The sequence below is a fragment of the Pogoniulus pusillus genome, chromosome 16 (assembly GCF_015220805.1).
Source record: "Pogoniulus pusillus isolate bPogPus1 chromosome 16, bPogPus1.pri, whole genome shotgun sequence".
In the NCBI taxonomy this organism is placed as follows: Eukaryota; Metazoa; Chordata; class Aves; order Piciformes; family Lybiidae; genus Pogoniulus; species Pogoniulus pusillus.
The window spans coordinates 1,445,478-1,726,055 of NC_087279.1; the positions used below are offsets into that span (position 1 = coordinate 1,445,478).

Genomic DNA, 280,578 nt, shown 5'->3' on the forward strand with positions numbered 1-280,578 from the left:
CAACCCAAACCACTCCTGGTGCAACCTAAGGCTGTTTCCTCTTGTCCTAGTGCTTGTTCCTTGGGAGAAGAGACCAACACCCACCTGGCTCCAGCCTCCCTTCAGGGAGCTGTAGAGAGCAGTGAGGTCTCATCTCAGCCTCCTCTTCTCCAGGCTCAATACCCCCATCTCTCTCAGCTGCTCCTCCCCAACCCAGTCCTCCAGACCCTTCCCCAGCTTCGCTGCCCTTCTCTGGACCCTCTCCAGCCCTTCCATGCCCTTCTTGGAGTGAGTGGGCCCAAAAGTGAACCCAGGATGTGAGGTGTGGCCCCAGCAGTGCCGGGGGGAAGCATCCCTGAGCAGAGGCTGTGACTCTAAGGGGGCGATAGGAGAAAGAGCCCCGAGCGCTCGAAGGGAGCCGCAGCCCGGGGAGAGTTGATGCTCTCCCGATCGCGGGGCTTGGGGTTGTTTCCTCTCTTGTTTTTCATGCCCATGCCTGGTGGTTATAAAACGAGCGGCATTGCTCTGACCCAGGAGTCAGAGACATTACCTCATTGTCACGGGGTCAGTGGCAATTAGACAGCGCAGCCCAGCCAAGCAGTGCCGCTGGGTACAGTCGTCTGTGGCAGGCTTAACCTTTACGGTCAGCGCTGCCGCTGCGCGGGGCCAGCCCGGCGGCACCGCACGGCCCCGCACGGCCGGGCCTGGCATTTTAATAGCAGCGGCAGGGACGGGGAGGGGGGAAAAAAAGAAATAATTAAAAGAAAGAAAAAAATAAAAAGGCCCTTTGCTTTCAGAAGGCAGCCCCAGAAGGCTCAGGCAACGCTTATCAGTCTGTTCGTTGCAAGTCTGCCGCAGATTAATTCGGGCTGGATGAATGGCTGGCTGGGTTGGATCGGTTCTATCTTGATCGGGAGTTAAAAATTAAGTTCCTTCCCTACCACCTCCCCCTCCCCTCGAAAATAAAAAAGAGGTGCAGCAATGGCTGGGTGCAAGGAGAGGATAATCATTGATAGCCATCGCTCATCCCCTGGTTACCGTAAGCGGCGGACGAAGGTCGAGGGCCAGGTCAGCAGCTGTGCACGGCACAAACCAGCTCAGCAGGGAGAGGCAGCTCAGCTTCACCTGCAACTGGAGAAGGTGAAGGGACGCTGCCAGCTCCTGCCTTCAGCACCCCTCAGCAGCTGAGCTTTGCACTCCAGGGCGTTTAGAGCTGAAGCCAGCTGCTTTTCCCTTCTGGAGGTGGCAACCTTCTAGTTCCCTCATCATTCCGTATGGAACTCTTCCTCTTGGAATGACAGACTGCTTTGGGTTGGAAGGGACCTTAAAGCTCATCCAGTGCCAACCCCATGCCATGGGCAGGGACACATCCCACCAGCCCAGTTTGCTCAAGGCCTCATTCAGCCTGGCCTTGAACACCTTCAGGGAGGTTGTGGAGCACAGAAGCACCCAATGTGATCTTTGATCACATTGGGTGCTTCTGTGCTCCACAACCTCCCTGGGCAACCTGTGCCAGTGTCTCACCTCCCTGGGCAACCTGTGCCAGTGTCTCACCACCCTCAACCTGTGCCAGTGTCTCCCCACCTTTAACCTGTGCCAGTGTCTCATCACCTTTAACCTGTGCCAGTGTCTCCCCACCCTCACTGTCAAGAATTTCTTCCTCCTCTCCACTCTCAGTCTCCCCTCTCCCAGCTCACAGCCATTGTCCCTCATCCCAGCTCTCCCAGCCCTTGTCACAAGTCCCTCCTCAGCTCTCCTGCAGCCCCTTCAGGTACTAGCAGGCTGCTCCGAGGTCTCCCTGGAGCCTTCTCTTCTCCAGGCTGAACCTGATTCAGACCTGACTCACAGGTCTACCCCATGCAAGCCAAAACCTGGAGGCACAGCTGGGCCTCGGAGAGCGCATTTCAGAGTCAGCCTGAAGCAGACGGCTGAGCCGGCAGCCCAGGGACGTCGGTCGCCAGCTTCCCACTGTTATTCATTATTGACTGAAAGGGTTTGTCAGGCTGGGTGGGCAGGATGCTGTGGGAATGCACGCAACAGGAGCTCTGCCTCATCCTGGCTGCCAGCCAGAAGGGCTTTCCTCCTCCATGTTGTCACTGGTCCCTCTGATTCATTCTGTCTGCCCGGCTTTGCTCTTGCACCACCTCTGGGTTTTTTTTGCTCCAGGAGAACTTCATGTTCTGCCTGTTTGTTTTTCCAGGGTAATAAATTTGGGTTTGGCATGGGTTAAGATAGCCCTGCTCTCCCAGAGAAGGAAGCTGGGAGACAGTTTAGGAGGTAGCACTGTAGGTATCCCACACACATCTAATCTGAGAATCGCAGAATCGTTTGGGTTGGAAAAGGCCTCCAAGCTCATCCAGTCCAACCACCAGCCCAACCCCACCATGGCCACCATTCCATGTCCCTGCGTGCCATGGTCACACCTCTCTCAAACACCTCCAGGCATGGAGACTTCACCACCTCCCTGGGCAGCCTGTGCCAGTCCCTGACCACTCTTGCAGCAGAGACATTTTCCCTCCTCTCCAACCTAACCCTCCCCTGGCACAGTTTCAGGACATTTCCTCTCCTATTGCCTGAGACTTCTTAGAATGAGGGCCCAAAACTGAACCCTGTGTTCAAGGTGTGGCTTCACCAGTGCCCAGTGCAGTAGCACTATCACTGCTCTGCTCCTGCTGGCCATGCTGTTGCTGATCCAGCTCAGGATGCTGGTGGCCCTTTTGCTTTTACAGCTTGAGATTGGGGTGAGGATGTGGGTAAAGACCAGAACTTCTCCCTCCTGTCCTGACAGACTACATATTAGAGCCACAGACAGACTGGGAGCCACCCTCAGCAGAAGGTCTGAACCACAAACACCTGAGACTTTAAGTTCTTACCTTGTAGGCACCAACCCAAGCCCCAGGTTTGGGGTCTCGTTTCCTAGGCAGGCCACGGGGAGAGAGTGGAGGTTATTTGTGGCAGGCTGGAGAGCCTCCTGCAGTAGCTGCAGAGAGGTTTGGGCTCTGGTCAGCAGGTGACACAACCTCAGCTGCTTTTCTCCATGCTGCATTCACAGCTGGAGCTCTGTCCAGGGGCCAGGTGGGAAGCAAACCGCAGAGCACGCAGGCAGCAGGCTGGAAGAGCACTCCCGGAGCAGGAACTGGGGGCACTGCCCTCTCACTTACCTCATGAGCTAAGATTTCCTTCTAGCTCATCCAGGTGAAAGCTCTACCTGGCCAGATATTGCTGGTAGGAGTTCCTTCATTCCTCCTTCCAGGTGCACTCCTTTGAAGCCTGTAGCAGTCTTCCTCAGGTTCCGGTGGCACACTGCTGGGGGCACAGCAGCCCTGCTGGCCGTGCCTGCTCCTGGCAACAGGGCAGCGTTTTCACTCAGTAGTCACTAAAGCAGCAGCTGCAACACGCAGGGATGCTCAGCCCAGTGAATGCCACCAGATACAAAGCAGAAGAGGCTCAGGAGGAGAAGGTGGCATCCTCCCTGCTCTGGCTGTGGAGATAGGTATTTGGAAGGTGGGCACCTTCAGAAGCAAGGCTGGGGGCTGAATCTGAGCTAGGTTGTGCCCAGCACATTTCTAGTGCCCAGCCCTGCTCCCTGCCACGCTGAGCTCCTCCGCGTTCTGAATGGGTTTGAGACCCCATCCTGGCTCTGAAAATACTGCTCTTGATCAGATCACACAGATGAGAGCTTGGAGCCTTGGAAGATTGCACGGTGTGAGACACCAAGTATGGTCCCAGCCTGTCCCAAGGATGGCAGTAGCTGGGCCAGGGCTCCCAACCTGCTGCTGGGACTGTTGTGGCTGGTTGGTAGCAGGGTAGGGGATGTAAGTGACACAAGGAAGTGGTCTGAGGCAGCATGGACAGCGTGACACAAGTCCCCACTCGGCTTGGTCCCCACAGACTCCTCAGGCTTGCTACTGTCCCCCATGATACTTACCTCTGCCAGTGCCCAGGAGCTTGCCAGGTCCCTGCTGGCTTTGAGAGCTGCCCAACTGCAGCAGCTGCCATGTGCCCTTCAGAGAGAGCTGGTGGGGCACAAGGAGAAGGCCCTGATGGCCATTTCTCACTGGCAGAGCAGGGACTGCAAGCCAGGTCCCCCTCCTTCAGGGCCACCCATCCCAGGCATGCTCTGCACTGCTGGCTCCCTGCAGGAAATCTTCAGAGGGCCATGAAGAAACTTAGGAGGGGCCCTGACAGCTCTGGCTTCAAAGGCACAGCCAGGAACCTGCATTTCCATCTCTCTCCCCAACATTTACATGGAGCAGGTTTTGGAGGCCACCACTTCCTTCTGTTCCTCCCACTTCCTAATTTTAGGAGAACACAAAAAAGGAGGAGGAAAGGAAAGAGCAAGCTTCTGTTGCCAGCCACAGCCACACACCTTCAGGAGAGAGGCTCCCTGATGTGGCAGAGCAGGATGTCTGGCAGCACCCTCAGGATGAGCCCATCCTCAGCATTTCCCTGAGCAGGTCTCATCCCACCTGTCTAGCCCTGCCTGTCTGAGGCTGTTCTCAGCCCTGCTCCAGGCTCCCTGCAGACACAGAGCTGCCCTAGGTTTGGGGGTGTCTTCAGGGGAAACTCTGTCTTCCAAGGCCTGCATTTTGGGATTAAATACCTTAATCCTCCTGTCAGCTCTAGATGCAAGCAGACACAATCCAGATTGCTCTCTGCAAATATCTCCCAGGCACTGAGGTGACCTTTTGTACTGGAATGAGATTCAGTAGCTGCAGGAATTAAAAGCAGAAAGGACATTTAGCAGTAAAGGCAGTTAAGTGTCTGGGGCACATGGCAAAGGGCTGCACCAAATTGTTTAGACTGGGAAAGACCTTTCAGATCATCAAGTCCAACCATGAACCCAACACTGCCAACTCCACCACTAAACCATGTCCCTCAGCAGCTTCAGAATGCCTCAGGGATGGGGACTCCACCGCTGCCCTGGGCAGCCTGACCCAGGACATGATGACCCTTCAGGGAAGAAATTGTTCCTCATGTCCAACCTAAACCTCCTCTGGAGCAACTGGAGATCATTTCCTCTCCTGTCACCTGATACTAGAGAGAAGAGACCAACCCCCACCTCACTCCAGCCTTCTTTAAGGCAGTCACAGAGAGCCAGAAGGTCTTCCCCAGCCTCCTTTTCTTCAGACTAAACACCCCCAGCTCCCTCAGCTGCTCCTCCCCAGCCCTGTCCGCCAGACCTTCCCCCAGATTTGTTACCCTTCTCTAGACCTGCTCCAGCCCTCAGTGCCCTTGGAGCAAGGGGCCCAAAACTGGACCCAGTATTGGCAATGTGGCACCACCAGTCTGAGTACAAAGAGACAACAATCCCTGTCCTGGTGGCCACACTTCTGCTGACACAAGCCAGGATGCTGGTGGCCTTTTCAGCCACCTGGGCACACAGTGGATCCTCTGTATTTACTTGGTGCTGGAAAAAAGAGAGTGAAGACAAACCCTCAGTGAGCCCCAGGAGCTGCCTCTGCCTTCTGACCTTTCCCCTTTGGGTCAGGCACCACTGTCAGGCAGGAGAAAGGGCTCTTGGTAAGCAAGAGTTGCAAAGTGATTCCTGAGACAGCAGTGAGAAAGAAGGAGAAAAAAAATGAAAAAAGAGGAAAAAAAAAGGAAGAAAAAACAAAAGGGAAGAGGGAAAAAAGAGAAGAGAGGGGGAAAAGAGAGAAAACAACCAAAACAAACCAAGGAAAGAGGGAGACTGCCAGAGTGGTAACAGCCACCCGAGGAAGATGCTCTCTCAGAGAGTACGTGAAAGGAGGAGAGGAAATAGCCTCAGGTTGCCCCAGGGGAGGTTTAGGTTGGCTAAGAAGAACAATTCCTTCCCCCAGAAGGTTGTCAGGGCCTGGCCCAGGCTGCTCAGTGGTGGAGTCCCCATGCCTAGAGGGATGGAAAAGCTGTGGAGATGTGGTGCTGAGGGCCACGGTTTAGCAATAGACCTGGCAGTGCAGGCCTAAGGGTTGGGCTCCATGATCGTGGAGGGTTTTTTTCCCCAGCCTAAATGCTTCCATGGTTGTATGAGAATGCCAGGAGATGGCCCTGAAGGACCTGTCTGGATGGAAAGGGTCTGGCAGGTCCTGCTCCGCGGTGCTGCTGGGGAGCGCCTGCCTTCGGTCCAGCTGCTCTCACCCAGCCCTGACTGCATGCTGGCCTCGTGGCTGAGGCCTGGGGTGCTTTTCCCATTCAGTGCTTGTTTCAGGCATTTCAGACCTTCTCCCAAGCCCCACTGGCTCAGCATGCTTCCCTGTTTCCCATGCAGATCCAAGTGCAGGGAGAACAGGCTCCAGCTAGCAGCGGAGCTGCAGCAACAGCTTCCCACAGCTGAGGGACCACAAAGTGTCCTCCATCACTGTGACCTCCTCACAAAGGTAAGCAGAGGCAGCACCAGGGCTGAAGGAGATGGGTTTAGGTTGGACAGGAGGAAAAATATCTTCCCCAGGAGGGTGGGGAGGCACTGGGACAGATTGCCCAGAAAAGCTGTGAAGGCTCCAAGGCTGGAAGTGTTCAAGGGGCAGTGGTGGAAGCTGAGGCACAGGAGGTTCCATGTGAACCTGAGGAAGAATTGTTTCCCTGTGAGGGTGACAGAGCCCTGGAGCAGGCTGCCCAGGGGGGTTGTGGAGTCTTCCTCTCTGGAGACACTCAAGGCTTGCCTGGATGTGTGCCTGTGTGATCTGCCCTAGGTGGTCCTGCTCTGGCATGGGGCTGGAACAGATCTTTCAAGGTCACTTCCAGCCTCTGACATTCTATGACAAAGCCAGACTGGATGAGGCCTTGGGCAGCCTGGGCTGGTGGGAGGTGTCTCTGCCCAGGGCAGAGGGTTGGACCTAGATGAGCTTGAAGGTCCCTTCCAACCCACACCAGTCTCTGGTTCCATGACCTCAGCACATGCTGCAAAAGTGCTGCAGGTTCTGTGCATTTCCCTACCAGCTGTTAGGGTCCAAATCAGCATCTTCTGATCTCTTCCTGCAAACTCTTCCAGCTGCAGGTCCTTGTTCAGTGAGGATGATGAAGGGACTGCAACATCTGTCTGATGAGGAAAGGCTGAGAGCCCTGGGGCTGCTGAGCCTAGAGGAGAGCAGCCCCAGAGGGGATCTTAGGAATGGTGATAAGGGTGGGTGTCAAGAAGGGGCCAGGCTCTGCTCAGTGGTGTCCTGTGTTAGGATGAGTGGCAGTGGACACAAACTGCAACTCAGAAGGTTCACCCCTCAACACGAGGAGAAAGGTGTGAGGGTGCTGGAGGCCTGGAGCAGGCTGCCCAGAGAGGTTCTGGAGACTTTGAAGCCCCCACATGGATGCACTCCTGTGAGACCTGCCCTGGGTGACAGCTTTGGCAGGAGGCTTGGACAGGATGATCTGCAAAGGTCCCTTCCAGCCCTTTCCACTCTGATTTTATGGCTCAACCTTCTCTGAATTCTTTTGATTTGATAAAGAGCTTTCCTCAGAGTGTGCAGTTCTGGAGCCCCCAACACAAGCAGCACATGGAAGTGTTGGAGCCAGTGCAGAGGAGGCCACCAAGATGCTGAGAGGGCTGCAGCAGCTCTGCTCTGAGCACAGGCTGAGAGAGTTTGGGCTCTGCAGCCTGGAGAAGAGAAGGCTTCAAGTAGACCTTGGAGTGGCCTTGCAGGATCTGAAGTGGGCTAGAGAAGGGCTGGGAAGGGACTAGTGACAAGGTCTGGTAAGGAGAGGATGAGGAGGAATGGGTTTGAAGTGGCAGAGAGGAGATTGAAACTGGATGTTAGGAAGAAGTTCTTGGCAGTGAAGTTCTTGGGTGGTGAGACCCTGGCACAGGTTGAGGGTGGTGAGACACTGGCACAGGTTTCCCAGGGAGGTTGTGGAGCACAGAAGGACAGGATGTGATCAAAGATCACATTGGGTGCTTCTGTGCTCCACAACCTCCCTGGAGGTGTTCAGGACCAGGCTGGATGAGGTCTTGAGTGACCTGTTCTAGTGGGAGGTGTCCCTGCCTGTGGCTGGAACTGGATGATCTTTGAGGTCCCTCCTAGCCTAAACCATTCCATGATCCTTTCCCCCTCCAGCCTCACCCAGTGCCCAGCGTGTCCCTCTCTCAGCAGAGCAGGAGCCCTTGGCAGAAGCATCTGCCCCTTGCACTGCAGAGCTCAATTTCTGTCTGACTCAGCACCTTGGCAGCATCCTGAGAGCACTGCTCCGTGTTTGTCTTTCCTCCCTCAGCCTGCCCCAGCACCGTGCTCTGGGCAGGGGGGTTGGGCAGGAGGGCTGTGGGGCTCGCCCAGCTCCGGAGAGAGATTTGTCACCACGGATTCTGCTTGTCATCTGCAGGGGTGACACCAGAGCTTCCCTTCCCCCTCCCCTCCCCAAGCAGATGGAGACTCATTCCGAGATGCAGCCACCCACAAAAGCCACAGACATGCTGCTTGACTCAAAGCTTGACTCCAACCACCACTTTGCCATGCAAAACTTGGTGGAGTTTTGGGTACTTTTTGTTTAAAAATGAAATCTTGAGAGGGGGTTTTCCAGCATCCTTGTGAGTTACTAAAAACAAAGCTGCTGCTGCCTGCTGGATGGGGGACAGCTTTGGTTTGCTTGTGGGTGGCTTTGACGTTCAGCTCATTAACATCTTTACTCTGAAAGAAGGTTGGAAAGGTAGGGAGGGGGAAAAAAAAGCACAGAATTGGAGATGTGCCAGACTCAGAGGATGGTTTAGGGTGGAAAGGACCTCAAAGATCATCCAGTTCCAACCTCACTGCCATAAGCAGGGACACCTCCAGGTGGCTCAAGGGCTCATCCAACCTGGCCTTGAATGCCTCTCCAGGGAGGTTGTGGAGCACAGAAGCACCCAATGTGATCAAAGATCACATTGGGTGCTTCTGTGCTCCACAACCTCCCTGGGAAACCTGTGCCAGTGTCTCACCACCCTCAACCTGTGCCAGTGTCTCACCACCCCCAACCTATGCCAGTGTCTCACCACCCCCAACCTGTGCCAGTCTCTCACCACCCTCACTGCAAACAACTTCTTCCTAACATCCAGTTTCAATCTGCCATTCCTCCTCATCCTGTCATTACCAGACTTTGTCAATAGTCCCTCCCCAGTTCCAGTTGGAAAAGCCCTCCAAGATCATCCAGCAACCCAAACCCCCACCCCCATTAAGCTCAGGCAGGCAGAATGTGATTCTTGGGTGTTTTCTTTCTCTTTCCCGTTCTAAAGGAAGTCTTTGGACTTGCAAAGCAGTTGCAGGTAGGATGTGATGCCTGTCAGGAGATGGAGCAGCCTAACGTGGCCTGACCAACAGCAGACTACAAAATCCTCAATGAATCCCAGTTACAGAATCAGGACAGAATTATTTGACTTGGAAAAGCCCTCTGAGATCTCCCAGTCCAACCAGCAGCCCAACCTCACCACTCAAGCCTGGCCCCAAGTGCCACTACCACACCTTTCTTGAACACCTCCAGGGATGGGGACTCCACCACCCCCCTGAGCAGCCTGTGCCAGTCCCTGACCACTCTGGCAGCAAGGAAATTTTTCCTCCTCTCCAACCTAACCCTCCCCTGGCACAATTTCAGGTCATCTCCTCTCCTTCTATCACTTGATCCTGGGAATCACCCAACCCTCAGCTCACTGCAGGCTCCTCCCAGGGAGCTGTAGAGAGCAATGAGCTCTGCCCTCATACTCCTCTTCTCCAGACTGCACACCCCCAGCTCCCTCAGCTGCTCCTCCCCAGCCCTGCTCTCCAGAGCCTTTCCCAGCTTTGTTGCCCTTCTCTGGACCTGCTCCAGCCCCTCAATGTCCTTCTTGGGGTGAGGGGCCCAAAACTGACCCCACAAGTCAAGCTGTGGTCCCATCATTGCTCAGTGCAGGGTCCTGATTGCTGTCCTACTCCTGCACTGAATCCAGGTCAGGATGCTGATGGCCTCTTGGGCAAGCACAGCTTCCCTCCAGGAGCTGTTCTGTCCCTGTGCAAGGCTCAGGTCCACTTAGGTGGAGGATCTGTACTGGTTTTACTCCAAAGATCAACATCTCCTCCTGAGCAAGCTCAGACAAATGACACAGCTCTGTCTGTCAGAGGCAAGGCAGAGGTCACACCCTGCACTGTTCAGGGCTGGCAAATTCACAGCTCAGGACCCAGCTTCCATCACAGCATGAGAGAACCTGGGCACCTTGGCCCCATGCCAGGTATTCTCCAGCTAAACCAAAGAGCCACCCAAATCAGTCATCAGTAGCTTAAGGCCCCTTTGTGTCCCAAGCTTCAGCAGCTCCCTGATGTGGCATTAGTTTGGATGTCTTGGCAACAGTCAGCTGAAGATGAGCCAGTGTGTGCCTACCTGGCCAGGGAGGCTAACAGCATCCTGGCTTGGATCAGCAGTGGTGTGGCCAGCAGGACAGGGCATGGACTGTCCCCCTGTGCTGTGTGCTGGAGAGGCCACACCTTGAGTCCTGGGAGCAGTTTTGATCCTCTCACATCACTGAGTTTCTGGAACAGGTCCATAGAAGGGCAACAGAGCTGGGAAAGGGGCTGGGGAGGAGCAGCTGAGGGAGCTGGGGGTGTGCAGCCTGCAGCAGAGGAGGCTCAGGGCAGAGCTCATTGCTGCCTGCAGCTCCCTGAAAGTAGGTTGGAGCCAGGTGGAGTTGGGCTCTTTCCCAACGGAATAAGCTACAGGGCAAGAGGAAATGACCTCAAATTGCAGCAAGGGAGGTTTATGTTGGGAATGAGGAACAATTCCTACCCCTAAGGGGTTGCCAAGCCCTGGAGCAGGCTGCCCAGTGCAGTGGTGGAATCCCCATCCCTGGAGGGATTGAAAAGCCATGGGTGTGTGGCACTGAGGGACATGGTCAGTGGGGACCTGGCAGTGCTGGGGTAAGGGTTGGGCTCAGTGGCCTTAGAGGTCTCTTCCAATCAAACCAATTCCACCTTCCTATGGGTGCACTTCATGGGCACCCCTTGCTTTGGGCAATCCTCCAGCTGCCTAGGGAAGCAACCACAGAGCACAGGCATGCCAACATCTTTATCTGGCTTTGTTGGAGCACTGCAAGTCAAAGTTTCTCCTGTTCAGGAGCACAATGTGCAATTTACCCCCCCCCCTGTTCAGCAGGTGCCTGTGGAGCTCCACAGTGACTTCAACATCAATCAAGACCTCATTTATCTACTAAGCTTTCCACTGTGAGCCCCCAAGACCTTAATCCCAGCTCCTTTGTCCTGCCCTCTGCCAATCTGCTGCAGAATTGAGGCTGAAGCTTGGAATTCACCACTGGTGGGGCCCTGATTTGCATGGCCTTGCTTAGCACAGCACCTGCCTCATTAGCCAGGGAGCTGCTCCTCCCCACTCAGCCCTTCATGCAAATGGAGGAAGGCAGAGAGACCCTTCCCCTTCTCTAGGGCTTTCCATGCTTAGCAAGATGGGCAGGTTCTCTTTGGTTCCTTCCTCCTCAGAAGGCCACTTTCATTTTCAAAAGGTCTTGTTTGAAAGACAAACCAAAACCTCCTTCCCAATCTGAACACAGAGCAGTGCTGCTTGGAGACATCTGATGATGCCAAGGAAAGTGTGTCCAGAAGGTCTAGGGAGGTTCTCCTCCCCTTCTACTCTGCCCTAGTGAGACTTGGGACACTCTGTCCAGTTTTGGGCTCCCAAGAGAGACAGGAAGCTGCTAGAGAGAGTCCAGCAGAGAGCTATGAGGATGATGAAGGAACTGGAACATCTCTGCTATGAAGAAAGGCTTAGAGACCTGGTGCTGGTTAGTCTGGAGAAGAGGAGGCTGAGAGGAGACCTCATCGATGTCTGTGACTGATGTCTATGGATGACCTCTACAGGTCCCTTCCAACCTCTACTGTTCTGTGATCTTTAAGGTCCCTTCTAACCCAAACCATTCTACAGTGAACCTGCAGAATCAGTGACTTGTTAGTTGGTAAAGGAGAGGAGGAGAGCAGAAGGCTTCCTCTGCTGCCCAGGAGCTGGCACAGCCTCTGCTTGGGCCGGGGAAGCAGCACAACCTCACAGAGCTGCCCCAAGGCCACAGCACATTTCACTTCTCAGGGCAGTGGCTGCGCTTGGCTTCAGCTGCAGCTGTGCCAGGGGGTGTAAAAAGAAACCAACCTATTGCTTTTTGCATCTCCCCACATCTCCTGGGAGAGGACTAGCACAGGGAGGACACCCGATTTTACACAGCTGATGCCCCACGGATCACCACACAGCAGGGGCTCTGCCCTCCCTCAACTGCCTAGTGGCTTTCAGGAGGGCAAGTGAAAACTCTCCAGCTCCCTCAGAGGAGGCTGCAGCCAGGTGGGGCTTGGTAACAAGCAACAGGATGAGAGGAGGTTTAAATTGAACATTAGAAGGTGGGAGGCAAGAGTAAGGAAAACCTTTGCACGACACCAGGCTTCTAGACCTGATCTTCTCACCTGCTTAGGACAGGGAAAGGACTTGTGCTGGAGTGTCCTGCTGCTTTGAGACACTCTTAAGTCATGATGGAACAGATGAAGGGGCTGGAGAGCAGGGCTGGTGAGGAGCAGCTGAGGGAACCGGGGGTGTGCAGCCTGGAGGAGGCTGAGGAGAGAACCTTCTGTCTCTCTGCAACTCCCTGAAACAAGGCTGGAGCTGGGTGGGGGTTGGTCTCATCTCCCCAAGTGATAGGGTGAGAGGAGATGGCTTCGAGTTGCTCCAGAAGAGGTTTAAGGATGGATATCAGGACAAACTTCTCCACTGAAGGGGTTTGTCAAGCCCTGGACCAGGCTGCCCAGGGAGGTGGTTGAATCCCCATCCCTGGAGGTGTTTCCAAGCTGCAGAGGTGTGGTGCTGAGGGCCATGGGTCAGCACCAGGCTTGGTGGTTAGGGAATGGCTGGGCTCGACAAAAGGTCTTTCCCAGCCCAGCCGATTCTGTGTTTCTGTCCTGCGAGTCCAAGATGAAGCAATGCTGAGCACTCACAGGTGCCCTCTGGAGCTGCACTGCAGCCTCCTCCCTCTCCCCTGCCTGGTGAGGACCCTGCGGAGCCAGACAAACGTGCGTGGAGCTGCTTGTCCCTGGGTGGCAGGCAGGGAAGCAGTGAGTCAGATCCGTGTCTCTGCTGCTTGGAGAAGGTGAAACCCTGCTCCTTCCTTGCACAACCCTCAGGCTGCCTCTGCTACACCTTGCTGGGAGCCAGCAGCTGCAAGGAGGAGGGAGAGAGATAGGCCAGGGCAGGGATGGGAACTCCACGTGATTCGGGTCCCAGTACGCCCAGTAAAGCTGGCTGGCAGGCTGCTGGCCAGGCTGCCCTCTCTCCCTCCATCCCCCCTCAGTGTGACCTTTTGGGGTGACCTCTGCCAGGGAGACTCACCCTTTGCAGACAGCTGTGTGCACTCACCAGATGAATGATGATTAATTGAACCAGGTGGGTCCTGCTACATCCCAATGGAGTGTGCAGCGTCAGCAGGGCAGGCTGCGGCTCGGACACGCTCCAGGCTGAGGGTGAAGAGCCTGAAACATACTGGGAAGAGGCTGAAGTACCCCAAGAAAGGGCTGGGGGGAACTGGGGTTAGCCTGGAGAAAAGGAAGGAGGCTGAGAGGAGACCTTCTGGCTCACCACAAGTGAGTCAGGTGGGGGTTGGTCTTTTCTCTCTAGTAACAAGAGACAGGACAAGAGGAAATGGCCTCAAGTTGCCCCAGGGGAGGTTTAGGTTGGACATTAGAAGAAACTTCTTCCCTGAAAGGGTTCTCCAAGCCTGGCACAGGCTGCCCAGGGAGGTGTTTGAATGTCCATCCCTGCAAGTATTTTGGGTGCTGAGGGCTATGGCCCAGGCAACCAGCAAGAGAACAAGGGGACACAGCCTGAAGCTGTGCCAGGGCAGGTTCAGGCTGGATGTTGTTAGAAGTTGTTGTCAGAGAGAGTGATTGGCATTGGAATGGGCTGCCCAGGGAGGTGGTGGAGTGGCTGTGCCTGGAGGTGTTGAAGCCAAGCCTGGCTGGGGCACTTAGTGCCATGGTCTGATTGACTGGACAGGGCTGGACTGGATGATCTTGGTTGGACAGGTTGGACTGGATGGTCTTGGAGATCTCTTCCAACTTGATTGATTCTATGGCTGAGCCCCAGCCTTGGTTGGGTTGCCCTGGATGATCTTAAAGGCCTTTTCCATCCGAAGCAAGAGGAGCAGTGTTGGGTGAGGTTCCTGGGGCAGCAGTGCCTCTTGCTGCTGGAAGAGAAAGGACTTGCTCTAGGATTAAAAGCCCAACCTCTAGGAAAGGTTGAGAAGAGCTGGGGAAAGCATCACCCTTACCTGTGAGGTCCTCACAGCTCAGCTTCCCGAGGTGCAAGGGGCAAGCATGAGGGCAGACAACGTCCGCAGCCCACCTCGGCGGGGCAGACAAACCACAGCAGCCTCTGCCTGTCGAGTCCTTTGCATCATTTATTTAAATACCTCTATTTATGCATTTACAAATTTTCATAGCTCTGGGTTTTGTTTCTGTTCTGTTCTTTTGTAGACAGTATTGCAGAGAAGTCAGCTGCTGGAAAATGAGGTCCATGTATAAAACTACGCAACGGATCGGAGGAAAACCCAACCAAAGCCAATTTTCCTTTCAGACTCTCTAGAATCAGAAACCAACCGAAAAAAAAGTGACCCAAGGGAGGATGAGGGAAGGCTGAGGAGGAGGAGGAGAGGAAGGGGTGGGATGGACCAACCTCAACCCAGTGGCTGTCTCGCAGAGCATTGCACATCAGTGCTCAGCTGCGGTCCTGAGGGGGTAGCTGATGTTCCGCTGGGTGCAACAAGGCCTGTTTGCTACGAGCTGTAGCAGGCACGTAGGGCTCTCGTGAAAGGAGTGAACCAGGAAAGGATCCTTCCCACTGAGAAGGCAAAGCCTGGGCCACCCTGCTGAGGGGATGTAGGTGTGGTGGCACAGGCTGCCCCAGCAGCTCATCCTCGCCCCGGAGCTTCGTTTTGCATAAAAAGCGGTTGAGGTTTTTTTTCCCTTTAAGAAATCTTTTAGCATCTTAAAAAACAAACCCTGGTGTCTGAGCTCTTCTCAGCAACTGCAAAAGAAGTCACTTGGAGAAAATAACCAACCAAACAAAAAAACAACCCAAAAATATTGAAGAAACCCACAGAGAAATCCCTCCTCCTGCTTTCCTGGCTTGGAAGCTCCAAAGTCAGCGCCTGGCTTTCCCCAGCGGCGTCGCCTCCGGCAGGAGGAGGCAGACAGAGAATGGCATCACCAAGGTATTTACACAACATGGTACAAAAAGGGACAAGGGTAGGAAGGAAAAGAAACAATCCCAAACCATCCATCACCAGTTCACCATGCCTGGACACCTGGAACCGGATGCCACTGAGTTGCTCTCGGTAGTAACACGGCAGACTCAGAGAGGTGCAAGCTCCCTGCTCCGGGAGCCGAGCGAAGACGTTGGGGGTTGCATAAATCCATATTGCACAGTCGTATAAAAACATAAATACTACCTACTCTAGCTTGGCTTGGCATGCCAAACAAGAACCACATCTCAGCCTCCTCAGGTCTTCTCTTCAAGTGCAATTCAGGTGCTCCCTAAGGTCCTTCCAAGGAGAAAACGAAAAGGCATCCAACGACAAACCGAACCCAAAAGGCTTTTTTCATCCCTCCGGATAGTTTTGGCACAGAGTCGAACCTCCCACGGGTCAAACGCCAACAGCTCGCCCCAAGCTGGATATGGTTGCAGTCACTTGCACACAGGAGACACTCAGGGTATGTACAAGGTGAGCCCGAGGTCGGGGGAAGCAGCCTCGGTGGTGGCATCTCTGGGTGGGGGTGCTGAGGGAGCCCCTCTGGCCTACGCCGGCTGCTGCGGGTTGACGCCGACGGGCGGAGGGTGGCCCAGCAGCCCGATGCGCTGCTTCTGCTTCCTCTGCTCCGTCATCTGCAAAGGGAACAGCTGGCTGGTCAGGCCAAGACACTTCCTGGGGGTCAGCTCCACCCAGGAGGGCCTTCTGTGGTTGGCCTTCACTCTGAGACCCAATCATAGAATCAACCAGGACACAGCACTCCAGGGGTGGCCTGAGCAGTGCTGAGCACAGGGGCACAAGAAGCTCCCTTGTCCTGCTGCCCACACTGCTCCTGAGCCAGCCCAGGATGCCATTGGCTCTGCTGCCCACCTGGGCACTGCTGCCTCCTCTGCAGCTCCTCTCTGCCAGCACCCCCAGCTCCCTCTCTGCCTGGCTACTCTCAGCCACTCTGGCCCCAGCCTGCAGCACTGCTTGGGGTTGTTGTGGCCAAAGTGTAGAACCCTGCACTTGGCCTTGTTCAGTCTCATCCCATTGGCCTCTGCCCACCCATCCAGCCTGGCCAGGTCCCTCTGCAGGGCTCTGCTACCCTCCAACAGCTCCACAGCTGCTCCTAGCTTGGTGTTATCTGCAAACTGACTGATGCTGGACTCAATGCCCTGCTCCAGATCATCAATAAAGATATTGACCAGGCCTGTGCCCTGCACTGCTCCCTGGGGCACAGCACCGGTGCCAGTTGCCAGCTAACATGGCACCATTCACCACCACTCTCTGGGCCCAGCCCTCCAGCCAGTTCTTGACCCATTTCAGAGTGAATCTGTCCAAACCTTCTGCTTGGACATGGCTCCTCTGCCTGCTGTGCCAAGTGCTGAGACAGGAGGAGGTTGCTGCAGCCCTGCCTGGTGCTCTGAACCGGGACACAGAGTCATAGAATCAGTCAGGGCTGGAAGGGACCGCAAGGATCAACCAGCTCCAACCCCCCTACCATGGGCTGGGACACCTCACACTACATCAAGCTGGCCAGAGCCTCATCCAGCCTGGCTTTAAACAGCTCCAGGGATGAGGCTTCCACCACCTCCCTGGGCAACTCATTCTGGGCTCTCATCACTTTCATGCTGAACAACTTCTTCCTCACGTCCAGGCTGACTCTCCCCATTTCCAGCTTTGTTCCATTCCCCCCAGTCCTGGCACTCCCTGACAGTCTAAGAAGTCCCTCCCCAGCTTTCTTGTAGCCCACTTCAGATACTGCAAGGCCACAGTAAGGTCACCTGGGAGCCTTCTCCTCTCCAGACTGAGCAGCCCCAATTCCCTTGGTCTCCACAGGAGACATCTAGGACATCCAGGAGCTGGGGGAGACAATCCAAGAGCCAGCTCCTGCAGCTGGCTGCTGTTCTGCAGGGGGCTGGCTGGGCAGAGGCAGGCAGGCAGCTTGCAGCAGCCTCTCCCCCGTCAGAAACCCTAACCGCTGCAGCAGGCTGGGGGAGCTCCGCAGTCAGGCCGGGAATACCCCTGGTCTTTGCTGGAAGTGACTTCTCAGCGGGCAGCCAACCTCCCTCCCCATCTGCCAAAAGCCACCAGGCAGGGCCGGGAGGTTAACCCCCTCACTGCCAGACCTCTGCCACCGCCTCCCAGCCATGCTCCTGCTGCTCGCTGCAGCCACAGCCCAAAAGCAGGCTGGGGTTTGGCCATGACTGGTGCTGACAACCTGCCCCAGCCCAGCTTCTCAATTCCTGTTTTCAAAGCTTGGGAGGTTTCTGGCAGCTTCCATGAGCTGACACGTCACAGCAGGAGCAGCTCCAGCGTGGGCAGGGTCTCCAGCAGCCAACAGCTGGATCTCTGCAGGCTCTCCACAGCTGCCTCGGTGACTGCATCGCGGCTGCGAAGGAGCCGCCGCGTGGGATGGCTTCGAGCAGCCGTGCCGAGGAGGCTGCCAGGACAGCTCTCACCCCTGCCACAGCCAGGCAAGGACAGCCAAGAGCTGCAGTGGCTTCTGGGAGCGTCACAAGTGTGACCAGCAGCCCAAAAGAGATTGTCCTCCTCCTCTATTCTGCCCTAGTGAGGCTACAGCTGAAGGGCTGGGGCCAGCTCTGGGCTCCCCAGGTCAAGAGAGAAAGGAAACTCCTGGAGAGAGTCCAGAGGAGGCTGCAGAGCTGCTGAGGGGCCTGGAGCAGCTCTGTGAAGAGTGAAAGCTGAGAGCCAGGAGAAGAGCAGCCCCAAGAGGGCAGCTGAGCAATGCTCAGCAAGAGACAAAGGAGCTGTGGGGGGCAAGAGGCTGGGGCCAGGCTCTGCTCAGTGCTGCCCAGGCACAGCACAAGGGGCACTGGGCACAGACTGGAGCCCAGGAGGTGCCATGTGAGCAGCAGGAGAAAGTTGTTTGTTGTGAGGGTGCTGGAGGCCTGGAGCAGGCTGCCCAGAGAGGTTGTGGAGAGCTGCCAAGGCCAGCTGGGCACTGTGCTGCTGGGCAGGCTGCTGGGGGTGCCCTGCTTTGGCAGGGGCTGGACTGGTGATCTCCAAAGGTCCCTTCCAGCCCCCACCATGCTGGGACTCTGTGAGCCCAACACTGGCACCCAGTCTCCACTGGATCCCCACCCCCTAAAAGCAAGGTGCAAGCACAGGTCTCTGCTGCTGCAGTGGGCACAAGCAGCTGTGTTCACAGCCAGCTCCTGCTGCTCCTTCCCTCCGCTGAGCAGGGCAGTACCCAGGCATGCCGGGACTGAGGTCAGTGCCTGACCTTGGGCCTGGAGTTCACTGTGGGGAATGAAAGTGGCCAAACCAGGCAGTTCTGGGCCAGAAGGCTCCTCTGTGTCCCACAGCACAGCTTTCACTGGGGCTCTGTCCAATTAGCCTCCTGCAACCACTGGGGAAAGGGCTGGAATTGCTCTGAAACCATAATTGCAGTGGCCTGCAGCCTCTGCCTCTGCTCATCTGCTGACCAGGGGAGGCCACAGGCTGCTACTGTACCTCTCCAGGAAGGTGACCACAGCCCCACGGGGACAGGTCACAGCTCCCAGGCGGCTCCAGCACACTTCTGTTTGCACAACAGGCTTGTAGCTCTTGACAGGCAGCTGGGAGCAGGAGGAGAGGGCTCTTGTCTGCCTGCCCACTGCTCCTGGACACACAGCAACCACTGCTCTGCTCACCCAGCTGGTGGGAGGCTTCTTAACTGTTTCTAAGAGGAGCCAGAAGCTGGAAATGCAGAGAGGCAATGAGGACTTCACTTGGAAGCTTACCCTGGTTAGTTTCACCGAGCACACCAAGAGCCTCCATTTTGCACAGGCCAGAAACTGAGCCAGGAGGTGTGGAATAACAAATGGAAAGATGAAAGGGTAAGGAAGAGGAGTTCCAAGAGGGATTTTGTGTGTGCTGCCAGCACAGAAGGCAGCTGGGTCCTGGGCTGCATTCACAGCAGTGAGAGCAGCAGGACAGGGGATTCTGATCCTCTGCTCAGCTGAGACCCACCCTGCTGAACTGTGTCAGAGGTGCCCCCAGCACAAGAAGGAGCACAAAGATGATCAGAGGCTGGAGAACCTCCCCTGAGGGTACAGGCTGGGAGAGTTGGGGCCATTCAGCCTGAAGGAGAGAAGGCTCTAGGGAGAGCTTAGAGCAGCCTGCCAGTACCTGAAGGGCTCCAGGAGAGCTGGGGAGGGACTTGTGACAAGGGCTGGGAGTGCCAGGATGGAGGGACAAAGGCTTTGAGCTGGGACAGGAGAGACTGAGACTGGAGAGAAGGAAAAAGTTCTTGAGTGAGGGTGGAGAGACACTGGCACAGGTTGCCCAGGGAGGCTGAGGATGTCTCCTGCCTGGAAGGTGTTGAAGGCCAGGCTGGATGAGGCCTTGAGCAGCCTGGGCTGGTGTGAGGTGTCCCTGCCCATGGCAGGGGGTTTGGAACTGGATGCTCTTGAAGATGCCTTCCAACCCATTTGAGGTGCAGGAAAAGGATGGTGCAGCATGCTGCAGGTCATGGAGATGTGCCTTTCAAATTCAGAGAGGGATAAAGCAACTGAGCCTGAACAGAGAGAGGAAAGCAACTGCAGTGTTGCTGCAGGCCATGACTCACCCCACAGGGTGCCCACTGCTCGGCAGAGGGCACAGGGCTGCAAGATGCTTTCAGCTCCCCCAGGCTCACCTGCCCAGTGCAGCTTTTGCACAAGCTCTGCAGCTGCAGCCAGCCCAGAGGCCATAAAAGCTCTGCAGGGCAAGGATGGCAGAGAGCTGTCAGCTGCTGCAGGAATGCTGAGAGGAGGGAAAAAGGAAAGCAAGGGGCCTGGGGCACAGCTGGGCGCAGCTGGGCTGGCTGTAAGTGCAGGGCACCCCGCGGCTGTGCGCTGCCAGGGTCCAAAGCCTGGCGCTGAGCTGGAGAGAACTCTGGGGGCAGGGCATGTGAGCAGGGCACAGGCTGTGCACGGACACACCACCAGCCTGCCCAAAGCACGCCAGCCTGAGCAGCAGCTCCTGGTGGAGGTCAGGGCCCCAGCTGGCACAAGAAGACTGTGTGTGGTGACAGGACATGGGGCAGTGGATTGAAGCTCAAGGAGGGGAGGTTAAAACTGGAGATGAGGAGGCAGTGAGGGTGAAGAGAGACACTGGCACAGGTTGCCCAGGGAGGCTGTGGATGCCCCCTGCCCGGGGTGGGGCAGCCTGGGCTGGTGTGAGGTGTCCCTGCCCATGGCAGGGGGATCAGAACTGGATGATCCTGAAGGTCCCTTCCAACCCAACCCATTCTATGAATCCATGCATGGTGGAGCAGGAAGCCAGCACCTGCTAGAGATGCTTCCTGCTCCCTGCCATGGGAGCTGCTGGATGATGACATCTCAGCCCCTGCTGCTGCAGATGATCCCAGGCTGGAATACTCCTGCACATGAGTCCAGTGGTCAGGACTTTAGTGGCTCTTGGAGCAGCAGTGGGTGAAAGCCTGCCGAGACTCCTAGCAATTAGCCTGCCCCAACCTAACGAGCTGGGGGAGCAAATGAACGGCAGGTTTCCCTCCTTCATGACAAGAAAATAAACACGAAGTTCCCTGGGCGAGTTCCTCCTCCTGGAGCCAGCTGCTGAGCAGGAGGAGGGCTGCACTGGTTCTGTCATGCCACTGGAGCATCCTGCAGAGTCGAGCAGAGCTCTCAGTAATGGTGCTATGGGGAATTCCTAAAAGCTATCACAACGTTAATGAAGCTGCTTTCCTCTTCTGCTTTTACAGTCAGACAGCTCTCTAAAAGCTAAATCCCTCCTGCTTGTGTTCACAGAGAGCCAGGAGGGGTTTTAGTGCTTGGTCAGCCAAGAGCTGCAAGCTTCAGAAAGGAAATGTGTTCTGATCCAGAGCTGGCTGTGGCTGATGGAAAGCCTCCTGTGGCCTGCAGACCACTTTGAGTCAGCCCCTTCAGCTCCAAAAGGCAGGACACATGGCTCAGGATAATTGTTTCCAGGCACAACAGCAAACCCACTGCCCGGCAGGCCTGAGAGCACAGGCAGAGAGCAGCAACTGCCGGCTGCAGAGCAGCGCCACCACAGTGAGCAGAGGCCTGGCAGCCCTGCCTGGCAGGAAAGGCTGGGAGCTGGGGCTGGGCAGCCTGGACAAGAGAAGGCTCCAGGGAGACCTTAGAGCAGCCTTCCAGTACCTGAAGGGGGCTGCAGGAGAGCTGGGGAGGGACTTTTGACAAGGGCTGGGAGTAACAGGATGAGAGACAATGGCTTTGAGCTGGGAGAGGGGAGAGTGAGAGTGGAGAGGAGGGGAGAAATGCCTGAGAGTGAGGGTGGTGAGACACATTCTGTGCTCCACAACCTCCCTGGGCAACCTGTGCCAGTGTCTCCCCACCCTCACTCTCAAGAATTCCTTCCTCCTCTCCAAGCCATTGTCCCTCATCCTGGCACTCCCAGCCTTTGTCACAAGTCCCTCCCCAGCTCTCCTGCAGCCCCTTCAGGTACTGGAAGGCTGCTCTGAGGTCTCCCTGGAGCCTTCTCTTCTCCAAGCTGAACAGCCTCAACTCTCTCATCCTGTCCCCACAAGAGAGATTCTCCAGCCCTCTGATCACCTTCATGGCCTCCTCTGGACCCTCTCCAGCAGACCCAGGTCCTTCTTGTGCTGGGGACACCAGAACTGGAGGCAGTGCTGCAGGTGGGGTCTCAGCTGAGCAGAGGGGCAGAATCCCCTCCCTGTGCTGCTGCTCTCCCTGCTTTAGATGCAGCCCTCAAACTCTGCTGCTGCACCCAAAAAATCACTCCAGAGGTGCAAGAGCAACAGAGGCTGCAAAGCAAAACCCTTCTGTGGCTATGTGCATGCTGCAGCCTGAGGTGTGGCAGCAGCCAGGTGCCATCTGCCGCAGCAGGGAGCAGAGCAGTGCACACTAACCGCTCCAGCAGCCCTCCAGTTGCTCAGGGGCTTTTGAGGTCCAGGCAGTGCCACAGGACTGCTGCCAGTGTCACACCCAATTCGTGCCACAGGCTCAGGGTGGGACCCCATGACAACACCATCACCACACACCCCCACCAGGCTCCTGCACAGTGAGGACCAGCTAAGCTCAGCTTTGCTTATTTCAGTGCAGGCTGTGCCCATCTGGAGGTGCCACCTTGGACCACAGCAGTCTGGTTTGCACTGCCAGGCAGGTCAGGGGCTTGGGCAGCACATTTGGCCTGGTCACTTCCTTCCCAAACGCAAGCCACGGCAGGGGAGTTCTCTGTGGGCTTTGCAGGGGCCAGGGAGCTGTAACACCTCACTTGGCCAGCGGCTTTGCAGCAGCTCTCCCTTACCTGATCTTTCAGCTCTGACAGCTGGCCAGAGAGGTTGGTCACAAGCTTCATGGTGGACTCCAGCTTCTCCTGCAGGTTCCTCAGCTCGTTCTGCTCCCCCTCCGAGTCGCTGCTGACGAGGGACATGGCACGCATCCGGGGGAACCAGTCCAGGTTTCTCTCCTGAGGATCAGACGCAGCTCCCGGTTAGCCAGAGGAAAGCCTGCCCCCAGCAGACACAGCTCTGAGGCCGTGCTGGGACATTCCCCAGACACCCAGGCTCTGCAGTCACCCTCATTTGCATCTCCCTGGGAAGTCTGCAGAACTGCCTGCTGGAGGCAATGAGCCACTTCAGACCTAACTGCAGCGGCAGAAGGCTGCTGGGTGCTGCCTTCACCCTTCCAGCCACTCACTCTCCCCAGCCTCTTCTTCTGCAGGGGTAACACAGGAGCCCTGGACACCAGCCCAGCCCAGATCTCATCTCTGGACAAGTGTTTGCCAGTGCTAGGAGCTTGCTGCTATCTCAGAGTCTTAATTAGTTGGAGTTGGTCCAGAGAAGGGCACCAAAGCTGGGGAAGGGTCTGGAGAGGAGCAGCTGAGGGAGCTGGGAGTGTGCAGTGTGGAGAAGGGGAGGCCTCATTGCTCTCTACAGCTCCCTGAGAGGAGGCTGCAGTGGAGGTGGGGGTTGGGCTCTTCTCCTAAGGAACAAGGAATAGGACAAGAAAAAACAGCCTCAAGTTGTGCCAGGGGAGGGCTAGGTTGGAGAGCAGGAAAAATTTCCTTGCTGCCAGAGTGGTCAGGGACTGGCACAGGCTGCTCAGGGGGGTGGTGGAGTCCCCATCCCTGGAGGTGCTCAAGAAAGGTGTGGCAGTGGCACTTGGGGCCAGGCTTGAGCAGTGAGGTTGGGCTGCTGGGAGACCTCAGAGGGCTCTTCCAAGTCAAACAATTCTGCCATGATTCTACATCTGGGATTCATTGAGGATTTTGTAGTTTGCTGTTGGTCAGGCCACGTTAGGCTGCTCCATCTCCTGATAGGCATCACATCCTACCTGCAACTGCTTTGCAAGTCCAAAGACTTCCTTTAGAACGGGAAAGAGAAAGAAAACACCCAAGAATCACATCCTGCCTGCCTGCTGGAGGCTAAAACATGGGACAGAGGAAGACAAGTTCTTGTTCAGCACCCATGTTTCCAGTCTCTCATTCCCCAGCTAGGCAGGAGCAGGTGGACAGGAGCAGGGCTCTGGGAGTGTGCAGAGAGCTCACAGGCAGGTACCTGCCAGTGACGTTAAAAATAAAAGCAGGAGCAGAAGAGAAAGCCACAAAAGAGGAGGAGGAGTTCACACCACGTCTTGACACCTCACATTTCAACACCCAAACTTGTTTCCTATCTAGTCTGGTTCTCCTCCCACGCTGGAGATGCTCTCTGCAATGGAAGTTAGCCCAGCGTGGGGATCAGGCAGTGATAGGGCTGGGGGGGATGGAACAAAGCTGGAAATGGAGAGAGTCAGACTGGAGGTGAGGAAGAAGTTCTTCAGCATGAAGGTGGTGAGAGCCTGGGAAGGGATGCCCAGGGAGGTGGTGGAAGCCTCATCCCTGGAGGCTGGCTGAGGCTGTGGGCAGCCTGCTCTAGTGTGAGGTGTCCCTGCCCATAGCAGGGAAGCTGGAACTGGATGGTCCTTGTGGTTGCTTCAAACCATGACTGATTCTCTGATGCCATGATCAGGATGTGTGCACCTTGCAGGTGGCACTGCACCAGCCAGGGAGGTTCTAAACAAAGCAGAGGGACAGGCAAGGAGAGTGTCTGCATCCCCAGCCCGAGAGTGAACAGCATCCCTGAAGGACCTGCTGCTGCTGCTGCTGCTGGGGAGTGCAAAGCTGGACAGGAGCTGGCACTGTGCACTGCCAGCTCAGCCCCAGCTGTGCCTTGGGCTGGTCCCCAGCAGTGTGGGCAGCAGGGGCAGGGAGGGGATTCTGCCCCTCTGCTGCACTCTGCTGAGACTCCCCCTGCAGTGCTGAGTCCTCAGCACAGCACAGGCAGGGAGGGACCTGTTGGAGCAGGGCTAGAGGAGGCCACAGCAGTGCTGGCAGAGCTGGAAGGGCTCTGCTGTGAGGCCAGGCTGGGAGAGTTGGGGGTGTGCAGCCTGGAGAGGAGAAGGCTCCAGGGACACCTTCTAGTGGCCTTTCAGTGCTTCCAAGGGACAAGCAGAAAGGTGGGGACAGGCTTTTCAGCAGGGCAAGGAACAATGAACTGAACTGAAAAATGGGAACAGAAGGAAGAAAGTTTTAACAGTGAGAGTGGGGAGAGCCTGACTCAGGTGACTCAGGTCAGTGGGAGCTGCCCCATGCCTGGCACCACTGCAGGTCAGGTTGTTTAGGGCTCTGAGCAACCTGCTCTAGCTGCAGACAGCCCTGGGGGCTGGATGACCTTCAGAGGTTCCTCTGAAGCCAAACCATTCCCTGAGCCTGTGATTAGCAGTGACCACAGCTTGCCCAAGGCTCTCTCTGGGCTCTCTCACACCTCGGATTTTCCCCTCCTCAGCTTTTTCCTGCCTAAATCTCCAACTCAAACCCATCCCTCATTCCCAGGAGCATCCATCCTGCTTCACCTCTACGGATTGCTGCAGCCAGGTGCCTTTTCTGCAAGTCAGCTGTGATGCCAAGGCTCATCAGCTCCAGTGAGCTGCTGCTGCTCTGCCTGGGGTTCCCTGCAGCTGAGATTCCCATGCAGAACGCAGGCCCTTCCCCGTGCAGCAGGATTCCCACACCACACTCGACTGCCAGCAAAGCTCTGGGCTTTGGTTGGCTCTTCATTTCCCCCCCTCCTCCTCCTGATCTCTGCTTACAGGGCAGATGGTTTCTGCTAATGAAAGAATAAAAGCATATATACCAAAAAACCCACCCATGCCTCCATCAAGGCGAGTGCCAAAACATTTGGGATGTTAGGAAGTGAGAGTCCCACAATTAAGGTTTAATAGCAGCAAGAGGCAATGCTCTGCTGCCTGCTTCCAGCTGCAGTTAAGCCCTCCTGAGGCATGAGAGGGCTCCTCGCTGCTGCTCAGGCCCAGCACCTCCCCAGCAAAGCATTTCCCCTCCCCACCCAGGGAACACAAAACTGAGCCAACTGCTCTGCCCTTCCCTGCCCCAGGCTTCAGAGGCAAACTCAGACTAAAATGCAGTTTAGAGTCACAGCTTCACCTGGACACTCAGGTCCACGCCCTGAGGTCTGCACAGATCACAGGATGTTTAGGGGGTTGGAAAGGACCTCTGGAGATCATTGGGTCCAACCCCTCTGCCAGAGCAGGACCTGCAAGAGCAGAGGCCAGAAGCTCCTGCCCATCCTTTACATGCTGTAGTAGACATATTGTTGTTTTCTTGCTGCAGGAGGTGAGACCTCTCCAAGCCCATCCCAAAACCACTCCCCAGCCCCATCCTTGGGGAGGATGAAGACCTCCAATGAAGCAGGTCCTGGAAGCATCAACCTCTCTCCAAAGCACTCCCCAGCCCCATCCCTGGGGAGGATGAAGACCTCCAATGAAGCAGGACCTGGAAGCATCAACCTCTCTCTACCTGCTAACCCCAAACCTTTCCTGAGGTCACTCTGCAAGACAAGCCAAGGCTGGAGGTGTTGCAGAGGCTGCAGCTCGATGGTGACAGGCAGGGAAGGTGGCTGGCAGCCTCGGCTGGCGAGATGAAGCCAGCAAAGCAGCAGAGCACTGGCAGCTGCTGCAGCTGGGTACTCACTGGCTCTCTGAAAGCTCAGCTCCTGGAGTAAGTGGAGTGTGGGAAATGCTGGCTCTTGCTTGCAAACACCAAAATGCCTCTCCAGTTCTCATGGCCACGGTGACTGAGTAAAACCACCCCCATGAGCTCCACCAGCTGAGAGAGGAGAAGGCTCACGAGAAGCAGACAAGACCCACAGCTCCCCAGGGCAGCCTCCTGAGCTGTGAGGACAGGACTCAGCCTGGAACTGGCAGTGCCAACCGCTCACCTAGAGCTATGCCACTGTCACTAAGCCAGGTCCTTGGCACCACGTCCACGTGGGCTTTTAGACGCCCCTGGGGACAGGGACACCACCGCCTGGCTGGGCAGCCTGGGCCACTGCCTGAGAGCCCTTCCTGGGGAAAGCTTTTTCTAATGTCCAACCTGAATCTCCCTTGGCACAACTTGAGGCCATTTCTTGTCCTGTCACTTCTTCCTTGGCAGAAGAGTCCAACCCCACCCGGCTCCAACAACCTCCTCTCAGGGAGCTGTAGACAGCAATGAGGTCTGCCCTCAGCCTCCTCTCTTCCAGGCTGAACACCCCCAGCTCCCTCAGACCTTCCTCACAAGACTTCTGTTCAGGGCCCTCCAGCAGCTTGGTTGCCCTTCTCTGGACAGCATCTTAATGTCCTTCCTGCAGTGAGGGGTCTAGAACTGCCCCCACAAATGAAGATATGGGAGGGGGGCACAACCACATCCCTAGACCTGCTGGTCACAGAATCAACCATGTTGGAAGAGACCTCTAGGATCACCAAGTCCAACCTATCACCTAACCCATGGCACTAAGTGTCTCAGGCAGCCTCCTTTCAAACACCTCCAGGGATGGGGACTACACCACCTCCCTGGGCAGCTCATTCCAGTGCCAATCACTCTCTCTGCCAACAACTTCCTAACAACATCCAGCCTGGACCTGCCCTGGCACAGCTTCAGGCTGTGTCCCCTTGTTCTGTTGCTGGCTGCCTGGCAGCAGAGCCCAACCCCACCTGGCTACAGCCTCCCTGCAGGCAGCTGCAGACAGCAATGAGCTCTGCCCTGAGCCACCTCTGCTGCAGGCTGCACCCCCCCCAGCTCCCTCAGCCTCTCCTCACAGGGCTGTGCTCCAGACCCCTCCCCAGCCTTGCTGCCCTGCTCTGGACACCTTCCAGCACCTCAACATCATTCTTGAGTGGCCCAGAACTGGACACAGCACTCCAGGTGCGCCCTGAGCAGCGCTGAGCACAGGGGCAGAAGGACTTCCCTGGTCCTGCTGGCCACACACTCCTCACACAAGCCAAGATTCCTTTGGCCTTCTTGGCCACCTGAGCACTCTGCTGGCTCAGCCACCAACGCCCCCCGGGTCCTTCTCCACCAAGCCCGGAGCGTGCCTGCCCCTCATCCCACGGCTGCTGCCGCTGCCTGCTGCGCTCCCTCCCGCAGCACCGCGGCGAGCTCTCGGCTCCCTCCTGCCGCCAGCGCCGCACCTTGCGCTGCCCGCCCGCAGGGCAGCAGGCAGGCGGCGGGCGCTGGGCTGCCAGGGCAGCTCTGCAGGCAGGGCTGGGAAAAGCCCCTCTGTGTCAAGCCAACAGCTCCGCACCCCCAGACACGGGGGCGGCGCTGCCCCGGCCGGCGCTGGCAGGCTGAGGAAGGGGAAGTGGTGTGGCGTGGGGCAGAGGCGATTCATTCTGAGAAGCACTCAGCTCCTCCCTGCTTCTGCTGAAGGCTGCTTCTAAGAAAGCTCTGCTGAGGCAACCTCAGCGCGATTCGTGCCAGGAGATGCAGCAGCTCCGCTCCGCTGCTCCGGCTGCTCCCGGCGGGCACTGCCGCCTGTGCTCCGCTGCTCCCAGCTCAACACTGAAGGGGGCTGAAGGCTTCCTCCAGTCCTCGGCCAGAGACATCCCTGCAGCCTGCCACGGGGAGGCTGCCCAGCAGCCATCCTTTAGCAGGGGAAAGCCTGTGCCCAGGTCTGGGCTCACCAGGGCAAGAGAGACAGAACTGCTGGAGAGAGCCCAAGGCAGGCTGCAGAGCTGCTGAGGGGCCTGGAGCAGCTCTGGGAGCAGCACAGGCTGAGAGCCCTGGGGCTGAGAGCCTGCACAAGAGCAGCCCCAGAGGGCAGCTGAGCAATGCTCAGCAAGAGACAGAGGAGCTGTGGGGGGCAAGAGGCTGGGGCCAGGCTCTGCTCAGTGCTGCCCAGGCACAGCACAAGGGGCACTGGGCACAGACTGGAGCCCAGGAGGTTGCATGTGAGCAGGAGGAGAAAGTTGTTTGTTGTGAGGGTGCTGGAGGCCTGGAGCAGGCTGCCCAGAGAGGCTGTGGAGCCTCCTTGTGTGGAGAGCTGCCAAGGCCAGCTGGGCACTGTGCTGCTGGGGGTGCCCTGCTCTGGCAGGGTCTAGATGATCTCCAGGACTCGCTGATCTCGAGAGGTCCCTTCCAAATCTTAGTCTATGGCTCTATGGTGGTAGCAGCATATTTCAGTTTCTGTCCTGTGTCGTTACAAACCATCCCCCAAACAGCTAACAGAGAGCTTGGTGGAGCACTCTGGAAGCTGATTTTGTTGCCTGTGGTGAGATCAAACCCCTCGAGGTTCTTTCTTGTGCTTCCTGGAAAAAGCCCCACCTCAGGTTCCCTGCCTCTTCTGCCAAGAGCTCACCAGCACTTCTTCCACACCAGGCTGCACTTCTCCCCCTCCCCATGGAACACCCCTTGGTGGTGTCCCTCATTCCACACTGTTTCCTGACCCTCCCATGCACCCCACCTGGAACAGGAGGCTGATGGGGCAAGCTTCTCTTCTCCTCACTCTGCCACCACGGCTGAAACCCCTCCAGGGCTTTTACACGGCTGCAGAGCTGGGAGCCTGGAGGGCAGGCACCACTCCCAGAGGTGGGAAGTTCATAGAATCACTGAGTGGGTTAGGTTGGAAGGGGCCTCGAAGATCATCCAGTTCCAAACTCCCTACCATGGGCACCTTCCCCTAGACCTCATCCAGCCTGGCCTTGAACACCTCCAGGGAGGTTGTGGAGCACAGAAGCACCCAATGTGATCTTTGATCACATTGGGTGCTTCTGTGCTCCACAACCTCCCTGGGAAACCTGTCCCAGTGCCTCCTCACTGCCAAGAATTTCTTCCTCTCATCTTCTCACTTCAAGCCCTTGTCAAAAGTCCCTTCCTGACCTTGCCCCCCCCTTGCTGCACCTCCCCACGACAGCTCTGCCACGGGTGACTCACTGCAGCCAAGTGTTGTGCGTGAACACCAAAAGTTACCCCATCAACCTCACCCAGCTGGATGGGCCTGAGGTGGGCAGCCCTGGTGGGAAGCCTTGAAGCCCTCTCCCTTCCCCCTGCAGCAGGGGCAGTGCCACCTGCCTGCAGCAGCCTCCTCGGCTCTGCTTCGGCTGCACGCTGAAGTGGGAGGCGTCAGAGCAGGGAGCGCTGGGGCAGGACAGCAGGAGCAGGCATGCAGAGGCTGAACAAACAGCTGCTGGTGGCCATGGCTGCAGTCCCCCACCTACTCTTGCACAACCCCTGCACGAGGTCACGGGCTGGAGGAGGTGGCAGAGATGACTCAGGGGACAACCACCTCACCCCAGCCCCAGGCCATCTCCTCGGCACACACACAGCCCCCTGCAGGGTGTCTGAGTCCTGGGCGGCCTCGCAGAGCCTCCCCCAGCCTGTTACCTTTGATGGTTTCCCGCTGGAAGCCTTCTCCAGCAGCAAGGACACGGTGCCCACCCTGCAAGCTGCTTTGGCATCCACCCGAATGCCACCACGTTGTGCAAACCAAGCATTACACAGCTGGAGCCTTTGCTCCTTTTCTCCTCCCTCCACCCAGGTCCTTGTCCTGCTGCTCATCCTGGGGGAATGCTAACCAGGTGCTCTCAGGAGAACCAAGAGCTGAGGTTGCTGAGATCTGAGGGCGATGGCAGCAGCAGGAAGGTGCTGAGGGGGCTGGAACAGCCCCGATGAGGAAAGGCTAAAAGCCCTGGGGCTGTTGAGCTTGGAGAAGAGCAGCCCCAGGGGGGATCTCATCAGGGCTGATCCAATACTTCAGGGGTGGGTGGCAGGAGGACGGGACCAGGCTTTGCTCAGTGGTGCCCAGTGACAGGACAAGGGGCAATGGGCACAAGGTGGGACAGCAGAAGTTCATCTGAACATGAGGAAAAACTTCTTTAATATAAGGGTGCTGGAGCCCTGGAGCAGGCTGGCAGTGGAGTCTCCATCTCTGCAAGCATTCCAAACCCACCCAGGTGCATCTTATGTGACCCTACCTTGGCATGGGGGTGGGACTGGAGGATCTCCAGAGGCCCCTTGCAAGCCCAACCATCCTGTGATTCTGTGCAGAGCACAGTGGCTTGCACAGCTCTGGAGGGAAGGGCACACCAAGACCGGGCAGGGCAGATGAGGCTGACCAAGCCTTCTCCCCATGCAGCTCCTGGCCTGCTCCCCAGCACCCCTCTCGAGGGTGGAACAAGTTGCTCTGCTATCTGAAGGCAAAGCTCAGGACTCGAGCCTATGACACAGTGTTTCCAGCAGCCAAGGGCCTCCTGCCAAGCACACCTCTTGGCTCTTCTGTGCCTCTGCTAATATTTGTTTAATCCCATAATTAGATTGGCTAACTCTGGCCAGGCACCTCAAGATGCAGCTTGCTGGGCAGACACCACCAAATTAAGCACTATCAGCTCCAGGTTAGAGCTGACCTCCTCAGCTCTCCTCCTCTGCCAGCTTGCACCCAGTGTCATGGTGGGAGGCCTAACCCCACCTGTTTCTTCATCTAGAGCCAAGCAACTGCACTCAAGTCCTTGTCTGCTCTCTTGGACTCTGCAGTTGGTTTGGTCAATATGGATAGGATAAATCTCCTCATCTTGAGGTGGAACTTCCTGGGCTCCAGCTCGTGCCCATTGCTGCTTGTCCTGTCACTGGGCACTACCACAGTAAGCCTGGCACCTGCATCTTGACCCCTCAGCTATTTACAGCCATTGATCAGATCCCCTCTTAGCCTTCTCCTCTCCAGGCTAACCAGCCCCGGGGCTCTCAGCCTCTCCTCCTCACACAGCTGTTCCAGGCCCTTCAGCATCCTCATGGCCTCCACTGGACACTCTCCAGCTGCTCCCTGCCTCTCTTGAAACTGGGGAGCCCAGAACTGGACACAGTATTCCAGGTGTGGTCTCGCCAGGGTAGAGCACTGAGGAAGGAGAACCTCCCTGGACCTGCTGGACACACTTTCCTTCAGGCACCCCAGGTTGCCATTGGCCCTGGAGGGTCTTCTCCATCTGAAATGATTCTGTGATTCTCCAGGACCTGTTCTGGTGGGAGGTGTCCCTGCCTGTGGCAGGGGGTTGGAACTGGATGAGCTCTGAGGCCCCTTCCAGCCTGAACCACTCTGATTCTGTTCTAGGGCTCTGTGTCCACTCCTGTCCGAGGAGGTTGATGAGGGCACAAAAGCAAACGTTCAGGCCTCCTTTGCACCCCTGAGGAAGGAGACCTGCAGCATCCCTGCTGCTTGTGCATGGCTCCTTGCCCAGCCACGACACAACCTGGCTGCAGGTCCAGCCCTCGGTGCGCTCCAGCTGCGCACAGCAGCTCAGACAATCCCTCCCAGCTCTGTCTGCCTCTTGTAACCCACCCGGCTTGCTGCAGCTCCAGATCACAGACCCGGGCAGACTGCACAGCAACAAAGGTGTTTGCACCTCTGGAGGGACCTAAAAGCAGAGCAGATGTGGTGCTGAGGGAGGTGGTTTAGCACCAGACTGGGTAGCGTTGGGTTTATGGCTGCACTTAATGATCTCAGAGCCCATTTGTCCTGTGCACCTCTGTGTGCACCAAGCCCCTCTCAGCCAGGCAGCTCCTGCCCACGCTGATCAAACCCCAGCTTGAAGGCACAAATGCAGGTCCCCACGGTAGGGTATGCAAATATTCACCCATGCAGGTGGCAGCACACTGCAGCTGCACGTGTGGCAGCTCCTGGATGCCCACAGAAGCCAGCTCCCTGGGGCTCGCCACCTAGCAGAGCAACCACTTCCCCATGCCCTAAAGGCCTGCCAACAGCTGGTTGCAGGAGGCCTTTGCCAAGACTCTGGTGACAGGGGCAGTGGTGGAGCTGCTGCAGTAACTGCAGGCAAAGGCAGAAAGCTGCAGGAGAAATTCTCCAGGCAGGCTGGGGAGATAAGACACCGAAATGAACTAATCTGCAGGGAGTTGCAGTGAGTTCACATTAGTCATCTGGGTGTGGATGTCAGTGTCTGGCCAACACGATAAGTGGATCCCCCCCCACCTCCCACACGTTTGGGATTATTCAGACATCACCTGATCTTCCCTGGTGACTACAAAGCCAAGCAGCAGCTGAACCGTGGTGCCTTTATTCCTGGGAAACACGGGAGGCACTGGGCTGGCAGCTCTGCAGCACCATTAGCATGCTTCCCAGATAAACACTTCTCCAGAGGCACTCATCCATCTGGAAGCCTCCCTATCTTAAGTGCACATCTGCAGCGATTCAGGAGGCTGAGCAGAAGCTGGGTCATCAGGAGGGCTTCATAAACACCACCAATTAAAGACCATCTCTTACCACTCGATGTTTTCTCACAGGCTGCACAACTGCCTGGGCTATTAGATAGGTAGTGGGAGGTGGCTCCAGAATGCATTTCAAAGGTGAGCAGCTGCATCATGCCAGGCTTCTGTTTGCCTCCCCTGAAATCCATGAGGTTATCAACCTCAGCCGAGCTGGTGAGGACCTCAGGAGAGAGGATGAGTCACCAGAGAAGCTTCTTGGGTGTGTACCCAAGCTCAGCTTCTACATCAAACACAACCAGCAAGCCCTTTCCCTCTCTTCTTGCCTTGCTCTAGCAATTCCCAGCTGAGACTCTGAAAGTATCCCAAGTTCTACACTGCCTATGCCAGCATGCACACTGAGAAGGGTGAACATCAGCCCTGCTCATGGCAGGAAAAGCTGGTGATGAACTGCAGCTCACTAGTTGAAAGTATGGAGTGGTAGCTGTAAGACCAATGCAGCCCTAAATTCCCAACACACAGAGCTCTGCAAACAGGAGAGCTTGAACCAAACCAGGCTGAGCCCAGAGGCTCCATCCCCAACACACAGAGCTCTGCAAACAGGAGAGCTTGAACCAAACCAGGCTGAGCCTACAGGCTCCATCCCCAACACACAGAGCTCTGCAAACAGGAGAGCTTGAACCAAACCAGGCTGAGCCTACAGGCACCAACAGACCCTGACAACCATCACAGAATAGGTTGGGTTGAAAGGGACCTCCAAAGCTCATTTAGTCCCAGTCCAACCCCTACAGCCTGTAGTGACATCCTTCCCCAGGTCAGGTTGCTCAGAGCCCTGTCAAGCCTGACCTTGAGTATCTCCAGGGATGGGGCCTCAGCTGCCTCATGGCAGGAGGGTTCCATCAGTGCAGGATACTCCAGTTTCATTTTGCCAGGTCACTGGATTGTTAATTGTTATTTGGATCAGGCTTAGAGAGTTCAAGACCTAAAGCTTCAAATCTGCCCCCAGGTTTAGCTGCTGGCTCCTCTGCACACCGAGCTGGAACTCCATGAGCTCCTGCCCGTCAAGAAACACAACACTCACTCCAGAACTCCAGGTCACCACTGACTTTTCAAGGCCAGGATCTCTTTTTATGCTGGGTCAGATTCCTGCAGGCTACAAGATGAGTTCCACAAGCAAAATTCAGCTCTGCCACCTCCAGTGGAGCAGCTTAGCCTCAAAATTGCCTTTCTATCCACATTATTTTTAGAGAAGAAAACATCAAAATTCAAGATCCACTCTTCAAGCTCCTGAATATTCACTAACTTGCATCAGTGAAATTGTCCAGGATCCTTTTGATACCACAGTGCCTAAAATATCCTTCAAGCTCTGCACAGGCAGCACGGGATGCAACTCACAAGCTGATGGGGAATATTTTAGTGCCCTAAATTCATGTTTTGGTTCTTGGTTGAGGCTTTTTTCCCCCTCTATTTTTTTTCCTTGCTGCTTTCTGGTGTTGGAACAATCCACAAACTCTACATGGCAGAGGCAAGATTTCATTTAGTTATTTAATTAATTTAGGGGTTGGGGTTTGGTTTGGTTTTGTTTTTTTTTACTGTAGGCAAAAGGCAGAACCCCAAAGTTTTGTAGAGAGCCTCTGTTGGAAGTCAGAGCTAAGGTGATGTAGCTCTGAGGTGTTGCTGCTTGGCATCGTGGTGATGATTTGGAGCACACTGTGGCTTCCCACCCTCAGCTGCTAAAAATGGGTATGAACTGGAACAGAGGTACCACCTAACAGCCCAGGGAAGAGATGTGCCCCATCCTGGGCACCATCAAAGAGCTTAGAGTGCCACCTTCAGTCTGAACACGTGGGGAGAGGATCCCTGCTACAGCCAACCATGGCACGAGCAAAGGAAATCCCAACTCTTCAGGCTGCCCACAGAGGTTCTGGAGTCTCCTTCTGTGTGGAGAGCTTCCAAGCCCAGTTGGGCATTGTGACCCTGGGCAAGCTGCTGTGGGTGCCTTGCTTTAGCAGGGGGTTGGGCTGGGTGATCTCCAGAGGTCCCTCCCAACTCAAACCATACCTGGATTTGTGAAGCAGGCTCTCCAGGAGGCTCTGGAAGCTGCAGATGTTAAGGAATCCCAGGGTCTTGTTCAAATGCAAACACCTATAGGGGTCAACCTCCCAGGTCTGGGACCACCTCTAAGGGGTCAACCTCCACCTCTGGGACCACCTCTAAGGGGTCAACCTCCCAGCTCTGGGCCCACCTCTAAGGGGTGCACCTGCAGCTTCTAAGGAGTTAGCCTCCAATTTTGGACCCAGTGACCCATTTAAGGCTTTTCTGCCTGTTCTTTTAGATTCATGGGATAAAGACAGAAGGCTGGAGTGAAGGATGAACCATGCTCCAGGTGACTCCCAGCTACACCTCAGGCCCAGGGAAGGATTCCTGACTCCTACAGAAGTACTTCCTAGAACTGTTCAGGCTGGACAAGGCCTCTGAGCTCACCAAGTCCAACCAACAACCTGAGACCACCGTGGCCACCAAACCATTTCCAGCAGGTCTGGTGGAGAAGCACATCCCTCAGGCACTATGCTCAGGTGTTTTAGGGTAGAAAAGGACCACGGGAAGAAACTGCTGCTGCTTTCCAGAGGCAGCTTTGCCAGCACAGTCCCAAGGAACAAGCAGACTGCAAAAGGCTGCTGGCAGCTGCGGCGCTGGGGCAGCGGCAGCCTGAGCTGCCCTGGGTCGTGGCAGCCTACTGCTGTGCCAACCAAATTCCCCTTCCCATTGCACAGCTCCTGTCGCTCCCTCCTGCTTCCAGCAGCACTGCAGAGAGACCCTGCTGGTAGCTCTCGATTGAAAATTGCCTCATGAAATGCAAAACAGCCCTGACTAGGAGCCACCCTCCCAACCTCTACCTGGAGCTACACGAAATTGCATCTGCGTGAGGCACTTGCTCTGTGCATCATTTATCCACATCCCCATTCAGCACCACAGCAATTAGTCACTGCTGACACTCCTCTGGATGGGGATGCTGAGGGAAAGGAAGCTCTCCAGGTTTGGTGTGTGTTGCACACACCTTCACTTTCTGGTGATCTTATTTGAACTGCCAACCTGAAACATTAATCTGTTCATCAGCTGAACTTTGGCCTTCCGAAAGCTGCTTCTAAGGCAACACCCAAAAAAAGACATCTTTAAGAAGCAGAAGCCTTTTCAAGAGTCCAGTGCCTCCCCTCCAACACCCCCTGAAGTCAGGCTGGTAGTGGTGGGGTGAAGAAAGGCAGCAACATAATCAGGCAGAGCAGAAAGCAGCAGCGATGTACTTGGTTATCTCACTGTGCTAATCCTCCATCAGGTGACTGCTCACAAGATTTCTTTAAGCCCTCATTACAGAGGCAGAAATCCACAAGTAGGACACACACTGTAGTGACCCCAAAGTAACATGGTTAACCTCCCAGAGCTCTCTGGAGGGGGGGATTTACACAGTGACCAGGCCACCACAAATTGACCACTTCAAGGCAGAGTTGTGCCCCCTCCATGCACTCCAAAAGCCAAACAAGAGAAGGGCTCTGCTGTTTCTTCATCTGGAGGCAAATAAAGACATCACTAATTGAAGTGTTAGAAATCAGGAGCAGCTCTTGCCAGCCAGCCAGCAAGGCACACAAATTAGTAATTGGGGTTTAGGATCTAATTCCAGCAGCTCTGAACCTGCAGCTTGGCAGAGGCTCACTCAATTAATTCTCTCATTAAAAGGCCTCACAATTGACTAGATATTAATTAGATGGGCTTGTGGGGTTGGGCTTTTTAACAGGAATAGGCTAAAAATCATATGACAACAAACCCTACCAGTCAGTTTAAGGCAGGGTCTTTTAAGTGGACCTGCCATGGCAGGGAGGTTGGACTTGATGATCTCCAGAGGTCCCTTCCAACCCCTACCGTGCTGAGATCCATCCTGGGACAGGTCATAAGCTGTTTGCTAACACTTCAGCCTCCTCCACCAGCTGGAAAACCTTCTCCCTTCAACAGCAGCTTTCCAAATCAAGGAGCTTTTTGCTTTCTCACCCAATTTAGATTCCAAGACTGGGTTGGGAGGGATCTTCAAAGATCATCCAGTTCCAAGCCGCCTGCCACGGGCAGGGACACTTCCCACCAGCCCAGGCTGCTCAAGGCCTCATCCAACCTGGCCTTGAACACCTCCAGGGAGGTTGTGCAGCACAGAAGCACCCAATGTGATCTTTGATCACCTTCTGTGCTTCTGTGCTCCACAATCTCCCTGGGCAACCTGTGCCAGTGTCTCCCCACCCTCGCTGGAAAGGATTTCTTCCTACTGTGCAGTCTATATCTGCCCTCCTCCAGCAAGGAGGCTCCCTGGCTGTCACCACTCACTGCCACCTGCCTGTGCACACACAGAGGAGTATGTTAGGGGCTGAGAAGCTGCAGTCAGGCAGAGGCAAACAGCCATGAGACAACACATGCTGGCTCCCACCAGTGTCCCTGCCTCCACCATCCACTTGCAGCACCCTGCCACGTGCTGCCATCAACATCAAGGCCTTCATCAAGTCAGATTCAGACTGGAGGTGAGGAGGAAGTTGTTCAGCATGAAAGTGTTGACAGCATGGAATGGGTTGCCCAGGGAGGTGGTTGAGGCCCCATGGCTGGAGGTGTTTGAGGCCAGGCTGGCTGAGGCTGTGTGCAGCCTGATCTAGGGTAGGGTGTCCCTTGGCATGGCAGGGGGGTTGGAACTGGCTGCTCCTTGTGGTCCCTTCCAGCCTTGACTGATCCTATGATTTTAAGTCATCTTGCCAAGTACATCTTAAATGTGTTATCTTTGGAGGGTGCTCCTGAGGGAAAGGCACTGGGCTGAGGCAGTCATTGGAGCTGTTGCTCACAGCAGTAAATCAGAGTGCTGTGTCCCAAATACTCCAGTGGACTGGGGAAAAAAAGAGCAAAACCAAGCACAGCTCCAAACTCACCTTGATCATTTCTGCCACGTAACTCTCAGGTCCTGTGTATTCTGTTGAATCTTTGACTTTGACTAAGACAATAAAGCACAGATAGTGCCACATGTTGTGCTCCTCTTTAATGTGCTCTTCAAAGGTGACTGTCTTGTTATCAAACTTATCTCTCTCCAAACCTGCAGGAGAAAATTGGACAATTTACTACCAAGAAAAGGGGCATTAAGAATAAAACTTCTTTCCACACTTCAGCATTTTTAATGAGGAGGGATCCATGGGATCAGCTCCAAAGGCATCCTGGGCTGGCTCAGGAGCAGTGTGGGCAGCAGGACAAGGGAGGTTCTTGTGCCCCTGTGCTCAGCACTGCTCAGGCCACCCCTGGAGTGCTGTGTCCAGTTCTGGGCTCCTCCATTGCAAAGAGATGCTGAGGAAGGTGTTTGGAGAAGGGCAGCAAGGCTGGGGAGGGGCCTGGAGCAGAGCCCTGTGAGGAGAGGCTGAGGGAGCTGGGGGGGTGCAGCCTGCAGCAGAGGAGGCTCAGGGCAGAGCTCATTGCTGCCTGCAGCTGCCTGCAGGGAGGCTGTAGCCAGGTGGGGTTGGGCTCTGCTGCCAGGCAGCCAGCACCAGAACAAGGGGACACAGCCTGAAGCTGTGCCAGGGCAGGTCCAGGCTGGATGTTGTTAGGAAGTTGTTGTCAGAGAGAGTGATTGGCATTGGAATGGGCTGCCCAGGGAGGTGGTGGAGTGGCTGTGGCTGGAGGTGTTGCAGCCAAGCCTGGCTGGGGCACTTAGTGCCATGGTCTGGTTGGTTGGGCAGGGCTGGGTGCTAGGTTGGGCTGGGTGAGCCTGGAGCTCTCTGCCAGCCTGGCTGATTCTATGATTAATGGAAGAAGGCATTGCTGGCACTGCTCATGTTGTGCCTAACAGACAGCATGGGGTTAATAACCCCCAAGGTAGTTACCTCCCCTGCAATCAGCTTGTTGGATTTCATAACTCAGCTCCTATTTTTAGGACAAATGATGCCAAAAAGCAACATTTGCTTTGCTGCAAACTTCCAAAGGTTACTTCTGTCAGTCTGGGAGTTATGCAACTTTGGCGTGACCATGTCGCTTCACCACGCTGGGCTCAAAGGCTCAGCAGCTGAAATCCCCAGCTACTGATGGGGGAGGGGGGAACGAACCCTCCCACAGGTGCTGCTCAATGTTCTGCATCCTTGGATGGAAAAAAACCCCAAAAGACTGCTTCTAAAAATCCCTCATGTTCCAGTAGGAAACTCTTCTTTGAAGCACAGGAGGAGCAAGCTGAAGAGTTGAGGGAAAATGGTGTAACTGAGCAAGCATTCCCCATGCCCTCCTGCTGCCAGGCTCCTGAGAACAGCAGCTGAGGAATGCAAGGTAGGAGCAGGCAGAGATTCCAGACTCCTGTTCCCACTGAGGCTGACTCTGCCTCTGCAGTGTCTCCCTGCACTTACCACAGATAAAGCAAGTTGTCTTCAAAATCTCCTCTTTCTTCTGCTTTTCACTCCTGAGGTCAGCAAAAGTGTCGATGATCACACCAAAGATCAAGTTGAGGACAATGATGATGACCATGAAGAAGAACAACAGGTCATAGATCACCCTAGCAGCAAAGAGAGGTTCCTGCAAGGCACAGGTTTCAATCATTAACAACCCAAATGGCTGCACTTTCAACCCTTCCCGAGCTCCAAGTCTGCTACCCCACAACCTCTCCCTTCAGTCTCCATTTCGAGGCTCCCCCATCATTTTTTACCCCAAACCTTGAGTGGAACTGAAATGCAAGATCACTGTAAGAGAAACCTCCCTAGTCAGCTACCAGGATGCTCCTTCTGCTGTGTCCCAGTCTGGCCTCTCCCTCCTCACCCTGAAGTTTGTCCTCCCCTCTCACCCTGAAGTTTGTCCTCCCCTCACCCCTGCCCTGCACCCAAATGATATCCTCACATCACTCTTCTAGACCACTACAGCAGCAGTACTGACCATCATGTCTTCTGCTGGAGGTTGATGGCATCCCTGGCATTCATGCTAGCAACCATCTGTGTGGACACTGAATTGGACTCCTCTGTCCTCAGGTCATGCTTATTGCAGGTCTGCATACCCCAAAACCCAACTCCTCTTTATGAGATTCTCTCTGCCTGTTGGGTGCTAACTCCTCGTAAGAATGATGCAACTCCTGAACCACTCTCAGCTGGAAACAGGCTACAGTACTAGAAAACACCTTGGAACTGCAGATAGCACAGAAGAGATCCACTCTGACCACGACTGGTCTCTGGCCTCTGATGTGGTTTTGGGGAAGGACCAGAGGGAGGCCAGTCCGAGACTCACATGGGCACAGAAGCAGCTCTGTGGGCACCTCTGAGTCTAACAAAATATCCCTGCTGCTTTGCCTGGCCCTCCCTCTCTGGTGAGGGCCCCAAACAACATCCTTCCTCCCCACAGTCCCAGCTTCAAGCCATCCTGCTCCCTGTCCTCTCGTGCATTCCCTGTTTTACACATTTCACCCTTCCCCAGGGTGATGCTGCCCACAGACTCCTGCCACTAGCAGGGCACCAGCTCCCAGCCACTCCCTGTCAGTGCTCCCTCCCCAGCTTCCTGCAGATGCTGAAGTGCCAGAGCCCAGACTGTTGGCTCTTCCTTTGGGCTGCATGCTGGGCAGGCCTCAAGCTTAACCCAGCCCTGCTGGAGCCTGGGAGAAGCCTGTGTGAAGAGCCTGCTCTTTAATCTGCTGCCTGAGGGATGGAGCTGCGTGTCACACATGGTCCCTCCCTGCCCTGCCATGCCCTGCCCTGCCTGTGTGCCAAGGCAGCACACAGACCTTCCCCCCCATGCAGCTCGCTCCCCCAGCCCTCCCTGCTGCTCTCTCCCACCCCCATCCCGTGCTGATTTACCTCCTTGGATGGCTTCCTGAGCACATCACCTACTCCACCCCCACTGCGCAGGCCGTGACTCAGTACAGTAACAATGCACATCAGCAGCGTCTCGCACGTATGCTCCTTGTTCTCTTCCTCCAGCTCCTCAGCCAGCACCTCTGTGAGCACAGCAAGCAAAGACACGTTCCCAAAGGCCAGGGGACCAGCTCCACTCATTCCCTCCACCCCTTCCTGCTCACGTTTCCTCCCCTCTGTGCACATCACAGCACGGGTTTGAGACCACGCAGTGCCAACCCCCTGCCATGGGCAGGGACACCTCCCACCAGCACAGCTTGCTCAAGGCCTCACCCAGCCTGGCCTTCAACACCTCCACAAAGGGAGCATCCACAGCCTCCCTGCACAACCTGTGCCAGTGTCTCCCCACCCTAACTCCAAAGAATTTCTTCCTCCTCTTCACTCTCACTCTCCCCTCTGCCAGCTCCAAGCCATTGTCCCTCATCCTGGCACTCCCAGCCCTTGCCACAAGTCCCTTCCCAGCTCTCCTGCAGCCCCTTCAGGTCCTGGAAGGCTGCTCTAAACTCTCCTCGGAGCCTTCTCTTCTCCAAGCTGAACAGCCCCTTACAGCCTGTTCCCTTAGGGGAGCTTCTCCATCCCTCTGACCATCTTCATGGCCTCCCCTGGAATTTTCCAAACACTTCCACGTCCTTGAGCTGGAAACTTTGCAGGATTTCCAGCCAGTGCTCTACAAACCCCCTGAGCTCCTGCAAAGAGCCAGCCATGGCAGCAGGTTTCTGCCCTCCTCTCCCCACCAACAGACTTTTCTCTTGTGCTTGAACTGCTGTCTTGGACTTGGTTGAATCTCTTTCCATTCCTGTTAGCATGCACAGCTCAGCTCACCAGCTGCCTGTTTATACAGAATCCTAGCTTTTTGACAGCTCAGAGGACAAAGTGTTGCCTCTGACACTCTCCCTTGGTGCCTAACAGATTGCACAGCCTTTGGGCTGCACTCAAAATGGCAACTTCCACTTGTAGTTCTCAAATGGCTAAAATATCACTGCTGAGGGAAACAGCCTTCTCCTGCAAAAATACCACTCTGCCTCTGACCCTCTCTTCGTCTGGCTGCAGCCTCCAGGCTCCACTGTTCCAGGGGCAGAATGGTTAGGATTAAATGCCTCAGCTCATACCCTCCCCTCTGCACCCACTGAAAGTCTCATGACTTCCATTCTATCACCCAACTGCTGCAGAGCAGATCCCACCTGCACACAGACAGCCTCAGAAAGGCCCAAATCCTTGTGCAGTGCAGAAACAGCCAAAACCCCAAGAGGGAGAGAAATGTCCAAAGAGTTGGGCATCATCTGACACTCCATCAGCCTGTGCTGGCACTCAGGGAGAGCTGCACAGGCTGCAGAGCTGGGTGCAGAGGACAGGCAGCTGTAGAGTCTTGCACCTGGGGAGGAGCAAGCACCTGCAGCAGTGCAGCTCTGTGGAGAAGGAACAGGACAAGTTCCCCAGGAGCCAGCAATAAGGCTTTGTGGCCAAGAAGGGCAATGGGCTCCTGGGGTGCAGGAGGAAGAGTGAGGCCAGCAGGATGAATTAGGTTCTCCTCTTCCTCTACTCTGCACCAGGGGGGCCACATCTTGAGTACTTGACCCAGTTTTGGGCACCCCAGTTCAAGAGAGACAGAGAACTACTGCAGAGAGTCCAGGGGAAGCCACATTGCTGCTGAGGGGCCTGGAGCAGCTCTGGGAGCAGCACAGGCTGAGAGCCCTGGGGCTGAGAGCCTGCACAAGAGCAGCCCCAGAGGGCAGCTGAGCAATGCTCAGCAAGAGACAAAGGAGCTGTGGGGGGCAAGAGGCTGGGGCCAGGCTCTGCTCAGTGCTGCCCAGGCACAGCACAAGGGGCACTGGGCACAGACTGGAGCCCAGGAGGTTGCATGTGAGCAGCAGGAGAAAGTTGTTTGTTGTGAGGGTGCTGGAGGCCTGGAGCAGGCTGCCCAGAGAGGCTGTGGAGTGTCCTGGTGTGGAGAGCTGCCAAGGCCAGCTGGGCACTGTGCTGCTGGGCAGGCTGCTGGGGGTGCCCCTTCCTTCACAGGAGGGTTGGACTGGCTGATCTCCTGAGGTCCCTTCCAACCCCTACCATGCTGGGATTCTGGGATATAAAGAGACCTGTGGAGTTTCTGTCCCTGCAGCCAGAGTGTAAGCAGCACTCTGCAGCTGAACAAAGCTGTTCCTCTATCCACATTCAATCACAGTTTATCAGAGAGGACAGCTGAGCAAAACAGAGCCCTCTCCTCTTGCAAACATGGGCTTGTGGCCATTATTGACCTTTGAAACATCTGACCATGTAAGAGTTCCACTTCCAGCAGGAATAATGAAGCTCTGTCTGGCTCTCACAGCCAGCACCATAAATCTCTGTGAAGTAAATCACATTTATTTGAGAATAAACCTGAAATATTTCAATACCCAATCCAAGGCTGCTGGTGATGCTACAATGTCTTGCAGGCACTGCTCTTCATCTCAACCCCCACCCCTGCCAAACCTACCCTTGCCTACTTCATCCTTGGAATACTTCCTGCCTTGACATTGAAGACAGCTTCCTCAGTTAGCTAGACAGAATCATGCTGACAAAGCCATGGAGGGGAGATGGAGACTGGAGATGAGGAAGAAAGTCTTGGCAGTGAGGGTGGTGAGACACTGGCACAGGTTGCCCGGGGATGTTGGGAAGCACAGGTTGAGGGTGGTGAGACACTGGCACAGGTTGCCCAGGGAGGTTGTGGAGCACAGAAGCACCCAAGGTGATCTTTGATCACCTTGGGTGCTTCTGTGCTCCACAACCTCCCTGGAGGTGTTGAAGGCCAGGCTGGATGAAGCTGATGGGAGGTGTCCCTGCCATGAGGTTAGACCTAGATGATCTCGAAGGTCCCTTCCAATCCAACCCATTCTGTACTTCTCAGGGTACTACCCTGTGAGACCACTTTTAACAGCTTCATGTTTCAAAACAACAAGCTTTGGAAGGAGATGAAGTGCAGAACTTCCCTCTCTAAGTGCCAAGACAGAAAACTGAAGAGCTGGGCTGTTCTATCCAAGCATGGCTAAGTTCTGGGTGTCTCTAATCACTCTGTGTACAGAAGTTCTTTATGCTGTTGGCCCAAATGAATCTGGTTCCAAGTCAGGTTGTCTCCTGATACCTTGGTTCCCAAGTATGCTACACAGGACTTGAAAGTAAACCATCATTGAGTTCAATCAAGGTGTTGGATTAGAAGAATTTTGAGAACCCAGGGTGTGAGCTCTGAATTCAGGGAGTCACAGATTGGTTTGGATTAGAAGAGACCTCCAAAGCTCATCCAGTCCTAACCCCCTGCACTCAGCAGGGACATCCTCCACCAGCCTTCTCAAGCCTCGCCCTGACTATCTCCAGGGATGGAGCCTCAGCTCCCTCCCTGTGCAACCTGCTGCAGTGTTGCAGCAGCCTCCTGGTGCAGAACTTGCTCCTCACATCCAATCTGCATCTGCTCTGCTCTCACTCCAAACCATTGCCCTCCTCCTGCCCCTGCAGGCCTTTGGACACAGTCCCTCTGCAGCTCTACTCACGGTCTGAAGGGATGATGGAGGAACAGTTTTCACTGCTGCCTGCTTTGCAGACATCTGAGTAGAGAAACTCTCCAGTCATGGTCTCACCTGCTTCTGTGCGATCTAAAACCAGAAAAGGGTGCTTCAAAAACCAACATTGCTGCAAGGTGACTTCTCAGGTACTAAGGTAACCTCCCCTCCACATCCAGCCTGCAGTTAATAGACAGATCCAGAGCAGGATCTTATCCTAGAGCTTAAGGGCACCATGTTTACAGAAGGAGATTAAATTCAAACAAAGCTCCTCTCATTGCCACAAACCCAGGCTGAAATCCCTCTTAGTGCCTTGAAGACCCCCCAAGCCATGCATTTAGTGTGCATCAGCTCCAAAGCTAAGGGAGTCATGGAGGTTGTTCCCAAATGACTGTGTTGTAGTGCACAGGGAATTTCAGGGGTGCCCTCAAAGTTGTCTTCCAAGTCTCAAAGCCAACCTACTGCCCACTAACAAAGTGTCTTTAGCACTCTCCAGATGCATGGAAAGGCAAAACAAAGGCTCAGGGAGGTTTGGGTCTCTCTCACAGGGTTGGCACTAAGGCTCAGGGAGGTTTGGGTCTCTCTCACAGGGTTGGCACTAAGGCTCAGGGAGGTTTGGGTCTCTCTCACAGGGTTGGCACAAAGGCTCAGGGAGGTTTGGGTCTCTCTCACAGGGTTGGCACTAAGGGTTAGGGAGGTTTGGGTCTCCTTCAAAGCACCTTCCTCATGCACCTCCTTTAGGATGAGTCTCTTATTTCAGATGCAGGACTCGTTTTTGTGATGCTGACACCAAATCCCACCATTAAAAACCCCTCCAAGCATTCCAGATCTGGCAGAACTCAGTGTCCCAGTGCAGAGCCTTCTCCACCATGCCCTACCTAAAGCCTGCTTGTAATCGAAGTGGGGGAGGGCAGAGGTGAGGCAGAGCTGGCAAACCGCTGCAAACAGCGAGGGCAGAGACCTCAGGGGTGTGCAGAAGAGCCCGAGTGCCATCTCCATGGGTTCCTCCTCCCCATCCCCTTGGCTGCTGCAGCAGATTGGACTGTTTGCCCCAGTCACTTGATTCTGTTTTCCTGCTAATCACTGTCCTTGGTAAGACAGAAGCTGTCAAACTGCTGAGGCAATCAGCGTCCTGCAGAAGGTGGAAGACCCTCAGCACGCCCCAGGGGGACCTCCTCATGCTCTTCACCACCAAATGAGTGGCTGCAACCAACCTGGCAATAATGTTTCATTAGGGAGCTTGTCTACTTCCAGGATGAAGTCATCTTTGAAGAAGAGGTAGCCCACGATGGAGAACAGGTAGACCAAGATGAGGGCAAGAACAGCAGTCAGGATGATGGAGCGGCCGTTGCGAGTGACGCTCTTGATGACATTCAGCAAGGTCTCCTCTCGGTACACCAAGTCAAAGAGCTGGAGAACAGTGAACAGGGCAAAGGCTGTCACCCATGGCTACGAGCAGCAGCCCTGGTGGCACAGGATGTGTTGGCACAGCGTCATGGAATCGTTTAGGCTGGCAAAAGCCTTCGAGATCATCAAGTCCAACCATTACGCAGACGGCACTGAGCACACTGCTAGCCCCTGGTGTCTGACCCAGCTGTGTCCCAGATGGACTCCCCAAACCCCGACGGCCAGGTGAACACCTACCAACAAGCTGTAGAAGAATTCATGGACAAAGAGTCCCAGAGCACAGATCAGGAGGTACAGCAGGTGGTAGAGGAACTCCACGTCCATGATCATTGCCTTGTATCCTCTAGTGAAGGTTCCGCAGTTACCCACGAAGCTCATCAGGAAGATGATTTTATTGCACACCTGGGGAAGGATGAGTTTGAAAAGTCAGGAGTCCTGAGTCTCTTCAGGAAACAGAGGCAAGTTTCAGAGCTGGAGGTAGCTGCTCTGCCCTGGGGATCTTCGGTACAGGATGGTGTCTTACACCTCACTCACGCCTGCTCTCTGCTGCCTGTGCTGTGCAGCTGAGGCACTGCCACCTGGCTCCAGCCTGGGTTTGAAGTGCATCAACTCTAAATGGTAAAGAGGAAATTAAAGCCTTCCTAAAACCCCCAAACCCCAAGCACCCCACTTTCTCCAGTCCCCAGCACCCTGGAGGTGTTCAAGGCCAGGTTAGATGAGGCCTTGAGCAACCTGTTCTGGTGAGAGGTGTCCCTGCCTATGGCAAGGGGTTGGAACTGGATGATCCTTGAGGTCACTTCCAACCTAAACCATTCTGTGATTCTAAGCACCCCACTTTCTCCAGTCCCCAGCACCCCACTTTCTCCAGTCAAAGAGCTCCTGAGCAACCTTTGATGTTCTGAAGCATCCCCATCATGTGTTAGCAACCAAAGCTCCAGACTCCCTCAGCAGCTGCACCCAGGAATCCTCCTGCACAGCAGCAGCCATCAGCCCCACAGGGAACAAAAGGAATTGCTTTGGCTGGAATAGATCCTCAGTGCTGTCAAGTCCAAGCCTTACCCCAGCACTGCCAGCTCACCACTGACCGTGGCCCTCAGCACCACATCCACATGGCTTAAATCTCCCCAGGGATGGGAACTCCACCACGGCCCTGGCAAGCCTGTTCCAGAGCTTGACAACCCCCTTCAGAGGTGAAATTGTTCCTCCTGTCCAAACTAAACCTCCCCTGGGGCAATGTGAGGCTGTTTCCTTTTGCCCTCTCACCTGTTCCCTGGGAGACCAGACCAACACCCACCCAGCTTTCAGGAGCCAGAAGGTCTCCTCTCAGCCTCCTTTCCTCCAGGCTAAACAACCCCACCCCAGCTCCTTCAGCTGCTCCTCCCCAGCCCTGTTTTCCAGACCCCTCCCCAGCTTCCTTGCCCTTCTCTGGACCAGCTCCAGCCTTTTTGGAGTGAGTGGCCTAGAACTGAACCCTGGACTCGAGGTGTGGCCTCACCAGTGCCCAGAACAGGACAATCCCTGCCCTGGTCATGCTACCTCTGATCCAAGCCAGGATGCTGGTGGCCTTCTTGGCCACCTGAGCACATGGTGACTCCAGCTACACCCCCATGGCCATGATGCACTGGAAGATGGGCACCTGACAACAGAACCTCCGAGAAGATATCTCTGCACAGCTCCTGATGACTCAATCCAAGAAGAACCTTTTCAGCTCACTGGCCACAGGGGACCATAAGTATCTGGTCTGGAGCACAACTGCAGTGCTCTGGTGGCTCAGCTCTGCACGCTCAGGCCACACATGAGTGTGGCAGAAGTGCTGGTGTCAGCTCTTGGCTGGCAGGTAGGCTGCAGGCAGGCATCTGGGAAATGCTTTGTTCAGTCAATCTTCCACAAGCCCCAAAATACCAGAGCTTAGTCATCCAGTGGAGACAGGTCTGAGCCAACACCCTGCTCTGCCAGGGTCACACAGGCTTCCTGACATATCTGCTTGAGCTGGGACTCTGACTAAAATGAGTGAAACCTCAGCCTGGAGACCCAGGATCCAGCTGTGGAAGGGCAGGGGGTGGAAAGGAGCTCCAGAGATTGAGCTCAAGCCCCTGCCAAGGCAGGATCACCCAGGGCAGTTCACAGGAACACACCCAGGTGGGGTTTGAAAGTCTCCAGAGGAGGAGACTCCAGAACCATTTTGGGCAGCCTGCTCCAGGGCTCTGTCACCCTTGAAGAGGTTTTTCCTCATGCTGAAGTGGAACTCCCTGTGTTCCAATCTGCACTGTGAACCACAGTGTCACAGAACTGTTTGGCTTTGAGAAGAACAGCAAGATCATGAAGCCACCACCCAACCCTTCCACGGCCACTAAACCATGTCCCCACGTGCTGTGGCCATGCAATTCTTGAACACCTGCAGGGATGGGGACTCCACCACCTTCCTGGGCAGCCTGTGCCAGTCCCTGGCCACTCTTCTCTTGCAGCATAGAAATTGTTCCTCATCTCCATCCTAACCCTCCCCTGGAACAAGCGCAGGCCATTTCCTCTCCTTCTGTCACCTAATGCTAGGGAGCAGAGCCCAACCCCCACCTCACTGCAGCCTCCTCTCAGGAAGCTGTAGACAGCAATGAGCTCTGCCCTCAGACTCCCCTTCTCCAGGCTGAACCCCCCCAGCTCCCTCAGCTGCTCCTCCCCAGCTCTGCTCTCATAGAATCAACGATGTTGGAAGAGACCTCCAAGAACCATGAACCTCTCCAGACCCTTCTAAAAGAACAACAGCAGAGGACTGCAGCTAGAAACAGTCCAAAGGGAGAATTCCTCCTCCCACCACTTCCACCAGCACATCCCAAGTTCGTTCAGGCTGACCCCTTCAGGAGCAGGCTGGGAGCCCCCTGGGCACTCACGTTGAATGCCCCCAGCAGGAACAGAGTGGGCTGCAGGCCAACGGAGAAGATGAGGCGCAGGATGGTGGAGGCGATCAAGGCTCGGATGCCGTGGGGCTTGGGCAGAGCGATCACGATGGCCAGAGAGATCAGCATGGCTGTCCACAGCAAGCCTGACAAGTGGGGCTCCAGTGTTCCTAGGCAGGGGGGAAGAAGAGAAAACCAAGCCCCATTTCAGTACTCTCTGTGGAGCCAAAGGAAGCCAACTCAAACCAAACCACCGAGTGCCATCTCCTCTCGTCTTCGGCACGGCGCCGCCTTCCGCCGCTGCCGAGCGCCAAGGGGAACATCTGAGCCTGGTGCCTTCAGCAGACTTGAATGACAAAGTTGTTACTCAAGCTTTATGGAAATGAGAAGCAGCACTTTAGGAGATGCTCCGTTTCTGGGTTCATGACTTTATCCACCTTGGGTGGTGAAAAGGAGACACAGCTATGCTGGAGCTGCCTGCAGAGGCGCTGGAGGTGAAGGCAGCCATGCGACTGCTCCAGCTCCACACTGACAGCAGATTCTCCTAGTGAGCTTTTTGGCCAAAAAGCCTCACACCAGTTTTCATCACCTCTTGCTATTCCTGGTTCTGTTTAGGCTGTCCCATGAGGCTGACTGCTTACATAACGTGGAGCCTGTGCTGCTAAAAATACCCTTCTCAAAGAGCCATCAAACATCCCCTGCTGAGGAGACACCACTCACTCTGCGTTCATACACAACAGAGACTTCTCCTCCTTCAGGCTGCCAGAAGAGACTGTCTGTCCTCAAGCAGCTGGTGCCTCAACAGAGCAAAGGGCAAGACCTCAGATGTGATGGCACTCTGCAGCCCTTCTGCAAGTAGGATGCCAGCTGCAGTGCCGTGTCCAGTTCTAGAGCACCCAACGCAAAAGGGTATGGAGCTGTTATGGCAAGTACAGAGGAAGTCACAAAGACCACAGGCTCACAGATGTCAGAGGTTAGGAGGGACCCAAAGAGATCATCAAATCCAACCCCCCTGCCAGAGCAGGACCATCCAGTCTAGCTCAGGGCACACAGGAACACATCCAGGCTGGCATGGAAAGGATCCAGAGGAGGAGGCTCCATAACCTCTCTGGGCAGCCTGTGCCAGGGCTCTGGGACCCTTCCAGGCAAGAAGTTGCCCTTGTGTTGAGCTGAACCTGCTGTGCTGCATCTTCCATCCATTGCTGCTTGTCCTATCCTAGGGAGCAGTGAGCAGAGCCTGTCCCCTCCTGACCCCCAGCCCTCAGGTAGTTACAGACATTGATTCAATCTCTTCTCACTCTTGTCCTGACTAAGCAGCTCCAGGTCCTTCAGCCTCGCTTCCTCAGGCAGTGCACCAGTCCCCTCATCATCCTCATAGCCCTCCACTGGACCTGCTCCAGCAGATCCCTGTCCCTCTCAAGCAGTGACCAGAAGGTTGGAGCAGCTCTGCTCTGAGGACAGGCTGGGGGTGTGCAGCCTGGGGAAACCTCAGTGCAGCCTTCCAGTACCTGAAGGGGGCTACAGGAGAGCTGGGGAGGGACTTGCAACAAAGTCATGGAGTGAGAGGACAAGGGGTGATGGCTGCAGCCTGGAAGAAGCTGGAGTTAGATCCTAGAATCCAGCAGGTTGGAAGAGGGCTCCAGGCTCAGCCAGCCCAACCTAGCACCCAGCCCTGCCCAACCAACCAGACCATGGCACTCAGTGCCCCAGCCAGGCTTGGCTGCAACACCTCCAGCCACAGCCACTCCACCACCTCCCTGGGCAGCCCATTCCAATGCCAATCACTCTCTCTGACAACAACTTCCTAACAACATCCAGCCTGGACCTGCCCTGGCACAGCTTCAGGCTGTGTCCCCTTCTTCTGTCCCTGGCTGCCTGGCAGCAGAGCCCAACCCCACCTGGCTACAGCCTCCCTGCAGGCAGCTGCAGCCAGCAATGAGCTCTGCCCTGAGCCTCCTCTGCTGCAGGCTGCACACCCCCAGCTCCCTCAGCCTCTCCTCACAGGGCTGTGCTCCAGGCCCCTCCCCAGCCTTGCTGCCCTTCTCTGGGCACATTAGGAGGAAATTCTTCCCCACGGGGGTGGTGAGGCACTGGAACAGGCTGCCCAGAGAATCACAGAACCATTCTGGTTGGAAGAGACCTCTAAGATCGAGTCAACAACAAACCCAGCACTGCCAGGGCACCACCAAACCATGTCCCTCAGCACCACATCTCCATGGCTTTGAAAGCCCTGCAGGGATGAGGACTGTGTCTGAACAGGCACTGAGCCCTCTGAGCACCACAACACATCAAAGGCCACTAAATCCTCACACTGCTGAGGATCAAAGTGAGCACTGAGAGGTTTGAGACCTCCAAGTTGCCTGCAGATACTCAAGGCCAGGCTGGGTGAGGCCTTGAGTGACCTGTTCTAGTGGAAGGTGTCCCTGCCCATGGCAGGGGGTTGGAACTGGATGATCCTGATAGGTCACTTCTAAGCCAAACCATTCTAAGTAGTACAGACTCAGAGAACTGCTTGGCAGGACAGTCAGTGAGGGCTTCACTCTCCTCCACCCACTCAAGTTCAGAAGGCTCAGGAAATATTCCTCTCATCTGACTGCCACAAGCAGCCCTTCCAGGTGGTTCCTAATCACTGCAGATTAATAGAGACAGCAGAGCAAGGATGGAAATTAAAACTTACTAAGTGTCAACTGAACAGATGTTGCTGCTGTCTGGAGGCACTTGGGCATCCCAGAGCAGCACCGAGCTGTCAAACAGCAAAAGGTGCAGAGCTCAAAGCAGTCACCTGGGTGGGAATGAAGAGCAGAGATGGGAGAGGGAAAAACAAAAACCTGTGGGAGCCTATTTGGGAATGAGTTGGAAATGAGTTGGGAATGGCTGTGAGGCAGATCCTGAAGGCTCCTGCCTGCAGTGACACAGGTGACTGAACAGCAAGGTGGCAATTGCCAAGCCACCCAAGGCACAAGAGCAGCTTTGCTGTCACAACTTCCAGCAGCTCCCAGGAGGCCTGCAAAGATGCCTGCAGTTAAACAAGTCTGAGACTCTAACACCCACCTTGGAATGGCCCCACCAGGCAGCAGCCTGAGAAGGGGATGTCATAAGGTAAAAAGGCCCTACTGGGGCCCAGCCCAGGTGAGTGCCTGCAGGAAGGAGTGAGGCTTGGGCACAAGCCTGGCATGGTAGCAGTTGGGAGTGACCTCAGGAGATCATCCAGTCCAACCCTCCTGTGAAGGAAGGGGCACCCCCAGCAGCTTGCCCAGCAGCACAGTGCCCAGCTGGCCTTGGCAGCTCTCCACACCAGGACACTCCACAGCCTCTCTGGGCAGCCTGCTCCAGGCCTCCAGCACCCTCACAACAAACAACTTTCTCCTCCTGCTCACATGCAACCTCCTGGGCTCCAGTCTGTGCCCAGTGCCCCTTGTGCTGTCCCTGGGCAGCACTGAGCAGAGCCTGGCCCCAGCCTCTTGCCCCCCACAGCTCCTTTCCCTCTTGCTGAGCATTGCTCAGCTGCCCTCTGGGGCTGCTCTTCTGCAGGCTCTCAGCCCCAGGGCTCTCAGCCTGTGCTGCTCCCAGAGCTGCTCCAGGCCCCTCAGCAGCTCTGCAGCCTGCCCTGGACTCTCTCCAGCAGTTCCCTGTCCCTCTTGAACTGGGGAGCCCAGAACTGGACCCATCACTCCAGATGTGGCCTCACTGGTGCAGAGTGAACTTGCTGAGGTTCCTCCCCCAGCTCTCCAGCCTGCCCAGGTCTCTCTGAATGGCAGCACAGCCTGACAGGCTGTCACAGCCACTCCTCCCAGTGCTGTACCATCAGCAAACCTGCTGAGGGTCCACTCTGTCCTTTCATCCAGGCCACTGGTGAAGATGTTGAAGCTCATCTCTGCTTCCTGGGGACTGGGAATAGACTTGGAGCAGTGTCTTTGCCCTTGGCACGTGAAGCTCACTCAAGATCAACTGTCCACACCCAGCAAAGCCTTGCTGCCTGCACATGGAGTTCATGAGGGTGAGAAGCTCTCCCTGCCTCTGCAATTCTCACCACTCCAGTACTCAATTCCAGGCACCCAGTTTTGTTTCTGCTCCTCAAGGCAGAAGTTTAACAGCTCCTGCTCCAGTCAGATGCTGATCAGCTGCTCAGTTCACCACGTCTGAGCAACCCAAGACACCAACAGCTCCCCCCAAACGCTCTGCTTTGAAGAGGCTTTTTGGGTTTTAAAGCTAAATATACTCAGGTGTTTATTTATGGTTCTCATTTGAGCTTGGAACTCCTAGAGGAAGAGATCTGTATCCAGATGCTGATATACCAAACATTTCAAATATGCAGGGTAGGGCACCTTCAAAATGCCAACCCATCCCCCTCTGGTCCTGCAGCTCAACCAACATCTTCACCAGCTTTGCCAGCAGCCACAAACAACAGCCTTGGGAGTTTTAGCCTGGGGTCTTGGAGACTGAAGATAAAACTCAGTTGCTCCTCATGCTTAAAACCTTTCAGTCAGCTGCTGGACAGAATGGGATCTGGATGGCCCCACAGTCTGGCCCCAGGGGGCCTCACTGTCTGCTCCACAGGGTATGGGGTGCAGAGGTGCAGCCTGACTCTTCCCTCTCTCAGAAGATCAAATTTTGGCCTAAAATATCCTGAACCTTCTCACAGGCTCTATCAGGATGCAGAGCCCCAAACACAAGTTTTCTGTGGCCACCAAAGGCTTCTGCTACCAAAGACTACTGGGGCAGAACTGCAGCTCTCCCCAGCCTCAGCTATCTGGTGAGCTGCAAAGAAGGGTGAAGAAGTTTTTGTGCCACACACACAGAGCTCTGCTAAGAATTCTGTGGAATCACTGTGCCTGGAAAAGACCTGGGAGAACATCAAATCCACCCATTGCATGTGGGATGCTCAGGTGACCGAGAGCTTCGAGCGGTGCTGTCTTTGGGTTCTGAAGTTACCAACTGACCCAGGGGGCAGAGGGAGGGCTCAGCAGGAGGAGAGGAACAGCAGGGCCAGTTAGATGCATCATGAACCTCAGAAGGAAAGGTCTGAACATGTATCACTGTCTCCAGAGCAGGTTTTACTGCTGGGGTCCTTATTCACTCCAGACGTGGATGTGGAACAAGCTCCTGCCTAGACACTGCCTCCACCACAGCAGCCTGGCAAGCAGCAGACACCACAGCAACATCCCCAAGAAGACTTCTCCAGGGTTCTTGACTCTTGCTAAGATGGCTCCAGCCCTTGATCTGCTCGGGGATGCACCTCTCAGGAGAGGCTGGATGTAAGGAAGAGCAGCTGAAGGCAGGGAGCATTCACTGAGCTGGCTCTACCACTGCTGCTCCGCCCCACCGGTCAGGCCAAAAGCACCTCCCAGCAGACCTGTTAGGGCAAGATGCTGCAGTCCCACCTGAACCACTCACCCTAACCCACAGCTCATGTCAGAAACGACAGCCAGCCCAGCTGCTGGCAAGGCACCTTGCAGTGGCAGGCTGCTCCAGAGCTAGAGGGGACACATCCAGCATGCTCCTCCTCACTCCTAGGGCCAGCCTCAAGAGTAACAGAGGGGAGCTGAGCTCTTTCTCTGCACCCTCTATCCATTTCTGACAGCATGAGCCAGGTCACTTTGCCCTTATCCACACCACCTGCCATGGCAGGGTCATCTTCCTCACCCAACCCCATTCTGAGGCCTGCTGAAGTGCTCCATGGCCACCAAAGCCCTACAGAAAATGGTGTGGACAGAGCAAAAGGTGATGGAAACCTCAGCAAATCACTTCACATCTCTCATCTTTTTAGTTCAATACTTAATGACAGAATCAGTCAAGTAGCAAAAGGTGGATGTGGGCCTCTGACAGGTTCACACACACACCCCCCAGGAAAAAAATGTGGCTCTGCACTGCCCTTAAAAACGCCTCCAGCAAGTCAGAGCAGCACCACTCTCATCGAGGCAACTGAAAAACACAGAAGAGCCAATTTCTCTTCTGCTCCCTCCACTGAAGCCAACAAGGAAGCAGAGACACAAGTGGAGGCAAGAATTTGGCTTGCTCACAGAGTGTTTTGTACTTTAAATATCAGTACCTCCTCGGATTCCTTTGAATGGGTAGAAAAATGCCACCAGCAGGTTCATGAGGACAGCCAGGTTGAAGGAAATGCTGCTCCAGAAGGACATGTTGCGAGCACACCAGTACAGGAAGGGCTGAGCTGCAAAGGAGGGGGAAAAAAATCTTCTTAATGGAGCATTAGAGGCAGAATAAAATAAAGAAGAGTTGTAAAAACAGCCCCAAAAGTCAGCAGCAAAGCTCCTGTAGCCCAAAAGCAGAGCACCAAGAGCAGGAATGGTCAGGGCTTACCCTGGAGTTTGGTTGCTCTTTGTCTCTGGGGCACTTCCAGCCTCCTGCACAGTGCTTTAAGGCAAAGGACTCACACAATGGTTTGGGTTGGAAAAGAACTCTAAGATCCAGTCCAAGCAGCAACCCAACCCCACTGTGGCCACTAAACCATGGCCCCAAGTGCCATGGCCACACCTTTCTTGCACACCTGCAGGGATGGGGAGTCCATCACCTCCCTGGGCACACCTGTTCCAGTCCCTGACCACTCCTGCAGCACAAAAATTGTTCTTCATCTCCCACCTCCAACTAATCCTCCCCTGTGGGCAAAGGACATGAACACGGAGCTGTGGCTACAGCTCAAGAGCTGCACCTTCAACATGAGCATCACACAGAAACTGCTGCTGAAGAGACTCCCACTTCTAATAATCTCTGCAGCCTGAATCAGGAGGCTCAGAAAGCAAAAAGATTCATTCTGTGAAGTGGCTGTGGACCAGATGATGACAAGGACAGCTAAGAAGCTGCCCTGAAGTAATTCCTTCAGCATCAAGGCAACCCCCACCCTGGTTTTAGCTCTTGCAGGTTGTTGTGCAGCAAATTGTGTACTCCTGAGATGTGCAGTGGAGATAAACCTCCCATCCAGTAAAAATGCTCTCAAAGAAGGGAGAGAATGAAGGGTTTATCTTCTTGGAAGAAGACAATATGCAGACATCAGGGAGCAAAGGGAAAGAAGCTTCCAGTGAGGGTTAGGGAGCAAAGGAAATCAGAAATTCTGGGGCTCAGAAGTAAAGAAATGAGTGCAGCACTTCTGAGCCCACAGCAGCCACCAGCTCTCTTCAGCAAGTTAGCTCTGGAGGACTGGATCCAGGTCTGGGCTCCCCAGTTCAGGAGAGGCAGGGAAATGCTGGAGAGAGTCCAGAGGAGGCTGCAAAGCTGCTGAGGGGCCTGGAGCAGCTCTGGGAGCAGCAAAGGCTGAGAGCCCTGGGGCTGAGAGCCTGCAGAAGAGCAGCCCCAGAGGGCAGCTGAGCAATGCTCAGTAGGAGCTAAGGCACTCGTGGGGGGCAAGAGGATGGGGCCAGACTCTTGTCAGTGGTGCCCAGAGACAGGACAAGGGGCACCACCTGGAATACAAGTGTCACTTAAACATAAAGGAGAACTTATTTGGTGCTGGAAGCCTGGGACAGGCTGCTCAGAGAGGCTGTGGAGTCTCCTTGTGTGGAGAGCTTCCACGCCCAGCTGGGCACTGTGCTGCTGGGCAAGCTGTTCTGGGCAAGCAAAGAGGTTGGACTTGGATGATCTCCAGAGGCCTCTTCCAACTCTCACCATGCTGGGATGCTGTGAAGGTCCAGAGGTCCCTTCTCACCTGTTTTTCCCTGCAACAGTGACTGTGAGTGCCAGCAAGGTCTCTCTCAGGGGCAACCTTTGCTAAGCACACTGGCCTGGCCTGCCTGGCACTGCAGGCAGCTTTGGTGGCTGGCAGCAGCACTCCCACATCTGTCCACTCTCACATCTGCTGTAGGAGGTGGTTCTGGACCAGCCTGTGCCCTTGTGCCAACAACTGGAGTTCAGCTGACTCAAGCATGGGCACCAGCAGTGCTATCAGCTGTTGACCCAAGCAGGAAATGGCTGCTTTATCTCTGACAGGGCACAGGGTCACTGTTGGCAAATTCTGACCACTCATCCCTGCCCACTGAGGCTGAGCCTCCTGTGTACCTTTCTGCCTTTAGCAAAACAAGAAATCAGTCTTTAACAGCAGATAATGTTGAAGGAAATGAGCTAAAAAACTGACTGGGGAAGTGGAGCACTTCATGGAGTGAAGCAGAATCTGGGGGGAGGTTTCCTAGCTGCCAGTGGGAACTGCAGAGGGAAAAGCAGTGCTTGGAAATAGCTTTCAGGTAGTTTAAACATCACAGGGCTAGGACTTGAGCAGGCTGCCTGCCAGCCTACTCCCTGCCCAAAGGAAAGGTGAATTCTGCTTCCAGCATCAGTGGGAAAATGCACATTTCACCTGCTCTCAAGCAGTTTGCTGCTGGAGCTACCCTAAGCCCATCCCAGCAACGCAAGGAAACTGCTTCCTGTATCCATTGTAGGGAGAGAGAACAGATCTCTGCTTTCTTCTGCTGCCTCCACTTCTCCCTGCCACCAAAGGCCTTCTCATCTACACTAAGCCTCCACCAACCTGTTCCTTCCTGTTGGCTCCTAAACAAGCTGACCTGCGATGCTCCTTACCGCTCTCCCCTGGACCTCCTCCAGTGGCTCCTCATGGCTCTTGCATCCAGCCTGACTTCCTTGCAGCGTGCTGCCAGCCTGCAGAGGAGCAGATCCTCTCAAACCACTATCAAGGCTGCTGCCACACTGGGGAACCATCTGCTGCCAAGTCAGTGTTCTGAGCCCAGGGAACCTGACCTCTGCTCTCTGCCGCTAACGCTCCACGCGCCCAGGCCGCCGCCGCCAACCTACCTCGCAGCTTCTTCTGCCAGTTCATCTCATTAAAGAGGTCTTCTGATTTCAGGAAGAAGTCGTTGATCTTGCTGCCCTGCTCATCCCTCTCTGTGGTGTAATAGATCCTCAGCTTGGACTCCTTGGTCAGGAACTCGCAGATGCTGGGCACGGGGAAGACGATTTGCTCCATGGTTCGGTCCGACCGCACGATCTGCAACGGCAGCCCCATCAGAGTGCTCCCTGCTTTGGGCATGCTTTCAGTTCTTAGCTTCCCTGCTTTTTTCCCCTCCTTCCCCCTCCCCTTTTCAAGCTAGATGTAGAAATTTGGACACAGGCAGGTACAACAGCAACTTGGTAGAGATTGCATTGAGTTCACCTTTCAAAGCAAGGCTGTGTTTAGCTGCGAGACCTGCTGGAGCGGGCCCAGAGGGGAGCTGTGAAGATGAGCAGGGGGCTGGAGCACCTCTGCTGTGGGGACAGGCTGGGAGAGTTGGGGCTGTGCAGCCTGGAGAAGAGAAGGCTCTGAGGAGACCTTAGAGCTGCATTTCAGTATCTGCAGGGGACCTACAGGAAGGCTGGAGAGGGATTCTGTAGATGGGGCTGTGGGGATAGGACAAGAGGCATTGGTTTGGAACTGGAGCAGGGCAGAGTTAGGCTGGACAGCAGGAGGAAGTCCTGCACAATGAAGACCCTGGCCCAGGTTGTCCAGAGAGGTGGTAGTTGCCTCATGCCTGGGACCATTCCAGATCAGGTTGCTTGGGTCTCTGTGCAACCTGCTCTAGTTTGGGCTGCCCATGCTGACTGCAGGGGGTTTGCTGGATGACCTTTAAAGGTTCCCTTCCCATCTGCAGCAGTCTGTAGCTCTATGATACGAGCAGCCACAGCAGTATTTCTGCTGTGTAGTAGAGGTTTGTGAGCTGCCCAGATCTGTGCCTGGTCTACTTTATGAAAGCATCTCAGGTTGGCCTCCCAGCCAAATTGTCATTTTGATACAGCAAGAACAGCAAAAGCTCTCACTAAACTTCATGGATTCAGCAGCAGCACTGGCCAAAAAGGAACAGAAGTGAAGTTACACTTCCTCCTGCCAACAGAACTCTGCTCGAGCTCCTTCTTAAAGCCCACACATGACAGCTCAGAAATAGCTTCCCCCCCAGGGGCTGTCAAGAACAGGAAAATAAAGCAGTCAGCACACAGAGCTCCTGGTGTCAGGGATGACAGTCCACACACGGCTACTGGGTGCACTCCAAAGCCCACAGAGTCAGTGGTCAGCCCCTGGCACAGGCTGCCCAGGGAGGTGCTGGAGTCCCCATCCCTGGAGGTGCTCAGGAAAGGTGTGGCCATGGCACGGTGTGGCCATGGCACGGTGTGGCCATGGCTTGGTGGCCACGGTGGGGTTGGGTTCCTGCTTGGACTGGCTGATCTCAGAGAGCTTTTCCACCTGCACCAGCTCTGATCCTACAACACCAGGGGTGGTTCACTGCACCACTCCTGCCCACAGTGAGTCAGGTTCCCCTCCCACCTCGATCTGTGCTGTGTGCTTGGCATAGAACTCCAGAGCCTCGTCCCCCTCGACCTGCCCTCCTGGCTTCAGCATGTTCTGCAGCTCCTTGTTGTGCCGAGCCAACTGCAAGAGAGGAATGCAGAGGGAGTGGGAGACACCAGATGTCTTGCTGTGATATTCAAGTTCTGAGTTTTTGGCATCACAAGAGAAAAAAAATAAAAGGAATTAAAAATCCAATAGTACTCAGTCAGCTGCTAGGAAAGGGCAAAGTTGACAGAAGGCTTTGTTCAGTTCCAACCAGACACCCTGCAGCTCTATTTTGGGAGCAAGGCAGCGTGATTCAAACCTGCTCTGTTTTTAATAGCCCTCTCCTGCTCCTCTTTTACCCATCCTCTGCCTGACTAGAGGAGGTTTTCCACACTTGGGTCTATCCTCCTTACACACCCACCCGAATTCAAAAGGTGTGCTCATCATGCAGGCAGGGATGGCAGAGATGATTTTCATCATTTGAAGAGCAGATGGAGGGAGAACTGCTCCAAAAAGGCTTTTGGATGCTCTAAACCCATCTTACAGTGATGGTTCTTCTCACAGGCTGCAGGAACAAGAAGCCTCTAGATGGGGGCTGCAGCAGCATCAGTGTATTTATTGATGACCTGGACCAGAGGATTGAGTACAGCAGCAGTGAGTTTGCAGGTGACACCAAGCTAGGAGCAGCTGTGGAGCTGCTGGAGGGTAGGAGAGCCCTGCAGAGGGACCTGGCCAGGCCAATGGGATGAGACTGAACAAGGCCAAGGGCAGGGTTCTGCACTTTGGCCACAGCAACCCCAAGCAGCACTACAGGCTGGGGCCAGAGCGGCTGAGAGCAGCCAGGCAGAGAGGGAGCTGGGGGTGCTGGCAGAGAGGAGCTGAAGATGAGCCAGCAGTGTGCCCAGGTGGGCAGCAGAGCCAATGGCATCCTGGGCTGGCTCAGGAGCAGTGTGGGCAGCAGGACAAGGGAGGTTCTTGTGCCCCTGTGCTCAGCACTGCTCAGGCCACACCTGGAGTGCTGTGTCCAGCTGTGGGCTCCTGAATTGCAGAGAGCTGTTGAGGTGCTGGAAGGTGTTTGGAGAAGGGCAGCAAGGCTGGGGAGGGGCCTGGAGCACAGCCCTGTGAGGAGAGGCTGAGGGAGCTGGGGGGGTGCAGCCTGCAGCAGAGGAGGCTCAGGGCAGAGCTCATTGCTGCCTGCAGCTGCCTGCAGGGAGGCTGTAGCCAGGTGGGGTTGGGCTCTGCTGCCAGGCAGACAGCACCAGAACAAGGGGACACAGCCTCAAGCTGTGCCAGGGCAGGTCCAGGCTGGATGTTGTTAGGAAGCTGTTGGCAGAGAGAGTGATTGGCATTGGAATGGGCTGCCCAGGGAGGTGGTGGAGTGGCTGTGGCTGGAGGTGTTGCAGCCAAGCCTGGCTGGGGCACTTAGTGCCATGGTCTGGTTGGTTGGGCAGGGCTGGGTGCCAGGTTGGGCTGGGGGAGCTTGGAGCTCTCTTCCAGCCTGGCTGCTTCTGTGATTCTGTATTGAGCAGGGTTAGGTCTGTCTAGAGAACAGCTTAGGTGGGGAGAGACCTTAGAGGTCATCTGCTGCACCCTCCCTGCCACGGGCACAGATGCCTCTCAACTAGACTCAGCCACTCAAGGCCCCAGTGGCCTCACAGCCACAGAGGTGCTGCCCTGATGATCTCAGAGGTCTTGCCCAACCTTCTCTATTATTTGATGATGAATTTTCCCTCCCCTATGTATTTTCTTTTTTACCTTTCAGCTATCACATTTTACCACCACAACAGACCTGCCTGGCTCCAACAGGGGCAGAATGTGACACCAACCATAAAATCAGAAGGAGCTTTCTGCTGACAGTTTCATTGATCTAAGAGAAAAATCCTTTGGGAGTATAAAGTAACCTCTGATAGAGCTGAAAAATAATACACTGCTGCCCAATTCTGCCTGGCAGTTGACTTGTGTCTCTTCACAAACTCAGCCAGGAGCCTGCCTGCCTCCCATGGTAGAAGAAAGCTCCCCAAATTTCTTGGAGTGGTTCTTTGAGGGTTGGAATTTGCTCTGATAAAGAGCCAAGGCACAGGGAATTTGTCTCAGCCACTCAATCTCAGGGCAATGCAGACCTCTTGCTGCCCCCAGTGCTGCAGAAGCTGTAGGAGAAAACCTACCTGGTGAGCTAATATGTAAATGTTGTGTCCCACGTTCCTTGGGGATGCTGCAACATCTTCTCCATTCTCTCCATCCTCAAACTCTACTTCTCCTTGCATGTAAGCCTTCTTTATCACTTCCACCTAGAGTGACAGCCAGGGAAGAGACAGCTCAGAGTGAAAGTCAAGGGAGGTTCTCCTCCTCATCTACTCTAACCTGGGAAGGTCTCTGGGTTCAGTCCTGGGCTCCCCAGTTCCAGAAAGACAGGGAACAACTTGAGAGTCTAATGAAGTGCCACAAAGATGCTGAGGGGCCTGAAGGATCTCTGGAGAGCAAAGGCTCAGAGCCCTGGGGCTCTTTAATGAGGAGAGCAGCAGCTCCAGAAGGGATCTTCTCAATGCTCAAAAACAGCTAAAGGGTGGGGGACAAGAGGATGGGGCCAGACTCTTGTCAGTGGTGCCAGAGACAGGACAAGGGCCAGTGGGCACAAACTGGAATCCAGTGGGTTTTGCTTGAACTGGAGGAGGGAATTCTTTACTTTGAGGTTGCTGAAGACCTGGAACAGGTTGTGGAGTCACTCTCTGGAGAGATCCCAAACCCACCTGGACATGTTTCTGTGCAATTGATCTAGGGGAACCTCTGTTAGCAGAGGGGTTGGGCTGGATGATCTGGTCCCTTCCAACCCCCACCGTGCTGTAATGCTGTCCCACTGAAGTCTAAGGCCAATATGTATTTCAAGGAGAAAGGTCACTGAGCTTCTCATCACCCAGGACAAACCAGGAGAGATGAACTTCATCAACACAAGAAGCTCAATGCCATGCTCCACCTCTGAGTAACACATTCTGGGCTACCCTCCTGGCATGCTGCATCACCTTCTGACCTCTGGTGCCCACCGTGGCTACCTGTGCCAAGACAGGCCGCTGGTGTCTGTGGAATGTGCTGCTTGTCTTTTCAGCAGCTAATGCTAACCAGCCCCAAGGCCTGCTGAACTCTGCTGGACTGCCTTAAGGCTCCAGAAACTTTGGGTTCCCTCTGATGCTTGTGCCAATCTTTCACAAAGAGAAGAATCAGACACTGGAATCAGCCACTCTGGAGAGGGAGCTGGCAGTGCTGCTGGCTATCAAGTTACCCATGGCACAGCAATGTGCCCTGGGGCCAAGAGGGCAATGGGGTCCTGGGGGGCATTAAGCAGAGTGTGTCCAGCAGATCAAGGGAGGTTCTCCTGCCCCTCTACTCTGCCCTGCTGAGACCTCATCTTGAGTACTGCCTTCAGTTTTGGGCTCCCCAGTTGAAAAAGGACAGGGATCTGCTGGAGAGGGACCAGCAGAGGGCTGCAAGGATGATGAGGGGACTGGAGCACTGCCTGAGGAGGAGAGGCTGAGGGCCCTGGGGCTGCTTAGTCTGGAGAAGAGAAGACTGAGAGGGGATTGAATCAATGTTTATCAATATCTGAGGGCTGGGGGTCAGGAGTGGGGACAGGCTCTGCTCACTGCTCCCTGGGATAGGACAAGCAGCAGTGGATGGAAGCTGCAGCACAGGAGGTTCCAGCTCAGCACAAGGGGCAACTTCTTGCCTGGAAGTGTCCCAGAACCCTGGCACAGGCTGCCCAGAGAGGCTGTGGAGTCTCCTTCTCTGGAGCCTTTCCAGGCCTGCCTGGATGTGTTCCTGTGTGCCCTGAGCTGGATTGTGTGGTCCTGCTCTGGCAGGGGGGTTGGACTGGGTGAGCAACTTGGGTCCCTTCCAACCCCTGACATCCTGTAAGCCTGTTAATCTCCTCAGGGAGGTGGAGGAGTTGTCAGCATTGGACACTTGGAAGATTCAGCTGGACAAGGTGCTGAGCCAGTTTGCCTTTAGCCAAGGAAGGTTGGATCAGATGATCCTTGAGGTCCCTTCTAAACTGAGATTCCAAAGCATCAGAGGATGCTCCTTCCCGGCTCATGTTGGCTGGGAACAAGACAGACTCAGCCCCTGTGGATGTTTCACTCAAGCAAATCCTTGAGAGCTCCTTGAGTTGGCAGCAATCCATGCAGAGAGCTCTCCCAGCACACCTGGGGAGGGCACAGCCACCCCAGTCTCCCCAGTGCTGCTGTGGGTGGCCTCAGAGCGAGGCAGGGACTCACCAGCTCTTTAGGCCTCATGTTGTAGAGGATCCTCTCTGCATTCTCACTGTCATGCCTGCTCTCCATGATGGCCAACAGCAGCTTTGAAGCATTGTTCTGGAGGGAGAGGAGAACAGCAGCAATCAGTGGCAGGAGTCACTAAGGAGCATACTCAGCCTGAGCACCACCAGCCCTGCTGCCCAGAAGGGCTGGAGGCAGCTGCTTTCCACCAAGGTGAGACATGGGCAAAGCCAGCCCCACTGCATGACTTCTGTGGCCAGACCTCACCAAGCCCTCCCTCTTCTGATTCTGGAGCCCCACACCTCGGGAGTGGTTCTCACCAGTTCACTTCCCAGACCCCACCGATGGAGAGCCGCTGAATGCAAGTCAAGGCTTGGCTTCCTCAAATGCCAGTGCTGCTGGTGGTCTGTGTGACAGACACTGCAGCACCCCCACAAGCTCTCAGCTCCCAATGGAGCAGCTCAGCCCTGCTGAAGACACTGCTGATTAAATCAAAGGGTGGCCAAGGCTGAGACCCAGATGCACTTCACAGCTTTTAACTGCACAACCCAAGAGGAGAGAGGGGGAAATGGGAAACTACCACCAGGCACCAGACTGCCTTAATAGGAGCAATTCAGGTTCAAATCCATCATGGCTGACAAGCAAACCCAACCAAAGGATTTCATTTGGAAGTTTAATGCTAATTGAGCCTAAGAGCACTTTTTATTTGGAAGCCTAAAGCCCACACCCTGCATCGGCCAGCGCCAGGCGGCAGCGGACACCAGACACTGACCACAAGGCAGGGCAGACCTCGGAGGCAGGCAGATGGCAGCTGATGGTTGGACTCAGAGATCCCAAAGTCTTTGCCAGCCAGGCAATTCCATGCTTCTGTACTCCAAGAAGAATACTGAGGGGCTGCAGCATGTCCAAAGAAGGGCAACGAAGCTGGGGAAGGGTCTGGAGAGCAGGGCTGGGGAGGAGCAGCTGAGGGAGCTGAGAGGGTTCAGCTTGGAGAAGAGGAGGCTGAGGGCAGAGCTCATTGCTCTCTACAGCTCCCTGAGAGGAGGCTACAGGGAGGTGGGGGTTGGGCTCTTCTACCAAGTGCTAAGTGATAAGAGGAGAGGAAATGGCCTCAAGTTGCACTTGGGGAGGTTTAGGTTGGACATCAGAAGAAACTTCTTCACTAAAAGGGTTCTCAAACATTGGAACAGGCTGCCCAGGGAGGTTGTTGAATCTCCATCCCTAGGGGTGTTTGAAAGCCACAAATGCCATGAGTTTTAACAAGTCCAAGTGCCAGGTTTGGCCATGACAACCTCAAGCAGTGCTACAGGCTGGGGCTAGAGTGGCTGAGAGCAGCCAGGCAGGGAGGGAGCTGGGGGCGCTGGGAGAGAGGAGCTGAAGAGGAGGCAGCAGTGCCCAGGTGGGCAGCAGAGCCAATGGCATCCTGGGCTGGCTCAGGAGCAGTGTGGGCAGCAGGACAAGGGAGGTTCTTGTGCCCCTGTGCTCAGCACTGCTCAGGCCACCCCTGGAGTGCTGTGTCCAGTTCTGGGCTCCTGAATTGCAGAGAGCTGCTGAGGTGCTGGAAGGTGTCCAGAGCAGGGCAGCAAGGCTGGGGAGGGGCCTGGGGCACAGCCCTGTGAGGAGAGGCTGAGGGAGCTGGGGGGGGTGCAGCCTGCAGCAGAGGAGGCTCAGGGCAGAGCTCACTGCTGTCTGCAGCTGCCTGCAGGGAGGCTGTAGCCAGGTGGGGTTGGGCTCTGATGCCAGGCACCCAGCACCAGAACAAAGGGACACAGCCTGAAGCTGTGCCAGGGCAGGTCTAGGCTGGATGTTGTTAGGAAGTTGTTGTCAGAGAGAGTGATTGGCATTGGAATGGGCTGCCCAGGGAGGTGGTGGAGTCCCCATCCATCCCTGGAGGTGTTTAAGAGGAGGCTGCCTGAGGCACTTAATGCCATGGGTTAATTAGAAGGGTTAGGTGCTAGGTTGGGCTGGATGATCCTAGAGGCCCTTTCCAGCCTGGTTAATTCTGTGACTCAAAGGTGTGGTGCTGAGGGACATGGTTCAGCAGGGGCAGCGCTCACAGGCTCAGATTCCCTGCCCAAGACAGAGAGATCCTTCCTGACCCACGGGGAAGAGACTCCTCACTCCCAGCAGGTCCTAGGATGTGACTGAGTGTGCTGAATCCATACAGCTCATTCCATCAGACACAGACCATTGTCCAAGGCTGACACTAAGACTGGACCTAGCCCCACCTAGGCTCCACCAGGAGCTCAGACAGCAAGGGGGTCCCCTCTGACCCTTGTGACTCACCAGAAGGGTTTTCTTACTCTGTGTTCCATCCACTACACACAAACTGCTCTCCAAGCCTGAGACTGGGCCCAGCTGTCCCTGAGCTCCACCAGCAGTTTGGCAATCAAGAGGGTGTGCTCTGAAGCTCGTGAACCAAAGGGAGGGTGCCCCTCACCCTTCTCAGGTCTTTCTAAGTCGTCCTAGCTCAGCTCTAGCTGAGCTCTCCTCTGTGTGCTTCCCCCACGTGGCAAGCCAAGAGTAACCCTCACCATCAAACCTGCCCCCAGCCCAGCTCAGGTTAAACCCACTCCTGCTAAACCTCTGATGGTGATTTGGTGACTGCTCCAAACCCCTCCCTGCATGCCACAGCCCCCACCTGAACCTGGTGTCTCCATGTCACCACTCGGGAGGAGAAGCCTCTGCACCAACCCATCCTTGGGCACTGCCTGCAGCTCCCTCACACACTTCAGTTTGCTGTCCCCCTGAACGGGGGGACCCAACCAAGCCCCACACGGCTGCAGGCACCAGGCTGTGCCCTGGTGCATCCCACACAACAGTCACTTGCCTTCAGCTCCAACACGAGGTCCATCCTCTTCTTGCCCAGGGGGTTGATGTCGTTGAGGATCAAGGCCGTGATGATGTCGATGCCGTTGGACTCGTGCGTGGCGATGCAGTTCTGCCCAAAGAAGGGGCACCAGGGTCACTAACTGCCTACCCTGAGAGGGCAGCCTAGGCTGGAGACCCTGCCACCATGGAAGAGCCACCTCTTCCAAAGGCCTGCAGTGACAGGGTGAGGAGCAACAGCTTCAAACTACAGCAGAGCATTGGACGTTAGGTACCAATTCTGCACCATGAGGGTGGTGGAACACTGGAACAGGTTGCCCAGGGAGGTGGTTGGGGTCTCGTGCCTGGAGATATTCAAGGCCAGGCTCAGCAGGGCTCTGGACAGCCTGATCTAGTTGAGGATGTCCCTGTGGACTGCAGAGGGGGTTGGATGAGTTTTGGAGGTCCCCTCCAACTCAGCCCATTCGATCATTCCCACCCTGCCAGGCTGTTTGGGGTGGCTAACGGAACAGAAATCCCTCCTGCCTTTGCTGTCTGCAGCTGTGGCCTGTCCTGCTGACACCAGGCAGGCTCAGGAAGCAGAAAGCACCACAGCTGATAAAGGAAGCATTTATGGCCCAGGCATCCAGCCTGAACACAGAGCTGAGGAAAAACCTCTGTTTTAGCAAGATTAGGGAGAGTTTGCTTTGTTTCCTCAGTCCTCAGCAAGGAATGTGAATTTCCATTGCCTTCTTGCTCTGCCTCTAACCCTGCTTTCAGACTGCTCTGGAACTGAAAGTTACAAACCACCACTGGCCTGCTGGCTCCTGCTCTCCTGCCAAGCTCCACACTTGGATCTAAAGGCTGTTACTCCACACAACCATAAACCAGGGAGAAGCTGTTAGGAGCTGATGATCCTCCTGAGTTCTCTTCCAACCTGGTTGATTCTATGACTCTCAGATAGGTGGAAATGCAGAGGATCTCAGAATGGCTGAGGTTGGAGGGGACCTCAGAGATCATCTACTCCAACTCTCCTTCTAGGGGCAGGGACACCTCTCAGCTAGGCTCAGCTGCTCAAGGTCTCATCCAACCTGGCCCTGAACACCCCCAAGGAGGAGGCAGCTACAGCCTCCCTGAGCAGCCTGTGCCAGACTCTCACCACCCTCACACTGCAGAACTTCTTCCTCAGCTCCAGTCCAACCCTGCTCTGCCTCAGCTTCAAACCTGTCTGTAGACACCTTCATGCAAAAGTTCCCCTGCAGCCTTCCTGCAGGAGCCCTTCAGGGATTGGTCACCTCCGTTATGCTTAGTTCTGTTTTGCTGCACATTATCATTTCTCAGTGACCAGGGTGGCCAGGAGGGGACCAAAGTGGCCAGGGTGGGGATTGAGGTGGCCAGGCCAGGACTTGGGTGGGCAGGAAGGGACCCAAGTGTGGGGATAGGGGGCACAGGTAGCCAAGAAGGGACTTGGGGTGGCTAGAATGGGGACTGAGGTGGCCAGAAGCACAAATGCTTGCTTTGAAACCCTTCAAAGTACAAATGCCCTCAAAGACTTCAAGAAGTCACATTCCAGTCTTTCCAGGTTGGAGCAGCATGGACAATGAAAGTGAGCAGTGGTTTAGGACAGAGCAAGCCTGGCAGAGCAAGAAGCAAGGCCCAGGCTGTGGGTGCAGGAGAAGGGGTGATGGTGTTTCTGGCTGGGTTACCTGGTTCTCGTGGCAAGGACCCTGGCAGTACTCAGTCAAACTCTCCAGGGTCTGGTTGATCAGGGCCACGTTCTTCTCGTTTATATAGAGCCCAAGAAGTCCAAGCCCACCAGTGGTGCTCCCACAGATACAGTCCAGGAACTGCAGGGTCTCACACACCAGGTTGTAGTTGGTTTTGTTGTTCTGGCAGCGAAGGAAGTTCTGTGGGGAGAGTGGAAAAGCCAGGGTGGGGAAGGCAGAGACAAAAGCCACACCAGGTGGTGCTGGGGTGGGAACGTTTCAGAGAACAATGGAATTGCTTCAGCTGCGAGAGGTCTGCGAGGTCACTGAGCTCAAACTAGGACCTTCACGGCCACTGCTCCGTGCCCACTGGAACACCTGCACTGCCTGGTGCACTGCTGCAGCTCCACTGCAGCCTGCACAAGCAATCCCAGGCTCTTTCAGGGCTTGCTTGCGATGTGCTGCTCTCCCCAGCAGCTTGGTGGCCTCCAGTTGTAAAGCAGAAGCAACACACAGAGAATTCCTCACTGCTCCGAAAGCCAGAGTGGAATGGGCCCTGCACGGCAAGAAGGAGCAGCTCTTCTGGAAGCTGCACTCCCAGCCTACCTGCTCTGTGTGCACTGCAGCAGCCTTCTGAGCAGGGAAGGCTGAGAGCCTGCAGAAGAGCAGCCCCAGAGGGCAGCTGAGCAATGCTCACAGACAGCTAAAGGAGCTGTGGGGGGCAAGAGGCTGGGGCCAGGCTCTGCTCAGTGCTGCCCAGGCACAGCACAAGGGGCACTGGGCACAGGCTGGAACCCAGGAGGTTCCATGTGAACAGGAGGAGGAAGTTGTTTGTTGTGAGGGTGCTGGAGGCCTGGAGCAGGCTGCCCAGAGAGGCTGTGGAGAGCTGCCAAGGCCAGCTGGGCACTGTGCTGCTGGGCAGGCTGCTGGGGGTGCCCTGCTTTGGCAGGGGGTTGGACCGGACGATCCCCAGAGGTCTCTTCCAACCCCATCACACTGGGATTTCACTGCTAACCATCACTCAAGCCTCTCTCCTCATCAGACCTTCCTCCAGGACAGAAACAGCATTTCCTTGGCTCTGGTTCCACAGCAGCAGCACCTGCCAGGAGGCACCTGACCACATGCCTTGAAGGAAGGCATCACAAGATGCAGTTCCCTCGACTGCAGCTCTGCCCACATGATTACTGTAATCCCAGCAGCTTGAAGCTGCTGATTAGGAGCAGCTCCTCTAATGAAATGCCAGTTTTAGCAGCACGGATTAAAGATGTTTCCCCTCTCCTGTATTCCAAATGAAAAGAAAACCACCAAACCCAACTGAAACAAAGGAGGGCAATTAAAGAAATCCAATTTCCCAGTGACTCAGATGCTGTTTGCCAGCCTGTTCCCAGCAGCATGCTGCAAAAACGCAGAGCCACCACCACCACTTTTCCTCAAAGTTTCAAGCACGACACTCATAGGAAGGGTTCAGCTGGAAAAGCCTTCTAAGATCAACTCCAACCATAGACCAAACCCCACTACGGCCACCAAACCCTGGCCCCAAGTGCCACAGCCACACCTTTCTTACAAACCTCCAGGGGTGAGGACTCTGTCACCTCCCTGAGCAGCCTGTGCCAGTCCCTGACCACTCTGGCAGCAAAGAAGTTTTTCTGAGTCTCCAACCTAAACCTCCCTTGATGCAACTTGAGGTCAAGTCCTCCCCTTCTCCCACCTGATCCCAGGGAGCAGAGCCCAACCCCACCTGGCTGCAGCTTCCTCTCAGGGAGCTGTAGAGAGCAATGAGCTCTGCCCTCAGCCTCCTCTTTTCCACCCTGCACACCCCCAGCTCCCTCAGCTGCTCCTCCCCAGCCCTGCTCTCCAGACCCTGCCTCAGCCTCCTCCTCTCCAGCCTAAACGATCCCAATAAAAGCCCTACCTAGCTTCCTTCTAGCAGGTCACAAAACACTTCCAAGGTGAAAAAAACAAACCCAAAGCCAACCCTCAGATGAAAAAGATGCATGGGAGCATGGAAGCAGCAAGGGCTGCTCTGGCAGGGCTGTTAACTGATTGCCTCTGTCAGACTAATAAGCCTTTTAAGGCAAACAGAGTGAGAAATTGCCAGTGTGGATTGCAGGCAAAGCTAAAACGGGAAAATGCTGTCTATGAAAGCAGACTAAAGGTGACAGTGATTCAGCACATTGCCACTGATTGCTCATTTAGCAGCCTGGCTTTTGATTAACTTGTCAGAAGGCAGAAAGGTTGCTGCTGCAGCAAGTGGAGCTTGTGTCTTCCCTCCGCAGGAAAAACACCAGAGCTCAGGTGGAGAACACTGAAAGCGACCAAACCAACCCCTCCCCGGCTGCAGCGTGGCACTTCTGCTGAGAGTTAGCTGACTCCAGCCCCAGCTCCGTGATCCAAAGTCAATAAACACAAGGGAGAGAGGAGGAACCAGGCACAGGAGGCAGAAGGACGATGGTTAGATGGTGAAATGAGGGCAAGGAGGAACTTGCAGCTCACAGGACCCCCCTGCACTGACAGCAACTGCCCCAGGGGACGTCTCTGGCTGTCTCAGCCAGTGTGGATGGAGCTCTTCAGGTTCTGTCACCCACAGTGGGTGGAACCCTTCCACATGGAGCATGCCATCCTGTGGCTCTCGGCAGGAATGCCCCCAGGGTACGCACCAGCCACAGGTCCCTCGGTTCTGCTGGGAACCAAGAGTGACAGAGCTGCAGCTGCAAGACAGGAAGAATCTGCAGCCTGGGGGATGTGGAGGAGGAGAGGGGGAAAGGAGCACTCTGTGCCTGCCTGAAGGATCCTACAGGCTCAGCTGAGAGAGAGATACTGCCTGGTGGATCTGCTGAGGGCACACCTCCAGTACTGGTGTCAGTTTTTCACTCCAAGAAGGACACTGAGTTGCTGGAGCAGGCCCAGATAAGGGCAACAAAGTTGGGGCAGGGTCTGGGGAGGAGCAGCTGAGGGAGCTGGGGGGGTTCCATCGTGGAGATGAGCAGGCTGAGAGCAGAGCTCGTTGCTCTCTACAGTGCCTGAGAGGAGGCTGCAGTGAGGTGGGGGTTGGGCTCTGCTCCCTAGGATCAGGTGATAGGAGGAGAGGAAATGGCCTGGAACTGTGCCAAGGGAGGTTTGAGACTCAGAAAAACTTCTCTGCTGCCAGAGTGGTCACAGGGACTGGCACAGGCTGCCCAGGGAGGTGGTGGAGGCATGCAAGAAGCACAAGCACATGGTTGGTTGGCCACGGTGGCCTTAGGTTGATGGTTGGAGTCAGTGATCTTTGAGGGCAATTCCATGAAGCCCTCTGAACCCCTCTTCTCCTCCAGCTCCTGCTTCCAGCTCCTGCTTCATGGCTGCTTCACTCAGCTTGTCATGAGCTTCAGTTCCTGTGACTGACTCTGTAGCACACAGGGATGGCTCCATTCAGGACAGGCACAGCACAGAGAGGATGTCCTACAGCCAGTGCTGGGGCTGTAGCCTGGCCAAAGAGACCAGAGGAGAGGCTGGAGACAGCAGTGCAGAGCCCAGACTGCTTTGCAGTCAAGGCTGAGCTCCCATGGGGAACCAAGGCTCAGTGTGAGGTTGAAAAAACAGCCAAGGGCCTGAGAGAACTCCTCAGCCACACCTGATGTGTCCTGCCAGGGGTGAGGAATGAAAAGACCTTAAAGATCAGTGAGTCCAACCATTAATCCAGCACTGCCAGGGCACCACTGAACCATGTCCCTCAACACCACATCTCCCCTGACAACCCTTTTTGGGAAGAAATTGTTCCTCATGTCCAACCTAAACCTTCCCTGGGACAAACTGAGGCCATTTTGTCTTGTCCTGTCCCTTGCAACTTGAGAGAAGAGCTCAACTCCCACCTCACTGCAGCCTCCTCTCAGGGAGCTGTAGAGAGCAATGAGCTCTGCCCTCAGCCTGCTCTTCTCCAGGCTGAACCCCCCCAAGCTCCCTCCGTTGCTCTTCTTCAGCCCTGTTCTTCAGACCCTTCCCCAGCTTTGTTGCCCTTCTCTGGACCCCCACCAGCCCCTCAACCTCCTTCTTGGAGCAGGGGGCCCAAAACTGAAGGCCTCACACACCTGAGCATCCACCTGTCTGTCCCAGCCCTTGCACCCCCTTGAAGAAGAAAGTGCAGCTCCTCCTGCAGCACCACAGAGCAAGCTCGAGGGGACACCTCCTGTGTGCAAAGCAGAACAAACTGCAGCACTGTTTGTGAGGGCAACCACAGAGTGCTGCAGGTGTGCAGTGCTGCAGGTGTGCAGTGCTGCAAGTGTGCAGTGCTGCAGCTCCCTCACCCATTTCACAGGGGCTTCCTCCTCATCTGAAGCACACAGCAGCTGTCCCAGCCCTGACTTGCTATTCCCTGCTTCTCACATCATCAGCCTGCTCACCAGCACCAGCAGCTTGGGAAATGCTGGGTTTGAACCTCTGTGCTAGTCTGAGGCTAACTGGAACATTTTAATGGGAAAACTTAGGTGAGAGGCTGTGAAAAGAAAACAGTGGTGATGGACACTTCACTGGGATGTCCAAAAACAGCAACACAAAACCTAGGTAAGACAGAGCAGGAGGCAGTCAGACTGTGTGTGTCTGCCTCAGCTGGTGCCCTGGGCTGCTTCTGTCTAATCCTTCTGCTTTCTAACTCCCCCCTGCTGATCCCTCCAACCTCACCTTGCACGTAAGGCAAACGCTGGGATAAAGTAGAGGGGTGGAAAGAAGGTGGGAAGGTGTTTGGGAGCCCCTCCTGGGGACTCTGGTTTCTGGGAGGGGTCTTGTGCTTCTGTATTACTTCTACCTTGTCTATGTCTGTGTCTGTTTGTGATATATGGTAGCTATCTGCTTGGGAGTATAAAGCTTCATTCCCTAACTTCCAGCTGGCTGAGTCTAGTCTGGGTGATTCCATAAGAACCAAACCATCACCCTGAGCAGGTGATCTCTGCTCTACCTCATTCACAGAAGCCCAGCACGGAGTCAGGGGACAGGCTCTGCTCACTGCTCCCTGGACAGGACAAGCAGCAATGGGTGGAAGCTGCAGCACAGGAGGTTCCAGCTCACACAAGAGGGAACTTCTTGACTGGAAGGGTCCCAGAGCCCTGGCACAGGCTGCCCAGAAAGGCTGTGGAGTCTCATTCTGTGAAGCCTTTCCAGGCCTGCCTGGATGTGTTCCTGTGTGCCCTGAGCTAGATTGTGTGGTTCTGCTCTGGCAGGGGAGGCTGGACTGGATGAGCTCCTTGGGTCCCTTCCAACCCCTAATATCCTGTGAGTGATTGGAGGGGACCTCCAGAGATCATCCAGTCCAAACCCCCTGCTAAAGCAGGCCACCCACAGCAGCCTGCCCAGGATCAATGTCCAGGTGGCTTTGCAATCTCTCCACAACCTCTCTGGGCAGCCTACTCCAGGCCTCCAGCACCCTCACACCAAACAAGCGTCTCCTGATGTCCTTTTTCCCTCAGAGAGCCCAGCACAGAACCACCTGCTGCACCTGCTGTTTGAGTAACCTAATTGTTCAGGGCTGGTGAAGAGCTCAGGCCAAGTTTCTTGCCTGGCTTGAGTTCAATTCTGCTCCTATAGCTTGCAGAGCTGAGCCAAAGGCAGCAGCAGGCAGGGATCATGTGCGTGTGGCTTGGCCTCCTGCCACCCCGTGCTGCCCTCCTGCTCGTCCCTGACATCGCCAAGGGCGTGGAAATGGTTTGCCAGAACAAAGATCAAACACTGGTTTAGGGCAGGGGGAGAATTAAATGAGGAGAAGCCCTGCTGTGTGTAACCTCAGCACCTATGAAAGGCTGAGAGGCTGCGGGGCTGGCAGGGCAGCAGCACTCCCAGCCGGAGCTCGGATCCCACCTTGCCAGCAGCGAGGCTGCGCCAGGTCAGCGGAAGCGATTTGGCAGGGCTGGGAAGCACTCGGGCAGGGTCCTCCAGTACTGGCAGGCCCCTCCACAATGTGCCATCATGGCAATTACTGCTCCTTTCTGAGGGCACTGAGAACACTGAGAACGTTGTGCTGAGCCTCAGCAGCTCCTCGCCTGCACTCAGCCTGAACCCAGCAGCAGCGCTGAACCAAAAGGGCATTAATTGCAGGCCACTGGGAAGCAAAACTCTTATCTCCTGTGGAGGTACAGGCAGGGGCATGGAGTGCCAGCATGGTGGGAGTTGGCAGGGACATCTGGGGATCAGCCAGTGCAACCATCCCATGAAAGAGAGGGCACCCACAGCAGCTTGCCCAGCAGCACAGTGCCCAGCTGGCCTTGGCAGCTCTCCACACCAGGACACTCCACAGCCTCTCTGGGCAGCCTGCTCCAGGCCTCCAGCACCCTCACAACAAACAACTTTCTCCTGCTGCTCAGATGCAGCCTCCTGTGCCCATTGTCCCTTGTGCTGTCCTTGGGCATCACTGCAAGAGTTTGGCCCTATTCTCTTGCCCCCCCAGCTTCTTTCTCTCTTGCTGAGCACTGCTCAGCTGCCCTCTGGGGCTGCTCTTCTGCAGGCTCTCAGCCCCAGGGCTCTCAGCCTTTGCTGCTCACAGAGCTGCTCCAGGCCCTTTAGCATCTCTGTAGCCTCTGCTGGACTCTCTCCAGTAGTTCCCTTCTCTCTACAACTTGTGAGCTCAGAACTGGACCCAAGCCCTCCCTAGTGCAGAGCAGAGAGGAAGGAGAACCTGCTTTGACCTGCTGGCCACACTTCTCTTAGTGCACCTCAGGAAGCCATTGGCTTTTTCAGCCAAATGCTTGAGGGCTGCTGAAACCCAAAGCCCAGAGGCCTCTTTTATTTCCCTCCATGTCTTGATTTCTTTCCTGTTTGCCCTCTCCACAGCCCACCAGCACCTTCACAGCACACCACTACCTTGCCTGAACTCTTTGCTTTCACACAGCCAAGGCTTGACCGCACCACCTTCTACACACACTGCAGACACCACTCAGCACTGCCTGGTGGGACTTCAATGCAGGTGGCCAGCAAGTCACAAGTGCTTTGCTCTGGATTATCTTCAAGACCCAAGCAAGCAGCAGGAATTCTAAGAGGCATGGGACTAGTGAGAGTGAGGTGAGATGAGCAGGTCTGCTCAGGGCCCGGGCTCTACCTGCAAATCCCGGTTGTGGTTCTCACAGAGCAGCTGCAGGAAGCGGAGGATGGGCTGCATTATTGAGATGACAGCACTCATCTCCAGGTCATCTTTGCTCTTGTCTGCTGCAGGCTGTGCTCCTTCTCCTGCTGAGTAGTGGTCCTCAGGATCAGCCTCCCTGCGGTAGGTGCTGTAAGCCTTTCTGGTGGCCGCGGAAGCCTCCAGCAGCTGGTCCCGCACCTCCTCGGTGATTTGGGCCATGGGCTCTCTCGCTGGAACACACAAGGGGAGACCTTCCTCAGGCAGGCAGGCAGGAGCAAGGGGACCAGAAATGCTCTTCACGCATTTCCCACGAGCCTCACCCCCAGGCCAGCTCCTCCTCAGCAGCTCTGTTGGTGAGTACGTTTAGTGCGGGCCCGAGCTCAGGAGGGCATCGCATCACTCTGCACGCCCTTCCAGCAAGCCACGTTCAAGTTATCCCACTCTGGGATTAATTGGTTAGGGCACACACATCTAGCACTACCGAGGGTTAGCACAGAGGACCTGCTAGAGAAGAAAACTGGGGTTTCTCCACTCATTGGCAGAGAAGACACTGACCACGGGGCTGTGGCTACGGCTCAGGTTTGGGCAGCTTGTCACGAGACAAGGCGGCAGAGTCTCAGCTCACAAAGACTTTTCACCATGTCAATAGCACAACCTCACAACTGGATGAAGAGGGGACGAAGCTCTCGAAATCCTGAGCCAGGGCACCACTGACCTCTGAGCTTTGCTCTGTGGGATCAGAGATCAGAGCATTATTGCATCAGTTGCCACGAGTTCCAAGCCCAGCCCGTGACTCCCTCGCCGCTGTGGAAGCAGCGCCGGCAGGGCCTACCTTTCTTCCTGTTTGGGGCATCTCTGTCCGAGTCTTCATCTTTCTTTTTATTGCCCAAGTCACTCGTGTTGACAGTGACAGTGGCCTTGATCTCCTGCTGTGCCACTTTCATCCGGTCGTAAAAGACCTTGAAGAACTTCTCCGATTTCTTGTCCTCGGTCAGGCGGCAGAAGAAGGAATGCTGCAAGAGAAGAGCGGGACAGAGGCTGCACCTCAGACCAGCTACACCCAAACCATGCTACCATCTTCACACCCAGGATGCAATGGAGGTTACTCCAGCTCTCTGTGATACCCTCAAGGACTGGGAGGTTAAGCAACTTCCAGCACAGCCAACGCTAGAGCCTGTGTTTGGCTGTTAAGGAAGTCCAAGCATCTCAGCCACAGCAACAACGCTCCTGACAGCTTCCAAATGCAGCTTGGAAGTGACTTGAGACACAAGCTGCCAGCCCTGATGCACGTGGCAGCAGACTCCTCTCTCAACAACAGAACTAGAATCACAAAATCACAGCACTGTTTGGGTTGGAAAAGCCCTCTGAGATCACCCAGTCCAACCCTGGACCCAAACCCACCACGGCCATCAAACCATGTCCCCAGGGGCTGTGGCCACACCTTTCTTGAACACCTCCAGGGATGAGGACTCCATCACCTCCCTGGGCAGCCTGTGCCAGTGGCTAAGGCAAGCACAAAGAATTAAAGCAAGAGGATGAAATTAGCTGTAATTTGATTCTCAGTTCAGAAAGAAAAGGGCACAAGCACAACATGGAAGAAAAAGAACCATCCTGCTCTGCTGCCCTAAAATTGGAGGGCACAGATCTCCTAACAGGCAATCAGCAACGCTAATCACAGGCAGAGATTCACAGAATGGGCTGGGTTGGAAGAGACCTCAAAGGTCTTCCAGCTCTAAGCCCCCTGCCACGGGCAGGGACACCTCCCACTAGCTCAGGTTGCTCAAGGTCTCATCCAGCCTAGCCTTGAAAACCTCTAGGGAAGAGGCATCCACAGTCTCTCTGGGCAACCTGTGCCAGTGTCTCCTCACCCTCACTGTCTGCAATTTCTTCCTCATTTCCAGTCTCAGTCTCCCCTCTCTCAGCTCAAAGCCATTGTCCCTCATCCTGGTACCCCCAACCCTTGTCAGAAGTCCCCCCTCAGCCCTCCCATAGCCCACTCAAGGTACCGGGAGGCTGCTCTGAGGTCTCCCTGGAACCCAAACAAGGAACAAACCAGGGCACTGTAAGGAGGGACAGTCTGTGCTGAGTTTCCATTGCCCTGTCTGAGACTTGTAACACCTACTCCAACATCTGTAATGCCAGGAACAAGAAGGAATGGGTTTGAACTGGCAGAGGGGAGATTGAAACTGGATGTTAGGAGGAAGTTCTTGGCAGCAAGGGTGGTGAGACACTGGCACAGGTTGAGGGTGGAGAGACATTGGCACAGATTGAGGGTGGTGAGACACTGGCACAGGTTGAGGGTGGAGAGACATTGGCACAGGTTGAGGGTGGTGAGACACTGGCACAGGTTGCCCAGGGAGGTTGTGGAGCACAGAAGCACCCAATGTGATCTTTGATCACATTGGGTGCTTCTGTGCTCCACAACCTCCCTGGAGGTGTTCAGGACGAGGTTGGATGAGGTCTTGAGCAACCTGTTCTAGTGGGAGGTGTCCCTGCCTGTGGCAGGGGGGTTGGAACTGGCTGAACTTTGAGATGCCTTCCAACCTAAACCATTCAATGCTTCTATCTCCCCAAGTGACAGAGCTGAAGGCACTGAGTCCTCCTGAGGAGGCTCATTAATGTTCCTCAGCCCATATGTGCACACAGACAGAGTCCTCCCCACAGATCCAGGAGAATACAAATCATGTCCAGGTCAAAATGGAGCCACCAGGGTGAGCGATCAGACAGCTCCTGATGAAACCAAGATGTTGTTACATAAATCAGGACCTGAGCTCCCAACACAGCTAAGGATGAACTCCTAAGTGGGTCACCTTATGCAGAGCATTCTGCAATCAGTTGGCATTCTGCAGCCGCTCAGGATCCAGCAGCTCTCCGCCATGAATAGGAATGAAGCCTGATTTATGGAACAACAGACAAGTGAAATGAAACAAAGAAATGAAAGCAGGAAGAGCAATCACTCCTGGCTGCCTTCCTGCCAGGGGGAGCACACCAGGCCCTCTGCTGTGCCTGTTCTCATCACTGCCCAGCAGCTGCATTGGCAGTGACTTGGAAGCGCTCCTGGCATCGTCTTTTCTGCTAGCGGCTGAGGAGGACCACTCCTGGTTAAAGAAGTTGGTCAGTACAAACCAGAGAAGTGTTTTGGTTGGAGAAGACCTCTAAGATTGAGTCTAGCCACCAACCCAAGGCCACCACTGCCATTAAACCATGTCCCCATGGCCATTAAACCTTCTTGTGGCCTTTCGGTATCTGAAGTGCCCTACCAAAAAGCTGGGGAGGGACTTTTTAGGCTATCAGGTAATGACAGGACTGGGGGGAATGGAGCAAAGCTGGAGGTGGGGAGAGTCAGACTGGAAGTGAGGAGGAAGCTCTCCAGCATGACTGTGGTGAGAGCCTGGAATGGGTTGCCCAGGGAGGTGGTTAAGGCCCCATCCCTGTAGATGTTTAAGGCCAGGCTGGATGAAGCTCTGGCCAGCCTGATGCAAGGTAGGGTGTCCCTGCCCATGGCAGAGGGGTTGGAACTGGATGATCCTTGTGCTGCCTTCCAACCCTGACTGATTCTGTGATTCTGATTCTGTAAACCATGTCCCTAAGTGCCAATGCCATGTGTTTCTTAAGGACCTTCAGGGACAGTGACTCCTCTCCTGAGGAGTCCGTGACTCCTCTCCTGAGGCTTGAAATTGTGCCAGGGGAGGGTTAAGTTGGACACAAGGAACTATTTCATTGCTGCAGGAATGGTCAAGGATTGGCACAGGCTGCCCAGGGAGGTGGTGGAGTCTCTATCTCAGGAGGCATGCAAAGAACGTGGTGCTCAGGGACATGGTTTGATGCCTCTGATGGTGTTGGGTGGATGCTTGGACTGGATGATCTTAGAGTCCCTTGCCAAGCCAAACACTTGTGTGAATTCTACAAACCATCAGTTCTGGCAAGGGCAACTTTTTTTCCTGCAAAGTGACATGACTTAGAATCAGAGAATGGTTTAGGTTGGAAGGGACCTCAAAGCTCAGCCAGTTCCAACCCCCTGCCACAGGCAGGGACACCTCCCACTAGAACAGGTCACTCAAGGCCTCATCCAAGCTGGCCTTGAACACCTCCAGGGAAGTTGTGTAGCACAGAAGAACAGAATCTTTGATCACATTCTGTGCTCCACAACCTCTCTGGGCAACCTGTGCCAGTGTCTCACCACCCTCACTGTCAAGAACCCCCTCCCAACACCCAGTTTGAACCTCCCTTCCTCCAGTTCAAACCCATTGCCCCTTGGCCTGTCATTACAAGACCCTGTAAAGAATCCCTCCCTGCTTCCTGACCCCTTGCTGCTCAGGAGAGCAGCAGCTGGGCCCTGGCTGCACGTCCCAGAAGCTCATTCAGGAGCAGTTTCCCTGTGACAAAGCAACGGTAAAGGAAAAACTTTCTAACGTGCCCCATGCTGAAGGCAGCCTTTGAATGCAGGCAGCAGTTCCTTGCTGCCAGGCTGGATTGTTGGTGTCTTTTCAAGCTGCCCAACTGACTTTTCCACTGCACTTCAGAGATGAAGCAAACCTCAGAAGAAAGGGAGGCTTCCAGTAAGGCTTCTCTTGTCTGTGCTGTGCATGCACTCCAGGGCTGCCACCAAAGGAGTGTCTCACTTGAGGTCAGGGTGTCTGGCGCCTTCACACGTCTGACCCAACCACATGGCAGCTATCAGAGAGGCTGCATTTAAGAGGTGTGATGGTGCAAGATGTGCCTCAGCAGGTAACTGGCAGCAAGAGTTTTGACAGGAATCCTACACACTTCTGTGTAGAGCCTCAAAGCACAGATCTCCCTTCCTGCATCAATCCTCCCTTGCTGGAGAGCCTCAAAGCACAGATCTCCCTTCCTGCATCAATCCTCCCTTGCTGGAGAGCCTCAAAGCACAGATCTCCCTTCCTGCATCAATCCTCCCTTGCTGGAGAGCCTCAAAGCACAGATCTCCCTTCCTGCATCAATCCTCCCTTGCTGGAGAGCCTCAAAGCACAGATCTCCCTTCCTGCATCAATCCTCCCTTGCTGGAGAGCCTCAAAGCACAGATCTCCCTTCCTGCATCAATCCTCCCTTGCTGGAGAGCCTCAAAGCACAGATCTCCCTTCCTGCATCAATCCTCCCTTGCTGGAGTGCAAGGAGAGTGGTCACAGGCTCACAGGGGGTGAGGGGCTGGAAGGGACCCAAGGAGATCATCGAGCAGGGCCACACAGTCCAGCTCAGGGCACACAGGAACACATCCAGACAGGCCTGGAAAGGCTCCAGAGAAGGAGACTCCACAGCCTCTCTGGGCAGCCTGTGCCAGGGCTCTGGGACCCTTCTAGGCAAGAAGTTGCCCCTTGTGTTGAGCTGGAACCTCCTGTGCTGCAGCTTCCATCCATTGCTGCTTGTCCTATCCTAGGGAGCAGTGAGCAGAGCCTGTCCCCTCCTGACCCCCAGCCCTCAGTTATAGATATTTATTAGATCTCCTCTCAGTCTTCTCCTCTCCAGACTCAGCAGCCCCAGGGCCTTCAGCCTCTCCTCACCAGGCAGTGCTCCAGTCCCCTCATCATCCTCATAGCCCTCCACTGGACTCTCTCCAGCAGATCCTTGTCTCTCTTCAACTGAGGACCCCAAAACTGAAGGCAGTACTCAAGATGAGGTCTCAGCAGGACAAAGCAGAGGGGCAGCAGAACCTCCCTTGGTCTGCTGGACACACTCTGCTTAATGCCCCCCAGGACCCCATTGCCCTCTTGGCCCCCAGGGCACATTGCTGTGCCATGAATGTTCTCCCCCAGCACTGCCAGCTCCCTCTCCTCAGGGCTGCTCTCCAGCAGTCACCTCCCAGCCTGTCCTGTTGCAGTTTGTTGTTCCTCCCCAGATGCAGGACCCTGCACTTGTCCTTGTTTCTGAACCTCATCTGACTCCTCTGTGCCCAGCTCTGTCTGCCCAGAGCTCTCTGGATGGCAGCACAGCCTGCAGCTGGATCAGCCAAACCTCCAGCTTGGTGTCAGCAGCAAACCTGCTGAGCAGCCTCTGTCTGTGCCCTCATCAATGTCAGTGATGAAGATGTTGACCAGGACTGGACCCAGCACTGATCCCTGGGGGACACCACTGGTTACAGCTCTCCAGCTGGACCTGGCACCATTGATCACCACTCTTTGAACTCTGTCTTGTAACCAGTTCCTAACTCACCTCACTGCCTGCTCTTCCACCCCACACTTCCAGAGTTTGCTCACCAGAATATCATGGCAGACAGTGTCAAAGGCCTTGCTAAGGTCAAGGTAGACTACATCCACTGGTTTCTCTAAATCCAACCATTCAGTTACAGCATCATAAAATGCTATCAGGTTAGCCAAGCCTGACTTCCCCTTGGTAAATCCATGCTGACTGCTCCTGATAACCTTCTTCTCTTCCAAGTGCCTTGAGATGCCCTCCAGCAGGAGCTGCTCCATTTTTCCAGGGATGGAGGTGAGGTCAGCTGTGATCTTTGATCACATTCTGTGCTCCACAACCTCCCTGGAGATATTCAAGGCCAGGCTGGATGAGGCCTTGAGCAACTTGTTCTAGTGGGAGGTGTCCCTGCCTATAGCAGGGGGGTTGGAACTGGCTGAGCTTTGAGGTCCCTTCCAACCTACTGCCTGAATCTGTCTCATACCAGTATGTGGACTGGATCTGCCTACCCCAGGAAGTGAACTGAAGGCCAACTTTAAGCTGCAGCACATCAGTGAGCTGAAGCCTGGTCCAGCCTTAAGCCCCAGCCCTTGGCTCTTCCTCATTAACTGAGCCCAAATTCCTGCATCTTTGAGCAGAGCATCCCAGAGCAGAGCCTGGAAGACGTTGGGAGCTGATCCCTGTGGTCTGTTTCCAGTGGTTCATGACTGTTAGGAACCTGATTAAGCTCTTTTTTGATGTCACTAACTTGCAGTTTGTTCCTCTTCTGTGCTTAATTCCCAAGAACTTGGTAGCCTCTCCCCTTCAAATTATTTACACACACTGTGAAATGTTTACCTACCTCTTTCTGCTCAACTGCAAAGCCTATTTTTGCTTGCTGGCATTTTAATCAGGATTGGGATGGTTTTCTGTGGTGCTTACTTTCTCTCTTTTGGCATGTTCTTAAATATTGCAGATCATTAACAATCTGGGTTGGAGAATCACATTTAAAAGCAGGGGGAAAAAATCAGCCAAAAATGAGGATGTTTCCTACCATTACCACCTCACTTCTCCCTTCCTGCCTTGCCTTCCAAGGCTTTTGACACCAAATGCAGATGATTCCAACGAGGAGAGGAAGAGAAGTTCAGTTAATGACCAAGCAGTTTTGGGGAGGGGAATGAGAGAATCACAGAATTGTTTGGGCTGGAAGAGACCTCCAAGATTGACTCCAGGCATCAACCCAACCCCACCACAGCCATCAAACCATGTCCCCAAGTGTCATGTCCATATGTTCCTTGCACATCTTCAGGGCTGAGGACTCCACTTCCTGGGCAGCCTGTTCCAATCCCTGACCATTCCTATAGGACAGAACTTGTTCCTCATGTCCAACCCAGACCTCCCCCAGCACAATTTCAGGCCATTTCCTCTTGTCCTATCATTTGCTGCTTTTGGAGAGGAGTCTGACCCCACCTCACTGCAGCCTGCTCTCAGGGAGCTGTAGAGAGCAATGAACTCTGCCCTCAGCCTCCTTTCCTCCCAGATGAACACCCCCAGCTCCCCAGCCCTCTTCTCCAGACCCTTCTCCAGCTTTGTTAACCTTCTCTGGACCCTCTCCAGCCCCTCAATGTCCTTCTCAGAGCAAGGAGCCCAAAACTGAAACCAGGATTCAAGGTGTGGCTTGACCTGTGCTGAGTACAGGTGGACAATCACATCCCTGAACCTGCTGGCCACACTATTCCTGATTCAAGCCAGGATGCCATCAGCCTTCTTGGGCACCTGAGCACACCACAGGCCACCCTGCAGTCACAGCTGCTTTGCAGACCAAGAGAAAGCCCAAGCAGTCCTTGCATTGCTCTGAAGCGAGCAGCTTGGCTCCCTGCCCCAGACTCCCTAATTACAGGCTGGCCTGAGCCATCCCGTTGTGAGAAACACAACTAAAACCTGTTAGCAAGCCTGGGGTTTAAGATGCATCTGCTCAAGAGGCTTCCTCCCTCAAGCAGGGGGACCTGATCTGAGGCAAAGCCTTTGGCTGCAGAGCCCAACCAGCAGCTGCCGGACGGAGCATTTGCCGCACCACACCCTCTGCAATTCACAGAGCTCTTCCACCAGACCACAGCCCTTCCAGACCATCCCAGCAGATCCCAAAGAATTCCCCAGAGAGACAAATATTTGCTTGCTAATAAATCAGGGCGAGCACAGCCCCAGCAAACACCTTGCCAACCGAAAGCAAAACTGCTGTCATCTGCCTCCCGCCAGCAAAAATACCCCAGGGACCTGACCCGGCAGGGATATTGCACAGAGGAAAGTCCCTCCAGATCCAAGGATCAGCTCTCTGGCTTCCATTCAGGACATTTTATTCCAACATTAGAGAGAAATGATTACAGGGATGTTAAACTTGCTTGGGTTACCCAGAGAGGCTGCCAGCACCAGCTAATGCAAAACTTCTGCGCTGCTTCATGTTTGCGGAAAGCCTTTGCCACCCCCAGACTGCTCCTTCCAGCAGGGCTACTCCCCAGCAGCCACGTTTGAAGGAGCACTTCTCTGGCTCACACAAGCAGAGGATTCAGCACAAATGCCAACCCTTTGCACACACTGCAAGGGCTTCCACTGCAGAGAATTCCAACCTGACTTGGCTTTCTCTCTCTCCTTCTCTCCCCCCACACCTCATTTATTTGTTTCAGGTCTCACCGATCCCTTGCTTTTCTCCAAGCCTTTCCTACATCCTGGCTGGCTGAAGATCCACCAGTGTGGGGTGTGAGGGATGGGTATCATTAGTCTTGCATAGCTTAAGGAAATGGCAGCTGAAGTCTTTCCTGCTGAACAGACTTCACAGTTTGAAACCAACCCATGAGGAGAATCTGCCAGAGCACCTCGACTGCCTCTCTTCTCTGCAAGCTGTAAAACCGACTTTGTCCCGAAAGCAAGCAGGGCTGGGGACTTCCCACCACTGCTCTGCACAACCAAGACAAAGTCTCCCTGCCATGGGCATCCACACAGCAGCAGGCAAGGCTCTAGGCTCTGCCCCACCTCGTGGAGGACGTTTCACATCATCACACAATGCCAGCGTGGAAAGGACTCCAAAGGTCAGCCACAGCAACCTAAGTGCTGGAGGAGCTGAAGTGTGCTGGCCCAGCACCCTGCCAGGCTGAGACATCAAACTGCCCAGGACAAGGGAATCCACTGCTTCCCCTGGGAGATGATTCCAATGCCACACTGACCCATGCCAACCTCTGCTGTACCCAACCAGCTCTGCATGGGAGCAGCAGCAGAATCGGAGTGACACTCCTCACTTTAGGAAGAGCCCTCAAATCCTACACACTCTGCTGCAACACTTACATCACAGAATCCCAGCACAGAGGGGTTGGAAAGGACCTCTGGAGCTCAGCCACCCCAACCCTCCTATGAAAGAAGGGGCACACATAGCAGCTTGCCCTGCAGCACAGTGCCCAGCTGGCCTTGGCAGCTCTCCACACACTCCACAACCTCTCTGGGCAGCCTGCTCCAGGCCTCCAGCACCCCCACACCAAAGAACTTTCTCCTCAGGTACAAATGGAGCCTCCTGGGCTCCACTTTGTGCTCTTTACTCCTGTGCTGTCCCTGGGCACCACTGAGCAGAGCCTGGCCCCAGCCTCTTGTCCCCACAGGCCCTTTGTCTCTTGCTGAGCATTGCTCAGCTGCCCTCTGGGGCTGCTCTTCTGCAGGCTCTCAGCCTTTGCTGCTCACAGAGCTGCTCCAGGCCCCTCAGCAGCTGTGTAGCCTCCCCTGGACTCTCTCTCTGCTCTCTCTTGAACTGGGGAGCCCAGAACCGTGCCCTGTAGTCCAGATGTCCTGTGGCTGGGCACCACTGGAAAGCATGTGGCCCCATCCTATTGACCCTTCAGACAGTTATCAGCATTGAGAAGATCCTCTCTCAGGCTCAATCTGAACTCATTTCACACAGAGGAAAGCATTAACAGCCCTCACAGAGCTGTGGTCCTCCTGTGCCCTTCCAAAGCCCGCAGAGAGCTCCTGGGACAGCGAAAGGGCACAGGATGGTCACCTGGAGCCGCAAGCTGATTGCAGGGAACGACAGATAGAGATGTGCCTGCTGGGCTGGGGGTTGCATTCCCCCCCTGAGAAGGGAGCAGATGGTCTCTGAGGCGTGGGAGACTCGGGGGCCTGACCTGCTTTCAGCACAGAGCCTTATTTGAGCTCCTCCTGCGGAGCCGTGGGAGCAGGCGGGCGCCGGGGCGCTGGAGCCGCGGGAGCCTCCTGCGTGGCAGGAGCATCAATCCCACTTCCTCAGCCAGCCGGCCAGCTCTGTGGAGGTGTGAGAAACAAGGAAGTCTGCAGACTCCCCAGAAGAGACAGAGGAGGGGGGGAAAGGGTGTAAGATCTTCTTGAGAGACAGAGGAATTAAAGAAAAACCATAGCAACAAGTCCATCCACCTACCCAAACCACCCACCCACCACCAGTCTCATTTGCTGACGCACTTCAAAAACAAGCTGGCTCCTACCCCGCTCTGGAAGGTGAGCAAGCCCTGAGAGCTCATTAAATTCCCTTCTCGGCTCCTCGTGTGTGCCTGCAGCTAGTGAGCAAGTGGGCTATAAATAGAAGTTATATAACATGGCTTTGTTGATTCCTGTGCTCACCAAAGAGAAAAAAAAAGCACCCAACAAACCAGGCAGCATGACCTTGTTTTCCTGACTAGCTTGCCTCTGCCTGCTCCTGGAGGACTTGCATCCTGCTAGGGATCATCTGAAAAGATTAGCTTGGGACCTGGGTCTCCTAAAGGAGGAGGAGGAGGAGAACACAATGATTTACATCCCTGCTTCCTTATGGCATCAGGACAGCACTGGAATGCCAAGAGGATCGGCACAGGAGAGGTCTGTGGTACCCACCAACCAGCAACCAAGGCTGGAGCCCTGCTGCAGAAACTCTGCTCTTTTCCATCCCATTGCACAGATGGGCACCTCAAGCCTGGAGAGGAGAAGGCTCCCAGCTGACCTTATTGTGACCTTGCACTGTCTCAAGGGGGCTACAAGAAAGGTGGGAAGGGATTTTTTAGGCTCTCAGGCAGTGACAGGACTGGGGGGAACGGAACAAAGCTGGAAATGGGGAGATTCAGCCTGGAGGTTAGGAAGAAGTTGTTCAGCATGAGGGTGGTGAGAGCCTGAAAGAGGTTGGCCAGGGAGGTGGTGGAAGCCTCATCCCTGGAGATGTTTAAGGCCAGGCTGGCTGAGACTATGGCCAGCCTGCTCTAGTGTGAGGTGTCCCTGCCCATGGCAGGGGGGTTGGCCCTGGCTGATCCTTGTGCTCCCTTCCAGCCCTGACTGATTCTATGAAAATACCCTTCCTGGGAAGAAATTCTCTGCAGTGAGGGTGGGAAGACACTGGAACAGGTTCATACAGGGAGGCTGTGGATGCCCCCTGCCTGGAGGTGTTCAAGGCCAGGTTAGATGAGGCCTTGAGCAACCTGGGCAGAGGAAGATGTCCCTGCCCACGGCAGACAACATCATCATCATTAAGGTCCCTTCCAACCCAAACCATTCTGTGACTCTACAAAATCAAAGCACAAACCCTTTGTTTTGGCAGCAAGAGTCTAAGATGCAATAGCACAGGAACACTGATGGCTCAGACAGCAGCAGCAGCTCTGGCTCAAGTGGAAACACCTCATGGTATCATCTCAATCTCACCTCACCCTGTTCTTGACCTCACCTATGCATCTTACTGCCCCCACAGAAGCAGAATTCTCTCTGCCACCAAACGGTTGGGGTTGGAAGGCACCTTCAAGATCCTCCAGTTCCAACTCTGCCAGCCATGGGCAGGGACACCTCCCACTAGCCTGGGTGGCTCAAGGCCTTGAACACCTCCAGGTAGAAGACATCCACGACCTCTCTGTTCCAGTGTCTCCCCACCCTCACTGCCAAGAACTTATTCCACCCTCACTGCCAAGAATTTATCTCCAGTCTAATTCTGTCCCCTTTATGCTTCATTCCTTCTTGCCCTATCACTGCAAGCCCTTGCAAAACTGTCCCTCCTTGGCCATCTCGAGTCTCCTCACGTGCTGTGGATCAACAGAGCACTGTGACATGGATTTCCTCAGCATCAATTTAATTACTACTGCAGGCTCAGCTCCCTGTTTTGAAGGTAACTGTGGCATGAAGGTGGCTCTGAGTTTGCAGCAAGCTTCATCTTGGAGAGGGCTTTTCCACAGGACGAGATGGCTGCCCACACCTGGAGGTGATGCTGGTCCTTAGCAATTTACTACTTTCAATGTGATGTTCTCATGAACAGGAATGAGTGACATGCTCATCACATGGAAAAAATCATACTAATTATGGTGTATTTTAACCTGACAAAACCTCATTAGATGGTGAAAGACAGAGGTGAGCACCCAACACATGCCAACAGCTTGCAGGGTTTGGCTGAGGCTCCTGAGCAGGTATCTTTAAAGCCAGAAGAAAAGATGCAACAGCCTGTGGCAAAGAATGCTGCCTGCTATAAACAAAGAAGGCCTCTTAAGAGACTTGTTTCATCCACAGAAGCCCTCATGGTCTCTTGACAACAGGTCAGTGGCCCAGAGATTCCCCTGCCTCGGAAGCCCTTCCCATCACCTATGGTTGTGTGCTCACAGATCCCTCTGACTGCTGCCAGTGTTCTAAGCAGGAGATCACAGAATGGTTTGGGGATCAAAGGAACCTTACAGATGATCCATTTCTAACCCCCTGCCTCAGGCAGGGACACCTCCCACCACTCCAGGTTGCTCAAGGCCACATATCTAACCTGGCTTTCAACACTTCCAGGCTTGGAGCCTCCACACCTTCTCTGGGCAACCTGTTCCAGTGCATCACCACCCTCATGGGGAAGAATTGCCTCCCAGTGCCTAATCTAGGTCCAGCTTCTTCCAGCCTGAAGCCACCAACCCTCACTCCATGCCTTTGCCAAAAGTCCCTCTCCAGCTCTCTTGCAGCCAACTTCAAATGCTGCTCTAAGATCTCACCAGAGCCTCCTCTTCTTCAAGTTAAAGAGCTCCAACACTCTCAAGCCAAAGCCACCCCTTTTGGTGTACAGTCACATCCCAAGGGAGTCTCACATGTCCATGCTGAGCTCCAAACCTCTGCCCAGCACACCACCAATTCACTCTTGCCATGCTGTGGTGGAAGCACAGCTCTCCAGTCTCCCACCACAGGGACCCTTGGTGGTATCTCAGGTGCAAGGATCTGAAACTGGAGCAGGGAAGATTTAGGTTGGAGATCAGAACGAAGTTCTGCACAACGAGAATGGTGCAACACTGGAAGAGGTTGCCCAGGGATAAGGTTGAGGCCCTGGAGACAATCAAGGTCAGACTCGATGTGGTCCTGGGTAGGCTGATCTGGTTGGAGGTGTCCCTGCTGATGCACTGGGGTTGGACAAGTTGATCCTTGCAGGTCCCTTCTAACCTGATGCAATCTGCAAACCTTGAGCTGTGCTGGGCCCTGGTCCTCATCACATGCTCAGCTAGAGAGATGAAGAGCAGATCCTCTGTGCAGAAACAGAAACTCTGCTCAGGTGCCCCCAAGCCAGGAACAATTCTTGCTTCTTCCCTGATCAATAATCACTCTCTCCCATCACCTCATCCTTTGTGTCTGCAGCCCACGTGGGGAAGAAGTGTGGACAAAGGTGGAAAGCAGGCACCAAAGTGGTCACTTTTCATCTGCCTTAAGAGTACCACTTCCAAGAGCCACCTCAAACTGATGCCATCGACCTCCTTTTACTGTCCCTGGCTACAAGCACCACGGTGTGCCTGTGGGTAACTCACCAGGCAGCCTGGCTTGGGAGAAGATCCCTAAGGAACCCAGCAGGCCAAGGTTTGCACGGAAAGGCACCTCCGAAGGGACCTGACTTGCCACTAACTCACAGAGAGCAAGGGGTGCCAGGACTGCAGGGAGGCGAGGCAGAGCAGCAGGCACATCCAGTTCTTGTTCAGCAGTGGGAGAAGTGGTGCAGGAGCAGTCCTCAGCAATTTCCTCCACTGTCATTCACTTGCCAAGGTTGCTTTAGGAGAGAAGTGGCTGTGCCGCTGCGCGCGGGACCAGGCTGCCACCGCTCCTGAAGATGTGGGCTGCTCGAGCAGCCTGCCCAGCAGCACCAGCACCTGCCCTGCCAGCTCTGGCACTGCCCAGCAGCACCAGCACCTGCCCTGCCAGCTCTGGCACTGCCCAGCAGCACCAGCACCTGCCCTGCCAGCTCTGGCACTGCCCAGCAGCACCAGCACCTGCCCTGCCAGCTCTGGCACTGCCCAGCAGCACCAGCCCTGCTAGCTCTAGCACTGCCCAGCAGCACCAGCACCTGACCTGCCAGCTCTGGCACTGCCCAGCAGCACCAGCACCTACCCTGCCAGCTCTGGCACTGCCCAGCAGCACCAGCACCTGACCTGCCAGCTCTGGCACTGCCCAGCAGCACCAGCACCTGCCCTGCCAGCTCTGGCTCTGCCCAGCAGCACCAGCACCTGCCCTGCCAGCTCTGGCTCTGCCCAGCAGCACCATGGGCACAGGTGTCCCGTGCCAGCCGGCAGCACCCTGGCTGAGGGCATGCCCACCCTTCATTCTGGAGGAGCTGCGGGTGGGGCACCCCCCAGGGCTGCCGGGTGCCTAAGTGCTGAGGCCAGCTCTGCCTCCAGGAGGACGCTGAGGTTACATAAAGGCTGAGGGGGTTTATGTAATCCCAGGCTCGCTCAGCTGCAGCCTCGCTCCAGCACAGGCCGTGTCCGGTGCTGACCCTGCGCTTCCACCTCTGCTTCTGCCTCCTTCACAAACGGGGCCAGGCTGCTGCCCACTGACAGCCAGAGCTGCTGCTGCTGCCCACTGACAGCCACGGGCTCACTGGGCACGGCCACCAGGCTTTCAGCACCGTCGCTGGCACCAAAGCGCCTGACAGTGCCTCTGAGAGAGCTCCAAAGAACTAAACCCAGACAGGTTTCTATGTGGCAAAGACAATCACAGCACCCCAGCATGGAGGGGGTGGAAGGGACCTCTGGAGACCAGCCAGAGCTTGCCCTGCATCACAATGCCCAGCTGGGCTGGGCAGCTCTCCACACCAGGACACTCCACAGCCTCTCTGGGCAGCCTGCTCCAGGCCTGCAGCACCCTCACAACAAACAACTTTCCCCTCCTGTTCAGACAGAACCTCCTGGGTGCCAGTTTGTCTTTCCAGGCATTTCTCTTCATGTGCAGATAAAGGCCTCTGTCCTTCTGCCAGCACAGCCAATTTATCACAGCCACGTTCACCCTCCAGCAGGAGAGAGCAGTGTGGGACTCAGTCTTTCCCACCCCATCTGTGTCTCTCCCTTCTTCCCTTTAAGGCAGCAGAGGGATCTCTGGAAAGGCTCTGGCACTCCTCTGGTGGCCAGCCCTGACCCTTGACAAACCAACCCAGAGGTAAGCCAGGGGACACCTCTGCACCGACAAAATCCCTTCCTGCTACCAGGCCACTGGATTGCCACAGCACAGAACATCTGCATTACAGCTGCTCCACAGGATACAAGCAGTGAAGTCTCCTCAGCACTCTGCATGCATGAGTACAAGCTCATACCCAAGTCCTCCAAGCTCCCAGCATTGGCTGCGGGCATCCCAAGTCACTTGGTTCCAGAACATTCTGTACTCCCAGCAGCCTGCACCACATCCCCCTCCCAGCCCTTCACTGCCACCTCAGCAGCTCCACACGCATGCACCAAGTCACTGCTGGCTGCCCAGCACATTCCCTGAAGGGAAAGGCAACCACCAAGCACCTACTCCTGAGTGGGACAGGACGGGGAACGCTCTGGTTTGTGCGAGTCGCATCTGGGAAGGCAGGAGTGGAGAAGAGGAGCTGGCAGGGCCACACTGCACGGATGTGAAAGCATCACCCCGGTAGCCAGAAGCATCCTGTGCCAACAGCTCTCCCCTCAGCACACATTTCTCTCTCCTTGGTGAAGCAGCTCCCTTTTGGGTGAAACAGATGCCCTTGGAGATGGATCACAGATTTATTTCCCTGTTTGTCTTGGCCAGCTGAGCTGAAGAATCAGCTCCCAGCACTGCCTGGCACCCGGCAGGCAGTGCCTCTCCTCAGTCCATTAACACAAGCAAAGGATCTCTCCACATCAGGCTGCTGCAGAATTTGTTTTCCCTTCCAGCGTGACAGTCTGAGGTTACCTGAGGCTCCCTGAGAGCTGGGAAGATGAAAGCTCAGCATCCTTTACATTGGAGAAGAGCAGGAAATTGAAAGCAGTGACTCTCCCCCAGGAATGTTAATCCTGTCCTTGCTGTTTAAGGTGAGATGGAATTGTCAACACTCAACTCCCACTTGGTCTTTTGCAAAGAGGCTTCACTCCAGAGCACATTCACAAGGTTAAAAAAACAGGGGGGGATTGACTGCAGAGAGAGTGAAGTAGCCCCAAAACGTTCCCTCTCCACTCAAAGAGAACACAAGAGGTGCTGCTGCTGCAGACCCAGTGCATGTTTCAGCACAGAATTCCAGGTTGGAAGGGACCTCAGAATCATAGAATCAACCAGGTTGGAAGAGACCTCCAAGATCATCCAGTCCAACCTATCACCCAGCCCTAACCAATCAACTAGATCATCCAGTCCAACCTTTCATTTATCCATGATGGACAACTGGTCAGGATTCACCCTCACGCCTGGCAGCAGAGCCCAACCCCACCTGGCTACAGCCTCCCTGCAGGCAGCTGCAGGCAGCAATGAGCTCTGCCCTGAGCCTCCTCTGCTGCGGGCTGCACCCCCCCAGCTCCCTCAGCCTCTCCTCACAGGGCTGTGCTCCAGGCCCCTCACCAGCTTCATCATCCTCAGATGCCCAAGAACCATTTTTTTTCCAGGCCTGGTTTGCCCTAACAAGGTTTTACTTTCAGTAAAGTTCACTTTGAAGACTACAGCAGAGGTCTGAAGTTAACTGCTGGTTTGAATTCCAGCCTGAAATCCAATTCCAGTCTCTGGGCATGCTGCAGTTGCTTAACCTTGCTCACAGGAGCAGTCCCATAACTCATGCCTCAAAGCTGTTTTGTTATACATTCCTCTATAGTGCCCTGGGAAACAGCTCAATTACCCAGTGCCCAGCACACATTTCACAAGCTCACTTCTGCATGGCAGACACTGAGATTTCTCTTAATTACAGGTCAAAGACCATTTAAGTCATTTCCCCTCCCACCTCCTCAAGTTTCCTGCATTTCAGACAAACATTTCCCTTCCTGACATGTTTGAGTTAGAAGCCTGAAGTTTTCCATTTGCCTACCTGTATCGTGGTGTTCCCACCTTCCAGAAGGGCAATGGCTAGCAGGATGCTCTCGTGGAAGACTCTGTCACTGGTGGCATTCATGATGAGATCTATGACCAGGTTGGATGCACCTTCTTTATCCAGATGGCACTGGACATCTGCCAGACTCATCTCACCTCGGCTCATTGAACTCGATCCGGAGCTGCCTCCTAGAAAGGTGATGATGAGAAACAGGCTGAGATGCCAACCTCAGCACCCTCTGCTGATGGCACCTCTCCTCTGCTTTAAATTACTGACCCAGGCCTGGCTAATGTGCACACATTCAGTAACAGTGAGGAACTCAACTTCCTTGCACCTGCGTGGAAGAGTTGGTAGCTTCAAGCACATCCTGGGCATGTTGTCAGAAGGGCACTTAACATGGCTTTAACACTGGCAAGTCTGCAGGAGGTGGTGTCCTGGGGGAGGGGAAGGCAGCAGTGGCAGTGGCCAGGTTGGATGCACCTTCTTTATCCAGATGGCACTGGACATCTGCCAGACTCATCTCACCTCGAGCTGGCAATGGGGAATGGTCACTGCCACTGCTGCCTTCGTTGGCAGCTGATGGTGGGAAGAAGGCTGGGGTTTGGTAGTGTCCCCATCACTTGAGACTTTCAAGATGCAGTGGAGCAGGCTGTCAGATGACCCCAGGTAGGCTCCCTTTGCCATGAAAGGCTGGGCCAGATGGATCTTTGGAGGTCACTTCCAACCTGGACTGTTCTATGATTGGAAGAGGATTCTGGAAACGGCAAGGACTCAGGGATACAAAAAGAGGCAGAGGTTCTGCAGGACCAGAGAGAGGACAGAGAAGAGACAAGTGCCAAAGGATGGCAAAGGCAATGCTAGGCTTTGGGCAGTTAAGAGACTGATGAACACCATGGAGAAACAGACCAAGGCAGAGAAGCAACCAAGAGCTTGTGCAAGAGGCAGGAAGAACTGAAGCAGAACGCTCTGGAAAGCAGAAGGAACACGGCGGCAGCAGGCAGCACAGCACGAGGACTAACGGAATAGACACCAGCTTGGGAAAAGGGGCAGGGGACTTGGGGTGGGTTCAGTTTCTAACCAGGTCTGCTCTCAGCAGGATCACCCCTTGCTAGATTTGCATGGAAGCAGAAGCCACTGAGCTGGGTTTGACAAAAGGTGCTGGACATAACTGGTTTAGCAGCGGTCTCAAATGCAGCGAGCAGCACTTGGACTTCAAACTTTGGCTGCTTCTACCCTCCAGCCCCTCTGTACCACGATGACATTTCAGATAGGGTTTGTTTCAGCTATGGTTAATAACCTGGCATCCTTTTTTCCTGTTTCCCAAATATAACTGTAAATATTGAAGTCTGTCAGGTTTGCAAAATTATGTCCACTCCAAGCAGAGAGTGAGGCAACTCCAGCCAAGAGTCAGCCAACTCAGGGCACCCTCTGGAAAGAGCAAAAAGCTCTGCCTGCTCAGATTTAAAGCAGCCCAGGAAGAGCACACGAGGGAAAAAGGCATCTGACTGAAAGGTTTAGAGTCAGGACAGCAAAACTGCTCTCAGCCTAAAGAGGAATGCCTCAAGAAGCAGCCAGGAGCAACATGCAAGCAGGATTTGTCCTCAGCCACGCAAAGGCACTTCAGAGAACAGAACAGTGGGATGGGGTGGTGGGAGAAGCCCTGTTCCACCTGTAAGAGACCAGCTGGTGAGGCAGGGCAGGTGACACAAAGCGTGGAGGAGCAGGGGCATGTCCTACCTCCTGCCCCAGCCTTGCTGGCTCCTGCAGCAGCCAGGGGGCCATTGCCGAAGGTGGTGAGGCTCTCTCGCCGTCCCGCCGGGCGCACGTTGCCGTAATAACGGTTGACCAAGACTTGCCTGAGTGCCTCACCCTTGGTTCAGAGAGGAGAAGGAAATCATGATGTGAGCTTCAGCAAGAAACAAATCACTAACACTGAGTGGTGAGAGGATTGCTGCTAGTTGTCTGCTTGGAACGGGGGAGAGGCAGCTGAAAGCCTGCCCACCCATGTGCACTTGGGCACACTGGGACACTCTGGAGGGTCCTCGTGGGGCTCAAGTAAGATTCTGGGTCTCGAGAACAGCTACAGTTCAGTTTGTGTGTGAATCTAGACAGACTTTGGTGTCAAAGAGGGTGTTTTGCTTTAAGTTAAGATCTACTGTCTTGGTCTGGAATGTATAAAGTGTTAAAAGAAGAGGGGAGATTGAGATTGGAGATGAAGAAGAAACTCTGGACAGTGAGGGTGAGGAGACACTGGCACAGGTTACCCAGAGAGGCTGTGGATTGCCCCTCCCTGAAAACGTTCAAGGCCAGGTTAGATGAGGTCTTGAGCAACCTGGGCTAGCAGAAGGTGACCCTGCCCATGGCAGGGCGGTTGGAACTGGATGACCTCCGAGGTCCCTTCCAACCCAGCCCATTCTGCGAACCTATGAAAGCTGCATCTGCACAGTACCAACACAAAAGGAAGAGGAGGATTAAAGACCAAACACCATAAGGAATGGTGTGGGGAGGGAGCAAGCCCAGCTCCTCAAGCCTATCCTGTTCTGCCATTTCAGGGTTACAGGCTCTGCTCTCCATCAGCAGCTGCTGCGCTCCGACGCCGCCAGCCGCCGCGCCGGCGGAAACCCGAGCGCTGCCCGCCGCATCCCAGCGCTTTGTTCCCAACATCCCTGCTGGCAGCTGCCCGGTCACGCCAGCAGTCAGCATCCGAGCACATGAGTCTGCAAACGCGGCGGGACACCGGTCCTCAGATAACCCCCAGAGGCCGGGGGAGCACCCAGCGCGGCCCCGCCGGGCACCGCCGCTGCCGCAGCCACCTCCAAGCTGCGCGGGGACTGCTCTCGCATCAGTCCCCACGGGCATTGCCAGCATCCAGACAGGCTCCACCTTTTGCTGTTGCTGCTGCTAATAGAGTCTTGGGGCGAAAAAAAACAGGAAAGAGAAAAGCGGTGGTGATTTTAACAGGGAGCTGCTAACGGCAGAGTGCTGGGGTTACACTTTGAGGCAGCAGAGGGGAGAAAAGGGGGTCCTAGGGAGTCAAAACAACAAACCTAAAATAATAGTAGTGATGATAATAAATCTACCTGCCCAAGAGTAAAGGCATATTAAAAAACCAGAATCAACCAAATCACTGATCTCCACTCTCAACCCAAGCTGGGCTCCTCTCAAAGCACCAGAGCCTGACCCTGATTTCCAGCTGTACTTCCAATTGAATTACTCTGCCCTTGGCATCTGAATGTCACTATCTGGGAGGTTTCCTGTGTGAGCTGTCATGCAAGGCAGGCCTGGACCTTTTAAACCTTCACCAAAGGTCTTCAAGACACAAATAAGCAAATGGAACAACACAAATGTGCATTAATTGCCTCATACGAGACCCCAGCACCACCATGGCCACGCTGCTTTTGATAGGAAGCTGGCACGAAAGGCAGCTCAGAAATCCTTCTACCCAGTGTGCCAGAAGGACAAAATCCTGCTTGGACATGAAGAGTTCTTCACCAAATTTAAGAGATGACTTCCAAATGGAGAAGGCCAACAGCTGCCTGCAGCTGGTCAGGGCTCCCACCAATGCTTCTTGTCACAACCAAGCAGATGTGAGCTTCTTGCTGGTGTGGAAGCAGAGGGAGAAAGGGGCACACAGCAAGGAGATGAGATGTAAAATAAACAGAGAGCTTTCCAAGCAGCTGCTTCCTAAAGGCCCCCAAAACAGGAAAAAAGGCAAGGCAAGCTACTTGGGAAGCAGCAGCAGGTGACGAGCACCCTCCCAAGGGGCATACGCTTCCCATCACGCTTGGACCAAGTGGTGAACACGTAGGAGAGGCAGGAGACTCAACTCAGGAGCTTAGCAAACTCTTATCCCAGAGGAGCTACTCTGAGTGGCAGTGACACAAGTGTTTAAGTACATGACGTGGTGATTCAGCCATCGTGCTGCTGCTCTCAGTCTGGCAGCTGAGGAGAGCTGCATGACAGAACAAGGCCAAGCCAGACAGAAAAACCCAACTCCTTTACATCTTCCTTCTACAGGTGTAAATTAGGAAGGCAGCCTGATAGCAGCATCCCAAAAAGCAAGGTACAATGGAGCTCTCCCATCACCTCTCTCAGCCTACAGAAGGAAGAAATGTTCCACACTGAGGGTGGTGAGATCCTGGTCCAGGCTGTCCAGAGTTGGGAGCTGCCCCATCCCTGGAAGCATTCCAGGTCAGGTTGTCTGGGGCTCTGAGCAACCTGCTCTATCTGGGGATGTCCTTGCTGCATGCAGGGGAGGTTGGCCTGGATGACCTTTAGAGGTTCTTTCCCACCCAAACCAGTCTGTGGCTCTCCTCAATTAAACTAAGTGGCAGTTGTGAGAGGGACTGGCTTTTAAACCCAGTACTGCTTACTCATTTCTACAAGGCCAACACCACACATCCAACTGCAACAACTGCTGAGCTGCACCTCCTCGATTCACAAGGGTGGGTAGCTGCAGCTCCTGGAGCTGCCTCTATACTTTCCACTGAGGAGCTGAAGGCAGCCTGCATTCCATGGTCAAAATCATCAGGGGGAGCAGAGTGACTGCGAGCTGCTGCTCTGAAGACAGACCTCTGTTCCCTACAGCAGCTGTGTACCCAAAAGAGGATGAGCAACCAGCAACGGGATGAGTGTGTTGCACATTTGCTGTTTCCAGCCTGGGAGTGCTCTGACCCATGGCTCTGGAGCTTTGGCAATCCACCTTCACCAGCATTCCCAGTTCCAAATAGGAAGAGAAACTTTGCTTCCTACAAAGTGATTTGCTGTGGTAGCTAACGAGCACGAGGAGGAAAGTAGAGGGGAAAGGGGGAAAAAAAGTGATATTTAAGCAATGTTATAATTAATTCAGCTGCAATGCTTGGCTCCAGACCAGTTCTTTAACCATCGTGTTGCTGCTGTACACCACTTTGATGGGTGCAGTGTGCAAACAAACATCAGATGTTTGGCGGCAAAGAGAAAAATCAAATATGCTACAGAGGGAAAAAAAACAAACCACCAAATAAACCCAACAGCATTTGGATTCATCTGCATCCATCAGCAAGGTAAACCAAGAGGAGCAGGCAAAACTGCTGTGCACTTCCCAGCCAAGCAGGTGCAACACACAGCAAAACCCTGCTCGAAGCTTTAAACCAGAGAATCTTTGATAATGTGCACGAGGGAAGCAGTTCTAAGTTGCTGCTTTTCTGTTCCCAGCTACAGGAGCAGGAGAAATGGACAAATGCATCGATGCTGATGTTGCAACTTGGCTCTTTCTGAAGGAGGTGAGCCCAAAGCAGCCAAATTCCACAAGCGCTCCTTGATCTCACTTCCTAACTGTGTGATCACCACCAAAGGGATTGCCTGGAAAGGGGGACCAGACTGGACCAGCATCTGAGGTTTACTTTGGAGCAGCCCCATGGGATCCAAGAGCAGGTGCTCCAGCACCCCCATTCTGGACATGTGGTGGTGATTTAAGCTGTTCCAAGAGACCAACAGCAAGCAGTTAACCACAAAAGTTTCTTACATGACTTGGCTGTGTAAAAGGAAAAGGCAGAGGATTAGTTCTGAACATGCTCAACTGCTGTACATACCCTTCTATGATCCTCCAGTTGCCTCTGGGGTAGACTTTGATCAAGCTCCTGCTGCACGTGCAGAGATTTCATTGTAAGGCAGAACAACACTAAGGAGACACTAACATCTTTGCACTGATGGACAATATTAAGGGAGATCACAACTGGAAGCCACTGGGGAGGATGAGGAAGATCAACTGACAAGCTCTCTGAACAGAACATCTGCCCTCCTTTAGCTCTGGCAGCACTTGGCCAGCCTGCTCTGCAGACCACCATGGCATGCATGTACCCCACACGTTCTCAAGGAAAGACAGCTCTGTCTCATGGCAGCCACCAGGAAGAGACAAGAGCTGAGAGCTCCACCCATGCATGCCCATGCTTACATATACACAGACACACACAAACACCCCAGCCACTTCTGCTGGAAGTGCAGCTTCTTCCAGGCATCTGACCGTGGTCAATGAAGCTCTTTTGAGACTGGAGGGCCTCTGGGGGATTCCCCTCTCAGCGCCATGGACTGCAGAGTTCACAGTCCCTTGGCACATACCCATCTCCAAACCAAATCTTGTTGATTTCAGATATCATCTCAAGGGAGCAAATTTTCAGGAGTGGAACTTCCATTTGGCACACTGAGGTGTGCTGCTGCTTTAAAGCCTCCTGGAAACATGCAGGAACATCCACTCCAAACATCTTAGAAACAAGAGCCACCTCCCAAACATCTCAAAGTCATTCTATGACCACTCAGACTTTCACGGTACATTGAAACACTACTCCACAAAGAAAACTTACAAATACAAGGTCTAAACCACCACAAGCTCTGGGGATTTTTCTTCACTTGATGACTCCAAAACATTTACCATCTGCAGATCTCTACAGCTCAGAGTGCTAACACTGCCCTAGATTTGTGTGTTCCAGCTGGGTTTGCAGGGATGCAGCACCCAGCTGGACCCTTGACCAGGGTCACCTCTGCATGTCCCATTCCTTCAAACACAATTTGATGTTTCAGAAATTCTGATATCTTCCCTTTGGCAAAGAATCTGCCTTATGGGAAGCCATGCTGGGGTATTCCACAAAGGAAATGTGCCTCTGGACCCAATTCCCTACCCAGAGAGTAACCCTGAGGATGTGGTGACCACCCAGCCCTTGGGGATGTGCTCAAAGCCAGGTTGGCTGTGACTGAGCAGCATGGTCAGGTGGAAGGTTCCCATGGCAGGGTGTTGGACTAGATGACTTTTAAGGTCCCTTCCAAGCCAAACCAGGCTATGATTTTGAAAGGGACATCTAACTGCTGTGAGCTTGAGCAGCTGTGTCAGGCCTTGAGCAGCTGGGTCTAGCTGAGAGGCGTCTGTGTCCATGGCAGGGATGTTGGTGCTCCAAGGTCCCTTCTAACCTAAGCCTTTCCAGAATTCCACTAACTCCTCCTGCCACTTCCATTTCCTTACCAAAGCTTTGGAAGCAGGGGAAGGGAACCCCCAGTTCTGTATCAGAAGGCAGAGAAGTGAAGTCTCCTTTTGCTAACACAGGGGGATACGAGAGGAGACTTCCCAAACACTGCCTCCCTTAAAAGCTAAAGGGGAATGGCTGAAAGACCTCACTAACTTGGCCTGGCTCAAACACCTGTCCTTTGGCTTCCTTCCTTTGCCCAGGAACGTTTCTTTGGGCCTGCTTTCCAAGCTTTTTCCATGTTTGCAGCCTGGTGTTGTGTTGGATGAAAGCACTCCAAGAAATCACCTTGTTTGTCAGTGTCTAGCACCACACAGGCACAACACAGCTCACAAGGGGTGGGGAGGGGAGGTGGGGAGGGCTGAACCAACAAGACACTCCAGCAGGACTGCTTCAGAAAGGCACCAATATTTGCCTGTTGCACAAATACAGGTGTGTGACAGACCTCTACAGGGCTTTCCGCTTCGGGAGGCTGCGGCAGCTGGGCGAAAGTAAAAGGCAGAGAAATTAGTCACGGCCGAGAACCCTGCACCCTCACAGCAGCCTTAGTGGGCAGCGCTTAGGGGAAAGGAGCTAAGCAAAGCACTCCACTTCAGCTGAATCATCACCGACTAATGACGGCCACAATCACTGCTTACACCCTCCCACCCCGCTCCCCAAAGGGCTCCCGGTGTGAGAACGGAGCAGGCGTCCTTTGAACATCCCCGAACCGCTTCGCACGGAGGCAGGAGGCTCAAGCAGGAAAAGCCACAGTCTGCAGGTGCAGAAATGCACTCGGGGGCAGCCTGCTTGGACCAGCAGGGAGGAAGAGGACGGCAGGGCTGCTTGTCACAGCAAGGCTGCGTTCAGTTGAGAAACCCCAACCCCACCTTTTGGTGGCTTCTCACCCACAAACACACTTTTCTCGAGAGAAAAGCTGGAGCAGCCAACATCACAACGCAGCAAGAGGCTGGAGGGTGACAGCTTCTCAGAATTCAAATGCAGACGAGCAGCTCGGATCTAGCAGAGCTTAGACACACAACAGAGAGCTGAACACTCACATGGAGCTGCCTGCTTCGCCTGGGTAAATGGACTGGAATCAGCAACAGGCACTAAGGGAGCGGACGCTGCCCATACGCCAGTACCACAGTAACCGGGCACTCACTGCCCACAGGGCACACCAACCAGACAGACAAACCAAGCACAGGCTGGGAGAGTGACCCTGCTGCTTTAACCTAGCATCTCTGCTGCAGCTCAAGGAGAGGAAGGGCTCAGCATCCACAGGTCTGGACTAGGCAGAGGCTGTGCTTCCCAGGAAGGAGCCGGAGGAGCCAGCGCTTCCCCCAGGCTGCTCCGTGGGCAGGGGCTGCTGGGGCAGGAAGAAGCCTGCTCCGTTCTTCTCCTAATGGACTTTCCTCCTGGCTAACTCACACGGCCTCTGGTACGCCGTTTCCTTGCATTGTCACCACTCTTGGAAGCCTCACAAGCGTGCAAACCGTTCCTCTCTCGGTCAGAACTGAAGCTGGGGAGCCTGAAGGCACAGGCTGAGGAGCGAACAGGAAGGAGCTGGTTTCTGCAGGGGAGCAGGCAGTGCCTGCGCAGCCCACTCGCAGCGCCCCGCACACGCCGGGGTCAGCTCGTTAGGCAGGCTGGGCACATGGTTCTCACTGCAGACACTGGCTGCACGACTGCTCCAGGGCACAGCAGAAAGCTTCTCCCTGAAGCAGCCAACAGCAGCATGGAAACTGTGCGTATTGCCCTGCAAGGGAAACCTGGTACCTCCCTGCTAGGGCAGGCTGAAGCTGGCAGCACAAGGGGACATGCCTGCCACCAGATAACATACTGCACTTAGGATTCCCAGGGCAAGCTTCCCTGGACTAGATGACTTTTTAAGGTCCTTCCCAACCCAAACCATTTTATGAGTCCACAATTCCCAAATCCCTTCCAACTCAAACTATTCTCTGATTCCCAGGCTTATAACTGTGACCCCAAATTAAGTCAAACATGGGGGCACACTTTGGGCCTGAAAGCCAGCACAGATGAAGAATCAGCACAAAATTAGTTTGATCTTTCCATCTTAAATGGGAAAAAAAGCCACCCAACCACCAAGAAGACATATCCTAGCTAGCAAATTCCTCTGCCTTCCCACCAGAGCACAGACAGCACTTATAAATAGATCAGCATGTTTGAACCAGCCCCACAAACTCATCTGCAAGCAAAAGCTGCTGCCCTGGGCAATGCTCAGACAGAGCATTCCCGGTAAGCAAAGCCTTCAGCAAACTTCCAGGAGGAATACAAGCTGCAAACACTCAAATTGAGTCAAAACAGGTTAAAATAGCAAAGAGTTGCTGAGCTGTAGCTCCTGCACTTCACTTTGCACCATCCCAGAGTGTAGAGGTTGGTGCCACCACTCTCTGCTCTACCAAGGTGCCCAGAGGTGGCTACTCTACTAGAAGGTGGTGGACAGGAGTGTGTATGGTTTCCAGCTGGTTTGCCACCAAACCCACAACCCACTGGGCAGGGAGTTCAGGGTGAAAAGCTGCAGCTGGCCTCTTCACAGCTGCTCTTCATGGATCTCATAGGAAACATCTCCAGATCCCTCAGAGGTGCCAACCCTGGGGTGAAACCTCTCATTCCAAGGCAAGCTGGGGAGGTGCTAAACATAAACAGATTTCCTGCTAGACCATAGTTAGGAGTGTACACTCTAGGAAGAAGTTAGGCATGGATATTCTAGGGAGAAGTTCTTTGCAGTGAGGGTGGGGAGACACTGGCACAGGCTGCCCAGGGAGGCTGTGGATGTCCCCTGCCTGGAGGTGTTCAAGGCCAGGTTGGGTGAGGCCTTGAGCGAGCTGGGCTGGTGGGAGGTATCTTTGTCCATGGCAGGGAATTGGAACTAAATGACCTTCCAGGTCACTTCCAACCCAAAGGACTCTCTGAGTCTACAGTCCCCTTGTGCTGCAATGGTGAAGTGTCAGCTCAAGCTTTAGCAGGAGGATTTCACAGGGTGGGAGAGACCTCAAGCAGTATTTTTGCTAGATTTCTGCTGATGCCAAGCACCTCAGCTCTCCCCCTAGAAGAAATGTGGTGGTTTGAGGGCTGTGGAATTCTGAGAGCAGCCAGATGAGCACCACCATGCCTGGGCTCAATGATATTAAAAGTCATTTCCAACTGAAACCATTCTATGACTCTCTAACCAGCCCCCCACCTAGCCAACTCGAAGGTGCTTGGTGGCAAGGTCCAAGCACAACATCTTCACTTTTTGCTAACAGCAGCAAAACTTCTTTTCAACTTGCCGTGCAACCCCTTCAGCCCTTCCTGTGAGCCTCCCACTCCCTCAGGGCTGGCAAGCAAACCCCTCACCGCTAGCAGTAGGCGGAGAAGGACGACTGCTGTGCCCTGGTGGTGACTGCAGTGCTTCTAGCATCCCTTCCCCCACCACTGTGCTTCCCAGAACGGGCTTTATCTGACTCAGCGGTGGATGCAACCACCTCAGAAACCACCAGAGTGAGTGACAGCTCCAGGCTGAGCTCACAGCATCTCAGCTTAGGAGGGAGGGGAGAGGTTTCAGTCCATTTCCTTTAAGGTTTTGAGGAAGGCTTGAAAACCCAACTTCCAAAGCAGCCATCAGGATGAAAAGTTGCCCCTGCCTGTCTTGCACAGAGAACCCCAGCACTGAGCACTGTGGATGAAGAGGTGGAAACAGTGTGAGGAAATGCAGAAGGATTTCCACTCAGGTTTAAAGCCTCAGGATTGCTTTGCTCAGGATTCTTGTTAAACTCTGTAGCAAACAGCCCCAAAAGGCTTGAAATGCACTGAAAAAAGCAGGTGGAGATTCCAGCTCAGGCAGATTTGGGTTCCTCCAGGCAAGTTGGCTTCAGCCAAACAGGATGGAAAACATCTTCTCCTGTCACGCTACAAACAGGTGAGGAATCATCTGATCAGGAAAGCCTCCATGCAAGTGTGAGCACTTGCAAAGCCCTGATCCTCCTCTCTTCAGCCTCAGCAAACCTTGGTATTTTGACAGCCCCACACCACATCCTCCACTTCAGGCAACCTCCCAGTTCAAAGGGCTCAGACATGACCAGCCTCAGAGTGCTGAACTGCCACAAGCTGATGCCAACTACCCACATCTCCTTTAAGCCCTTCTCCAAAGGTCCCTCTAAGTCAGGAAGGTGAGCAGCTGGTGCAAGGTAAGAGTAAGCTGACACCTGTCCTGGGAGGTCTTCCAGGTCAACACTGAGCATTCTGGAGCCTCCTAGTCAAGCTAACCTGATCTGGCTCAGCAGAGGTGAGAAACGAGAGGCCCTGTGCTGAGCAGGACGTTGGGCTCAGTTCCTGAGTGCTCCCTTCTAATCTGTGTTTTTAGGAACCAATTCAACTCCAAGCATCTAGCATCTACTTACTGGGGGGACAGAGGTGGCACAGAGGAGGGAAGGAAAGAGGGGAAGCTCCACAGCTACAGAGTCAGGCAGCCAAAGATCACCTGAAGCTTTTGATAGCTTGGCTACATGCTCAAACACAGAGAACTGGAGTGAAGATCTCAGATGTGTTACTGTGAAACCACTGCCCTCTGCCTCAGCTCCTGCATAACCAGCTCCAGGATCAGCTGGAGCTCCAGCAGGTGTTCAGGGAGAATCTTGGAGTTCTGCTGGGACTGGCTGTTCAGATAGTCCTGGATGTTCCTTTCCACTTTTTCCTCCCTTTTCTCAATTTCTTCTCTGTTCTCTTTGCAATACATTCAGTAAAGCTCTTCCCTGAAGGACACACAGCTGAAGCCCAACTTAACCTCATCCTTGCCAACAGAACAGAGCACAAACTCTGCTGCTGCCCTTTCATGACTCTTCAATGCCAGCACAAAGCTCTGCAGAGGTCACCTGCTTGCCAAGTCTCCTGTTACCTTGGAGAAAAAAAATGGGCAGGAAATTCCTAACCTCTGCAGATCCTCTGCAGGTGTTCACCCAACAGAGCTGAGTTGCTATGGAGAAGCTTCAGGGCAGAGGGGAGTGACTGTGCTGCCCCCTCCCCAGAGGTGTTCAAGGCCAGGCTGGATGAGGCCTTGAGCAACCTGGGCTTAGTGGGAGGGGTCTCAGGGCAGGGAGGTTGGAACTGGATGATCCTGGAGGTCTCTTCCAAGCTGGTTGGTTCTATGATCTTTAAGGTCCTTCCCAACCCAACTCATTCTATGAATCCATGAACTGGGAAGCAAGAGCCCTGAACTGCTCTGACAGGCTTCCCACTGCTGTACCCACCCTGCCCTGAAGCTGCTGGCCTGTGTGCTGCCAGCCACGGAGGATCTCACACCTCCCTAGCCTCAGAGGCAGCAGATGTGGAGCAGTACTTTGCCCTGCCACAGGTCCTCCAAGCTGTGCCGCTCTGCCAGCCCTCAAAAGAGACATATGGGATCTACGGGGGGGGCAGAGGCAGCCCCCAGCTCCCACTGGCAGGTGGTGGAGCAGCACCCACACCTTCAGCCTCGCTCATCTCAGCACTGCAGCACACACCCAGAGCAGGGACGTGGCTGAAACAATTCCTTCCCCCCCTCCTTTATCTCAGCCAGCCTGCAGAGACTCTGCGTGCTGCCAGACGATGAGGTGGGAAGTTTGGCAGAAGGGCTGCCAGTGCCTGCACTGAAAGGTCACAGAGCTCTGCCTACAGGAATGCCTTCCCTCATTTTCCAGAGCTTTCAGGGCAGACAGCATGTTTGACTTGGGCTGGGGCTTTCCTGGAGCCTTCAGCCTCTGATAAATCACTGCCCTCAGACAGCAGTGCAACCATTCCTCTAACTCCTCAACCTTCCAGCTCTTTCAAGAGGACTGAAGCCAGGCAGGACTATCCTCACCACACATTTCACACTCTGAATTCACTAGGAAGATGGCTCAGCTATCCCTCCCCTCCTCCCTTCTGCTTACAGAGGAGAAACGTTCCAGCTATCCCTTTTCCAAAGAGCTCTCCCCAGTTCCAGGTTGTGCAATAAAAACGCTCCAAAGATTGCAGGATTGCTGAAGAGGAAAAGGGAAAAAAAAAACCCCACCAAACCACCCAACCAACAAACCAAACATATAAAGGCAGCCCACAAAAATTTATGAGTGCCTGCATTTCCTCTGCCTGAGACATAACAAATGAAGCACTGTCTAAGTGCAAATACACAAGAGAAATGACCACGGAGCAAGCTCCTGCTGCAAGGGGAAGGAGAATGGCTGCAGTGCATCTCTCCAGCACTTCAGAGGTTAATAAAGCCTCCAAGCCCAATCGGGGGGTGCATGAACCAGCACCTGTTTTGCACCTTAGCCATCCTAGCTGTTCATCTGTCACTGATGAAGAGCACTGAGGGGGTTACTTCAGCCAACCCCTTTGGAACTTGAGTTTTCAGTTCCTTTTTCACCTACCTGAAACCTCAGGACCAAAGGGAAGAGGTGAAAACCCCCAAACAAGCCTCCAGCCCCAGACTATAGTGAGGGGGGAGGTCTGCAGGTGTATGCTGCTGGACTCAGTCTATCAGCTGCACGACTGCATAACAATGACATCATGCAACTGTCCCAGTTGGAAGAGATCACCAAGTTCACTGAGCCCAACCTCCAACCCAGCACCCCCATGGCCAATAAACCACGACTGAGGCACCAGAGAGTGGTTTGGGCTGGAAAAGACCCCCAAAGCTCATCCAGTCCTACCCCCCTGCACTCAGCAGGGACATCCTCCACTAGAGCAGGCTGCTCACAGCCTTGTCCAGCCTCACACCGACTACCTCCAGGGATGGAGCCTCAACTCTCTCCCTGTGCAACCTGCTGCAGCATTGCAGCAGCCTCCTGCTGCAGAACTTGCTCCTCACATCCAACCTCAATCTGCTCTGCTCTCATTTCAAACCATTGCCCTCATCCTGCTCCTGCAGGCCTCTGCAAACAGTCCCTCTGCAGCCTGCTTGGGGCCCCTTCAGGTATGTCCACAAACTTCTCAAAGAGCCCCCCCTCGAACCCACAAGAGGAAACAAAAAGCCCAAACACCCAACTCCTTAATTCAGATTTTACCTTCAAACCCAAGAAAGGCTTAAACTAAAACTTGGCAAACTCGGCTTCTGACACTGGTGGTGACCTGGGGGGGGGCTGCTGGCTGGTGACCTGAGGTGACCTGGGTGGGGGGGGCTGCTGGTGGTGGTGATGGGACAGGACTGGTGACCTAGAGAGGCTGCTGGTGGTGGTGATGGGACAGGACTGGTGACCTAGAGGGGCTGCTGGTGGTGGTGATGGGACAGGACTGGTGACCTAGAGGGGGGCTGCTGGTGGTGGTGACGGGACAGGACCGGTGACCTAGAGGGGGGCTGCTGGTGGTGGTGATGGGACAGGACTGGTGACCTAGAGGGAGGCTGCTGGTGGTGGTGATGGGACAGGACTGGTGACCTAGAGGGGGGCTGCTGGTGGTGGTGACAGGAGAGGACTGGTGACCTAGAGGGGGGCTGCTGGTGGTGGTGACGGGACAGGACTGGTGACCTAGAGGGGGGCTGCTGGTGGTGGTGATGGGACAGGACTGGTGACCTAGAGGGGCTGCTGGTGGTGGTGACCTAGAGGGGGGCTGCTGGTGGTGGTGATGGGACAGGACTGGTGACCTAGAGGGGCTGCTGGTGGTGGTGAACTAGAGGGGGGCTGCTGGTGGTGGTGATGGGACAGGACTGGTGACCTAGAGGGGCTGCTGGTGGTGGTGACCTAGAGGGGGGCTGCTGGTGGTGGTGATGGGACAGGACTGGTGACCTAGAGGGGCTGCTGGTGGTGGTGACCTAGAGGGGGGCTGCTGGTGGTGGTGATGGGACAGGACTGGGGACCTAGAGGGGGGCTGCTGGTGGTGGTGACGGGACAGGACTGGGGACCTACAGGGGTGCTGCTGGCTGGTGACCTAGAGAGGGCTGCTGGTGGTGGTGACCTAGATGGGGGCTGCTGGCTGGTAACCTGGGGGGGCTGTTGGTGGTGACAGGACAGGACCGGTGACCTAGGGGGGCTGCTGGCTGGTGACCTACAGGGGGGCTGCTGGTGATGGTGACCTAAGTGGGGGCTGCTGGCAACCTAGGTGGGGGCTGCTAGCTGAAGTGGGGGGACTGCCCCAGCCCTGGGTTGTGGGGAGAAGCAGCAGAGCAGCCCCACTTTCCTCCCCCCTGACAAAGCCAGGGCAGCTGCCACGGCATGGGCTGGGTGCTGCCGGGGAAGCGGCAGCAGCTCCCGGCACAGGCTCTGGCACAGCTCTCCCTGCCTGTAAACATCTCCACCGCCTTTATTGGCAATCAGCACTGAAGGTCACACAGCAGCAGCAGGCCCAAATTCCAGGAAAAAAAAAAAACCAGAGAAGCTGCTGTTATGTAACTGCTGCCTGAATGTTGGCAGGTGCCCAGCAGAGCAGCTCACTGCAATGTGGCTGGGAGGGGAGGGGGGGGGATGGAGATAGAGGGGAAAAAAAAACCCAACCGCACACACAAACCACCCAACACAAACCCAACCCAAAGTAGGACATCTCCCGGGCCCGTTCAGCATCCTGAGCATGCCACCTGCAGGTCAGCACCGACACTTCTCGCCTTCGCAGCCCATAAACCATTCCCCTGCCTCTCCAGCCCAGGGCTTGCACTGCAGGTGGAAACTGGGCCACCGTGTCCCCAGCCACCTCCCCGCACCGCCGGGAACGTGGCACCGAACAGAGGAATGTCTCAGCAGGGAGGGAGCTCAGCTGCTGGGGCTGGCCTGGACCACAGGGAGCCCACGGTGGAGCTCACCAGCACAACCTGGGTTACGAAACACCATCCAAGCCATAGATCCGGAGGATGGGGTGGAAGGGTCCTTTGAGATCATCCAGTGCCAGCTCCCTGCCTGGGCAGGGACACCTCCCACCAGCCCAGGCTGCTCAAGCATTCATCCAGCCTGGCCTTGAACACCTTCACAAAGGTATTTACAACCTCCCTGGGCAACCTGTGCCAGTGTCTCCCCACCCTCACTCCAAAGGATTTCTTCCTCATCTCCACTCTCACTCTCCCCTCTCCCAGCTCCAAGCCATTGTCTCTCATCTTGGCACTCCCAGCCCTTGTCAAAATTCCCTCCCCAGCTCTCCTGGAGCCCCTTCAGATACTGGCAGGCTGCTCTGAGGTCTCCCTGGAGCCTTGTTTTCTCCAGGCTGCATTTGTATCCTGCCTAGACTTATGGTGGGTTAGAGGATTGAATGAGAAGTCAATTAAGCTGTACTGCCTAATTAAAGCAGGGTTTAGTTATCGCTGCTGTGTGAAGATTCACACTTGATGGCACTCCAGAGAAATGTAGCCAGGTTGGAGCCTCTGCTGAGACACCAGCACAGTCAACAGCCCCAAGAACAGGATTGCAGCAGTTCCAGCCATGGAGTCCATCCCAAGGGCTCTCACAGCCAAGGTGACAGTGCCCTGCCTTGGGGGTTCTGCTGTCTTACTACTCAAGCCACCTGCACAGCCTATGTTAAGACCACACTGTGAAGCTTTTCAGCTCAAATTCGACCCCTTCAGCTCCCAGCGACTTCCTGATGCTTGAAGTGGGCTTGAGAAACAGGAGGCTGCACCAGAAAGCAGAAGACAACCTCTGAGCACACAGCTCCCCCAGATCAGGGCAAGCCCAACACAACCACGGTGCAAATAGGATGCAAAGCCTTGAGGGCTCTGCTTTTCTATCAAAACAAACCATGCTTCTCATCCAGCTTCTACAAGCTCCCAGGGCTTTGGGGTAGTGCCTGTGTGGGGCTGGTCCTCATTGCAGACCAGAGAAGCTCTCTTGAGAGCTGGATGAGAAGTGTGGTTGGTTTTGACAGAAAAGCAGAACCTTCAAGGGTTTTGCATCCTATTTGCACTGAGGTTGTGTTGGGTTTGCCCTGATCTGGGGAGCTGTGTGCTCAGAGCTTGTCTTTTGCTTTGTGGTGCAGCCTCCTGCTTCTTGAGCCCACTTCAAGCACCAGGAAATCACTGGGAGCTGAAAAAGAACCTGGATGCTTTGGAAATGCTGCAAGCTGATCATCATTCTGAGGAGTATCCCAGTTTCTGTCCTCAAACCCACCCCTTGCACAAGAACTCTGCCACAACAGCAAGTGCTGCACAGTTCAAAACACCTACAGCAGCTTCGAGATGCTATCACCATTTTCTGCCAGACCAGACTGTGACCCTCAGCCTGCATTAGTGTGAAGATAAAGACCACATCACACTGCTGCTTCCAGTTCCTTCCCGTCCCCTTTCCAGCACAAAGGGGAGTGCAGCTGAAGGCCTCAACAGAAGCACATCAACACTTACACTGAGGGTGGGCAGATACTGGCACAGGTTGCCCAGGGAGGTCGTGGATGCTCCCTCCCTGGGGGTATAAAGGGCTAGGCTGGATGAGGCCTTGAGCAACCTGGGCTGGTGAGAGATGTCTTGAAGGTCCCTTCCAACTCAAACCATTCTATGAATCTATGAATGACATCAACAGGTTTGAACTCTGCTACCCCAACCCTTCCCTTCCACACCACTTCTCCAGCACTGGAAACATTCCAGCAACCACTTGGCTGAGCCCTTGGATTTGCAAGGAGGGGAAATCAAGCTCATGATCAGGCCACAGCACTCATCATTCTTCCTGTTCCTTGGGGAATTTCCTACCTTCCAGGCGAATGCCAAGGAAAGGACACTCCTTTTCTGCCCTCTGGGGCCCTGAAGGGGCACTAGAATGTTGGCTTTCTAGCATGACCTCCAGGCCACTTTTACTATCTCTTACGTGGACCCTCGCTGCAGCTACCTTGCAGCAAGCAGCTAAGGCAACTAAAGGAACTCAACCAAATCTCTGCACACAGCCACACCAGCACTCACAGGTCCTGCCATGAGACTTGCTTCAGCAGTTCAACCCCGAGGAGCATTTCAGCTGCTGTGCTTAGTTCAGCAGCACAGGAACTGCACCATCTCACTGAGAAGAGAGATTTCTGCATTCTCTGCTCTAAATGTTTGCAGTTCCCAGGGTTGCTGAAGGGATAAAAAAAACACCAAATGAAACCCCAGGATTTCCTTTGAGACCTGTCTGTGGTTCAAGCCCCATCTAAACCCCTTTCTCTAAGCAGGCAGGGCTGGCTGCTGCTGCTTCTGAGCACACCTGCTCCCTCCACATCGTTCCTCCTCCAAGGAGCAATAAAATTCCTCCTTTGCAGCCTCCAGACCAAATCCTGAACTGCTCTGCACGCTCTGCCTGATTTATTGCAGGAAAGACAGCACATTACAGCCAGAAACTGGAGGGGAAAGAGGTTCAGATTACGACTTCATTTGCAATTAACCAATTCCACTTTCTGACTGAAGTTTCTCCAAGATAAAATTGCAGATCTGGATGCTATTCTAGGAAGCTGCAGCACCACACAATCTCAGGGCTCAAGCACCAGACAGAAACGTTTGCGTGCTATAGATGAACTTCCAACCCAGAGCACAGGGGTGGCAGCTACTCACCAGGTAAGAGGGGAAAACAATCTTGCATTATAAAGGAGAGAAAGAGAAAAGAGAGGTTAGACACCACAGCACCTCTGGACTTGCAGAATGCCACAGGTTTGGTGGGAAGCTTGGCAATGCACCTGAGATGTCTCACCCTAACCCAGGGCAGAGGTGATGGCAGAGCAGTAAATGGAACTGTGGCACACACAACACTGACCTTCAGCCCCAAAACCAGGCTCTCGCTGTGCAACAGCCCGGCCGAGCGGCTCCCCTCCCGCACAGGACAGCCAGAAGGGCACACTAGGAGAAGTTCCCACCAGCAAGCAGAAGGCTGAATGCTCTGAGCAGCCCTAGATGAGGATTTTCTCATCAGAAGCATTTCAACTGAAGCTAAAATCTGATGGCAGGAGATTGCTGAAGCTTTTCTTAGGAAAGGCATCTCAAACCCTGGCTTGGACCTCAGGCTCCACAGCCTGGAGATGGGACCCCAGTACAAGCCAGGAGGATGGTGGCAGCACCAACCTGAGCACCTCGACAACAAGCTAGGTTAAAAAGCAGCCCCCAAAGCCACAATCGTGTTTTGCTCTTGGGAGGGATTCTGCTCCCCCCCCCCCCCCCAAAAGCCTGCTGAACAGAACAGCTCCTCCAACCCCACCCTGCCTGATGTGCCCAGTCTCCTCCTGAGACCAACAGCTTGGCTTCCAAACCCACTACACCAGGCAGGCTCCCCAAACCCTGTCTGCCTTTCAGTAAGCTGACCCAGTCAACTCAGCTGATCACCATCCCAACAAACAAGTTCTGCAGCAAGCCATTTCTGGTGGATTTCATTATCTACCCCACTGAAGACAGAGCAGGAAGATCCTTTAAGTGTTGTAAGTGGTTGAATTTTGTTCCAAATATAAAAGGCTGGCTTGGGAGAGAGTGCAGGAAACAGCACAGAGAGGAAAATACTGCCTTTTTCTCTCCCCCCCTTGGTATTTGAAGTAAAATTAGGTGCCAGGCAATCACTTGCTCAGGATTCCACATTTATGCAAAAAGCAGCTCCAGTTCAGCACCCACACATGGGGGGTTTGGGGTTTTTTTGAGCTGGATGAGGAAGTGGCAGCAGCAAAGACAGCTCAGCCCCATCAATCCATGCCCTGTGCCAGTGCCCAAACCAGACATGCTGCTTTTAAAGTCCTTAGAAAGCTTCATTTCACTGAAGCCTGAAAGGTCTCACTCATCTAGGGCTCTTCCACCCCTCAACCTGCCACTGACAGCACCTAACCAGCCTGGGCTGCTGCTCTGCCAACCCAGGGCATGGCTTTGATGGCAGCAAGCTCCTGAGAGCTTCAGAAGGCAGCCATTCCTCATAGGCTTACACCACAGCTCTTCCACAAGGCAAATGAACATTTCAGGTGGCTCCAGACACCAAATCTTGGCTGAGAAGCCACAGGAAGGCAAGCAGATGCTGTGCTGAGCTACACCAGCGTCACCCTTTCGGTAAAGGGATTCTGCACCAGGACCCAGCTCTCTGCAGTGCCATCTGTAGGGCATGAGCTCTTGCTAGTCAGCAGGGGAAGACACCTCACTGAGGGTCTCCTCCAGCTGGCTTTTGGCAGGCTCTCCGTGGAGCAGCTTCTGCAGGAACATCACTGAGCCTCACCACCGACTTCTGCTGCCAGAGCCTGTTCATGGATGCCGTTTTAATGGCGCCTGTGGCAGCTGATGGCTGCCAACAGCACCCAGACCTGGTGCTGCACCTCCTGGGATCTGCTGTGGCAAGGGACCTCTGCAGATTGCCAGAAGTTGTAAGTGCATTTGGACTGATATTGCACTATCTAGACCAAGATCCCCAGGAATGACAGATGGAATTAGTCATGGTGACTGTTCCCAGCGCAGACACACGGCAGACTGAGAACTCAACTAATCCACTGACACACAGAGCAGGAAGCTCACTGCTAAGGAGACAACAGGACAGGTCACAGGGCTACTCATCAAACAAACACCATAGAAACAACACTGCACGAGTAAATAAAAGTGAGAACCTCAGCATTATCCAATTCAATGGTAATCTGCTGGGAAAGAGAGAAGGGGAAGAAGTGAAAGCAAGCATTAGTCAGAGAAATCACAACCAGGTTGCATGTTAGGGTCTCAGAAATCAGTTCACATCTTCATGCTGCCACCCAACACTGGGAAGAACATCTGCAAGCACTGGGATGTGGTGGGATGGGGAACTGCCCCACTGAGGAGCTTCAGAGGCAGGAGGAGCCCTGGCTTTGATGCTGTGCCAAGTGACAAACCAGGCAGGCTGCCTGATCGGGATCCAAGAACTTCACCCTCGGGCACGAGTCGTCAGCAGCCTGAGCTGCCAGCAGCAGGGCAGGGATTGGGCTTCCAGTTTGGGAAGGAGAAATGAGTTGTGAAATGCAAGTCCTGCATGGAGGCACAGGACAAGGCTTCAAATTGGAAGAAGCTGGATTTAGATTAGAACTCAGGAAGAAATTCTTCCCCACAAGGGTCAGGAAGCACTGGAACAGGTTGCTCAAAGTCGTGCAGGCTGCAACCCTGGAGGTGTTGAAGGCCAGGCTGGATGAGACCTTGAGCAAGCTGGGCTGGTGGGAGGTGTCCCTACCCACGGCAGGGGATTGGACCTGGATGACCTTTAAGGTCCCTTCCAACCCATGCTAAGTTTCTGTGAAGTGAGGCTGGTAGCTGGGAGGCACCCAGCAAGACATCCAGGAGTGACATGTTTCCAAGGGAAAAAACCTGGGGTCTAGCCTACACTGTCAATGTGGTGAAGCTTCCTGCCTATTAAACACACCACAGTATGGTACCCATCAGCCAGCGAGCTTGAGAGCCTGCCAAGATGAGGAGGCTTTAGCAATCTGCAAGCTCAGAGCCTTCCCACCAGCTTCTCTACATCTGTGCTCTCACCACAGCTTTTGCATGCTGCAGAGGGATCCCAGCTGCTTAATGAAGGTCTTTGCTAGTGGCAGTAACCAACATCACCTTCTCCCTGCACTTGCCACCTACAATAGGGCCAGGTGCAGGGGCCAGAGGGTGCAGAGGTCTTGCTGTGTGCTGGGAGTGAGAAGTGGCATCTTTACAGACTCAGATTGTACCAGCCAGCTCCACATGGTATTACAGCAGAAATCACACACTGTGCCAGGGCTGCCATGGCACAAACCTGAACATCTAAGCCTCAGGAGGAACTTCTTGAATTTGAGGGTGCCAAAGCACTAGAACAGAGAGGTGGTGGAGTCTCCATCTCTGGAGTCATTGAAAACCTGCCTGGATGCCATTCTGTGCAACCTGCTTGAAGTGGTCTTGGTAGATGATCTCCAGAAGCCTCTTCCAACCACAGGATCACAGAATGTTAAGGGTTGGAAGTGACCTCCAAATATCATCCAGTCCAACCCCCCTATCAAAGCAGGTCAGAGGGGAACACATCCAAATGGGGTCTGAATGCCTCCAGGAGAGGAGACTCCACCACCTCTCTGGGCAGCCTGCTCCAGGGCTTCAGCACCCTCACGGTGAAAAGGTTTTTTCCTTCTGTTCCCGTGGAACCTCTTCTGCTCCAGCCTGCACCTCCTGCCCCTGGACCTGTCACTGGTGCCAGGCTCTGCTCAGGGATGTCCATCCTCCCTCTTCACAACCATGAATGAGGGCACCCCTCAGCCTCCTCTTCTCCAAGCTAAAGAGCCCCAGCACCCTCAACCTTTCCTCCCACAGGTGATGTTCCACTCCTCTCATCCTGTGGCTTTGCTGCTTGAACATCACTTTGCAGTGACTCCTGGCAGCTGTGTGAACATCAAGGTGGCCTGTGTGGCCAACATGCTGCTCACAAGACTTGCCACCTCCATGCCTGTGTTGAGAACCAGCCTGCATGACCCTTTTTCCTTCTCTTTCTCTTTCACACCCCAGGATGACTTTCAAAACAAAAGGTATTGCCTTGCAAGTGGTGACTAAACACAGCTCTGAGTCACAGGGGAGAATAAATACCACTGCACTGCTCGCAGCAAACAGCCAAAGCTGTTCTGCTACTACCAGCAGTGTCTATCTGCAAGCCATCAGCTGCTTCTCCACGGGCAGAAATCCACTTCACAAGCAGCTTCTTATCTTGCACAAACTGATCTGCTCTTGCAAGAATTGAAGCCTTTGCCCACACACACTGACAAGAGTTTTAAACTCTCGTGGGGTTCTCTACGGTCTGAGTGCTGCAGGTTGTGTCAAACCCACCTGTGCATCCTCCACAAACACTGCTTCAGCCAAAGTGGCCAAATAAAGTCTGAGGAGGTCCTGTAAATGAATGGCATTGATGATCTTCAAGGTCCTCCCCAGCCTAAACAAGTCACAGTTTCTATTCCATTTAAAATGTCTGAGTGACATGGAGGTGCAGCAGGGGAGGTTTGGGTTGGACACTGAAAGTAACTTCTTCACTCAAAGCCTGGCACAGACTGCCCATGGTTGAACTCCCATTCCTGGAGGTGTTTCAGAAGATGCTGAGGGACATGGGTCAGCACCAGACTTGGTACAGTTAAGAGAAGGGTTGATGACCTTTAAGGGTTTTGCCAACCAACACGATTCTGTTATCAGACAAAAAACCCCTCACAGCTCTCCTCTGGGTTTTGGTGCTTAGTTGATAGATCAACCATCCTTTCTACTGCTTAAGGTGACCTTACACAGTCTCTCTGGGTCGTTTTTAGAAGGGGAACCTACAGTGATGTGCCAAAGGAAAACTGGATCTGTGATTAGCCTTAATCCATTGTGCCCCCCAGCACTGGGCCACAGGAAACATCACTCTGCAGTGGTTAGAGGATCACCAACTCCCTCCTGCAGGAGCAGACCAACTTCTGTAGGCCACAGCCAGTCTCCTTGCACATCATATCTGTAGTTTGTCACAGCTGGCTCAGTAAAGGACCTTGAGAAGTGGACAAGGTCTCCACGTGACTGTATCTCGTGCTGTTACTACCCAGGAGAAGACTCTACCACTTCAGAAGAGGACAATGTGCTGCAAGTTCAGCTGAAAGCTGCAGCTGCTGCCCTTCTCACCCCACACTGATGCTTCTTCCTTGCAGCTGATCAGGACACCCCTCCAAAGTCACTGAGTTGACTCAAACCTATGGCTGCTGCAGAGCAGCACACTCCCAAGAGGGGCTGGAGCAAAGCAGGAGCAAGAGCCAGGAGGTGGGCTAGAGCTGGAGGGCTGGGGTCAAGAGGATGGGACCACTCTTCTCATTGATGCCCAGTGACAAGACATGGGGCAGTGGGCACAAACTGGAACCTGGTTTGTTCCACCTGAACAAAAGGAGAAAGTTGTTTGGTGTGAGGGTGCTGGAGGCCTGGAGTAGGCTGCCCAGAGAGGCTGTGGAAAGATTTCAGACCCAGCTGGGCACTGTGCTGCTGGGCAAGCTGCTGGGGGTGCCCTGCTTTGGCAGGGGGTTGGGCTGGATGATCTCCAGAGGTCCCTTCCAACCCCATCAGGCTGGGACTCTGTGAGCTCTGAGAGCCCAGGGGTCAGGGCAGCAGGTGGGAAGAACCTGGCAGGGCAGGGAGCTCAGCAGTGGCCATCCCTGCCCCCGGGCCATTTTCCTAGGAGTCTCCTGCTGGCTCTGGGCTCTGCTGTGTGCTCAGCTGGGTGTGCTCCTGTACAGCCCACACACCCACACTGGCCCAGCCTGCTCACTCCCTCTGCTCTGCCTGGCTGCCAACAGAGCTCTATGTTCTGCTCCTGGGCCCTCAATCCCAGCCAGGCTGGCCAAAGCAGAGGCCATTTAGGTTGGAAGAGACCTTTGGGATCACTGAGTTCAAGCCTTACCCCAGCACTGCCAGGCCACCACTACACCATGGCCCTCAGCATCACATTCCCATGGCTTAGAAACCCCTCCAGGGATAAGGACTTCACCACTGACCTGGGCAGCCTGGGCCAGGGCTTGACAACCCTTTTGGGGAAGAAATTGTTCCACATGTGCAACCTAAACCTCCCCTGGTGCAACCTGAGGCCATTTCCTCTAGTTCTGCTGTTTGGGAGCAGAGCCCAACCCACAACTGGCTCCAACTTCCTTTCAGGCAGCTGCACAGAGCAATGAGCTCTCCCCTCAGCCTCTCCTTCAGACTAACCAAGCCCAGTGCCCTCAACTGCTCTCCAGACCCTTCAACCAGTCTTGCTGTCCTTCTCTGGGCCTGCTCCAGGCCCCCCCACATCCTTCTTGGAGTCAGGTGCCCAAAACTGAGCCCAATATAATCCCAACTGGCCACTCAGCCTATCAGTGCTATCAGCTCCTCTGCTAAGGGTTTCTGTGCCTCCAGAGCATCTCCCTCCCCTGCAGCTGCAGCTCCAAACAATGTGACTGCCATGGAACTGACCTCTGAAGGGTTTGCCTTCTTGTCATGTTAATCTGCACGACTTTAAATGCTCCTGCCAGTGAGAACTGGACATGAGACATCATCTGCTCCTGGGAATGGACTCCCAGTTGCTGCTGCTTCCAGCTCCAGCTGCCAGCTCTCAGTGGCTGGGGGGTTACAGGGCTCTGTACACCTACCCTGTGGCACAGCCACTGGCTAAATGGCTCAGAAATGGACTAGAGCCCTCAGACTAGGGGTGTGAGGTTGACTGTCGGAATGCCTAGACAGACACACGGGCATACAGAGTCTGCTGATGCAAACAGAACAGGTCTGCACCTACAGAGAAATCTCCTCCACAAGACAAGGGAGTTTCATCTGGAAAGGCAAAGAGAAAAACCCAAGAGAAGTGGGTGTAGAGTTTCCATCTATAATTCACAAAAAAGAGATGACTCAGGTCTATATAAACTAAAACCAAACCACAGAAGGAAAAACAACAATCCTCTGTCTGCAAGGTGGTGTGAGCTGATGAAGAGCCAGGGCAGACCAAGGGTTACAGCCTTCACAACATGGAACAAACTGAAGGCTTACTGGAGTGCCAGCAGCCTGCCACTTGCTAGCCTCAAGCAGAGAAGCAAGAGAACCAAGCTTACCTTTCAAACTCTCTTTGAAGCTATTAGCTGACTGCAAATGGGTTTGTTCTTAATCCAGTACAGAAGGGCTTAGACACATAAAATACAGCTTGGAAAGGTGAGGATTTTATTCCCCAGTGGTTCAAGAGAGCCTGCTGAAGTGTGAGTTACCTTTTCTCCATAGCCTCTGTCTTTGGTCATCATTTCCCTGAGTGTCTGTAAGACTTTAATGCACAGCTTCTCCTCATTCTCCTCCAGTAGCTGCTTGGTGTGCTTTATTAACCTGAAAGAGAGCCAAGCACAGCTTGTTGCAGCACCAAGACTCTAAAAGTGGGGTGAGAGAGATCACAGAACAAAAGAATCATAGAATCAACCAGGTTGGAAGAGACTTCCAAGCTCATCTAGCCCAACTTAGCATCCAGCCCTATCCAATTAACCAGACCCTGGCACTAAGTGCCCCATCCAGGCTTTGCTTGAACAGCTCCAGGGATGGCAACTCCACCATCTACATCGTGTGGCCTGAGCAGTGCTGAGCACAGGGGCACAAGAACCTCCCTTGTCCTGCTGCCCACACTGCTCCTGAGCCAGCCCAGGATGCCATTGGCTCTGCTGCCCACCTGGGCACTGCTGCCTCCTCTTCAGCTCCTCTCTCCCAGCACCCTCAGCTCCCTCTCTGCCTGGCTGCTCTCAGCCACTCTGGCCCCAGCCTGTAGTGCTGTTTGGGGTTGCTGTGGCCAAAGTGTAGAACCCTGCCCTTGACCTTGTTCAGTCTCATCCCACTGGCCTCTGCCCACCCATCCAGCCTGGCCAGGTCCCTCTGCAGGGCTCTGCTACCCTCCATCAGCTCCACAGCTGCTCCTAGCTTGGTGTCACCTGCAAACATACTGATGCTGGACTCAGACCCCTGGTCAATAAAGATATTGAACAGGACTGTGCCCAGCAATGATCCCTGGGGTTGTGGAGGAAGAAATTTTTGAGGGTGAGGGTGGTGAGACACTGGCATAGGTTGCCCAGGGAAGCTGTGGAGTGCAGAAGCACAGAGTGTGATCTTTGGTCAAAGATGTGATCTTTGATCACATTGGGTGCTTCAGTGCTCCACAACCTCCCCGCAGGGGTTCAAGGCCAGGCTGGATGAGGCCTTGAGCAACCTGGGCTGGTAGGAGGTGTCCCTGCCCATGGCAGGGAGGTTGGAATTGGATGAATCTTAAGGTCCCTTCAAACCCAACCCATTCCATGCCTGATTTCAGTGTGTGTCAAGGACACGCCAAGCTGGGCACTGATCCATAGAGCACAGCAAAACTGAGAGCAAGTGGAACATAAATCTCCCTTCCAACGAGCCAGGTTTGAAGACAACTTACTTGCAGATGAAACCTCCACTTTCACATTTCCTCCTGGCATCTGTGTTCTCTGGGAAGAGCAGCTCAGGCCTGTGAAGAACATCCACCAGGACTGACAGCTCTGCCTGCACCAGAGGCCGCAGGCGATCCTCTAAGGCGGATACGATGTCCTGGAACAGAAGCAGAGCAGAACTTGAGACAAGAATTCAAACCCAGCCACACTTCCATGTCACCCATTTCACAAAGCAGAAAAGAGGCACAGCACAACTGGGTCTGTCCTGCCTGGATAAACCAGGTGTAAGATCACAGAGCTTGGTGGGACGTTTAAGAGAAGTTCTAATTCCCACCAGTGCCCCAGGGTCACTCAGCTCCCCTGCCCTGCCCTGCCCCCCACATCTTTCTAGATGCTTTTCTCGATACAGGAGCATGAAAAATGCAGATTCAGAGCTGCACTGAAACTCTGTGATAGTGATCAGGTTAGTTACACTCCAGGAACCACTCAACTGCTCCTCACCAGCCCTGCTCCCCACACCACTCAGAAGCATTTCTCTGGACACGCTCCAGCTCCTCAATGTCCTCCTCGTAGTGAGACACTCAAATGGTGGAACAAAAATCCTTCAGGTACCTTCAAACACCAGCACCTAGGATAGGCAGTGACAGGACTGGGGGGAGTGGAGCAAAGCTGGAGGTGAGGAGATTCAGACTGGAGGTAAGGAGGAAGTTCTCCAGCATGAGTGTTGAGAGGCTGGCAGGGGTTGCCCAGGGAGGTGGTTGAGGCCCCATGGCTGGAGGTGTTTGAGGCCAGGCTGGCTGAGGCTGTGTGCAGCCTGCTCTAGGGTAGGGTGTCCCTGGGCATGGCAGGGGTGTTGGGACTGGCTGCTCCTTGTGGTCCCTTCCAACCCTGACTATGAGCACTTCCACACCCAGGAGCTGTGCAGACTCAGCTGCCTGCCTTGCTGCAGTGGCTTTCCTCCATTTCACCACAGCATTACTGCATTCCCCAGCAACTAACTCTATTAGCAAATGTTCTTCTCCTCAGGAAATCCTCCCTCCTTTGGTGCAGGCACGGCAGGAAGTGCCCAGCAGAGGAGCAAGGGGTGCTGGGGAGTCACCTGCAGTCTCTCAATGATGTTCCTGTAATCCCTGGAGGCAGCCAGCACCGAGTCTCTGCGGGCAGCGTTCCTGGCTGTCATCCTCCAGTTCATGGCAGTCTTCTGCACAATGTTGTGGGACTTGAGGAAGAGGTTGTTCACTTGGCTGTCCAAGTCCACAGGGATGGCAATTGCTCTGCTTTTGGCTGCAACAGACCACAGCTGGTAAGAATCACAGATCAGGAGAATCAGAGAACGTCAGGGGCTGGAAGAGACCTCCAAAGCTCATCCAGTCCAACCCCTGCCACAGCAGCATCTCCTAGAGCAGATCACACAGGAACACATCCAGGCAGGCTTTGAGTATCTCCAGAGAGGGAGACTCCACAGCCCCCCTGAGCAGCCTGTTCCTGAGTTCTGTCACCCAGGGAAAAAATTCCTCCTCATGTTTAAATTAAACTTCCTATGCCTCAGCTTCCACCACTGCCCCTTGCCTGGCACTGGGCATCACCCAGCAGAGCTTGGCTGCAGCCTCCTGGCACTCACCTGCACACATGGAGAGCCACTGCTGAGGTCACCTCTCAGCTCTTCCTCTCCCAGCAGCACAGCCCCAGCTCCCTCAGGCTCTGCTCCTAACAGAGCTGTTCCATTCCCTTCAGCAGCTTTGTGGCTCTGGGCTGGACTCTCTCCAGCAGTTCTGTGTCCCTCTTGAACTGGGTGGGCCAGAACTGGCCACAGCACTGCAGCTGTGGCCTCAGCAGGGCAGAGCAGGGGGGCAGGAGCACCTCTCTCAACCTACTAGTCACAGCCATTCTAATATATACCCCAGAATGGCACTGGCCCTCCTGGCCACAAGAGCACACTGCTGGCTCCTGCAGCCCTGTGGTACACCCAGCTCAAGAACAGGACAAGATCTGCTTGACCTTCCTTCTGCATCCTGCTTTGTGTGCAACTGAACAGGCCCTGTGCAAATGGCCCCTGGAGGAGTTCAAGGAACATGTGGACACAGCACTTTGGGATGTGCTCTAATGGTCACAGTGGGCTTACCCAGGCCATAGTGGTCTTAGGCTGGCAGTTAGGTCTCCTCCAACCAAAACAGTTCTATGATTCTCTGGTCAGGCCTCTGGTTTGTATTATGTTTGAAGGTTCTCACACCTTAGAGCTCTTTTACTGTGTTTAAAGTAGGGTCTGTCCTTACACACACACTCCCTGTTCCCATCCCAACACAGATGCTGGCCCTAGACCCGGCACAAGTTACTCTTGCTACTAGAAGCAGAACAAATTACAGGGAGGAGTAGCACAAAATTATTTCTGTGCTGTAGATTAGAGTCACAGCCTGGTTGAGATTGGAAGGGACCTCTGGAGATTACCCAGTCCAAGCCCCCTGCTTCAGCAAGGGCACCCCTAGCAGCTTGCCCAGCAGCACAGTGCCCAGCTGGCCTTGGCAGCTGTCCACACAAGGACACTCCACAACCTCTCTGGGCAGCCTGCTCCAGGCCTCCAGCACCCTCACAGCAAACAAGCTGCTCCTTCTGGTCAGATGGAACCTCAAGGGTTCCAGTTTGTGCCCACTGCTCCTGGGCATGTCCCTGGGCACCACTGAGGAGAGCCTGGCCCCAGCCTCTTGCCCCCCACCCTCTAGCTCTTGCTGAACCTTGATCAGATTCTCTCTGGGGTTGCTCTTCTCCAGGCTAAAAGAGGACTGCAGGAAGTTTTGGGGCTTAGATGGAGGAAGCACTTCAGGTTACACTGAACAAGAGTGACCACCTCCTGCTCAGCCATGACAAGAGCCCAGCACAGCTCTGGCTTTGTACTAAGCCTGGTGTCTGAGTTGTTGAGTAGCACCTTCAGGAAGTGAGCTGCACCCTGGTCCTGGCAGGCTGGCATGCACACAGCAAATGCTGGCTGGCCACCTCCACAGTGCTTACTGCTGCTGAGATCCAGTTCTTACCTACATCTGAGAGGACCCGGATGCAGCTTTCCACAGATGCCTTTTGGCTGGGCATTAACCAGTTGCAGTGGTACACTCTGAACACACCCTGCAGCAGCTGGACAAACACAGGCTGTCGAGTCTGGAAGACAAGAAAGGTCCAACTCATTACCCTGCTGAGGTGCAGCAGCATCACCCGGAGGTGACACTGGTCACAGCCGTGGCTCTCTGCACGCCAGCCGCTTCTAACTGGTCTGCATCCACTGGTTAGGCAACTTGGTGCTGTAGACAGATTATCTGCCACACATCAGCCACTGAATGGCAAGGGTGGGAAGGAGGAGTGGAAGGGAAACATTAAATACACAACTTCTAAAGCAGAAAGGCTCGGTAATTGAGCTTGACTAAGCAAGGAAATCAGGAGTCATCTCCACCTGTTTCATCAGAGCTATCAGCAAACCTGGCACCCAGGGATTCTTCTTTCAACACTGACCAGGAGCTGACTCAACAGTCCACATGTAAATGGGATTTTGCTCTTGGCTACAGGAGAGCCCAGCTCCAGAGTGGGAAACTCATCCTTTGCAGCACTGAGCTGGTATCATTTACTGCAGAACCAGCCCTGTGTGTGCTCTGTGGAGCGCAGGTAGTAGTTAGTGGTCAACGCCAGAGCTGCTATGGAGACAAAATCAAAGTGTGGGGTTTAAACTTGGATTTCCCAAGGAGATTTTCAGCTCCAGATCAGTGAGCTGCTCCAACACACATCAGCTCTCTCCTTTCATCTCTGCAAGAGCCCAACAACAGCGACCAAAACTGTCTGTTTGGGGTTGTGCAGCAATTACTGAGGAGAACAACTCAGTTATTTTACCTGCAAAGACTATTTGAATCATTCCAGGTGAGCTTCCAGGTGAGAGTGAACAGCCCAGCACCCTGTGCCTACTGCCTACACAGTGCTTCTACCAGCTAAGGGAACTACACCACAGTGCAAAGCCCACAAGAGGTAGGGAGCAGGGAAACAATACCTCTTTGACTCTGGTCAAGAGCAATGCCTGCTAGTAAGAAAAAAAAGTGGAGTTAGGGAGAAAAAAAGTCAAAAGGTAATAGATAATTACATCTAGGAATCAACTCATCACATCAGGCCATCACCAAAGGTACCAGATCAAAACAGTCAAGAATCCACAATCACTGTGAGGCAAACACTCAGCAGCCTTCAGCTCTGTGCCCAGCTCAGGAGCCCTCAACACAGCAGGGACATGGACCTGATGGGGCAGGTCCAGAGGAGGCCATGAAGGTGATCAGAAGGCTGGAGCACCTCTGCTGAGGAGGAGCTGGGGTTGTTCAGCCTGGAGAACTTCAGACAGACCTAATAGCAGCCTGCCAGCACATGGAAGGGGCTACAAGACTGCAGTGGGATTCTGTTTGCAAAGGCCTGCAGGGACAGGGTGAGGGCAGTGGTTTGAAATGAGGGCAAAATGAGATTGGATGTAAAGAACAAGTTCTGCACCAGGAGGCTGCTAGAACACTGCAGCAGCTTGTCCAGGGAGGGAGTTGAGGCCCCATGCCTGGAGATACTCAAGGTGAGGGTCAACAAGGCTGTGAGCAACCTGCTCTAGTGGAGGATGTCCCTGCTGAGTGCAGGGGATTGGACTGGATGAGCTCTGGAGGTGCCTTCCAACCCATGCTATGATTCCTTTCTAGAGACAAGCCAAACACCAAACCCATGGCAGACAGCAGGATTCTCCAAGGGCATTAGAAATATCTGGATTTGAAGCTACCCACATAGTCCTTTCAGTTCATGTTTAAAGACATTTCAGTCTTAAAAAGCTCCAAAGGCATTTCATTTGCTCCAATAAACCAAGGAAGAAATTGACTCCATGTCCTACATGGCTCCAGCTCCACTCAGGAAAGCAAGCCTTGGGCAGCAGCACCCTTAGGAGGCAAACAGGATTAAATGGTACTTGTGCAAGAGGGAAAGTTTTGGGCAGCTGTTCTCTGAAAAGACAGATTTGTGTTCTCCTAATCTGAGGCTATTTGAAGTGCATGGCAGACGTACGAGGTGTGCCCTCAGCAAGCCAGGATGGGCCTGACTCAGAGCAGGCAGAACTGAAGTGCAACAAGCCATGACATGAAGGAGCAAGAGACAAGAAGAGGCTTGCATGGGAAGTAAGGAGATGACAAGGTGCAGCAGAAAGCATGGGGAGTGACTGAATGCAAAGGAGAGTGGCAAACCATCACCTCCCCTTGGAGAGAGGGGCACTGGATCAGACAGGAGGGGCTGCAGATTGCTCTGCTGCATGGCAGATGGGAGGGAAAATCCCACCCTGAGAAGAGATGGACACCAGTCAGGTGGTCCAATGGGCTGAATTCCTCAGGTGAGGGTCCTTGGTTATGGGCAAGAGTGCTGACAGGCAAAAGATGCTGGAAGACACTGCAGTGGGACACGGGAACAGGCTGCCCAGAGAGGCTGTGGATGTCCCCTCCCTAGAGGTGTTCAAGGCCAAACTGGATGAGGCCTTGAGCAGCCTGGGTTGTGGGAGGCTGTCCCTGCCCATGGCAGGGGGCTGGAACTGGAGGGGCTTTAAGGTTCTCCCCAACCCAACTCATTCTACAAATCTGTGACTAAGGAGGAAGAGAAGCAGAGCTCTTCACATGGACAGGCAGAGGGAAGCTCAATCTGGGATTAGATAGAAAAAGCTATCCAATGAGATGGAAAAGAGAGGTGAAGTTGCTTCATCCTGCTAGACAGAGGGAGGTTGAGAAACTAAACCAGCCTGCTGACATCAAACCAAGAGATGTCTCCACTGTGATGGTAAGGAAGTGGATTCCAGCACTGCACACCCTGAGATGACAACAAAGGCATGGCAGCCAAGGGACAGAGAGGGCACAAGTGCAGAGCCCTTGGGGGACAAGGCTGACTTGAGCTCAGCTTCTCATTTCTTGAGCTCAAGTTGACAAACTGATCCCATGAGTGCCTGTGGAGGCACTGCAGAGGACGCAGCCTGTCTGCATAGTGACTGCAGACACTTTCAAGGCCCAGGAGGAGCACATCAGCTGCTGGACTGCTCAGACTTGCCTGTATGAAGACACAGCCCCATAAAACGACTCAGCCCAAACACAGCTGGAGCAGCTCCCTGGGCTCTCACAGACAGTGCCCAGCTTGGCACCTGAAATTTCTGAGCCAACCTCAGGCACAGCTCTGTGCTTTCAGTGTGACTATCACAGAATGCATCAGGTTGGAAGGGACCTTCAAAGGTTATCCTGTTCATACCCCCTGAACTGAGCAGGGACATCTCCAACTAGATCAGGATTCTCAGGACCCCGTCAAGTCTGAGCTCAAATGTCTGGGTAAGGAAGGCTGCCAAGGGCTAAGAGAAGCAGAGCTGTGCTCAAGGCTGGACAGTTGGCAGATCAGGCTGGCCACTAGTCAGCCAAACACGAGGCGAGAACAGGTCCTGACTGGAGGAGAGCAGAGACACAGGCAGCCCACAGGGCAAAAACAGGAGCACTGCTGCGAGCAGAGAAGCCTTCGCTGGGGGCACAATCATGCAGCAGCTTCCTGAACTCTTCCCTGGAGCACTGCAGTCCCCACAAAGGGAAGGGCCAGCAGCCATTCTTCGACAAGGCAGTGACCCACTCAACTGCCAGCTGTCCTTTATGACCACTGCTGGGACCCAGGTGCCTCCAAACCTGTTGCCAGGTACGAAGCTGGAGTTCACCCTGCGAGCGGCTGCCTCTGGCACGATGAGGCTGCATCAAGTTTCAACAACTACTGCACTCCAAGCTCTGCCAGCTCTGCCAGGCACCTGACCACTCCACCCACACTCCTCCCACCAAGGTCTTTAGGAGAGAAATGATGTTATCTTTCTGCTGCAACACACATTAGGGCCAAGTCCTGACACTGCTGTTCTGGGGTGCAAATCTCTACCTCGGTCACTTGACAAACCTTCTAAGCCTCTTCTCCAAGTTTCCCCAACTTCTGCACAAGACAAAGAATTACTCACACTGGAGTTCCTGGGGAAGTTTTGGGTTTAAAGGACATCAGAATCCTGCTATCAAAACATCCTTTGTTTTTGCACCCTCTATAATGCATCACTCTCCTCCTGTCCCGAAGACTTTGGTGGCAAGGCTTTACCTTCCCTCTCCATGGTGCTTTAGAGAACAGCCTGATATTGTGCTAACTGCTCTCCCACTGCTTGGCAGCTGGCAGGCCAAGCTAGCACTGAGCACAAGCTTGGGTGTTCTTCTCCACCTGCCTACACCATCCTGTTCAACTGTCCTCTGGTACTTGACTCTAAAGAAGATGAGCAGAGCCCTTAAATGCAACAGCAACAACTACTTCATTTCCCTTCCCGCAGTGTGATACTCTCACCTGGGGTCTGCTGACAAGCAGACCTGTGTAGTCTTGGTAGCAGTAGAGTTGAGCCTACTCAAGATGTAATTGGTGCTTCAGCTTCTCTAGAAAATGTCTGTCCTCTGACCTACAAACCCTCCCACTTCTGCAGCCAGAAAGCCACCTTGGGCACAGAGCGAGTGCCTGCCCCCTCGTTACAAACCTGAGGCTCTCGGCAACTGGGATATGGAATCGGAGCAGCAAGAATCATTTCACTGGCAGCATATTTTCACTTCTCACACCACCTCTGTGGTGGGAAAAGACCTTCCAAAAGTCCAGCTACTCTGCCTCTGCATTTTCCTACCTGCAGAGTGGTGCTCTGATCGGAGAAGGGGGAACTGAAGAAGGTGGTGACTATGCTCATCACTATTTCTGTGACGTACTTCTCCAGGATGGAGTCTGCATGCTTCCTGTCGCTGGTGTTATTGCAAGCCTGCAAGACAATTCAGTCTCAGGTCAGAAAAAGCTCAGCCAAGGTGAGTTAGTCAATGTCACAGACTGCAACTCTTCATTTTGCACAGATTCCTTGCCACAGTGATGCTGATGACACTTGGGACCCCTGGGTTTCCAGCGCAGGCGAGAGCCCAACACCGTTACTGCTTTCATGTGGTGGCAGACAGCACGTTCAGGAGGGAGGGAAAAAGCACAGTGCCTTAGAGGAAAGCAGTAGGGTAGGGAGGACTGAAGTGTAATGGGGAAATACTTGGAATCCCAGGCAAAAAGCCAAATGGCCAAACAAATGCCAAGCTTGGAAAAAATTTCTTCTGACCTGCCAAGAAATGTTGCCTCTTGCTGAGGAAGAAGCTCACTTCTGGCCAGAGTCAGCAAGCCAGGTGGCAGGAGAGGAACAGGCACTAGCCAGAAGGGCAGGGTGTGGGGCTTTGCTGAGGGGGGTGTCTTGGTTGGGGGGATTCTCTTTTATAAAGGGAAGTATTCCTGTGTCCCATGGAAATGACTAAGGAAATCCACAGGCACAAGAAAGCAGAGAGCAAGCTGAAGGAGCACAGTCTTGAGGATACTTAATTGACTTGATGCATTTTGATGCTCATTCACAGACTGCATGGGGCTGGAAGGGACCCCCAAAGGTCATCTCATCCAACCCCCTCTGCAGGTAGCAAGGACACTTTCAGCTAGAGTGGGCTGCCCAGAGTCACCTCAGGACTGATCTTGCACATCTCCAGGGATGATGTTTTACTGTCACTGCTCTTCAGTTCTCTGCAGCTTTTGGCATGCAGCTGCTACATACAGAACTCCTTACCCGACAGATGTCAAGCAGGAAGTTCTCAAACAGCTTCCACATATGATTGCTGGTGTAAATCTCTTTCATTTCTACTTCTGTGTCCACGTAGCAATGATTCAAGAAGTTGATGTAGGCGATTTTGACCTAAAAGGAGAGGAGAAAAAAAGAGGAAAAACAAATCCACAATCACAAAAGCAAACCTGATTGGGATTCTGAATCAGTTTAATGCCTCAGCAGAGCTGCTGTATAAATCACTTGTAATGCTGCTTCTTGCTTTTCCTTAAGCCCTGGTGAAATTTAATGCCATGAATAGCAAGACAGCAGCCAAGAAAATACAGCAGGGTTAATGCAGACTAAACGTCAGCGCAATAATCGCTTCCAGTTCTGCAGAACCATCTGCTGAAGGTCAGCAGCAAACTCCAGAAGCCTCTCTGCCTCCAGAACCCTACAGAACAACTGAGTGCAGCATCACCTCTCCCCTCCTCCCCATCTGCAGGGCAAGGAATCAAGTGTAAAAGGATTTCACTGAGCTATCCAGACTGACTGGGGTTGCTGACAATTCCTCCTCCGGTTCTGCTTACCCAGCTGATTGTCCACCTGCACCACCAACCCTTCCCAGGCCCTGCAGTATCAAACCTCCCTCACACAAAGCCAGCACACAGAAGCAAAAAATGCACTGGGGTTGGAAGGGACCCTCCATGCACATGCTGTCCAACACCCCTGCAGCCAGCAGGGATACCATGGAATCAGAGAATGGCAGGGGCTGGAAGGGACCTCCAGATACCATCTGGTCCAAGCCCCTGCCAGAGCAAGATCAACCAGAGCAGATCACACAGGAATGCACCCAGACAGTTCTTGATTATCTCCAGAGGGGGAGACTCCACAGCCCCCCTGGGCAGCCTGTGCCAGGGCTCTGTCACCCTCAAAGGGAAAAAATTCTTCCTCAATCTCACCTGGAACCTCCTGTGCCTCAACCTCCTATGCCTCAATTCCGTGATTCAACTTCCACCCACTGCCCCTTGTCCTCTCACTGGGCATTACTGAGCAGAGCCTGGCTCCATCTCCAACTACAGCAGGCTGCCCAGAGCCCCACCAAATGAGACCTCGAGTGTTTCCAGGGATTTGGCACCTACCACACGCTCCAGTACTTCACCACCCTGGTTGTGAAGAGCTCTTCTTCATGCCTAAAGAACTCCCTCCCAATGTCCCTATCAAACACATCCAGGCCAGCAGCTCCCCAGAGCCCTCACCTCAGGTATGCAGTCCTCGTGGGTTACTACCCTGACAATGTCATCCAAAGGCAGCAGGGAGTTGCACTTGATTTCTGTGTAGACATTTTTGCCTTCTGTGCACACAGCCAGCAGCTCTACCAGGTGGATGTGGTACATCAAGGGGCTGTTCTCATCCATCCGGTCCCTCTCGGATCTCATCATCTGCACCAAAGTCTGGAAGGAGGCTCTGTCGTTGTAGAACACCAGGACATCCTCTCCTGCATTCACCAGCTGCCCAGGGGCAGAGAGAGGCCATCAGCACACCAAACAGCAGCTCCCCACAGCACCCTCTGGCCATGGCAGCTGCAAACCCCATTTAGCTGCTCTTTAGACACTGAGCAGCAGAGCACTGGGCACTCACAGAACCAACCAGGCTGGGAGAGAGCTCCAAGCTCAGCCAGCCCAACCTAGCACCCAGCCCTGCCCAACCAACCAGACCATGGCACTCAGTGCCCCAGCCAGGCTTGGCTGCAACACCTCCAGCCACAGCCACTCCACCACCTCCCTGGGCAGCCCATTCCAGTGCCAATCACTCTCTCTGACAACAACTTCCTAACAACATCCAGCCTGAACCTGCCCTGGCACAACTTGAGGCTGTGTCCCCTTCTTCTGGTGCTGGCTGCCTGGCAGCAGAGCCCAACCCCACCTGGCTACAGCCTCCCTGCAGGCAGCTGCAGGCAGCAATGAGCTCTGCCCTGAGCCTCCTCTGCTGCAGGCTGCACCCCCCCAGCTCCCTCAGCCTCTCCTCACAGGGCTGTGCTTCAGGCCCCTCCCCAGCCTTGCTCTGGACACCTCCCAGCACCTCAACATCTGTCTTGAATGGCAGAGTCTAAACTGGATACAGCACTCCAGGTGTGGCCTGAGCAGTGTTGAGCACTCAGTCCTCTCCTGCTCCCCTGCTGGACAGAGGGCTCAGCCACCACATGATGCCCTCAAGAATTTACCACTTCTGAGCTGCTGAAGGACTTCAAAGGCAGCCCCAGTGCCTGCTTAGACAGAAGTGGTGCCAAGCAGCTCGTGACTGCTGGTTGTGCTTTTGGATGCCAGGTCTCTTGCCTCAGCTGACTTCTGAATTCCCACACAGCTTGGGGCAGAGGAATGCCCTGGGGACATGCTGGGCGCAGGAATTCCACCCTGCTGAACAAACAGCAGTGCTTCTCCCAGGCTAGGGAGTGACAACTCAAGTCACACACTAAAGATTCCAACCAGCTTCACGCCTGAGACTCAGCCAGCCACATCCTCAGAGCAGTTCAGACCTTCTGTAACCCCACGAAGGGAAGGAGAATGAGCAAACTGAGATTTGCTCCAGGCTGGGCACTTCTGAGGATGCAGTTAGAGGGGTCTGGGGCTGTCCTCCCGCAGGGTTAGTGGCCAACAGCTAGATGAAAATGCAGAACCATAGAATATATTGGCTCAGAAGGGACCTTAAAGATCAGCTAGTTCCAACCTCCCTGCCTTGAAGGCAGAGCCTGAGCCCAAATTAACTCCCTTTTCTCAGCAGCTGCTGACCCCTGTGGAAGCACCTCACAAGCTCCACTCCACGTCCAGAAGCTCACAAACCCATTTCTGAGCTGCAGGATAAAGTACAGAAGCCCTTAGATCAACCCAGAAAGACAGCGACAGAGAGCCCAGAGCTTGCCAAATCTGATCCTTGGGCTCCCCCTGCTGAGAAGGCCAATCGAGATCCCAGCAGAGCCGCAAGCCAAGCCCATCACACCCAGCTCCAAGAGATCCATTTACCTTTCTCTTCCCTCTCCCTGTCTGGCCTCCATTTCCCAGTCATCTACACACCTGAGTTTTTGGAGACCTTCAGTGCTTAAACAGATGAACATCTTGGGAAGACAAAAAGCAAACAGCTCTCAAAATACCACATGGGCACAAACTTCCCTCTGGATGCGTGACCTTGCATCCCAAGACAAGAAATTCCCCTCAAAATACTGTCATGGGACAATTTTCCTCCTTCTTCTGCCTCTCTCTGCTCATTCTCAATTTCCCAGTCACCTGCAGAGAAATTTTAGGAGACTTATCCCCTTTCAGCACTTAAACTGATGAAGGTGGAGATCTTGGCCAGACAGGAAATTCCCCTCACAACATTCTCACGGTACAAAATTCCTTCTGCATTAGTGATCTTAGACTAGAAGATGAGAAATTCCCCTCACACCACTCTGATGGCACAGTTTTCTCCTCCATCAGCAACCTTGACAGGAAGCTATTTCTCTTCCAGACAGGTTAGCCAGAGGAAAGTACACTTGCTTCAAAACCCACCTGAAGGATAGAATCACAGAATCAGGCAGGTTGGAAGAGAGCTCCAAGCTCCCCCAGCCCAACCCAGCACCCAGCCCTGCTCAACCAACCAGACCATGGCACTAAGTGCCCCAGCCAGGCTTGGCTGCAAAACCTCCAGCCACAGCCACTCCACCACCTCCCTGGGCAGCCCATTCCAGTGCCAATCACTCTCTCTGACAACAACTTCCTAACAACATCCAGCCTGGACCTGCCCTGGCACAGCTTGAGGCTGTGTCCCCTTCTTCTGGTGCTGGCTGCCTGGCAGCAGAGCCCAACCCCACCTGGCTACAGCCTCCCTGCAGGCAGCTGCAGGCAGCAATGAGCTCTGCCCTGAGCCTCCTCTGCTGCAGGCTGCACACCCCCAGCTCCCTCAGCCTCTCCTCACAGGGCTGTGCTCCAGGCCCCTCCCCAGCCTTGCTGCCCTTCTCCAAGCACCTTCCAGCACCTCAGCATCTCTCTGCAATGGAGGAGCCCAGAACTGGACACAGCACTCCAGGGGTGGCCTGAGCAGTGCTGAGCACAGGGGCAGAATAACCTCCCTTGTCCTGCTGCCCACACTGCTCCTGAGCCAGCCCAGGATGCCATTGGCTCTGCTGCCCACCTGGGCACTGCTGCCTCCTCTTCAGCTCCTCTCTCCCAGCACCCCCAGCTCCCTCTCTGCCTGGCTGCTCTCAGCCACTCTGTCCCCAGACTGCAGTGCTGCTTGGGGTTGTTGTGGCCAAGGTGCAGAACCCTGCCCTTGGCCTTGTTCAGTCTCATCCCATTGGCCTCTGCCCACCCATGCAGCCTGGCCAGGTCCTTCTGCAGGGCTCTGCTACCCTCCAACAGCTCCACAGCTGCTCCTAGCTTGGTGTCACCTGCAAATCTACTGATGCTGGACTCGATCCCCTGGTCCAGGTCATAAATAAGGATACTGAACAGGACTGGGCCCAGCACTGATCCCTGGGGGGATGCTGTGTAGAGGCTCAGAAAGTAACTTCTAAGCAGCATCACTCATCAGGCAGTCGTCAGAGCTACGAGTGAGGAGCTCAGGCAGCTTCTGGTCACACAGCAGCCTGTGCTTTCTGCTAGCTTCATGCTCTTTTTGCATTCTGAGAGCTCACTGTCAGCTTCTTGGCAGACCCAGAAGCGAGAGGATCAATTTGTCATGTTCACCAACTGGCATGAGAAGGGAACTTCTGTTCAGACCCTGCCAATCCCTGCAGCTCTCACCTCAGCCATTACCATATCTTGGCACTTCTTGATGAATTTCCCTTCTGCCTTGACGATTGTCTGCAGGAACTTGATGTACTGCACGTTCCTGCCGTGGGTCTCGATGCAGTGGACAAAGTGCTGCACAACTCTTTCGTTGATCTCGCTGCAGAGCTGGAAGTTGTTCATGAAGATGTGCTGCATGGTGACTGCCTCCAGGATCTAAAAGCGAAGGGATGAAAGGAAAGAAGAAATCATAAGATACAAACCACCAAACTCAACACTCCTGCAGGCTCCAGGGCTGAGAAAAACATAGAAATATAGAATCAAGTAGGTTGGAAGAGAGCTCCAAGCTCGCCCAGCCCAACCTAGCACCCAGCCCTGCCCAACCAACCAGACCATGGCACTAAGTGCCCCAGCCAGGCTTGGCTTCAACACCTCCAGAGTGGCAACCCAGCAGGCAGCTATGTCCTGGGCTGCACCTAAAGCAGGGAGAGCAGCAGTGCAGGGAGGGTGATGTGCCCCTCTGCTCTGCTGTGACCTCACCTGCAGCACTGCCTCCAGCTCTGGGGCTCTCAGCACAAGAAGGGCCTGGGGCTGCTGGAGAGGGTCCAGAGAAGACCACAAAGATGCTCAGGGGACTGGAGACCCTCCCCTAAGGGGACAGGCTGGGAGAGTTGGAGCTGTTCAGGGCTCCAGGGAGACCTTAGAGCAGACTTCCAGTTCCTGAGGGGCTACAGAAAAGCTGTGAAGGGACTTGTGACAGGGGCTGTGGGTGCCAGGATGAGGGACAATGGCTGTGACTGGGAGAGGGGACACTGAGACTGAGCTGAGAGAGGGGAGATGAGGAAGAAATTACTGAGAGTGAGCTTGGAGAGAGACTGGCATAGGTTGCCTTGAGCAACCTGTGCTAGTGAGAGGCATCCCTGCCCATGACAGGGGGGGACTGGAACTGGGTGAGCTTTAAGGTCCCCTCCAACCCAACCCATTCTATGCACCTATGATTCTTAGTCCACTTCAGCCTCTCGATCTTTCTGCACTGAAATGACTTGAATCAAAACAGATCTTTCCAGCTTTTGAGGCTTTAGAACACAACCCCTTCAGCCAAACTCGCATCAGAAGAGGCCCAGAGGCAGTCACCAAGGGCAATCCATTCTCTTCTTGCTAGGAACAGCAATAAATCATGGCATGAGGTCATTCTTACCCCTGGGTTGAGGAACAGGTTTATGTGCTTGTGCAGCAAGGCCTGGTTCTGCTGGTTCCCAGCACAGAAGTTCTGCAAAAACTCATGAGCAAGCTTCATGATCTCCTGCATCCTCGTGTCTTCAGCCTGCCAGTGCATGAGGAAGGAGATGGGGTTAAGGAGCCTCTGAAGTTCACTTTCAGGTGAGGAGCAGATGAGCCCCATCTCTGCAAGGGAACTGTCACGTCTCTCTCTGAAGGGAAAACAACCAAACCTCCACCCAGTTCACAGAGAGCAGGGCCTGGCCTGCCTCACAGTTTGAAAGGCCATCAAAAAGCAAGAGCATCACAGAAACTACAGCAGTTTCCTCTCTCAAACTGCACAGCCCAGGGCCCAGCTGCCAGCAACGTGCTTTAGGCACTTTCAGGCTGCTAAACACACTCCCTGCCTCGGCCAAACCACACACATCAGCACCTTGGGAATGCAAGGGAAAGAGCCACGTTCCATGGAATGCATTTCAGTAGTGACAGAAAGGCAGGTCAGGGCCCAAAGAGATGGAAAGTTCTTACTGCACCAGTTCAACCCAGCTGGTATTTACTGGAATCCATACACTGCCTGCACGCTTCCAGGCACGGCTCAGCAGACTGACATCAGTGTGGAATTACCAGCAGCCAGGGCAGGAAATGCAGGTTGGAAAATGAGAGGTCTGCTTTTACTTTTAAGGGGCTTCATCTGTTTCCAAAGGTGAAGAACCTTCCAGCTTGCCTGGCCAATGCCTATCCACAGCCAAGGGACAGAAAGGTGACAAAAAGGTGCTGGAGGGCAGTTTTGATTGCTAGGCTTTTTCAAAGCAAAATATGAAGCAAGAGAGCAGGAGACTCAGCTCAACACCAATTAAAGCCACTGCCTGGAATTGCTGGGTCTCAGAAACCTGTGGACAGCAGAGTGACAGGCAGAAGGTGAAGAGTTCCCTCCCCTGTGCTAAGTACCTGCCACTGATGACTGATGGGGGCCAACACAACGACCTCAGGGTGTGCTTCATCAGCACAAAGTGGTGCTGTGCAAGCTCAAACCCCAGAGCAACCCCAAGTGTGCTTCAAGCTACTGCACTGACCTTCCCCAGCACCCTGGTGGGGCTAATTAGAAACAGCAGAGCTCAGCTGCAGAGCCAGTTGGTGTTTATTCACTGCTAAGGGGCAATCTGGGTCTCCCCAGCTGCAGGGGTCTGTGTCTAACAAGTGGGCAGACCTGCTGATAAATCCCTCAGGGGATTGTCAGGCACCCTCTGAACCTTCAGTGTTCCCAGGAGGGCTGTTCTACAGCTGCCTCCTAGCAATAATGAGTCTTGGTTACACTGCCACAGCTTCAAGGCAGCACACAGCTCCCCTGGAAAGGTGGAGCTTGAGCCTTGGTCTTACTCTGAGCTCTGAAGGACAAATGTCTCTAGGAAGTAGTGCAGAACTCTACTTAAAGGTTTCCAACAGACAAAGCTTAGACAAGAGTCTCCTTCTCTGGAGAGACTCCAACCCCAGCTGGGCATCAGGATCCTGGGCTAGCTGCTGTGGGTGCCCTGCTTTAGCAGGTAGGTTGGACTGGATGACCTCCAGAGCTTCCCAGCCCCACCATGCTGGGGGGTTCTCTGCCAAGCTTCCCATTGTTTTTCAAGTGTGGGCATCTGACAGACTCTCAGGCTGAAGAAAATTACCTCTGGGAACCAAACAGAGAGGCAGAAGGCCCAGGACAAATCAGAAGAGCTACTAAAGCCTGTGCAGGGGGCAGGAAGCAAGATGACAGCCAGAGAGCAATCCAACCTTTTCGTAAGGGATCTGCAGCAGCTCCAGCACCACGGCATGAGCTCCCATGTTCCTCAGGAGTCTCTGCTGCTGCTTCCTGCTCTTCCTGACCGTGGCACTTTCCTGCACACACAGCTTGCTGAGCCGCAGCAGGATCTGCAGGAGAGACTTGGTTTAGAGCTGCAGCTCTGGGGTTCATCCCTGAGCACGCCAGGAGGCTCCCAGAGAGCAGAGCTGCAGCTCTGGGGCTCATTTTTGATCATGCCAGGAGGCTCCCAGAAGGCAGCAAAAGTGCAAACTCCACCTGCATGGATCAGAGGGTCTGTAAGCAGGAACAAGTGGTGGAGTCACCATCCCTGGAGATGTTCAAAAGCTGCCCAGATGTGGTGCTGAGGGACATGGTGTAGTGGCATTGGTGAGATTCTGAGCTCTAGGCCAGTGGTTGGACTTGATGATCTCAAAGGCCTCTTCTAACCTCAAGAGCTCTATGATACTATGACAAGTACCAAGTGAAGCCAGCATTAGGCCCCAGGGTATGAAGCCCACCAGCTCACCCCACACCAGTGCCAACACACACTCCTTGGCTGCTGTCTGGAATAGGTTACCCAGGGAGGTGGTGGAGTCCCCAGCCCTAGAGGTGCTCAAGAAAGGTGCAGCTGTGGCACCAGGGGCCATGGTGGTGCTGGGCTGATGGTTGGACTCGATGGTCTGAGGGGGCTTTGCCAACCAATTCTGTGCTCTCAGATTTTTTTGCAATGTAACCCTCAGAGCATGGTGGTGCTGAGAGCAAGGCCCTCAAGTTCAGAGTAAATGAAACAGCTTCTCCACTTGGCCTGCTTCCTTTGCAGGCTTCAACAATGTTGTGTTACCATTGAAACAGCAGCAAAACCTCACCTCCCTCACTACCCCACTCCGAGGGGAAGAATCCACAGGCTGCTGAGTCTATTCCTGGCTTCCCATTCAAGTTGGGATGTGCTATTACTCAGCAAATACTTTCCACAATGGAAGAGTGACTCAGACTTTCCTGGGCGCCTCCCTCTGGCTGCAGCTCTGCAGAGCTATGCTACTGCCCTCTTGCATGTCACCAGCAGGAGAAAGCATAAGTTTTACCTCTTTCACGACACGGTAGTTGTAGCTGCTTGTGCTCTCAGGCTTCTGGGACTTGCTGTGACCTTCCTGGGCAGAAAAAAAACATGAAGAAAATCACTTTATTAGCAGCTGACAGCATGAAGGCTAAAATGAGCATTCTGGGGTAGTGCCTGCTGCCTTCCTGGGAAGCAGTGGCATGCCTCACATGGCTGACACTGAGGAGAAACATCAGATTAGCCTGTCAAGCCACACTGACCCCTCTGACACAAGGCAGGGTGAAGGTGGGATGGTTTAAGTGACAGCAAGGCCCTGTCCTTCCCTTTGCTTGCCACATGCTGTCTGCAATCAATTCTCTCCACTTCTAAAACTGCTTTCTCTCCCTCTCTGCTATGATTAGGCTGTCACTGTACAGACAGAGATGTCTCACAGCACTGCACTCAAGGAAAGCAACAAGGGTGCTGGAACACTGCAACAGGTTCCACAGGGAGGTAGCTGAGGCCCCATCCCTGGAGATATTCAAGGAGAGGTCTGACAGGGCTTTGGGCAACTTAACCTCGTGGAGGATGTCCCTGCTGACTGCAGAGGGGGTTGGGACTGGATGACCTTTGGAGGTCTCTTCCAACCCACACCTTTCCATGAAATTAATCTTATTTACTTTCAAACAAACCCATTCCTACCCAGGGACCATGTCTTCCACTTCCTCACCCAGTTTTCTCTATTTGCTTGCAATTTACACAGCAGGAAAATGTGCTGAATTAGTTCTGAGGCAGGTGTGCATTTGGAACACACAAAGCAGCCTTCTGCTCTGCCAGCTAATCCTAGTGCCACGAGTCAAAACGTTACCTGAGCAGCTCACAGCTCTGCCCTGCAGACACTGGCACAGGCTGCTCAAGGAGGTTGTCGATGTCCACTCCCTGGAGGTGCTCAGGGCTAGGTCAGACGAGGCCTTGAGCAACCTGGGCTGGAGGGAGGTGTCCCTGCCCACAGCAGGGAAGTTGGAACTGGATGAGCTTTCAGCTCCCTTCCAACCCATTCTCTAACTATCAGCCAGCAAATCTGTGCAGACACAGCCAAATTACCTCTTTCTTCTTGTGTTCATTTTCACCTTGCACTCCATCCATGGCCTCATCAGGACCTTGGCCTTTGTACACCCAAAGTTCTGATTTCTCCACAATAGACCTCAGCTGGTCCAGATCTTGTTTTATCTGCTTGTAGTTGTCAACATCTTGGCTGGTAACAAGCAGTTGAACCTGACAGGAATGCAATCCATCAGTTGCAGAGAGGATTTGGTTTAGCTGCAGTGCAGACATTCAGAGGAGGAATAATGCTCCAGAGGCTGCCATGCCTGCAGCAGAGCAGCCCCAGAGGGCAGCTGAGCAATGCTCAGCAAGAGACAGAGGAGCTGTGGGGGGCAAGAGACTGGGGCCAGGCTCTGCTCAGTGCTGCCCAGGCACAGCACAAGGGGCACTGGGCACAGACTGGAGCCCAGGAGGTTGCATGTGAGCAGGAGGAGAAAGCTGTTTGTTGTGAGGGTGCTGGAGGCCTGGAGCAGGCTGCCCAGAGAGGCTGTGGAGTGTCCTGGTGTGGAGACATTCAAAACCCACCTGGAGTTGTTCCTGCGTGACTTGACCTAGGCCTGCCTGCTTCAGCAGTGGGGTTAGACAAGCTGGTCCCTTCTAAGCCCTCCTACTGCAGGGTTCCAACACACAGCCATACCTGCTTAAAAGCCTGGAGGACTTCTTGCCGCTGGCTGAAGTGGCGGAAGAGCAGCTGCAGCGCCCCGGACACCAGCGGCGGGTAGTCGTGCATGGTCAGGTGCAGCAGCACCCTGAGGAAGGTCCTGCCGCCGTGGTCATCCAGGTCCAGAGGGGTGTTCTCCTCGCTGCAAACACAGCAGGAGGCGCCCAGCGTCAGACTGCCCCTCCCAGCACCTTCTGCAGTCCTGGCAGGAAACCTTCTCAGTGGCTCTCAGCGGTTCAGGTGCCCTCCTCAGAGCAGCAGGGACCTCTGGAGCACTGTGACAGGGATGCTGCTCCAGGGACCTCTGGAGCACTGTGACAGGGATGCTGCTCCAGGGACCTCTGGAGCACTGTGACAGGGATGCTGCTCCAGGGACCTCTGGAGCACTGTGACAGGGATGCTGCTCCAGGGACCTCTGGAGCACTGTGACAGGGATGCTGCTCCAGGGACCTCTGGAGCACTGTGACAGGGATGCTGCTCCAGGGACCTCTGGAGCACTGTGACAGGGATGCTGCTCCAGGGACCTCTGGAGCACTGTGACAGGGATGCTGCTCCGGCAGCTCACTCTGCTTATGTTACCCAACAGACACCTCGGGGGTCAAGCCAGGCCGGACTCTTTGTCCCTGCATCAGCCTCACCAGCACTGAAAAGATCTTGTCCTGGTGCTGACCTTCCTCACTACTCACCACACTAACCCCCAGCGTGTGGTGCTTGTGCCAAGCACTGAAGCCCTCCTCTGCCTCCCGCCTCGGGGCCTGAGCCTCCTTCCCCTTCCCCTCCCCCTTGGCCTGCACCTCCTTCCCCTTCCCCTCCCCTCTTAGCCTTCGCCTCCTTCCACTTCCCCTCCCCTCTTGGCCTTCGCCTCCTTCCCCTTCCCCTCCCCTCTTGGCCTTCACCTCCTTCCCATCCCCTCGGGGCCTTCGCCTCCTTCCCCTTCCTCTCCCCTTGGGGCCTGAGCCTCCTTCCCCTTCCTCTCCCCTCTTGGCCTTCACCTCCTTCCCCTTCCTCTCCCCTCGGGGCCTTTGCCTCCTTCCCCTTCCCCTCCCCTCTTGGCCTTCACCTCCTTCCCCTTCCTCTCCCCTCGGGGCCTTCGCCTCCTTCCCCTTCCCCTCCCCTCTTGGCCTTCATCTCTTTCCCCTTCCCCTCCCCTCTTGGCCTTCACCTCCTTCCCCTTCCCCTCCCCTCGGGGCCTTCACCTCCTTCCCCTTCCTCTCCTCTCGGGGCCTTCACCTCCTTCCCCTTCCTCTCCCCTCGGGGCCTTAGTCTCTTTGCCCCTCCCCTCCCCCCGGGGCCCTCGTCCCTTTCCGACTGAGGCCACAGAGAACGTTGTGGCCCTTAGCTGAGTCTCTCTCCTCTCCTGCCTCCATTCAGGACCTCCCTTCTGTTAAGCCTACAGCAAAGAGCTGTGGCTCTGAGCAGCTGAAGGAGCTGCAGCACCTGGGGCCTGTCACTGCCTCGCTGTGGTTTGGGAGCTGCTCTGGCAGGCAGCAGGTGTGGAAGGTGCAGCTTGCTCTGCTCTGTCACTTGCCTGCAGCTTAATGCTGCATTAGGCAAAGGAAGGATGGCTAAATATACATCTGCCCAAGTCCCACTCCTTGCCTACACAATCCTCCCCACCCGGGAGTTCACTGCAGCATTCAGCTCACATGCACTGAGCCTCCAACTTGGCTTTCACCCACACAAGTGCAGCCCTCCCATGAAGATCTTTCTGGCTGAAGGGCCCCCGAGTGTCCCTTATCTGTGGCTACTACTTGGAACACTACCAGTGAAGAGGTACTTTCCTTCCACCAAAGATCCCCTCGGCTTGCTCCTCGATATGTTCAAAGTCCAGGGCTCCTGAGAGAGCAATCAGACAGAAACACCACGTCAGAGCTGCACCAGAGAGGCTTCCACAGCCTAAAATCACCTTAAACAGCAAGTGATGATGTGAGGGTAAGCAAGAGGGGCAGACCAAGCTGAAAGGAATGCTGAGAGCTCACTGGAGCAGCCTGCTAAGGGCACAGAACACAAAGCAACCTGTTCTCAGCTCACAAATTCAGCTGCACGACCATCCCAGCAACAGCCATCATAGAGTCATCATCACAGAATCACCCAGGTTGGAAGAGACCTCCAAGCTCAGCCAGTCCAACTTATCCCCCAGCCCTAGCCAGTCAATCAGACCATGGCACTAAGTGCCTCATCCAGGCTTTGCTTGAACACCTCCAGGGATGGTGACTCCACCACCTCCCTGGGCAGCCCATTCCAATGCCAATCACTCTCCCTGGCAAGAACTTCCTCCTAACATCCAGCCTAGACCTCCCCTGGCACAACTTGAGACTGTGTCCCCTTGTTCTATTGGGGGCTGCCTGGGTTGCCAGGCTTAGTCCTCTCTCCCCTGCCTTCAGATTGCAGCAGGGGACGCTGCAGCAGCCTGCTAAGGGTACAGAACACAAAGCAACCTTTGCCAGCAGCCCATCCCCCCAGCTTGCTCTCAGTGAAGAGCAGTGGACAGGCCAAGCTGCTCACAGCTTCCTTGCATGCCCCCACACTTGGACACAGACACCCCTGGGTGCCTTCCTACCTTACCTTTGCAGAAAGACATTTGGTGGGGAGGGAGACCAGAATAAAGAGAAGAGCTGAAGTGAAGCAGATGACTTTGGGGAGCCTCTTCCTTCACTCAAACATGAGTAGAAAAGATTAAGGTTGAAAACAGAGCACAGAGGACATTGTGGAGTGTTTTGGGCCAGAAGGGACCTCTAAAGGTCCTCCAGCCCAGCCTCCCTGCAGTCAGCAGGGACATCTGCAACTGAGGCATCTCTCAGCAACTCCAACTCTCTCAGCCTGGCCTCACAGCAGAGGGCTTCCAGCCACAGGTTCTCCCTAGAGCCTGCATCTCAGGTCACACTTACCAGATGGAACAAGGTAGGAGAGAGTACAACTAAGCCCTGGCTTTTGCCTGGGGAACATGGCAATGCTGCCTACCCCATCACTGCCACTGCTAGCAGGGTACTCTCCTTCAGCAGAACCATTCATGTGCCAAAGTGAGCATCCAAAGCATTCAGCCAATTAACCTCTAAGATTAAAGAGTCTTCTGCAGCCCACACAAACTCATTCTGCTGGAATGGGTCCAGAGAGAAGGGGCAACCAAGCTGGTGAAGGGGCTAGAGACAGGTCTGGTGAGGAGCAGCTGAAGGAACTGGAGGTGTTCAGCCTGGAGGAGGCTGTGGGGAGAGCTTCTGGCTCTCTACAGCTCCCTGAAAGGAGGCTGGAGCCAGGTGGAGATTGGTCTGGTCTCCCAAGCAGCAAGTGACTGAGAGCAAATGGCCTCAAGTTGTGCCAGGGGAGGCTTAGGTTGGCCATGAGGAACAATTTCTTCCACTTGAGGGTTGTCAAAGCCTGGCCCAGGCTGCCCAGGACAGTGACAGTGTCCCCATCCCTTTTCAAAGCTCTGGGAGTGTGATATGAGGGCCATGGGTTGGGTGGTGATCTGGCAGTGCTGGGGTAAGGGCTGGGCTTGAGGACCTGAACGTCCTCCTCCAACCCAAGTGGGTCTGTGATGCCCAGTCACTAACCTGGTACATTAGCTGGCATTTCTTGGCTGCTGCTTCCAGTGGGTGACTCTGACATCTGGGCATTGCTTTCATCAAACTCGTGTTTGAATATGCACAGCAGGCAGGAGATCCTGTAGTCCAGTCTCACATTCAGAATGAACTGATGAGAGGAGGGACAAAAACCTTGAAACAACCTGCCCAGGACCATGCACACATCACACAGAGCTGCCAACGTGGGACACCAACACAGGAAGGATGTGGAGGCAGCCTGGGGGAGTGCAAATGGCTCCTTAAACCGCCCCCCCTCCCCCCCCCCCGAATTCAGGGATTTTACCACTGATTGCAATGAGCACAACACTGCAGAGGGAACCTTGGCAGAGATTTGGTGCCTTGTTACTGCCTGGTGTAGGCCCTAGGGAAGGGCAAAACCAAGAAGCAGGGAAGGGAAGGAGGGGGCAAAAACCAAGAAGCAAGGAAGGGAAGGAGGGGGCAAAAACAAGCAGGGAAGGGAAGGAGGGGGCAAAAAACAAGCAGGGAAGGGAAGGAGGGGGCAAAAAACAAGCAGGGAAGGGAAGGAGGGGGCAAAAAACAAGCAGGGAAGGGAAGGAGGGGGCAAAAAACAAGCAGGGAAGGGAAGGAGGGGGCAAAAAACAATAAGCAGGGAAGGGAAGGAGGGGGCAAAAAACAATAAGCAGGGAAGGGAAGGAGGGGACAAAAACCAAGAAGCAGGGAAGGGAAGGAGGGGGCAAAAAACAAGAAGCAGGGAAGGGAAGGAGGGGGCAAAAAACAAGAAGCAGGGAGGGGAAGGAAGGGGCAAAAAAAAAAAGAAAGGAAGGGCCAACTCCCTGAGTGCTGGGGTCAAGGAAGCTGAGCAAGAGCTGTCTAGAGCCAGAGCCAGGCTGCTGCCACACCATGGGCACCAGCCCCATGAGGCCATGCCAGTGAAGCCTGCGGTGGAGCAGGGATCTCTCTCTCAAGGCAGGCAGTCCAACGGCAGGAACGTTTGCAGCTCTCGGATCTAGGGCAAAATGCTCAGTGCCAGATTCACAGAGCAGGGTACCAGGGGGAGCACTGGCACTAAAATATCCCAGGGCACATGCCAGGCCAGGAGAGAAGTTGTGGCTTCCACTAAAATTAGGCAGGGTGGCAGGAAGTGAGTCAGGCCTCCCCTGCCTGCTGCATCTGCTGCCGAGGGGAAGGGCACAACCTCCGAGCCAGCTATGTGAGAAGCCTCCCACGAGGGGCAGGGGGAAGGAACACGATGGAGCTGCTGCTGCTTCACACACTCTCACCCACGAGGCTTCAGCAGCATTCTGGCCTCTGTGAACTTGCCCATGAAGAGGAGGAGGACTCCTACGCTGAGGGAGGGAGGGAAGGGGCTTTAAGTGTGGTCATCCTGTGGAGCAGGGAATCAATTTTTCTCTCTGGGCACTGAAGACTTAGGAGTGAGAAAAGCCAGAGAGGCAGCAAGGCTGCTGCACACACAAAGCATTACAGGCTGAGGGCTCTGCCAGGAGGAACCTCAAGTACCTCCCCAACTCCTTGGGGCATTTGAGTAGCCCTGCAAACTGAGAGGAGCTGCTGGGACAGGAAGGTGGAACATTGCCCAGGGAGGTGGAGGAGTCCTCCTGCCTGGCTGTGTCTAAGGGTGGTTTGGATGTGGTGCTTGGGGCTATGGTTTAAGGTGAGTCTTGTAAAGTAAGGGTCTAGGTTGGGCTTGGTGCTGCTGAGGGGCTCTGCCAGCCTGCATGGTGCTGTGATTCTATGAGCTCTCCCCTTGAGCAGGTCAGATGTTTACAGATGAGTGGGCACTGTGCAGATGTCCACCCCAAATTCTCTGCTGGTTTCAGTCATGACATCAGATTGCCACATGCCAGTGGAGTGGCTGCCTGCCTCAGAACAGCACCTTTCAGTGCTTCACCAGTTGCAGAGGGGCAGACAGCAGGCAGGAGTGGATTAAAAAGCAGCATGGCACCAGGTCAAAGCTTCAAGACAGCAGGAGATGCTACCTGATTTGTGCTGCTAGTACCTGAAGGATTTCAATGATCTTCAGCTTGGTGTCCATGACCAGGATGTCCTCTTTCTCTGGTTCACTCTGCTTGACATTCCCCTCAGGAGCAGCAGCAAGTGGGGTCATGGGCAGGAACCCACCACCTCTGAGCACCACCTGGGTCATCAGCTCACCCACTCCATGGATGGACCTCATCACATTGCTCCCTTCAGAGAGGCAGGCAAACAGGGGAGGTTACAATGGTGCAAGGGGGCTGCATTAACAGGGCAAGGACCCTGCACGCCCTATGAAGAGAAACTCTCAACATGAAAGGAGACCAGGTGGGCTCCTGAACTCCTCAAGAGAAACTGTTCCCAACATGAAAGGAGGCCAGGTGGGCTCCTGAACCCCTCAAGAGAAACTGTTCCCAACATGAAAGGAGACCAGGTGGGCTCCTGAACCCCTCAAGAGAAACTGTTCCCAACATGAAAGGAGACCAGGTGGGCTCCTGAACTCCTCAAGAGAAACTGTTCCCAAAATGAAAGGAGGCCAGGTGGGCTCCTGAACTCCTCAAGAGAAACTGTTCCCAACATGAAAGGAGGCCAGGTGGGCTCCTGAACTCCTCAAACAGATAGGGGTCAGCTGCAGCACTATGAGAACCCCCTGCCCTCTGCCCTGCCCAGCACAGGCAATACTCAGCTCCATCACCAAGGCATGGACAGGAAGATGATGATGATTTCAAACCCACAATGACATCTCAAGATGAACTAGAAGCCACCAAAAAAGGATATCCTCTGTCCATGTTCAGCCTTACCTTTGCTTTCCTCTCCTTTTGCCATCTTGGTAATGGGGAAGATGGTAGTGATGTGCACACAGTCTAATATAGCAAGGAGGATTTTGGTTAGCCTGAGCAGGTCACAGAAGTTGTAGAAACCAAAGTAGATCAGATTTCTGGCTAAGTTAACAACCTGCCAAAACAACAACAGGAAGCCTGAGTAATGCCAACAGCATTTGGCTGTCACCAAGTTGTCTTCAGAGAGTGACAAGGGAGAGAAAACCAGAGAGCCACTATCGCAGAACACTGCAGTTCCAGCAGAGCAGAGCACTTGGACATCTTCAAGCCCTCCACCTGCCTACAAGCACTGCAGAGCCTGCAGTAAATCTCTGGCTGCAGCTAAGCCTGTGGCCACAAAAATCACCACAGTGAAGATAGGTCAAGGCCAGAGGAAATGCTTTCATGGCTTTGTCTTCACAGAAACCACCACAGATCCAAAGCTAACTGCTGCCAAGTGCTTCAGTGCACTCTTTCAGCACCCACACCCCATAATTTCATACACAGTGCAAATATCTCACGTGGCCTCTTTAACTGAAGCATATTCCCCCAAATGCTTTGGGATTTTGAGTTGTTTTTTTAATAGACCAATCTATAGACTCATTGAATGGTTTGGATTGGAAAGGACCTTAAAGCTCATGCAGTGCCAAGCCCCTGCCATGCTCGCCCCCTCCTTCCTCTCCCTCCCCTGCTTCTTGGGTTTGCTCCCTTCTTCCCTTCCCTGCTTCTTGCTTTTGCCCCCTCCTTCCCTTCCCTGCTTCTTGCTTTTGCCCCCTCCTTCCCTTCCCTGCTTCTTGGCTTTTGTCCCCTCCTTCCTTCCCTGCTTCTTGCTTTTGCTCCCTCCTTCCCTTCCCTGCTTCTTGCTTTTGCTCCCTCCTTCCCTTCCCTGCTTCTTGCTTTTGCTCCCTCCTTCCCTTCCCTGCTTCTTGCTTTTGCTCCCTCCTTCCCTACAGCCTCCCATCAGCCCAGCTTGCTCAAGGCCCCATCCAACCTGGCTTTGAGCACCTCCAGGGAAGGGACAGCCACAACCTCTCTGTCCCATCCCTCCTATCTCCCACCTCTGACGAAACCAGTGATTATTTAGGGAATGTTGCTGCATGGATTGGCTACACTGCCTTTGGAGAGGCTATTTTCACAGTCAGTAAGTCCACAGGACTCTCTGTGAGCAATCCTTCAAGTCCTAGAAGCTGTTTGTGCACAGAGAACCTTCACTTTGAGACTTAGGCCAGTAAAGCTTGACCTTGCAAAACAACAGAGCAGAGAAACTGAATGAGGCTGCTGCAAGCCTCAGATGTAAGCTCAGAGCCATTCACTGCATTTCAAGAACCGCCACTGCAAGCTGGCAGACTTCAGTGGGGTTGTGTAAAGAGGAAGGGCTGCAGCAGGCAAGAGGAGCCTGCTGAGGCTCAGCACTCACTCATCACCTGCCAACCTGCTGCTGAAAAAATGCCAACCATCACCCACACCAAAAGAGAAATGAAGTCAGAATGGGATAACTACCTCAAAAGTGAGCTTGTTTTTCTCTTTGTCAGAGAAAGGGAACCTCTGACACACCACATCTCTCAAGTATTCCTCTACAAATTCCATTGTCTGTGCAAATCTCTCCTTAATTTCATCCTTGGAAGTTCCACTGCTATCATAGCTGGAGAGAGGAGGGGATAAAAAAAGAGACAACAAAAAGAACAGCAAACTCAGCATGCAGACACAGAGGCCTCTCCCCACCCCCAAGCTTTCACTGGTTCTCAAGATCTAAGTTAAAGGCTGTCCAAGGAACTTAGCCACAGGAGGGGAGCAGGAAGCTGACACCAGACTTTCCTGGCTCTGCCTGGTTTATCCCATGTGCTCATTTTGCACTGCTTAAAAATATCTGAGGAAAACACAAACAACAAAAAAGAGATTTTGTTGGGTTTTTTCAGTCCCAGAACATCAAGAGACTCTTGGGACTTTAGTGGAAACAGTGACAGGTTGGGGACAGCATTAAGGAGGACATTCACAGCCAGGAGATGCTGAGTGGGGGTCTTATTTTCCCTCCAAATAAAACCCACTTAAAGCAGACATTCCTGAGCTCTTAATACCAATTTGAGGTTGAAAAGCAGGGAGAGCAGCAGGACAAAGAGAAGATTCTGCCCCTCTGCTCTCGTGAGGTCCCACCTGCAGCACTGTGTTTTGCTTTGCAGCCTCTGTTGCTCTGGAGTGATTTTTTGGGTGCAGCAGCAGAGTTTGAGGGCTGCATTCAAAGCAGGGAGAGCAGCAGCACAGGGAGGGGATTCTGCCCCTCTGCTCAGCTGAGACCCCACCTGCAGCACTGCCTCCAATGCCAGTGCCCCCAGCATAACAGGAACATGGAGCTGCTGGAGAAGGTCCAGAGGAGGCCATGAAGATGATCAGAGGCTGGAGAACCTCCCCTGTGGGGACAGGCTGGGAGGCTAGGGGCTGTTGGGCCTGGAGAAGGCTCCAGGCAGACCTCAGAGCAGCCTGCCAGTAGCTGAAGGGGCTACAGGAGAGCTGGGGAGGGACTTGTGACATGGGCTTGTTGTGATAGGATTAGAGGCCTGAAGCTTTACAAGGGCAGCCTTAGACTGAAGACTAAGCAGAAAGTCTTGAGAGTGAGGGTGGGGAGACACTGGCACAGGTTGCTCAGGGAGGCTGCGGATGCCACCTCCCTGGAGGTGCTCCAGGCCAGGCTGAATGAGGCCTTGAGCAAGCTGGGCTGGTGGGAGGTGTCCCTGCCTATGGCAGGGGGTTGGTGCTGGATGATCTTGAAGGTCCCTTCCAACCCAACCCACTCTGTGAATCTGTCATATCACTGAACACCAGGAGAGAAGGGAAGGAAAACCAAGACACTACTGAGCACCAGGAGCTAATGCTGACAGGACTCAAACTCCTCACCTCTAGCAGGAGTTTTAAATGTTGTTGTTCTCCAGTTGGAAACACTGAGCTCTGAACAGCTCAGGTACTATAAATCATAAAGTATTTGTACCATGAAGAGTTAATAAAAGCCTAATGTGGAGAAATCACAGCTCTAGCCCAGCTGTGGCTCTGAACAGGCTCTTCACCACTGCAAGTTAAGGGATGTGGCTTCCTCTTCAGCACACTGCTTCAGTGTCTTCCTTGGGCTGGCTTTTAACACTGAGTTACTGCATGGCCAACCTGCCCCCACGGGCAAATAAGGCAGGAGGAAGAGTGAACTGGTCCTCCTCTGCTTCCCCTCCCCAGAGGTAGGTCCTTTCTTGCATCACCTAAATTGTGGTCATCCCTGAGGGGTTTGGAGACACCTCACACCTTAACCCACACGGAAAGAGGAGGATGATTTTGCTCTCAGGAAGGGTCTCTCCAGCAACCAGGAGAACAAAAAAAACGGCTGAGGCTGGAAGGGACCTCAGAGATCAGCTAACTCCAACCTCCCTACTATGAGCAGGGACACCTCTCTGCTAGGCTCAGCTGCTCAAGGCCTCATCCAACCTGGCCTTGAATACCGCCAGGGAGGGAGCAGCCACAGCCTCCCTGGGCAACCTGTGCCAGTGTCTCACCACCCTCACTGCAAACAGCTTCTTCCTAACATCCAGTTTCAATCTCCCCTCTGCCACATCAAACCCATTCCTCCTCCTCCTGCCATCACCAGACCTTGTCACTAGTCCCTCTCCAGCCCTCCTGGAGCCCCCTGCACATCCTGCAAGGCCACTCCAAGCTCTCCTCCAAGCCTTCTCCTCTCCAGGCTGCACAGCCCCAACTCTCCCAGCCTGTGCTCAGAGCAGAGCTGCTGCAGCCCTCTCAGCACCTTGGTGGCCTCCTCTGCACTGGCTCCAACCCTTCCATGTGCTGCTTGTGCTGGAGGCTCCAGAGCTGCCCCCAGGACTGCAGGTGGGGTGTGAGGAGAGCAGAGCCAAGGGGCAGAATCCCCTCCCTTGCCCTGTGCCCACACTGCTCTGGCTGCAGCCAGCACAGGGTTGTGTCTGGGCTGCACTCACCCTGCAGGCTGCTGTGGAGCTTTGCATCAGCCCAGACCCCCAGGGCCTGTTCCTCAGGGCTGCTCTCAGCCATTCCCCACCCAGCCTGGAGCTGTGCCTGGGACTGCACCAACCCCGGAGCAGGACCTCCCAGCTGGCCTGGCTGAAGGCAGTGAGGTTGGCCTGACTTACTCATCGATGGCGATCTCGGAGGGTATCTCGGACCAGAGCCGAGCGTACTTCACAGGGGTCACCTGCTCCTGGGGGTCCCTGTCCACGTGCATGTGCAGCATCAGGCGGCAGAAGGACGCCCGCAGGTCGTAGGGCAGGTTCTCGTCGGACATGCAGCGCAGGATGAGGTCCACGTCCAGCTGCCCAGAGATCTCGTTGATGGCCAAGTACTGCCGGTCAAGGCACATCCTGGCAAAGAGGTTGAGCTGGTACCTTGGAGGGAGGAACAGAGAATCAGCAGGAGCAAGCAAACAGCTTCCACGGGAACCACCCAGAGGCACCCCCTGAGCAACGGGCGAGGTGCTTGAGCATCACTCACCACAGCAACCTGCTGCGCCCCCACCCAGGGCACTGCGACTGTTCCAAGAGCCACAGACCCCTTCAGGTTGCTCAATGCTCAGCAAGAGAGAAAGGAGCTGTGGGGGGGCAAGAGGCTGGGGCCAGGCTCTGCTCAGTGCTGCCCAGGCACAGCACAAGGGGCACTGGGCACAGACTGGAGCCCAGGAGGTGCCATGTGAGCAGGAGGAGAAAGTTGTTTGCTGTGAGGGTGCTGGAGGCCTGGAGCAGGCTGCCCAGAGAGGCTGTGGAGTGTCCTGGTGTGGAGAGCTGCTAAGGCCAGCTGGGCACTGTGCTGCTGGGCAGGCTGCTGGGGGTGCCCTGCTTTGGCAGGGGGTTGGGCTGAATGATCCCCAGAGCTCCCTTCCAACCCCTCCATGCTGGGATTGTATCTGTGAGGAAGTGCTCTGCAAGAACCATTCCAGTGGAAGGCAGAATGCTAAACAAGCCAGCTATGAACAAGGAAAAACAGTTCTAGTTGGACTTTCTGCTTCACCACATCTCAGGCCATCAAAATACTCTCAGAAGCCTATAACCCAGACACAGGAATCTGGTCTGGGCTGAAACCTGATCTCACACCATGCCAAGAACTTGGTGTCTTGTCAAGTCATCTGGAAACATTGCTTCGTGTCAGAGACTGCTCAGAGCACAGCTTAAGCCCTCCAAAAGAGCACTGAACATTAATCACATCAGACTTGTGGCCCTCTCAGAGCTTCACATCTTGCCCTGCTGAGAGCTACAGGACCCCAAAAGGTTTAGAGAGAGACTCAGGAGGCAGGGAGAAGGGCAGGGGCTGGGTTAACACCAACAGCAGAGTCGCTTGCGTGGTGCAGTTGTGTTCTACCACCTGAGCAGTCAGCAGGGGCTGCCCCAACATCCACTTCGCAGGGAGCTGAGCAGAAACAGGGGTGCTGTGGAACAGGATTGTTGGGTTGGAAACGACCTGTGAGAGCCTCCAACCATCAGCCCAACACCACTGTGGCCATCAAGCCATGTCCCCAAGTGCCACATGCTCATTTCTCAAACACCTCCAGGGGTGGGGACTCCACCACCTCCCTGAGCAGCCTCTTCCAACGCAGCACAGAAACTGCTAAGCCCCAAACTAATCCTCCCCTGGCATAACTGCAGGGCAGCTCCAGGTCTCCAGCACCCTCACAGGGAGAAAGTTTTCCTTTATGCTCCCATAGCACCTCCTCTGCTCCAGCTTGCCCCCACTGCCCCTCGTCCTGTCACTGGACATCCCTGAGCAGGGTCTGGCTCTGTCCTCCCCACACTGCACATCAGCAGCCCTCAGGCTCCCCTGCTCCCAGCTGAAGAGCTCCAGCTCCCTCAGCCTGGTCTCACAGGGAGGTGTCCCACTGTGGTCATTTGAGGGATCCTAGATCCCCCTTAAACAAAACCAGGTGGATGGACCTGCTTGTCCCAGGATATTGTTATTCTGTTCCTTTTCTGGTCTGGGCCTGCTCATGCCAGGACACTGTGGCATTGTTATTCTATCCCTTTTCTGGTATCACAGCTTAAAAGATAGTGCCTGACTTGATCTCTCCCCCACAAAACAAGATAAGAAGGCAGGGAGGAGAAAGGGCAGATGGCAAGCAGGGAGTTGAGCCACTGAGGCCTTGTGGTTCCAGCTGGGGAGGGGAGGCAGTTTCAGTCTACCCTTTGGCCAACTGAGGGTGGAAGGGTTGGAGGATTCTAGAAGGCCAGTTTGGGTCCAGTGGATTTTATACTTCTACCTGATTGCCTTGTGGATGTAAGCTCTTGTAAACAGAGCTTCCCTGAAAGCTTCCCATCAGTGTGAGGGGTCCTCCTCCTTAGAATCATAGCATCAGCCAGGTTGGCAGAGAGCTCCAGGCTCAGCCAGTCCAACCTAGCACCCAGCCCTGCCCAGCCAACCAGACCATGGCACTGAGTGCCTCATCCAGGCTTTTCTTGAACACCTCCAGGGATGGTGACTCCACCACCTCCCTGGGCAGCCCATTCCAATGCCAATCACTCTCTCTGCCAACAACTTCCTCCTAACATCCAGCTTGAACCTGCCCTGGCACAACCTGAGGCTGTGTCCCCTTGTTCTGTTGCTGGTTATCTGGGAGAAAAGACCCACCCCCACCTGGCTACAGCCTCCCTTACTCCTCAAAAGGGGCAAGAGTCGATTTTGCTCTCCAGAACTGGGTATGCTCCTGGCCCAAACTGGAACATTCCCTCCCTTCAGCAGCTCTGTGGCTCTGCACTGGTCTCTGTCCCACAAAGGCTGCCCCAGACACAGCCCTGCTGAGCCACCCCCTGCCCACAGTGTTCACCTGTAGTAGCTGAGCACGTCCCGGTCCTCCTTCTGCCCTTCCTTGGCATCCTGAGCCAGCTCCCTGATGCTCTTGCTGCGCATCTCCTTGTTGCTGTCTCTCCAGAACAGCCACACTTCTTCCTCGTCCTCTCCAACCTCCAGCGCGTTCTCTCCACTCGACACCTCCTCGAACTCAAAGCGAGAGAGGACCAACCTGCAGGGGAAGGCAGCTCAGACAGTGCACTGCCAAGGCCCAGCACACAGAGTGCTTTAGGTTGGAAGGGACCTCAAGGATCAGCCAGTTCCAACCCCCTGCCAAGGGCAGGGACACCTCCCACTAGAACAGGTTGCTCAAGGCCTCATCCAACCTGGCCTTGAACACCTCCAGGGAGGTTGTGGAGCACAGAAGCACCCAATGTGATCTTTGATCACATTGGGTGCTTCTGTGCTCCACAACCTCCCTGGGTAACCTGTGCCAGTGTCTCACCACCCTCAACCTGTGCCAGCGTCTCACCACCCTCAACCTGTGCCAGTGTCTCACCACCCTCACTTCTTCCTCACATCCACTTTCAATCTCCCCTCTGCCAATTCAAACCCGTTCTTCCTTCTCCTGCCATCACCAGACCTTGTCATTAGTCCCTCCCCAGCCCTTCTGGAGCCCCCTGCACATCCTGCAAGGCCACTCCAAGCTCTCCTCCAAGCCTTCTCTTCTCCAGGCTGCACAGCCCCAACTCTCCCAGCCTGTCCTCAGAGCAGAGCTGCTGCAGCCCTCTCAGCATCTTGGTGGCCTCCTCTGCACTGCCTCCAACACTTCCATGTGCTGCTTGTGCTGGGGGCTCCAGAGCTGCCCCCAGGGCTGCAGGTGGGGTGTGAGGAGAGCAGAGCCAAGGGGCAGAATCCCCTCCCTTGCCCTGTGCCCACACTGCTCTTGCTGCAGCCCAGCACAGGGTTGTGTCTGGGCTGCACTCACCCTGCAGGCTGCTGTGGAGCTTTGCATCAGCCCAGACCCCCAGGGCCTGTTCCCCAGGGCTGCTCTCAGCCACTCCCCACCCAGCCTGGAGTTGTGCTTGGGTTTGAGCAACAGTCCTGGTAATGGAGCAGGAACTCTTTTTGTCACCCAACACCCATTCAAAACCCCACCATGTTCGTTCCTCAAGCTTGAAGAGGAAAATCAGAGCCTTTGACTCTTTCAGCAGCAGCAGTTTGCTACAGAAAGACCTTTAGGGTTTATTATTCAAAGCCTTAGTCTGAGTTGAGGTTATTAACCTCCCTCTCAGTCAATATTTCAGCTCCATTCAGCTGATGAAGATAAACAAAGAAGTTAAAGACTTGCAAAAACATCTTCACAGAACTGGTTCAGAGATCATTAAACATCAGGAAAGAATCTGGCTGAAAATGTGTCTAAAAATGGATGATTTCTGTATCCCACCAATGCCAACTGGATCACAATTCCTGTATTTGGTGAAATAGCTTGAAACAAATCAGCTACTGACACTAGAATGTCTTGGAGAGCTTTTGGCTCTTCAAAGATCATGCACCTGAAAAAAAGACAAACTGAATGCACCTGGGTAAGAGCAAAGAAAGTGATGGAGCTACTTCAAGTGCTGGTGGCAATCACTGCAGGCTCGGATTGCGTGAAGAGAACTCCATGTGCAGGAACACTGCTCCACTGCTGTTTCGAGGAGCACCTGGCAAAGATCTGCCTCTCCTTTGCAGCACTTAGATAAGGATTATCTGTGCCCTCTTCCACCCCTCTTCATGGAAACCCCTTGAGATGTGGTGCCTGCTATGGTGCTTCAGCAACAGGAAGGCGATGCTGAGAGAGCTGGAGCCCAAAACCCCAACTGCAGGGAGAGAAATGGGTGAGCAGAGCTGCACCACCTTGTGCTTCACTGCAGGCTGAGCTCAGTGTGTGTGAACCCAAGCAGCTCTCATTGCAGCTTATGCAGCAAAGCCTGAAGCCCAGAGCAGTTTCTGACCCACAGGACCCTACTGCAAAGTCAGTCTACTTCCACCAGAGAAGAACAGGCTGGAAGAGTTCCCTGACTGTAGGACTGGGAAGCCACATGAAGATGTCTGCTGGCACCAATCCCTGTTCACTGTGTATTTGAAGAGGACTGCACACACACTTCACTGCTGTCTCTAGCCCTGCCAGCACTGCTCTCAGCTCTGAACCACCTTCCCTCAGGCCCAGGCTAGGAAAAGCAGCTTCCAAGGCATGAGCTTACTTGGTTTCTATGAGGATGTCTGCGTTGGCTGGGTTCAGCACAGCTTTGCAAATCAGCTCCTGTGTCACTGGAATGGATTTGTTCATGGAAACGCAGAGATCCGAGAGGTAGTCCAAAAACCTGGTGGGGAACAGAAGCCAAAAGGGTATCAAGTCACTGAGGAGATTTAGACTGAAGCCATCTACACTTCAGAAAGAAAAAGCACACTTAGAACTCCACTGAAACACTGCAGTGAGACTGTTGCCCGAGGGGGAAGCTTGGCGAGCGCCAAAAGCCAAGTGAACGGCTTGGTGCCTCCTTCCCAGCGAGATGGAAGCTGCAGAAGCCTCTCTCAGAAGTAAAAGGCCATCAGACTCCAGCACACAGCTCTCACCTGGGCTCCCTGTTCTTCCTCACCAGACTGACAAAGGTGTCAATCTCAGCGGCTGTGATGTGCTTCTCCAAGAGCTTGCGGTTGTTGTGCAGCAGAGCCGTGATGGTGTCCTCGGCCAACACGTCGTAGCCTATCTGCTTCTGCATGAAGCCAAACTGCTTTGCTATGTATTCCTTCAAAAGGCAGAGGGAAGGAGCACTGGGATCAACCCCCAGGAACGACAGACAGTGCTCAAAAGCAAACACAGCAAGACCTTAGTCAGGAGCAACACCCGGAGAAGCCAACTGAACTGGCTTCAAGTCGCTGCTCTGAGAGAAAACGAGCAACTGACAGGGAGGGAGACACTGGCACAGGCTGCCCAGGGAGGCTGGGGATGCCCCCTCCACAGAGGCAGTCCAGGCCAGGTTGGATGAGGCCTTGAGCCACCTGGTCTAGTGGGAGGTGTCCCTGCCCATAGCAGCAGGGTTGGAACTGGATGATCTTTAAGGTCCCTTCCAACCCAAACCATTCAGTGACTGTAGCAATCTCTAGAGGTCCCCTCCAACCCCTGCTACCAGTCAGTATTGACTCTGATCTGCCAGCAACTCTATTGTCTTCCCCAACTCCCCTTTGCCCTAATACTAACCATAGAATCACCCAGGTTGGAAGAGAGCTCCAAGCTCATCCAGCCCAACCTAGCACCCAGCCCTAGCCATGGCACTAAGTGCCTCATCCACTCTTTTCTTGAACACCTGCAGGGACAGTGACGCCACCACCTCCCTGGGCAGCCCATTCCAATGCCAATCACTCTCTCACAGTGAGAGGAGCACTGCCAGAGCTAAACAACACGACCCAAAGATCTCTTGCTGACTGCCAGCACAGCAGAGCAGCTTTTCAGTACCGAGCTGCAGCTTTTCTGGCTGAGCTGGGAGCAGAGGAGCATTGGCAATGCTGCTGAGAGCTAGAAACATGTTTCCAACCTGATTCTTCCTGTAATCCTGCTGGGAGTGCCTCAGCACCCTGTAGCAAAGGCGGCAGATGTGTCTGAAGGGGGCATGGCGCTGGTCCCCCAGCTCCTCCAGGCGCAGCATGGGGCCGTCGCCGCTGTCCGTGAACGGTGCCTGCAGCAGCTTGAAAATCTGCACCAAGACAAAAACCTCAGCAGACACTGCCCTGCCCTGCCTGCAGCATGGAAGTCCTCTGCTTGTCTTTGCATCTCCAGAAAGAACACTGCAACCACACTGCAGCTCCCAGGTTTGTTACTCTGCACTAGTGAGGCTGCATCTGGAGGACTGGCTCGTTCTGGGCTTCCCAGCTCAAGAGAGACAGAGAACTCCTGGAGAGAGTTCAGGAGAGGCTGCAAAGCTGCTGAGGGGCCTGGAGCAGCTCTGGGAGCAGCAAAGGCTGAGAGCCTGCAGAAGAGCAGCCCCAGAGGGCAGCTGAACAATGCTCAGAAACAGCTAAAGGAGCTGTACAGGACAAGAGGATGGGTCCAGACCCTTGTCAGTGGTGCCCAAGGACAGCACAAGGGGCAAAGAGCACAAACTGGAACCTGGAGGTTGCATGTGAACAGGAGGAGAAAGTTGTTTGTTGTGAGGCTGCTGGAGGGCTGGAGCAGGCTGCGGAGTCTCCTTGTGTGGAGAGCTGCCAAGCCCAGCTGGGCACTGTGCTGCTGGGGGTGCCCTGCTTAAGGAGGGGCTTGGACTGGATGACCTCCAGAGGTCACTTCCAATCCCAGCATGCTGGGGTTCTGTGACAGAGCAGCCTGGACAGCAGATGAAGTTGCTCATCTTTATTCAGCACCATGTTCTGTCATTTCCTCTAGCAGATACCTTCCACCAGAGCCTGCTGAATGCTACAAACCAAAGGCCCTTTCAGGGCCAACAATTGGGCCACATTCTGTTATTCATTTCTCTTTTCTGATCACAGTTCTGACGGGCAGCTTAGAGAAACAAAATGCATCCTACCTGCTTTAGAATGTTCTGCTCTCTCATCAGTTTTTGCCTTTCTCTGTTGGGTTTAGAAAACACCACTTCGAGCACGTCCTGCCCAGAGTTAGTTCCACCAGTAACAAAGTAAACCAAATCCTCCAACAGCTTGGTAACAGATCTACAGCAAAGAGCCAGAAGGGGTTAAGACAAAAAACATGTTAAAAGAACAACTGCAGTGTGAGGATTTCAAAATGCTAAGTGAAAAGAAGATCAGTTAAAGCTGACTCAGATGCTGGAGGAGGCTCAGAGGTCTCTGCAGAACTTCAAAGGAGGAGCTAATGCTCCCTGCTGCTGCAGCTCTACTGTCCAACAGCTAAAGCACAGCAGCAGCAGGACAAGATCATCACTTGAGGGCAGCTCTCTGCCCAGCAAGTTCTTTCAGTGGCCAGAAAAAGAGATAGATCAGGTGAGAATCCCTCCCAGGGTGAAAGAGAAGCTACAGAGCCATGGTTTGACACCAAGTCCGGGCTCCTTCTGTGCGGCCAAGCACTTCTGCTGGTCCTTGGCAGAGGATTTGTGAGCAGTCAGATGTTCAGCCCTCACAAGGTGGATTATAAATTCCCACACTCCAGTTGCAAAGCCCATCCAGGAAGGTATGCTGTGGATTAGTGCTCTGAGGTCACCACGAGAGTTTCAGAGAGCAGCAGGGAGGGCTGGGCAGAAGAGGCTTGAGAACCTCCACCATGGACACAAACCCAGCAGCTTCTCCTGCTCCTGCAATCTCACCGAGGAGGAAACAAAATCCTTGACTCTGGAGGTACTGAACCCAGATAAAACTTGCAAAGAAACAGCTTGTGAGTCAAGGAAACAGCCACCAAAGCCTTGCCTCCTTACCTTCTTTCATTCTGGGTGATGGTTCCCTTCTCCAGCTTGCCAGCAATGGAACCCAAAACCTTACTTGCATCGTTGGCAAAATCCAAGTCCCGCACCTCTGCGGGGGAAACTGGCACGATGGCAAAAGCTTCTTTGTCCTCCTTCACTGGAGAGGTACCAATCTGAAACCCAGAGAGGGGTTAGCAGCGAGCCAAAAGGCAGAACACAAGGCAGCAATTCAGATACTCTGGGATAGTAACACAGAAGATACAGCTAAGCTCTGCTTGGGACAGCAGCAGGCTACTGGAGCCAAGCTTTGGGGACAGCAGCACACTGTGCAAGCTCAAAGCTGTTCCTGAAGCCAAAGAGACATCAGGTGGGACTGCAAAATGCTGCTGTCGACAGTGGAAATGCAGTCCCCCTCGTGGTGACTGACAGGGCAACAGGACGTGGCCTCGAGTTGCACCAAGGGAGGTTTCAGCTGGACACGAGGAACAATTCCTTCTCCAAAAGGGCTGTCCAACCCTGGGACAGGCTGCCCAGGGCAGCAGCAGAGACCTCATCCCCGGAGGGACTGAACAGCAGTGTAGATGTGGTGAGGGACATGGCTTAGTGGCAGCCTGGCAGTGTTGGCTTTAGTGTTGGACTGGATGATCTTTTGATCAGGTCTCTTCAAACCAAAAGGATTCTGTGACTCTCTGCCTGTGGTACAGTAGAAGCCCAACAGCACAGGAAGTGAGCTCCCAGGACAACCTGGGCTTCAGAGGGGAATGGTCACTGTGACACTGCTGCTGCTGGGCAAACCCAGCTGTCTCCAGGGACTGGAACCTCTACCAAAACCAGGTCTGTGAAAGACACAGCAAGCAAAGGCCTAGGGAGGTTCTCCTGTCCCTCTGCTCTGCCCTGGTGAGACCACACCTGCAATACTGTGCCCAGTTTTGGGCTCCCCACTTCAAGAGAGACAGGGATCTGCTGGACAGTCCAATACAGAGCTAGGAGGATGGAGGACTGGAACCTCTCTGCTGTCCAGAAAGCCTGAGAGCCCTGGGGTCTTTAGTCTGGAGAAGAGAAGGTTGAGAGGGCATCTGATCAGTGTCTCCAAACATCTGAGGGGTGGGTGTCGAGATGAAGGGCGAAGGCTCTTTCAGTAGTGCCCAGGGTCAGGACAAGGAACACAAGAAGTTCCACCTTGAAATGAGGAGAAAATCCTCTGGTGTGAAGGTGCTGGTGCTCTGGAACAGGCTGCCAGAGAGGCTGCAAAGTCTCCTTGTCTGGAAACTTTCAAGTCCCACCTGGATGTGTTCCTGTGTGACCTGCTCTGGGTGATCTTGCTTGGAAAGGGAGGAGTTGGACTCCATCTCTAGAGGTCCCTTCCAAATCCTACCATTCTATGCTGTGCTCACACTAAGTAGTAGGACTTACTTTCAGCATCACAGGTTTCTCCTCCTCTTTATCAATAGGGATGTTGGTGCTGTGAACCCAGGTGTTAGTGCAAAGGTGTCTGAGTCTGACATAAGAGTTCCTGAAAGAAAGGCAAGAGTTGCAGAGCATGAGGCACAGGAAATCTTCACACTGCAAGATGGTGGCAGGAGCAAGAAAAGTATCATCTTAATCCATGCTGCAGAACAGAACAGGCCAAAGTGCTGCCTTGGCTCATTCTATAAATCCATCTTAGAATTCCTCTTCCATAACAGAATTGGTTCTGCTGCAGCACAGGACCAAGCCACTGCCTGTGTGGCATTCACTCAGCTGCTGCACAGCCTTAAATTCTCACATGTCCACCTGCCACAGCTGAGGGAACTGAGGTTGTTTAGTCTTCAGAAGAAAATGCTGAGGGGAGACCTCAGCACTATCCAAAACTACCTCAGAGGAGGCTGGAGGCACAGGGGGGTTGGTCTCTTCTCCTAAAGAGGAGGAGACAGGACAAGAGGAGACAACCTCAAGCTGTGCCAAGGGAAGTTCAGGTTGCACGTTAGGAGAACAAACATTTCCCAGAAAGGGTTCTCAGGCACTGGCCCAGGCTGCCCAGGGAGGTGTTGGAGTCACCACCCCTGGATGTGCTCAGGGCATGTGCGGATGTGGTGCTGAGGGAGGTGATTTAGTGGTTGTGACTGAGCAGCACTGGTGGGATTATGAGCTGTGAGTGGTTGGATTTGATGATCTCAAAAGGTCTTTTCCAACCTCAACACCTTTGTGTTCCTATGATCTTTGGCCAGGATAAGAAACAGTCTCTCAGCTGCAGTACGACCTCTTCTCCCCACACAGCCATGGCAGCCCAGAGGACAGAAGAGGCTTTTAGTCTCAGTTTGCTCACTGGCAAGGAAGTGACTTGATCCAAGTTTTCCCAGATGGAAACTGATGCTCTGTCACCTCTACCTCCACAGTGAAGTACTCACAAGTGAAGTCTCAGGCACTTGCTTAGTGTTTCTATGCTAATGTGAGGATAAGCCTTCATTCCAAAAGCTAAAGCAATGGGAGACAGACAAAAGTCATCACCACCCCCCAAGGCCTGCAGTCCAGAGCAGACAGGCAGCTCTGGCAGCTGCTCAGGCTGTACCTGGGGACGAGGCTGTCTCCTCCTCGCAGGGTGGTAGGGTCCAGCTCAAAGATGGAGGAGATGTCGTTGCCTTCAGGCACAGACACCAGAGAGTAAGCCATCTTCTCCTGAGGACTGTGCAAGCCTCTTCTGGAGGCATCCTGCTCAGGGTCCAGCTGTGGAAGGAGTCCCACCACACACAGTCAGGCCAAACTCTCCAGACCCACCTGCCTAGCATTAAGCAGATGTGTCCTGTCCTTTACAGGCATGGCTGAAGCACTCCAAGCACCAGTAGAGACAAGTGGGCTTCAGGACACCAGCACAACTGGTGTGTAGCTGCTCTTGCCAACCATTTCTTTGCTCTCTCTGCTGTTAAGATCTATTGAGTACCTCTGGCCCACGAACCAAATCAACTCTGCACCACAAGTTCTGTTTGCATTTCAGACTCCATCCCCTGCCAGGGGAACCCTGGCTACTGTCAGATTGCCCCCATCTGCTAAGGTCCCCACCCCTGCCACTGCTGCCTTTTGAGTTGTCTTCACCATATTGCAGCTCTCACTTCCACACAACAGTTCTGCAGATACAAGCACCAGCTCCACAACACACCAGCAACCTTGCTGGAAATCCTCAGCTCCAGCAACAGCAAAAATGGGGCTCACATCCAGCAGTCACACATGAAACACCAACAGGTTGAATGTCTTCTTCATGCTACACACAGTTACGATGGGGTCAAACACAAGGATGTGCTACAGAGGCTGTGGCAGCACAAGGAGCTCGATGTCCAAGGTGCCAACCTCCTCCAGCACAGAAACTAACATGAACTGGATAAACCCTGCAACTTTCAGACAAAAAGGGCAAGAAGGTAGGAAAAAGACAATGACAAACTGGGAAAAAGGAGCTTTCCTTCAAACCTTTCCAAGGGAGCTCCCAGTTACCACCAGTCAATAAAGAAGCTGCAGTCTGACACAGCACAGGAGGCAGCTCCCTACACACACACATCTAAATCCCAGCTGGCACTCTGCAACCAATTCAGCTTCTCTGTGATCACGGCACCAGCAGAAGGGGGCACCCAAAGCAGTCAGCACTCCAGTGCCTGCCTTTCCTGAGTGCTTGAAGGTGGCTTGGAAAGGTATCTACAGGTGCTCCTGCCTCAGCAGAGTCTGTCCTTAGCACGTTTGTAGTCAATGAACTTGGCTGCAAGGCAGTGACACCTCAAGTCTGGTTTTGCACATGGGAGCAGACAGTCAGCTGTGTGGAGCAGAAATACACATTGGGAGCCTGCCTTCAAGAGGAGAAGCAGCTCTACACAGCCCATCTGGAGACTCTGCACTGGGAGGAATGTGCTCACTTGGAATCAGTTCTCTGCATTTCAGCTGTCTCCCTTGGCCCCACAGCAAAGCAGCTGCTCTCCAGTCACTGTTTGTGCCTCAGGAGGCAACTGGGCAGCTACTGGGAGTGTGGCAAAGCTGGGACTGAGGAACCAACCAGAAAGGAGGAAATGGGGCAACCTGGGGAGAAATGAAACTTCCACCCCAGGGATGTTGTGTCAAAGGGTCCTTGCTGGCATCTCACCTGTGCCTGTTTAAACCCCATTCCTGTAGAGCTGAGATAAAAGAATACCACAAAACACAGAGCTGCACAGAGGAACCTGCAGACAGCTCCTGTTTGGATCAGACAGGACTTGGAAAAGAGCCACGTTGGCTTAGAAGGGAGCCCCAAAGGTCACCTTGGCCAAGATCATCTTGGATAAAGCAGCCTACTGCATCATCTAAGGCACTAGTGCTAGGATGCAGTGATGCTGTCAGACATCACTTAGGTGCCTCTGAGCCCACTGCTTTACGGTCTGATTTTGCCACCTAGTGGTAAAGAGAGCAGAGGAAAACGAGCACAGCTCTGAAGCCAGTCCCTTCTCCTTACCTCTGCCCTTCCCAGGAGCTACCAGCCTATCACCAGCAGCATGGATGTCTACATACATCACCTCAACTCTGAAGAGCTTCCAAAGAGGTCAAGCTGAGAAAACAGCTGGATGTTGGATGGTTAGACTGGAAACGAGGAAGAAGTTCTTGACAGTGAGGGTGGTGAGACCCTGGCACAGGTTGTCCAGGGAGGTTGTGGAGCACAGAAGCACCCAATGTGATCTTTGATCACATTGGATGCTTCTGTGCTCCACAACCTCCCTGGAGATGTTCAAGGCCAGGCTGGATGAGGCCTTGAGTGACTTGTTCTAGAGGAAGTGTCCCTGCCCTTGGCAGGGGGTTGGAACTGGCTGATCCTTGAGGTCCCTTCCAACCTAACCCATTTTATCAATCTATGACATGCCCAATCCTCTCAAACACAGGTTTTGTGAAGGAGTTTTGTTCATTCCTCTCAGTCTGTTTCCTGAAATCAAGCTGTCAGATCAGTGCTTGCTGCCAAAGGCCACCAAGAACAAATCAGGACAGCAGCTCTCTGTCTGGGGGCAAGCATTTTAACAGCCAGGCTATACTGACAAAGCCTCTTAGGAGGAAAAATCCCCCCCTGCAGGATTCCCAAGCATCACAGGGCACTCATCTTTGAACAAGCAGAGGAGTAGTTCTTTTTCACATAGCTAAATGGAGCAAATCTTCCTTAATACAGGATAAATGACCAAAAAGAAACCCTGTAATAAGCCTGCAATCAAATCCAATTAAGAAGAAGAAAAATAATCCCCCCTGGAATGTGCTGTTCCACTTTTATCTTCTTTCAGCTCCTGTGCTGCTTCCCTTTGACACCAGAGATGTTTCTGTTAACACCAAGCATCGCCACACTGAATCTTGGACACAACAACATCAAACGACAACAGCACAGAACTGCTTCCCAGGAAAGCCAGAAGAATGGCACTGGCATCATTCTTGCTCTCTAGACCCTTGATCCTGGCTTTCCTGTGACAAGCTCAAGGAGAAGGAGTTCATTTCTTACACAAGGAGGTCAGACAAGGGACTGGCACAGCACTACAAGAACATCCCAACAAGGGACACTTGTCACTTGGTGTCACCTCCAGCAACCTGCTCTTCAGAGCTACTCAGGAGAGTGCTTCAAGGAAGCAAAGGTTTAAAGGAAGACAGAACAAGAGATGCTACAAAGGGGAGAGGTGAGGGGGGCTGGGGAACATAGAGGTTTGCTTCTGAGTGCGCTGCTGTTCTCTACAGCCTAACCCAGGTTTTGGTACCCACTCCTCTGGACAGGCCTTAAAAGCCTTCAGAGCATTCTCAGTGCTCAGTGTCTCCACTAGCAACAAAGCCTGCACCATCTACACTCTGGCCAGGTAAATCCTGGGCCTGTGACAAGCCCTCCTGACTCAGGGGAGGGCAAGACCATACTCTTGCCTATACTTACTGAGGATTGACACTCCAGCTCATCTTCCTCATAGTCAGGGTTTACCTGATGAAACAGAACCACAGGCAAGTCAAAAGTCTAACAGAGCTGGAAGTGGGAAACACCTCAGCAGGGGCTAAACTTGTCCATTTACTACTAGAGCAGCAGCAGGCATGCAGGGCAAACAGGGTGCAACTGATCCCCAACCACAGCGACACTGTGACTGCTTTCTAACTGGGCATCTCTTCGTCCACTTCTCCCCCTCTGCATCTTGGCAGATGTCCTGCTTCAGGCTCATCACTGAAGAAGCAGCAGGAGTAGAGAGTGACCAAGTTGCAGGGTGTTTTTTCACATCTCCCAAGTGGAGTTTCCAACTAGAACTGACTGCCCTGGCAGGAGTCTTTCAGAGCAAACATGGATCAGGTGAGCAGCCTCCTCTGCTCCACTATGCCAAGACCTCAGTGTGGCTTGGGCTGATTAGCAGACCCAAGATTTACTGGAAAAGCTCTCTGCTGGATCACCACTGAAAAGGATTTGCAAGTGTGCATGTGACAAAATGCTGCTGCTCTCTCAATCTGCTTAGAGAAACACCAAGTGGGACATTTCAACTGGACTTTTCCCTCCCCCTCTCAGGTCAGCAGTGTGGGCTGAGCCATCCCTTCCACCCTGCTCTGGACTCTTACACCCAGCACAGCTTTTACTCACTGAGCTTTCTCTGTTGGCATGAGCCAGACACGATTTAAAGCAAGTAGAAATCGTTGTAATTAACATTTGAAGGTGTTCAGTATCAGAGGACTGCAGCAGCTCTCCCATGAGGTCAGACTGAAAGAGTTGGGGATGTGCAGACAGGAGAACAGGAGGCTCCCAGGGGACCTTCTTGTGGCCTTGCAGTGTCTGAAGGGGGCCCACAAAAAAGCTGGGGAGGGACTTTTGAGGCTGTCAGGGAGTGCCAGGACTGGGGGGATGGAGCAAAGCTGGAGGTGGGGAGAGTCAGGCTGGAGGTGAGGAGGAAGTTGTTGAGCAGGAGAGTGATGAGAGGCTGGCAGGGGTTGCCCAGGGAGGTGGTTGAGGCCCCATGGCTGGAGGTGTTTGAGGCCAGGTTGGCTGAGGCTGTGTGCAGCCTGCTCTAGGGTAGGGTGTCCCTGGGCATGGCAGGGGGTTGGAACTAGCTGCTCCTTGTGGTGCCTCTCAACCCTGACTGATTCTATGAAGGGGGCTACAGGAGGGCTGGGGAGGGGCTACTGACAAGGCCTTGTAATGCAAGGCCGAGGAGGAATGGGTTTGAACTGGTAGAGGGGAGATTCAAACTGGATGCTAGGAAGAAGTTCTTGCCAGTGAGGGTGGTGAGACACTGTCACAGGTTGTCCAGGGAGGTGTTCAAGGCCAGGCTGGATGAGGCCTTGAGTGACCTGTGCTAGTGGGAGGTGTCCCTGCCTATGGCAGGGGGTTGGGACTGAATGATCCTTGAGGTCCCTTCCAACCTAAAGCATTCTCTGATTCTGTAACTCACAAAATTAGAACCCTTAGACTTTAATTTTTCACTTGACAAAACATCTTGTCCTGCAATCTCATTCCAACAGGGGAAAGGTGTTCAGTGTGGAGACAGAAATGCTCATTTTGTGCTTGGGCAGCTGAGTGTTACCTGCAATTCTTACAAAGCCTGGTCTGAAATTTAGCTGCATCTTCATTTCAGCTCAGAAATCAGGGATTCGAGGACAACTAAGAGCAGCTGAATTCATTTCCCCCTCAAAGGCTCCCAGCCTTTCACAACTGGTCAATAAATTCATCTTGATTCTCCTGGCCATGTGGCAGGATGCTATTTAGTGCCTGTTCTTTGCAGAAGAAGAGTTACCAGCTCTAGACCATACAAGAAGAGAAAGGAGCCCAAGATTAGCTCTGTACTGGGATAGTCTCTCAAGTCTTATCCACCTTGCTCTGTTTCCCCAGCTACTTTTGTACTAAGGAGCCAAACACCTCTCTCCTCACCCCTTTCCTCCTCTCCTTCCTCATCTCTACTTTTAGGGCAGGAAATGAGAGCTTTTCAGAAGGTACAAAAAGGAAGGAAATGCTGTGGAAGTTAAAGCTGAGCTCCCAAACAAACCTCAGTGCCTACCTCTGCTGCTAGGTAGTGTCCAGTGGCAAGGTGTTTGAACCTGAAAAGGCTATTCCAGTACCCAGCACCACCACGACAAGGATCATGCTGCACCACCTACAGGAAAAGAAACCACAGTTACACCTCCCAGCCCCACACAGCAGTCACTGCTCTCCTTCTACAGGTTGCTGGGAGCATCACAAGCAGCTCCAGGAAAGAGGAAGCAACCACACACAGAAGAGTAAACACTTGGAGCTGGCTACAATCAGTTCACCCCAACCACTTCCAAGCATTGGTTCCTCTGCTCTTTGTCAAGGGACAACAGCTGTTTGTAAAGCCACTGAGCATGGCTGGTGCCCCACTGGAGGCTGCTGAGTGATGGCAGGGCAAGCTGGTCGAGAAGAAACTGAAGGAGATGCTCCACATGTGCTTGTGGTGCTAAGTCTTGCAACAAACTGCCTGAAAACATGCAACAGGGTCTTCACTTCTGTGGTATCACTCATTCCTGACCTTCTGAGCTGGAGGGAACCTGGAGACTCTTGGATCTGGTGAGGAACAGCTGAAGGACCTGGGGCTGCAGAAAAGGAGGCTGAGGGGAGACCTTCCAGCTCTCTGCAGCTCCCTGAAAGGAGGTTGGACTCTTCTCCAGAGAAACAAGGGAAAAGGAAAGGACCTCGAATTGCTCCAGGGGAGGTTTAGGTTGGACACAGGGCACAGTTCCTTCCCCAACAGCTTTGTTAAGGCCTGGCCCAGGCTGCCCAGGGCAGTGGTGGAGTCCCCATGCCTTGGAAGGGTTTCAAAGCTCTGGAGATGTGTAACTGAGGGCCATGGGTCAGTGGTTACCTAGCAGCACTGAGTTAATGACTGGACTTGCTGATCTGAAGCCCCTCTGCCAGCCAAAAGGCTTCTCTGAGTCCAATGTGCAGCTCAGAGGGCAAACATTTCAAATGCTAACCCAAGCCTAATAATCCCAAGAGCCTGGGGATATTTTGGGCAGCCAGTGATGGCCAAGGTGTTAGTCACTCTTGCTTGAAAAGCCAAAGAAGAAAAGGCCAGACAAGCAAGACAGAGACCAGCAAAAGGTTGCAGCCTCCTGTTGGATGAGGATAGTCATAATCACATTATTCCAGCCCAAAAATAGAGCCTTTGGTACACTCAGCAGGACAGCTGGAATGGTTAGCTGCTGTTAGCACTCTAGTGACTGCTGAAGGAAAATGACTCCACGGATGCTCCTCTGTCCCTTTGCTCTGAATCATCAGAAGCTGGAATCTGAGAGGCATCTGCTGCAGATCAGAAAGCAGAGCAAAGCAAAGGGTTTTTCAGATCTAACACCAGGAGAACTTCTACCTAAAAGGCAGTTAAAGAGAGATGCAGGCACACTGATTTCGATGGCTGCTAAAAGCCAGCCCCAGCCTGGGTGCCACTTCTTACCTCCACTTCCCACAGGGCCTTGGAGCTGGTTGCAGAGGTGGCTGACTGCCTGCCCGTGGTCCTGAGGAAGACATGCTGCTTCTTCCTGTGCTCATCACACGTCAGGAACTTCTCCTGCTCTGCATGGAACAGCCTCACCACGTCCCCCTGCAAAGCCCAGGCACTCACATCAGCAGAGACTGGACTGCTCTCTTCCACTGACAGAGTGAGGGCTCCCAGCTGACCTTATTCTCACCCTGCAGTATCTCAAGGGGGCTACAAGAAAGCTGGGGTGGGACTTTTTAGGCTCTCAGGGAGTGATAGGTCTGGGGGGAATGGAACCAAGCTAGAAATGGGGAGAGTCAGACAAGAGGTTAGGAAGAAGTTGTTCAGCTTGAGGGTGGGGAGAGCCTGGAAGGGGCTGCCCAGGGAGGTGGTGGAAGCCTCCTCCCTGGAGGTGTTTAAGGCCAGGCTGGCTGAGGCTGTGGGCAGCCTGCTCTAGTGTGAGGTGTCCCTGGCCATGGCAGGGGGGCTGGAGCTGCATGATCCTTGTGGTCCCTTCCAACCCTGACTGATTCTGTGATGGGACAAGAGGAAGTGACCTCAAGGTGCCCCAGGGGAGGTTTAGGTTGGACATCAGAAAGAACTTATTCCTCCAAAGGATTGTCAAGGCCTGGCCCAGGCTGCTCAGGGCAGTGGTGGAGCCCCCATCCCTGGAAGGGTTTCAAAGCCATGGAGATGTGGTGCTGAGGGCCATGGCTCAGTGGTGCTCTGGCACTGCAGGGTTAATGGTTGGACTCATTGATCTTAAAGGTCCTTCCCAAGCAAAAGGCTTCTATAACTCTATCACCAAGAGCCAGTAGGGAACAAGTTTGAGCAAGTTGAGCTTTGAGCCTTACCCCTTTGAGAATATCATCTTTGTTGTCACTCCATTTCATGAAGAGGACTATTTTCCAGCTTGTGTTGCAATTCACAGAGTTCACCTACAAGGAGAACCCAGACCATTAGTCCCACTGCCAGCAACTGCTGCCAAACTTGGTAGGCTGCTTCCAACAGAGCACTGCAGGCTCTGTGACCCCAGAGAGGGACAGCCCTACCTGCATTTACTCCAGAACAAGCTCAGGGCTCACCTCCTACACATCACTGTGCCAGGACTTTTGCTCTGGTGAGACCTCGCCTGGAGTACTGTGTCCCTCTCTGGGACCCCCAATACAGGAGTCATGGACCTGCTGGAGCAGATCCAGAAGAGGGCCACAAAGATGATGAGAGCTGGAGCAGACAGACAGAGCTGGGGCTGCTCAGCCTGGAGAGGAGAAGGATTCAGGGAGACCTCAGAGCTACATTTCAGCAGGGGACCTACAGGAAGGCTGGGGAGGGACTGTGGTGACAGGGTGAGAAGCAATGATTTGAAACAGGAGCAGGGCAGAGTTAGGCTGGACATTAGGAGCAAGTTCTGCAGAGTGAGGGTGGTGAGACACAGGAACAGGTTGACCCAGGAACATGATTGACATTCCAGGTCAGACTGGATGTGGCCCTGGGCAGCCTGCTCAGGAGGTGTCCCTGCTGCCTGCAGGGCAGTTGGCCAAGATGCAATCTCTGACTTCTGATTCTGAAGCAAAAACCTGAATTTTATCCAGTCAAACTCAGACCTCTGCTCTGCACCCAGAAGACCCAAGTCTGCTACCTCTGTTAAGCTGCTGATTAACAAGACAACCGTTCCCAAACCACATCACAGACAGTGCCAAAACCACCTGGTCACTGGAAAGGCTGTCAAGCACTGGAACAGGCTGCCCAGGGAGGTGGGGGAGTCCCTGCAGGTGTTTAAAAGCTCTGTCAGATGTGCTGCTTGGAGAAAGGGTTGACTGGTGGGCTTGGCAGAGCAGGGTTAATGGTTGGACTTGATGACCTTGAAGGTCTTCTCCAATCTAAACGATTCTACACCAGCTCCATTGCTCTTGATAGAGCAAGCCCAAGCAGCTTAGCTGAAATGGAGCTCTGGTGGGCTTAGGCTGACAGTTGGCCTCGATGATGTTAAAAGGTCTTCTCCAAGTGATGCCAGAGCTGAGTCATGGAATTGCTTCTTCCCTCTGCCCCTACCTCATTGCACCCTGGATTATCAACCAGCTGGTGACTGCTGGCATGGAGAGGCTGCCCAGCATTGACAGGGTTCAGGACCACTTTGTCTCCAATGACAACCTGTAGAGAAGAGAAAGGAAGCATCAGACAGGTCTGCACCCGTTTCATTTTCCCTTTTCTCACGGGAGGGAGGACATCACCTTCCTGTAGTTTGGAGAGATGCCAGCCTGACTATGAAAACCAAGATTCTGTTTGCTTCAGAGTTTAGCTCCCTCACTCATTCAGGAGGAAAAGAATCACTGGGCTCAGAGGCAACACTGGCAACCCCTGGAAGCCCCCTCCCTGAAGGTGTCCAAGGCCAGGCTGAATGAAGCTCTGAGCAACCTGCCCTAGTGGGAGGTGCTCCTGCCCATGGCAGGAGGATTGGAACTAGATCACCTTTAAGGTCCCTTCCAACCCACGAACCTATGAACTAACCTATCTGCTGCTACCCGGGAAGCTGCTTTATGGGTTAACACTCAGCAAACAAGCAAAGGTCAGCCAAACATCCTCTTCCCCCTCCTCCAAGCTGCACTTCCATCTGTAAAATCAGATTCCAGGCTGGCAAGACAAATGCAGTTTCTTAAGGACAGGGCAGGTCCTGTTATGCAATTTCTTAAGGACAGGGCAGGTCCTGTTCTTCCTTTCTTCTAGAGCAGAAAGTCGAAAGTAAAAGCCAAGAAGACTTCTGTGTAGTGGAAATAGCTGCAAATGGATTGAGAAGTGGTGTGATTTAAAAGCACTTAACAGCCACTGAGACTGTGCTTAGGCTTTACCTCGTGGCTGCCTGGGGAGGAGGAGCAGCCACATCAAAACCTACAGGAGAAAGGGATCCTACTTGATGAAGTTTGCTGCGTTTAGGTGCCAAGTACACGCATGGACTGCCCCAGAGAGCATGCTGAAGCTTAGCACCTCCTGGTTTTAGGCAGGCAGCAGACCCAGGTGACCCAGATTTGGTAAAAACAAAAGGATTAAGAGACTCAAATGGTCAAGCATTTAATTCAGAACCAATTATTTCCCAGGCTGCCCATGAGCAGGACTCTTTAACCTCATTATTACCTCATCCCTCAGCTACACCACAACGATGAGTTTTGATTCCAAACTGACAAGCCAAGATCCCAGTTGGTTATTGTGGAAGGAGCTCAGCACTTAATACCATTCTGAAGTGGTTGGGAATTGTGAAGGGCCAGCTGAAATTTGGCCCCTTATTCCCCCCAATGTTAAATCACTCCAAAATACAGGTTACCATAGTGATGTTCCTCCCCCTCATGAGAGCACAGGAAAGAAAGGTTGTTCCTGCAGCATCAGGCAGGAGGAGATCTGTGCATTTCATTAATTGCAAGCCAGGCCTCCTGAAATGAGCTTTGCCAAGCTGTGCACAGAGCAGCACAGGAAGATCTCCCTCTGAGCACTTACACTGTCTCCGATGGAACGCAGCTTGTAGAAGGGCTGGATGTAGAACCAGGAGCCTTCATTTCCAGCTTCATCCAAGGTCACCCTCATAGCATTCTTCTCTAGCAGAGCTGGAAGCCTCTTATTTACTGTTAAGTATTTGTTACTTTTTAAGTGAAGCAGCTAGAATAAGAACCAGAGTTCAGTTCTAAGAATGCTCCTTCTTCCTCCCCTCCATCAACACAGCCAGCGTGCAGCAGACAACCACAGCAGCATGAGGGAACTGAAATCACACCTGGGCTGGGTCAGAACTGATCGATCCAGGCACAGCTTGGCTGACAACTCTTTCAGTCTCTGCACAGCCCTCGAGCACAAAGCACCCTCAGCTAATCCAGCTGCCCCTTCTCCAGCAAACCACAAACTCGGAGCTGCTCTCATCGCTTTACAGCAGCCCCCTTCAAAAACCCAGCAGGAGAAGCTGTAAAATGCTCAAGTCTAAGTGGCCCTTCCTTGGCAGCAAGGGGGTGGTGAGAAGCAAAGCTGCTCTTCTCTAGCTTGGCTCTGTCATTTCACAGAAGCATGATTGCTTCTTTGAAGGTTCTCCTCCCAGAGGCCCATTCCCCAAGCCTCTGCACGGCACACAGCATGTCACAGCCCAGCTCCCAGCCTGCCCAGCTCCCACCAACTGCTGCTGAGCTCCCAGCAAATTCAGCAGACTGCTTTTGTGCAGGAAGCTGCTTTTTGATGCCTTTGGACTACCAGAAATACTCACAGACCATATGGGAGGGATGGGAAAGCATGGGCAAAACCTGATGACTGCTCTCAGGAGCGCTGATGTTGCTACTCCAACCCAAAATAAGGATTATTCCTCTTTCTTCACTAAAAGCAGACTTTTTACCCCCGACACCCAGGCCAACAGCACACTCAGAGTCACACAACCACTTGGGATGGAAGAGAGCTTTAAGATCAAGTCCATCCTTCAACCCAACCCCACCTTGGCTATTAAACCATGTTCCCAGGTGCCATGGCCACACCTTTCTGGAACACCTTCAGGGACAGCGACGACTCCACCACCTCCCTGGGCAGCCTGTTCCAATGCCTGATTCAATGCTTTGATTCAAGCAAGGCAGGGACTTCCCTGCTCATCCAGTTATTGTACATTCCATTTTTCCTGGGTTTGATGCATCCCTAGGGAGATGGTGGCAACTCCATCCCTCGAATTGTGGCAAGGATGCAGAGATGCGGTGCTGAGGGACATGGTTTAGCACCAGCCTTGACAGAGTTAGAAAATGGCTGGAGTTATCTTAAAGGGTCTTCCAACCAATAGGACTCTGTAATTATGTTCTTTTCATTCCCTAGGACCCAGCAGATCCTTGGCCCCAGTGGACTCAGTGATTCAGAAGCCTCCATTGCCCTTCTGTGTCAGTGCCGCTTGATGTACGAGCACAACTGTGAGAGACCACAGCTGGCACTGTGCAGTGCCTGTGCACTGGCCCAAGGGCCACCCCTGGCACTGCACAGTGCCTGTGCCACCTTCCCAAGGGCCAACTCCAGTGAAGGCTCTGAGAAGGATTTCTGAAGCAGTCACAAGGTGACCTCAGAACACCACTCAGCACAATTAACCCATAACAGCAAGAGTGACTCCATCACAGCTCTTGCTTCACAGGAGCTCACTGCTACATTTAAGTGGTAGAGAGCTCCAAGGAGTCTGAAAGAAGAAATAGGCTGCCCAGGGAGACTGTGGCTGCTCCCTCCCTGGAGGTCTTCAAGGCCAGGCTGGATGAGGCCTTGAGCAAGCTGGGCTGGTGGGAGGTGTCCCTGCCCATGGCAGAGGGCTGGAAATGGATAAGCTTTCAGGTCCCTTCCAACCCAACCCATTCTATGAGGGTTCCACTTCAGGACACTGTCACCCCCTGCAAAGCTGCAGACACTTATCCAGGAGTTGCACCAGTTCCAAGTCACACTGAGCAGCAGGGGAGTGTGGGCAAAACCCTGCTCAGCCTGTGGAGACCCTCAGAGCCTACCTGGATGACGTTGCCATACTGGATGACTGTTCCCAGCAGCTTTCTGTTTTCAGTTTCATTTTGTTTCTTCTCCAAATCTGCTGCGTGCTGAAATGAAAGGAGAACAACTCAATTGATGACTGCTTTAGAAAGAGAGAGGATAAAAACCTGAGGCTCTTTAGAGTATTTTAGAAAGCTGGAAAAACAGTGAGCCTCTGAAACTGCCTCATTTCCTCACTCCAGCTACCAACAGCATCATTCCTAAACAACTGCAGGAGGCAAGTGGGAAGACAGACACAGGCTGCTTCAACAGCCCATGGTTTGGCTTACATTTGTCAGGCTGGGCTCTGCTGCCAGGCAAGCAGCCACAGAACAAGGGGACACAGCCTCAAGTTGTGCCAGGGGAGGTCTAGGCTGGATGTTGTTAGGAAGTTGTTGTCAGAGAGAGTGATTGGCATTGGAATGGGCTGCCCAGGGAGGTGGTGGAGCTGCCAAACCTGGAGGTGTTGAAGCCAAGCCTGGCTGGGGCACTTAGTGCCATGGTCTGGTTGGTTGGGCAGGGCTGGGTGCTAGGTTGGGCTGGGTGCTAGGTTGGGCTGGCTGAGCTTGGAGCTCTCTTCCAACCTGGCTGACTCTGTGATTCTAATGAGAGAACAAGCTCAAACAAGAGAGAAGACAAGCCAGGAGAAGACACCACCACACCTACACAGGGCTCTGAACAGCCTGATCTAGTGGAGAATGTCCTTGCTGGCTGCAGAAGGTTGTACTAAGCCACCTTTAAGGTCCCTTCCAACCCACACCATTCCCTCCCTCTAGGAGTATGTCCAGAAATCTAAGCACAGCATCCCTCTATTACTGAAATACAACTTTCTGTTTGCTTGACTCTGTCAAAACAAAAGCACTCAGGAGGACACTCAGGGTCACCTCAACTTCCCACGGCAGTCACAAGCTGGGACTCCTCTGCCTGCACTGCATTGATGCTTTATGATAAAGAAAGAAAAGGGAACCTCCTGTGACAACACAACTCGGGATGGACTTCAGAAGCTCAACCCAGAAGTGCTCCTCGCTGCAGGAGAAGGAATCGTTTTCTTCAGCCACTAGATGTCAGCTTCTCAACCCCCAGCGCTGCCTCTCGGCACCAAAGACAGACAAGTGTCCCAGATTTCTTAAATCCCTTAAATGGCATTAACTTAAAATAACCTGACCTCAGCATTCAAGCCCTCCCCAGCAGACAATAAATTCCACCAGCAGGCAAACAGAAGCCAAAAAAGGCAACTGGTGATGGCCATTTCTTGCACCACACATTGGGTTACAAATGGCAAGCACTGCTAAAGCAGTTTCATCGAGGGTTAACAGCTGGGTGCATGTTTCAGGGCATGGCCTCCTCCCTGGGTCACATCATGAAGCACACAGGATTTCAGTGCACTCCACCTGCCTGCAAATGGAGAAGGTGAGACCTCTGATAAGGGCTTGGGCTGACAGGATGGCAAGGAAGAGGGGCTAGTGGAAAGTGTCCCTGTCACAGCAAGGGGATTGGACCTGCATGATCCTTAAGGTCCCTTCCAACCCAAACCAGTCTGTGAATCTACACATGGATTACTGAAGCAGGAAGAGAGGAGATTGAGGCTGGATATTAGGGAGGAATTCTTGGCAGTGAGGGTGGTATCTGAAGGGGGCCTAGAGGGAGGCTGGGGAGGGACTACTGACAAGGTCTTGTAATGACAGGATGAGGAGGAATGGGTTTGAAGTGGCAGAGGGGAGATTGAAGCTGGATGCTGGCAAGAAGTTCTTGCTAGTGAGGGTGGTGAGACACTGGCACAGGTTGCCCAAGGAAGTTGTGGCTGCCTCCTCCCTGGAGATGTTCAAGGCCAGGTTGGATGAGGCCTTGAGCAACTGAGTCTAGTTGAGAGGTGTCCCTGCCCAGAGCAAGAGGGTTGGAATAGGAGAGCTCTGAGGTGCCTTCCAACCTGAGCCATTCTGTGCCTCTCCCAAGAAAGGCTGGAACAGATGATCCCTTCCATAGTGCTGTCCCATGATTCTGATCACAGGTCTGCCTCTCCTCACGTATGGGGCAGGAGAAACACAGCACGAATGAGGGCCCTTTGTGCTCCAGCCAGCACCAAAATAGCTCTTTCTTGCCAAATTAATGCTCCCAGGTTACAAAATCTCCAGTTTCTGAAGCCAGAAAGGAGTCAAACAGGCAGGCTTTGTGAAAGGCAGGAGCGAGGCAGCCATATGGCAATCAGCAAATGACAACTCTCCTCCAGGGCTGCTCCGTATCGCAGGGCTACAATGAGCTTAATATAGGCTTAAAGCAGCTAAAAATATTTAGGATTGTAATTTTGACATCAAGTACTCATAGCTGTGTAATTTTAACATAAGCATGGAGTTTATTTAACTCTAAAGTCAACAGATGGTATTTAAGTTGAGCTGGCTCTCCTCTTTTTTTCATACAGGAGCTCCAAAAACAGCAATCAAGTGCCTCGCTGGGTATTCAGCTGCTGAATGTCAACATTTTACCCTCAAAGTATTCAATACTGCAAGCTAATAAGGAAGAAGAGGCTGCCTGGCCTTGTAATTACTCCTAATTACCCAGCAACCTCCACATGGATCAACAGCAGCTCTGGCTGCTTGAGGAACCCCAAGAGATTTGTGAGACCTGCAGCTCAGATGGCATCGACCAGCACAGCTAACATCTGAGGCTTCCCATGCTGAGATGCTGCATCTGAGAACCCTCTCTTCTGTGGAGCTGGTTGAGGGTCCAGGTTGAAAGAGTTGGAGATGTTCAGCCTGGAGAGAAGGAGGCTCCAGAGAGAAACCTCATGCTGGCCTCAAAGTGGAACAAGCCTTCTGTTGAAATAAAACTTGCTCTTAGCAAGGAGGTTGAGCCCAGTAACAGTGAGTTTGCAGGTGACACCAAGCTAGGAGCATCTGTGGAGCTGTTGGAGGGTAGGAGAGCCCTGCAGAGGGACCTGGCCAGGCTGCATGGGTGGGCAGAGGCCAAGGGGATGAGACTGAACAAGGCCAAGTGCAGGGTTCTGCACTTTGGCCACAACAACCCCAAGCAGCACTACAGGCTGGGGACAGAGTGGCTGAGAGCAGCCAGGCAGAGAGGGAGCTGGGGGTGCTGGCAGAGAGGAGCTGCAGAGGAGGCAGCAGTGCCCAGGTGGGCAGCAGAGCCAATGGCATCCTGGGCTGGCTCAGGAGCAGTGTGGGCAGCAGGACAAGGGAGGTTCTTGTGCCCCTGTGCTCAGCACTGCTCAGGCCACACCTGGAGTGCTGTGTCCAGTTCTGGGCTCCTCAATTCAAGAGAGATGTTGAGGTGCTGGAAACTCATGTCAGAGCTGCCTCAGCACTGGATGGTTCATCTCTCACTCCATTTTTGTCCTGTTTTGTTCACCTTATGTATTCAAGTTGAAGCATTTTCCCTGAGCAGTATTTCATTATCTGAAAGGGAGGTACAGAAAGGCTGGGGAGAGACTGTCTAGGGTGACAGGATGAGGGGCAGTGGTTTGAAGCTGGGGCAGGGGAGATTCAAATTGTACATCAGGTGGATGTTTTGCACTGTGAGAGTGGAGCAGGCTGCCCAGGTGGAGGCCTCATCCCTGCAGACTTTCAAGGTTAAACCTGATGGTGCCCTGAGCAACCTGCTCCAGTTGGAGGGACCTGGAGCTGCTTAGTCTGAAGAAGAGAAGACTGAGAAGGGATCTAATAAATACCTGAGGGCTGGGGGTCAGGAGGGGACAGGCTCTGCTCACTGCTCCCTGGCACAGCACAAGCAGCAATGGATGGAAGCTGCAGCACAGGAGGTTCAGCTCAGCACAAGGGGAACTTCTTGCCTGGAAGGGTCCCAGAGCCCTGGCACAGGCTGCCCAGAGAGGCTGTGCAGTCTCCTTCTCTGGAGCTTTTCAAGACCTGTCTGGATGTGTTCCTGTGTGCCCTGAGCTAGACTGTCTGGTCCTGCTCCGGCAGGGGGGGTTGGACTGGATGAGCTCTTTGAGTCCCTTCCAACCCCTGACATCCTGTGAGCCTGTGTCCCTGCTGACTGCAGGAGGCTTGGACAAGATGCTCTTGGAGGGTCCCTTCCAACCCAATGCCACCTGTGATTCTGTGATGCCAGCTGGGAATGCTCCCTGCAAGCAGGAAGGACGAGGCTGCTGCTGCTGCTCAGAAGGAAGCTCCCCAGCAGTACTTACGTGCAGCTTGTTGAGCAGCACAGCATCTGTCGTGCTGTTAGCTCCTGGCTTTGCTGCCTTCCAGAACTGCTTCTGAGCAGAGTACCGGTTCATGGGACACAGTTTGAAGAGGCAATCTATAAAAAGATGAAATAAACAGAAAAAGATTGCTTCAACCCTTGCAATTATCTGGGGTTCTGCTGCTAGCACCAGCCAAATATTCCAGCAGCGGGGAAAGGTTTATAAACAAATTCCAAAGGGCTCTTGATCAGACAAATGCTTTTTTCAGCAACAGGAATGTTGCCCCATGCATGATAAAAACTAACTCTTGCTGCCAAGATGCAGCTGATGCAAGACCAGAAGATTTATAACTTGTCCCAGGCCAAAAACACTACCACACTAAAATGGCAACAGCTCAGTGCTTTCCCAGGCCAGCAGCCCCATGGCACACACAGAGCTGCTCCTGCTCTGCCCCCAGCAGGTAGGCTGCTTTGCCCTCTTGCTTTGCTGGGAGGTGAGGGTTCATTTTTTATTGCTCTTCCCATCAAATCCCCCCTAGTGCCATGGCAAGAGAGGCACAGCAGAACTGGAGAAACTCACTTCCCCAAGGAGCAGCACCACAAACCCCAGCAAACAGCAGCCACGAGCACGGCCTGAGGAAAGCATAAACCCCCCTGGCACATCGGGTCCTTCGCCCAGTCCATCACCAGCTTGTTTAACCTTCTGCCCAGTGAAGGCCAGCAATTGCAGCTCATTAGTCTTGTTAAAAGCACATTTTTCTATCAGAGAGACACAAACCTACCAGGAACAGCACGGAATTAGCTGCATTTACTCCTTTTTTCCCCCTCCTCTGTTGCTAAGTGACTGAACACACAAAAAAATAAATCAAGCTATTCCAAGACAGTGCCTGAAGAAGCAGCTCAAAAGTTCAAACAAAGTGCCAAAAAGCCAGAAGGCTCTTCCCAGGGCCCTTGAGGAATGGCATGGATGGAAGCCTCCAGGTTCTACCTCAGGTGGTGTTTCCCAAGGCCCCTGGCATGTTCTTGCAGGTGAGCACCACAACTCTGGAAGCAGCAAGCTGAGGAGACACCTACCTGGAGGGGGTTATCTTCACTGCTGCCTGTGTGCTGCCTTGCCAACAGACACATGGAGGCACCTCAGCCAAGCAGGGATAACCCCATGCTGGAGAAGTCATCTCAGCTCTGCCAGAGCTTAAAGCTCCTGAAGGAGCTGATCCTGCACAGACAGACCCTAGCAATTCTACCTCAGGATGCCATTTGAGATGGACACCTTCCCCCTTCCCCTGCCTTTCTTGAGGAACAGACCTGTGGGACTCTGCTCAGTGCTGCCCAGGCACAGCACAAGGGGCACTGGGCACAGGCTGGAGCCCAGGAGGTGCCATGTGAGCAGCAGGAGAAAGTTGTTTGTTGTGAGGGTGCTGGAGGCCTGGAGCAGGCTGCCCAGAGAGGCTGTGGAGTGTCCTGGTGTGGAGAGCTGCCAAGGCCAGCTGGGCACTGTGCTGCTGGGCAAGCTGCTGGGGGTGCCCTGCTTTGGGCTGGCTGAGCTCCAGAGGTCTATGTGTGTGGAAGGAGATTCAGTTGCACCTACTCAGAGCCTCACCCCAGCTCTGACACTGCCAGGTCTCAACTTCTAAGCAAGCAAGAGAAGTGCAAACCAAGTGCAAACCACACTTCCCAGCCTTGCTCTCCTCATCCCTCTCATTTACACAGAGATGATTCACAGATTGACAGCACAGAAGAGATTCAAAAAGCCACTGCAGGCTTGCACTGGAAGCTAAGACTCTGCATTGTAAGCAAGACAGCAGTTACAAAACCTTCTATTTTTGCTGAAGCCATCAGCTCACACAATGACAGCAATTAACACACAGAGCTGCAAAGAAGAATTAATTGTATGCTACATTTAGTCACAGCCAAAGTGTGGTTTTGCCATCAAGGAAGTTGTCAAGTTGGGCTTAACTTCTCAACTGTTAGCTGCAAGCAGCCCCCTCTCTCAACCCCAGGGAAGAGGTCTACAAGAGTCTGGTCTGGTCCAACCCAGAAAGGGAAACCAGAATGTGGGGTTTTTAGGCTTTCATTCTAGTTACAAAGCTGAAGACCTAAAACAAGCCATGAAAAGCACCCAGCATTGGTTTTTGGAGTGTTTGTTCTAAGAAATCTATGTCTGAAGTGGTGGAGAAGTTAATCTTGGTCTAATTCACCTTAACGTGAGCATCACAGAGAGCATCACAGGTAGTTTGCACAAAGGCATGAGGGGGAATGACTCCAGGCTGGAAGAAGCAGAGACACTGGGAAGCAATTCCTCCCCATGGGAGGGGTTAGGCACTGGAACAGGCTGCCCAGAGAAGGTGTGGAGGCTCCAAGCCTGAAGATATTGAAAGTCAGGTTAGATGATCTGGCTTACTAGCAGGTGTCCCCATCCATGGCAGTGCCATGGTCTGGGTGACTTGACAGGTTGGACTGGATGAGCTTGGAGGTCTCTTCCAACTTGGCTGACTCTATTTAATGACTCTGTTTCACTATGGCCAAGCACCATGAGCTTCATGGTCTGAGGACCTCCAGATTCCAGGGGGTTATGTGTTTACAGAAGTGACCACACGAGGAAGTGGGAGCTGAGCAGCATCAGGGTCAGCAACCTGCAACCCACAGTGCTGCCTGTGTAAGATAAACCAGCTACTTGTCAGACACTCTGCTCCTGGAAGCTTCTGCCTCTAACAGCCCCAGACCACAGCCAAGGCAGCTAAACCAAGCAGCTTTCTGCTCTGCTGCTGCATTCAAGTTGGTTTAGCTCAAGAGGTGATAAAAAAAGCTATTAAGCTATTACTGTAAAGTAATTACAGCTCATTATGCATCCTTTGTTGAATATTAACCATGAAGGAATGAATTTTCATTCCAGATCTTCATGCTATGCAGTGAAAAATGGCAGAGCTGCACAGAGAGCAAGGCTAAACATACTGCACTGGGTAAGTGCAGCTGGAATGATGAGAGCCCATCAAGCCACCACAGAGCCACAAAATGCTAGGGGCTGGAGGGGGCCTCTAGAGACCAAGCCCAACCCCCCTGCCAAGGCAGGCTCACCTGGGCAACCTGTTCTCAAATATCTGTACCAGCCCAGTCTGTCCTCCTGAGGGTCTCCTCACCACTCTGGGCACTGGGTGGTACTGTGGGGCCAATGCCACTGGGGGTAGATGGAAAGTTGAGCAAGTTCCTGCCACTGCCAGCATCCAAAGCTCTGGGCTCCTCAATTCCAGAGAGCTGCTGAGGTGCTGGAAGGTGTTTGGAGAAGGGCAGCAAGGCTGGGGAGGGGCCTGGAGCACAGCCCTGTGAGGAGAGGCTGAGGGAGCTGGGGGGGTGCAGCCTGCAGCAGAGGAGGCTCAGGGCAGAGCTCATTGCTGCCTGCAGCTGCCTGCAGGGAGGCTGTAGCCAGGTGGGGTTGGGCTCTGCTGCCAGGTAAGCAGCAGCAGAACAAGGGGACACAGCTTCAAGTTGTGCCAGGGCAGGATGAGGCTGGATGTTGTTAGGAAGTTGTTGTCAGAGAGAGTGATTGGCATTGGAATGGGCTGCCCAGGGAGGTGGTGGAGTGGCTGTGGCTGGAGGTGTTGCAGCCAAGCCTGGCTGGGGCACTGAGTGCCATGGTCTGGTTGGTTGGGCAGGGCTGGGTGCTAGGTTGGGCTGGGTGAGCCTGGAGCTCTCTGCCAGCCTGGCTGATTCTGTGGTTCTCTCCACCTGGTGGCAGCTGGAAAGGAGCCACTCTTAGAACTCTCCACCTTTGCCCCTCTCAGAGATGAGCTCTGCTGAGTGCCGAGTTGCAGCACACAGGTCCCCTCTCTCCAGCAATCCCAGTTCTAACTGATGTGGAGGAACTTTTCCCTCAGCCACACTGGTTGTGTAATGCACCACTCATCACATTTTCCATATCTCCCCCAGCTATTTTCAGCAGTTAGTAGAAAGTCTTCACCATCTTCTCTGCTGCTGGAGAACGCAGGCAGCCAACGTATGGTTGGCAACAGGAAGGCCTGCTGAGATTTCAGCATTTAAACCTCACTGAGAAAAAACTCTTTGGAGAGACTGTAGAGAGCCCTGGGCAGGCTGCAGAGCTGCTGAGGGGCCTGGAGCAGCTCTGGGAGCAGCACAGGCTGAGAGCCCTGGGGCTGAGAGCCTGCACAAGAGCAGCCCCAGAGGGCAGCTGAGCAATGCTCAGCAAGAGGGAAAGGAGCTGTGGGGGGCAAGAGGCTGGGGCCAGGCTCTGCTCAGTGCTGCCCAGGCACAGCAAAAGGGGCACTGGGCACAGACTGGAGCCCAGGAGGTTCCATCTGAAGAGGAGGAGAAAGTTGTTTGTTGTGAGGGTGCTGGAGGCCTGGAGCAGGCTGCCCAGAGAGGCTGTGGAGTGTCCTGGTGTGGAGAGCTGCCAAGGCCAGCTGGGCACTGTGCTGCTGGGCAGGCTGCTGGGGGTGCCCTGATTTAGCATGAGGTTGGACTGACTGAGCTCCAGAGGTCCTTTCCAACCCCTACCACTCTGGGATTCAGTGAAACTCTAGACCCCAGCTTCTCAAAATGCCAACTGGAGAAAGGTGAGAGCCCAGAGAAATTCCCTCTCTCCAAAATCCTACTTCAGATACTTTCAGATGAGGGAAAACCTACAAAGATGAAGATATTTAAGCAAGTTCCTTACAAAACTCACTGAATATTTAACACCAACACAGCTGCTTCTTTCCTGCTTAAAAAAAAACAACCAAACCTAACTCATTTTTGTGCAGCAATCCTAAAATTAAAAGAAAATTAGCAATTCCCTGCTGAATTGGAGCAGTTCCTCTTCAGCCTTTGCTATACTTAGGCACCTGATGATTTCCCCATGGCCAAAGCCTGCTCTCAGCACAGAATAAATACAAGGATTGCCTTTATTTTTGTTTGCTAGCTGAAAGAAAAAGCAGCAAAGATGAAGCAGCAGCAGAGCTGGGAAGGATGGAAACCCTCAACTTCATATTTATGATGGTTGTGGAGCTGCAGTACACTCAGGGATAACACCACCACATAGGATGGAGAGATGATTTATTTGGAGGCAGAATGAAGAGCTCTTTTGTGTGCAAAGGGAAATATTTTTGAGGCAGGAGGCACAGAAAATAGCTCCAAGTGCACAGATTCAATCACATTTAAGTTTCACCTCCTCAGAAGCCCTCAGATTACTACATCTTCTATTTCTACTCTTGTTCCTTCTGAGGTGGAAAATGAAGAGATGACAGCCTAAGAGGTTCAAAGAATATAGAACAAAAGCTGCTCCAGAAATGTGTTGATTATTAATCATTCCTGCATTGCCAGGTAGAAGGAGAAGGGGAAGAAAAAGCAGCACCTGATCCTGCTGAGAGGATGTCTTTGTGAGGAGAAGAAAGCTGGGGAGGGACTTTTTAGGAGGTGAGGGAGTGATAGGACTGGGGGGAATAGAACCAAGCTAGAAATGGGGAGATTCAGATTGGATGTTAGGCAGAAGTTCTTCAGCATGAAGGTGGTAAGAGTTTGGAAGGGGTTGCCAAGAGAGGTGGTGGAAGCCTCATCCCTGGAGACGTTTAAGGCCAGGCTGGATGAGGCTGTGGGCTGCCTGCTCTAGTGTGAGGTGTCCCTGCCTATGGTAGGGGGGTTGGAACTGGCTGATCCTTGTGGTCCCTTCCAACCCTGCCTGATTCTGTGATTCAAATTGCAGTGAACACACTCTGCTGGCAGCACAGGCACCTTTCAAGCAGGGTTTGCACTGCAGGCTGGAGCTGCTGCCCTGCTGCAACCCACTCCAGGCAGCCAAAGAGCAAGCCTGGGCTGTGCACAGCTGGATCAATGCAAGAAGAGGACTGAAGGCAACTCAGATGGTGTCAACAGTTCTGCCATGCCAGAAGTGAGGACAACATAAGCATGAGTGGGAAAGACATTTGTCCTGCAAGACCAAGGACCTTACCACTATGGCACAGCAAATCCAGCAGGCAGGGCTCAAATGCTCAGCTAATTACATGACAAAATAGATCAGAGGGGTCTGCTGCTGTGGGCATCTTCTCAGTGCTCAGTTACAGCCACAGCTGGAGGACTGGGGCCACTTTTGGGCTCCACAGTGCAAGAGAGATAGGGAACTGCTGGAGGGAGCCCAGAGGAGGCTATGAAGCTGCTGAGGGGCCTGGAGCAGCTCTGTGAAGATCAAAGGTTGAGAGCCTACAGAAGAGCAGCCCCAGAGGGCAGCTGAGCAATGCTCAGCAAGAGACAAAGGAGCTGTGGGGGGCAAAAGGCTGGGCCCAGGCTCTGCTCGGTGCTGCCCAGACACAGCAGGCACAACCCAGGAGGTTCCATGTGAACAAGAGGAGAAAGTTGTTTGTTGTGAGGGTGCTGGAGGCCTGGAGCAGGCTGCCCAGAGAGGTTGTGCAGTTGCCTTGTGTGGAGAGCTTCCAGCCCCAGCTGGGCACTGTGCTGCTGGGCAAGCTGCTGGGGGTGCCCTGCCTTGGCAGGGGGTTGGGACTGGCTGCTCTGCAGAGGTCCTTTCCATCCCTACCAGGCTGTGGGGCTGTGACGTCTGTTACCTCCCTCCTGCATGCTGCAGCTTACCTGTTCCAAGAGCTTTCAATGTTTTTTTTCCCCTTTCCAAGCCCAAAGCAGGAGGAAATTCATGCCTGCAAGCAGCATTTAAAGGCAGAGCCTGCATGATTTAGGACCTAAATATATTTGAATTTCCATGTTAAAATAACCACCCTCAATTCATATCTGCAAGCCATGAGGGTAACCACCCTCTTGTCATTGTACTCATTTGTGCAGAGCCCTACCAATGGAAATCACTGCTGCATTCCTTCAGGCTCTCCCAGCACAGGAAACACTCCAATGGTTATTAGCTTACAGCTGCTGCATCCAGCCAAAGGGAGAAGCCTCCAACAGGGATGTCAGAGGGGAAAATTCTATACTGAGCGCTGGACACCAATCATCAGTGCCCACTAAAGCAGCAGCAGTCATTAGAGGGACATGAATTAAAAGCCAACACCCTTTTAACCACATGAATTAGCATTTTGACTGCACACAGGCCTGCTAGTAACTGTACAAGAACCACCACAGCATCTGTGCCAGCAACCTGTCCCCGTGGCCAAGAAGGCAAATGGGCTCCTGGGGTGCATTAACAAGCATGGCCAGCAGGTCAAGGGAGGTTCTCCTCCCCTCTACTCTGGCCTAGGGAGGCCATAAGGAATGGTTTGGGTTGGAAAGGACCTCCAAAGGGCATTTAGAGAGAGATGTGAAGGCTCTAGGCAGAGCTTAGAGCAGCCTTTCAGTACCTGAGAGTGGTTACAAGCAGGCCTGTGGGGACAGAAGGAGAGCAATGGTTGGAAGTGAGAGCAGAGCAGATGGAGATTGGATGTGAGGAACAACTTCTGCACCAGGAGGCTGCTGGAACACTGCAGCAGGTTGCCCAGGAGGTGGTTGAGGCCCCATCCCTGGAAATATTCAAGGTGAGGCTGGACAAGACTGTGAGCAGCCTGCTCTAGTGGAGGATGTCCCTGCTGAGTGCAGGGGGTTGGACTGGACAAGCTTTGGAAATCCCTTCCAACCCAAACCACTCAAGGACTCCAGACACACTGCAACTGCCAGTGGCTTGAGCCTGTCCTTCAGCAAGAAGCATGCACCCTGACTTTAGTCCAGCACAGAACAGGAAGCACAGACAGGGAAATGACCTCTCGAGGCTCAGAACACTCTCGCATCTCAGGGCAAGAACCAAAGCTCAGAAGGCTCCACACAAAGAGCCTCCAAAGCCCTCAAGACCACAAGAGTAAGGAAGAGCCCCTCAAAACCACCAAAAGCCCAACAGGAGAGCTGCACCTTTAAGTAAACATCTTCTGTAGCAAAGAGCTGAGCACCCCAGTGTTTGTTTTATTTCTGCATGGAACCTCTTTGGTCTCCTTCAGAAAGAAAACTGCTACTCCAGAAGAGAGAAATATTTAGACACTGGATACACAGGCAGCTCCGACAGGAAACGCTGGCAGCAGAGCCCAGGCTCAGCTTTCAGTCTCTGCCAGCAGCACTGCAGAGCAAAGATGCCTCAGGGTAAGGACAAAGCCAGAAGGGACAGCAGCTCAGACAGAAAGGAAGGAACACTGAGGCAGTTAACTGAGACATAACCCACTTGACACCCAGGGTGCCAGGTTAAAGAATGGCAGAGAGCTGGCAGCCTCCTGGCACTGGGTGGGGCATGGTGCTGGATAATGAATCCCTGCACGGCTGACACGCCGAGAGCTAGGAGGACAAAACCACACTGGAGTTGCCTGAGAGAAAACCCTAAGGACAGAGGCAATGTGTCAGGTATCTTTGAAAGCATGAAGGAACAGACCTAATTTAAGGACACAAAGAGAACTTGCTCCAGAACCCATCCCAAGATCCTTTACAAGTCAGGATTCAGTTCCTGAGAAGGGTTAGGCCATAGGTTGGGCTCCATGACCCTGGAGGTCTCTTCCACCCTGCTTAATTCTGTGAGCCTGTGAGAGCTCCTGGCTAGGAAGAAAAAGAAGCCATAAAGCCTCCTCCTGAACGTTGAGAAGGGGAAATAATCACATAGTAGATTGGGCTGGAAAAGACCTTTAAGGTCAGTCAGTCCAAGCGTGAGGGAGAAGCACCCCGAGAAGAGCCCACAACTGCACCCATGAACTCGGGTTAGCCCAAGACACTGGTTCCAGTGAGTGGTTCTGCTGTCTGAGCTTCTCTGTCTCAGGTCCAGGACAAGGAGACAGCCTGGCCTAGAGGCAAGCCTTGCCAAGAGGCAAGCTGGAAGGCCAAGCCCTTCCCTCTCCCCCCGAGCTTCACACAGGCTGAGGAGAGCTATTTGCACTTCACACACAGGGAGTTAGCAAACCAGAACTGCAGGAGCATCTTCAGATGAAGTGGTGTGGCTTCAGCCTTCCTCCCAGCCCGGAGAGCTGCCCTCCCACCCTGCCACACCAGCTCCTCTCTCTTCCTCCAGAGCTCCCACGGCCAATCTCCCTGCCAGGCACCACCACATCGCCCTGGAGCATTCCTCCTCGGCGTGCTTAGGGCTTCTCGGGTCGGCAGCATTGCAACTCCGTTAGCAAGCCCAAAACGCACCCATCTGCTGGCCACGTTTCACTCCACCTTGACTACCCACCCCTTGGATCTCACTTTGACTTCACTTCCTCACTTGTTGCTCCTCTGCTGGAGCCAAGCTCCTGCTCCGAGAGGATGAGGGCGCAGGCGGCAGGGGATGGCTCTGGCAGCCCAAGCGCAGGCGGCACAAGCGAGGTCACATTCAAACACCCTCCGCGTCCGTGCGGAGCAGAGGGGACAGAGCAGAGCAGCGCTGTCGGGGCTGACCCGACCGCAGGGCAGGAGCAAAGTTGGCTCTCGTTAAGCCAGCTCCGGCTGCCGTAGCAGAGAAGGCAGCGCAGCCCCGCACCAAACAAAAGGCAACTTGCTCAGCGGCTCGGTAAAGTAACTCAGTTCCCAGCTTCCAGCTGCATTTGGCTGCGAGCAAAGCCAGGCTGCCAAACCCGAGGCTACAGGCGAGTTAAATGAATGTTTGCTCTCGTTATTGAAGCCCAGGTTGGAGGCACTGAAGGGATCATAACATTGAATTTAGTGCTTTAATTCCTCTTCGGCTAATGAAGTGCTTGGGATGCTTTGCCCGGAATGCTCATTTGTTTCCTTTCCCTCTGCATCCCAGCGCTGTCTTCCCGAGCTCTGGGCACACCCCACAACTGCCACAGGCTCTCTCAGGAGGGAGCAGACCTCCCTGGGCTCATCCCTCCCTCTCCGAGGCAGAATGAACTCTGCCTGCTCCATTCCTGACATACCTCCTGATGTCACCTATGCCAGCACTGCACTATTTCTGTACCTAACCTATTTATTTTTCCACTGCAAGCCCAATTGCTTCTCCCCCTCTCCTTGTGGGCATGCACAACAGAGCCTCTCCTCCCTCTCCCAGCAGTATTTGCAGGCTCCTCGGGCTCTGCCCCACAGCTAGGATGCAAGAGTGAGAGGTCTTGCCCTTGACCATTACCCTCCTCTGGACTTTCTCTAGCTGGCTCCTATCCTTCTGGATGGATGAGAGCCTTCACTTCAGGCTCTGCCAAAAAGCAAAACAGGAACAACAACAATTACTAATTGCTGTGCCTTCCAGCAAGGTTTCTTCTGCCATACTCCAAGGCAGCAGCTCTACTTTTGGTTACAGCACAGCATCAGCTCCTGCTCAAACTGTGACTCCTGCAATCCCTGCATCCTCCCAGAGAAGCAGAGTGGTTTGAAAAGGATCTTTCAAGGTCACCCAGTTCAACCCTCACCCTGCACTCAGAAGGGACATCTGCAGCTAGAGCACACAACCACCCAGGTTGGAAGAGACCTCCAAGCTCATCCAGCCCAAGCTAGCACTCAGCTGCATCCAAACAACCAGACCACGGCACTAAGTGCCCCAGCCAGGCTTGGCTTCAGCACCTCCAGGGATGGCAGGTTGCTCAGAGCCCCAAACACCCTGACCTGCAACGGTTCCAAGCATGGGGCAGCTCCCACTCCTCTGGGCAACCTAGTCCAGGGCCTTACTACCCTCACAGTGAAGAATTTCTTCCTTCTCTCTAGTCTGAATCTCCTTACTTTAGTTGAAGGTATCACTCCTGGTCCTTTCCTGCTGCACTGCTGTGTGTGCCCATCCTCCTCCTCCTGCCTAGATGCAGTCACCCACATGTCCCCATTTAACTGCAATCACATCTCCCAGATTGTTTCTTCAGTTCTCAAGGTGACCCTCAGTGACTACCCAAGTCCTTGCCCTCTCTGTGGAGCTTGCAGAGGACAGCCACCTGCAGAGACCACCCCTAGCAGCAGCAGACAGCACCCATTGAGCTTGTGCTGCCACAGAGGTGCAGTAAACTGGCTATGGATGGACTCTAGCAGCACTACCTGGAGAGCCCAGCAAAGCACAATGCCCAGACCTGCCTTAATTACAGGACCCAGCACCTTGGTGTTGAGTGGAGCAGAGTCAGGCTGCTGAGCTGTGCTGCACACCCAGGGGAGCAGCACACAGCACCAGCGTCCACGTCCACTTTCTCAGCCTGAAAGCCTGATCCCCTGCTTTCTCTTCCAAAGCTTGGCTCGAGTTTTTCACCTCTCCTACTGAGGCCCTCTCCCTCTCACTACTTTAAACAGTCACCATCCTTTTGGCAGGGGACCAGAGATGTTCTTCCTGAAGCTTTTCAAATGATGCTTCTCAATCTGACCAAGTTCTCTCCGGCGCTGTACTGCACTCCCCTCACAGGAAGAGAGCACAGAAGGCACCAACAAATCAATGCAGCTAATTAAAAGTTGGCCCTGTCCTCCAGAACACAGTCTCAAGATCACACTCTGGCTGTTACTTGAAGAAGCAGATGATGCTGAGAAGGTATCTACACATAGAATGGCTTGGATTGGGAGGGACCCTAAAGGTCATCTGGCTCCAACCTCCCTGCCACAGGCAGGGACATCTCCCACCAGCCCAGGTGGTCCCTCAAGACCTCATCCAGCCTGGCCTTGAAGACCTCCAGGGAGGTTGTGGAGCACAGAAGCACCCAATGTGATCAAAGATCACATTGGGTGCTTCTGTGCTCCACAACCTCCTTGGGTAACCTGTACCAGTGTCTCACCACCCTCAACCTGTGCCAGTGTCTCAACCTCTGCCAGTGTCTCACCACCCTCACTACAAAGAACCTTTTCCTAACATCTACTTTGAAGCTCACAGCCTCCCTGGGCAACCTGTGTCAGTGTCTCCTCGCCCTCACTGTCAAGAGCTCCTTCCTGATCTCCAGTCCGCATCTCTTCCAGCTTCAATCCATTCCCTCATCCTATCACTATAGGAATGGTTTGCCTGGGCTCAAACTTGTATGCTCCAGCTGCAGATGTCCCTTCTGAGTGCAGGGTGAGGGTTGGACTGGGTGACCTTGAAAGATCCTTTTCAAACCACTCTGCTTCTCTGGGAGGATGCAGGAGGCACAGTTTGAGCAGGAGTGGATGCTGTGCTGTAGCAAAAAGCAGAGCTGCTGCCTCGGACACCAACCTGTTAACAACGAGGAACAAAACACACCAAGCATCTCTCAAACCTCAAAACACTCCAGCTGAAGAACACTGAAGAGTTAAACTGGGCCAGAGCTGCTGACTGAAACTCCAATCTATAGCTTTGGAGCTCAGAAATGAAAGTGGAAAGCAGTCCCTAAAGCAGCACAAGAGCCCCGGCCAGGAAGGGCTGAAGAGCTGTGCTTGACCAAATAAGGCAAGGGGGAGCTGGAAGCCAAAGCAGCAAAGCCAGGCTGGGTTAGAACAGCCAGACAGCTGCAGCAGGGGAACGTGGAGAAGGCAGCTCCACCAGACCGGATTGCCAAGGGAAGAACAAATGTTCAGCCACCACCAGCGGAAGCAGAGCCTGCCAGGAGAGGCCTGCAGGCATTCCTCCCAGCCAGCAGCAGCCCCAGCTCCTTCCTACAGGGCTTTGTTTTCAAGGCAAGGCAACGCTGTCACTCTCAGCAGGCAGCAGAACCAGCAGGGCTGGCGGCTGCAAAGCCATGCCCGTGGGGCACAAAGCGCCTCAAGCGCCTGGCACCCGAGGGCAGGCAGCAGGCGAGCCCGAAAGGCAGCGCTGGGAGGGACCTCTGGAGATCACAGAGCAGGAAACGTGGGGAGAAACCTCGAGAAATCATGGAATGGGAGGGGGTGGAAGGGACCTGTGGAGATCACAGAGCAGGAAACGTTGGGAGAAACCTCAAGAAATCATGGAATGGGAGGGGGTGGAAGGGACCTCTGGAGATCACAGAGCAGGAAAAGATGGGAGAAACCTCTAGAAATCATGGAATGGGAGGGGGCGGAAGGGACCTGTGGAGATCACAGAGCAGGAAACGTTGGGAGAAACCTCAAGAAATCATGGAATGGGAGGGAGTGGAAGAGACCTGTGGAGATCACAGAGCAGGAAACGTTGGGAGAAACCTCTAGAAATCATGGAATAGGAGGGGGTGGAAGGGACCTTTAGAGATCAAGTCCATCTCCCCTGCCAAAGCAGGGTCACCCCAGGAAGGCATCCACTGACACCACAGTAAGAGCATGCAAGAGATGGACTCGAGGACTTCCCAGCCCTCCCTCAGAAGAACTACAGCAGCCCAAGCAGCAGCTACCTGCCCCACACTCTCAGGTGCTCCACCTGTGCAACCTTTGGCTTTCTGATTTGCAGTCCTCCTATGAAACAGCCACGCCAGCATCCCACCAAAGCCAAGCCAGGAGGATCCAGCTGCATACTTTGTCCTGAATCACAGAATCAGTCAGGGTTGGAAGGGAGCACAAGGATCAGTCAGTTCCAACCCACCTGCCACGGGCAGGGACACCTCACACTAGAGCAGGCTGCCCACAGCCTCACCCACCCTGGCCTTAAACACCTCCAGGGATGAGGCTTCCACCACCTCCCTGGGCAAGCCCTGCCAGGCTCTCACCACCCTCCTGTTGAACAACTTCTTCCTAGCCTCCAGTCTGACTCTCCCCATTTCCAGCTTTGTTCCATCCCCCCCAGTCCTGCCGCTACCTGACAGCCTAAAAAGTCCCACCCCAGCTTTCTTGTAGCCCACTTAAGATAGTGCAAGGCCACCATAAGGTCACCTTGGCTCAGCAACAGTGTGGCCAGCAGGAGCAGGGCAGTGACTGTCCCCTGTACTTAGCACCAGTGAGGTCATACCTCTAATACTGAGCTTGGTTTTGGGCCCCTCACTCAGTAAAGGGCACTGAGGGGCTGGAGCAGGTCCAGAGAAGGGCAACAAAGCTGGGGAAGGGGCTGGAGAACAGGGCTGGGGAGGAGCAGCTGAGGGAGCTGGGGGGGTTCAGCCTGGAGATAAAGCAGCTAAGGGGACACCTCACTGCTCTAACTTCTCTGTGACTCCCCAAAACAAGGCTGAAGCCAAGGGGGGACTCAGCCTGTTCTCCCAGTGAGCAAGCCACAAGACAAGAGGAAACAGCCTCAAGCTGCAGCAAGGGAGGTTTATGTTGGACATGAGGAACAATGTTGTCCCCAAGGGCTTTGTCAGACCCCAGAACAGGCTGCCCAGGGCAGCAGTGGAGTTTCCATCTCCAAAGAGGTTTAAAAACCACAGAATCATAGAATCAACCAGAGATGTGGTGCTGAGGGTCACAGTTTGGTGACTGGACTCAGTCCTGAGGATCTCTTCCCATCAAAACATCCCAAGGCATTTGCACTGCCAAGGGAAGCACCAAAGAAGTGTGTTACCATCTCACCCTGAATGCATGACCACTGTCACCATAACACAGCTCCCTACCTGTGCCTCTGAAACTCTGGAGAGAAGTGCTGCATCCATGTGAAAAGTTCTCTTTTCCATCAAGAACAACAATTAGGCACATCAGATGCTCTCAGTCAGCCTTCAAGCTGCCTTGCTGACAGCAGGCTAACAAATCCATCAGTGCAGGAGAAAGCTAGACTGCAGTGATGGATGGGCTGGGGAGAGCTAGTAAATAACACCAGCTGCATGGCTGGCTGAACACGTCCTACACTCAGATCCACACAGCCCTCAGCATCAGGAATGCCACCTTCATCAGAAGCCTCAGAGCAGCAACAGCCTTGGCAGCTGACAAAGCTGCACCAAAATCCTCTTGGAATACAGCATCATTGGAGGTCCCTCCCAATCCAAACCATCCAGTCCAAACCCTGCACTCAGCAGGGACATCCTGCACTAGAGCAGGCTGCTGGCAGCCTTCTCAAGCCTCACCTTGAGTGTCTCCAGGGATGGGGCCTCAACTCCCTCCCTGGGCAACCTGCTGCAGTGTTGCAGCAGCCTCCTGCTGCAGAACTTGCTCCTCACATCCAATCTCCATCTGCTCTGCTCTCATTCCAAACCATTGCCCTCATCCTGCCCTTGCAGGCCTCTGCAAACAGTCCCTCTGCAGCCTGCTTGGAGCCCCTTTCAGGCACTGAAAGTGCTACTGAGCCTCCCCAGAGTCTGCTCCTCTCCCCTCCTTGATTTTTTCCAACCACTGTCATCTTTTGCTCCACTTGAGTCCTAACTGTATGAAAGCTGTTCTCTGGCTGTGTCAGGTGGCTCAGGCTCTACTTCCAGATCTACCTCAGGTTAATGCCTCAAATTTAATCATCTACCTTCAGATTATTTTTCCCTTTCTACAGAGGATTCAACCTTCAGAAACAGCAGAACCACGTAAAAAAAACACCAATTATAGATTCATAGAATCCACAGAAACAGAGACCCACAGAAGGGTTTGGGTTGGAAGGAACTTTAAAGATGATCTAGTTCCAAGCCCCCTGCCATGGACAGACACCTTCCACCACTCCAGGTTGCTGAAGTCCTCATCCAACCTACCCTTGAACATCTCCAGGGGGGAGGCACCCAACTCTACCCCATAGATTTGATAATAATTGATCTGCATAGAATCAACCAGGTTGGAGGAGATCTCCAAGATCATCCAGCCCAACCTATCCCCCAGCCCTAGCCAGTCAACCAGACCTTAGAATCATAGAATCAACCAGGTTGGAAGAGACCTCCAAGATCATCGAGTCCAACCTATCCCCCAGCCCTATCCAGTCAATTAGACCATGGCACTGAGTGCCTCATCCAGTCTTTCCTTGAAGACCTCCAGGGTCAGTGCCTCCACCACAAAGAAATGGAGCCCCAGTGCAGCAGATGAAATGCTCTGGTAGGGAGAGGCTGAGTCAGCCTTAATGGCAGCTCAGAGTGGATGCAGCCTGGCTCAGATTTGGTGCCCCAGCCCAAACAACAATTCAGAGGCAGGAGCTAACCCCACTGGCTCCACGGACGAGATGGAGTGGTCTGAAAACCACTCCCAGTCCCCCCTGTTCCACTGTCTATTTAGCAGTGCTGACACCTGAACTGTGGCATTTCATCTGCTGTGGTGCCAACTGCTGGGTTCAAAACCATCACCCAACAGCCCTTGGCACTGACAGCTCCAAGAGCACTCAATGCTCCCTCCCATGCCAGCTCTGCCAGGCAGGTCTGACACACTGCCTGTCTGGATCCAGGAGTTCAGGGGGGGAACCACAGCACTAAAAGGCAGCACTCAACTGTTCCTCATCTGCAGGTCCCAGGGATGATTTTTCCCCACAGTAATTCTGATGCTTTGAAAAGCAGCAGCACATCAACCTCTTGAACCACCAAGTGACTCTTGGCAGGTGGAATGCAAGGACTGATCTGAGAGGTGCTCAAAACTCAGAGTTCTGACAGGGAGACCAGAAATTGGAAAAAGACCAGAGGAGGCCACAAAGATGCTGCCAGGACTGCAGCAGCTCTGCTGTGAGCACAGGCTGAGGGAGCTGGAGGGGTGCAGCCTGCAGAGGAGAAGGCTCCAGGGGGCCCTCAGAGCTGCCTGCCAAGAGCTGAAAGCATCCTGCAGGAAGGCTGCAGAGGGACTTGTGCTGAGGGGGTCTGTGACAAGCCAAGGGGGAATGGTTTGGAGATGAAGCAGAGCAGGGTTAGACTGGAGCTGAGGAAGAAGTTCTTCAGTATGAGAGTGGTGAGAGCCTGGCACAGGCTGCCCAGGGAGGCTGTGGATACCTCCTGCCTGAAGGTTTTCAAGGCCAGGTTGGATGAGACCTTGAACACTCCAGTCTAGCTGAGAAGTGACCCTGCTCACAGTGAGGAGGTTGGAGTAGATGATCTCCAAGGTCCCTTTCAGCCTGAGCCTTTCTACGATGCCACAAAATAAAGATCATCCCAGCAAGTGGTAAATGAACCCCAGGCACTGATGCTGTCCAAAGGCTGCCATGGAAGGTGCCAACTGCACTGATTAAATATCTGAGTCTCATTCAAAGCTAACTGGTACAAGCAGAACAAAATTCCTCTCAAGCCTCCTGAAGATGTGGACACTGCACAAGACAGCCACCTAAGTGATAAAGATGTGCAAAGGCAAGGATTCCCTGATGTAATTTCCTGAGCTCTTAGATCTGGCTGACCACCTGGGATCTGCCTGCCTGCCTGCCTCACTTGGCTGCCACATCTCTGGGTTTTGAAAGGTGAACTTGGGAGATGCCAAGCACATCTCCTCTGCCCTTTGAAAAGCATCCCAACAGCCTGCTGCTCCTCCAGCCAAACTGGAGATGCAAAGCAGTTATCCTCTCACAGGGATCAGGGCACCACCCATAACGTGTTAAGCTACATCAACTTGGGGTTGTTCAGCCTGGAGAAGAGAAGGCTCCAGGGATACCTTCTGGTGGCCTTGCAGTGTTTTAAGGGGCTGAGCAGACAGCTGGGGAGGGACTTTCAGGCAGGGCCTGTTGTGACAGGACAAGGGGTGATGCTTTGAACTAAAACAAAGAGATCCAGAGTGGAGAGAAAGACAAAGTTATCGACACAGAGCGGGAAGAGGCTGGCCCAGGGAGGTGGGAACCATCCCAGGTCAGGTTGCCTGGGGCTCTGAGCTCCAGTTGCAGATGTCCCTGCTGACTGCACAGGGAGGTTGGACTGGATGAGCTTTAAAGGCTCCTTCCAACCTAAAGCATTCTATGACTGAACTCGAAGAAAGAAGGATTATGAGACTTGGCTAAGAGATTTTTTTGGCTGGTATAAGCTCTCCAGCAGTCAATTATAACTCCATGAGCTTCCCCTGGTACAGAAACAGGGAACTATCACAGACCCTAAGTGGTCATTAGTGCCTTGCATCCTCCTGTGGTGTGGCAGCACTGAAGCACTTCCACTCAGCAGTTTTTCCCTCTTGGTCATTCAGAGAGCTTTGAAGGCTTTTTCATAAGGTGAAGCCATTTAAAATTTGGCCCAAAACCATTACAGAGATTCAATAAAGAGAAACAGATGAGCTGCTCGAGGAAGGCACTGCAGGGTTGTGTGCATGGCAGCAAGTTTATGAGCCAAAAAATGAACAGCAGTAAGGACATTTTGCAGAAGGAAGTAGTCATAGAACCTTAAAACTCAGCCAGTTCCAGTCCCCTGCCATGGGGAGGGAAAGGACCTTAAAGCTCTGCCAGTTCCAGCCCCCTGCCATGGGGAGGGAAGGGACCTTAAAGCTCAGCCAGTTCCAGCCCCCTGCCATGGGGAGGGAAGGGACCTTAAAGCTCTGCCAGTTCCAGTCCCCTGCCTTGGGGAGGGAAGGGACCTTAAAGCTCTGCCAGTTCCAGTCCCCTGCCATGGGGAGGGAAGGGACCTTAAAGCTCTGCCAGTTCCAGTCCCCTGCCATGGGGAGGGGGAAGTGATCTTAAAGCTCTGCCAGTTCCAGTCCCCTGCCATGGAGAGAAAAGAGACCTTAAAGCTCTGCCAGTGCCACCCCCCTGCCATGGACACCTCCCACCAGCCCAGGTTACTCAAGCCCTCATCCAACCTGGCCTTGAACACTCCCAGGGAGGGGACATCCACAGCCTCCCTGGGCAAGCTGTGCCAGTGTATCCCCACCCTCACTGTCAAGCCTAACCTTGTCTGCTGAGGCTGGAAGGATGACTGGGGAGGTGGCAGCACAGGACCCACCACACTCAGGATGCTGCAGGCTTTCCACACTCCATCCCTCACCTTGCACAACTACAAACACAGCCAAAACCAATTTCCTTGCACACTGTCTCCACTCCTTCACAGCAGTGTGTCTGGGAGGCTGCCATCAGCTAGCCCACGCTCTCAGCCAGCCCACAGCTGGGGCCACAAGTGACCACTACCACCAGCAAGCTCACAGCCCTCACTGCAGAGCTGCCCAAGGAATGCTAATTGACTTTGTCAGCCTCAAGGTTGCTCCCCAGAACAAGTTTTGCTTGTCAAACATCCTCAGCGTGGTGCTTCTGCTAATCAACACATCCAAAGAACTGCTGAGGAGCCTTAAGCCATTTGCTTGCTATGGATACAAACCTCCTTCTGATTTGACTAAAAATGGTTTAACTGAGGCTGCTGACAAACTCCACTGGGATGCAGAAGTGGAGGGGACTTCAGAGGTCATCTACTCCAACCTCCCCACCCTGCCCAGGGACACCTCTCAGATTCCACTGCTCAAGGCCTTGTCCAGCCTGGCTGTGAACACCCCCAGGCAGGAGGCAGCCACAGCCTCCCTGGGCAGCCTGTGCCAGACTCTCACCACCCTCACACTTCTTCCTCAGCTCCAAACCATTCCCCCTTGGCCTGTTTCAGACACCCTCAGCATAAGTCCCTCTGCAGCCTTCCTGCAAGATCCTTTCAGACATTGGCAGACAGCTCTGAGGTCCTCCAGAAGCATTCTCCTCTCCAGGCTGCGCACCCCCAGCCCCCTCAGCCTGCACTCACAGCATTGCTGCTCCAGCCCTTGGACTGTCTTTGTGTCCTCCTCTGGACTCTCTCCAGCAGCTCTGTGACCTTCTCCTGCTGGGGACAGCAGCACTGGAAGCAGGATTGTAGATGAGGTCTCAGCAGAACAGAACCAAGGGGCAGAACCCCCTCTCCTGCTACCCACAGTCCTCTGGCTGCAGCCCAGGCTACAACTTGATTTTGGGGCTGCAAAGAGCAAGGATGAATGCTTCAATTTAGCAAGAGAATACACCTTGGCTCTATCCTCATGAAATCCAATGAAAAAAGTCCCCCCTGCACTCTCCATTGTGCAAGGGCCTGTAACTGAGTTAGGATGAAACCTCTCATCCATCACTGGAAGGCAGCAACAAAACTGGGGTAAAACAATGGCAACACTGACAGGTGTCTGGCTGTAGGAAGCCCATCACATCACACCCTCTTCCTTCATCCCTTGGTACTCAGGACTTCCACTTTAAGGCACAGGAGAGGCTGAGAGCCACTCATGAAACCTGTTCTCAGCCACCCCCACAAGTAACCACTACACTCAGTTAAAAAAAGGGGATGTGAACAGGTCCTTTATCTCCTTCTTGTCTTTGTAAGGGCTGGCAATGACAGGGCAAAGGGGAATGGGTTAGAACTGGCAAAGGGGAGATTGAAACTGGGTATTAGAAAGAATTTCTTTCCACTGAGGGTGGTGAGACACTGGCACAGGTTGCCCAGGGAGGTTGTGGAGCACAAAAGCACCCAATGTGATGGAAGATCACATTGGGTGCTTCTGTGCTCCACAACCTCCCTGGAGGTGTTCAAGGCCAGGTTGGAGGAGGTCTTGAGCTACCTGCTCTATCAGGGGGTTGGAACTGGCTGATCCTTGAGGTCCCTTCCAACCTAAACCATTTTGCATTCCTGAGCATTGCTCAGCTCCCTTCTGGAGGTGCTCTTCTGCAGGCTCTCAGCCTTTGCTCCTCACAGAGTTGGTCCAGGACTCTCATCATCTTCAGGATCTCCACTAGCCTCTCTCCAGCACTTCCTTGTCTCTCTGGAACTGAAGAGCCCAGACATGGACCCCTTAATCACAATCCAGTTAACTCTGTAACCTCTTCACTCCCAAGCCCATTTCCTCCCTTCAGACCCACCCTTCCCCACCTGCCTTCAAAACTCTTCTGTAACCAAGGCACCCAACACTCAACAGCGAGAAGTTCCCAGGACTGTTTGCAAGAGCAAGCTTCATGCATTCTCCTCCCCCAGTCTTCCTCCCAGTGTGGCCCTAAAGCAGCTGGTTGCTGCCTACTCCCACCCCACGCTCTCCTCCATGGCAACACTTGTGTGTGCCAACAGGGGAATACACAGAAAGAAGAGGAGATGATTTGTGTCCTCACTTGTGGCACCAGCAGGCTGCCGGCACCCAGGAGTCACTGCAAAGCAAGATGTCCACTTGAGCAACTCAGGAGAGTTGCAGGAATTGTCAACAGGAGGCTTGACTGAGATGACACCAAGCTAGGAGCAGCTGTGGAGCTCTTGGAGGGTAGGAGAGCCCTGCAGAGGGACCTGGCCAGGCTGCATGGGTGGGCAGAGGCCAAGTGCAGTGCTCTACACTTTGGCCACAGCAACCCCAAGCAGCACTTCAGGCTGGGGACAGAGTGGCTGAGAGCAGCCAGGCAGAGAGGGAGCTGGGGGTGCTGGCAGAGAGGAGCTGAAGAGGAGGCAGCAGTGCCCAGGTGGGCAGCAGAGTCAATGGCATCCTGGGCTGGCTCAGGAGCAGTGTGGGCAGCAGGACAAGGGAGGTTCTTGTGCCCCTGTGCTCAGCACTGCTTAGGCCACACCTGGAGTGCTGTGTCCAGTTCTGGGCTCCTCCACTGCAGAGAGATGTTGAGGTGCTGGAAGGTGTTTGGAGAAGGGCAGCAAGGCTGGGGAGGGGCCTGGAGCACAGCCCTGTGAGGAGAGGCTGAGGGAGCTGGGGGTGTGCAGCCTGCAGCAGAGGAGGCTCAGGGCAGAGCTCATTGCTGCCTGAAGCTGCCTGCAGGGAGGCTGTAGCCAGGTGGGGTTGGGCTCTGCTGCCAGGCAGACAGCACCAGAACAAGGGGACACAGCCTCAAGCTGTGCCAGGGCAGGTTGAGGCTGGATGTTGTTAGGAAGTTGTTGTCAGAGAGAGTGATTGGCATTGGAATGGGCTGCCCAGGGAGGTGGTGGAGTGGCTGTGGCTGGAGGTGTTGCAGCCTGGCTGGGGCACTTAGTGCCATGGTCTGGTTGGTTGGGCAGGGCTGGGTGCTAGGTTGGGCTGGAGGAGCTTGGAGCTCTCTTCCTACCTGGTTGGTTCTAAGATTCCATGACTAGCTCCAGCTGACTCTCAAAAGCCCAACCTGCCAGCAGCCTGTGGCACAGGCTTGGAAGCACAGGAAGCACACACAGGAGGATGCCTGAAGCAGCTCAGTCTCAGGCTACTCAAGAAGTTCTCCTGTAGACCACTGCAGCTCATGGAAGGGTTGTTCCATTGAACAGCTTTTCTTCACCACTGCAGGTGTCTGGTTGCACACAATGGATTGGGCTGGAAAGGACCTTAAGGATCACCCAATTCCAACCCCCAGGCCACGTGCAGAGGCACATGGAGAGCTCACAACAGCCCAGCTTGCTCAAGGCCTCATCCAGCCTGGCCTTGAACACCTCCAGTGAGGGGACATCCACAGCCTCCCTGGGCAACCTGTGCCAGGGCTTTTAAGATGCACAAAGGTGCTCTTACCACCCTCAAGCTCATGTCCTGAATAAGGACAGGGAGATGTGTCACAGCTCTACCACAGCAACCACCAGACTCAATCCCTCCTGCACACTGCACTAGTTCTGGTCGATGTGTACTGACAAGGTTTTGCTCAACAGTTCTCTTTGGTGTGCTCAGAAACTTTTCTCCCCAAGAACCCAAGGGCTTTTGAGAAGCTCTGCCCAACACCAGCTCTCCTCACACCACCCATACCACTCCCAAGCAAAGAGCAGGAGGACAGAAAACACAATGAGGCAGGTCTTGTCCTCAAGAAGATTCATGGAATGCTTTGGGTTGGAATCACCTCTAGGATCATCTGGATCTAAACCTCTTCTCACAGGCAGGGACACTTTCCACTCAACCAGGTTGCTCAAGGCCTTACCCAGCCTGGATGGGGACATCCACAACCTCTCTGGGCAACCTGTTACAGCATCTCCTGGCCCTCACTGGTCAATAATTTCTTCATCTCCAGTCTAAACCTACCTTCCTTCAGCTTCAACCCATTCCCTCTAAACCTACCCCTACAAGTTCAATTGCTTCAATCCAAAACAACATCCAAAGAACATCTTCAACCCTCGAGAAGAGATCTCAGCCAGGATGATACCCCAAGTCCCACTGGCAGCACTGTCTCTGAAGAGTCACTTTCAAAGGAAGACCCAAAGACCTCAATGAACTTTTATGTTGTGTCCTGGCAAAACAACAACTGCTGATAGAGAATTATTCTCCTCCTTCCTTCCCAACATCAGGCCTTCATGCTTGAAAAATCTGCAATATTTCAGGGATGCTTAAACTTAGCACAGTGCAAAAAGCTACTTCCAACCAAGTACCCTCCAATGAAAACCATCTTTGGAGGTGGCAGAAAAATAATCTTAGGGCTTCCAACATGAGCCACATGGTGACTGAAGAGATATTCCAAGTAGCTGAGTCACTCTGGCTTTCTGAAAGGAGCCTTCAACCAGGAGGTGGAGGAAGGAACAGTAACTGACAGGCACTTCAACAGAACTCTGAAGGCTAAAAGTTTACACTGCAAAGTTCAGGAGTTTAAGGCTGCAACTCCTTTGCCTGACACTTCCCCCCCCCCCCCTTTCTCTCTGTGGTTTTCTTTTTGAGCACTTAGCTCTCTAGTCCCAAACAGAATCTATCCACTTCAACCCTGCAGCAGCCCTAAGGTAAACCTTGCACCAATATCACACTGCTCTTTGGAGAATCCTCTCACAGGAGAGAGCTGGGGGGGTGCAGCCTGCAGCAGAGGAGGCTCAGGGCAGAGCTCATTGCTGCCTGCAGCTACCTGAAGGGAGGTTGTAGCCAGGTGGGGTTGGGCTCTGCTGCCAGGCAGCCAGCAGCAGAACAAGGGGACACAGCCTCAAGCTGTGCCAGGGCAGGTTCAGGCTGGATGTTGTTAGGAAGTTGATGTCAGAGAGAGTGATTGGCATTGGAATGGGCTGCCCAGGGAGGTGGTGGAGTGGCTGTGGCTGGAGGTGTTGCAGCCAAGCCTGGCTGGGGCACTTAGTGCCATGGTCTGGTTGATTGGCCAGGGCTGGGTGCTAGGTTGGACTGTCTGAGCTTGGAGCTCTCTTCCAACATGGCTGATTCTATGACCTTCTAGGCTGGAAAAGACCTGGGAGATCACTGAGACCAACCACCAAGCTGGTACTGCCCACTCCACCACAAAACCATGTCCCTGAGTGCCACAACTACAGGTCTCTTAAACCCCTTCAGGGATGGTGTTAAACTGGCAGAGGGGAGATTCAAATTAGATGTTGGACAGGGTTCTTTGCAGTGAGGGTGGTGAGACACTGGCAGAGGTTGAGGGTGGTGAGACACTGGCACAGGTTACCCAGGGAGGTTGTGGAGCACAGAAGCACCCAACGTGATCTTTGATCACGTTGGGTGCTTCTGTGCTCCACAACCTCCCTGGTGGTGTTCAAGGCCAGGTTGGATGAGGCCTTGAGTGACCTGCTCTAGTGGGAGATGTCCCTGGACGATCCTTGAGGTCCCTTCCAACCTAAACCATTCTGTGATGACTCCATCTCTGCCCTGGGCAGCCTGTTCAAGGCTTGACAACCCTTTCAGCGAAGGAATTGTTCTCATGCCCAACCTAAACCTCCCCTGGTGCAACTCAGAACCACAGAATGAATCCCAGGCTGCAAGGGACCATCAGATGTCATCTTGCCTAACCCCTCCTGCAGTCAGCAGAGACACCTCCAACTGGATTAGTAACCATGGTCTGAGGTTAGGGAAGGGTGGATTTAGACTGGATGTTAGGAACAAGCTCTGCACCATGAGGGTGGTGGAACACTGCAACAGGTCACCCAGGAAGGTGGTTGAGGCCCCATCTCTGGAGGTAGTGAGGGTCAGGCTGGACATCATGAAGCTGCCCATCTATGTCCCTGCTGACTGCATGGGGAGGGACCTGCCAGCCCAAACCATTCCATGATTTCAGGACTTCAACGTTCTCAGATTCTGTTCAATAGAAGATTCTTGGAGAAGCTGGAAGGACAAACTATTTCCTCCTGCTTCATCCTGAACACTGAGTTCCTTTCTGTTAGCCATACCAACTCCCTATCCACTCCCAAAGGTCTCACTCATTTCTCTGGCCCTCTCCCCTCTCCTCATCTCTTTTGCTTCCCATTTAATGGATGCTTAGCTTGGAGTGAAGAAGCAGCAGAAGTGAACTGGAGCATCTCTCTGGAAACAGACTGAGATGAGTTTAGCCTCAGGGTTTCCTCTCAACCCAACGTTTCAGGCAGGCAAAGCACCAATCACATTTGTTGCCTTTGTGGCTTTTTCTGCCTTCAAGGTCTTGAAAACTACTGTTGAGCTCTGAGGACTGTGAAGACTGAAGAACTCTGGTGATGTCTTTTGACCTTTCAATGTCACTTCAGCTAAATGCTGAAAACAAATAAATATGAGAAACATGTTCAGCTTTTTGTATCAGATCAAGATCAGCAATCACATGTCAAACAGAATACTAAGGTTAAAAAGATGTCATGAAATATTAGTGTCCCAGCAGCAGAAGGACACAGAGCTGCTGGAGTGAGGCCAGAGGAAGCCACAAACATGATCCAAGGGCTGGAACAGCTCTGCTGTAAGCACAGGCTGAGGGAGCTGGGAGTGTGCAGCCTGCAGAGGAGAAGAGTCTAGGGGGACCTCCGAGCTGCCTGTCAGTAGCTGAAGGGATCCTGCAGGAAGGCTGCAGAGGGACTTGTCCTGAGGGTGTCTGAGCCAGGCCAAGGGGAATGAGTTGCAGCTGAGGCAGAGCAGGGTTAGAGTGGAGCTGAGGAAGTTCTTCAGTGTGAGGGTGGTGAGAGTCTGGCACAGGCTGCCCAGGGAGGCTGTGGCTGCCTCCTGCCTGGGGCTGTTCACAGCCAGGCTGGACAAGACTTGAGCAGCTGAGCCTAGCTGAGAGGTGTCCCTGGGCACGGTGGAAGGTTGGAGTAGACGATCCCTGAGGTCCCTTTCAACACAAGCCATTCTATGGCTAGTGGCTCACCATAAGTTAGTGCAATTAAACTAACTCATCACCTGCAGTGTACTCCTTCCTCTTCCTATTCTTGTGTAGACACAAAGCAGGAAACCTGCAGTAAGCAAACTCAGGCCAAGAAGCTGTTGAACTCCAGAGCTCTCTGCACACTCAAACTCAGTAAGCAAACTCAGCCCAACAAAGCTGTTGAGCTCCAGAGCTCTCTGCACCCTCAAACTCAGTAAGCAAACTCAGCCCAACAAAGCTGTTGAGCTCCAGAGCTCTCTGCACACTCAAACTCAGTAAGCAAACTCAGTCCAACAAAGCTGTTGAGCTCCAGAGCTCTCTGCACACTCAAACTCAGTAAGCAAACTCAGCCCAACAAAGCTGTTGAGCTCCAGAGCTCTCTGCACACTTCTGATGTCACTGCAGAACTCTCAGCTGTCAAAGTTACTCAAACCTTCACAAGACTGAGAAACTTTTGAGCACATGACTGACAGCATATGGAAAAAAATATATATACTTGGAACTCATTCTTGTAGATCAGAGCTGATGGATCTCCTTCTCCTCATTGTCATTCTCCATGGCCAAGGCCATCTGCCTGACAAGCAGTGGGAGGCAATAAACTCTTAGCTTATTTTAAAAGCTGTCAATGATAAGCAAGAATTATCTGTGCAATCTATATTGCCTCCAGACTTCACCCTCCCCAAGGCATAAGCTGCTAGGGTGCTGCCATCCCTCTTTAGAGGAATTCTGCAGCTGGGAAAGATGATTTTGGGGTGCATTCCCCCTGTCCTGAGCACAAAGAGGGCAGGCACTCTCCATCCCATTCCCATCCCCAGGTGCTCCTGCACCAACCAGCAAAGACTGAGTTTCTGTTTCCCAGGGGAATGTGGGCACTGAGTTAGTCTTACAGTACAGTACCCCCAGTTCTCCACTTAGCACAGGAACGTGGGATAAGTGATTAGCTTTTCAACCAGGATGGCAAAGGCACTTTGGAAGGACAGAGCCTAGGAAGTCAGCACAACCCCCAGAAGCATTGCAGGTACACAGGTGCCCCAGAAGGCATCCTGCATTCATACTACAGAGCCACAGAGTTGTCTGAGTTGGAGAAGACCTCCAATATTCAGTCTAACCACCAAGCCAACCCCACCGTGGCCTCTACACCACATCCAGAGGGCCATGGCCACACCTCTCTTGAACACCTCCAGGCATGGGGACTCCACCACCTCCCTGGGCAGCCTGTGCCAGTCCCTGACCACTCTGGCAGCAAAGAAGTTTTTCCCTCTCTCCAACTTAATCCTCTCTGGCACAATTGCAGGCCAGTTCTTCTCCTCCTATCACCTGGGACTAGGGAGAAGAGCTCAACTCTCACCTCACTGCAACCTCCTCTCAGAGAGCTGTAGAGAGCAATGAGCTCTGCCCTCAGCCTCCTCTTCTCCAGACTGAACACCCCCAGTTAAAATGTTAAGACCTGAGCAGAAGTCAGAAGGCACCCAAATGCTTGGGTGAGAGGCTGAGGAGGTTGTCTGTGTCTGCTGGAGCCATTTGTGACCAAGAGAAATCACAACCCCACTGCCTGGCTCTTCAGCCTCTTCTTTCAAGCATTTACTGCTGATGAATAGAAACTTCCAAGCTGGACTCAAGGGGCATTGGCCAGAGCAGTGCTGCAATTGCTGCTCTCAGGACATGCCTTGCAAACACTGAAGCAAATAAACCCTCATCTGAGTGTTCTCTCTGGCTGTGTTCTGTATCTCAGCCTTGTCAGGCTCTACAATTCCTCTTCAAAGGTCTGCAGAAGGGAGACCAAACTAGTAATGTCCAGACTGTTTGTTTGAAAACAGAAGTGGTTTCATGGCAGAAGGAGCAGCCATGGACTGGAACCTCTAACACAAATCAGCCCTCTCACATGCTGAGCTCCTGCCTCAGTCCTGGGCACTGCTGGGTCACTGCCAACCTAAACCACTGCCAGGAGGCTGCATAAAAATGAAGCTTGAGGAGGGGAGATGGAGACTGGAGGAGAGGAAGAAATTCTTGACAGTGAGGGTGGGGAGCACAAGTTGCCCAGGGAGGCTGTGGATGGCCCCTGCCTGGAGGTGCTCAAAGGCAGGCTGGATGGGACCTCGAGCAACCTGGGCTGGGAGGAGGTATCTCTGCCCATGGAGCTGGATGATCTCAAAGGTCCCTTCCAAGCCAGCCCATCCTATGAACCCATGGAAGTTAACTGGTGCTGGCTGGAGATCTTGCCCCGCTCTGATGCAGAGGGAAAGGATTCTTCCAGCTAGAGCTAAGCTGTTTCTGCTTTTCAGGCTGGCTGCTCCCTCAGTCCAGCTCCCTCACTTCCTCATGCCTCCACGTTGGGTGTTTATTTTCTCCTTGTATAATTTTTAACCTCGGTGAGTAGAAGGGCTGACATTCAGCAAATGCAAGGTCTAAGTGCTACCAGATTGCTTCAGCAGAGCAAAGCTTTCTGTAGCCTTAATGAAATCTGACTGGGAGGCAATTTGTTCTCATTACAGCAGGCGAGGAGCCTGCAGCAGCACTCTCCAGCAGCGGCACGTTTCGCTGCTGTCAGTAAAGCCTGGAGGTGATTTCTTGCTCTCACTGAGAGCTACAGGAAGACTCTGCAACCAAATTACAAGGAGTTATGTTTTCATTGAACTGCTGTGTATTATATAATCAAAACAGATGATAATTGCCAACGCCGAGAGCTGGGCGCTGACTGCTTCCACAAATGAGGCCTGAAGGAAGTGTGAGCCCTAACACATGAGGATGTCTCTTACTTGACTGAATAGTAAGTGGTTCATTAGTACCAAATTGACAAGGCACACTGCATTTAGTGTCACTCAATCTCTAATGGCTACTGCAGAGCCTGACACACTCCCAGCAGACAGGCCGACCTCGACGCTCGGCTCTTCCACAGCAAGGCAACAGCCCTGGCTAAGAGCAGCCCAGCTCTAACCCCTCAGCATCTCTGCTCAGCTGCATCCTGACCAGCTGCAGGTAGAGCCACGAATGGCTCCTTCACCAGCTGGCAGAAAGCCTCCACCTCAGCTTCCACTGAATTGCTGCCTGCATTCCGTCCTTGGCTGCAAGCACGACGGCAGGAGACTCCAAGGCAAGTGCAGCCCCCAAGAGACAGCCTCCTCCATGCGAGATCAGCAGAGCTGTGTTTGCCAACAGCCCTTCCTGCAGGTGATGTGCCCTGCCTGCATCTCTTAAGGGCCATGAAATGCTAACCCTGGGGTTAATTCCCTACCCCAGCCACTCAGTTGGCAAGCAAGCTGGTATTTTTTAACCCAGTTAAGTGCTTTCTAAGAGCAACCCAAAGCAGCAAACTCACTTCTGAAGAGCACTGCAGTCTTTAGAGTCAAGAACCTACACCACCTGCCTGGTTTCCTAGCACTGAAGTGCATTAAGAGTGCAGCCAGCAGGTAAAGGGAGCTTCTCCTGTCTCCTTAGTCTGCACCAGTGAGGCCACATGTGGAGTGCTGGGTCCGGTTCTGGGCCCCCCAGTTCCAGAGAGACAGGGAACTGCTGGAGAGAGTGCAGGGCAGGCTGCAGAGCTGCTGAGGGGCCTGGAGCAGCTCTGGGAGCAGCACAGGCTGAGAGCCCTGGGGCTGAGAGCCTGCACAAGAGCAGCCCCAGAGGGCAGCTGAGCAATGCTCAGCAAGAGGGAAAGGAGCTGTGGGGAACAAGAGGCTGGGGCCAGGCTCTGCTCAGTGCTGCCCAGGCACAGCACAAGGGGCACTGGGCACAGACTGGAGCCCAGGAGGTTCCATCTGAAGAGGAGGAGAAAGTTGTTTGTTGTGAGGGTGCTGGAGGCCTGGAGTAGGCTGCCCAGAGAGGCTGTGGAAAGATTTCAGACCCAGCTGGGCCCTGTGCTGCTGGGCAAGCTGCTGGGGGTGCCCTGCTCTGGCAGGGGCTGGGCTGGCTGAGCTGCAGAGGTCACTTCCAAGCCCTGCATGCTGGGATCTCAATGACAATCTTCAGATGCTGTGCAGGAAGGACTGGAGATACTTTGCACAGACAGCTCCCAAATCACAGGCAGCTTGACAGATGAGCACTGGCACCCTGATCTCCTCCCAGCAGCGAGAAGACCTCAGCTGGAGGTGCTATTAAGGCTTCAATAACTGCACAAGAGAAATCACACTCAGGTAGTGCCATAGCAAGCACTATACTTCATCTGGAGAGATGAAACCAAGTTCTGCTCCAAGGAGGACAGGGTACTCAATCTCCAGCAGCAAGGTGGGAACAGAGGAAGATGTGCCACCCACTGCTCACTGAAGACAACTGGCAAGGGCTGGCTTTCCTAGCAGCACATTTCTGTGGCTGACTGTGCTGGCAGCCTCACCATTGCTCTTCTGGCTGCTCTCAGAAGCCCCTGCAGAATTACTTCAGCTGAGGAGATACCAACCTCAGTCAGGACTATGGGGACAGGCTGAGAGAGTTGGGGCTGTTCAGCCTGGAGATGAGAAGGCTCCAGAGTGACCTCAGAGCAGCCTGAAGGGGCTACAGGAGAGATGGGGAGGAACTTTTAGCAAGAGCTGGGAGTGACAGGACAAGAGACTGGCTTTGAGCTGTGAGAGGGGAGACAGAGTGGAGATGAGAGAAATTCATTAGAGTGAGGGTGAGGAGACACTGGCACAGGTTGCCCAGGGAGGTTGTGGATGTCCCCTGCCTGGAGATGTTCCAGCCCTGAGCACCCTGGGCTGGTGGGAGTTGTCCCTGCCCATGGCAGGGGGTTGGCAGTGGATGAGCTTGAAGGTCCCTTCCCACTCAAACCACTCTTGTTCACATCTCTGCCAAGTGAAAGCCAGGTAAGGTTTCCTCAAGCCTAGCAGGGACAACAGCTGAGTTCATAAGGCAGAAAAATGGAAGCCTAAAGATGCTAATGGGAAGATCCAGAACTATGGACCACACCATCCCATGGCTGTGTGCTGTACCAGGAGTCACAAGTTACACATCACAGACATCAAGCCAGGAGAGCCCAGAGGAGCTGCCTGGCAGCTCAGCTACACGATGTCAGCACAGGCAGGCTGCAAATTAGGTTTCTGAATCAACCTGCACTGTGTTTGTCACCAAGTGCTTGTGCCCCTGCACAAGGTTGAGGGTGGGAAGACACTGGCACAGGTTTCCCAGGGAGGTTGTGGAGCACAGAAGCACCCAACGTGATCAAAGATCACGTTGGGTGCTTCTGTGCTCCACAACCTCCCTGGAGATGTTCAAGGCCAGGCTGGATGAGACCTTGAGCCACCTTTACTTGTGTGAGGTGTCCCTGCCTACAAATGAGCTTTGAGGTCTCTCCCAACCTAAACTGTTCTATGAGGAAATGGGCAAGCAGAGAATCATGGAATGGTAGGGGTTGGAAAGGACCCCTGAAGTCTGAGTGCAACATCCCTGCCAAAGCAGGGTCATCTAGGGCAAGGCACACAGGAAGGCATTCAGATGGGTCTCAAAAGCCTCCAGAGAAGGAGGCTCCACAGCCTCTCTAGGCAGCCTGCTGCAGGGCTCCAGCACCCTCAGCAGAAGAGTTTCTCCTCACCTTGAGGTGGAAATAAACCATCACTCAGATGCTAATGGACTCTGAATGGGAAGATCCAAGAATATGGATCCCATGCCTGTGTGATGTACCAGGAATCACAAGTGACACAGGGCAGATGCCAAGCCAGGAGAGCCACCATCCAGATGCTCCTTGTCTAAATCTCCTTCTCATGCACTGAGCAACTCTCCAGCACCATCAGTAAAGGACCAGCCCAGAGAAGCTGAGCAGTCACTGCAGTTCCCACACTGCCAAGCAACTACCTCCAGGTCACCAGAGCTGGGTCAGATCTCACTCAGGGCTAGGCAGCAGAACAAATGCACCTCTCCAGTCAAGGCTGCCTGTGCACTGCTGGCAGCATTTTACACACCAGACCTTCCCAGCCAGCCTCAATCTCCCTGTTCCTCCACACTTCAGACCAGCAGTGAAAAGCTGAACATGTCTACTACTGAGGAGCTTAGAGGCTGCTTCCCTTACAAGTTTCTCCTCACCATCCTCATGACTTGTTCCATCTGCTTCAGTATTTCCATCTCTCTGCATGAGCAAGACTCTCTGCAGAGCACTGAGGCTGTACTCACAGGAAGCACAGCACCAGCTCCTGAAGTTCAGCTGAAGGTCCTCTGGGAGGTCCTGCTACTGATGACACTCACCTGAATCTCAACCTTCCCAGCTCACAACACAGACTGAGAGCTCTGTAAGCAGGAACAAAGCCAAGCAGCCTGAGTGCAGAGAACAAGCCACCAGTGGAGCTACCCCTAAATACTAAGGCAGCCACAAACGTTAATAACTTTGCTCTGTTAGAAGATCTGCACCAATGTCACCCCACCCCCACAATTCATCAAGGCATTTCTCTCCCTTGGGCTCTTGTGACTAAGTATAATATTTCATTAAATATCCTGTTCCTACTGGCTTATGTAGCAGGGAACACACTAATTTTAGCAGACTGATTAGCTGGTTTTTTCTAACCCCATGTTATTGTAGCTAAGGTCAGATTTTGCACTGAAACTATGGCAACAAAGCCACAGTGCTCTTTTGTCTACAAGGTTGGGGCTAGGTTTATTAACAGGACTGTTCTATTTAACAGCTAAGCACTGCCTTTTTGGCAAGCCCTTCCTCCAGCCTACCTGAAATACCCTGAACTTTCCACAGGGGGAAAAAGCTCGGAGCTGGGAGAGCTGTTGAAGGAAGAACATTGGAAGCTGTTTCATTTCTAGGAGGTGGTTGCTACACCACCACATCTGCCCTGTTGTCCTGCACAGAAATGTCTCATCAATACCCAGCTGCTCCCCACACATCTCACAGGAGCAAACCAAGGGCACAGATCACAAAAAACTTCCCACCAGGAGGTGATTAAATCCCCTCCTCCATCTCCTGAAGCACCTTAACCAACAGCTTGTGGGCTTCATACCCTGTTCCAGTTCTGCATATTAATGGCCTCTCTCTGCTTCAGAGGGACTTTGCTCTGCCTTCATCAAGATGCAAACCATCCAAGATGAAAGCACTTGAAAGCCAGAAGCTGGCAGACAGCTGCTTGGCCACAGGACTCTCAGCATGCAAACACAACCCAGCTCTGCCCAGCCTGTGCCTTGGATCCCAAGGAGACCCAGCTCCTCCTCTTGTTAAGCACTGACATTGTGAGCACCAACTGACATGGATCCTCCTGTGACCTGCACACCTGTCCCACTGTGGTCTTGGTACCCCAGCACTAGGACACAAGAAATAACCCACATAAAACCTTCTCCATTAAACCACAGTTGTTTAGTCCATCTTTGCAGCAGGGAGGGCCTGGTCCAACAGGACAAGGGGGGATTGTTTACACTAAAAAAGGGAGGCTGAGACTAGAGAGAAGGAAGAAATGACACAGCGGTGAGAGCCTTACCCAGCTTGCCCAGAGGAGGGAAAAGCCTCATCCTTGCAACCCTTTGTAGGTCAGGTTGTTCTTGGCTCTGAGCAACCTGCTCTAGTTGGGGACCACAGAATTAGCCAGGTTGGAAGAGAGCTCCAAGCTCAACCAGCCCAACCTAGCACCCAGTCCTGCCCAACCCTGTGAGGAGAGGCTGAGGGAGCTGGGGGTGTGCAGCCTGCAGCAGAGGAGGCTCAGGGCAGAGCTCATTGCTGCCTGCAGCTGCCTGCAGGGAGGCTGTAGCCAGGTGGGGTTGGGCTCTGCTGCCAGGCAGCCAGCAACAGAACAAGGGGACACAGCCTCAAGCTGTGCCAGGGCAGGTTCAGGCTGGATGTTGTTAGGAAGTTGTTGTCAGAGAGTGATTGGCATTGGAATGGGCTGCCCAGGGAGGTGGTGGAGTCCCCTTCCCTGGAGATGTTTTAAGAGGAGGCTGGCTGGGGCACTTAGTGCCATGGGTCAATTAGAAGGGTTAGGTGATAGGTTGGACTACATCTTGGAGGCCTTTTCCCATCTGGTTAATGCTGTGATTCTGACTAGCCCTGGGTGATCCTGCTCTGGCAGAGGGTTGGACTTCATCTCTGGGAGGTCCCTTCCAACCTCTGATGCTCTGTGATTCCCTAAAGCACATTTGTCTATATGCCAGCAACTCCTGGCTCTTCATTTTTCCTCCTGAACACCTAAATGCCACAGTGACAATTGGCTGGAACATCTGCTTGGACGTGGGCTGCAGTGGGCTCAAGCTTCACATTTCAGCACTCAGGATTTTCCTCACCCTACAAAGGGCAGCAAATTCAAATGTGCACAAGCAGTTGGCAGTTTGCTAGTACACTTCTATATATACACACTTAGAATCCTACTAAAGGATTCCTCATCAAAGCAGCAAAAATAAAACCCCCATGTGCTGGGGGTATTAAAACAAGATCCTCAGCCAGCAAGATTGAAAGGTTCTTCCCACACTAACTGGGCCAATGCTTCCATTTCAAACAAAGACATTAGAGGCACAGCAGCAGAAGGTATTTTTAGCCTGTTTCACTTCCATTGTCTCAACCCTAAAGCTGCTTTTGATTTTACCACCATCTCAGTACCCTCTTGAAAGGAGGTAGCCAAGAATTTGTTTTTCTTTTAATGGTATTTGCCTTTTGGGGGGGGGGAGGGGGAAGAACAAACCACAGAAGTTAAAGAGGTGCTGAGGAAAAAAGAGAAGTTGCAGAGGTATTGCTGCCTCACTTCTCTCTTTTGGCATTCAGGAGGTACATTTTAGTCTGTCCTGAGCACCTCAGAAGAGAAAAAGGCAACTTCTGCATTGCAAGTCATACATTTCTCCCCAAGCTCACCATGCTAAGCTCTGAACTTAGCAACCAACACCCTCCAAAGTTCTGCCACCTGCACAAAAAAAGCAAATCCTTCTAGTTCATCTGCTAATGTATGGTTAGCAGAGAGCAAAAAGGGCCACACTTAGGCATTAAAGTATCCCCTCAAGGAATCTAAGTGACTTAATAATGAATACACCCAAAGATTTCACCAGTATCAGAAAGCTCAGGTTCCAAAAGGAGCCTACACACAGGTCAGTCACCCCTCTTCTCACCATCATCCCAGGAACAAGCCTCTGCAAAACACCCACTTGAACTTCTCTCATGCATGCTGAAGTTGTCCTACCATTCAGGCTGCCTCAGAGGGAAGTTTAAGCAGCAATCCAAACTGATAGATCCACTTCCACCAGGGTGGATTTGGACAAGCAGGCACAGGGAGCATGTGGAGAGCTACAGGATGTAGAATCACAGAATCAATGTTGGAAGAGAACTCCAACATCCTCCAGTCCAACCTAGCACCCAGCCCTGTCCAATCAACTATGGTATGCCTGATGAGGAGAGGCTGAGGGCCCTGGGGCTGCTTAGTATGGAGAAGACTGAGAGGGGATTGAATCAATGTCTATAACTAGCTGAGGGCTGGGGGTGAGGAGGGGAGGACAGGCTCTGCTCACTGCTCCCTGGGACAGGACAAGGAGCAGTGGATGGAAGCTGCAGCACAGGAGGTGAGGTTCTGCCTCAACACAAGGGGAAACTTCTTTACTCTAAGGGTCCCTGTGAAGGCAGCACTCCAAGAGCACAGAGCATGGATTAGGATCAAAAGAACAAACAGAATTCAAACTACTCATCGTCTGCTTCACCATGAGGGTATTTTAAGTCTAAGATATGGGTTCATTCCTTCAACATCTTGCCAAAAAAAGAGTGTTGCTCAGCAACTACTAAAACAATGCTCTGGAAGGAGGTAGCTGCTGGACAAATTAACCCAGTAAGTGCCCTTGCTCCCCTTCTGCTTCGTGCAGCTATTCTAAGGCTCTGGATGCCTGGCAGCCAGAGCTGCATCCCAAATGAGGAGCTGCAAGGCACTTCCCCAGAAGGCTGTCAGACAGACTGTTGTGGTGTAGCAGCAGTGTCTTGCACCAAGCAAACACACTTGGCTCGGCGCAGCGCCGCGTTCCGACACAAACCCAACCCAGAACCTCTGCAGGAGCTCAAACCCACCGAGAGCGCTCAGAAGCCAGCAGCTGAAGCACAGAGCTGTCAGCCCTGGGCTCTGCTGCAGCTTGGCCAGGACTGGGCAGCCTGAGCTGACTTTGCAGGGCAGCTCTCTCTGCCCATGGGTGATTTCTAACGAAGCACTGGGTGCTCCCAGCCTGGCTGGAGGGGCAGCTGCAGCTCAGCCCTGCCACAGAGCCGCGCAGCTGACAGGAGTGTTCCTTTACAGGCACCATGCAGATGCAGAGTCATCCTCCAGGAGGGCAGCTGGAGCAGTGATTCCAGCTCTGTCAAACAGAAAAGGTCTCTGTTTTTCTCTGCTCACAGCAGTGCAGATAACCAAGGAGCTGTCACACACAAGCTTTCTTTTTTTGGAGGCTCTCTGCAAGAGGGATTTTTTCCAGGAATCTCAACTGTACACAGGATATTCAGACCAGCTCACTAAAATACTCTCAAACAACTCTCATGTCCTCAGGTACAAACCCTGCTCAATGCACTCTTAAGTCTTCACATTCCTCAGGGTAGTTTGAGACTTCCAACCACTCACTTCAGGTGTTACCTACTGCTGATGGGGATGGGAACACAGAAAGGATCTCAGAATGGCTTAGGTTGGAAGGGACCTCAGAGCTCATCCCCCTCCTCAGAGATCATGCTCCTACCTCTCTGCTAAGGGCAGGGACACCTCCTAGCTAAACTCAGCTGCTCAAAGCCACATCCAACCTGGCCTTGAACACTTCCAGGCAGGAGGCAGCCACAGGCTCCCTGGGCAGCCTGTGCCAGGCTCTCACCACCCTCACACTCAACAACTTCCTCCTCAGCTCCAGTCCAACCCTGCTCTGCCTCAGCTTCAAACCATTCCCCCTTGGCCTGGCTCCAGACACCCTCAGCACAAGTCTCTCTGCAGCCTTCCTGCAGGATCCCTTCAGCTATTGGCAAGCAGCTCTAAGGTCCCCCTGGAGTCTTCCCTTCCCCAGGCTGCACCTTCCCAGCTCCCTCAGCCTGTGCTCACAGCAGAGGTGCTCCAGCCCTCGAATTATCTTTGTGCTCTCCTGTGCACTCTCATCTCAGCTTTACATCTTCAAACCATAACTGTATTCTAAAGACTGAGGTACATCAGCATTTAGTATTGGAAGAAACTGCTGGAAGCTTGAGTCCTGGAGTAACACCTCCCTTGAGAGCTCTTCTCAACTGCAGCACTTGAGGTTCTTTTCCTTCTAATACACCCTCTGAATTTACTTACTCAGTTTAACATCTTATTTGTGCTTTGACAAAGCACTCCAAACCTCACCTGCACCCTATGTCATCTTACTCAGCTTCCTCTTGCTGCAACTCATCCTCTCCAGGACTCCACCACCACCAGATTCATCTCCCAGCTCATTTTTTTCCAGGACCTCCATCAACAGAGCAGGGTCTTGTGTCCTCAGGGCACCTCTGGATCGTCTCCTCCACGCAGACTGAAAGGTTCTACCGCTCCCATCTCCTACTCCACTTGTGCTGCTGCAGCTCATCCTGTTCAACTCAGTTCATGCAAACACACACAGAGCTTCTCTCATTTTTTTTTATCCCAGGACAGCTCAAAGCCAAAAAATGTACAAGGAGTGACTTCCTAGCACACAAACCCCACCTCCGGTTCAGCTACCGAGGGCCTGCTTTCAGAAACTCCTTTCTCAGCAGGGAGGATTTTCACACCACAAGCAGGTTATCAGCACTTGGTGACAGCACAGCCTCACGGCCCACTGCTGCTGTCAACTGCCTTTTGCAGGAGAGAGGCCTTCTCCAGAAAAGAAGGATGAGGTCTACACACCATCGCCATGCACAGCAGCCATGCTCTATGCTAAGGGGATGAAGCAGGGGAGAAAGAGAAACCAGCACCCTCTAGGACCAGGGCAGAGGGGATGAAGCAGAGGAGGAAATAAAACCAGCACCCTCTAGGACCAGGGCAGAGGGGATGAAGCAGAGGAGAAAGAGAAACCAGCACCCTCTAGGACCAGGGCAGAGGGGATGAAGCAGAGGAGGAAATAAAACCAGCACCCTCTAGGACCAGGGCAGAGGGGATGAAGCAGAGGAGGAAATAAAACCAGCACCCTCTAGGACCAGGGCAGAGGGGATGAAGCAGAGGAGAAAGCGAAACCAGCACCCTCTAGGACCAGGGCAGAGAAGCTGAAGCAGAGGAGAAAGAGAAACCAGCACCCTCTAGGACCAGGGCAGAGAAGCTGAAGCAGAGGAGAAAGAGAAACCAGCACCCTCTAGGACCAGGGCAGAGAGGCTGAAGCAGAGGAGAAAGAGAAACCAGCACCCTCTAGGACCAGGGCCTTGCTGCTGCCTCAAGATGCAACTGCTGAAGTGTAGCCTAGGCAACAGGACTTCATAGAACCTGAAACACCTATGGATAAGAAAAAGGCAGGATGGATTCATTCCACCACTGGATAGAATCACTTTAGCTTCACACTGAATATTCTTGAGTCAGTGCATGCATAGCTAAGCAGCAAATCTTGCATCTAGATAGCTCTTGGTGCTTTGATTAAGCATGGAAATCAGACTGACAACTGTTTCACATCTGCCTACAGAAGAGAGATCTGCAGAGAGCAGCTTGCAAGTACAGCCCTGGAAGAGACTGGCCAGAAAGAGATCAAGACAGGCCACGAAGTCACAGCTGAGTGTTGCTCCCAGAAGGTGACTTCAGATGTGAGCAGCCTGTGTCTGGACACCTCAAGGCACAGCTCCTTTCAAAGAGGACTCACACATAGGTGCCAAACAGGTTCTAGCACAGAGGTGGCTCTCAGTCCTGGGTAAAACTGCACTGTCAGTCCCTCACCTGTGATGAATTCTGGCCCTGCTCTAAGGTGATCTGCAAACATCACTCCTCAGCTCCCAGCACCAGCAGTGTGCACCTGTGTGGATTCAAACCAAGACCATGTTGCTTCTCAGGCTTCACACTGCAGTGCTCCTCTCAGCTGTGATGCTCAGTATGGACCATACTGAGCACATACATGGGCACCACACTCCAACTTGCCTGGGTACCAGAACATTCCCACATCAGCTCCCACCCCAGGCTGCTCTTGTACAAAAGGTACTTTGTGCTGCTGATCTTCTGTGCCTGTGACACGGCCTGAGGCAGCAGAGGCTAAAAGTCAAGTAGGTAAACACTGAGACTACTGAACTACATTCACCACACTCACAGAATGGTTTGAGTTGGAAGGGATCACAGAATCAGTCAGGGTTGGAAGGAACCAAAAGGATCATTTAGTTCCAACCCCCCTGCCATGGGCACTCTACCCTAAATCAGGCTGCCCACAGCCTCATCCAGCCTGGCCTTAAAGATCCTAAATCCTGAAGATCACCCAGTGCCAACCCCCTGCCATGGGTAGGGACATCCCCCACCAGCCCAACTTGCTCAAGGCCTCATCCAACCTAGCCTTGAACACCTCCAGGGAGGTTGTGGAGCACAGAAGCACCCAATGTGATCAAAGATCACATTGGGTGCTTCTGTGCTCCACAACCTCCCTGAGCAACTTGTGCCAGTGTCTCACCACCCTCACTACCAAGAACTTCTTCCTCATCTCCAGTCTCCATCTCCCCTCTCAATGCTCCAAGCCACTGCCCCTCATCCTAGCACTACAAAGCCCCTGCACAAGTCCCCTCCCACAGCTGCTTCGTAGCGCAGATGTAAACCTTAGGGAAGGCCTCGTGTCCCCTTGGCAAGGGAGAGATCTTTCCAAGGTGGCCTAAAAACCCCAGGGAAGATTGCAGAGATGTGGCTGCAGCTCCTGAATCCTCCCCAGCCAAGCCTCTGGCTGCCTTTACTAACAAGCCAAAGGGGCACTCTCCCTTTGTGTTGGAGATGGTGTGATGAACTCGTTATTGCTCCTCCTGAAGACATTTACTGTGCAAGGCATTTCATCTGAGGCCACACTTCCCAAGCCTGTGCATAAACAACAGAAATGCCTGCTAAAATTTTATGACTTGTTGCCATCTCCCATTAAGCATAAAAATGTCCCCATGGAAAGCTTTAGTGAAGGAACTGGAAAGGTTGGAAAAGGTTCACACCATTCTTTCTCCATGTATAAATTATAAGTAACATGAGAACATTTACAATGTCTCACCACAATGCTTTATGTCAGACAAATGTCTCCCTGTACTTGCAGTTCCTAAGCTCTGCTAGCAAGAATTGCCTTTTTCTCATTCTCCTCTCTCTCCCCCTCCCCCCCTGCCTCCTTCTACACCCAGCAGTTGGAGTTAAATCTGGCTTTATTCTTTCATATGATGTTAACATCAAGAAATGCCTAGAGTCAGGGCTCTGCTTCACCTAGCACCGTTGTTCTGCTTCTGGAGAGCCTAACACAGAATGCTGCAACTCACCCAGGTTGCCTCTCCAGGATTTGAATCCCCAGCTACTGAGTTTTCCAGTAAACAGGCATCTCTCTGCTCTGGTGAGATCCCACCTGGGGTACTGCAACCAGTTCTGGAGTCCCTGGGACAAGAGGGCTGTGGAGATGCTGGAGTGTGTCCAGAGCAGGGCCAGGAGGATGCTCAGAGGCTGCAGCAGCTCTGCTGTGAGCACAGACTGAAAGAGTTGGGGCTGTGCAGGCTGGAGCAGAGGAGGCTCCCAGGTGACCTTCTTGTGGCCTTCCAGGATCTGAAGGGGGCTACAAAAAAAGCTGGGGAGGGACTTTTGAGGCTGTCAGGGAGTGGCAGGAGTGGGGCGAATGGAGCAAAGCTGGAGGTGGGGAGAGTGAGGCTGGAGGTGAGGAGGAAGTTGTTGAGCAGGAGAGTGGTGAGAGGCTGGCAGGGGTTGCCCAGGGAGGTGGTTGAGGCCCCATGGCTGGAGGTGTTTAAGGCCAGGTTGGCTGAGGCTGTGTGCAGCCTGCTCTAGGGTAGGGTGTCCCTGGGCATGGCAGGGGGGCTGGAACTGGCTGCTCCTTGTGCTCCCTTCCAACTCTGATTCTGTGATTCTAAAACCCACCAAGAACTCAACACATCTCAACACCTGTATGAAGCGCTTTGTTGTGTGAGACATCTTCACGGCATGGCAAAAGCCCCAACACCCCCAAAGAGCAGCAAACAAATCCAGCAGTGCAGAAGGTGCATTTCAAGAGCAACCCCCTGCAGGTCTGGCCAAGTCTGGAGAGAATTATGATAATCCTGAGCCCCTGCTAGAAGCAAAGCAAAGCCAAGCCAAGGAAACGAGAGTCAGCCAACAAAGAAATAAGACAAACAGTTGGTGCTGCATCTGAGAACAGCAATAAAAGGTAGATCAAATGTTTAGAGAGTATTTGGCTGAACTCTCCTTTGGATAAAAGACACAATCAGGAGGTGAAACAAGAAGGATTCAAGGAGGTTTTTTTTCCTCCAAACAATCCCAGTTGGTGCTTCTCCTCCTGGGTTGTTTTTTGTCTTATATCAGACTGAGCCAAGCTGTGCACAGAAGTAGGCATCAATTTCTTATCACTGAGTTTCCTAGCAGAATGAAAGCAAATTCAAAGGTAGTTAAGATCAGATGAAGTCAAACAAAGGAAAGCCTTTGTACAAACCTTTGCTGCTCCTTTCTTTCCTCTTCTCCAGGATTGGTACTGGCTAACTGAATGCTAAACACACGATAGCAGGGAGAGAGGAATCTAACTTGGAGAGGTCTGCTAAGCTCTGAATCGATCTGAATGCTGGTCTCAGCTGACATCCCCATCCCCACCTCCTCACAAAGCACTCTTCCTAAGCCCCCCACTCACTTCATGCAGACATCCACACCTGCTGCTTCCTCCTGAGCTGCTCTTCGCAGAAGGCGACGCCAGAAAAGCGTTGTAGAGAAAGCACCGAGGCCAAAGCCAGCTGCAGGTGATGGCACCAAAGGAAGGCCACCAGCTAGCCCATGAGCTGCCTCATGAACTTACCTCTGAATTTTTTGGGTGGGTTGTTAAGGTCACCTGCTTCTGGCTGTACCACACACCGATCATCCACAAGGCTGCAAAGGAACGAGAAGCCAAGTGAGATGCTGCTCCCCTCACAGCCCTCCTCAGCAACACCACAGTGGTTCGCTTGCAGCATGGCATCCGAGGGGCCACTTCAGCAGAGGACATTCCCCAAGTGCCAACTTATGCCAAACCTTTCTAAGAAGCATGCAGCTAGGGTTCATTTGTAAGTTTTACTGTTGCCCAGAGCTATGCTCCTGGATAGGTGGGACAATAAATAAGTCATTGCTCCTGTGTACTGCATCACCTTTATGTCCCCTCCTCGAGGTGCAGACAGAACAGCCCATATTCTAGTTAGGTGGCAGACAGCCTTAGAACAGGTAGTGCCTCTTGGACAGATTTGGGGAACCTTGCAAATGCATTCACGCACAGGGTAGAGAACAGCAAAAAGTGATGGCTGTGCAAAAATGGACACTGACACTACCACCCCTGAGGTATTAAAGGGCAGAAAAAGCTGCCACAGTATAAAGTGGCTCTTCAGGAAGGCAGAAAGAGCCCCTCCTGTTCACCAAACACAGGGTAAGTCAAAGGGTTGAACTAAACTCCTCCTGTTCTCCCAGGAAGGAGGAGGACTGGACAAGTGAACCCAGGAGATTCCAACAGGGAATGCCAAGACAGAGCTTCTTGTGGATGCAGGCTGGCATATACCCCTCAGGATCGATTCAAATCACACAGGATAAAGGAAACAGCTAGGAAAATCTGTCACCAGTGCTCTATCCTTGGCACAGCTCAAGATGGAATTGCACTTTCACCAGACATCTCTTTCCAAACTGTGAAAGTCTGTTGTTTCTGATTCGATCCTAAATCAGACTCAATTTGGCCCCCTGAAAAGCCAATCTGTCAAAGAGGCTTTCTACACCAAAGTAGAAAGTAAAACTCCAAGGTCTGAAAAGATTTGGGAGGTCCATTCTCATGCAGAATCAAGTGGAGAAAAGATGGAGGCCTAGAATATGAGAGTTGTTCCTTGCAGAGGCTGGCTGCATGCAGGGAGCATCTGGAGACAACAATCATGGAAAATAAAGTGCAGAAAGAAATTCAGAGATCAGAGCCTAAAGTGGACTCAACACTTCTATGCATCTAGAATTTGCATATGCAAACATTCAGAGTAAATTGCTTTTTCCCCATGGATTTTCTCCCTACTGTTCTGTAGGCATATGGGAGTGGTAGGGTTAACGTTTCAGCTGACTGCTGTGTCTGCTCCTAGTGAACCCGGGGCCAAAAAACAACCCAAACTATCCAACCAAATGGGTTCCTCTGATCCTCCCACACAGAGATCAGCTCAGTGCAATATATCCCTCTTGTTCTGAGGTTCAATTCCAAGGAAAGAGAAACCTCCCAGACTACTGAGAAGGAAAAAGAAATTTACAGGGTGAATTAAAACTAAGAGCAGAGAAGAGGATATATTGTACACAGGTAATCACCATGATGACAGCACTGAGTTTGGGAAGACAGCAAGAGTCAGGTCTTGATTAAGCAACAGTCATGTCATAGGAATATTAACTAGGAACACCCTTCCAAAGCATTAGAATGTAGAGTGGGATCTGTCTCTTGACCATTAAGCACATGAACAAGTCATTACACACTGTTATGACATAAGACTGTCAAAACTCCACATGGTATAGAGCACAATTACACCCCCCCCAAAAAAAAAAACAACCACCCCATCTTTGCTTTGCTGCTTTTGTTTTCTCCAGGACAAAGACTAAACTCAATATGGGACAAAACTAATTGGATTATGAAGGCTTATTAAGCTGAGAATGCATTTCATGTTTCACATAGCAATTGGGATTTCTGGCTTAAATTAGGCTGAGAAGATGTGTGGCCACTACACAAGGCAGTTACCTTAAAGCAGCACTAATGGGATCAAAGAGATGCTTGTAACCCTAAGGGGCCTTTAGACCTGCCATGAGAGAACATCTCATCAAGCCTGGAAAAGAGCTGAGCTCGGGGCCTGTGAGGTCTAGAAGGACTACCCATGGTGAAAAACCTCTGCTGAGCAATGCCATCAAAAGCCACAGCCACTGCAGAATGTTCATCATGCACCGGGTAGGACTCGACATCGCAGCACAACTTCCTACCGGGGCTGGAATCGTTCACTGCCAAACTTCAGTACTGGGAAGGGAGGGGGAGGGGGGGAAATCAAAACCAAACACAACACCAACAACAAAAGAGTAGCCAAATGGATCGTATTGCTGAAGTCATTCTGCCAGTAGATAGTATTTGGCCAGTTCCACAGCTGGTTGAGTGCTGCAGAGTGCAGGTGGCAATATTTGACCAGGCCCTGGGAGATGTGTCAAATACGTTCGCCAAATACTATTCCACCAACCCTACTTACTACATCCCTTGCTTTTAGCATACCTTCTTTCCCTTCTGGCAGCATCCCATATTTTCTTCTCTTTCCTATAATAGATCATGGTGCATCTTCAGTGTCTGCTTCCTTCTCTGCCCCCTTATTTTCCAGAATCCTAATAGCTAGAGGACTAAACCTACAAGTTAGTTTGGAGTCACTCGGATGAGATTCCAGCCCGTCGCTTCCTGCCGAGACACTTACCAGGATGCTGTCTCTGTACCCTGCTTGGGAGCTCCATTTATCAGATGCAGCTGGACAGTAGCCATCAAAAAATTTGCTGTCACTGTACCCACCCTGAGGCCCTTAGGGCTACTGGAAATGAGAAAGAGCATGTTGTGTGCGTGCCCACTCACCACATCAGCAAGCTTCCTGGTCGCTTCTCTGCTACTCATTCAGCACTGAAGTACCACAGTAATGTGTCATGCATGCCACTTCCCTCCCTCTAATTTCTCACTGCTTTGAAAGGAGGTGGCAGATGTGCTCTTGGAGCTTCTCACCCAACCCCCTGCAAGGTCTTCCAAGTCAGTACACAGCTCCTCTGGCAGCTTCTGGTGATCCAACAGATTTCTCCTCAGCAGCAGTTGAGCAGAATAAAACATCCCCTGTCACTCCTCAGAGCTGCAGCTCAACTCCATGGCTTTTCTCTGCCAACTCTTCCTTCTCCTAGGTGAAGGGCTACTTGTGGTTTAATGAAGGAGCATGCACCTTGGACTGCTGAAGAGGCACTCCCCTGCAGAGCACCTACGCTGATGTCTCTGCAGAAGGAAGGGCAAAGGAGCTCTGTGGAGAAGCACACCAGGGGCAGAAGCCAGCCAGGGTGCTGGCCTTGGGCAAAGCTGAAGGCTCAAACCAGGTTCTCCTTGGACTGGGGAAGGACACTTTTCATGGTAGGGGGAGCCTTAAACGCTGGCAGACAACACTGCTCTGGGGCTGGTAGTGCCCCATTTGGCAAGGGGACAAAAGGGAAGCCTCATTTGCCCTGCAGCTTCTCATATATGTATCTATTTTATTGCTTTTAACCACTGACATCACCCAAGCCAAGTCTTTTTCCCAGTCAGCAAACTGCACTGGAGTCTACTCGTTTCTGACTGGGAAGGGCAGGGAGGGACAGGACGGGACAGACAGATGGACACGGGACAAACAACAACATGAAAACCATCTGCCTGCCTCCATTCCCTCTACCCAACATCTTGGCTTGACAAGCTCCTTCCTCCCCACCCAAACCACACCACAGTCATCAATGCACTCTCCATCCTCCTGCCACCTAGCTGGCTGCCTTAGCTTGAAGCCATTTCAATCCAAGGCCAAATGAGTACACAAAGCTGCCCTGCTTTACCCAGTCTCTGCTGGGAGTCAGGCTGGGGTTAGCTAGCTGAGTTCTGCTAGTCCTGCTCAGGGCTGTCTGCAGTAGAAGAGAACAGCAGTTCTTACCCCAAAGTGCTAATAAATCCATTGGTGGAGCCCTCTGCATAGAGAGAACAGATATCTCCAATATGAAGGAAGCTCGACATCTTGTCAGTCATCTCTGGCTTACTGCCCCTAGGAGAACAAAGCACAGAGGTTAGCATTCAGCAGGCAGAACCTCCCAGCACAAGCTGCTGGAGGCTACAGCAACAGGACCCGTGGCTTTTCTTCCTCCATTTGTTTGCAGAGATGAAGGCTTTCTGGTGCTGCACTGTCAGGTATCAAAGCAAACACAGCACTGCAAGATGCCTGCCTGGGAAAATAAACAGCCGCTGGCATCCCCTCTGGGGTGGGACTGGCTCTTGGGTAGCTGCATCCATCCCAGCAGATGCTCACAGCCATTTCAGTCCAGGCATAGAATCACAGAACTGTTGCAGTTGGAAAAGACCTTCAAGGCTGAGTGCAGTGTCAACCCAATGCCACCATGGCCAATAAATCATGTGCCCAGGTGCCATGAGGTGCCATGGCCACACCTTTCTTGCACACCTCCAGGGATGGGGACTCCACCACCTCCCTGGGTAGCCTGTGCCAACTCCTGACCACTCTTGCAGCACAGAAATTTTTCCTCATCTCCAATCTAACCTCTTAAGGTGCAACTTGAGGCCATTTCATCTTGTTCCATCACTTGCTACTCAGGAGAAGAGACCCACACCCATCTTCCTCTGCCCTCTCAGGGAGCTGTAGAGAGCAATGAGCTCTGCCCTCAGCCTCCTCTCCTCCAAGCTGAACACCTCCAGCTGCTCCTCTCCAGCCCTGCCCTCAGGGCCCCTCACCAGCTTGGTTGCCCTCCTCTGGACATGCTCCAACACCTCAATAACTTAACCTGTGAAGGGAAGAGGGAAGGAAGGAGGGTGGGCTGCCTAAGGCATTATTTGTACCACCTAAACCACAATACATTTCTCTGCCAGGCTCTGTCAGAACCCAGCCTATCTCAGAGCATGGTTTTGAGGTCCTCTGCTGTGCTGGAGTGGGGCTGGTGAAAGCTGGCAGGTAAAATGTTGCCATGATTCATGTCAATTATTTTTGGGCACATCAAAACCTTGAGAGAGTGAACACTGAGGCAGCCACCTGCTTACAGCTGCAATGCCAAAGACAGCATATGGTGAAGATCCACCAAGCACACCTGACTGCCACAGCACTTTGCAGGTAACAACATAACCATTAAGGTCTTTCAAAGTCACCTACTTTAAACCACATACCAGGAAGCTGAATCCCTGAGAAATCAGGAACACTTCAACCCTCTCTTTAAAAAGATTGCCTAAAAGTCAGCCTGAGGAGACAGTCACTTGGTCTTGGCAGCTCCCAGAGTGTTCCAAACCTACCTACACCTTCTACAAAGCCCCAGATTCTGGATTGAGAGACACCTGGCATTGAAATAGAATCACAGCATTATAGAATCAACCAGGGTGGAAGAGACCTCCAAGCTCATCCAGTCCAACCTAGCACCCAGCTCTATCCAATCAACAGACCATGGCACTAAGTGCCCCGTTCAGTCTCTTCTTGAACACCTCCAGGGATGGGGACTCCACCACCTCCCCTGGAAAAGAGGAGGCTCAGAGCAGAGCTCATTGCTGGCTACAACTACCTGCAGGGAGGCTGTAGCCAGGTGGGGTTGGACTCTGCTGCCAGGCACCCAGCAACAGAACAAGGGGGGACAGTCTCAAACTGTGCCAGGGCAGGTTCAGGCTGGGTGTTAGGAGGAAATTGTTGGCAGAGAGAGTGATTGGCATTGGAATGGGCTGCCCAGGGAGGTGGTGGAGTGGCTGTGCTGGAGGTGTTGCAGCCAAGCCTGGCTGGGGCACTTAGTGCCATGGTCTGGTTGGTTGGATAGGGCTGGATGAGCTTGGAGGTCTCTTCCCCCCTGTTTTGACTCTATGACTCGGTAACCATAAGGCCATGAGGTTTCTGCTGTTACTCAGCCAGTCATTATTCCCAATCAGATCTTTGCAGCTCAGGTACACACTTGTCAGCCCCCAAGGAAGGATTTTCAGAAGACATCATTCCCAAGGCCATGCAGTGGCTGCTTGGAGAGCCTCCCTGGCCAGGCTTTTTGATCACTGAGTTCAAAAGGCCTGAAGGGTTTTTGCTTGAGGTTTCAAGCAGCAGGCACCAGCACAGCTCTCCCAGACTGCTCCTTCCCTGCAAGGCAGCCCTGCCAGAGAACACTGCCCAAGAACAAAAATAACTGAAACCCTTCCCACCCTCTCCATCATAGCACCCAACTCACTTCTCAATGCTCTACCACCAGGAGAGCTGAGCAGCAGGGAATTATGCTTACTATGGAGCACAGCCCTGACATAGTACAGCAGATCAATATTCCCTTCCACTCAACATCATCTTGTTTATCAGAGGAGTAAGGACTGAGTTTATTAGGCAAGGCTGGAGCTCAACAAGGACAGATTCATGAAGACTGAAGAGGAGGATGCTGATAATGTACTGCAGGTATGAAAGTGCAAGCAAAAACCTGAAGCTTCACTGCCTCACCCTCCAAATATTAGTGGTGGGTGGCAATCATCATCACAACTGCTTCCATCATTACCACCTCAAAACTCCTTAGGGTCATTCTCTTGCCTGTAAATCCCTGTGCCAGCTGCCAAGTAAAAACAAACTCTGGGGAAACTAAAAAGGACAAACAGGTCAAGATCACATGCAGGGTAAAGGAGGCTCAGCTCCTCTGAAATCAATGCTGTGTGCACACAGGAGCAACTCATTGGCTCCAGGTTGCTCACTGGATGCCAGGTCCTTCAGCCCCTCATATCTTCTCCTGCCCATTCCCATTCTCTCCTGATAACTAAAGCTGCCTTTCTGTCCACTTATTTGAGGATGCCTGCCCCAAAACATGCAAGGACTGAATGAGCACCACCAGAAATACAACTTTCCTCTGTTCCCAACTTGGATGTTAGCTATGAGCCTCGTACTACAAACTCTGAAGCCCTCAGCCCTGAATGAACACAGCCCAAAGCAAAAGGCAGCAAGTCAAGAAGAAACACAACTGACCCCCTTCTACAACAGCATTTGGAGTGTCCCAGCTGGGGTGTGAAGATTACTGGACTGCACCCTTTTTCCTTTGGAGAAGCAGATGTTTGCCACAGCTGCTCCCAAGAGAACATGAAGGTCAGAATTACTGACTTCTGCTAAAGAAGAAGATTTTTGCCTTGGCAAGAAAACAAAATGACTTCAGCCCATTGACCAAAATGAGGATGGACACTGGAATCATCTCCCAGGAGAAGCAGTGGATTCCCCTACATGGGTCAGTTTGAAGACTCAGCCTGACAGGGTGGCTGGGCCAACTCACACCAACCACACTGTCACCTGGAGAGGCTGGAGCAGATCCCTTCCACCTTGGTACTCTGTGATTCATTCCTACACTCCCCTTTCAAAACAGAGCCTCAATTTCTTCAGTGAGAGAGATCCTGACACATGCCATGACACTGGTGGCACAAAGAAGTGCCAACCCCTAGAGTAAGCCCTTCTGCCATATATTGGCATTCCCACCACTAAGCTGTTCAGCAGCTTATCCTTACCCAGGCAACAGTTACAGGGCAACAGGTCCTTTTATGCCTGGAGATAGCTCAGGTGATTTCATTTCATTGCTGCTCTCTTAAAATCATAGAATGGTTTAGGTTGGAAGGGACCTCAAAGATCATCTAGCTCCAGGGCATAGGCAGCAACACCTCCCACTAGAACAGGTCACTCAGGGTCTCATCCAACCTGGCCTTGAGCACCTCCAGGGAGGTTGTGGAGCACAGAAGCACCCAATGTGATCAAAGATCACATTGGGTGCTTCTGTGCTCCACAACCTCCCTGGACAACCTGTGCCAGTGTCTCACCACCCTCACCGCCAAGAACTTCTTCCCAACATCCAGTTTCAGTCTCCCCTCTGCCAATTTAAACCCATTCCTCCTCCTCCTGGCATTACAAGCCCTTGTCAATAGTCCCTCCCCAGCCTTCCTTTCCCAGATCCTTCTCAGATTTCTCTGGGCCAACTTCTAAATGCATCCTTAGAGTCAAGGTTCTGCCGCTGCACAGCTCAGGGTGCCTGTGGCACTGCTGATGCCCAGCCTAGCTCCTTCCCAAAGAGCAGAGCTGTGCTCCTCACGCTTCCTGCTGGCCATCAGCTCAGCTCAAGACTTGAAAGGGTTGATCTGGCTACAGAAAAAATAAAGATCTTAGTTTTGTAAAGCTTTTCTTAAGCCTGCAATATTTAGCACTGCAGTCCTTGCTTGTGTTCTCCCTGACTCCTGTTTTCAGCCCCATCAGCAGGATGTTATCTCCACCATGACGTTATCTCCAACGCACCAGGACATACTTGGAGTGTGCCTCCAGGCTCTCCTGCTGCACTGCTGCCAGCTCCAGCTATGGGAAGCCTCTCAAATGCCTGCTTCCCCTAAAGGCTTGCCCACACTCAAATCTGGCACCATGTACACTCTCTGCATCTCCATCCCTTCTGGTTCTTGAGGAACTGAACACCTGAACTCAGCTCACTCCACATTTATCTCTAACTATGCTGCTTCTAAGGCTGGCTGCTGCTGCTCAGGAATGTGCTGGACCAGCAGTGAGGGACTAAATCAATAATGGGTTAGGTTGGAAGGGACCTCCAGGCTCAGCCAGTTCCAACCCAACACTATAGGCAGGGACACCTCCCACTAGAATGGGCTCACTCAAAGCCTCATCCAACATGGCCTTGAACACCTCCAGGGAGGTTGTGGAGCACAGAAGCACCCAATGTGATCTTTGATCACATTGGATGCTTCTGTGCTCCACAACCTCCCTGGGCAACCTGTGCCAGGGTCTCACCACCCTCAACCTGTGCCAGTGTCTCACCACCCTCACTGGAAAGAATTTCTTACTAATACCCAGTTTCAATCTCCCCTCTGCCACTTCAAACCCATTCCTCCTCATCCTCTCATTACCAGACCTTGTCACTAGTCCCTCCCCAGCCCTCCTGGAGCCCCCTTCACGTCCTGCAAGGCCACTCCAAGGTCTCCTCCAAGCCTTCTCCTCTCCAGGCTGCACAGCCCCAACTCTCTCAGCCTGTGCTCACAGCAGAGCTGCCGTAGCCCTCTCAGCATCTTGGTGGCCTCCTCTGGACTTGGTCCCAACAGTTCCATGTCCTGCTTGGGTGGACCCAACAGGTCTCCTTGTACACAAGGCTTACAAGTGAAGAGAACCATTTCTTAACTGCTTTAGTTGGAAGTTGCTTTCATGGACTCCTCACAAACACCTAACAAAACAATGAACTCATCCATTATTTGCATTGAGCACAACAAATTGTTAGCTACCTCCAACTGGCTACTTCCCACCTCTCATGGGATGGATGAAAACCTTCTAGTTGTGGTTTTTGCCTCAAGAGCAAAGTTTCCAGGCAGCCAGTTTGAAAACCTCTTAAAACCATCTGCCAACATCAGCTGCCCCCCTGCTAATCCCCCTGAAATGACACCTCTATGGGCATCTGCAGCTGGAGAGCCCAGAAGTCAAGGCACTAAAGAAAAAAAGAAGAAATCTGTCAACCTTGGAGCATTTACCTCAAGTTCACAGCACAGGCAGAGCACAGGGACTTGAGAGAACAAGTTCCCTCCTGGACATGCCAGCCAAAGCATCCCTGTGTGCCCACTGGAGCGGGGAGAGGAGGCTTTCTCACCCACATCACACTGGCCAGAGGCATGCAGGTGACAACCAAAAGTCCTCTGGAAGCACAGGGCAGGAGGATCCTCACCCGCTCTCAGCACCTGGCTCCTGGGGCTAGGAGCACAACCCCACTGCTCACAAAGCAGTGATGCTCTGTAGACAAACACAGCCATCAGCCTGCAGTCTGCCTACCTTAGATACAGCAGTGGCAAGAGCAGTCACTCCATCACAGAAACACAGAACTAACCAGGTTGGAAAAGACTTCTAAGACCATTGAGTCCAACCTAGCACCTAACACCTTCTCATTAACTAACCCATGGCACTAAGTGCCTCACCCAGCCTCCTCTAAAACACCTCCAGGCATGGGGACTCCACCACCACCATTCCAATGCCAATCACTCTCTGGCAAGAACTTCCTCCTAACATCCAGCCTGAACCTGCCCTGGCACAGCCTGAGGCTGTGTCCTCTTGTCCTGTTACTGGGTGCCTGGCAGAAGAGCCCAACCCCACCTGGCTACAGGCTCCCTGCAGGCAGTTGTAGAGAGGAATGCTGGAGGGGAGAGCTCTAGGAGAGCATTTGCTCTGTCCTGGTTTTCATGGCTTTCTCACACCCTTGCCAAGAGACAGGAGGCCTGCAGGGACCCCACCACGTCCCAGTTGCCACCCAGGAGTCTCCCACCCACGGAGCATCATTATCCTGTTCCAGTGAAACAGTGGGGAGAAAATAAGAACCCTTCTAGGTAAACTTGAGAATTGGAAGCTAAGGAAGCTCACTGATAAGGAAACAAAAGCAGTGTGGTTATACCAGCACCCAAATCTAGCAAAGTCAGCTTTCTCCAGACAGGCATTATGAGGTTTAACTCAGGTGGCAGCAGAAACATAAGTTCTTAAAATCACAGAGTGGCTCAGGTTGGAAGGGACCTCAGAGCTCATCTACTCCAACCTCCCCACCATGGGCAGGGACAGCTCTCAACTAGATTCAGCTGCTCAAACCCTCTCCCCACTTTGGCTTGCACATCCCCAGGGAGGAGGCATCCACAACCTCTCTGGGCAGCCTACTCCAGAGTCTCATCATCCTCACACTGAAGAACTTCTTCCTAGGATGCAGTCTAAAACAACCTTCTCCCACTAAACTCCAGACTCTAACTTCAGAGAGAATTTTTAAGGTAAGAAATGGAACAGGACCTAGAAGTGGACTGCACACTGGGAAGCAGAGTGTCTAGCAACAGGACAAGGGGGAATGACTTGAAGCTGAGTGAGGACAGGATTAGACTGGAGCTGAAGAAGAAGTTCTTCAGTATGAGGCTGGTGAGACTCTGGCACAGGCTGCTCAGGGAGGCTGTGGCTGCCTCCTCCTTGGGGATGATCAGGGCCAGGCTGAATGAGGCCTTATGCAGCTGAGTCTAGCTGAGAGGTGTCCCTGGGCATGGAGGAGAGGTTGGATTAGATGAGCTCTGAGGTCTCTCCCCATCCCTACCATCCTATGATTCTATGCTAAGTAGACAATACCTACTCACAAACATCAAAACTGAACTATGAGCATATTCCACAGGATTTGCCAGGCCTCCACAGCCTGAATGTTTGTGTTGGTGATGCCTTTGTGTGTATTAGCCATGCAAAAATCAGTGTCTTCAGATGCTTTATGCACTGCCTAATCTGCACAGCAGAACAACAGCAGGTCTCTGCAGTTCAGCAGGTGTCTCTGTTCTTGGAGGTAGCTTCCTAACCAAGGTACTGCTTTGTAAGCCATTTTGACAGCCTGCAGTTCTGCTCCCTGGAATTGGATCTGGAAATGCATGAGCAGTGAATATAAAGCCCAGGAAAACTCTGTATTCATCTCAGGAGTTTCAGGATGTGCCTTTCCCTTCCCACTCCACGCTGCTTTGGTGAACACTAACCTCCACCACAAGACCATGGGTTTGGTCACCTCAAAGAGAGCAAAGAGAAAGTGCAGTAATTAGGGGGTTCATTTGTCATGACTTCCTTAGAGGTTTGATGCAGATCCTGCAGCTCATGGAGCAGAAGCCAGTGAATTAAAAACAGATTCTGAACCGCAAACCAAGCACCCTGGGAGGGCCTGAACAAAGCCCTGTGCCACCATCCCTCTCCACAGCAGAGCTGAAGTTCTGCAGACCCTCCCTCATCACCATTTCAGGCTTCCAGGCAGATTGAAAGGACTCAAGTCACATTTTAGGGCACAAACAGATCATATGCTTAGTGTGACAGCCCTGAACAGAACGGTACAATGGTACAGGATGGAATGGACCACTGGAGACCATCTAAGGTCACCTCCCTGCCAAAGCAGGATCACCCAGGGCAGCTCACAGAGCAACATGTTCAGACCAGAGTAAGTTTGATCAAGTCACTGAAATTCATAGGATCAGTCAGGGTTGGAAGGGACCACAAGGATCAGCCAGTTCCAACCCCTCTGCCATGGGCAGGGACACCTCACACTAGAGCAGGCTGCCCACAGCCTCATCCAGCCTGGCCTTAAACACCTCCAGCCATGGGGCCTCAACCACCTCCCTGGGCAACCCATTCCAGCCTCTCACCACCCTCGTGTTGAAGAACTCCTTCCTCACCTCCAGGCTGACTCTCCCCATTTCCAGCTCTGTTCCATTCCCCCCAGTCCTATCACTCCCTGACAGCCACAGAAGTCCCTCCCCAGCTTTCTTGTAGCCCCCTGCAGATCCTGCAGGGCCACAGCAAGGTCAGCTGTGTGAACAGCCCCAACTCCCTCAGTCTCTCCCCATAGCAGAGGTGCTCCAATTGAACTCTGAGATGTTTCAATCCAAGGAAAGAAACTCTTGACAGTGAGGGTGGGGAGACACTGGCACAGGTTGCCCAGAGAGGTTGTGGATGGCTCCTCCCTGGAGGTGTTAGAGGCCAGGCTGGATGGGCAAGCTGGACTAGTGGGAGGTGTCCCTGTTCAGGGCAGGGGGTTAGCACTGGATCATCTTCAAAGTCCCTTTCAAGTGAAGCCATTCCCTGACTCTGTGGTTTCAGACAAACCCACTGCTCAGCGGCAGCTGAAGCAGAATTAACAGCAGAAAGCCCTCAGCTATCAAACTGGCTGTTAAACATCACGTACCTTAACGAGACAGCTGCTTCCCCAACATCCCAGAATAGGAAATGCAACTCTCTGTAAACACTTCACACTAACTTCTCCCATCCCTCAGCAGGCTCTCCGTGCTGAGTTAGAAAAGCCAAGGCTTCAGAGCAGCACTGCAAGTTTGCTTTCCTTCAGAGCCCAGCCAAGGTCCCTGCCTCAAGTCCCCTCCCTGGCAGGGACAGCATCTCTGCAGCCTGCTATTCCTCATCACCAGCAATTCCACTCTGCACAGCATCTGGAGCTATTTCTCCTGCTGATTCTCTGTCTATTTCGCGTGGGGTTTTAATTCCTCAACCTCTGAGTGCAAATCCTATTTGCAAAACAAACGAGACCCAGGTTGTCTTCTTGCCCACGGTTCCACTTCCAGCAACCGGCACCTAAATCGCTTAAATCTGTTTAAGATGGGTCTAATGATGTTTGTTTTGGGTGGGGGGGGGGGAAGGAAGAGGAGAGCTCCTTGCCATGCCTCACCGAGCCGTGATGTGCTCAGCTCTCCATTATCACACTGTCACTGCGCTTCAGTGTCCAATAGAGCCTGGCAATTTCGGCTGCATCGCCACAGCAATCAGAGCAGCACTCTCGGCTCAAAGCCTTCTTCATTACCGAGGTCGTTCGGCGAAGATTAGCATCTCGAATCGTACTTAGAACCATAGAAGTGCTTTCGGTTGGGAAAGAGCTTTCAGATCTTAACTCTGCTGAGCCCTCAGCACCACATCTCTGCAGCTCTTCAACACCTCCAGGGATGGGGATTCGACTGCGACCCTGGGCAGCTGCTTGCAGGCTTTGAGAACCCCTGCAGTGAAGTTTATTCTCATATCCAACCTAAACCTCCCCTGGTGCAACTTGAGGTCATTTTGTCTTGTCCTATCACTTGTTCCTCAGGAAAAAAGAGCTCAGTCCCCACCTGACTGCAGCCTACTCTCAGGGAGCTGCAGACAGCAATGAGCTCTGCCCTCAGCCTCCTCTTCTCCAGGCTGAACCCCCCCAGCTCCCCCAGCCGCTCCTCCCCAGCCCTGCTCTCCAGACCCTCCCCCAGTTTCATTGCTCTTCTGTGGGTTTAACTGCTTCCAACTCACTCCTGTAGACAAGAAGCTCTACCATGAAATAGAATCAAGCAGGTTGGAAGAGACCTCCAAGATCATCCAGTCCAACCTAGCACCCCCCCAAACCAGCCTGTCCAATCAACTAGACCATGGCACTAAGTGCCTCATCCAGGCTTTCCTTGAAAGGTGAAATTTGCTTCAGTTTAACAAAAAAAAAACCAAACCAGAGGAGAATTTAAGAGTATGGACAACAAAACCCCAGAGGGCTACTTAATGCCACAAGCTATTGCCACACAGTATGTGAAGAACCACCCAGAGACTCAGTGATGTTGGTAAGATGCCCAGCTGGGGACCCACAGCACAGGGTAAGTCAGAATGCTGGAACCAAATGGCACTGGGTCCTTACCAGTGGTCAGTCAGGCCAAGCAAGCTAGCACAGCTTTAGAAGTAGCCCAGGTGCAAGTCAAAGCCTACTCCTTCAGTGACCTGCTAAGGCCAAGCTTTACAACGAGATGACCTGGCTGAAAATGTGGCCCTATGGGCTTGGTCCAAAGTTCCTCCTGACGTTCCCAAGGTTTCCTGGCTGACACCCACCCATTCTGGGTCTGTTTTCACAGATGCACCTAGCTCTTGGAAAAAACCTGCAGCCCAGACCTGGTGCTTCCCCATCCTGATCCCCATAAACACAGAAGGCTTCCTCCCAGGACAAGGCTGGGAGAAAGAGGCAGAGGAATCCCATGGCAAGAGGCAAAGGCAGGAGGAAGTGCTCTATCTGAAAGATCCTCTGGTGAATAAGCACTCTTCTGGGGCTGCAGGACGAGCTGCTCTCGTTTGCAGAGCTTCTGACTTAGCAGATCTAAAAGGAGCTCTTTGCACAGAGCAGGGGAGGGCAAAGAGGAGGGATTTTGGGTAACAGAGGCAGCTGGGATCGGTGCCATGCTGCCAGCAGGCTGTGGCAGGGATGTCTGCTCACTCCTCAGCTCTGCACCAAGGCCACAGCAGAGAGAAATCCTGCCCTTCTTAAGCATCAATGTGTCCAGAGGAGGGACACGAGGATGAGCAGAGGACTGGAGCTGCTCTGCTGTGAGGAGAGCCTGAGGGAGCTGGGACTGTCCAGTCTGGAGAGGAGGAGGCTCCCAGCTGACCTTACTGTGGCCCTGCAGGATCTGAAGGGGATACAAAAAAGCTGGGGAGGGACTTCTGTGGCTGTCAGGGAGTGATAGGACTGGGGAGAATGGAACAAAGCTGGAAATGGGGAGAGTCAGGCTGGATGTTAGGAAGAAGTTGTTCAGCAGGAGGGTGGTGAGAGCCTGGCAGGGATTGCACAGGGAGGTGGTGAAAGCCTCATCCCTGGAGGTGTTTAAGGCCAGGCTGGCTGAGGCTGTGGGCAGCCTGCTCTAGTGTGAGGTGTCCCTGCCCATGGCAGGGGGGTTGGAACTGGCTGATCCTTGTGCTCCCTTCCAACCCTGACTGACTCTACAATTAATGCTGGGATTTTTTTAGGTGGCAACCAGGAGCACAGAGCACCCATAGCAGCCAAAGCCTTCTCAAATGTTGATCTTCATCCTCTGGAGTCACAGAATCAACCAGGTTGGAAGAGAGCTCCAAGCTCACCCAGCCCAACCTAGCACCCAGCCCTGCCCAACCAACCAGACCATGGCACTAAGTGCCCCAGCCAGGCTTGGCTGCAACACCTCCAGCCACAGCCACTCCACCACCTCCCTGGGCAGCCCATTCCAATGCCAATCACTCTCTCTGACAACAACTTCCTAACAACATCCAGCCTCAACCTGCCCTGGCACAGCTTGAGGCTGTGTCCCCTTGTTCTGGTGCTGGCTGCCTGGCAGCAGAGCCCAACCCCACCTGGCTACAGCCTCCCTGCAGGCAGCTGCAGACAGCAATGAGCTCTGCCCTGAGCCTCCTCTGCTGCAGGCTGCACCCCCCCAGCTCCCTCAGCCTCTCCTCACAGGGCTGTGCTCCAGGCCCCTCCCCAGCCTTGCTGCCCTGCTCTGGACACCCTCCATCACCTCAACATCTCTCTTGAAGTGAGGAGCCCAGAACTGGACACAGCACTCAGTGTGTGGCCAGACCAGTGCTGAGTACAGGAGTCATACCAAACCCACCTGTATGCCATTCTGGGCAACCTGCTGTGGCTGACCCTGCTTTGGGGGTTGGACTAGATTTAAAGGGACACCTCCCACCAGCCCAGGTAGTCAAGGTCTCCTCCAACCTGACCTTGGACACTCCCAGGGAGAGGACAGCCACAACCTCCCTGGGCAACCTGTGCCAGCATCTCCCCACTCTCACAAATTTCTTCCTACTCCCCAGTTTCAATCTGCAGCTCAGCACTCAGGATGGGTTCTGAGTGGGTCCCACAGTGCTAATTTTATGCACCTGCAGGTAAATTTTAGACATTACACAAGAAAAAAAAACAAACCATCAGCCTGGTACTTCTATCTACCACACAATCTTGTTTTCCATTTACTGCAACCTTTCATGTCCAGGGGCCTTGCTGTCTGCAGACAAATTGGCATCTGATGAACCGTTAGATTAAAGAGGAGAACTGCACTTTCTCAGAGAAAGTATTTTCCCTCCCGACACTAAAAAGGTAGCAGATCATTATTTTTCTTTCCCCTACAGTCTGCAGAGGCAAGATGGAGGCTGTGGGAGAGGGGAAGGAGAGAACAGCAGAGAGCTGTGACCTTCTCAAGGACAAGCAGTGGGTCAGATTCCAAGCCCAGATTTGAATTCAGGTCTCCTGAATCCCCATCCACCACCCACACCAGCCCTCTTCTCCCAGGAGGAAAATCACTCTCATTGCACATCCAATCAAGCACTTCCCTTTTTCCTTGGAGGAAGTTGGAATCCTTACAAGATGATGGCCAAGTTAATTAGGTCCCATTCATTTCCTACACCGTGCACCACTCCACAGACAGATACATTTAGGGTGGCTTTGGGGGTTTTTTTTAACCATATCACTGCCAACCTCATTCACAAATTACAGGGTGGTAGGTGCACCAAAAAAAACAGCTTAAGGAAGAGGGAGAAGCAGGTGAAGTAACTCACAGAGTTAACTTAAACCTCAGCCAATCCCCAGCAGAGGAAAGCAAACGTGCACAGTGTCCTTTTCTCCTCCCAAGAACGCCTGCTTAGGGTTTTTTACTTCCCCAGACAAGCTGGGGAGAGAGAACTCAGGTTGAAAGTAACAGACTCATAATAATGTGCCAGGCAGAAGTCACACTTTTGACAGTGAGATCTTACACTACAGCCATCAGACTGAGGGAAGAAATGGATCCTATTGACAGGCATCTGCAGAAGGCTGGGGAGAGAAAATCTATTAAGGATACTGTCAGGGGAGAGGAGAAAGAAGTCATTTCTCTTTCAAACCAAGTGTGACCTGACAGCATCTTCTCAACCCACTAGAAGAGAGAAGCACTTAATGAAGTTGGTACTTGCTCAGGTTGGTACTCACTTGGCTCGAACTCTGATAGAAGAAGGTAAGTTAGATGTCAGCCTCTGCATGAGGCCCCTAGAAGCACACAGTGTTTTCCAGCACATTTCCAGTACACAGAGAGAGCTGGAACAGGCCAAAAGAACCAGGGCAACCCAATGTCATGGGGAAAGAGAGCAAGCTTACTTTATATCACCAGCTGGAGTTTGGCCAAGGAAGAAGAGGGCACAGAGCAGTCCCAGTTCTCCTTTGCATGGTGATATATCTACTAAGGCTTCCCTACTGAACAGGCTGTCCCCATCAGCCTCCTTCCACACCTCAAGCCTCCAAGCTCCCTGCTTCAGAAGGCACACACTCCAACAAAAGCAGAACCCATTCAACTACCCAAAGTATCTTCTCTCTCCCCACCTCGCCAGCCCTCCTCTGCTCACCTCCCCCGACTCTTCTCGCCCAACACCTCCCACATCTCCCCTCGCCAATACCGCACCTTGGCGGAGGTTCTCTGTCCTCCATGGTGTCACCGGCGTCGGGTTCCAGGACTGGGCTTGGCAGGATGCCTCCTGGCAGCTTTGGGTCCCCACTGGCAATGGTGTTAATGCTTTTCTTCCACTAGCAAGGCTCTTCTCTTGAAGGCTTTTAAGAGAACACCTTTCTGCTACTAGCAACTGTCTTCTGTTGAAGGCTTGTAAGCCTTCAACACTTCTCTTCCACTAGCAAGCCTCTTGTACTGAAGGCTTGTAAGCCTCCAAGACTTCTCTTCCACTAGCAAGCCTCTTGTACTGAAGGCTTGTAAGCCTTCAACACTTCTCTTCCACTAGCAAGCCTCTTCCAATGAAGGCTTGTAAGCCTTCAAGTCTTCCCTTCCACTAGCAAGTCTCTTCTAGTGAAGGTTGTAAGCCTCCAAGACTTCCCTTCCCCTAGCAAGTCTCTTCTAGTGAAGGTTGTAAGCCTCCAAGACTTCCCTTCCCCTAGCAAGTCTCTTCTAGTGAAGGCTTGTAAGCCTCCAAGACTTTCCCTCCACTAAGGATCCTCTTCCACTGAAGGCTTGTAAATCTCTTCTTGTCTTCCAGAGGTAGCAACCCTTCCCAGGGCAAGCTCACTGCTCTTCCCTCCTAGACACCTCAGCAGGCACCCAGATCTGCACCCAACAACTTAAATGCCTGTGAGCAGCAGCCGAAGAGGAGGAGCCACCTCCAGCACATGATCAGCACATGTGGAGAACCACTGGGGGCCAGGGGGACCTACTTTGAGCCCTGCTGGTCTAAAAAAAGCCACCAAGCCCACTGGGCTGGGCTCCTTTACAGATGAAGGCTCCAGTGCCCAGGCTGACTTGCACAGATTGGCCTCTCAGCAGTAATTTTCTAGAAGGCAAGCAGGAGTCATTCCTCTGAAGCAAAGGGCCAAAATAAAGAGCATTGGCAACTGAACCTACTTAACCCTTACAGAGGAGTGGCCAAGGGATGCTGAGGTATTCAAGTAAGTTCTCAGTTAACCCTTTAGATCAAGCAACTCTGAAAGGTATCCACATTTCTCCTCCTGGAGAGGAGGGCAGACAAGACACCTGGACTGCAGTGGGTTGGAAGGCACCTTCAAAATCATCCCCTGCCATGAGTAGGGACACCTCCCACCAGCCCAATTGCTCAAGCCCTTGAACACCTCCAGGGAGGAGGCATCCACAGCCTCCAGCCTGGCACTGAACATCTGCAGGGAGGTTGTGGAGCACAGAAGCACCCAACGTGATCTTTGATCACATTGGGTGCTTCTGTGCTCCACAACCTCCCTGGGAAACCTGTCCCAGTGTCTCCCCACCCTCAACCTGTGCCAATGTCTCCCCACCCACACTGTCCAGAATTTCTTCCTCATCTCCAGTCTGAATCCCCCTTCAATATTAACTCCATTCCCTGCTGTCCTACCACAAGCCCTTGCAGGAAGTCCCTTCCCTTCCATGCTAGTTTGAGGCTAAGTGGAATATTTTAGTGAGAGAAATCAGATGATAGGTTGTTAAAGGGAAACAATGGTCATGGCTACTTCACTCAGCCTTGCTGAGATGTGTCAAAACAAGAATATAGACACAGAAAGCAGAGTCAGTGTGTGTGTGTCTCTGGGTGCTTGCACTTTTCTCCCTGGCCTGCTTTCTGTGCAACTAATCCTTCTGCTTTCTAACCCCCCTGAGCAATCCTCCAGATTCACCTTGCATGTAAGGCAAAGTCTGGGATAAGGAGGGGTGGAAAGAAGGTGGAAGGGTGGTTGGGAGCCTCTCCTGGGGACTCTGGTTTCTGGGAGGGCTGCTGTGTTTCTGTATTACTTTTCACTTGTGTATTCCTGCACACAGCTGTAAATACTTGCATCTATCTGCTTGTACATTGTGCTAAGCTGTGAATATAAAGCTTCATTAACTTCCAGCTCAGCTGAGTCTAGTCTGGGTGATTTCAGAAGAGTAAGGGAACAGGTAGCACCCAAACCATCACATCTTCACTTAGAGCTTCTCATCAGATTCCTGACTATGTGCAGCTGTGGCTAGGAGGGGCCAAGGTGCAAAAGAAATGTCTCCATAGGTTTCATCCTAAACAATTCCCACCACTTGAAAAGCAGACCTATGAAAAAAGCACATCTAGAGGGTTGGTTGGGGTTTGTTTTGGCCTAGTGATCAGAAGTTTGTCTGGTGTGTACAGACAGATCTCACTGCAGACATCATGCACATGGTGGGGATGAAGAGAGAAGGAACTGTTTGTGTACAGGATGATGTCTGCATCCAGAATCTAAGCCTCTGCCCTCACATCTCAGCATCAGACCACTCTAAAAGCAGAAGCATTCTCTAACATCCTAACCCAGATGTTTGTTTCATCTGCAGTTCAGCTTCCCCAGAGTTGTTCCCCATCTTTTGATAAGCTGAGCAATCAGTGAGATGGGAACACAGCTTCCTGCAGCACTCCTCCCCTGGGCATTCTGGCCTGTGAGGAAGAAGCCACATTGGCACAAGCCATCAATCAGCAGAACACCACATATCTACATGGCATTCCTCATGCATTTTTCTCTCTTCAAGAGTTAATTTGTGCAGGTCTGACTCTCTGTACAACACTGTTAGGAAGGAAAAGTAAGTTCTGATCTAAGTTTTGATAGGCTTAACCAAAACCACAACCATGAAAACAAAACTCAACATTCAGAATCCATAGCTGAATCCTGCAGCTGTACCAGTTTGAATTACAGCTGCTGTAATTCCCACTTCATTTTTTTTTCACCCCAAAGAAACTGAGTTTCATAAAACAACTACCCTGAAAGCTTGGAAGTGTTGTCTCTCAACAGGCACAGAAGCAGCAAGAGCAGCACACATTTCCTATGGCTGCCTCTGCCAAAGCAATTGAGCACCTGAAGCACTTTGCAAAGGATCAGTCACAGAATTGTCTGGGTTGGAAGGGACCTTCAAAGGTCATCTAGCCCAGCATCCCTCTGCACCCAGCAGGGACATCCTCCACTAGATCAGGCTGCCCAGTGCCCTGTTAAGCCTTGCTTTGAGTATCTCCAGGGATGGGGCCTCAACCACCTCCCTGTTACAGTGTTCCAGCATCCTCCTGGTGCAGAACCCATTCCTCACACCCAGTCTAGAGCTACTCTTCTGTGAGTTAGGGGGTTCTACCTCTACACCCAGCCACCACCCACCTGCACCAAGACAGAGCATCAGCAATAATTCCTGTACTGCTCCTGTAGCACTTGTTGGGAATAGAAATCCAAAAGGGATCTTCAGCCAGCCCAAAGGCTGATATTGTTTCATAGAATCAAGCAGGTTAGCAGAGACCTCTGAGCTCATCCAGCCCAACCTAGCACCCAGCCCTGCCCAATCACCCAGACAATGGCACCAAGTGCCTCATCCTCTCACAGCAGCCTCTGTGAGATGCACAGGAAGCTTTTTGCACTGCTATGGACAAAAGATTAAAAGAACCACAGATGGGTTGGATTAGAAAGTAACTCACAGCTCACCCAGTTCCAGCCCACTCCCCGCCATGGACAGGGACACCTTCCACCAGCCCGGGCCACTCAAGGTCTTGCCCAATGCAGACTGGAACACCTCCAGGCAGGGAGCATCCACAGCCTCCCTAGGCAACCTGTGCCACTGTCTCCCCACTCTCACTGCCAAGAATTTCTTCCTCCTCTCCAGTCTAAATCAACCCTCTGCAAGATCTGGCTTGGCAGCCCAGAAATGCTCTTCCAGCTTTCAAGTCTTCTCCTTTAGAGCACCCAGCAAAGCAGCACCTGCCTGCACCCAGCACAGGCCCACTATGAACCTGCCAATGTGTTTTAAACTCTTCTTTATTACCACACCAAACAAAAAAGGGCAGAAAACACACCAAACCATTGGAACAACACAAACCAGTGAAGGTGCTACCTCAGCAGCAGAAAAAACTCATCTGCAACCTACTACCATGGATATTTCTACAAACCAGGGCTGTGCTGTGACAGCAACACTACATTTATGTAACCTCCTAGCAGCACACCCTTTTCTGCCTCTAAACCCCTCTGGTCTCCATAAGCTGCTTTGGTGAAGCTGCCTTCCCTCACACTCACCCACAGGCAAGTCAGCAGCCTGTCTACCAGCTACTACAGAGCCACTACCCTCATCCCACCTCCCACAGGATCCTGAGATTCCTCTTGTCTTTCAGACACAATTCTACAACTGTCTTACATGTATGGGGTAATAAGGTCTCAGACTCCCAGCACACTGCAAGCTGACACATCAGATACTCCTAAGGAGGATGCTATGCACCGAGCAATTCCCATGCACAGCATCGGGGGGAAGAGCAAGATCAGAGCCACAATAGGCTACACCTGCTCTGCTCACAGCTGCACCAAAGGGCAGCTTCAAAACAAGGGCTCCAGATAGCTGGGTCCTGCTTTAAACTTGCTTTACAGCACTGAAAGAGATCACAGAATCACAGCACCATGCAGGCTGGCAAAAGCTCTTAGGATCACCAAGCCCAACCTAGAACCCTGCTCTTCACCTTAAATCATAGCCCTAAGCTCCACATCCAACCCACCCTTAAACACATCCAAGGTGGGAGACTCCACCACCTCCCTGGGCAGCTCACTGCAGTCCCTGACCACTCTCCCCAGGAAAAACATTTTCCTAATATCCAGTCTAAACCTCCCCAGCCTCAGCTTGAGGCCATTCCCTCTTGTTCTGTCTCCAGTTACCTGTGAGCAGAGCCCAGCAGCAGCCTCTCCACAATGTCCCTTCAGGCAGTTGCAGACAGCAGATCTTTCACCTCAAATCATCATCTTACAACCAGCTGCTGAAAGGATCTTCTGCCTTCAGAACAGGCTTCTGGATCACACCTGCAGGTATCTGATCAGCCGCTGGGATTGTTACCCTGCCAGGCACACACACAAAGCACTGGAGGAACTGGAGCCTTGCCTGCACATTTCACCCAAAACCTGGCCCCTGGCAAGTGCCAGGTCACCACTGCCATGCTGTAATGCTCACCCAGCACTGCCTCTGCAAGAGCAATTGCTGAAGGGGACACACAGGCAGGCTGGGGAGGGACTGTGGCAATAGGACAAGAGGAAAGGGTATGAAACTGGAGCAGGATAGACTTAGGTTGGACATTACAGGAAGTCCTTCACAATGAGTGGTGAAACACAGCAACAAGTTGCCCAGGGATGTGGTCAAGGCCCTGTCCCTGAAAACATTCAAAGTCAAACTTGATGAGGCCCTGAGCAAGCTGATCTAGCTGGAGATGCCCCTGCTGACTGCAGGGGCAGTTGAGCAAGACGACCATTGAAGGTCCCTTCCGATCTGATGCATTCTGTGACCTTACAAAATCTAGACCAAGACCTCACAGCAGACAGCAGCACAGCTTCAGCCTGCAAGGCCTGCTGGAAGTTGCAACAGCACCTGTGAGCAACTGTGAGCAACTTCAGTTTCCTCACCTGAACTCAATTTTTCACTTGTCTGCCCCACACACATGCAGTTCGTTAAGGTGATGAGGGGATTGGTGCTGCCACGAATAGCAAGACCTCCTTGCACCTCTGGCCATGATTACCATTTCCACCATTCTTCAACCTGTTCACCAGTCCCAATACACCTTCCCTGAACCAGCTGATCTCAGCCAGACCTGCATCCCCAGCAGTCACCAAAGAAACACACCAAGAGCTCATCCACTCAACCCTCTTCACTCCAGTCCCTTCTGCCTTCCAGTGATGGTGCTGAGGTAACAGACTATTGCCCACACATCTCTACTCCAGGATGCTAAGGCAAACACAAGTTACTCTTGCTTATTTACTTGCTAATTTGCAAACTCCTACAGGGGGAAACCAGATCACTCCCTATTTCAAGGCTTAATAATCAAGGCTGCAAAACAAGCAGATGGAGAAGAGCACTCATCTCAGCAAACATTTTAATCTCAGGGTGGAATAAGGTATTTCAACGAGAAAAAAAGCAACGTTTTCAAACAAAAGATGGCTTAAAGAGCACATTACAAACAATCAGCTCAAGCAGCTTACATGACAGCACTGCTATAGTTCTTCTAACACGGGGATTGGGGGTTTCATTTCCACAAGCACCCTTTTTCTTTCAGTTTACATGCTGACCAATACACATTTGAGCCATTTCAGGCTGCAAACTATTTCACATTCGTTTCACCAAGTGTCCTCTTACCAAAATGTTTGACCTGATCAAAGCTACCAAGTTTCCTCTGCTCACCGAGGAAGCAGCGTCAGACAACCAAGGCTGAGCTGCAGTAGTGACCCCATGCAATCATGTCAGCTTCAGGCACCAGCAAAGCCACTCATCATTTAGAACCTGGAATATTTGCCCTGTGAGGAAACTGACTTCACATCAGCGATGATGCAACGACTGAAGTTGTGTCTTCAGATAAGCACCAATACATCAGCACCTGTTAGCCCATTACTTTCAACCACAGAGGAAACCAGCAAGGGAAAGAAAGGGATACTGGTTCCACATCACATCCCACACTCACACAGCTGAATCCTGCAAGGAAAGCAATTTAGATAGGAGCCTTTGGACTGGGCTCCAGGCAGTGACTCCCTTGGCTCCACAGGTTTGGAAGCCCTGGGATACCAGGCAAATTTCCGAGTGCAGGAAGCGAAGCTCAAAGGCAAAGAACAAAGTGCACGCTGAAGAAATAAACCACATGTGCAGCCAGTGGCTCTCATGAATAAAACAAACAGCTACCACACACACATTCTACTCCATGGACGGCTTAGAGGCACTAAATCTTCCTAAGGAAGGACCTGGATTGTATGAGCCACCTTTTCCCTTCCTGATACGCCAGCAGCAACACCACAACCCAAGGCAAGCGCAGCTCCAGCAGGTACAGGAGAGCTGGTACACAGTGCATGAGGTGATGGATGTGTCTGATGCAAACCTTTCACCTGTTGGAGTTGTTCTGTACAAACTCCTGAGAGCCAGGCTGAGCCCACCAACAGGGTTTACACTGGAGGGAAAAGCACGACTCAAGCCATCACCGCTGCACGGAGCCCATCACAGCTCGACATCAAACGGCAAGGGACCAAGCCTGGGGAGCAACAGGCAGCCTCTATGCACAGCCAGAGGAACCACAAGGCACCCTCAGCTCCCAAAACCAACCAGCAAGAACCGAGTTCTCTCGCATGAAGACATGGAGCCGCTCAGAAGGATGCCACATCCCACAGACACGGGGAATGCACATGTGCCCCCCCCACCTCCGGCTGAAGTCCAGTTATTGTAGCCCAGGAAACAGCCAAATATTTGGCCTGCCAGAGCAGTTACCAAGACCCTCAGAAACATCCACCCACAGTCGCCCAGCTTGTGACCATTTAAGAAGAAGCTCGCCCATGGCCAAGTCCCCATCAGCGCTCCGAAGCGTTTACATAACGCGGAACGTCCCTTACAACTGTGCCCCGAGCGCGAAACAAACACCGGGGCAAAGTTGGCATGGGACACGCTGCTCCGCCACCGAGGCCTCGCTCGCAGGGGGACGGCGGAGACGTTCGGAGGGTCCGCGCTCGCTGCTCCGCTCGGCGCAGCCCTCTAGCAGGCACTGCGGAACCGAGCTCCGCTCCGAGCCGAGCCGCCCGGCCGGGCAGGGCTTTGCCCCCCGCTCTGCGAGCGTTCCTGCAGCCGGACATCCCCACAGAGTACCGCTCCACTTGCTCTGACCCAGCACCGGGCTGCATCCCCCGCACTCCGCTCCGGGCCCCGCAGCCCAGCGGCGGCCTGGGGAGGGGTGAGCTGCCCCGACGGGCTCGTCGCTCTCCCTCCACCTCCTTCCCTCCCTCGTTCTGTCTTTCCCCAGCCGCTGCCGCAGCCCCTACCTTACCTGTCTCCGGTAGCGGCAGGACGGGCTAGCAGCGACTCGTCAGCCCCATAACGGCGGCGCGGCGCTGCCCGGTCCCGTTAGGTCGGAGACTGCGCCGAGCGACGTCCCCCGGCCGGAGCCGGCTCAGCTGCACATCCACATGGTTACTGCGCTCCGCGCTCGCCGCCGCCGCCTTATATAGCGGCGCGGGGCGTGCTGGGTAGCGCAGTCCTACCGCCGCCGCCAGGCCACCAGGGAGCGCCCGAGCGGGACTGCAACTCCCAGCATGCCCTGCGCCGGCAGGGCGGGAACGGGCCCGGGGCTCTCCCCGCGGCTCTGGCCCGGGGGCTGTGGCGGGCTGGGAACTGGCGGGGTCTGTGCGGGCAGAGCCTGCAGCTGCGGCCGCGAAGCTCCCCTCGCCCTCGGAAAGCCCTGGGACCGGCAGGGCGAAGGGAGACAGAGCCATAGAATGGGTTAGGTTGGAAGAGACCTCAAAGCTCAGCCAGTTCCAGACCCCTGACTTAGGCAGGGACACCTCCCACTAGAACAGGTCGCTCATGGCCGCATCCAGCCTGGCCTTGAACACCTTCAGGGAGGTTGTGGAGCACAGAAGCACCCAACGTGATCTTTGATCACGTTGGGTGCTTCTGTGCTCCACAACCTCCCTGGGAAATCTGTGCCAGTGTCTCACCACCCTCAACCTGGAGCACTGCATCCAGTTCTGGAGCCCCTGGGACAAGAGGGCTGTGGAGATGCTGGAGAGTGTCCAGAGCAGGGCCAGGAGGATGCTCAGAGGCTGCAGCAGCTCTGCTGTGAGCACAGACTGAAAGAGTTGGGGCTGTGCAGGCTGCAGCAGAGGAGGCTCCCAGGGGACCTTCTTGTGGCCTGCCAGCATCTGAAGGGAGCTACAAAAAAGCTGGGGAGGGACTTCTGAGGCTGTGAGGGAGTGGCAGGGGTGGGGGGAATGGAGCAAAGCTGGAGGTGGGGAGAGTGAGGCTGGAGGTGAGGAGGAAGTTGTTGGGCAGGAGAGTGGTGAGAGGCTGGCAGGGGTTGCCCAGGGAGGTGGTTGAGGCCCCATGGCTGGAGGTGTTTCAGGCCAGGCTGGCTGAGGCTGTGTGCAGCCTGCTCTAGGGTAGGGTGTCCCTGGGCATGGCAGGGGGGTTCAAACTAGGTGATGCTTGTGGTCCCTTCCAACCCTGACTGCTTCTATGATTCTATGATTCTCCTCTCCAGGCTGCACAGCCCCAACTCTCTCAGCCTGTGCTCAGAGCAGAGCTGCTGCAGCCCTCTCAGCATCTTGGTGGCCTCCTCTGCACTGGCTCCAACACTTCCATGTCCTGCTTGTGCTGGGGGCTGCAGAGCTGCCCCCAGGACTGCAGGTGGGGTGTGAGGAGAGCAGAGCCAAGGGGCAGAATCCCCTCCCTTGCCCTGTGCCCACACTGCTCTTGCTGCAGCCCAGCACAGGGTTGTGTCTGGGCTGCACTCACCCTGCAGGCTGCTGTGGAGCTTTGCATCAGCCCAGACCCCCAGGGCCTGTTCCCCAGGGCTGCTCTCAGCCATTCCCTGCCCAGCCTGGAGCTGTGCTGCCACAGTGCCCACCTGCAGCTGACGGGGAGCAGGACAGGGTGAGGCCATAACCAGCCACCCAAAGGGCCAGGAAATGAGCTCAGGAGAAAGAAATGTCTGGAGAATGGAGGTCTTAGCACTGTATGGGAAGCAGAGGGATCAGGTTTAAACCCTTGTGCTTAAATGCAGGGGATTGAGAGTGTGCCAGGTAATGGCCACAGGCAGCTTTCACTGCTGGGTAATTCCATGAGGGAAGGTAAGAGCCTTTGGCTGGGAATGGTCAGCTGGAGGGAGCTGTGCTGCAGAAGGATGGTTTAGAAGCTTGAAAGCAGTGAGCTTTATTAGGTTTCTTCTTTGGTAAGGCTACCTGGCATAGGAGTGTGCTGACATTAACACCTGTGCCCGACAGCAACACAAGTCAGATTCACCAGCGGTGGTCATCAGCTAACACTTCCCTTTGCTTCTTACACGGTGCCATTGTTTGCCTTTTAAAATCTCAGGGCATTTTGTCCAGAATAATCCTGTGGTTGCCATGCACTCAGTGGGGCACACGTGGCTGCGTTAGGCAGCACAAAGCACCTTGCAGAAGGGGATGTGATGTTTGTGCTGCAGAACTGCTGTATCGCTTTAAGGGGCCTGAGGTGAAGAAAACACTTCCCTCCTCTCACTTCCACCCGCACCTACCTGCTGATAACAGATAGGAAATGGTGTGTGACTGCTGCTGCAGTGCTCATGCCTTGTTTCCCTCCCTGCAGCAGCACTGCTGGAGACAGAGGACAAGTCTGGATCAGCCAGAGGTCTGATCTGACACATCCTACTGCTTCCTCATTACCTAATAACATCAGAGCAGTTGAAGTTGTGACTATCAAGCACGAATATGAAGAACCTGAAGTCCATGACAGGGTCTTAAGTGAAGGTCACTGAGCAGAGCTGTGTGGTTTTCATTGGTGGCTGCAATACTACAAGCCATTACTCACTCACCAGAAATTTGGCAGAGTAATGGTCCCTAATATCATTAGGTAACCCTAATGAATTCTCCTGTAATCAAATCTAATCTCTGGCTGAGTTCAGTAGGCTGAGGGCAGGGAATGGCTGGTACATCTGGTGCATGTAGGCAGGGACATAAAGATTGTCTCTAGAGCCAGTGGCCAGCTGTTCTGTTCCAGTTCAGTTCGCAGCTTCCCAGTTCAAGAGAGACAGGGAACAGCCGCAGAGAGTCCAGTAGTAGATACAAAGATGCTGAGGGGCCTGGAGCATGTCTGTGAGGAGAAAAGGCTGAGATCACTGGGGCTGTTGAGCCTGCAGAGGAGCAACCCCAGAGGGGATCTGATCAATAATGCTCAGCAAGAGCTTCCTGAGATTTCTGGGGGACTCTGAAGTAAGGTAGTGATGGAGCAGAATAAGGTTCAAAAAGGAGAAAAAGAACAGAGCTCTCCAACAGCAAAGAAGCCCAACTGTGCTGCAGTCTGATTGTCATTCCATGCATGCCATGCAGCACACACTGTCATATCCCAGAATCCCAGCATGGTGGGCTTGGAAGGGACCTCTGGAGCTCAGCCAGTCCAACCTCCTGCTAAAGCAGGGCACCCCCAGCAGCTTGCCCAGCAGCACAGTGCCCAGCTGGCCCTGGCAGCTCTCCACACAAGGCAACTCCACCACCTCTCTGGGCAGCCTGCTCCAGGCCTCCAGCACCCTCACAGGAAAGATTTGTGGTGATGATTTGAGTTTCACATTGGTGAAAGCTGTTGAGATGAAGTTTGAAGTTGTTTGCCACGAATAAGGGCAATATTATTGTGTTCAGTGCTGCTGAATTTGCAGTTAACTGTTGGCTTCCTAGGGCTGTTCCTGATGGAAAGTTCTCCAGCTTTCTAAAAGGGTTTGCATATTTTATTTGGTCCCTTCTGTTGGTTCAGCTGCACAAGCAGCAGCCCTTGAATTAAAATTAGAAGAGATTCCAGGACTCTAAGGACCAAGCTGTCTAATCGTCCTTGTGGCTGGTGTTCATGATGAGGTAGATGCCCGTGGCAGCACTGGGAGATGAAAAGCACTAACAACAGGGACAAATGCTAAGCAACTTCTCAGCTGTTGAGCTAAGAGCTGCAAAGTCTCTCTTCTTGACCATACCTTGTGAAATCACTCATAATGCTGAAGCACAGAGGATACAGAATAATGACACCCTGTGTGAAAGAGAAGAGCTGCCTGTGAACAGGTGACTGAAGAGCACAGACGTGACCAATAAATGACAGCAGAAAAGCTCTCTGGAGTCCTCAGCATTACAGAGTGGACGTTGGTTGGTGCTGAGAAGCAAACTGTAATTGTAGTTGTTTCATCAAGTCTCCTGAAAGAACCCAGGAGCAAAAACCTTCCCCGTGGAAGAACAAGAATGATGCAGGAAAGAACGGTAGAAAAATAAGCAATGAGTGGGCAGGAGGCACCAAGAGAGCTTTCCCAGCTGGAAATCAGTAGATCATAGAATCATAGAATCAACTAGGTTGGAAGAGACCTCCAAGATCATCCAGTCCAAACTAGCACCCAGCCCTGTCCAGTCAACCAGACCATGGCACTAAGTGCCTCATCCAGGCTTTGCTTGAACACCTCCAGGCACGGCCACTCCACCACCTCCCTGGGCAGCCCATTCCAATGCCAATCACTCTCTCTGACAACAACTTCCTAACAACATCCAGCCTAGACCTCCCCCAGCACAACTTGAGACTGTGTCCCCTTGTTCTGTTGCTGGTTATCTGGCAGCAGAGCCCAACCCCACCTGGCTACAGCCTCCCTTCAGGTAGCTGCAGACAGCAATGAGCTCTGCCCTGAGCCTCCTCTTCTCCAGGCTAAACAACCCCAGCTCCCTCAGCCTCTCCTCATAGGGTTTGTGTTCCAGGCCCCTCCCCAGCTTTGTTGCCCTTCTCTGGACACCTTCCAGCACCTCAACATCTCTCTTGAATGGAGGGGCCCAGAACTGGACACAGATTTTCTGGAATGCCATTGTTAGCCATTCAGAAGCCCATAGCTTTAACAGAGGGAAGCTACCCTGGCAGACTGAGTTTGGCTGCAGAAGCCTGCAGGTTTTGCTGCCACTTCAGAAAATGGCAGTGGACATTTGGAGGGAGGAGAGAAGTTACATTGACTTGGCAGCTCAGTAGAGATTCATCGAGCGTGGGGCTAAGATCAGGGCTTCAACAGAGAATGTTTCCTTTTGCTGACCCTGAAACAGAAAGGCTTGATTGTGTAATTAAATCTGCATTCATCTGTCTTCCTGCACTCTGTTGCTTTTCTAAGCGTGTCAGAGAGCAAAGGAGACTGATAATGGGGAATTGAAATGCATCCTTGTGAAGATTCCCAGCGCTCATCTTCACACCCAGGAATGTTTCTTACCGAGTGGTGCTCCCCTTGCAGAACTGATACAAAGCTAACAAGCATCCACCCTTCACTCTGCCCCTGCTGCTTGTTCCTAATCTCTGTATTAGCAACAGCACATTAAATAGTTTGAATTATCATCCCCCAGAATGAGAATCTAGAAGAAGATCCATCCTGCTAATAGTCCTGGGGAGAAGCTCCCACACAGAGATTCGGGTGGCAGAGCACCAGAGTCTCTGATAACTGCAATGAACCACAGGAGAAGCTAAGGAAACCAAGGACACTGCCGGTTCCCTGATGCAGAAGGGAACCCACAGCTTGCAGTCCTGCTGCACAAGTTCACCATGAGCCAGCAATGTGCTCTTGTGGCCAGAAAAGCCAATGACTTCCTGGGATGCCTGAAGAAGAGTGTGGCCAGCAGGTCAAAGGAGGTCTACAACTGTAGTTGCTGTCTACAACTACCTGAAGGGAGGTTGTAGCCAGGTGGGGGTTGGCCTCTTCTCCCAGGCAGCCAGCAACAGAACAAGGGGACACAGTCTCAAGTTATGCCAGGGCAGGTTGAGGCTGGATGTTAGGAGGAAGTTCTCCCCAGAGAGAGTGATTGGCATTGGAATGGGCTGCCCAGGGAGGTGGTGGAGGCACCTGGAGGTGTTCAAGAGAAGACTGGATGAGGCACTTGGTGCCATGGTCTGGTTGACTGGCTAGGGCTGGGTGCTAGGTTGGACTGGATGATCTTGGAGGTCTCTTCCAACCTGGTTGATGCTATGATTCTGTGATTCTCCTCCTCTACTCTGCCATAGGGAGGCCACATTTGGAGTGCTGGGTCCAGTTCTGGGCTCCTCACTTGCAGAGAGACTGCAGGAGAGTCTAAAGGAGGCTACAATAGTGCAGAGGGGCCTGGGGCAGCTCTGTGAGGAGCAAAGGCTGAGAGCCTGCAGAAGAGCAGCCCCAGAGGGGAGCTGAGCAATGCTCAGCAAGAGCTGTGTGGGGCAAGAGGCCGGGGCCAGGCTCTGCTCAGCAGTGCCCAGGGACAGCACAAGGGGCACTAAGTGGAACCCAGGAGGTTCCATCTGAACAGGAGGAGAAAGTTGTTTGCTGTGAGGGTGCCTCTCTGGTGATGTTTCCCCCCTTGCATGGGGATGCTTTTGCCATGAAGACTGATTGTGCCACACTTAGCAAAGTCCTTTTCTCAAGTGTGAAAAGTCGAAATCTCAGGACAGACAAGCAGAAGTGCCCCAGTGGTTTACCATGTTCTCTATGTCCTTCTAAATCCTGATTCTGAACTGCTGCTGAGCTCATCACCCTTCTCAGAGAGGCCATCCAGTACCTGGCAGGATCCTGCAGGAAGGCTGCAGAGGGACTTGTCCTGAGAGTGTCTGGAGACAGGCCAAGGGGGAATGGTTTGAAGCTGAGGCAGAGCAGGGTGAGAGTGGAGCTGAGGAAGGAATTGTTCAGTGTGAAGGTGGTGAGACACTGGCACAGGTTGCCCAGGGAGGCTGTGGCTGCCTCCTGCCTGGAAGTGTGAGTCTAGTTGAGAGGTGTCCCTGCCCATGGCAGGCAGGCTGGAGCAGATGGTCTCTGAGGTCCCTCCCAAGCTAAGCCATTCTCTGGTGCTATGGTTAAGAGGAGATGAGGGTTCTCTTGGGAGGAAGGCCCCTCCATTACAGACTGCTCTTGAACACAAAGGCGTTGGCACTCTTAGGGCATTAGACCTGCACCTGCTATGTTACTGCTCTCTGCCTGCTCTTGGCTGTCCTTTAGCTGTGGCTTTATTGCATCAATTAGCTGCAGAAGAGAAAGAGCAACTTGAAAACACACAGGGCCAAGGCCTACAGAACAAGTTATAAAATCACAGCATGGTTTAGGTCAGAAAGGACCTCAAAGCTCAGCCAGTTCCAACTCCCCTAGAACAGCTCCCACTAGAACAGGCTGCTCAAAGCCTCATCCCAGCCTGGCACTGAACATCTCCAGGGAGGTTGTGGAGCACAGAAGCACCCAACGTGATCTTTGATCACGTTGGGTGCTTCTGTGCTCCACAACCTCCCTGGGAAACCTGTGCCAGTGTCTCAGCACCCCCAACCTGTGCCAGTGTCTCAGCACCCCCAACCTGTGCCAGTGTCTCAGCTCCCCCAGCCTGTGCCAGTGTCTCACCACCCTCACTGCCAAGAGCCCTCTCCTAACATCCAGTTTCAACCTCCCCTCTGCCAGTTTAAACCCTTTACCCCTCAAAGGTATCAGAGGTGTCCAAGAGAGGTGACGAAAGGGCCACCCCTCACCCCCCTCAGCTGCCCTGCGGCCACCTCCCCCGCCGCGGCGCGGCCCCTTTAAGAGGCTGCTGGTCACATGACGGCGGCCACGTGGTGTCGCCGCCAACATGGCTGCGCCCGCGGCACCCCCGGCCTGCTGCCTCCTCTCCCTCGCCTTGCTGCTGCCGGCGCTGGCGGTGACCGCCGCGGGGGAGGCGGCTCCCGGCGGGGGCTGCGGCTGCAGCGCCAACCGTGGCGTCGGCGGCGGGCGAGAGGCGGCAGCGCGGAGATACTCGGCGGCAGCGGCGGCGGGCCCGGGCAGGAGCGGTGTGCGGGGACCGGTGAGCGGCGGGCGCGGAGCGGGGGGACAGGGCGGACCCGGGCCGGTGAGCGGCTGGGCGCGGAGCGGGGGGACAGGGCGGACCCGGGCCGGTGAGCGGCTGGGCGCGCAGCGGGGGCAGTGCGGCGGCTCCCGCGGGCCGGGCTGCGCCGCGCCGTGAAGTGTTTCATGTCTTCACTGCTGGTCTGGGTGAGGGGACTGAGTCCTCCCGCAGTAAGTCTGCAGGCGCTGCCAAGTTGGGAGCGTGCTGGAGGGCAGGAGGGCTCTGCAGAGGGACCTGGGCAGGCTGCACGGATGGGCACAGTCCAGTGCCAGGAGTCTGAACAAGGCCAAGTGCAGGGTTCTGCACTTTGACCACGACAACCCCATCTAGTGCTACAGGCTGGGGAGAGAGTGGCTGAGAGCAGCCAGGCAGAGACGGCCCTGGGGGTGCTGGTCGGCAGCAGCTGAACGTGAGCCAGCAGTGTGCCCAGGTGGGCAAGAAGGCCAGTAGCATGCTGACCTGGCTCAGGAGCAGTGTGAGCAGCAGGACCAGGGCAGTCCTTCTGCCCCTGTACTCAGCACTGCTCAGGCCACACCTTGAGTGCTGTGTCCAGCTCTGGGCTCCTCCATTGCAGAGAGATGTTGAGGTGCTGGAAGGTGTTTGGAGAAGGGCAGCAAGGCTGGGGAGGGGCCTGGAGCACAGCCCTGTGAGGAGAGACTGAGGGAGCTGGGGGGGTGCAGCCTGATGGCTCTCTACAGCTGCCTGCAGGGAGGCTGTAGCCAGATGGGGTTGGTCTCTTCTGCCAGGCACCCAGGGACAAGAGGACACAGCCTTAAGCTGCCATGGGAGGTTCAGACTGGACATTAGGAAGAAGCTCTTCACAGCCAGAGAGACTGGTGTTAGAATGGGCTGCCTGCAGAGGTCACAGACTCACCATCCCTGGAGGTGTTTAAGAGGAGGCTGGATGAGGCACTTAGTGCCATGGGTTAGCTAATTAGAAGTTAATTAGAAGAACCAGGGAGGTTTTCAGTTTCCCTTCAAGTTTGACTATTTAATTGCTTATTCCTTTCTGCTTTTACTGCTTCAGCTCTTCTGAAAGACACCATCCAGAACTCAGAGTTCATTCTTGAAGGCAGTCTGAGGTGCTCTGACTGTGCCTCCTGGGAAGGGGGACTGAGATTCTTGGTGTCACTGGAGACCAAATGGATGAAATGGCCTCAGTTATCAGTAAACTTGGTAGTACTTAAAGAGTGTGGCTGAAGTAATCCATGTTGTACTCCAGCTCTGTGTCACTAATATGTGTTTTATCCCATAAGTTTGGGCATTTCACTGTGGGCCTCACCATAGGATGGAAGAATCATTTGACTTTATATGTGAGGCAGCTGGCAACAGAAACTACTGCTGGTTTGAGAGTGCCTGCACAAGGTATTTCCAGCATGCTCAGCTAGACAGCACTGTTACCAGAGGGGAGGTGAGGGAAGAGTCAGCCTCTGCTTATTTCCACTGAGCTTTTGGGCCTGAGGAGCTAATATTTCAGTGGATCTTCTCTGCATTCCCACCATAAATATAATCATGGCCAAATGCAGTCCTGTTGTTGAGCTTTGGGGGTGATGAACTGTGTGTGCTAGCTGAGAGAGGTGGAAATAAATCATAGAATCAGTCAGGCTGGAAGAGAGCTCCAAGCTCAGCCAGCCCAACCTAGCACCCAGCCCTGCCCAATCAACCAGACCATGGCACTAAGTGCCCCAGCCAGGCTTTGCTTGAAGACCTCAAGGGACAGTGCCTCCACCACCTCCCTGGGCAGCCCATTCCAGTGCCAGTCACTCTCTCTGTGAAGAACTTCCTCCTAACATCCTGCCTATACTCCTGCACACTCCTCTTAACCCAGCCAATGGCATTGCACAGCCTCTGCTCTTGGGTTGCAGCCTCAGAGCTTCAGCTTGAATATCTGAGGCAGGAGGTGGCTGAATTCCACGTGGCTTAGGGATGAGGGTAGCTCAGGGATCCTGCAGAGAGGGAGTTTTCTTCCTCCTTTGCTCATCTGCTCACAATGAGTTGAACAACTTCTTGGCAAGCCAACTCCTGGGTGGTCAGCCTGTGGAACACTGCCACGGGACAGATTCTATACAGCTTGAGCTGTGACAAGCTTCTGAGCTGCTCTTGTTTTTTGGGTGAGAAGTTCATTGCTTGCTCTGTGGTCTTCAGAGGGCTCTTGGGAACCATCTGATGAGGCATGACAAGGTCTCAGGGACCTTTGTCATCCTGGAAAGAGCCCACTAAAGCTGTTCTGTTTCTCTGCAAACTGGCTGAGGCCCTAAGGGGGGAAACAAATTACTGAGGTAGCTAAAATGTTATTGTGTTACTTGTCCTTTACTTCTGAAGCTTGAGGCTCATGCCCAAGGCCAGGCTGCCAGAGGAGTGGAATAAACTGACTTGAGAGTTTGTCTCCTCTCTGGTAGATGGAGCTGCAGGTGCTATGTCTGCCTGCCCCTTAGCAGCGGGGCTGGGAAGAAAATGCTGCTCCTGCCTCTTAGTGAATGAAAATCCACCTGTAGGTAGTGTGCAAACAGTCACAGCCTTGTCCACTGAAGAGACCTTTACAATGTCCTCATCTCCAGACTCCCCTGACGCAGCAAGCCCTGCTAGGAGTGCAGTGAAATACCAACGTTGCTCCCCTGGCAGTGAGCAGAGAGGACTCTGGGTTGTTTCTGTAGTGTTTCTCAGCTCTTAGGTACAGTAAAGAACATATTTCTCCTCATCTTTTGACCTCAGTAGAAGCTCAGGATGACCCAAATTCCGTGTAGAGAGAGCTGCAAATGAGAGCTGTGTTCTCAATTTGCCTTCTCCTTTGCTCTTGCTTCCAAGCAGGTTCAGGATGCCACTGCTGCATTTTGTTGTGTTGCATTTGTCAGTGCAAACGTAGAATGGTTTGGGCCGGAGGAGACCTCTAGAGGTCATCTAGTCCAGCCCCTGCTGCAGTCGGCAGGGACATCCCCACTAGACCAGGTCACCATCAAGCCTCACCTTGAATGTCTCCATGAAATGCTGCTGCAAGCAAAAGCATCTCTCAAGATGGGGTGGAGGAGGAGGAAGACCCAGAAGAGACTGCTCAATCTTCCCAGTCCCTAACCTTTTGGGTGGTGTTTTCCCTGCAGATGGTTCCCATTCCAGGGGGAGTGTTCACAATGGGCACTGATGAGCCTGAAATCCGGCAGGATGGAGAGTGGCCTGCTAGGAGAGTCCACCTGAAGAGCTTCTACATGGATCAGTACGAGGTCAGCAATGAGGACTTTGAGACCTTTGTCAACTCCACTGGGTACGTCACTGAGGTAAGGTGGAAGCGTCTGCAGGCTGCTCTCTGTCCTTGTGCTGGCAAAGCCCTGCTCAGAGCTTGGGCTGTTCTCTTCTGAAGCATGTCACAGCACTTGGCTGGGGTTTGCATGCTAGAATGAAGTCTCAGAGAGGGAAAGTTGGCTTGTCTTGCTGCCCAGGGGTCTGAAAGGACTGAAATTTAGATGCAAACTGTGACATTTAGGAAGTGGTTTGATCATAGAATCCTGGAATGGCTCAGGTTGGAAGGAATCTCAGAGCTCATCTACTCCAGCCTCCCTGCCATGGGCAGAGATGCCTCTGAAGTAGATTGAGGCTGCTTGAGGCCTCATCCAGCCTGGCTTGAACAACTCCATGGAGGAGACTCCACAATTTCTCTGGGCAACTCATTCCAGACTCTCACCACCCTTGTACTGAAGAGCTTCTTCCTCAGCTCCAGTCTAAGCTTGCTCTGCCTCAGCTCCAAACCATTCCTCTTTGGCCTGTCTCAGATGCTCTCAGGCTAAGTTCCTCTGCAGCCTTCCAGGAGGATTCCTTCAGCTACTGGCAGGCAGCTCTGAGATCCCCCAGAGCCTTCTCTTCTGCACACCCCCAGCTCCCTCAGCCTGCCCTCACAGCAGAGCTGCTCCAGCCCTTGGGTCACCTTTGTGGCCTCCTCTGGCCTTTCTTCAGCAGCTCTGCGTCCTCCTTCTGCTGGCAACACCAGCACTGGAGGCAGGGTTGGAGGTGAGGTCTCAGCAGAGCAGAGCCAAGGGCCAGAATCCTCTCTCTTGCCCTGCTGCCCACACTCCTCTGGCTGCAGCCCAGGATACAATTTGATCCTGGTCTAATAGTTAGGATCCCTGAACTATTATTTCCCTGTGCTGTGGGTGAGACAGCCTGGGTGAAACTACCAGATGGCTGAAGGTGTCTGTGCAGGGTGAGGAGGGGGTTGTTTAGGTTCTGTTTCTGGGTTTTTTTGGGTGGGTTTTTTTATTGCAGCCTGTACAGCTCCATTGTTAGATCATTGTAGTGGCAGAAGGGATTTAAACCCTGGGATGAGTGAGGACTCTGCAGGCTAGTTCAGCACAGCTCCTTGCAGTTGAGCTGAGCATCAGAAAGCCTTGCTGCCTGCAGAAGATATGATAGCAAGTATAAGAATAGTTTTATGCCTGTTCCTGGGAACAATGGACTCAGAAGGAATATGTTAAGGTTCTTCCAGGAATGAAGCCTGAGGCTCTGATCTTTCCTGACAGTTGACTGCTCCTACGCTGCTTTTACACAGCCCTGGCAGCCCTTTTAGGGAGATAAAAGCTTCAGTAATGATCAGGTCTCAAAGGAGCCACTTTGAATCCACTTACTAAACTGGAGCTCATTTGGAAGGCAGGATCCTGCTGGTGGGATGGAGGCTTGCCTTTATCTCTGCCACTCTTTCTGTTTGGAAGTTCTTAGCTCAGGAGTTATGAAATAGAATTGCTTAGCAGCTCAGAGCTTGTGCAGGGCTGACTTGTTGCATACAGCTTCTGGAAGGAGCTTTTGTGCAGCAGGTCTAAATGCAGCATCAGATGGAGCCTGTTTCAGAGTGCTGCTGTAGTTGGGTGTTTCACTCACACTTTTTCCTGTGTCCCCTCTCCCCAACTCCATGTAGGGCCCCCTGTTAAGCTGGGAAAGTAAACTCAAACTAGAGTGAGCAGCAGAGGTTCTGGAGGGTTTTACTCTGAGCTGGTTTTGGTGTGTTTAGGTAATGTCCACGTTGCTTGCTGTGGGTAAACAAAGACAAGTTTCCTTTTGTTACGGACTACACCGAATGCCAGAGGCAGCTGAAGCATGAAATGAGCTGGAGAGGTGAAGGAAAAACATGCTAAAAATGCTTAGATTCAAACTTCAAACCCAAAAGCTCTTCATGGAGCTTGTCAGACTGAAATATGGGACGTTTCAGGTGATCATATAATGGAAGGGACCTCCAAGCTCATCTACTCCAACCTCTCTGCCAGGAGCAGGGACATCTCTCAACATGTAGCTGCTTGAGGCCTCATTCAGCCTGGCCCTCAAATCCCCAGGCAGGAAGCAGCCACAGCCTCCCTGGGCAGCCTGTGCCAGGCTCTCACCACCCTCACACTCAACAGCTTCTTCCTCAGCTCCAAACCATTGCCTTTGGCCTGTCTGCAGACCTCCTCAGCACAAGTCCCACTGCAGCCTTCCCACAGGATCCCTTCAGCTATTGGCAGCAGTTCTGAGGTCCCCCTGGAGTCTTCTCTCCCGGCTGCACCCCCCCAGCTCCCTCAGCCTGTGCTCAAAGCAGATCTGATCCAGACTTAATCTTTTAGGTTAAGCAGGAGGGTTAAAAATGGAGGTGTTTTCTTCTTCTCCTTATTGAAGTAGTTTTTGTATTATCTGGGACCTTGGGAAGGGGCAGGTGAGGAAAAAGAAATTCGTCAGAGTGGGGAGACATTGTCAAAGGCTGCCCAGGGAGGTTGTGGAGGCCTCCTCCCTGAGGGTGTTCAAGACCAGGCTGGTTGAGCCTCAAGCAGCCTGGGCTGATGGGATATGTCTCTGCCTATGGCAGGGGTTGGGACTGGATGAGCTTTGAGGTCTCTTCCAACCCATTCTGTGAGTGTGTGAAAAATCAGAGTCAGTCAGGGCTGGAAGGGAGCACAAGGATCATTCAGTCCCACCCCCCTGCCATGCCCAGGGACACCTCACACTAGAGCAGGCTGCCCACAGCCTCAGCCAGCCTGGCCTTAAACACCTCCAGAGGTGAGGCTTCCACCACATCTCTGAGCAACTTCTTCCAGGCTCTCACCACCCTAATGCTGAACAACTTCTTCCTAACCTCCAGTCTGACTCTCCCCATTTCCAGCTTTGTTCCATTCCCCCCAGACCTATCACTTCCTGAGAGCCTAAAAAGTCCCTCCCCTGCTTTCTTGTAGCCCCATTCAGATCCTGCAGGGCCACAATAAGGTCACCTGGGAGCCTTCTCCTCTCCAGACTGCACAGCCCCAACTCCCTCAGGCTCTCCTCACAGCTGAGCAGCTCCAGCCCTCTGCTCATCCTTGTGGCCCTTCTCTGGGCCCCAGCCCCCCCTTTTCTTTCCTGCACCTGAACATGTAGAGGTGGCAGTCAGGTGCTCAAACCTTGCCATTTGAGATTCACCTTCCAAGCTGTACTTCTCACAGAGGTCTGAGCAGGCAGGAGCAGCTCCTGGTGATCACTCAGCCTCTGAATGCTTGCAGAAAGATGAAGCAGTTGAGAAGGGCAAATGTGCCGAGTTCTGACAACATGTTTTGACTTCCCTGATAGATCAATTCCCTTCACCAGGGGGAGAAACAAAAACCCCTCCTGTTGGTATTGTCTCTTCAGTGGAAGTATTTGTGCTGTTTGCTTCCCTTGGCTTTCTGTCACACTGGATTTAATGATTGGGTTACTCTTAACTCTTCTATTGTTGTTGTGACAGCACTTTACAACAGTGCAGGTGGTGGTGGAGCAGCAAGTGACAAGGTTGAAGTCTTCTATTGTGAGCTCCCAAGAGAAAAAGGAGAGAAATTTAACATGCCCTTGAAGGCTAGATCAGGGAGTGCAGCATTTGAAAGCAGTCAGGGCAATCAGAGCTGCATTTTTAATGAGTGAAAGGGAACAAACCCAAACATTAGCAGCAGCTCTGGGAGCTGCCTTCTGGCCAGTGGCTTTTGAAGAGAGATGCCATCCAGAAAGAAAAAGATCTCTTCTGCTCCAGAACTGCTTCCTTGAAAGAGAACTGAGAGTTCCTGGTCAGATGTTTGCTCTGGCACAGCAAAGCTGGAAGGTGAGTGGCTGTTGGAGGGTAACACTGCTGTGATAATCAAGTGGAATTTTCTCTCCACAGGCAGAGAAATTTGGTGATTCCTTTGTGTTTGAGGGAATGCTGAGTGAAGAGGTGAAGGCTGACATCCACCAGGCAGTGAGTAACCAGCAGACTTAAACCTACCTGCCAGTCACTGGGGGGGTATCTAAACTGGGTGGTGACCCCAAAGCTGGGCACACAATGGGGGCTGTGGAGGGGTATTTGGTTCAGAATAAGAAACTCCCTCATGGGCCAGCAGGACCAGGGAAGCTGGACCTCATTGCTGGCTACAACTACCTGAAGGGAGGCTGTAGCCAGGTGGGGTTGGGCTCTGCTGACAGGCAGCCAGCAAGAGAACAAGGGGACACAGCCTCAAGCTGTGCCAGGGCAGGTTCAGGCTGGATGTTGTTAGGAAGTTGTTGTCAGAGAGAGTGATTGGCATTGGAATGGGCTGCCCAGGGAGGTGGTGGAGTGGCTGTGGCTGGAGGTGTTGAAGCCAAGCCTGGCTGGGGCACTTAGTGCCATGGTCTGGTTGATTGGCCAGGGCTGGGTGCTAGGTTGGGCTGGGTGAGCTTGGAGCTCTCTGCCAACCTGTTTGGTTCTATGATTCTAAGTAATTGTCCCTTTACTCAGTGCTACTGAGGCCACTTCTTGGGTGCTGGGGTCAGTTTTGGGCCTCTCACACCAAGAAGGACATTGAGGGGCTTGAGCAGGTTCAGAGAAAGGCAAGAAGCTGGGGAGGGTCTGGGGAGGAGCAGCTGAGGGAACTGGGGGTGTTTAGTGTGAAGAAGAGGAGGCTGAGGGCAGAGCTCGTTGCTCTCAACAGCTGTCTGAGGGGAGGCTGCAGTGGGGTGGGGGTTGGGCTCTTCTCACAAGTGGCAAGTTATAGGAGAAGGTCTGAAGTTGCACCAGCAGGGATTTAGGTTGGACATTAAAAGAAACTTCCTCACTGACAAAGTTCTCAACCCTGGCAGAGGCTGCCCAGGGAGGTGGTTGAATCCCCATGTCTGGGGGTGTCCTAAAGGGGCAGAGGTGTGGTGCTCAGGCCCGTGGGTTAGTGCCAGACAGTACAGTTAGAGAATGGTTGGACTGGGTGATCTTAGAGGTCTTTTCCAAGCCAGGCAGTTCTATGATCCTGTTTGCTTCCTTGCCCCCTGTTACTCCTTTCCTGTTGTGAATGTGTCTCTTTAACCTTACAAGTCACTTAACCTTCCAGCTCCTGAGAGTAAGCAGATTATGTCTTGTCATCTGCTGGATGAATTGATCTGCTTGCAGAAGTTTGGACAGAATGACCTCCTGAGGTCTCCTCCCATCATCCTGGGGTCTGAATGCACTGCCAGGCCTCTTCACAAACACCTCAGCATGCAGCTTTCTGGTGTGCAGTCATTTTGGAGGAGCTCTGACTCCAGGTTGCACTACTCTGCATGGGAGTTTCTTTGCTTTTTTTGGTTCATTTTGTTTCAGCTCAGTGAAACTAACGTGGCCTGAAACAACAGAGGGAGGCAGGATGCACACAAGGCAGGGATGAGATAGCAGCAGGACTGAAACTCCATCTTCTGGCAATAGTTCAGGTAGACACAAGGAAGTGTGAAGCTGAACTGCACCTCTAGAGGAGCACAATTTGCTCCCAGTTGATGCTGTTCTGCTGAGGAGGAAACATTTCTTTCCAGCAAGGGCTCTCAGGCACTGAACCAGGCTGCCCAGGGAAGTGGTGGAGTCTCCATCCCTGGAGGTGTTTCAAAGCCAGGTGGATGTGGTGCTGAGAGACAGGAGTTAGTGCAGTGGCTTAGCAGCAGTGAGGGGATTGTGAGCTCTGGGTGAGTGGTTGGACTTGATGTCAGAGATCCCTTCCAACCTCAGCAGGTCTCTGGTTCTTTGTGTACTGTGAGAAAAAGAAGACCAGGTTGACCTTCCCAAATGCTGGCATAGCTGATGCTGGAGGTGAGGTGAATGCAGATGGACTCATCCCATCTTCCCAACAATCTGTACTAGACATGTTCTTTTTCCTTCCCTAGTTCTGTGATACAGAAACCCCTAAATCAGACTGTTCTGAACCAGACCAGCCCTAAGAATGCTGCTGTAAGCCCAGCCTTGGCTATTGGCATAAGCACTCAGAGTTGGGAGCCACTTCCCTGGGTGTCTCAGCCAAGTTTTGAAGCCTTGAGTGTGGTGCTAACAGAACAGTTCTGCCAGAGGGCTGGAATGGAGCCCAAACTGATCTTTTTGGCTGCTGCTTCTTCACAAAGCTTTTCTGTATTTCAGAGTAGATGGGATTGGAAGTGACCTTGAAAGATCATCCAGTCCATCCAGTGCCAAAGCAGGATCACCCAGAGCAGGTCATACAAGAATGGCATCCAAGTGGGTTTTGAAAGTCTCCAGAGAAGGAGACTCCACAACATCTCTGGGCAGCCTGCTCCAGGCTTCCAGCACCCTCACACCAAACAAGTTTCTCCTTCTTTTCAAATGGAGCCACTGAGCAGAGCCTGACCCCCATCCTCTTGCCCCCCATAGCTCCTTTCTCTTTTGCTTGGCTCCCCTCTGAAGCTGCATTCCTGTAGGCTCTCAGCCTTTGCTGCATCAGTACCATTGACATAGCCACTGGTGTGCTACTGGGGCTGAAAATCCCTGCAGTGAAGCAATGGGAGGAAAGGGCTTCTTTGGCTTCCTTTGTCTTTTAACTTTGCCTTAGTGCCTTAGATGTGTTTTGATAAGGTTCTTCTCCAGCTGAAGCACACAAGGGAGCTAAATGCAAATGTGGATATGGGGGAAGAGCAGCAGGAATGTGTTTTGGAAGTAGTGTTGCATATGCAGTGAAAGGATTGGGGGGAGGTGAAGGAGTGAAGAGCTCCAACTAAAGGATCCATACCAGCTCCTATGACGTCTGAGCTGCATGTGTCTGCTGGGGACTGTCTGGAGGTTTTGCTCTACTTGGTCACTTTTGGCATCTCCACTTTTTAAACCAGACACATTTGTTGTAGGCCCTCAGAGGAAGCAGGCAACAAATGAGCCCAGAGGTGGGGCTGCTGAAAGCTGCTGCAGGAGCAGGCCAGCTCAGCACGGAGAATAATTGTTGGAGCTCTGGGTGTGCATTTCCTGGAGGTGAGGTGGTCTCCCAGACAGCCACTGCTCCAGCAATGGAGGCTGGAGCTAAGCCTCCTCTGGAAGGGAAGCAGCAAAAAGGGGTGGAGCAGCCAAGAACTGAATTGTTCCAGGTTGCAGGGTGTAATTTTGGCCTCTTGGTTTGCATTGGGAAGGTGGCAGGGAGTGAATAGGTGTAAGAGCTGAGGGAGCTGCTGGTAGAATTGGCCAGGAGCTGTTGTAATCAAAGAGGGCCTCTCTAGGGTGAGGGTGGAAAGGTCCTTTGACACCAGCAAGTTGTGAGTGGGCTTAACAAGTTTTGATAGCTTCATTTGTGACAATCCCTTCTCAGGCTTGCAGGTCAGAACAAAAAGCTAATTAGCTTTTGGTGGCCTTGGTGCTTGGCCCTTGGCTCAGATGGCCTGGGTAACACACAGCCTGCAACTGCCAACACGTTGGCACCCAGGGTTGACCTGTTTGTCTTTCATTCTCTTCTAAGACAGTCTGGGGAGAGGGGAAAGAGCTCAAAATGTAGAGGTTTTGCTTCTCTGTTTCATGCTGAAGTGATTTTCCTGCTCTTTTGTAGGTGGTAGAGAGGGGGAGATGCCTGCAAAACACCATTGGGATGTATCCTAGAGCAGAAAGCACAGGGACAGTGTCTGTGAAATGAGAAGGTGCTGAAGTGTGAGAGGATTTGAGAGCTCTTGCAAGAGTTTCTCTTGCTGTGCAGCTGCCATGACAAAGGTAAACAGGGCAGCACTTAGCCAGGCTGGAGGACAGCCTGAGTCAGAGCTGCTTGCTGCTGACGTTTTCCTTCTTGGCTCAGGGAAGGCAACAAAATGAATTCTTGCTTTTAAGCCAGATCAGTTCTGCAGTGAGGAGCTCAGAAGTACACAACTTTGTGTACTTCATGAGTCTTGTGAGGGGTGCTCAAGTTTTGGCCTGAGAATGCAATGAAATTGACTCTGGCAAACTTGAGCAATACTCCTAAGGTGCTGTGGTCAGTCCAAAGCTGTCAGATGCTGCTTTCAGCCTCAGCCCTGTTTGGAGGGAACTACAAACCCACAGCTCTGCACTGGCTTAGTGGTATCTGTCTTGGAGCCAGGAACCCACCTGAGCTGCATCCACTTCTGCTACCCTCAACACAAGAAGGACATGGAACTGTTCAAGAAGTTTCTAGAGGAGACCACAAAGATGATCAGAGGGCTGGAGAAACCTCCTTATGAGGACAGGCTGGAGGAGTTTGGGCTGTTCAGCTTGGAGAAGAGAAGGCTCCAGGGAGACCTCAGAGCAGCCTTCCAATACCTGAAGGGGCTCCAAGAGAGCTGGGGAGGGACTTTTGACAGGGGTTGGAAGTGACAGGAAAAGGGACAGTGGCTTTGAGCTGAGAGAGACGAGACTGAGACTGGAGAGGAGGAAGAAACTGTTGAGAGTGAGGGTGGGAAGACACTGGCACAGGTTGAGGGTGGGGAGACACTAGCACAGGTTTCCCAGGGAGGTTGTGGAGCACAGAAGCACCCAACGTGATCAAAGATCACGTTGGGTGCTTCTGTGCTCCACAACCTCCCTGAAGGTGTTCAAGGCCAGGCTGGATGAGGCCTTGAGCATCTTGGGCTGGTGGGAGATATCCCTGCCCATGCCAGTGGCTTGGAACTGGGTGAGCTTTAAGGTCCCCACCCCACTGTACCAATCCCTGCCTTCACCTACTGACAGCAGTGCCCCTCCCAGGGCACAGGCCCATTCTGAAAGCACTGCCAACATTCTGCCCTTCAGCTGAGGACTGCACATGGTAGGCAGGGCAGCAGCACTGCTGTTTGCAGTAGTTACTATGGAGAAGGCACCTTGTGCCAGCAGGCAATAACAACCTGCTTATCTCTGGCCTGGGGGGAGCAGGCAGGTTAGTGTGGGCTCTGTTTGATACTGGGCAAATGTCAACATGCACGAGGTGCAGGAGCTGGCAAAGGCACTGCTGCTTGGAGGGGAAATTTAACCTCTGCCATGCTTGGCTTTTGCTTTCTCACACACCTTTTAGAGAGGAAACTGCAATCCAAGTTGCAGCCTGTTGACTGCAGCCTCCAGTGCTTCACAGAGCCCCTGTAAGAGTTGGGGATTGAGACTGAAGAGAAGGAAGAAATGTTCTGTGCTGAGGGTGATGAGATGCTGGCCCAGTTTGTCCAGGCAGGTGGTAGATGTCCATCCCTGGAACCATTGCAGCTCAGGTGGATTTGGGCTCTGAGCAACCTGCTCTAGTTGCAGATGTCCCTGCTGACTGCAGGGTGTTTGGACTGGATGAGCTTTAAAGGTCTCTTCCCACCCAAACCATTCTGGGGGATCTACCAGGAATTGGGAAGATAGAGCTGGGGGCTTTTGACAAGGGCTTGTAGTGCTAGGATGAGGGGGAGTGGATTGAAGCTGGGAGAGGGGAGATTGACACTGGAGATGAGGAGGAAATTGTTGAGAGCGAGGGTGGGGAGACACTGGCCCAGGTTGAGGGTGGGGAGACACTGGCCCAGGTTGCCCAGGGAGGTTGTGGAGCACAGAAGCACAGAATGTGATCAAAGAGCCCTGCAGTGCTGCTCAGTTCCACACCGTTGACTCTGCAAGGTGTCCCTGACTCCCTCCCAGCTGTTTCCAGCTCAGCTCCAGCTGTTGCTATAGAGATGAGGTCCCACACAGAAGCAGGGCACGTCTGTGCTGTTCTCAGTATGCTGATGAGAAGGAGAAGCAGAGCTGCAGCCTGACACAGCTGAACATGGAGCCTGCATCTGCCTGAGAGTTCTCCTTGCCCTTGGAAAATGGCTCTAATGTCACAGGATCCTAGAATCCAGCAGGTTGGAAGAGAGCTCCAAGCTCATCCAGCCCAGCCTAGCACCCAGCCCCAGCCATAGCACTAAGTGCCCCATCCAGGCTTTGCCTGAGCACCTCCAGGCACGGCGACTCCACCACCTCCCTGGGAGTGGGGCTGAGCTGTGTCTCTGCCCTCTGCTGTTTCCTCTCTCTGACCCAGAGCAGCACTTCACAAAGGTAGTGCCAGCAGCCAGCCAGAGCTGCTGAGAGCTGTGCTGTGCTAGTGCAGACTGCTGGAACAGCAGCTGCTTATTGACATCTGGGACTGCTGAATCATCATCCCAGCTCTTGAGCCACCTCTTCGTAGCTGTGGTGCACTCCTGCAAGCAGATGGAGGTTGATGCCAGCCATTTCCTGGCAGGGTGGGCAGTGTTGTTAGTGTGCTGGTGAATGCTTGGAGCTGGCTGGGAGAGAGACTTCTGCCCTGAAACTTTTGGGGGGTGCTGGGAAAGTACACCAATGCTACAAGGAACCCACACCTGGGGTATTGTGTCCAGTTCCAGAATGCCCAGATGAATGAAAGGTAGGATAGCTCAGCCTGCTGGGAAAGGAAGATTGAAGCCTTAAACCTTGGAATGCTGTGCATGCTGATGGTGGGAGCATGGGAGCTGCACTGCTGCCAGCTGCTTCAGCCCAGTGGAAAACTGCTGTTAGACTGGAATTAGCTGTGAGGATCTTCCCTCTGTGCTCCTGTTGTCTCCTCTTCATGCTGCTCTGAGCCTGTGATAAGCAGAACAGGGAGTTCTGGAACTAATCCTGGAGCAGAGAGCTGCCTAATCCCAAGTTTTCAGCTGGGTCAGACCAAGTTGTTCAGGGCCTCATCCAGCCTGGCCTTGAACACCTCCAGGGAGGTGGTGGAGCACAGAAGCACCCAATGTGATCTTTGATCACATTGGGTGCTTCTGTGCTCCACCACCTCCCTGGGCAACCTGTGCCAGTGTCTCCCCACCCTCAACCTGTGCCAGTGTCTCCCCACCCTCAACCTGTGCCAGTGTCTCCCCACCTTCACCCTCAAGAATTGCTTCCTCAGTTCCAGTCTCAGTGTCCCCTCAAGCTTCAGTCCATTTGTTCTTGTCCTGTCACTCCAAGCCCTTGTAGCTGTTTGGTCTGGGATCTCCTCCAGGTCTCTCCAGCAGCATGTGCTGCTGCTTTGCTGAGTGGGTCCCTCACAGAACACTCCAAACTCTTGAGTATTGTGAAAGGAGCTAAGCTGATTAGTGGCAAGGGAGGGCTTGGCTGTGTTAACTGTGATGCTGTAACATCTCTGCCTAATTAGCTCTCCTACTAATTAGATTTAGAGCAATTAAAAGCTTTAAAAGAGTTCTGAGAAGTTTTCTGACAGGGCTGGAGATTTCAGGTACACAACTTCCTCATCTTGCTGCAGGCTGACTGGGGGCAAGGGCTGACTTGAGAGATGTTTCCAGCTCATTATTGAAGGTTTAGGGAGTCTGCCAATGGTGGCACTGTCCTGGTGTTGTCTGAGTAACTGCTCTGGAGTTCTCCTCTCAAGAAGGAGGCCTGCAAGAAAGCCAGGAAGGGATTTTATACAAGGGCTTGTGGTTACAGGATGAGAGGGAGTGGATTGAAGCTGGGAGAGAGCAGATTGAGACTGGAGGTGAGGAAGAAATTGTTGACAGTGAGAGTGGTGAGACACTGGCACAGGTTGAGGGTAGTGAGACACTGGCACAGGTTGCCCAGGGAGGTTGTGGAGCACAGAAGCACCCAATGTGATCAAAGATCACATTGGGTGCTTCTGTGCTCCACAACCTCCCTGAAGGTGTTCAAGGCCATGAGGCTTTGAGCAACCTGAGCTAGTGGAATGTGCCCCTGCCCATGGCAGGCAGTGAGGTTAGATGGTTTCTGAGGTTCCTGCCAACTTGAGTGACCTTCAATAACTGAAGGGATCCTGCAGGAAGGCTGCAGATGGACTTATCCTAAGGGTGTCTGAGACAGGCAAAGGGGGAATGGTTTGAAGCTGAGGCAGAGCAGGGTTGGACTGGAGCTGAGGAAGCAGTCTGAAGGTGGTGAGAGTCTGGCACAGGCTGCCCAGGGAGGCTGTGGCTGCCTCCTGCCTGGGGCTGTTCAAAGCCAGGCTGGATGAGACCTTGAGCAGCTGAGTGTAGTTGAGAGGTGTCCCTGCCCATGGTGGAGAGGTTGGAGGAGATGATCTTTAAGGTCTCTTAAAACCCAACTGATTCCATGAGTCAGGCTCTGGGTGTTCTGCAGAGGCTGGCAGGCACTGGGGAGCAGCTCAGCAGAGCCAGGAGCTGTGCATGCATGAAGCTGTCATGCAGAGTGTCTCTTGTCTCTCTGGGTTTAAAATAAGCCATTCTGATGGAAAGCATCTGCTTTTGCTTAACCAGAGTGTTTTCCAACAGTCAGCTCTTGCACACTCTAAGTCTTTACAGTCTCCTGCAGGGATTTTTGGACCAAAAAAAAAACCCCAAGCCCAGCAGTTTAATGGGGAAAGTGTGATGTGCTTAGAAGCCATCAGGGTGAGAAAGATTTCATCCTTGTGATGCTCTAGATTGGCAGAGAGCCTTCAGCAAAGGGTACTGCAGCCTCTTGCTTCTTCTGAAAGAGCTACGGAGCTCTGACCTCCCTGGGCAGCCTGTTCAAGTGCCTCCCACCCTCACTCTCAAGAGTTGCTGCCTGATTTGCAGCTGTCAAAGCCCCTGTCCTTCAGAGGAGGGTTTCTGAGTCAGAACAACGTAGGTCAGTGCCTGCTGCACTGACCCTGCCCAGCTTTGAGAGGAGCTGAAGAGAAGAAATAACGACTTTATTGCAGGCATGAGTCCTTGGCATGGCAGCACCAGCTGTGGCTTTTGCTTGGAGAGCAGCCCTCCCCCACGGCATTGTTGCCGAGCGTTTTGGCTGCTCCGTGGTGCTCAGCAAGCCAACTGCAAACAAAAGAGCTTCACTTCACTTGGAGGGCTCTCCTGTCTCCACCTTCTGGAAGCTGACAGCAAATCACTTAAACTGAGCTTACTCACTCAATTAACTGGAAAGCAAACATGTGGCAAGATGCTTGTCCTGCCCCTGGTTTCAGGCTGTCAGCAAGGCTCTCACAGGCTGCCGTAGCTTGGAAGGCACCTCAGAGATCATCTCCTCCAACCTCCTCACCATACCCAGGGACACCTCTCAACTACACTTCACTGCTCAAGGTCTCATCCAGCCTGGCCTTGAACAGCCCCAGGCAGGAGGCAGCCACAGCCTCCCTGGGCAGCCTGTGCCAGACTCTCATCACCCTCACACTCAACAACTTCTGCCTCAGCTCCAAACCATTCCCCCTTGGCCTGGCTCCAGACCCCCTCAGCACAAGTCCCTCTGCAGCCTTCCTGCAGGATGCCTTCAGCTCTTGGCAGGCAGCTCTGAGGTCCCTCTGGAGTCTTCTCCAGGCTGAGCAGCCCTAAGAGACTAAATCTTGCCTTGTGCCAGACCTTCAGGTGAGAAAACTGACCCTGTTATGTTCCAGATGCTCTCTGGTGAACCAAAGAGGGGAGGAGAGGCAACCTCAGGGTGAGACGTAGAAAAGTGCTCAGGATTTGGTCTCCCTCTTGCATTTTTTGGGGGGTAATATTTGTGCTCTTCTGTAGCTCTTCCCTGGGCTCTTCCTCGTTGTTGTAACATGGATCAAATGACCACCTTAGTTTGTAGTAGTGACAGGACAAGGAGTGATGACTTCAAACTGGAAGAAGCTGGATTTAGATGAGACATGAGGAAGAAATTCATTCCAGAGAGAGTGGAGAGACACTGGCACAGGTTGCCCAGAGAAGCTACAGATGTCCCTTCCCTGCAGGTGTCTGAGGCCTTGAGCTGGTGTCCCTGCCCGTGGCAGGGGGTTTGGAACTGGATGATCTGTATGGTGCCTTCCAACCTCAGCCATTCTAGGATTGTCTGCAGTGGCTGCAGGCAGAGCCCTGAGCTGTTGGTTAGAGCTTTGTGGCTTCTTGTCTTGTGGTGCTTCTTCAGAGTGGCCTTTAGCTGGGAGTTTAAGGCTTCTGCCCTGGCTCTTGTTTCTTTTCAGGTTGCAGCTGCTCCTTGGTGGTTGCCTGTGAAGGGAGCCAACTGGAAGCACCCTGAGGGCCCTGACTCCAGTATCTCCAACAGGTAAGTCCTCAATTACCCCTTGGTTAAGCAGTGCTTGTAAATGCTCTGTAAGCTTATGACACGAGTGGGGGTGCAGGGAAGAGGTTTTGAATTGGGTCTCTGTTTGCTGCTTCTGTGGCTGTTTGCCCATCCTCTAGTGTGTTACATGCAGTGCTCAGTGTGGTCAGTGGTGTTGTACCATCTCAGGAAGGTTCATCAGCATGTTCCACCTGAGGGGAAGCACTGGCACAGCTTGCCCAGGGAGGCTGTGGATGCCTCCTCCCTGGAGGTGTTCCAGGCCAGGCTGGATGAGGCCTTGAGCAAGCTGGGCTAGTGGGAGGTGTTCCTGCTCATGGCAGGGGATTGGAAGTGGATGAGCTTTGAGGTCCTTTCCAACCCATTCTGTGACTCTCTGAAAAGAGAGCACAGTGAAGTGTGCCTCAGTGTGGTTCCTGGTGCCAGTTACAGAGCACAGTGGAAGAGAGGGGCAGGAACCTCAGAGTGTTCAGTATAGATTTGGGTTTGGAGGGGAACACTAAGCAGTAGCTGCATGACCTGGGCTGGTTCCAGGTCCATACATTTCTTGAGCAGCTTCAGGGATGGTGACCACCACCTCCCTGGGCAGCCTATGCCAACCCCTCTTGCAGCAAAGAAAATTTTCCTCATCTCCTAACCCTCCCCTGGCACAATTCCAGGCCACTTCCTCTCCTCCTATCACTTAATACTAGGGAGAAGAGCCCAACCCCACCTGGCTCCAGCCTCCTTTCAGGGAGCTGCAGAGAGCAGTGAGGTCTCCTCCTCAGCCTCCTCTTCCCCAGGCTGAAGGCCCCCAGCTCCCTCAGCTGCTCCTCCCCAGTCCTGTTCTCCAGACCCTTCCCCAGCTTTGCTGTCCTTCTCTAGACCTGCTCCAGCTCCTCAATGCCCTTCTGGGCATGAAGCCCCCAAAACTGAATGCAGTATTCAAGGTGTGGCCTCACCACTGCTGAGGAACCTCTTCCATTGCAGCTCTCTTCTCTGCCTGGCCTCAGTGAGGTCCACGAAGTTGGCTCTGGCTGCCTTACTCTAGTTAAAGTTTCAGAAGTGTTTGAGATGAAGTCAGACTCTCTAGCCTAGATCTAGTAGGTGCTGGCATGGTTTTGAGTCCTCTGAGGCCAGGGCTGTGTTAGTACAACATCATCTGATGGTGAAGTTCTCAGCAAGGAGTCCGTTGTCTGCTCTCCAAGGGCAGTGGAAGAATTATCTGAGGCAAAAATAGAGAGAGGAGAGGGAGGTGGTGTTAGGGGCAGACAGGAATTTAGGTCACAGCCAGCAGGGAAGAGCAGGAAACCTGCCATGGAAATCTGCTCTTGTAGAGCTCTGGTGCAGACTGAGCCTGCAGCCACTGCTGGTCATCTGCCACGTGGCAGTGGCCACCAGGCTGGTGAAATGAGCTAGGAAAGATGAGTTTGGTAGGAGGTCCTGAGCATCTTCTGCACCAACAGCCTCAGCTCTTCAAGTGTCTTGGGCTGGCAGAGCCTTGCAGAAGGCTCTGCCCCATCCAAGAGTGAATGGAGGTCTTGGTGATGTTTGTAGTTGTCTGAAAGTGGGGGGCATGAAGAAGGGCCCAGGCTCTTCTCAATGGGGAAGGGGCAATGGACACAAAGTGCAAGCAGAAACTTCCACCTCGACGTGAAGAATAAACTCCTTCAGTGTGAGGCTGCTGGAGGCCTGGAGAGAAGTCCCTCTGCAGGGACTTCTGCCTGTAGGACCTCTTCAGCTACTGGAAGGCAGCTCTGGGGTCCCCCCCGGGGTCTTCTCCAGGCTGCACAGCCCCAGCTCCCTCAGTCTGTGCTCACAGCAGAGCTGCTCCTGCCCTGGCATCATCTTTGTGGTCTCCTCTGGACTCTCTCCAGCAGCTCTGTGTCCTTCTGATGCTGGCCTCCTCTTTGTCTCATCTTGATTTTACTTCCAGCTCTCTGGAGGTAATTTTCTCTGTCTTGTTCCTGTCTGGCTGCCTTTCCCTGCCAGCTTCTTCCTGCTTTGCTTTCCCCCAAAGTGAGTTGCTGAGAGCAATCCCATACCTTCTCCAGTTGGATCTGAGCTGTGAAACAGTCCTTTGTGGCCACCTCCCAAAGAGCTTCTGCTGCACAGCTGTGAGGTTGCCTGCATCTGCTGATGCTCTCATCCTGCTGCTTTTGTTCCCCAGGATGAATCATCCAGTTCTTCATGTTTCCTGGAACGATGCTGTGGCATTCTGCACATGGGCTGGGAAACGACTGCCAACCGAGGCCGAGTGGGAATACAGCTGCCGAGGGGGGCTGGAAAACAGGTACCCGGCACAGATGTGCCCTGAGCAGTGGGCAGCACTGCTGTGTGCCAGAGGGGGGCTTGTGGGGGGTGTTTATTACCCACCAAGTTCTTTCCCTTGTGCAGTGAGCACATCTGTGGTGAGTGCAGCGCTGACTTGCTCTGCACAGAATCCCCCAGGGCAGGGAGTTTCCCTCGGTGTTGTAATCGGAGGGAGAGGAGAAGGCAGAGCGCCCAAGAGAGCAGGAGAGGTGATCGAGTGCCACAACATTGCCGCTGTTGCAGGAGATGAAAGGTGCAGTGAAGGAGCTTAGTGCCAAGGCTCAAAGAGGTGCAAAAGAGCTTAAGAAGTGAGCGACCACATCACTGCCCAGCAGCTGTGGGGACGCTGGATCCAGATCTGACTGTGGGCCTGGGGAGGAGAGGCAAACAAGATGACTCCTGTGTCCTGGATGACAAACGCCACAGGGCAGAGCTGCCTCTTCCTCCTTCATGTGTGAAGTGACCTCACAGAATCCCCTTGACAGCCTGCTAGATACTGGTACAAAGGGAACTGGAATGCAAACAGCTCTGGAGGATCAAGAGCCCTGGGGCTGCGGAGCCTGGAGAGGAGCAGCCCCAGAGGGGATCTGAGCAATGCTCAGCGAGAGATAAAGGAGCTGTGGGGGGCAAGGGGATGGGGCCAGGCTCTGCTCAGTGCTGCCCAGGCACAGCACAAGGGGCAGTGGAGGCACAGGAGGTTCCATCTGAAGAGGAGGAAAAACTTTGCTGGTGTGAGGACCCTGGAGCAGGCTGCCCAGAGAGGCTGTGGAGTCTCCTTGCATGGAGAGCTGCCAAGGCCAGCTGGGCACTGTGCTGCTGGGCAAGCTGCTGGGGGTGCCCTGCTTTGGCAGGGGCTGGGCTGGCTGAGCTGCAGAGGTCCCTTCCAACCCCTGCCACGCTGGGATTCTGTAGGGAGAGGAGGCAGGGACATGTGAAGGGAATGTCTCACTTGTGTCTGAACAAAGAGATGTTTGAGAGCTGCTCCTCTGTGTCTTTGAACAGACTTTTCCCGTGGGGCAACAAGCTTCAGCCAAAAGGCCAGCACTATGCCAACATCTGGCAGGGAGTGTTCCCAACCAACAACACTGCAGAAGATGGGTACAAAGGGACTGCACCTGTAAGTCGTGTCTCAGAGCCAATTCATCAGCTTAAGTCTGCCTCTGACTGAGGTTCTGGTGGCTTCCATCCCTGTACTCCTCGACCTTTAGGTTTTTAAAGGTACAATAGATTTTACTTGAGGCTGGGGTATTACCAAGGGACTCTTTAAAAGCCAATTGAAAAGGAATGATTGCATTCATTTGAACCTTAGTTCCTCTCAAACTGACCTCTTTCCCTGTTTGCCAGTCCCTTTCTTGAGTCAGGGGCTGAAATGCTTTCTGCCTGCACTTGTGCCAGTACCATTTTTGTTCCCAAGGCATAAAAAATGTGCAGTAGTTTTTGAAAAAGCCATGATAAAACTTCCTCTTTTGGAAGGTTTGGGTCTGTCCAGGATGGCAAACAACAGAGAGGGGTTTTAGAGGCAGTCAGGAGTGTGAGTGAATTAACCAAGTCCAAAGGGTTTCATCAGCAGAGAAATCTTCTGCACGAGCCGATGGCCACTCCGTGGAGTGGTTTAGGTTGGAAGGAGCCTCACAGCTCATCCACTTCCAACCCCTCTGCCACGGGTGGGAACACCTCCCACTAGCCCAGGCTGCTGAAGGCCTCTTGGTTTTCTCTTTGTGGGAAGAGCAATCTGGAAGCTTTAGAGATGGCCATGGAGGCCAGGTCACGAGTGCTGGGTGCAGGTCTGTGTCTGGGCCGACAGCACTTTTCTTCCCAGGAGCAGTCTGCAGAGCCAGGGAGAAGATGCTCTGTGCCTTGGTGGAAATGTGCTGCTGAGAGCATAGAGGATGAGTTCCTTGCTGGCAGACTGACCTTTGGAGGTCCCTTCCAACCCAAGCCATTCTGTGCCAGCATTCTTGCTTCTGTTCCGTTGTATTTAAATGCAGCATGAAAAGAGTGACCAGCTCTGCACTGCTGATTTGGTGTCTGCTTTTGAGGCACAAAGGCAGAAGTGTTTCCTCAGCAGCCTGCTGGTGTTAGGGGTGAAGGCCTCATCTCCTGTAGAGTGGCTCAGAGGACTGGCCCTTGTGTTCCCTGTCTCCTGCAGGTCACTGCTTTTCCTCCCAATGGATATGGCTTGTACAACATAGTAGGGAATGCCTGGGAGTGGACCTCAGACTGGTGGGCTGTCCATCACTCAGCACAGGAACTTCACAACCCTGTAAGTCTGTTACTGGAATCCTCTCCTGCTCCTCTGCTCTGCTTGCTGCTGGAAACCTGATGTGCTTTGCTGCTCTGTGCTAGGGCTGGGCTGTGTTCTGGTGAGGTGACCTCACTCCAGAGGCCATCTACACATTGTAGCATAGCTGCAGGACAGTTCCCTCTGCTTTAGCTGGGCAGTCCTCCACAGATGGTTAGCAGCTGGGGCCTTCCAAACTGGCATCACAATCCCCAAGGCAAGAATTTCCCAAAGCAGTGGAAATGGTTCCAAGCAGGAAAAGGAAGGGGTTTGTTCATGTCTGCTGCTGCAAGCTCTGCTGCTGTATTTCTCCAGGCAGAGAGCAAGACCTAGAATCACAGCATGGCAGGGGCTGGAAGGGCCTCTGGAGATCATCCAGTCCAACCCCCCTGCCAAAGCAGGGTCACCCAGGGCAGCTCACCCAGGAGTGGCATCCAAGTGGCTTTTGGAAGTCTCCGGAGTAGGAGACTCCACAACCTCTCTGGGCAGCCTGCTCCAGGCCTCCAGCACCCTCACACCAAAGCAGCTTCTCCTCATGTTGAGGTAGAACCTCCTGAGTTCCAGCTTGTACCTATTGTTCCTTGTCCTGTCCCTGGGCATTACTGACAAGAGCCTGGCACCTTCTTCTTGGCACCCACCCTGCAGATATCTACAAACACTGCTCAGATCTCTTCTCAGCCTTCTCCAGGCTCAGCAGCCCCAGAGCTCTCAGCCTTTCCTCATCACACAAATGTTCCAGGCCCTGCAGCATCCTTGTAGCCTCTCTTGGGCACTCTCTAGTGGTTTCCTGTCCCTCATGAACTGGGGAGCCCAGAACTGGACCCATTGCTCCAGATGTGGTGTCACCAGGACAGAGCAGAGGAGGAGGAGATGCTCCCCTTGCCATGCTGGCCACACTCTTCTGACTGCTCATCAGGAGTTATCTTTCTGGCTGCTTCTAGCTCCTTTGCAACTCCACATGTACTGTGGGCAGAAGCAGTAGCCCAGGCCTGGGGAGGTTAACCTCTGGTTCTCTTTGTGACAGGCAGAGCAATAATCCTGCAGGCTAAGCTTGGTGTGGGGAGGATTGCTCATGCAGTGTCTCTCAGCAGATCCAGGCTGTGGTATCTCCTCTCCCTGTTTATCCAGGATGGCCACACCTGAGAGAGCTCAGCACTGCTCTGACAGAGCTAGCTTTGTTTAGACCCAGCTTTCTGGAGCAACAAAAGCAGTTCAGCCTCAGGGGGCAGCAGCTCTGCTCCAGGATTTCAGCATCCTCAGGAGGGCAGTGGAAGACTGGAGCAGGCTGCCTAGGGAGGTAGTTGAGGCCCCCAGCCCTGCAGATACAGTGAGGCTTGACAGGGCTCTGGGCAGCCTGATCCAGTTGAGGATGCCCCTGCTGCCCTTTGGAGGTCCCTTCTAACCCAGAGCATTCTGTGATTTCTTGTGTGGGCTTTCTCTGGTGTGCTGGAGGTCACTGGAGGCCTTTCTGGGAAGCCAGCAATTGGAAGTAGCTTGAGGAACTTGCTCAGCCTTGCAGAGGTTGGCATTCTGCTGTTCTTCCAGCAGGATGTCTCTAGCAGGAGAAGAAGCCAGGCTCATCTTGGGATCCAGATAGCTCTGGAGCTGCACCAACATTTCCAGTAGCATCTGGATTGCTCCTAACCCAAACCTAATTACACAGTTAGATGGAAACTGGTAGTCAGAATCTGGTGTCTGAGGCAGAGCACTTCAAAGTGAGCTCCAAAGGGTTTTTCTGCTGCAATGGGTAAGGAAACAATCTCATCATGTGCAGAAGTGTCCCAGAATAGGCAGGCTTCAGTTGCCTTCTGAGACATGAAAGATGATTAGCACCAGATCATCAGAGCCAACCTCTTCAGTCTCTCCAGAGTCCAAGTGAGCATAACCTATATACAGGAATTCCTCCAGAGGGGCAGAGCTCAAAGTTCTTTAACACAGTTAGTTTAAAATCCAAAGTCCTCAAAGCAGTTTCCTGGTGCTGGAGAGATGCTGGGGATCTGTGGATGGCTGCAAAGCAGTTTCCTGGTGCTGGAGAGGTGCTGGGGATCTGTGGATGGTTGCAAAGCAGTTTCCTGGTGCTGGAGAGATGCTGGGGATCTGTGGATGGCTGCAAAGCAGTTTCCTGGTGCTGGAGAGATGCTGGGGATCTGTGGATGGCTGCAAAGCAGTTTCCTGGTGCTGGGGATCTGTGGATGGTTGCAAAGCAGTTTCTTGGTACTAGAGAGGTGCTGGGGATCTGTAGGTGGTTGCAAAGCAGTTTCCTGGTGCTGGAGAGGTGCTGGGGATCTGTAGGTGGTTGCAAAGCAGTTTCCTGGTGCTGGAGAGGTGCTGGGGATCTGTGGATGGTCTTAGAGCAGGACAATAAAGCCTCTCATTCTAAACTGGAGTCTAGAGGGGTTAGTTTGGAGCCAAGGGCAGAGGCTGCAGCTCAGCATGTGCAGGTTTGAACGGGAAATGCTGCTCAGCAGCCCCATTGTTCTCTGCTTTGTCATCTTCTCCTGTAGCCTTTTTTAGGTCCCTTTTCTTTTGGCTGGCTCTCCCTTGGCTTCCCTTCAAATGAGATCAGCAGGCTGCTGGAGTTGATTGTGCTTGTTAGAGGCTTGTGTTGGAGTGAGGCTTGGTGCAAGTGTTGTGAGGACAGTTCCCAGAAGCCCTGAAAGTGGAAGGAGTGTGCCCTGTGGAGGGGCAGCCTGGCTTGGGGACAGCAGACATGGCCTCTGGATGTGGTTTTCCTTCAGTGTTTGGAGTCAGAGGCCAAGACTGGGAAATTCTTTTGGCCTATTCCACATCTCTGGTGCTGCTGCAGTATCAGTGTGGTGAGATGTTGGTTTCATGGATTCTTTGAGTGGGATGGGTTGGAAGGGACCTTAAAAATCATCCAGTTCCAACCTCTGCCATGGGCAGGGACATCTCCCACCAGCCCAGGTTGCTCAAGGCCTCACCCAGCCTGGCCTTGAGCACCCTCAGGAGGGGGCATCCCCAACTGTTCCAGTGTCTCCCCAGCCTCACTGCCAGGGATTTCTTCCTAAGTGTAAATGTTTATAATCTCTTCCTGACCTGAGGAGTCCCCAGGCAGTCAGAACCAGTGGATGAACTCAGTGTCACAGAGCCAGAATGGTGCTGTTGTGGTGATGGTTGGACTTTGATGGCCTCAGAGGTCTCTTCCAACCAAAGCAATTCCCTGGTGGTCAGGAGCTTCCCAAAGCACAACAGCATCAACTCCAGTGCTCAGTGTTGGCAGCAGGTCCCCCTGAGCTCTCTGCAAACCTTTCCCAGCAGCACTGTTTCAGACAGCCCCAGCTGAAATGTGTTCTTTTGGCATGTTTATGGTGCTCCTTAGGCATCTGTCCTTACAGCCTGCTACCTTCAGCCCTCTTCTTCTTTAGATACTGACAGTGTCCTCTCTCCACAGAAGGGGCCTGCGTCAGGCACAGACAGAGTGAAGAAGGGAGGATCCTATATGTGCCACAAGGTAATGTCCAAAGGCCTCTGCTGTTTTCATACTCCTCATTGCTCTAAATGTCCCTCACTTGGCAAAGAAATCCTCTTCTGACAGAGCTTCCTGGCAGCCTGGAGGCTTGTTGAGGGATTTAAAGAAGAGCAATAGCTCATGTTCCTAAGGAATTCTCCTTTAGGGAATCACAGAATGGTTTGGGATGGAAAGGGCCTTAAAAATGTTCTAATTCCAACCCTCCTGCCCTGGGCAGGGACACCTTCCACTAGCCCTGCTTGCTCAGGGCCTCATCCAGCCTGGCCTTGAACATGCCCAGGCTTGGAGTGTCCAACCCTGTTCCAGTGCCTCACTGTCCTTACAGGAAGAATTTCTCCTCAATGTCTCATCTCAATCCAGCTTCTTCCAGTTTGAAGCCATCACTTCTCATCCTGTCACTCCCTGCTTCTGTCAGAAGTCCCTCCTCAGCTCTCCTGTAGCTCCTTCAGACCCTGGAAGGCTGCTCCAAGGTCTCCTGGAGCCTTCTATTCTCCAGACTCTCACAGCAGAGCCCTTCCAGCCATGCCAGTGTTGCTGCGGCCTCCTCTGGCCTTGCTCCAACAGGTCCCTGTCTGTGCTGAGGACTGCAGAGCTGCCCCAGCACTGCAAGGGGGAGTCTCAGCAGAGCAGAGGGGTGGAATTCCCCCCCCCCTGCTGCCCACACTGCTGAGGATCAGCCCAGGAAATTGCAGAATCAACCAGGTTGGAAGAGACCTCCAAGATCATCCAGTCCAACCTGTAAGTGGTTGGCTTGTGGGCTGTGGCTGTACATTGCCAGCTCACACTGAGCTGCTTTTCAGCCAGCAGCCTCAAGTTGTTCTCCTCAGGCCTCCTCTCCATCCATTCTCTGCCCAGCCTGGGTTTGTGCTTGGGCTTGTACTGACACAGGCGCAGGACCTCGCGCTTGGCCTTGCTGAGGTTGGTGAGGCAGGCATTGGCCACCTCTCAAGCCTGTCCAGGTCTCTCTCTTGGGCTTGGGGTGGAAGCACAAAGTGCTTTAGCCAGTGTGGGGCCATGAGCTGCACAAGTGCAGCTGCTGTGTGCCTCCCATTCCATCGTCACCGCATGCTGGAGTGACGCTTGCGTGGATGGAACCTTCCCCACGGCGTGGCCCTTGCTGCAGAGGGACATGAGGGGTTTGCAGGCTGCTGGCTGGGAGCTGAGCCTCTCACCCTGCCTGCCAGCAGCTGTGAAGGTCCTCCCGCAGGTGTGGCCAGCCCCGCAGCCGCCGCTGCCGTGTGAGGCTGTGCCGGCAGGGCCGTGCCCAGGGCTCCTCCCCAGCAGAGCTGACCTCTTCTGCTTCCCCCCCAAAGCCTGCAGCTCGCCAAAGCAGCCTCCTAAGGAGATGAAAGCTTGGACAGGGAGATCCCATTTTCTCCCCTGGTTTCCTCCTTAGGTGAAGTCAATGTCAGCTGCTAATTAGCACTGCTGAGTAAATGAACTCTTGTTCAGCGATGGAGAGTGTGACCCACTTGGAAGGCTGGGGAAGGTTCTGGGCTGCCCTAGTCGCTTTTCTAGGTGATGAAACTAGGCTGTGGAGCCAGCCAAGCCCCACTCGTAGTGCAGGGGCTCTCCACTGGCTGCTTTCAGTCTAGCCACTCACCTGACCTGCTGCTGAGTGACCTCTCAGCTGGCTGAGGCTGCAGGTTGCACCTTTCTGAGGTAGGCTCAGCAGGCTTTTCTTTTCCAAACGGCTCAAGGGAGTGTTGGGTTGCTGGAGGGTAGGGAAGCTCTGCAGAGGGATCTGCAGCCTGGATCCATGGGCTGAGGTCAGTGGGATGAGGTTCAACAAGGCCAAAGGCCAGCTCCTGCGCTTGGGTCACAACAACCCCAGGAAGGCTCCAGGAATGCAGCAGAGTGGCTGGAAGCTGCCCAGCAGGAAAGGACCTGGGGTGCTGTTTGGCAGCAGCTGGACATGAGCCAGGCTGTGCCCAGGTGGCCAAGAAGACCACCAGCATCCTGGCCTGGATCAGCAATGGTGTGGCCAGCAGGACAAGGAAGTGCTTGTCCCCTGTCCTGGGCACTGGGGAGGCCACACCTTGAAGACTGGATTCAGTTTTGGGGCCCTCACTCCGTGAAGGACATTCAAGGGCTGGAGCAGGTCCAGAGAAGGGCACCAAAGCTGAGAGAGGGTCTGGAGAGGAGGTTTCCCTTGTTTCTAGCAGTGATTTTGAGCTGCTTCTTGACCTATCCACGTTGGAAATGTTTTGCCCAGTTAACCCAGCAAACTCTTGTCTAAGGCTCCAGGGAGACCTCGGAGCAGCCTTGTGGTACCTGCAGGGGGCTACAGGAAAGCCAGGAAGGGACTTTTTACAGGATGAGGGGCAAGGGCTTTGGGCTGGAAGAGGGGAGATGGAGACTGGAGATGAGGATGAAATGGTTGCCGGTGAGAGTGGGGAGATGCTGGAAGATGTTGCCCAGGGTGGCTGTGCACCTGCCTGGAGGTGAGCAAGGGCAGGCTGGACGAGGCCTTGAGCAAGCTGTGCTGGTGGGAGAGGGTTGGAGCTGGATGATCCCGTGTGAAGCTGCGGCGGCAGCAGCTGTGCTCTGTGTGCTGAGGGTCCCTCTGCTCTGCCCCCAGGCTTACTGCTACCGCTACCGCTGTGCTGCCCGCAGCCAGAACACTGCCGACAGCTCCGCCTCCAACCTGGGCTTCCGCTGCGCAGCAGACTCCCTGCCGCGGCTGCCCTGACCAGCTGCGCTCACACCGAGGGCTGCAGGGGTCACTGCCACCTCAGGCCGAAGAGACGTGACACACCCCAGACCAAACACCAGCGCTCGAACTTCCCACCGAGGGCGGAACAATCCAGCACAACTCAACAGCACTCGGAGAACCTTCCTGGGTTTGTCTCTGGGGGAGCTTGGCCTGGACTTCATCCTGCCCAAGTGTTTTAATGGTGCATTCCACTGGGCTGAGACAGAGGAGGCTGCGGTGATCTAGCAGCAAGCAGAGTGTGTTGTGAAAGGTTGGTTAATAGCTCCTTCAGAAAGGTTATTTATGGCATAGTTTTATTTGTTAATTAAATCACAAAGGCATCTTTACATAGTTGGAATTTCTACAGGGACTTCATTTTCTAGAGGGCTTGAAATAAATCCTGAGGCAGTTAAATTCTAGGCAGCTTTGTAAGATGGAAGGAGGCAAGAGTGAGGACTGGCAGGCAGCTGCCTAGGCAGACAGTGTAGCTTTTGTGTTAACACTCCTGCTGCAGGGAAAATCAGGTCCAGAAATGATGGGTTTTGTTCTAGGTAGATCCTTGCTGCTCTAGAGTGCCTTCTGCAGCTGAGGGGTGGCAATTCTCAGGGGCATGGTGGTCAGAAATGTTGTACATGCTGGAATAAACTCTAAGCATTTCTTTGTGCTGCACTTTATTGATGGAGGAGCAGACAATGTCATGGCTGTAGTGTTGGCTTCATTTGGGTACCTGCAAAGAAAGCATCACAACAAACTGAAGGTAACCAAAGGTTCTCTCCTTGGATCAAGATGGTTAGAGTGAGAAGCTGGCAGAGGTACCTGTGAGCCCTGAGTTCTAAGAAGGTAAAGTCTGAAACTCTTCTAAGGGGGGTATTTTTATTACATTGTTTTTAAAGGAGAGGAATTTGAGCAAGGAGGAAGAGAAATGGGCAGAACAGAATCCTGGCTAAAGGGTAGGGGGCAGGAGGAGGATGAGGCTGGCCCAGCAGTGCCCAGGGACAGCACAAGGGGCACTGGGCACAAACTGGAACCCAGGAGATTCCACCTGAACAGGAGGAGAAAGAGGTTTGATGTGAGGGTGCTGGAGGCCTGGAGCAGGCTGCCCAGAGAGGTTGTGGAGTCTCCTTGTGTGGAGAGCTTCTATGCCCAGCTGGGCTTTAGCAGGGGCCCTGAACTGGATGACCTCCAGAGCTCCTTTCCAACCCACTCCATGCTGGGATTCTGGGATTGCCCTCAGGCTTTAGAACTTGTTGACAACATATTTCATGTCCTTGAGTGGCCTTCCAAGGGCTGGCTGCTACTGCTTTCAGCAGTACAAAGCTTTCTTCTTGTTTCATCCTTGGAATTCTGCCCTAGCCAGGTGTCTGATACCAGCAGCTGGGACTGTAAGGGTAGGGTTGCCGAGAGATAGAGGCAGAGCTGTGTTCTCTGCTTCAAAGCTGGTGATGTAAGGAGCTGATAAGCGCTCCTGGTGTCTGGGGGGTTGTGTTTTGGGGTTGGTTTGTTTGACTCTCCACTTCCTTAGCTACTCCAGACCATGCCAAGTGCAAATTGCTGACAGGAAGGTAACACACCCTGCTGTCAGCTTGCAAACCCATCTCACCCTGAGGAGCAGGAATGCAGCTGGTGTCCAACTAGTGGTGACACTTTTTCCAGGAGGGAAAGAAGCAGATGGGATCATCCCCTTCCAACCCTGCACAGTGCCCTTTGAGGGAAGAAAACCAGATCAGACTCTGGATAGGACAAAAGACCTCACAGCCCCGGCTGTGATCTGGTATCCAGTGCAGTGTGCAGACCTGGAGAGGTTCTCCTGTAGAAGCAGACACCCTTGATTAGGCAGGGAATGAAGAGTCAACAGTTAGTGAACTGCTTTTGCCATGCAGCTGAAACCCTCTGCAAGCTTTTTGTACTGACAGAAGTGACCTTAATGATCAACAATCACATGATGATTTTTAACACCCCAGCCACATGTAAATTCCTCCTAATCCTGCACCTAAACAGGAGGAGAAAGTTGTTCGGTGTGAAGGTGCTGGAGCAGGCTGCCCACAGAGATTGTGCAGTCTCCATGTGTGGAGAGCTTCTGGCCCCAGTGGGCACTGTGCTGCTGGGCAAGCTGCTGGGGGTGCCCTGCTTTGGCAGGGACTTGGACTGGCTGATCTGCAGAGGTCCCTTCCAACCCCACCATGCAGGGATTCTTCCCAGCAGCAGAAGCATGAAGGCCACACATAAAATGTGCAGCAGCTAACACTGAAGCTGACCAAGTACAAGTAGAGACCAAGTCAGATTGTGTTTAGCAACAAGCAGCAAAATGTCTTTTGTCCCTTGGCACTGTCAGGTTAGTCTTTCAGGTCCCAATCTAAGTTGTCTTTTTCATTAAAAAAGGACTTGCCAATGATCTGCAGAGCAGCAAATCCCCCCAAGACCCTCTGCTTTGTGTGTGTTTGGTGAAAGGTAATGACGGAGTTGAAGCTCAAACTGCACAGAGCAAAGAATGGATGTTGCAAAAACGACTGTCAAGCTTCTTTCAGCTGTTCCTCAACACCAGAGCTGCATCCTCGCTGGAATTCATAGGCAGAGTTTGGTTTAACTTCCAGAGAACATGGCTGAGGAGCTACGGGGAGCTCCCTGAGCAAGGGTCTAGCGTGGCAAAGAGGGAGCTGTCCCAAGGCAAGAAGGAAGTACATGTGCGGGAACCGCAGTAGCAAGGTTTCCTCAGTCCATCAGCTTCCTCTGAAGGCTTCTGTTCTCTGACAGGGTTTAGTGGATTATGGAATCTTCCAGAATAATCGTAGGAAAGCTCCTCCCCAGCAGAAATATCAGTGGCTGCAAAAAGGGCCAGCCTGGGCACCATGGAGTCCACTCGGACTGGCACCATGAAGAGGTTTGGTTCACAGGAGTGGTTCAGGAACCTGCCGACGTTACCGGTGTAGGTGGGGTCGACAAAAGTCTCCATGACCCCCCCACTGTGGAGGTGCTCCCTCACCACTATAACGTAGTTGGAATCCTTTGATGTCTGGGCCTGAATTCTTCTCCGTGCCTCACTGAAGCCCAGAACTTCCCCAGCATACTCACAGACGAAGCTGCCCCGGGCTATGAATTCCAGCGTG

At 53.4% G+C, this 280,578-nt stretch overlaps 3 protein-coding genes across 16 annotated transcripts in view; 1 reads left to right on the forward strand and 2 right to left on the reverse strand.

Annotated features, from left to right (window-relative positions):
* Positions 1-14,305: 14,305 nt before the first annotated feature.
* On the reverse strand, positions 14,306-242,200 carry ITPR1 (inositol 1,4,5-trisphosphate receptor type 1). 13 transcript variants are annotated; one of them, XM_064156160.1, is made up of 62 exons: positions 242,064-242,200; positions 220,485-220,592; positions 216,626-216,696; positions 175,325-175,440; positions 171,150-171,236; positions 169,150-169,308; positions 167,716-167,814; positions 166,518-166,601; positions 165,640-165,786; positions 164,230-164,325; positions 162,138-162,182; positions 158,805-158,959; positions 157,670-157,769; positions 156,269-156,429; positions 155,411-155,552; positions 154,424-154,582; positions 153,465-153,637; positions 153,092-153,211; positions 150,883-151,077; positions 148,208-148,459; positions 145,569-145,710; positions 144,051-144,204; positions 143,276-143,463; positions 141,268-141,406; positions 139,498-139,552; positions 137,693-137,858; positions 137,056-137,226; positions 135,998-136,063; positions 134,906-135,043; positions 133,116-133,241; positions 131,933-132,133; positions 128,414-128,665; positions 127,182-127,307; positions 126,228-126,356; positions 122,556-122,585; positions 121,561-121,681; positions 119,634-119,818; positions 118,543-118,691; positions 117,356-117,467; positions 112,256-112,285; positions 99,273-99,308; positions 97,406-97,456; positions 93,573-93,705; positions 91,833-92,023; positions 75,294-75,474; positions 74,438-74,691; positions 67,381-67,581; positions 65,697-65,807; positions 62,867-62,962; positions 60,767-60,889; positions 58,593-58,697; positions 57,092-57,284; positions 54,384-54,506; positions 48,329-48,504; positions 45,681-45,845; positions 45,251-45,446; positions 44,028-44,129; positions 40,456-40,595; positions 39,028-39,193; positions 37,579-37,739; positions 22,412-22,573; positions 14,306-15,807 (listed from the first exon to the last, which is right to left on the reverse strand). In XM_064156160.1, exons 2-62 carry the CDS (start codon positions 220,574-220,576, stop codon positions 15,721-15,723), a joined length of 8,286 nt encoding a protein of 2,761 aa, XP_064012230.1. In that variant the 5' UTR covers positions 220,577-220,592; positions 242,064-242,200; the 3' UTR covers positions 14,306-15,720. The 13 variants fall into 13 exon arrangements, with proteins under 13 accessions (XP_064012230.1, XP_064012221.1, XP_064012223.1 ...); XM_064156151.1 differs by lacking the exon at positions 242,064-242,200 and adding an exon at positions 234,239-234,341 and having other exon boundaries at positions 122,556-122,582; XM_064156153.1 differs by lacking the exon at positions 242,064-242,200 and adding an exon at positions 234,239-234,341 and having other exon boundaries at positions 97,406-97,453; positions 112,256-112,282.
* Positions 242,201-249,330: 7,130 nt separating this feature from the next.
* On the forward strand, positions 249,331-278,146 carry SUMF1 (sulfatase modifying factor 1). The gene is made up of 9 exons (XM_064156163.1): positions 249,331-249,555; positions 252,693-252,866; positions 256,709-256,783; positions 266,619-266,701; positions 268,866-268,988; positions 270,011-270,125; positions 271,158-271,271; positions 274,702-274,761; positions 277,361-278,146. Exons 1-9 carry the CDS (start codon positions 249,343-249,345, stop codon positions 277,469-277,471), a joined length of 1,068 nt encoding a protein of 355 aa, XP_064012233.1. The 5' UTR covers positions 249,331-249,342; the 3' UTR covers positions 277,472-278,146.
* LOC135182279 (histone-lysine N-methyltransferase SETMAR) overlaps positions 277,772-280,578 on the reverse strand; it is a 7,090-nt gene continuing 4,283 nt past the window's right edge. The window contains exons 2-3 of one of the 2 annotated variants that reach the window (XR_010305140.1): positions 279,075-280,578; positions 277,772-278,201 (exon numbers count right to left, since the gene is read on the reverse strand). The exon at positions 279,075-280,578 is cut by the window's right edge and continues 302 nt beyond it. Coding sequence is in view for 1 of the 2 variants with exons in the window: in XM_064156164.1 (XP_064012234.1) it covers positions 280,083-280,578 (496 nt within the window). In the remaining variant the exon portion in view is untranslated. The other variant, XM_064156164.1, reaches the window with a different exon arrangement.

What these genes read in the sequence shown, in the direction of transcription:
- SUMF1 (XM_064156163.1), top strand. Translation starts at nt 249,343, where the DNA reads ATGGCTGCGCCCGCGGCACCCCCGGCCTGCTGCCTCCTCTCCCTCGCC. An exon ending in GGAGCGGTGTGCGGGGACCG is followed by an intron (nt 249,556 to 252,692) that starts GTGAGCGGCGGG and finishes TTTTCCCTGCAG; the next exon opens with ATGGTTCCCATTCCAGGGGG. An exon ending in AGGCTGACATCCACCAGGCA is followed by an intron (nt 256,784 to 266,618) that starts GTGAGTAACCAG and finishes GTTTCTTTTCAG; the next exon opens with GTTGCAGCTGCTCCTTGGTG.
- ITPR1 (XM_064156149.1), bottom strand. Translation starts at nt 234,264, where the DNA reads ATGGAGGACAGAGAACCTCCGCCAAG. An exon ending in ATCACCCAGAATGAAAGAAG is followed by an intron (nt 155,553 to 156,268) that starts GTAAGGAGGCAA and finishes TCTTTGCTGTAG; the next exon opens with ATCTGTTACCAAGCTGTTGG. An exon ending in TGTCAGAGCTGAAAGATCAG is followed by an intron (nt 15,808 to 22,411) that starts GTAAGGGAGAGC and finishes TTCCCTTTGCAG; the next exon opens with ATGACGGAGCAGAGGAAGCA.